Source organism: Elephas maximus, chromosome 3 (genome assembly GCF_024166365.1).
Source record: "Elephas maximus indicus isolate mEleMax1 chromosome 3, mEleMax1 primary haplotype, whole genome shotgun sequence".
Taxonomy (NCBI): Eukaryota; Metazoa; Chordata; class Mammalia; order Proboscidea; family Elephantidae; genus Elephas; species Elephas maximus.
This window is the reverse complement of record NC_064821.1, coordinates 6,632,174-6,839,992: the sequence shown is the minus strand read 5'-3', so window position 1 is coordinate 6,839,992 and position 207,819 is coordinate 6,632,174. Positions and strand designations below refer to the sequence as shown.

Sequence of the window (207,819 nt, the reverse complement as noted above, 5' to 3'; positions counted from 1 at the left end):
CCACATTCAGTTGGATCACCTTTCTTGGGAATAGGCATAAATATGGATCTCTTCCAATCAGTTGGCCAGGAAGCTGTCTTCCATATTTCTTGGCATAGACGAGTGAGCACCTCCAGCGCTGCATCCATTTGTTGAAACATCTCAATTGATATTCCATCAATTCCTGGAGCCTTGTTTTTCGCCAATGCCTTCAGAGCAGCTTGGACTTCTTCCTTCAGTACCATCGGTTCCTGATCATATGCTACCTGCTGAAATGGTTGAATATCGACTAATTCTTTTTGGTATAATGACTCTGTGTATTCCTTCCATCTTCTTTTGATGCTTCCTGCGTCGTTTAATATTTTCCCCATGGAATCCTTCACTATTGCAACTCGAGGTTTGAATTCTTTTTTCAGTTCTTTCAGCTTGAGAAACGCCGAGCGTGTCCTTCCCTTTTGGTTTTCCATCTCCAGCTCTTTGCGCATGTCATTATATTACTTTACTTTGTCTTCTCCAGCCGCCCTTTGAAATCTTCTGTTCAGTTCTTTTACTTTGTCATTTCTTCCTTTTACTTTAGCTACTTGACGCTCAAGAGCAACTTTCAGAGTCTCCTCTCACATCCATTTTGGCCTTTTCTTTCTTTCCTGTTTTTTTAATGACCTCTTGCTTCACGGATGATGTCCTTGATGTCATTCCACAACTCATCTGGTCTTTGACCATTAGTGTTCAATGCGTCGTCTATTCTTGAGGTGGTCTCTAAATTCAGGTGGGATATACTCAAGGTTATATTTTGGCTGTCATGGACTTGCTCTGATTTTCTTCAGTTTCAGCTTGAACTTGCATGTGAGCAATTGATGGTCTGTTCCACGGCCCCTGGCCTTGTCCTGACTGATGATATTGAGCTTTTCCATCATCTCTTTCCACAGATGTAGTCAATTTGATTTCTGTGTGTTCCATCTGGCGAGGTCCATGTATATAGTCGCCGTTTATGTTGGTGAAAGAAGGTATTTGCAATGAAGAAGTCGTTGGTCTTGCAAAATTCTGTCATTCGATCTCCGGCATTGTTTCCATCACCAAGGCCATAGTTTCCAATTATGGATCCTTCTTCTTTGTTTCCAGCTTTCACATTCCAATCGCCAGTAATTATCAACGCATCTTGATTGCATGTTCGATCAATTTCAGACTGCAGCAGCTGATAAAAATCTTCTATTTCTTCATCTTTGGCCCTAGTGGTTGGTGCGTAAATTTGAATAATAGTCGTATTAACTGGTCTTCCTTGTAGGCGTATGGATATTATCCTATCACTGACAGCGTTGTACTTCAGGATAGACTTTGAAAGGTTCTTTTTGACGATGACTGCAACACCATTCCTCTTCGAGTTGTCATTCCCAGCCTAGTAGACTATATGATTGTCTGATTCAGAATGGCCAATACCAGTCCATTTCAGCTCACTAATGCCTAGGATATCGATGTTTATGCATTCCATTTCATTTTTGACGATTTCCAATTTTCCTAGATTCATACTTTGTACATTCCAGGTTCCGATTATTAATGGATGTTTGCAGCTGTTTCTCCTCATTTTGTCGTGCCACATCATCAAATGAAGGTCCCGAAAGCTTTACTCCATCCACGTCATTAAGGTCGACTCTACTTTGAGGAGGCAGCTCTTTCCCAGTCACCTTTTCAGGGCCTTCCAACCTGGGGGGCTCATCTTCCAGCACTATATCAGACAATGTTCCACTGCTATTCATAAGGTTTTCACTGGCTAATGCTTTTCAGAAGTAGACTGCCGGGTCCTTCTTCCTAGTCTGTCTTAGTCTGGAAGCTCAGCTGAAACCTGTCCTCCATGGGTGACCCTGCTGGTATCTGAATACCGGTGGCATAGCTTCCAGCATCACAGCGACATGCAAGGCCCCACACTAAGACAAACTGACAGACACGGGGGTGAAGGGCAGTGAGTTTATGTTAATGGGGAAGGAAGAAGTCAGAAAAGAAGGGTGAGAATGGCTGCACAACTTGAGGAATGTAACCGATGTCACTGAATTGTAATGGAGAACTGGCTGAGCTGCTGTCTGTTTTGCTGTGTATATTCTCAACAACAACAGCGAATGAGTGAATGAATGAAAAGAAAGACTATACAGAACAGAGGTCAGCAAACTCTGGCTTAAGTCCATCAACAGTAGCAGACAGCGTAGCAGATGCTTTGATGAGAGAGGAAGGGTTTCTCAGAACGCAGCAAACACTGAGAGAGACTTCGCCTTGGGAATTGCTGGGGAGGAGAGTTCCAGGCAGAGGGAGCAGCCCGTGCCAAGGCCCCACGGCAGGACCACGCCTGGGGAGTTGGAGGAACAGCGAGGCGGCCCGCGGGGCTGCAGCGGACTGACCGAGGGGGAGAGAGAAGAGGGGAGGGCAGGGAGGGGGCAGGGCTGGTCCTGCAGGGCCCTGTGGGCTGAGGGGTGGGGTCTGGGTTTTATCTTAAGTGAGGTGAAACACTGGGAGGATTTGAAGCCAGGAAGCCACACTGATCCAGTTTACACAACCCTGGCCGAGCAGGCACGTGCCCGGCTCCATCTTCAGTACCTAGAAGACAGAACAGAGGGACTGGGAGGAGACCAGACTACCTCCCCCGTTGCGCTCCAAAGGAGGTCGCCCCAAAAGCCCCTTCATTTGGCCGGTTGAGGATGGCCCAGCAGACCATTCTCACGGACAGTGAGTGAGACAGCATTTTTCCTCAAAAGAGCTAGCGGGTTCTTCCCCCAATCCCCAAGCCTGGGCAGGAGCAGGAACAGGAATTTACAGGCATGATAATTGGGGCCCTCGGACACCACAGGCTCCACGTCCCCCATCCACCCTGCCCCACCATCTGGGTTAAGAAAACTTGGTGTAGGCATGCCCTCTTTGGGGATCTACCAGGGTCCTCTGTCTTTCCATGTTTACAAAAACCAGCTAGGCAGCCGGACCCACCACTTCTCGGGTTCTGGGGAAGCCTCCAACACCCTCTGAGCCTCGGTTTTCTAATCTGTGAAATGGGGGCGATGAGAGGACCTGTCTCACAGGTGACAGACTCTGCTAACCACCCCGCAACATTCACTGGGTTTGAAAATACGTTTTAAGCATCTACAATGCGCCAGGCACCGAGACCACGGCTCTGAACAACACAGTCCCCGAATCCCTGTCCTGGAGGAGCTGGCCTTCTAGAAGGATGCAGCCCATAAACAAGATGAATAAGTAATGGTCAGGAGCCCTGGTGGCACAACGGTTAAGGCTTCAGCTGCTAACCAAAAGGTCAGCAGTTTGAACCCACCCAGCGGCTCCGTGGGAGAAAGACCTGGGGACCTGCGTCTGTAAAGATTACAGCCAAGAAAACACTGTGGGGCAGTTCTACTTTGTCACGTGGGGTCGCTATGAGTCAGAATTGACTCAGTGGCACCCAGCAACAACAACATAGAGGTCAGCCAGGATGGCTCACAGAGAAGAAGTCCCAGGGGAGGGGGAGGGGAGATGCCAGCAGGTTGACAGTTTCCATGGGGTTGCCAGGAGGCCTGGCGGAGCAGGTGGTCCTGGAGCAAACATCCGAAGGAAGTGCAGGTGGGCGCTGGGTGTGTCCCGGGAAGTTCCAGGCAGAGGGCACAGCCAATGCAAAGGCTGCGAGCTGGGAGCATGTCTGACTTTTTTGAGGAAGAGGAGGCCAGGGCTCAGAGAATTCCTGAAATCAGGTCAGCAGGATGTCAGGAAGAATGAGATGTGGAAGGTGAGGACTCCGGGACTAGGGAAGCCGGGGAATCCCGTCTGATCTTACAGCTTCCAACGCAGGCTGGTAGAAGAAAGGGGTTCCCCAGATCCTTGGCAGGAGGCAGGAGAAACTGGGGCCACAGAAGCACTGCCTCTGGGGACTGGAAGAGCCACGGAGTCTTTGTTATTCAAAGTGGACAAGTCCTTGGACTCTTCTGGGGATGGAGAGCTAATCCCCTCCTGAGGCTGCCTCTTGTGTAGCCAAATAAAAAAAATAAAATAAAATAAACCACAGTCTTATTAAAAAAAAAACAAAACCAGCCTTGCAGGTCTGACAGAAACTGGAGAAACTCCGAAAACACGGCCCCCAGACACCCTTTTAACTCAGAACTGAAGTCACTCCTGAGGTTCACCCTTCAGCCAAAGATTTGATAGGCTTTTTTTATAGAGCCAGCAATAACTAACACACATGACAAATGTGCTTCAGTCACGTGTACAAGACTAATGGCCGCTCCGGCCCCGAAGCAAGGACGGGAAGGCAGGGACAGGAAAACTGAAAACTGGACGAGTGGAAACAGGGAGCCCAAGGGAGAGTGCTGGCCTATCGCAGGGTTGGCAACCAATGTCACAAAACAAATTGTCTATTAACTGTTTAATGAGAAACTAATTTCCTATGTCAAGTTTCACCCAAATCACAAAATAAATTTTAAAAAGTGACAATATCTGCTTAATAAATAAATAAATCCATCACAGGCTCAAATCTGCCCCCTATAGTCAAGTACAGCTCAGTTCCCAGGCCCCATACCCCTGGGACTGCCCACACCCCACGCCAGCCCTCGGATATTTGGGCGACCTGTTGTTGTTGTTGTTGTTGGGTGCCATTGAGTCAATTCCACCTCACAGCGACCCCATGTGACAGAGTAGAACTGCCCCATAGGGTTTTCTTGGCTGTAATTTTTACAGGAGCAGACCACCAGGGTTCAAACCGCCAACTTTTCAGTTAGCAGCCGAGTGCTTAACTCTTGTGGCATCAGGACCCCTTCATGGAGGTTTACGTGCTGCAAATAACAACAGTAATAAATCACGGTCTCCCCACTAATCCACCAAGGGAAAATGTCCTCCCACCCTAGCCTCCCGTCCGCTTGCCTCCCTGGGGATAATCCTGTTGCCCATTCAAAGGACCCCTTCTGGAACTTTCCCTTGGAGTTACTCCCTCAGATATAACACGAATGGAATCGTGCCATTCACATTGTGCAGCGTTCTGGTTGTTGTTTTCAACAGCTAGAGACTTTAGCATCTTGATACGTAGCTTCCTGATGGTTGGTCCCCAATAGTCTGTAATATGATGTTCCAGAATTATCGTGGTACCGGCGCCGGTTGCCATGGAGTGGATTCTGACTCACAGTGACCCCATGTGTGTCAGAGTAGAACTGTGCCCCACAGGGTTTTCAATGGCTGATTTTTCGGACATATATTGCTAGCCCTTTCTTCCGAGGCACCTCTGGGTGGGTTCAAACTGCCAACCTTTTGGTTAGCGGCTGAGCACGTTAGCTGTTTCCAGCACTCAGGGGCTCCATAATTCTCGTTACTGGTCCTGTATTCGCAGACATCACAGGGCACCTTTCAGCCTTGACACCTAGGCTCCTGGGCCAACAGAGAATTGAGTCTTGGGCACAAGCTGAGCATCTCTTCCCTACACCCTAATAAAATCGGTTTTATCACTGTAAAAGCTGACCCGTCCATAGATTAACGATAATGGAGCCCTCACTGGGGGCCAGGACAGGAGCTGGGCGAATGGAATCCCCATCAAACCACCCTCTGCGGTGGAAGCTGAAGCTGCCCCAGCCTACAGAGGGGAAACTGAGACTGGGAGAGGTGCAAGGTCCGCCACAAGGCCTCAAGCTCCAGGTGAACGCCGCTGCTGCCCCGATTACCCAGTAATGATGATGACAAGTTTGAGAATGACAACAGCTGCCACGTTCAAGTGCTTTCAGCACCCTCAGTGGGCCAGGCCCTCTGCCTGGAACTCCCCCCAGACACGCCCAGCGCACGCACACAGCCTCAGGTCCTTCTGATGTTTGCTCCCAGGCCACCTGCTCAGTCGGGCCTCCGGGCCTCCCGGCAGCCCCATCCGAAATGCCAACCTGCTGGCATCTCCCCTCCCCCTCCCCTGGGATATTTTCTCTGTGAGCCGTCATGGTCTGACCTCTGTGTTACAGTTATTGGGTGCTGTCAGGCAGATTTTTGACTCAGTGACCCATGTGACAGGGTAGAAGTATCCCGTGGGGGTTTCTAGACTGTAATCTTTACAGGAGCAGATCACCAAGTCTTTCTCCCACAGAGCCACTACATGGGTTCAAACCTCCAGCCTTGACGGTTAGCAGCTGAGCCCTTAACCATTGTGCCACCAGGGCCCCTGACTTAATACGTTGTTATTTTTGGTACCATCAAGTAGCTTCCGACTCATAGCAACCCCGTGTACAGTAGAGCAAAATACTGCCTGGTCCTAAACCATCCTCACAATGTCTGAGCCCCCTGTTGGCAGCCACCGTGTCAGTCCGTCTTGCTGCAGGTCTTTTTTTCCTTCACTAACACTCTACCAAGTATGACGTCCTTCTCCAGGGACTGGTCCCTCCTGATAACATGTCCAAAGTACGTGAGACAAAGTCTCGCCATCCTTGCTTCTAAGGAGCGTTCTGGCTGTACTTCTTCCAAGACAAATTTGTTCCTTCTTCTGGCAGTCCATGGGATATTCAATATTCTTCACCAACACCACAATTCAAAGGCGTCAGTTCTTCTGTCTTCTTTATTCATTGTCCAGCTTTCGCATGCACATGAGGTGACTGAAAGCACCAAGGCTTGGGCCAGGCGCACCTGAGTCCTCAAAGTAACAACTTTGCTCTTTAACACTTTAAAGAGGTCTTTTTTGCAGCTGATTTGTCCGATGCAATGCATCATCTGATTTCTTGACTGCTGTTTCCATGGGTGTTGATTGCGGATCCAAGAAAAATGAAATCCTTGACAACATCAATTTTTTCTCCATTTATCAAGACGTTGCTTATTGGTTCAGTTGTGAGGATTTTTGTTTTATGTTGAGGTGCAATCCATACTGAAGGCTGTGGTCCTTGATCTTCATCAGTAAGTGCTTCAAGTCCTCTTCACTTTCAGCAAGCAGGGTTGTGTCATCTGCATAACGTGGGTTGTTAGTGAGTCTTCCTCCAATCCTGATGCCCCGTTCTTCTTCATATAGTCCAGCTTCTTAGATTATTTGCTCAGCATACATATCGAATAGGTATGGTAAAAGGATACAACCCTGACACACACCTTTCCTGACTTTAAACCAATCAGTATCCCCTTGTTCTGTCCGAACAACTGCCTCTTGATCTATGTAAAGGTTCCTCATGAGCACAATTAAGTGTTCTGGAATTCCCATTCTTCGTAACGTTATCCATAATTCATCAGGATCCACGCAGATGAATGCCTTTGCATCGTGAATAAAACACAGGTAAACATCTTCCTGGTATTCTCTATTTCAGCCAGGATCCATCTGACATCAGCAAGGATATCCCTGGTTCCACGTCCTCTTCTGAATCCGGCTCGAGATTCTGGCAGTTCCCTGTCGATATACTGCTGCAGCCGTTTTTTACTTGCGTGTGATATTAATGATATTGTTCTATAATTCCCACATTCTGCTGGATCACCTTTTTTCATCTTGATTATGGGATGTGTCCTATGATGCAGCTTCTCCAGGGCAGGGATTTGGGACTGTGTCGTTGACGGCTGTGGCCTGGGTATCTGGCGCAGAGTTGGTGCGCAAAGCGTATTTTCAAAGCCAATGAATGTTGGAGAGTAATTAGAAGCGTATGTCATCTTCGAGAGGAGCCCTGGTGGTACAGTGGGTAAGTTCTTGGCTGCTAACCAAAAGGTCCATGGTTCGAACCCACCAGTGGCTCCACAGGAGAAAGATGTGGCAGTCAGCTTCTGTAAAGGTTACAGCCTTGGAAACCCTATGGGGCAGTTGTACTATGCCCTACAGAGTTGCTCTGAGTCAAAACCAACCCTGCGGCAGTGGGTTTTTGGTCATCTGCTAGGTGGGAACTCACATGGCACCCGTTTTACAGATGAGAAAGCTGAGGCTGAGAGGATGCAGAGACTTCCCCAGGACACAGGATGTGGTTGGCTGGCCACCCACCAAGGTGGCTGCTGTTAGTTGCTATCAGGACCATTCTGACTCTTGGCGGCCCCATGTGTGCAAAGGAGAACCGTGCTCCACACGGTTTTCAAGGCTGTGCTCTTTTGGAAGCAGATCGCCCGGCCTTACTTGCAAGGCACGTCTGGGTGGGTCTGGGCTGCCAACTTTTAGTTTAGTAGCTCAGCGGCTAACTATTTGCACCACCCAGGGACCCCACAGCAAGGTGGTGGGTGCATGGAAGGACAGTTTCCCGGCAGACCCTCCCAGAGAACCTGCCCACAACTGCGCTTTCTGAATCTGGAGGACGGGATGGGGCGGGGCAGATGGGGGAGTCCCTGAGCCTTGGCGGGTCCCAGGGAAACCCATTCCCAGCCGGTTCTCAGCCTCAGCCGCGGTCGGATAAGACCGCACCGGGTAGACAGAGGAGCAGACAGGGCGTTGGAAAGGAAGAGTCGGAAGGGTTGTCTGCGCTCGGCCGCTTGCTCACGTCCCCAGACAGCTCACTCCCGCCCGCGAGGCATCCGGTTCCACGCTCCAAAGGCTCCACTTCCTGGGGTGCCTGGGGGTGCGTGCCCCCGCGGCGCCCGGTCAGCGACGTGCGTGGCCCCGCCTGAGCCCCCAGCCCCCGTGGGCGGTGCCGCCCAGGCCGCAGGGGCAGCGCGGGGCGGGGCCGGCGGCGGCGCGCGGAGCTGCCCGCAGTGCGGGCGGTGCTAGGACCCGCAGGGGCCTCCCAGGCCCGGCGCCTCCCGTCCCCCATCCTGTCCTCCTTTCCCACCCCCTCCCCAAAATGAGGAAACGGAGCGACTTGCACCAAGTTGTGCAGCCGGGGCCACCTCGGGGTGCACAGCCGGCGCCCAGGGGCCCTCCTGGGGGCAAGCGCGGTGTGCGGCCCTGGGACGCCCCCTGAGCAGGTGAGCGCCAGGATGGGAGTGGAGAGGGAGACGTGGGGCGGGGTGGGGACCCTGAGGGTGCTGGGTGGGGAGACCGGCGTGCACGGAAAGGGCCGTGTGCACGTGCGTGTGCGCGTCCCGGACACGCGGCGTATAGTCGGCCGAGCAGAGAGCGGTTGGAGCGAATCGGGCAGGGGCGCGGTGGGAGTATTTTTCAGGGAGCAGGGGTGCGCGTCTGCGAGCACTCGCGGGTGTGTGGAGGGAAGCGCGCGTGGGGCCGAGCTGCGTGTGCACGGCCTTACGTGTGCGCGGCGCCCAGGTGTTCGTTCCAGTGTGGCTGTGTGTGCTGAGGGGGACGGGGCAGGCAGGTACACACGTTGCCGGCCGTCCGAGCGCCTGTGCGTGTGAACTCGCATGTACTCGTGTGTACACACCTGTTTCTAGGTGGACGCGCCTTTGCTTGCGGCCCTGCGCGCCTGTGTTTCCCTGTGTCCGAGCCTCTTGTGTTTGTGTGCGCGCGTGTGTACATGGATCAGTGTGCGTGTGAGTACACGTGGGGCTGGGGCGCAGACTGGAAGGGCTGGGACTCACCCCCACCCCCTATTGCCTAGGCGCTTGAAGTGGATGAAATGGGGGATCCCCTGGCGACGGGGGGTGGGGTGTGGGGCAACGTTGGTGCTGGCTGCTCCCTCCCCAGCAGGATGAAAGACTGTGTTTGCCATTCTGGATGGTGTGATCAGAAAGGCTCAGCTGGCGGCCAGGGGAGCCCAGCAGGGCTGCACCGCCCCGCCCCCTCCCCCCCCCCCCAGGGTCAGAGATACTTGGAATGACCTTGACTCATCCCTGATTCCCTTGCCCTGCCCCTGCCTGCCTCCCAGAAAAAGAGGAAGAACCAGGCACCAGTGGCCCTGAGCTCCCGAGCTAGTGTGCCAACCGCTGGGACCTGAGCTGGGCTCTCTGGGCCTGAGCCAGGCGCTCTTCCCCCTCCCCACTCTGCGGCTCCTTGCTCTGCCCTCCCTTGCCTCAGTTTCCCCTTGGAGACCATGGCTGGGCGAGTCTCTGTGGTTTCCTTCCTGGCACTTCATGGCCGTGACTCTGCTAAGGAGCCTCCCCGGGTAAAAACCACTTCCCCAAAGGGGCTTCAGGAGCCACATCTAGGTTGCCTTTGGGGGGGGCTCTTTCTGCCCCCCGGTTCTTGCCCCTCCGGGCCTTTGCTGGAAGTGGTAGTTGCTGGACCCTGGGGTCCCAGTCTGGTTGGACCCTGGACTCTGAAGCTTATTTCTGCCCCTCCCCAGGTGAGTTCCTGCTTCCTCCGCTCCTGGCATCCCCCACCCATCTCAGCCAGGATGCCCACGGTGAGTACCCCCAGGCTGGTGCCCCTACCTCAGCTCAGACCCTTGAGACCAAAGCTTCAGCCCCTTGGGGGGAAGGAGGATGCTGCTCCGTCCCAGAGTAGGGGGGCTGACCTCTGACTGGCACCCCTCCTGTGGGTGTCTGCCCAGTCTTTATTGCTCTTGAGGTCCGTTTTCTTCCTGACTTTCTGTCTGGGGCCCCCTGTTTGTGACTTGGTCTAATATTTCTCCTTGCCCTTTCTCTCACCCTCTCTCCCCGCTCCCTCTTTCTCTGTTACTTTCTGTCTCAATCCTACTTGCTGCCTTTTTGTCTGTCTCTACATCTCTCTGTCTTCCTGTCTCTCACCTTCCTGTCTTCTCCGCTGCTTCCACATCCTCCCCGGTCTCCTCCCCTACACCCCTCCATCACTTCACCCCAGAGGCGCTGGGCACCGGGGACCCAATGCATCACCAAGTGTGAACACACACGCCCCAAGCCGGGGGAGCTGGCCTTTCACAAGGGCGATGTGGTCACCATCCTGGAGGCCTGTGAGGTGAGTGTGGGGGGGGTGACAGAGGTGTGTGCATGAATGTGCCTGCAAGGGGGAACTTGGGGTGGGGATCGGGGGTCCTCTCCATCAGAACCCTGACCCCCTCCCTCCCTCCCTGGCAGAGCAAGAGCTGGTACCGCGCCAAGCACCATGCCAGCGGGCAGGAGGGGCTGCTGGCCGCAGGCGCCCTGCGGGAGCGAGAGGCCCTCTCAGCTGACCCCAAGCTCAGCCTCATGCCGTGAGTGGGTGGGGAGGCCCATGGGGTGTGGAGGTCCCTGCCTGTTCCTGTCCCTCCTGCCTGACCAGCTAGCTGCCCTCGCTCCATCCACCGACGGCTGCAGGTGGTTCCACGGGAAGATCTCAGGCCAGGAGGCCGTGCAGCAGCTGCAGCCGCCAGAGGATGGGCTGTTCCTGGTACGCGAGTCAGTGCGCCACCCTGGGGACTACGTGCTGTGCGTCAGCTTCGGCCGCGACGTCATCCACTACCGCGTGCTGCATCGCGACGGCCACCTCACCATCGACGAGGTGGTCTGCTTCTGCAACCTCATGGACATGGTCGAGGTGCGGGCCGGCTGGGCGACAGGGGACCCCCAGGGCAGGACCACCCATACAGCGGTGGGGCTGGGCCCTGTCCTGTCCCCACCTGCTGGGCAGACATGGGACGCCCAGGACAGGACCCCCCAACGCAGAGATGGGGGGACTACCCTGCCCTGTCCCCACCCACTGGGCAGACACAGCACCCGCAGATTAGGACCCCCAATACAGAGATGGGGGCTGGGCCCCACCCTCTCCCCATCCGCTAAGCAGACACGAGATGCCGGGGGAGGAACCCCCAATGCAGAGAGGAGGGACTGCCTCACCCTGTCCCCACCTACTGGGCAGATATGGCATCCTGAGGTCAGGACCCCCCAGTATAGAGATGGGGGGCTGGGCCCTGTCTTGTTCCCACTTGCTGGGCAGATATGGGATCCTCAGAGCAGGACTCCCCAAAGCAGAGATGGAGGGACTGGTCCCCATGGATCCCAAAATCGATACCCTGCCACTGGACAGACATAGGAACCCCTACAACGGGATGCCCCAGTGCCAGAGATAGCCCTCCGTGGACCCCAAAGTCCTCCATTTTTCACCCCCAGAGTGGAACCAGGGACTGGGGTGACTTCCAAGGGCCCCCAGCAATCTCCAAGTTACCACTGACCCAGGTGACCCCCTTCCACTACTCCTGCCCCACATCCTTTCCTGTTCCCATGGAAACCAGCCCACAGATTCCCTGGGAACCAAACCCCTCTCCTCCCAGCTCCTGCCCACCCCATCCAGAGACCACCTGAGAAGGGGACAGTGGGGTGCAGGGGTCCCCCAGACCCCAGGTCAGGCTCATGGCTGCCTTTGCATCCCCACCTCCCCTCCCCCACAGCATTACAGCAAGGAGAAGGGGGCCATTTGCACAAAGCTCGTCACCCCAAAGCGGAAGCAGGGCACTAAGTCGGCGGAGGAGGAGCTGGCCAAGGGTAGGGGCTGGGGCCCGGGTTGGGGGACCTCTTGACCACCATATCCCTTGTAGGCTCCCGTCCCTACCCACGTTATCCCAGCTTTGGGGGGTGGGCTCCTGGGGTCCCGGGCCCATCTTGGTCCACCTCAGAGCCTTCTAAGGACTAGATCATCTAAGCACGTACCTGTGTCTCACCTGAGCACATACCTGTGCCTCACCTGAGCACTACTTATATCTATCACCTGAGCGTGTCACCTGTTTCTGTCACCTGAGTATATACGTGTGTCTCACCTGAGCATTTGCCTGTGTTTGGGGCTGTGGGACAGAAAAATAAGACCTGGGCTGCCCTTGGGGCCAGGCAGAGGCACCCATAGACACAAATTACCCCAAAATCAAAGAAATTCTTGTACTTGTGGCTTCTTCCATGTTCCCAGCATCCACCATGTCGCCTGGGCCTGAACGTGGCCTGTCCCATACTCCCTGAATCCCCTCCATCGGCAAGTTCTTTGCTGTTGTTGGCTGCCGTCAGTTCGGCCCCGACACATGGCGACCCCGTGCACAGCTGAACAAAACGCTGCCTAGTCCTGTGCCGTCCCCAGGACAGAGTGGGAGTCGGGCTGTGGCGATCCACAGGGTTTTCACTGGCCGATTTTCAAAAGTGGATCAGGCCTTTCTTCTTCATCTTAGTCTGGAAGCTCTGCTGAAACCTGGTCAGCATCCTAATAACACACACGCCTCCACTGACCGACGGGGGGTGGGTGCGCATGAGATGCATTGGCTGGGAATCAAACACAGGTCTCCCGCACGGACGGCAAGAATCCTACCCCTGAACCACTAACACCAGTTAGATCCGGCCCCCTCCTCACCCCTGCAGCCCCTGCCCCAATCCACTCTCAGGCACTCCCGTCAAACCACCTTCTCCTGGGGGCAGTCCCCCCTTCCAGCCTCAGAGGCAGTTACATGACTATCCACCCTCCTCACTCCCCTGTTTTAAAGCTCTTCCATGGCTCCCCTGACTTCCAGGGCCTCCCCACCTAACCTGAGCTTCCTTTCCAGTGTCATCTACAAGGGCCTCCCTCCACACCTACTGGGTTCATTGTTTTACTCTTTATTTCCTTTCATGTCTCTGTGCCTTTGCACATTCTGTTCCCTCCACTGGCATGCTTTTCCAGCCCATAATAAAATGCCCCCCTACCACACTCATTCCTACAGTATTTTGCACCTAATTATTCTATCTGTCTCCTCAGAAGAAAATGCCTCTCGAGGGGAAATCTGGGTGTCTGGGGGCTGCTACTTGGGTGGAGACTAGTGTCCCCCACCTGATTGTACCTTAAGGGCTTAAGATTTGGAGGATCTTTAGGGAGAAAGAGGAGGAGGCTTGCAGAACCAACTAGAGGAGAGGGAAGAGGAGAGGACAGAAGTGGGGGCCAGAGCAGAGATGGGGACAGAATGCTGCAAGTTTCCAGAACCTGTATCCCATCTCTCTGTTGTAATTTTTTGTGCCGAGTATGTTCCTGGGTGATCAGCGGTAGGACTGTAAAGGGAAGGGCCTGAGGGGTATCCAGAGGGATACCACATCCCCAGCCAGGAGAGGAGACAACTCCTCTGCCATTATCCTGCTAGGAAACCCCTTTTTGCTCAAGTCATCCAGATGTAGATTATGTCACTTGCAACAACTATAAAAACTGGTACCAGGAGTGGGGTGTCTCAGCCATGGGAACTTGGGAAACAGCACCCACTGCATTTTTCCATGACGAGGGCGTTGTGGGCAACATCACCTGGTCTCTTGCCAGGTGGAGCCCCCCATGGGAAGGGCTGGGGAGCCAGTTCCCCTCTGACCATGTCCCCTCTCCACAGCCGGGTGGTTACTGAACCTGCAGCACTTGACCTTGGGAGCTCAGATTGGAGAGGGGGAGTTTGGAGGTGAGTGGGGAGGTAAGCGGGGAGGGCTACTCAACCATGTACTAGCTGTGCAACTGAGCCTCAGTTTCCCACTCTGTAAAAAGGAGGTAATGACAGCCGTTGTGAGGAGTAAGTTAACTCCGGCAGATCTCCAGTAAATGTTAGCTATTCCTTCACACTTTTGTGCTCTAGAGCACACGATGGTCACTCTGCTTGGGATGCCACTCCCTGAAATTATTATTCTAGAAGTTTAAAGGGCTTACACCAGGGGTTGTCAAACTGCTTCTATAAAGGTCCAGAAAGTAAATATTTTCAGCTTTGTGGACCAGACAGTCTCTGTGGCGTCTATTCAGCTCTAGGGTTGTAGCATAAAAGCCACCACAGACAGCAGGCAAATTAGTGGGCGTGGCCATGTGCCAGTAAAACTATTTACAGGTCCTGACATTTGAATTTCATATCATTTTTACATGTCACAAAATATCATTCTTTTGTTTTTTTCCCCCAATCGTTTAACAGTGTAAATACCATTCTTAGCTGAGGAGCTGTACAAAAATAGGTGGTGGGCTGGATTCGGCAGACCCCTGGCTTAGATGATTCTTTTCGATCAGGGTTTGAGCCTTTAGGGACAGGGGGTTTCAGGGTTTGGGACTGCAGCTGCGTTGGGGATCAGTGTGAGTGGATGTGTCCGTCTGTCCGTTTCCGTCGGGGCCTGATCTCTGTCCGCACGCCCGCTCCCCCTAGCCGTCCTTCAGGGGGAGTACCTGGGACAGAAGGTGGCTGTGAAGAATATCAAGTGCGATGTGACGGCCCAGGCCTTCCTGGATGAGACAGCAGTCATGACGTGAGTCCCCAGCGTGGGGGGGGAAGGCGTGTTCCGGGCCTGGGGGTCCTGGCCACGCCCTCACCCCACCCCGCCCCGCCCCCAGGAAGATGCAGCACAAGAACCTGGTGCGGCTCCTGGGCGTGATTCTGCACCAGGGGCTCTACATCGTCATGGAACACGTGAGCAAGGTGGGGGCGGGGCCTCGGGCGGGGCGGGCCCGGGGTTCTGGCAGGGGCGGGGCCAGGAGTCCACCGGGGGTGGGGCCTGAGACTAGCAGGGGCGGGGATTCTGGTGGGGGCGGGGCCGGGGTTCCAGCAGGGGTGGCGATCCGATAGGGGCGGGGTCGGGCCTGGCGGGCATGCTGGGGGGAGGGGAGCCTAGCCGTCGCGAGCCCACCCCTACCCCCTCCCCGCCTCTCCCCTCCACAGGGCAACCTGGTGAACTTCCTGCGGACACGGGGCCGGGCCCTTGTGAACACTGCCCAGCTCCTGCAGTTTTCACTGTGAGTGGGGATTGAGGAGGGAGAATGGGTGGGAGGAAACTGAGGCACAGCGAAGGGAGGAGCCCGGCCTTGGGAGTGGGCGGCCCCCAGCTCCGCCCGCCGTCCCGCCCCCCAGGCATGTGGCCGAGGGCATGGAGTACCTGGAGAGCAAGAAACTGGTGCACCGCGACCTCGCCGCGCGCAACATCCTGGTGTCCGAGGACCTGGTAGCCAAGGTCAGCGACTTTGGCCTGGCCAAGGCCGAGAGGAAGGGGCTGGACTCGAGCCGGCTGCCGGTCAAGTGGACTGCACCAGAGGCTCTGAAGCACGGGGTGAGCCCCCTCCGCCCCGGGGCGGGGGCAGGCGGGGCAGGCTTGGAGCTCCAGCTTTGCAGTGTGATTCTGGGTGCGTCATCTGACCTCTCTGAACCCCCCAGGGGAAGTAGGGGCCGGGAGAGTCCCTGCCCCCCATGAGCACCTGGCACGTAATTGTCCTTGTCCGCCTCTGTCCGGTCCTTCCCTTGTGTGACCCTCTCTGGGACTCTGTTGCCTCATCTCTGAAATAGACTTGGGAACCCTTGGTCTTTGTGAGCTCCACACAGAGGGGAAGAATGGTGGTCCCCTCCCTGCCTGGGTCTGAGCTCGACTGGATTGTAGGGGCCCAGGGCGGGGCGGGGGAGTCTATTGGGAGGAGACCAGAGAGGGTCAACCCAGGGGGACTCTCTGGAGGAAGCAGGAGCCTGAGTGGAAGACCCCAGGCCACCCTCCTCACCCTGATCTTGGGCCCCACAGAAGTTCTCCAGCAAGTCGGATGTCTGGAGTTTTGGGGTCCTGCTATGGGAGGTCTTCTCATATGGCCGGGCTCCATACCCCAAAATGGTGAGCGGGGCCTGGAGGGGCAGCTGCTGGGTCTTGAGTGGGTCTGGGTGTGGTGGCCTTGACCTTCTGCCCATACTGACATGCCCTTTGTCCACAGTCGCTGAAGGAGGTATCGGAGGCTGTGGAGAAAGGCTACCGCATGGAACCCCCTGAGGGCTGCCCGGGCTCCATCCACGCCCTCATGGGAAGCTGCTGGGAGGCTGAGCCCGCCCGCCGGCCGCCCTTCCGAAAGCTGGCAGAGAAGCTGGCCCGTGAGCTGCGCAGCGCTGGTGCACCAGCCTCCATGGGGGGGCAGGAGGCAGATGGCTCCACGTCGCCCCCTGCCCAGGAGCCCTGACCCCACCGGTGGGGCCACAGGCCCCAGAGGACCAAGAGAATAGGGGGCACAGGAGGGTGCAGGCCAGGCCTGAGGAGAGTCAGCCTGCCTGGCTGCCTTCCGGGCTCCGGTAGCCGGTGGACACCACAGACCCTGGGGAACGTGAAGGATTCACACCTTGATAAAGATGCTGGTTCCAAGGACAGTGGGTGTCTGTGTCTCTCTGACCCCTGGAGCCTTCTCAGCCTTAGGGGGCTGTACCTGGCCTCCCCACAGACCATGTGTTTTGGATCCACCCACCTATCCATCCATCCATCCATCCATCCATCCATCCATCCACCCACCCACCCATCCATCCATCCAACCACACATCCATCCACCACCCACCCACCCATCCATCCATCCACCATCCTTCTATCCATCCACCCACTACCCACCCATCCATCCATCCATCCACACATCCATCCATCCATCCATCCATCCATCCACCACCCACCCGTCCACCCACCCACCCATCCATCCATCCATCCACACATCCATCCACCACCCAGCCATCCACCCTCCATCCATCCGTCCACGCGCCAGTCTACCCATCCACCACCCACCCGTCCATTCACTTAACCAACAGTGAGCACCTGCTATGTGCCAACCCCGTTCTGGGCACTGGAACACTGCACATCCCCTGCTGTGACAGAGCTCATGGGTGACCCTGCCCTTAGATAAAGAACAGCCGTATGTCCAGGGGCCAGCAGATGTGGGCTTCACGTCCCAGCCTGAAATCCACACTGGAGACCCTAGTTTGGTTCCCATCCAGTGCACCTCATGCAGAGTCCCCACCCGTCTGTCTGTGGGGGCTTCCGTGTGGCTGCGATCCTGAATGGGTTTCAGTGGAGCTTCCAGACTACGATAGACTAGGAAGAAAGGCCTGGCAATCTACTGCTAAAAATCAGCCCATGGAAACTCCATGGATCACAAGGGTCCCATCTGCAACTGATCATTGGAATGGCGCGGACTGGGGCAGCATTTCACTCCGCTGCACGTGGGACTGCCATGCGTCAGGGCCAACTCGAAGGCAGCCAACAACAATCCCATCAATTGGCTTTCTGGACCAGCCAGCCTGAAGGAGGCCTGCAGAGGGTTCTCCAAGCTGGGGCCTGACCCCACCCCCAGGACCCCCTGAGCTGGGGACAGCAGGCCACAGCCAGCCCTCCCACCTCATCCGACCCACCCCTGAGCTGAGCCAGAGCCACAGAAATGTCACTCCAAGATTCACGCTGACCTCCAACGTGGCCCCCTGAAGCCCACCCTCAGGCCTCAGTTTCCCCACCGGCACCTGAAAGGTTTAATGATTCTTCCCGAGGCGGGGGGAGTCGGGGGAGGCTGGAAGGGCTGGGAGTGGGCTGACCCCGCCTAATCCAGCTGGCAGGGGCCACCTGTCCCCTCGGCCTTGTACCCCCCCCGGCGCCCCTAATCCGCCTTCTAAGCTGACGCAGCGTCTGGAGCCTACGCGCCTCCCAAGTCACCCAAAGCCCCCATGCACCTCACATCCCAATCCCTCCATGGCTTCTTAACTACAAGGTCCAATTAGCTAATTGGGGCTTGAGCACAGAAGAGGCTCGTTAGCGTTTTAAAGTGATGAAACAATCAGAGGAGTTATCTTCCCGGCACCCCGTATGTCTGCTGGCCAGCTCACTTCACTGGGCCCCAGCTGCAGAGCCCTGGCAAGCCCACCTTACAGAGGGGGCAGCTGAGGATGGGAAGGGGCACAGGCCCGGGAGTCCCTCGGTGCTCCAGCCGCATCTCCCTGCCCAGCTCTCCGCCTCGGACACTAAGCCCCTTGGCCCACTGACCGCAGTTGTGGTTAGTTGGTTGGCTGGCCCTGACTCATGGCGACCCCGCGTGTGTCAGAGCAGAACTGGGCTCCACAGGGTTTTCCATGGCTGATTTTTCAGAAGGAGATCACCAGGCCTTTCTTCCGAGGCACCTCTGGGTGCATTTGAACCTCCAACCGTCCTGTTAGCACTCATACCACCCAGGGACTTTCCTTTTCTCTGTGTGAGCCTGCTTCTCTGTGTCTCTGTCTCCCTTCAAAGTCAGCATTCTGGAAGGATCTGTCTCTACTTCCTCACCTTGCCATTGCTCTCCAGCCTCTCTACTGCCCTGGGTCCCCAGCCTCCATCCCCCTGAGCAGTCCTCCCTTCCAGTCCTCAGTGTCCCTAAATCCAACAGCTGTTTTCCAGGCCTCACCTGGCCTGCTGCCCCAGGCCCCAAAGCACCCTCTTCTCTCAGTTTTCAGGACCTCCCCTCTGCCTGAGTCGCCATCCTCCCTGCCCAGCTTCGGGTCCCCTGGACACTCCCAGGCTCCTGGGACTGAGGGCCAAACCGGCTCCACCTCTGGGACAATCTCGCCATCCACCCATCCCTAAAACAGGGGCTCCCTACCCCCACGTCTTGTCCCTCCCAAACTCCACCCCCATCTCCATCCCCAGGATCTCTGCCCTGGCTTCCAGCCTTTCTCACTGGACACTGCTGCTGCTTCCTCCTGGCCTCCCGTCTTGCCCTTCCCAGCTCCACAACCTTCCATAGCTCCCCAGTACCCCCACACACACCCAGTCGTGTCTGGAAATTGCAGCCTTAAACCCCATCTCCCATCTGATCACCTTCCTTTCAAAGTAGCCACGTACCCCACGCACACCATTCTCTCCCCTCCTGCTTGAGCTTTTTCCCTAGTCTTATGACCCCCTGACACACTCGACCTCTATGCATCTAGCTGCTGGTTGTCCATCTCCCCACTAGGATGTCAGGCACGGATTTTTGTCTGTTCTGTTCACTGCTGTGAGCAGTACCTGATATACAGAAAGCACTCAATAAATGTTTGTTGGACGGATGAATAAATAATAAAAGTTAGACAATGAATAAGGAAGACTGAAAAAGAATTGATCCCTTTGAATTACAGTGTTGGTGAAGAGTGCTGAATGCACCATGGACTGCCAGAAGAATGAAAAAAATCTGTCCTGGAAGAAGTACAGCCAGAATGCTCCTAAGAGGTGAGGATGGTCTCACACACTTTGGACATGTTATCAGGAGGGCCCAGTCCCTGGAGAAGGACATTGTGCTTGGTAAAGTAGAGGGTCAGCGAAGAAGAGGAAGACCCTCAACGAGAGGGATTAACACAGCGGCTGCAACAATGGGCTCAAACACAGCAACGATCATGAGGGTGGTGCGGGACCAGGCAGTTTCGTCCTGTTGTCCACAGGGTCACTGTGAGTCGCAGCTGACTGATCGGCACCTAACAACAACATAAGTCAAAAGCCAGCTGAAATGCCTTCTAGCCCTTGCCCTGGTCAGCGTCCAGGGGAACCAGCGGGAAGCGCCTTCACCTGTCAGGACCTCAGTTTCTCCATCCTCCTTGACATCTGTGAGTCTAGGTGATAAAAATAACAGCTAACATTCATTGACCGCTTTCTGTTTGCCAATGGCTGTGCAAAGCACTTACTGACTCATTGAATCTCTGTGATAGCCCCACAAGGTATGTCCTCGTGTTACTGTTTTACAGTCAGGGAAACTGAGGCCCGGGGGGACGCCCTTGCTGGCTGAGCCAGGCTGACAGTCCTGGCCACCCTCTGAGCCCCAGCCCTCCACCTGCCCCGCCCTCCCTCGGCGGCTCAGGGCAACCAGGGCCTGGGCAGGGGGGGCCCCGCTTCAATTAATCACCTCCTGGATGGGCTAATCCTCCTCCGCCTGGCCCCCGCCCCATGGGGTCTGGAAGGGCCAGGCTGGGAGCAGACTCGGTGCTGGGCCTGCCAGGGCAGGTGCCCCTCGGATCCTGGGCAGACGGTGGGGCTGTGCGGCGGTAAGCACTGGGCAGGCGGGCACAGGCGGGCGTGGGGCGCAGAGGGCCCCCCAGGGCACACTTAAGGAGCTAGAAGGCGCCCTATGGGGGTGGCATCCCAGCTTCCTGCCTTCCTAGGGGGTCTTAGAGCAATGTAGGGAGATGAAGGCAGAGGCACAGAAAAGGAGAGAGACAGTAGGGATGAGGAGACAGAAAGAAATAACCAAAGAGGCAGAGAAGGAAGCAGAGAGAGAGCCTAAGAGGGCGAGATGGGGGCTGGGGTGGGTAGAGGCAGAAGGGGATTGGCTGGGCCTCAGTAGATCCAGCAGGTGTTTGGAGCTCCCCTGCCCTCTGCCAGCCAGCAGTCCTTCCTGCTGTCTCCTCACCATCTGGCCTGCTGCCATCCTGCCAGGTGGGGGCGAGGAGAAGCCATGTTCCTGAGCCCAAGCGAGGGGCCCGTGGCCAAGGGCGGGGGGCCAGGGCCAGGTGAGGAGGCCCCCAAGAAGAAGCACCGGAGAAACCGCACAACTTTCACCACGTACCAGCTGCACCAGCTGGAGCGGGCGTTCGAGGCCTCCCACTACCCAGATGTGTACAGCCGAGAGGAGCTGGCGGCCAAGGTGCACCTGCCCGAGGTGCGTGTGCAGGTGAGGGGGCCACCCACTCCTCTGCCCCAGCCTGGGGAGGGAGGTGCGCAGGCAGGAGGAGAAACTGGGAAGGCTTCCTGGAGGAGGGGATGAGGGAGCTGAGTCCTTGATGTTTGAGTAGGAGTTTGCCAGATGGGAAGGGAAAAGGGTGTTGTTCTAGCATTTGCAAAGATGTCAAGATGGAGGAGTTTCCCTTGAGCTGGGTGGGAGGAGGGGAAGCAGGGAATGTCGCTGATAAAAGAGCTTAAAGGGCTTGGAGTGCTGAGCTGGGCTCGAAGCCTGGGGGCTCTGGGCAATAACAAGGAAGAACTAGATTCAATAACGATTTCGGGCCTGGTTTGATGCAGACAACACTGCCCTGGGCCAAGCAACAAAGCCTGTGGGCATTGCAGCAGGTGGGAGTCAGGTTGGACCAGAGGTAGAACCCCACAGCTGGGAGGGGGTGGGGTGGAGGGGAGGAGCCTTAGCACTTCCCCCCTTCCCCCCGCCCCCAGGTGTGGTTCCAGAACCGCAGGGCCAAGTGGCGCCGCCAGGAGCGCCTGGAGTCGGGCTCAGGGGCCATGACAGCCCCACGGCTCCCTGAGGCCCCAGCACTGCCCTTTGCCTGCCCTCCGGCCGTGCCGCTGCCCCTGGAGCCCTGGCTGGGCCCAGGGCCCCCTGCAGTGGCAGGCCTCCCACGCCTCTTGGGCCCAGGCCCCACCATGCAGGCGCCCTTTGGGCCACACGCCTTTGGTCCAGCCTTCGCGGACGGATTCACCCTAGAGGAGGCGTCCCTGCGGCTGCTGGCCAAGGAGCATGCACAGGTCCTGGATAGGGCCTGGCCCCCAGCCTGAGCCTGCTGCCTGGCTGGCCTTCCCTGTCCCTGGGACCTAGGGCCCCCTGACTGTGACCACGGCCAAGGTCACGGAGTGGCTCAGCCGTCGGGCCAGGGTCACTGGGGAGCAACACTTGCAGCGCAGGCTGCTGGGGGGCCCCTGCCCATCCAGGCCTACCATGCCCTGGCCGCCCACGGCACCATCGCCTCCTCCCCTGCCTTTCAGGAAGACTCTTGCCCAGCTGGGGAAAGGAGGTGGCCAAAGGATTCCAGGACTAGGGGGCAGACCCTGGCCTGGCCTCAGAGGAGTCTGCCCTTTTTTTTTTTTTTATTGTTGAGAAAATACAGAGCAGAACATACACCAATTCACGTTTCTACGTGTACACTTCAGTGACATTGATCACATTCCTCGAGTTGTGCAAGCGTTCTCACCCTCCTTTTCGGAGTTGTTCCTCCTCCTTTAACATAAACTCAGCGCCCCCTAAGTTTCCTATCTGACCTTTGGAGTTGGTGTCAACCATGCACAAGGCAGACATTCTTTACTAGTTAAGCTAAACTGCTGTTTGATTTAAAGAAGGCTTCAGGGGAGATTTTTGGTTTAAGGTTTAAAGATTATCTCAGGGCAGTAGTTTTGGGGGCTCATCCAGCCTCGATGGCTCCAGAAAGCCTAGATTCTATGAAATGTTTCCATTCTGTTCTGCATTCCCCCCACTTTTCATCAATTCTCCTGTAGAATCATTGATCAGAGTTCAGTAAAGATAGCTGGGTACAACGCAGTTCTTCCGGTCTCACGGCAAAGGAGGCGTTTGGTCACACAAGCATCAGCCACGGTCTCTGCCCTTCTTGGGGCCTCAGTCTCCCCCGTCAAATGGGTGTGGGTGGTTGGACTCTGAGATTCTTGGACTGGAAGGCTGGAACTAGGAACCACTGGGGGATTAATTCTGGGAGCTGACGGTTCCAAATTCCTCCACCTAGTCCTACTCCCTCTCCCCAGCAGAGCTGTCCCACTCACTGATGCAGCCCCTCCCCAAGGAACAACCAGGCAGCGGTGGCAGCAGCTCCCTGTTGTGTGGCTTCCTTCCCTGCGTGCCAGCCCCAGGGCCGATCACTGTCCTCTCCGTGAAAGCCCTGGGAGGTGGGCATAGCTACTAGCCCCCTCTTACAGAGGGGTAAACCGAGGCCCAGAGATGAGAAGCCTGTTTCCTGAGCCTGCACAGTCAGGGGTAGGGGAGCTCTTTTTCAAACTTCTTGCTTGGCTCCATGACTTGGGGCGCCAGGCTGGGTCCGTGCTGGCCTGGGATGCTGGGGACCCAGGCAGGAATACTAACGGGAGACTCTCAGGCAAGGGCAGGCTGGCACGGGGGATAGTGTCCGTCAGCACTACCTCCGCGTATCAAGGCAGTTGCTATGCCCCCAGCAGCTCCAGGCCCCTTGGATGTCTCCCAGCCCAGTGAGGGTGGTGATGGGGCCTGGTGGCCAGGTCTGACCCAGTCCTGGCTCCCAGGGCCCTCCGGGCATAACAATGACCGCCCTTGCAGGGTGGAGCTGGACTCCAGAACAAAGAGGCTGGTGGGTGGAAGGAACAGGTGTGACTCTTGCCCGAGGCTGCCCCAGTACCAGCACAGGGCGTACAGCCCCATGGGATGAGGCAGCCTGGGCCAGGATGTCCACATCCTCCCAAGGCCCTTTTGGGTGACCACATTCATGTGCACCTCCTGGTTCCTGACACCCAGACTGCCTGCCCACCGGGGCTCACACCTGTACACTCATCTCCATTCTCAGGCCTCATGCCCTGTTTACACCTGAACCTCACACCTGTGTTCACCCCCCCCCCAGACACAAACACACAAAGCTCCCCAACTGCAGGGGAGCAGCCTCTGTGAATGGTGCCCCTAGAGGTGTGAGGCCAACCCATCCATTCATCCATCCACCCCTGCATCCACCTACCTGTCCATCTCCCCACCCATCCACACTTCATCTGTCTATTCATCCACCCATTCACCCACCCATCCACTCGTTCACCCACCCATCCACTCATCTACCCACTCACCCACCCATCCGTCAATCCATCCATTCACTCATTCATCTGCCCATCCATCCATCCACTTATCCACCCATCCATCTATTCATCCATCATCCATCCATCCATTCACCAACCCACCGACCCAGCAATCCACCCACCGACTCACCCATCTACCATCCATCCACCCACCCATCCATCCACCCACCCATCTATCCATCCATCATCAATTCAATATATTTCCGAGTGTGCACTATGGGCTAGGCACTGAGGATGCAGCAGTGAACAAGACAGACAAAATCCCCCCCTCCGCCCGTGGAGTTCACATTTCAGTAGGAAACTCAAGAAACAAGATAAAATAATAATAATAATACACTAAGACATGAAAGGTCAGAGGTGATAAGTGCTGGAGAGAAAAATAAAGCAGAGAAGGGTGACCGGGAGTGCGTGGCAGGGACCGTAGTGTAACATGTGGTCAGGGGAAGCCTCGTCAGGGACGTGGTGACCAGGAGTGTGCAGCCAGGACTGTAGTGTTAACAGGTGGTTAGGGGAGGCCTCACTGGGGATGTGACTTTTGAGCAGAGACCTGAAGGAGATGAGGAAGTAGCCGTGCAAGTATCTGGGGAAGAGCGTTCCAGCAAAGGTAACAGCATGTGCAAAGGCCCTGGGGCAGGACCAGGCCCGGTGAGTTGGAGGGGCAGTGAAGAGGCCCATGAGGCTGGGGCGGAGTGAGCCAGGAGGAGAGAGGAAGAAGGGAGGGTGGGGGGAGGGGGACAGGGGACAGGGCAGGTTGTGCAGGGCCCTGTGGGCCCATAGGGATTTGGTTTTGACCATGGGGCGATGGGAAGCCTGCTCCTGGTCAAATCCACAAATAAAGCTCGTTCACTCCCTTCAGCCCCATGCATCTGTCAGTTTGTCGTACTGTGGTGGCTTGCATTTTGCTGTGATGCTGGAAGCTATGCCACCGGTATTTCAAATACCAGCAGGGTCACCCACGGTGGCCAGGTTTCAGCTGGGATTCCAGACTAAGACAGACTAGAAAGAAGGACCTGGTGGTCTACTTCTGAAAACATAATCCAGTGAAAACCTTATGAATAGCAGTGGACGCTACCCGGTTAGAAGGAATAAATCGATCTTGGAAAAACTACAGCCAGAATGCTCCTAATAAACGAGGATGGCAAGACTTCTCACGTAATTTGGACACGTTTTCAAGGGGACCAGAGAAGGACATCATGCTTGGTGAAGCAGAGGGTCAGCAAAAAAAGGGAAGACCCTCAATGAGACAGACTGACACAGTGGCTCCAACAATGGGCTCAAACCCAGCAATGATGGTGAGGATGGCACAGGACGGGGCAGTGTTTCATTCTGTTGTACATGGGGTCGCTAGGAGTCGGAACTGACTTGATGGCACCTATCAACACCACCACTCCCTTCACCTGCTGGGCAGGAAGGTACCCATGATCCCCTGAGCCAATCCCCTAAGCAGATGTCAGTTCCTCGGATGGGGTGGAATTAGCCTAGAAGTCTACCACCCCAGCCCGAGGACACGTGCATGTGCAGGGTGGGGGCCCAGCCACAGCCCTCTGTGGGGCTGGATGGTGCCTGCATTCTGCTCCCACGTCCAGCCAGTGCCCTGGGCCACCAAAGTCCAAAGTCGCCTACCTGGGAGGGAGTGGGGCCAGCGGGGGATGGGAGGGTGCCTTGAATCTGCCCCAAGAAATCTCCTCAACCCATCCCCTCCACCCTGGGAATGGCTTTTTCTGCAGAAGCCCAGCCAGTTGCTGGGGTAGACGTTGGGGGCCAGGAACCTTCTGTGTGAGACGACCCCTCCCTCCCAGCCTGAGATCAGACAACACCCAGTGCCATCCTGGCCTGGTCACACGGACCCCAAGGTCTTTATTGGCACCCAGGATGCTGGTCCAGCCTTGCTGGGGATGGCAGGCAGAGACCTGGGCAAGGGGACCACCTCTGCTGTGCAAAAACTGTTTTTTGGCAGAAAAATAAAAAGTCTCTGTGAGGGCCGAGCGGGGGAAATGCCGCTTCTCCTGGGTACTCAGGGGTGGGGTGCCGGGCCCCTCTGTGGGGGCAGAGCGGGGGCGATGCCGCCCCTCCTGGGTTCTCAGGGGTGGGGTGCCGGGCCCCTCTGTGGGGGCAGAGCGGGGGCGATGCCGCCCCTCCTGGGTTCTCAGCGGTGGGGTCCCCGGCCCCTCTGTGGTGGAAGGGTTGGGACGATGCTGGCCTCTCCCGGCTGGGGTGCCCCATCCCTCTGTGGAGACAGGGCGGGGGCAACGCCCGCACCCCCAGGGCCGTGTGAGGGCCCCGCCCCCCCCGCTAGAACTTCCTGTTCCTGCTCAGCCGGTTATGGCGCCAGATGTTGTGTTTCCTCAGCAGCCTCCAGTACTCGTGAGTCTCGGGGTCCAGCTCCTCCAGCTTCTTGGGGGGACCCACGTTCATCTGGAACAACCTGACGGAGCAGGGGCGGGAATCAGGACACCCCCTGCCTCCTCCAGGCCCCCTGGACAGAGCTGTCGGTGGGGCTGGGTCCCACTCGGTGGCTGTGGTGGTCCCTTCCCCTGCCTGGGGGGGGACAAGGGAATGGACCCGTCCCCGCGGAGCTGCCTGTCCCCGAGGAGCTGCCCGTCCCCGTGGAGCTGCCTCCTGGTCCTTGTCTGTGCTGTGCCGTCTACCTGTAATGTCTTCTGCACCAACTTCGCTCAACCTTCCAGAACCTTCCCCAGCTTGAAGGATCAGCACGTGTCACTGGCTCCCACACCCTAACACTGGTCTCAGGATGACAAGCAAAATCTCCCTGCAGTCTGCCCAACCCTTCAAGGTCTGGGTCCTATCTCCCCTACTCCAGCCACTCAGGCCTCCTTGCTGTTCCTCCAACTCACCAGGCACGCTCTTGCCTCAGGGCCTTTGTACAGGCTGTACCCTCTGCCCGCAAGCCCCTTCCACCCACTGGGGTCTTGGCTCACACATCACCTCCCCGGGAAAGCTCTCCCCTAAACCTCGGACTCATAAGCCAAATCTCCCCGTCACCCTCCACCCCAATCACTCACTTCCCGGCTCCCTCTGGCTTCTGGGAGCAGCACCAACGGATTCACCCAGTTATTCGCTTACCACCTGCCTGCCAGCCAACCTCCCCTTCCGAGGGCAGCCTTGCCTCTTTTGTGCCCTGTTGCATCCCCAGTGCTGAGGACAAAGCCTGCATACAGTCAGCGCTTAATAAATGTTTGCTAAAGGAAAACAGGCATCGCCTTAAGCACATCACGTGCCCTGTGAGCTCATTAACTACCCACAACCGGCTGAGGGAGGTATGATCACCACCACTCCCATTTACAGACAGGGTGACCAAGGCACAGATGCTGGGAGGAGTGAGCGTCACTACCAGGCTCCACCGCCTGGAAGGTGGGTGAGGTGGCCGCTGGCAGGAAAGGACGCAGCCCACTCACCACTCGGGGTACTCGGCGTCTGGCTTCAGGACCACATCCTGGCCCTCCTTGTAGATGTTGACGCCCATGGCGTGGGTGGTGAGCCTGACGGGGTCTGTGCACACATCTGGGTCCTTCAGAGTCTCGATGACCATGCTGCCTTTACCTCCTCCTTTGCCGCCCTTCATGACTGGGGGGTGGGGAAGAAGGGGTTCAGCCCAGCTCTGCCCTGGTACCCCAGGAGGCCAGGCTCTCCTTTCCTCCTCAAATGGCCTCGGGCCCTGGCTGGACCCTTTTTCCCGAGTGCTCAAAATGATATGTAAGTATTAAATAATACTACAGCAAAAAAATACCACTGGAGCTCAAAGGGACCAAGTTTAAGTTCCATTTTATTCCTTCTCTTTATCCAACTGAGAAAGTTTCCACTGGCTACTATACATCTTTAACGGCTAACATTTACCAATGCCCACTTTCAAAAGAGGCGATCAGGCACGGCTGTATCCAGCTAAAATTCAATAAATTTGTCTTGCTTAAATGGCTAATATCTAAGCAAGTCTCGTTTCGTCCTTCAATTTCTGGTGATGATTTGCCCAAGGTCACATTGCAACTTGGAGGCAGAAACTAGAACGCAGCCGAAGTTTACAGCTCCCCTCCAAAGACGCACGCTATCGACCCGCGCCTGCGCAGTGAAACGCACTCGCTCCCCGTTCCCCCCACCCTGGTCAAAGGCCGCAAGGCTTCAGGCTGGCGCCTGCGCACTAAGAAAACACAAGTGCAAAGGCGTGCGCCCGCGCACTGCGTCCAACTGCTTTCTAACGCAGCTTCCACGCAGGCGCCTGCGCTCTAAGCAGCACTAGGTCCCTCAAACTGCGCCTGCGCCTAAAGCTTAGCTTCTGCCTCACTACGCTTGCGCATTGGCCCTAGGAAGCAGCTCTCCATTTCGCGCCTGCGCACTGCCAGATCCCCGTGTACCCACCATCTCCATCTTAGACCCCCTTAACCTAGTTTACCCGGTTTCTTGGCATAATCTCGGACCAGGAGCCCTCCGGGTGCAAAGGGGTCCTGGAGCTCCCGGGCCCGCCAGCGGGCCCAGGCCCGGCTAGCCCCAAATAGACGTCTGGCAGCCATGACATCCGCCGGCTGTTTGCACGTGCACACCTCCGGGAGACGTCCGCAGCCCAGGGGGTGCTTGGGAGTTGTAGGCTCCTAGAGATTTCTGGGAAATGTAGTATTCCCAACTATGTCTTAAAAAAAAAAGTCTTATATTCCCTATAATTTATTTAAACCTTTTTAGACATCTCCAGTTTATTTCCTTGATTTCCTGGCTTCTTCGATTACTTATTTAATTTAAGGTCAAACCAAACAAACCAAACCCACTGCCGTTGAATCAACTGGGACTCATAGCGACCCTATAGCATAAAGTAGAACTGCCCCATAGGGTTTCCAAGGAGCAGTTGGTGGACTTGAAATGCTGACGTTTCGGTTTGCAGCTTTAGCGTTTAACCACTGCATCCCACACTTTACATATTCCTGATTCTAGTCAATGAGCCTAAAAGTCTTAGTTGACTCTTCCTATATTCCAGACAGATTGCTAAATCCTTAACCTGCTTGACCTCGTTAGAGCTTCATAATTAGGAGGAAGGCATCATTATTACCCTCAGTTCATAACTGAGGAAACTGAGGCTCAGGGAAGTGAAGTTAAGCTACCCAGCCACGCAGCGGCTAAGGGAGGCCAATCCCAAGTGAGCCCACCTACCCCGCCCCCCGCACCATCCTATTTCCCTATTGGTTGCCAAGCCGGAAGTCCTGTTTCAACAGGCTCCCGGGCTTGTTCCGGTGCTCCTGGAGGGCAAAAGAACGGCATGTCTCTCCTCTTCCGTATTAGATTTGTTTCTCCATCCGTTGGTGGCGTAGTGGTTAAGTGCTACGGCTGCTAACCAAAAGCTTGGCAGTTCAAATCCCCCAGGGGCTTCTTGTAAACTCTATGAGACAGTTCTACTCTATACTATAGGGTCGCTATGAGTCGGAATCGACTCCACAGCAATGGGCTTGTTTTTTTGTTTTGTTTTGTCATCCCTTGGAATAATAACCACAGCCATAGGAGGCAGACAGTGATTTTAAACCTGTTTTGTAGTTGAGGGAACAGGCCCAGAGGCCAGCCCTGGCTCTCGCGCTGCCCGAAGAGACGCTTGAGATTCGAACTCTGTTCCCCAACCCTTGCCGCCGATCTAGCGCTGCCGCGCCGCTAGGTTCTCCGAAGAACTACATTTCCCAGCAGACCCCGCGAGCGTGCGCATGCCCAATGAGTCAGAAGCGCTACGCGGACAGATCAGCCGGTGTCCTGGCTGGGAATCCGCAAGCGGCGGCGGCTGGTCGGCGACCCTCATGTTGAGAAGTAAGTGTCCCGGCAGGCAGGCCAGCAAGGGTCTGGGGCCGGCGCCTGAGATCAGGTGTCTGAAGTTTTGAGTCTGAGGACTGGGTGTCGTGGGGATCGTAAATCCTAGCTGTAGACTTGAGCTCAGTCTTGAGGCTGGGTTCTAGCGTCCGGGTCCGGGATCGCGTTTGAGTCTGGGGTCGAGTCTTGAGTGTGGAATTAGAGGTTTTGAGACTAGGCTGTGCTTTATGGAGTCTTGGGACTCTGATATTAAGTCTGAAATCTTAGAATAAAGCCTGGGGTTTTGGGTATTAGGTTTGGGGTTATGGAACTGGAATTTTGAGTCTAGGGTCTCGGATACCGACTCGTGACATGGTTTTTTGTGTCGAGCATGAGTTCCACGACTTGGGGGAGGGGCAACGAAAGACGTGGAAGGACCAGGGCTGGGAGGGAGCAAGGTCCACGAGTGCGGGCCCAGGGTGGCAGGCAGGTCTAGGGGAATACCCTGGGGTTTGGAGTCTGCAAGCCATTGCCCAACAACTCCCCATTCTGATCCTCAGTTTTCTCATCTGTGAAATGGGTATCATAACAGACCTTTCCTTATGGAGTATGTGGGGATTAAATTAGGTGATGTGTGAGCCTGGCACCAGGTTGTTATTGGGTGCCATCAAGTCGATTTTCTACTTATAGCGACCACATGTGACAGAGTAGAACGGCCACTAAGGGTTTTCTTGGCTGTAATTGCAGAGCCGCTGGGTGGGTTTGAACTACTAACCTTTTGGTTAGCGGCCAAGTGCTTAACCATTGTACCACCAGGGCTCCTTTGGCATGAGGTTGGTACCCAGGAAGTTTCATCTTTGAATCTCTCTCTTCCAGCTGCAGGAAACTGGTGGCCTGAGCCTGGGGTCCAGGCATGGAATTCTTGACGATCCCCCCAACCCCTCCGGGACCTCCAGCCATGGACTTGGAGGAGCCCAGGGACACTCTTGTGCCCTCTCAGGACCTCGCCCCTGTCTGCCAGTGGGACCCGGTGCCCAGAGCCCCCAGAGGTCTGAATCAGATGGATTTTGACGGGTCTAGAATCCAGGACCTGGTGCAACAATTTGAGGCTCTACCGGGTGATCTGGGGGGTCCGTTTTCAGAGGGAACCCCCTGCCCCCTGCACATTGCCACCGGGCACGGCCTGCCATGCCAGGACGTTGCCGATGCGCATGGGCTCTTGTCAGCTGAGGCTGGACGGGACGACCTGCTTAGCCTTTTGCGCTGTGATGAGTGCCTGCCTTCCCAGCCTTGTCCCCAGGAGTCTCCGGAGCCTGCTCCTCGCCTGCTGCAGCCCCCTGAGGACCCAGACGGGAACATGAGCCTTCCAGAATGGGCAGAGGGAGCCTCTGCGGGGCACGATGGCAGCAGGAGCTCGGGCAGCTCTCCAGAGCCCTGGCTGGAGACAGTGCCTCTGGTTGGCCCGGAAGAGCGACCTGCCAGAGCCCAGGTAGTGCCTACCTCTCCCCTCCACTGCCTGGGGTCAGATGGTGGAGTCAGATGGTAGACTCAGAACTGCCCTCTTCTATCTCCTTCCAGAGCCCCAAGACCCTGGCTTCATACCCTGCCTTCCAGGAGGGTGAGTGCCCTGCCTACCCTGGCACCTGGGGATTTAAGGGTTCCAAAACAGCCCGAATCAGGACCCCAAAACCTGGCAAAAAGTTTGCAAGCAGGGAGAAGGTTCTAGAGAGGATATGAGGATGGTTTTGAGTAGATTCCAGTCGGCCTGGGAGAGGAGAGACAGTCTTGAGAATGTTGAATGAGTAGAGGATGAGATGGTGGCAACGTGGCATTTGTAGCACTCGGGGTTCTAGAGTAGCCCATTGCCAAGCTCCTTGCCGTTGAGTCGATTCTGACGCATGACCACCCTATAGGACAGAGTAGAACTGCCCCATAGGGTTTCCAAGGAGCGGCTGATGGATTCAAACTGCCAACCTTTTGGTTAGCAGCCAAGCTGTTAACCACTGTACCACCGGGGCTCCTGTTTTAGAGTAGGGGTTGGCAAATTATGGTCCGTGGGCCAAATTCAGCCCATTGCCTCTTTTTGTGTGTTTTGTGAGCTAAGAATGACTTTTGCATTTTTAAATTGTTAAGGGGGGAATCAGAAGAGTATTTTGTGCGCGTGAAAATGATATGCCATTCAGACTTTAGTGTCCGTAAGTAAAGTTTTATTGGCACGTGGTCATGCCCATTCACTTATATGTTGTCTTTGGTTGCCGTTGTATTACAATGGCAGAGTTGAGTAGTTGCAACAGAACTGTCTGACCCACAAAGCTGAAAATATTTACTATCTGGCTCTTTACAGAAAAAGTTTGCCAATCCTTGCCCTAGAGGCATGGGAAGAACCAGTTCTGGCCCTCTAGAATGTTCTAGAATTTTCCCAAGCTGCCTGAGGCCCTAGGTCAAAGAGCACGTTCACACGTTGTTGGAAAGGGAGCTGGTTTGGACCCGGAGCTCCAGGAAGCTTCTGGAATCATGTGTTAGGATATCTGTGACTCAGGAAGTTCCAAAACTTGGTACTCTGTCTGAGCTTCTGGATTAAAGTGGGTAGGTGAGAGTGTTCTCAAGCTGTTTGGTTTTACTCAGGCTGGAAAATTCTAGAACCATGGAGAGAATAGGATTTATCTGGTTTCAGACCAGACCCGTGGGGTTATTCTAGAACTGGACAAAACAAAAAAAGTTGTTGTTGAGTCAGTTTTGACTCACGGCAACCCCATGTGTTACGGAGTAGAACTGTGCTCCATAGGTTTTCAGTGGCTGGTTTTTGGAAACAGATTGTGGGGGCTTTCTTTCCAGATGCCTCAGGATGGGTTTCAACTGCCAACCTTCAGGTTAGCAGCCGAGTGGTTAACCGAGTGGCTCCTAGAACTATGGACAGAGCCTTCTGATTCTAGCATAATCAGAAAATTCTAGAGCAGTGCTATGGAGTATATTATAGAGTGTAATGAGAGCCATATTAAAAAAAGATTTTTTTTTCTATGATATAAAATTTTTAACAGGTAACATAAGTTTTTCTGATGTATTTAAATTCAATATTTTAAAATGTTGAGATAGTTTATATTCTCACAGTAAATCTTCAAAACCTGGTGTGTATTTTATCCTCATAGCACATCTCTTTTAGACCAACCCCATTTCACATGTGCAATAGCCATACATGGCTGGTGGCCACCACATTGGCAAGTACAATTCTAGAACCCCAGAGTGGAATTGCTGGTGCTTCTGGAATGATTAGATCATGGAGGGCAGTGGGCAGAGCTAGCAGTGGTTTGAATTCACTGAGGGCTATCCAGAACTGGGGCCTGTACCTGAGGTTCTAAACCGAAGAGTAATTACTGATTAGAACCCTCTAGAACTACTGGCAGAAGTATCTGGTTCTAGATTACTAAGAATTCTAGAGTGACAGGGAAATTTTTATGGTTCTCTGGTGGGCTGGGGGATACTAGAACCATGATCAGAGCTGACAGTTTCTAGACTATTCTGGTAATTTTTAGAATGACTGGGTGTGGCTGAGGCTGTAGACTCTTTGAGGAGATCTACCCGGTGCCATGGTGATTGAGCAGTTCTAGAACCATGGAGTGGGAATGTCTGTGGTTCTGGAGCAATGGGGGTTTCCAGAACCTTTGACAGAGTTCTGCCAGGAAATTCTGGAATCATGGGAGGGGCCATCTGGCATTCCAGACAGTATGGAAGTTTTAGATATGAGGATAGTTGTTTCTATCCTGATCAGGCAGTTTTAAAACTCTTAGAATTGAGTTGCCTATGGTCCTGGGGAGAATTCTAGAACACTGGATGGAGTTGTCTGGTTCTAGATTGATTGAGGAATTTCAGAACCATTGAGTGGGATTGACTATGGTTCTAGAATCTTGAGGCTTTCAGAAATAGGACCAGAGTTGTCTGGTTCTAGCGTGGTCAAAGAGTTCTAGAAACACGTAGTGGAGTACAACTGTGGTCTAGATGCCCAGAGACCTAGAGCGGGGCACTCTGTTTGGGAGCCCTGGAGCCATGGACAGAGTTGACTCTAGCCTCACAGGAGGTTCTAGATCTATGAGGGCAGAGCTGCTCCTCCATGGCTCTGGCAGATAGAGTGGTTCTGGGACAACGTGCATTACTGTGTGGCTCTAGAATGCTCTATGCTTGCAGACTCTTTGGGGAACCAAGATGCCAGCAGGGTGGACAGGCCTGGCCAGGGACTCCCATGGGCTGACCCCACTTGCATTGTTACCCCCAGTACCCGGTCCCTGTGACCACGAAGACCTCCTCGATGGTGTCATATTCGGGGCCAAGTACTTGGGATCCACCCAGCTGGTGTCAGAGCGGAACCCACCCCCAAGTACACGCATGGCCCAGGCCCAAGAGGCGATGGACCGCGTCAAGGTGAAGCCAGGGCTGGGTGGACAGGGTTGCAGGGGACCTGCAGGTGGGTGGGGAGCAGGTGAGTCCTGAGGCCCCGGAGCCCAGTGGGGTCTCCACCTCCCACCCTACCGCCCACAGGCGCCCCCCGGGGAGACGCAGCCCATGACAGAGGTGGACCTTTTTGTCTCCACGAAGCGGATCAAGGTTCTGACGCCTGATTCCCAGGTACAGGGCTGGGGCTAACGTCGGGGTGGGAGGCCCAACTGAGGGTGAGGGCCCGCAGCCCACCCAGCCGAGTCTCTCCCGACCCAGGAGGCCATGATGGACCACGCCCTGCAGACCATCTCCTACATCGCCGACATCGGCAGTGTGCTGGTGCTCATGGCCCGGCGGCGGCTGGCCCGGCGGCCAATGCCCCTAGACCGGAACCGCCGACTCTACAAGATGACCTGCCACGTCTTCCACTCGGAGGATGTGAGCAGCCTGGGCGGGCGTCCTGGGGAGGGAGCCGGCCCCACTGCCTCCACAGCTCCCAGGGCTGCGACCGTCACCCGGCTTCCTTCCCATAATCCCTCAGCAGCAGCCAACTCCCTAACCCTTCTCCTGAGCCCCTGGGCCCTATATTTTCACCCTTTCCACCATAAACCCCCGGGCCCTATATTCTCACTCTTCCCGTGACTTCTTGGGCCCTATATTCTCACCCTTCTCGTGAGCCCCTGGGCCCTATATTCTAACGCCTCCCATCAGACCTTCAGCCGTACGTTCTCACCCTTCCCATAACCCTTTGGGACTGGCAGCCCACTCCCCTGGACCTTGTCTCTCCTGCCTTCCCATCAAGCTCCAGGGCCATCTCTCTGCCAGTTTCTCCCATAAGTCTTTGCTGCGGGGCACTATCTCCCCAGTCCTTCCCGTTCACCCCAGGGCTGCCTCCCCTCCCTGGCTCCTTGGCTTCTTTCCACTGGAGGCTGGCCCCGGGGAACCTTGTCTTGGGGATGTCGCAGTACACGGGGGCCTGAAGGAGGTCCTCCACTCTCCCTCACAGGCCCAGCTCATCGCGCAGGCCATCGGCCAGGCCTTCGCCGTGGCCTACAGCCAGTTCCTGCAGGAGAGGGGCCTCGACCCCAGCCAGGTGGACGCACGGCAGAGCCAGGGGGCCGAGGGGCCCGGGCAGCTCCACAACGGGGACCTCGACCACTTCTCCAACAGCGAGAACTGCCGGGAGGTGAGGGGCCGGGTCGCCGCCCCCGCGTCCCACTCCCACGCCCGGCACACCCCACGGAGCCACCTTCATGCCCGCCCCATGTTCCCCTGCCAGGTGCACATCGAGAAGCGCCGGGGTGAGGGCCTGGGTGTGGCCCTGGTGGAGTCGGGCTGGGGCTCCCTGCTGCCCACGGCTGTCATCGCCAACCTGCAGCATGGGGGCCCCGCCGAGCGCTCCGGGGAGCTCAGCATCGGGGACCGCCTCACCGCCATCAATGGAGCCAGCCTGGTGGGGCTGCCCCTGAGTGCCTGCCAGGCAGCTGTCCGCGTGAGTCCTCCCTGGGTAGCAGGCCTGGAGGGGACCCCGAGACTGAGAGAAGGTCCTCCGACCAGGACTCTCCAGGCCAGTCCAGTACCTGTCAGCCCCTAGGCCATATGTTCCCACCCTTCCCATGAGCCCCTTGGCTATATACGGTATTCTAATCCTTCCCACAAGCCCCTGGGCCGTATATTCTCACCCTTCCCATAAGCCCCTGGGCTGTATAGTCTGACATCACTGCACATAGGGGAACTGAGGCTCTGGAAGGAGAAGTCCTTTGTCTAGGGTTACCTTGCTGACACCACAGCCACGATTGAAATGCCAACAGCCTGGCTTCAGAGCCAAGTGACTTTTCCTCTCTGCTCAGAGGCAGCAGACAGATTTGCTTTCAGGCCTTAACCGTTACGACCCAGGTGGGGAAATTGAGGCTCAGGGAAAGGGAGGGACACGTTCCATGCAGCATCGTACAGAATATTCACATCCTTGAGTGGGGGGCACTGCTATAAAGCTGCCTTTACTCGCGGAAACTGAGGCCTACCAAGGTTAAAGATTACACAGCCTCGAACCTAAGGCTACCTGGCTCCAGAGTCTGCCCCTCACCACTTCGCAAGGGGTCTTCTAGAATCTAGTCCCTGGACTCCAACACTGCACTTGATGGGGGGGTGGTAAACGGAAGTACAGGGGGACCAAGCCCCCAGGTGTCTGGGCCTGGTGGACTGACCCAGTCCTGTCCTGCAGGAGGTGAAGCCACAGACGTCCGTGACCCTCAGCATCGTCCATTGTCCCCCAGTCACCACGGCCATCATCCGCCGGCCCCATGCCCGCGAGCAGCTGGGCTTCTGTGTGGAGGACGGCATCGTGAGGCCGGTCCCGGGGTGTAGGGTGGGGGACGGGTGACCCCCAAGCACGACCCCTGAGCAGTGCCCCCTCCCCTCCCACCCCAGATCTGCAGCCTCCTCCGTGGTGGCATTGCCGAGCGCGGGGGCGTCCGTGTGGGACACCGCATCATTGAGATTAATGGGCAGAGTGTGGTGGCAATGCCGCACGCCCGTATCATCGAGCTGCTCACTGAGGCCCACAGCGAGGTGCACAGGGGCTGGGGGGCTGGGCAGCGCCCTCCCGGACACCCCAGGCGGGCTCTGAGCCACCTCTCTACTCCCCACCTAGGTCCACATCAAGACGATGCCGGCCGCCACTTACCGCCTGCTCACCGGCCAGGAGCAGCCTGTGTACTTGTGACCCCCACTATGCCCCTCACCCCACCGCTGTGCCTTAGCCCTGCCGGCCCCGAACGTCGCCTCCGCGGCTCCTCACAGCCACCCAGGGCACCCACATGATTCTCAGCTCATGATTGTTTTCTATGTAAAAAATTAAAAGTTCACCCACTGGGTAAAGTCTCAGATTGGGGTCAGTGGGGCTGAACAAGGAAAGATGAGGCTGGACTCTCCGGTTCCCTTGTCCTTTCTGAAAGCCAGTGCTGTGAAAATACTTCGTTTATTAAGACCAGGTTGAGGGAGGTGGGTTCCAGGTTCTGTACAGGAAAACTGGGTCCCAGGTCCAGGCAGGAGGAGGGAGGATGGGCCAGCCAGCAGCTTGGAGGGCTCACAAGTCAGTGGCCGGGCCCCAGTCGTAACCATCTTCATCGGAGGACTCCATGTCTCGGGCTCGTGTAAACTTTTTCTTCAGAGCTTCCCGCTCATATGTCCTGAATGTTGGCAAATGGAATAGAGGCTGCATTAGGGAGGGCGTGTGAGACTTACAGGTACCATTAACTGAGGCAGACCCTGTGCCAGGCACAGTGGGTGTGGGCAGAGATAAGGCTGGGTGGGCATCCCGGGACAGGACCTTGTTGGGAAACTCCTATGCACCCTTGAAAACCCCTGTTCCAATGTCCCCTCCTTCAGAAAGCCTTCTCAATCCTCCCAGGAAGAGGATTCCTACTCACTTGGCCCGGACCACACAGGGCTCAGAATGGTTCTATCTGGCTCTGTCTCACCCACTAGGCGAGGAGCACCATGAAATTATAACATAGATGTAGGTCTCTTCATCCCACAAAGGCTGGGGAAATGGGTTGAGGGTCCCCCAATCTGGAGTACCGGGTTCTTACCGCATGCTGTCCTGTCGCCACTGACCCTGGGGGTGCCAGCCGTCCACCTTAGTGGAGAGAGAGTCAGGAGGTTAACACTTCCCCCCAAAGTACAATAAATGGAGATGAACAACCACCCCCATTTTCCATCCCCCACCTTTGCCCAGGTAGTGTTACCTAGACTTTCTGCCCCCTTCCTCCACAAGTCTACAGCTCATTCCTAATTTAAATGAGGTTGGGACAAAAGAGGGCCTTGCCTCAGGTCTCCTGGCCTATCACCAAAGAGGGGATTCGGCTTCTTATTCATAAAACTCCTTAGAAGGCCGTTTTAATGAATTCTTAACCGTTCATGTATAAACTTACAAACAGCATCTGCTCCATAAGGGGGCTGCTGTGGATGGTTGAGCAAGTTAGGCACTGCACAGCCCCAAGGACGCCCTTCTCATCAGAAACATAGGTTTGTACATTTATTACATGTTCCTAGAACACGTAGGAAAGTGTCTTGAGGAAGGGGCAGCCTCTAACTCACAGACAGGCTCTGGGGGTTGGAGCACCCTGCATATGTTGTTAATTAGCAACTAATGGGGACCCTGTACACAGTGAGATTGGGCCATCATGGTCCATAGGGTTTTCTCTGGCTGATTTTCAGAAGTGGGTTGCCAGGCCTTTCTTCCTAGTCTTAGTCTAGCTCAGTTGAAACCTGTTCAGCATCATAGCAACACACAAACCTCCACAAACAGATGGGTGGTGGCTGTATGTGAGGTCCATTGGCTGGGACTCGAACCCAGGTCTCCGTCATGGAAGGTGAGAATTCGAACCACCACTGCCATGACCCCACATATAATCTATAAACTGTTGCAGTCGAGTCAACTCTGACTCACGGCGATCCCGTGTGTGTCAGAGTAGAACTGTGCTCCATAGAGTTTTCAGTGGCTGATTTTTGGAAGTAGATTGCCAGGCCTTTCTTTGGAGGTACCTCCGGTTAGACTCAAACCTCCAATCCTTTGGTTAGCAGCCAAATGCATTAATGGTTTGCACCACCTAGGGACTCCACCCCACATGAAAAAAACCAAACCCATTGCCATTGAGTCGGTTCTGACTCATAGTGACCCTATAGGACAGAGCAGAACTGCCCCATAGTGTTTCCATGGAGTAGCCGGTGGAATCGAACTGCTGAAATTTCGGTTAGCAGCTGAGCTCTTAACCACTGTGCCACCAGGGCCCCCCCACATACACTAAGTGCTAAATAAACATTCATTATTGTTAAATACCCAACTGCTATGGGCCCGGACTTGGGCTAGGCACACTGAGTTCTCACGGCCACCCCGTGACATCAAGACTATTCCCTCGAGGTTGCTCAATGACTGGCTCAAACGCGCGGATCAGAGTCCCGGCGTCATCACCTGATCAGAGAAGTTTCTGTCCCTCAACACCCTGCAGAACACAGACTCTCCCCTGTGGTCTCCTCTGCCCTGTGTGGTGTCCTACCCCAAGACCCTTGCCGGGACCGACCCCCAGGCCCAGTCACCTGGACCCCCCAGCGGGACACGGATCTCCCATGATCCTGTGGGCTTTGGGGCTGGTCTGCCAGCACAGGCTCCGAGGACCGGGTCAGTGCCACCACTGGGGGCTCCTCGTCCATGTCCGTGTAGGCCCCACCCTCGCCATCCGTGTAACCCTCGCCATCCGTGTGACCCTCGCCGTCTGTTTCATAGTCGCTGTTGGCCCGGCTGTCGCAGCTGAGCTCAGCCGAGCTGTCGGCCAGGCCGTGGAGAGGGAGGTCCAGGTTGTCCTCTGAGGAGCTGTCCAGCTGTGGGGCGGGACGGGTGTTGTGGATGCCGAGGCCGGCAACAGCTGAGCCGAGACCCCCACCCCAGGCCAAGGCCCATTCCTGTGGTCCCAGACCCAACCCTTGCTCTGTGGCTCCAGGCTTCAAATCAGGTAGACACCTGTCCTCAACCCAAGGTGAAGCTTGACCTTGACTCCAGATCGAGCCTGACAATGGACCTTCAACTCAAGACTAAGCCCCAAACCTGTGCTGAGCACCCTGAACATTGACCCAGGCCAAACTCAGCCAAGACTAACTACACAGTTCAAGCCCCTGACTTTGGCCCTAGACTCCAGCCCTGAAACCTAGCAGAGATAGGTTGGGAAGAATCAGAGAGGTGTGGAGAGGCAGAGTCTGAGGTCAGAGTGGACCCCAGTCCCTGGCATCCCCAGGTCAGCATATTGGGAGAAGTGGTGACAGCCTAGTCTAAGCCCCCAGTTCAGGCAGACTTCTACCCTTTAACCCACTGTTGGCTCTGAAACTTTGACCCCAAGCTGGCCCTTGACCCAAGGCTGAGCCCCCAACTCTGAGCTGATCCCTGACCCTTGATCCCAGCCTCCAAAGTAGACCCAAAACTGGGTTCCTCCAATGCTGCCTTCCCCACCCCCGCCCCCGCCAGGTACTAGGCTAAGACCAGAAGCTCAGGTTCAACCTTGACCCTGGCCATGCCCCCGACAATGTCTGAGCCCTAACTCCAGACAGAGGCCCCAAGCCTGGCTGAACCCGGCCTGGGCCCTGCACCTCTGCCCATACCATGTACCTGATCCTCGGACGTCCAGATGGGCCGCGTCTGCTGCTCCTGGATGATAGCCTTGAGTTCCTGGTACCAGGTGTCACTCGTGCCATGCAGAGGGATGGTGGCTGCAGGGAGGGGACATCAGCTTGCCCGGGACCCTACCCCCTGACTGCCCCAGGACCCCCAGCTCCCTGGCCTACCTGTGAAAAGGTGGCTACTGTGTTTCCGAAGCTTCTGGGCCTGTGCATAGAGGCGGCGGGAGCTGCGGCGGGAGGCGGGGGCCAGCCACTGCCGCAGTGCCTTGAGGGCCGACCGGCTCTCAGGGGCACAGAAGACCACAATAGGATAGTACTGCACATAGTTGAGGCGCTCAACCGCCGAGGGTGTCACGTCCAGGAGTGCATGCTTGTCCTGGGCCCGACCGGGTGGGAGAGACAGAGAGGTAGAAAGTGATGGCGAGGCGATGGCATAGAAACAGAACAGAGATGGATAGGGAAGAATCAGAGAGAAAGAGATGGAGAGATGAAGAGTCTGAGGTCAGAGTGGACCTCAGCCTCTCACATCCACAAGCCAGAGTGTTGGGAAAAGAGGTCAGCAACAGTTCAGGCTGTTGAGTCCTAGCGCCAGAGCCTCAGTTTGAGTCTCTCCACGTCTACCCAAGGATTGCTGCTGTGTGGGTCTGGGCAGGTAGACTCTGTCCCTCTCAGGCCCCTCGCTTAACAAAGCCTCCAAGAGGGAGATCTATGGGAAACTGTGCTCCTGGAACATGGGTGGGGACAGGTCGGCTGCTTGGGCCCCAATTTCCCCATCCATGAAATGGAACCACGGCCGGACCTCACTTACCCTCTCCGCAATCACCCGCACGGTGTCCAGTTTGATAATCTTCGAGGGGCTTTCAGTCCTCAACATGCTCTCTGTTGAGAGGAAAGGCGGCCAGCAGCTTCAGCCCCTCAGACACACATCTACCCACCCCTCCCCTGCTCAGGAACCCACCACGGCTTCCCATTGCCCTTCAGAGAGATCCTAACAGCTGCAGCAGCTCCTGTGGTTATCTGCCCAGGGCTGTGTCGCATCCCCTCCTGACATCAGTCCTCACCTCCACCTGAGGAGGGGGCGGCTGTTACCGGCCATTGGTAGTAGCTGTGTAGTGAATTGTGTTAAGAAGGGTTCTAAGGTTGTATCCAGGCAGAAAGAGTATCTAGATTGATTGGTGATGTCTGGCCCAGGCATTGGCGTGAAGGCTGGTGGCTCCCAAGCCTCATGTTTTCCATCCTTGTGCTCTTTCCCCCCAGGTAGTATTGTTCGCTGACTCTCCATCAAGCTGCCTCAGCCCCAGGGGCTGACCTGGTTTCTCACCTGCAATTTCAAACTGGTCAGGCATCTCGGCAGTCAGCTTCTGCATAGCAATGTCTGCCACGGGCCCCAGGATCACCACCGGACGCTTGAAGCTGGCTGAGGGGCAGAGAAATAACAATAACCAGGGTCCACTTGCAGCAAAGACTGCTAGCGTTTTGGTGACCACTTTTCACTTCCTCGGTAGTAATATATTTTGCCTGTCCCATAGCTGCCCAGCTAAAGACTACATCTCCCAGCATCCCTTGCACCTAGCTATGGTCATGTGACTAAGTTCTGGCCAATGGGATGCAAGCAGAATTGATGCCTGCAATTCTGGGTTGTGTCCTTCCCTTGAACAGAAGCCCTCCTGACCTTTCTCCTTCTGCCTGACTGGGATATGGACATGGGTGAACCATCCTGGCCACGCACACAAGGCAAATAAGATGGAAGGAGCCTGGGTCCACAAAACTGTGAAGCACCAGGTCAGTGTGCTGCTTACACAGGGACTGTTTCTTGAAAGAAACTTCTTTTTTGTTTATGCTCCTGTTATTTTGGGTCTCCGTTAAAGCAACTGAACCTACCTAACTCCCGTCAGCAAACTACTACAGCCTGGGGGCCACATGCGGCCCACTGTCTGTTTTTGTAAATAAAGTTTTATTGGCACACAGCCACATCCATTTGTTTACATATTGTCTATGGCTGCTTTGTGGTGGAGTTGAGTAGTTGTGACAGACTGACTGGTGAGCAAAATCTAAAATAGTTACTGTTTGGCCTTTTATAGGAAAAGTTTGCTGATCCCCTGGACTAACTGATAAACCATTTTATTCATGAGGACATAGATAGGGCATCCAGGCAGGAAGGAAGTGGGTATGGTATGGGTAGATATAAATAGGGAAAATATTATATAAAACTTTTCCTGGTACAAAAAAGGAGACTCTCCTCCCACCCCACCCCTTTTCTTAGAACATTTACTTTAAACAATTTGTAATTTTTTCTCTGCCTCTTTTTAAATGTATATAAATCCTTTTAGAAGGCTAAACAAGCTTCCTACCAGTTTTAAACCCAGAAATCTTTCCTCCAGGTCCTGGGAGCCATCCCTTTGAAATGTTATCATCAAGAAAGGTAACACCTCAGTCTCCCAGCTTCTGTGGGAGGCCAAGAGCCTAGCTTCTAAAGGCGCCTTTCTTCAAGTTACAAAAAACTATCTCCTGTCTTAAAGATAGAAAAAGTCAATTTTTCGTTGTAGATGAAGACAATACACACAAGTGACTACCCCAATTACTAGATAAACATAAGATACATTATAACGTGAAAATGTTGTCATATTGATTCAACTCGTGATGGCCCCATGTGTGCAGAGGAGACTGCTCCATAGGGTTTTCAAAATTGTGACATTTTGGAAGCAGGTCGCCAGGCCTATTTTCTGAGGCACGGCTGGGTGAGCTTGAAGTGCCAACCTTTCCGCTAGTAGTCAAGCACTAAACTGTTTGCACCACGTTAAATCTCCTTAAAGTTTAATTATCGTTTATCTTAAAACATTTATGAACTGAAATCAACGAAGTTATATTTTCTGTTAATCACTTGCCGTCAAGTCGATTCCAGCTCATAACGACCCTACAGGACGGAGCAGAACTGCCCCATAGGAATCCCAAGGCTGTAATCTTTACGGAAGCAGCCTGCCACATCTTTCTCCCGTGGAGCCGCTGGTGGTTTGAATTGCTGACCTTTCGGTTAGTAGCTGAGCGCTTAACCACTGCACCACCAGGGCTCCTTGAGTTACATTTACTTGACTACAAAAAAGGGCCAGTTTCCTTTCCGTTTTCACAATCTCTTTAGCAGATTGCCTTTGACAGATCACATTCTAGCTTAATGTTTATTCAATCAAAAAACTGGGTTCTCTTCTGCCTTTGCAGAAGGGTTTTCTGGGTTAAAAACAGATTTTGTTTTAATTATATTTCCTCAGCAGTAGCCTGAGGGCAGTGGCAGCTCAGTGGTAGAATGCTCGCCTTCCATGCAAGAGACCTGGGTTCGATTCCCGACCAGTGCACCTCATGCATGGCCACCACCCATCTGTCAGTAGAGGCTTGTGTGTTACTGCGATGCTGGACGGGTTTCAGCGGAGCCTCCAGACTAAGACAGGCTAGGAAGAAAGGCCTGGCAATTCACTTCCAAAAATCAGCCAGTGAAAATGCTACGGGTCGTATCAGACTGATCCCACTGTGCTCGGCCTCTCCGTGAGGGAGTAACAACAACAGTAGCCCAGTCCCCCTGGGTACCCTGGCCCTTCTCCTTTAACCCCTTCCTTCCAGGCCTTTCCTCCTCTCTTAAAAACTGGGTACGCTCAGATTGCAACCCTTTCCTTGGCTGGGGACAGACAGTAAATCCTGTGGCCTTTTTTGTTTTTTAAGCCTTTCTCAGCTGGGCATTGAGGCAGCAGCCAGAAGAACGACATTCTCGAGCTTCTTGGATGTCAACTCACTCCCCGCTGGGGGATTAGCTATCCCGCCCCTTCTGCAGATTGTTGTTTTAGGCCTTGGCACCTGGTTTTTAATCCCTTCTCCACTGAGGGTGTTGGAGGCTGTTGTCACTAGCTTAATCTCTTCCCTTCCTGACAACCAGATATAGTTGCTTTTTTTTTTTTTCCTCCCAGGTTCTCAGGTAGGGAAAGGACTTACATGCTGGGTTTTGGGTGCATTTTTACTTTTAATTGAGGTAAAATCATGTGGCTTAAAATGTACCATCTTAGTCATTTAAAGTGTACAATCCGGTGGCATTCAGTACATTCACACTGTTGTGTAACCATCACCACCATCTGCTTCCAGAACATTCTTACCACCCCAAAAGGAAACACAGTACCATCAGCAGGCACACCCCACACCCCTCCCCCACACCCTACCAAACCCATTGCCGGCGAGTCAATTCCAATCTATAGCTACCTCAACCCCGAGACAACCACTAATTTACTTCCCGTCTCCACGGATTTACCTATTCTGGGTATTTGCTATAATTGGGATCATACAATATTTGTCCTTTTGTGTCTGACTTATTTCCCTCGGAGCCCTGGTGGCGTAGGAGTTAAGAGCTCAGCTGCTGACCAAAAGGTCAGCAGTTCGAATCCACCAGCTGCTCCTTGGAAACCCTATGGGGCATTTCTACTCTGTCCTACAGGGTCATTATGAGTTGGAATCGACTCAACAGCAAGGGGTTCTATTTCACTCAGCATGATGTTTTCAAGGTTCACCCATGCCGTAGCATGTATCAAAACTTCATTCCTCTATTAAGAAAACGTTCCGCATCCCACTTTGAAGACTGGCGTCTGGGGTCTTAAACGCTGGCAAGCAGCCATCTAAGATGCATCAATTGGTCTCAACCCACCTGGAGCAAAGGAGAGTGAAGAACACCAAGGACACAAGGCGATTATGAGCCCAAGAGACAGAAAGGGCCACATGAACCAGTGACTACATCATCCTGAGACCACAACTAGATGGTGCCCGGCTACAACCGATGACTGCCCTGACAAGGAACACAACAGAGAACCCCTGAGGGAGCAGGAGAGCAGTGGGATGCAGACCCCAAATTCTCATAAAAAGACCAGACTTAATGGTCTGACTGAGACTGGAAGGACCCCGGTGGTCATGGCCCTCAGACCTTCTGTTGACCCAGGACAGGAACCATTCCCGAAGCCAACTCTTCAGACAGGGATTGGACTGGACAATGGGTTGGAGAGGGATGCTGGTGAGGAGTGAGCTTCTTGGATCAGGTGGACACTTGAGACTATGTTGGCATCTCCTGCCTGGAGGGGAGATGAGAAGGTGGAGGGGGTTAGAAGCTGGCGAAACAGACACGAAAAGAGAGAGTGGAGGGAGAGAGCGGGCTGTCTCATTAGGGGGAGTGTAATTGGGAGTGTGTAGCAAGGTGTATATGGGTTTTTGTGTGAGAGACTGACTTGATTTGTAAACTCTCACTTAAAGCACAATAAAAATTATAAAAAAAAAAAAACTTCATTCCTTTTTTTACCCCCCATCTTTTCTAATTTTATTGTGGACAGCAGCACCAGAACCATAATGCAAACCACATACGTAATTACAAATTTTCTATGTGGTGGTGGTTGTTAGTTGCCACTGGGTCAGCTCTGACTCCTGGTGACCTTATGGACAACAGAAGGAAACGTTGCCTGGTCCTGTGCCATCTTCGTAACCGTTGATAGAACTTCATTTCTCCTATTAGTAGTTAGCAGTCCATTGTATGGATGGGCCACATTGTGGGTGTCCTTTCAGCTGGTGACAGACACTTGGGTTGTTTCCACCTTTCAGGGATTGTGAACAGTGCTGTCATGAAGATCTGGGGACAAGTTTTTGTTTGAACCCCTGTTTTCAATGGGCATTTTTTGTGTGTGTGCTTTAAGTGAAAGTTTACAATTCAAGTCAATTTCTCACACAAAAACATATACACATTGTTATGTGACCCTAGTTGCTCTTCCTACAATGTGACAGCACACTCCTTCTCTCCACCCTGTATCTCCTGTGTCCATTCAATCAGCTCCTGTCCCCCTCTGCCTTCTCATCTCGCCTCCAGACAAGAGCTGCCCACATAGCCTCATGCGTCTACTTGAGCTAAGACACACACTTCTCACCAGTATCATTTTATATCTTTTAGTCAGGTCTAATCTTTGTCTGAAGAGTTGGCTTTGGGAATGGTTTTAGTTTTGGGCTAACAGAGAGTCCAGGGGCCGTGACCTCTGGGGTCCCTCCAGTGTCAGTCAGACCATTAAGTCTGGTCTGCATCCCACTTTTCTCCTGCTCCATCACGAATTCTCTGTTGTGTTCCCTGTCGGGGCAGTCATTGGTGGTAGCTGGGCACCATCTAGTTCTTCCCGTCTCAGGCTGATGGAGTGTCTGGCTTATGTGCCCCTTTCTTTCTCCTGAGCTCATATTTTCCTTGCATCTTTGGTGTTCTTCATTTTCCTTCAGTGGTCACGTATTTTTAAGGGTGTCTGCTTCACCTCAAGCTAACAATCTAGAAACAAGGGCACCCCCTGAATGTATAGCCCATTCTGTCCAGCACTGCAGCTACTGGCCATATGAGCACTGAAACATGGCAGGTCCCAAGCTCTGAGTACGAAATACACACTGATCTCTAAGACTTAGCTCAATAAAAAGAATGCACAATGCCATTGATAATCTTTATATTGGTTGTGCATTGGAATAATATTTTCGACGTAGTGTGTTAAGTAAGATAGATGATCAAAATTAACTTCAACTGCTTCGTTTTCCCTTTTGAAGATTATATATATGGCTCACATTATATTTCTATTGGAAATAAGAATTAATTTTAAGGAATGAGCCCCCTTTCTATCTCTCTCTGCCCCCTAACAGGAATAAAAGTGCCATCTATTTGGTGGAAGAAGAGACATAAGGAGTGCGGCTTTTGGAGGGTAGACATGGGTGGACCCGTGGGTATTTTTCAGCATCCCTAGGTTGAAGGGAAATCCCTGGGTAGTGCAAATGGCTAATGTGTGTGCTGCTAACCAAAAACTTGAGGTTCGAGTCCAGCCAGAGGTACCTCAGAAGAAAGGACTGGTTATCAGCTTCCAAAAAATTAGTCACTGAAAACCCTATGGATCGCTGCAGCACTTTTCACAATAGCCAAAAGGTGGAAACAACCAAAATGTCCATCAACAGATGAACAGATAAACACAATGTAGTCCACCCACATGGTGGAATACTACTCAGCTGTAAAGAGGAATGAGGTCCTGATGCCTGCCTTGACATGGATGAACCTCGAAGACGTCGAGCTGAGAGAAATAAGTGAGTCACAAAAGGAAAAATCCTGTATGATCTCACTTCTATGAAATAACCAAATATATAGAAACCAAAGATTATAAGTGGGTGGGCTGGAGGGAGGGGGACGGGGGAAGTCATTGCTTAGGGCCACCGTTGTCATGTTCGTGGTGATGGAATAATTAGGAAAAGGAGGGTGAGAATGGCTGCACACCCTGAAGAATGTAAACAACCTCACTGAATTGTGTATGTGGGAACTGCTGAATTGGTGAAATGTTTTGTTGTGTACATTTTCACCAAAATTAAAAAAAAAAAAAGAAAACTACAGAGCAATTTACGCTGACACACATGGGTCGGAACTGACTCCACACCAGCTGGTTTTTGGTTTTTTTTTCGGTTTTTGAGGGTGTTGCTTGGAAGATAATCTCTTCCTAGTCAATGCGTTTATTCGTTCAACAAGCATTTATTATGCACCTACTATGTGTAGAAAATCTGCCCTAGAGGAAACCCTGGTGGTGCAGTGGTTAAGAGCTCAGCTGCTAACCAAAGTGTCAACAGTTCAAAACCACCAGCCGCTCCCTGGAAACCCTATAGGGCGGTTCTACTCTGTCCTCTGGGGTGACTATGAGTCGGAATTGACTTGATGGCAATGGGTTTGGTTTTGGAGCCCTGGTGGCACAGTGGTTAAGCGCTTGGCTGCTAACCGAAAGGTCGGCAGTTCAAATTCACCAGCTGCTCTCTGGGCGAAAGATGTGGCAGTGTGCTACTGTAAAGATTACCACCTTGGAAACCCTATGGGCAGTTCTACTCTGTCCTATAGGGTAGGTATGAACCAGAATTAACTCGACGGAAACAGGTTTCTTTGGTCCCACCTACCCCTTCTCTGTTAGTTTGTCGTACTGTGGTGGCTTGCATGTTGCTATGATGTTGGAAGCTATGCCACCAGTATTTCACACACCAGCAGGGTTACTCATGGTGGATAGGTTTCACTGAAGTTTTCCAGACTAAGAGCAGGAAGAAAGGTCTGACAATCTACTTCCAAAAAACAAGCCATTGAAAACCCTGTGGAGCACAGTTCTGCTCTGACACACACAGGTTAGCTATGAGTCAGAGTCGAGTTGACAGCAACTGGTAGTAACAGCTGGGTTTCGGGGGGACATGGGAATTGTGGCTTTTAAAGGCCCGACATGGGTGAGTCCATGGCCTGGGACTTCCAGTCCGAGACCTCCCCCCACCCACCTGCCCCAGGCCCCACCTTCTCGCAGCACCACGCGCTCGTAGGGTGGATAGTGACCCTGTTTGGTCAGAGCTGATAGGTCCTCGCGGCTCCGCTGGACGGTCTTCTTGGCTCCCCGACGAAGGCCCCGCAGCCGCCAGAACTCGGCACGCGCACTGGAGCTAGTGGAGGAGCTGGGTCCGGCCCCCAAGGCCCTCTGGGCGGCCTCCAGAGTGGCCAGCTGCTCTGCCCTGGGCAGAAGGGAAGAGGGTATTGGACACTGGGGTCCACACAACGATGGCACCGCAATCACTAGAGCCTGTGAATTATGGTATCTTCCATGACAATAGAGACTGTGTAGATGTGACTGATGGGGAACTTTCACTCTGTCCTATAGGGTCGCTATGAGTCAGAATCAACGCGATGGCAATGGGTTTTTAGATGTGACTGAGTGAAGGATTTTGAGACGGGAGGCGATCCTGCATTACCGGCTGGCCCAATATAATCACCGTCATGGCAGCCCCACGTGATACAGAGTAGAACTGTGTTCCATAGGGTTTTCTTGGCTGTCATCTTTCCAGAAGCAGATCCCTGGATAGTGCAAATGGTTTGCACTCAACTAGTGACCTACAGATTGGTGGTTTGAACCCACCCAGCCGCACTCGGAAGACCCGGCCATCTGCTTCTGAAAGGTCGCAGCCTAAGAAACCCTATGGAGCACAGTTCTACTCTGCACACATGAGGTCACTAGGAGTCAGCATCAACTCAGTAGCAACTAATGCAACAAGTTTGTGGTAACTTCTTACAGCAGCCATCAGAGACTCATACACTGTATACCACCCTGGGCCCTCGGCATGCCTCCCCTGACTGAATCCTGTCAACGTTGCTAAGTACTGTCACTGTGCCCATTCCACTGGGGAAACTGGGGCTCTGAGTGGGGAGCCCTGGTGGGGGTGGGGATGGTACCCACCTGCTCTGGTTGGGAATGAGCCCCCGCTCCTGTTCCCGGAGGTCCCGACCCACGCGGGCCGCCAGCCAGTGGCCCCCACGAGCATGGCTCTGCCCGGGACCTGGGTACAGTGTGTCGACCACATGGAAGACGTCACCACGCGTGAAGCCCAGGCCAGATGGCGGGCTGGGCTCCATCTCAAAGTGCGTGCGGATATAGAAGGAGTCACCCACACGGGACTGCACCATCTTCTGGAAGACTGCAGGAGACAGAGGGAGGAGATGTCAGCCGTTACAGTTGCCTGGGTCCAAGTCCTCCCCAGGGAGTGGGCAGGCCTGGGGGACCTCACCTCAGGGAAATGCTGGGGCTCTAGGGCGGGGGGGATGGGGGGGAAATAGAAGGTACAGAGGTCCAGTTGGGCAAACACTCCAGTGAACACTGCTGGCCACACGGGCAGGAATTTTCCAGCTTGGACATGCCAAGCATCCACACACATGTATGTACACACATGCATGGGTGTGTACACGCACACACGTACATGTGTGTGCACACACGTGTATACATGGGCACACCTGCTCATGTGTACATGTGCGCGCACACATGCATGTACACATGGGGACACCTGCTCACGTGTACACATGCATACACACAATTACACATGGGCACACATGCACACGCACTCACAGACACACACACTCACTGTCCTGCTTCCGCTGCATCACCAGCTCCACCTCCTCGCCACGGGGGAGCCCCAGCAGAAACTGCACAGCCTCCTCCCGCGTCAGGTTCCTGAAGGATGTGTCATTCGCCTGCCAGGAAGGGGGTGCAGGAATGAGACAGAGCACCCCTAGTTGGGTGTCCCAGACCTTCTTTGGGGCAAAGCCCGCCCCCTAGCTGTTTCTCAGAGTCTTGGGGGCTGGGGACGACTTTGCGACTGTGGGGTTGCCTTGTGGCAGCATGACGCTAAGACACAGGCAGCTGCCGACATCAAAGTCTTGACGTGGACAACAGGGTCATGACCCAGACCTCAAGGTCTTGACCTGGACAAAAGGTTGTGTCATTGAGAAGGTCATGACATTGATAAGGCTGTGACCTGAACAACAAGGTCATGACCCAATTGATGAGCTCATGACTCAGGCAGCAAGATCGTGACCCAGGCCATGAAGAGATGTTATAGTGCTGACATGACTGCAAGGAGAGGACACACAGATACATGCACAGCAGACACGGGCACCCCAAGTCACCTGCAGGATCTGGTCCCCCTCCTGGATGCCCTGCCCATCCGCCGGGCTGCCCGCCTGCACCCCTGACACAAAGATGCCCACGTCGTTGCCCCCGGCCAGCCGCAGCCCGATGCTGGCACCCTTGATGAAGTGGACCACCCGCACGTCAGGGCTGTACCTATGACAGGAGGGGGCGGGTCAGACAGGCCAAGGGGGGCACACCACGTGTCCCTAGGAGAGCCCATCCCCTGGGCCTCAGTTTCTCAATCAGCCCCATGTGGTGGTCCCATTAAACACGCAGGTACATGAAGACAGGGTGACCCCGATTGGGGAGGAAGCTGGGATATGGACATCTGGGGTTTTGGGGGGCACATACCCGTGATCCTCTATGCTCTGGCCACTGGGCACCCGGTAGATGTCATAGCTTCTTTCTGGAGGGGAGTCTGGAAGGGAAAAGCTCATTTTGCTCCCAAGCACACTGGCCCAGTTGAGCCTCCAAGCGTTTGCTTTATGGGGTATGTGGTGGTTAACTTCTGTGTCTACTTGTCTCCGCTCTGGTGCCCGGCTGTATGGTCAAATACTGGTCTAGACATTGCTGTGAAGGTATTTACATGTGATTAACATGGAAATCAGTTGACCTTAAGTAAAGCAGATCACCCTCCATAATGTGTGTGGGCCTGATCCAATCAGTTGAAGGCCTTAAGAGCAAAAACAGGTTTCCAGAAGAAAGAATTCTGCCTCAAGATTATAACATAGAAATCCTGCCAGTTTCCAGCCTGACACCTGACCTATGGATTTTGGACCTACCAGCCTCCACAGTTGTGTGAGCCAATCCCTTAAAATAAATCTGTGTGTGTGTGTGTGTGTGTGTGTGTGAATATACACTGGTTCTGACTATATATATATATATATATATAGCTGGGTGCCATCAAGTTGATTCCAACACATAGCAACAGTCATGGATTGAATTGTATCCCCCCCAAAATATGTGTATCAATTTGGCTAGGTCATGATTCCCAGTATTATGTAATTATCCATCATTTTATCATCTGATGTAATTTTCCTATGTGTTGTAAATCCTATCTCTATGATGTTGATGGGATGGGATTAGCAGCAGTTCTGTTAATGAGGCAGGGCTCAACCTACAAGATTGGATTGTGTCTTGAGCCAATCTCTTTTGAGATATAAAAGAGATAAGCGAGCAGAGAGACAGGGGGATCTCGTACCACCAAGAAAGCAGTGCCAGGAGCAGAGCGTGTCCTTCGGACCTGAGGTTCCTGCACTGACAAGCTCCTAGACCAGGGAAAGACTGATGACAAGGACCTTCCTCTAGACCAACAGAATGTGAAAGCCTTCCCCTAGACCTGATGCCCTGAATTCGGACTTCTAGCCTCCTAGACTGTGAGAGAACAATCCTCTTTGTTAAAGCCATCCATTTGTGGTATTTCTGTTATAGCAGCACTAGATGGCTAACACGGCACTGCTGTAGGACAGAGTAGAACCTCCCCCCCGACAGCGTTTTCTAGGCTGTAATCTTTATGCGAGCAGATCACCAGGTCTATCTTCCACAGAGCCACTGGTGAGTTTGAACCTTCAACCTTTTGGTTAACAGGTGAGCACTTAACCATTGTGCCACCGGGGCTCTGTCTCTTTCTATATATATTTACATATATCTTATTGGTTCTGTACCTATCTATCTTGTTAGTTCTGTGTGTATTTATGTATTTCTTTGGTTCTATGCAGGCACATGTACACACATATATATATATCTCTTATCGGTTCTGTGGAAACCCTGGTGACGTAGCAGCTAAGTGCTATGGCTGCTAACCAAAGGGTTAGCAGTTCGAATCCGCCAGGCGCTCCTTGAAAACTCTATGGGGCAGTTCTACTCTGTCCTATAGGGTCGCTACGAGTCGGAATCGACTCGACAGCACTGGGTCTGGTTTGGTTTTTTGGTTATTGGTTCTGTGTGTGTTACCTACACGTTGTTGTTGTTAGCTGCTGTTGAGTTGATTCCAACTCATGGCGACCCTGTGGGTGCAGAGTAGAACAGCTCCAGGGGGGTTTCAAGGCTGACCTTTCAGAAGCAGATTGCCAGCCCTTTCTTCTAAGATGCCTCTGGGTGGATTCAACCGCCAACATTTCAGTTAGTAGTTTCTGTTTGTCTGGAGAACCCTAAGACAGTGTCCCGCCCCATGGAGAGGTGTCACCCAGACCCTGCTCCTTCTAAGGGACTCTACTTTCTTAGGCTCATGCCAACTTCTTCCCCCTCCACTTGCTCAGCCTTAGTGGATGGGATCGGAAAAACCAGGGGAGGTATGCTCAGAGCCCTCACCCCCAACCCCACCCATCCCTCACCTGGTTCCGAGATGTCTCTGGAGTCTACCAACCGCTTCCGCTGAAGCTGGGGCCTCTCCCTAGAGGGAAACCAACCCAGGTGAAGAAATCATGCGAGGTGATATATGCTGACTGGTGTTGCAAGCTGAGAGGTTTTGGACTCCTTTGTTACGCAGCCATAGCTAGCCAATACGACCCCTACCTCACGGGGTGTTGAAGGCTTATGGGAGGGCCCATTATCCAATCCACCAGGACTGGGCATTTACATTAGGGCCAATGTCCCCTGTATAAGACTCTCTGTGATGAACAAACACCCTCTGAACTAAGTCCCTGCACACACCCACATCCCCCGCCCCCCTCTAAGGTCCTCTCTGGGTCCGAGGGCAGACATCTTTTGAAGGCTTCTGGGTTGTGTTGTAAAAGCCAGCCCCTTCTGCTTTGTTGTAGTTGGGTGCCATCGAGTCGATTCCGACTCCTATCCACCCTACGTGACAGAGTACGACTGCCCCATATGGTTTCCTGGGCTGAAATCTTTATAGGAGCAGATTGCCAGGCCCTTCTTTCGAGGTGCCTGTGAGTGGGTTTGAACCACCAACCCTTCGGTTAGCAGCCCAGCACTCAACCATTTCTGCCACCCAGGGACCCCGTAGCAAGCCATGTTGTTGGCGTTGGGTGCTATCAAGTTGACCCCGACTCATAACTACCCCCGTGACAGCGTAGAACTGTCCCGTAGGTTTTTTAGGCTGCAATCTTTGTCGTAGCAGATCATCAGGTCTTTCCCCTCAGAGCCACTGGGTGGGTTCAAATCACCGACCTTTCAGTTAGCAGCCAAGCACTTTAAGTAGATTCGTATCTGGTTCTTCCAGCAGCCAGGAACCCAGAGCCACACAGCGAGGAGGAATATGTGTGGACAGGAGAGGGAAGGACTCTTCCAGGAAGGCTGCCAAGACTGCACCCCCGAGGTGACCCTCAAGGCCTCTGTTCCTGCCCACCCTGACTACTCAGTGACAGGGGTACATACACGGGGGAGGTGGTCCGGCTGGTATCTGGGCTCCGCTGTGCTTGCTGGGGTGGAGGAGGGATGTGGGAGGGCAGTGCCTGAGACAGTTCCGAGCCCAGGTCTGAGATATCTGCGGGGAGAGGGTATCATCAGCCACTGTCATGCCTTTAGACTGGACCCGTGTTACAGAGGGAAACATCAAAGCCTATCTAAGCAAACAGGCCTGGGCCAAAGTTGGAGACTCGGCTTTGGGAAACTCCAGCCCTGGCTTGCTGTGTGACCTTGGGCAAATTCCTATCCCTCTCTGAGCCTTGGGGGACAAAGAGACCTATTTCTTTGAGGTACAGGCTTGCTGATTCCTGATTGGCCTTACCTGGCTTTCCCCACCTTCCCTGCCCCGCATTCGACCCCCTTTGGAAACTGCCTTCTGGCCCCTCACCCTCCAGAAGGGAGCTGTCACTGTCGCTGACTGCGGGCGGGATGTTCACCAGAAACTGTCTGTGGTCCCTGAGCACCAGCAGGGTGAGCTTCCCTTCTGACTTCTCAATCAGCCGTCGCGTGTCACTCAGCGACAGATTCTTGCTGGACACCCCATTGATCTGAAGAGACCAGGATGGAAGAGAAGAAGCAAGTTAACAAGAGATGGGGACACTAGAAGCAGATAACTTGGTGAGTGGGGGGACTAGAAACACACAATCTCCAAGGGCTACTAAAAACAGATATTCCCTGGGGAAAACGTTAAGGAGCCCTGGTGGTACAATGGTTAAGCACTGGGCTGCTAACCAAGGCTTCAAACCGGTTCATTCAGGCTCGAACCCCGGCAGAGAATTTGCATTCCTAACAAGTTCCCAGGTGATGCTAACACTGCTGGTTCGGGACCAATTCTGAGAACCACTAGTAGAGCATTGACTCTCAAAATATACGTAAGAATCACCTGGGTGAGCAGCCATCTGAGACACAACAATTGGTCTCTTCCTGTCTGGAGCAAAGGAGAGTGAAGAAAACTAAAGACTCAAGGAAACAACCCAAAGGACTAATGGACGACATGAACCACAGCCTCCGCTAGCCTGAGACCAGAAGAACTAGATAGTGCCCGGCTACCACTACTGACCGCTCTGACCGGGATCACAATAGTAGGCTATGGACAGAGGGGGAGGGAAATGTAGAACAAAATTCAAACTCATAAATAAGATCAGAATTACTGGTCTGATAGAGATTGGTGGAACCCCTGAGACTATGGCCCTTAGACACCCTTCAAACTTGGAACTGAAATCACTCCTGGAGATCACATTATAGCCATATAATAGACAGGCCTATAAAATGAACAATATACCAGTGAGGAATGTACTTCTCAGAACAATCAACTATACAAGCGAGACCTAAAGGGCAGCATCTGCCCACGAGCAAAGTTCAGAAGGATGGCAGGGGCAGGAAAGCTGGGCGAACGAACACGGGGAACCCAGGGAGGAAGTGGGGAGAGCGCTGATATGTTCAGCGATTTGCAACCAATGTCAGGAAACGAGCTATGTGTAAGTGGTTGAGTGGGAAACTGTTCTGCCCTATAAACTTTCACCTAAGCAACGATAAAGTGTTCAAAAAAATATTCTAAACACATTTTAAAATACATATTTTAAACATTAAAAAAAAGAATCACCTGGGGATCTTGCAAAGATATGGATTCTGAGTCAGTATATCTGGGGTGGAAATGCAAATTCTCAGCAGGGATTTGAACCAGAATGAACCGGTTCAAAGCCCTGCTGCTAACCAAAGGGTTGGCAGTTCAAACCCACCCGCTGGCTCCACAGGAGAAAAGACCAGGCAATCTGCTCCTGTAAAGATCTCAACCTAGGAAACCCTACGGCGCGGTTCTACTCTGTCACAGGGGGCCGCTATGAGTGGGCATCAACTGGACGGCACCCAACAGCAACAAAGAGAATGTTAGAAAAGGGTTCCTGCCACGAGCAGAGAAGACGCTAAGCACCAACCCTCCCGGAGAATTCTAGAAACAGACGATATTCTAAGAAGGGGTGGAGGGCACTGGAGAAAATTTAGGAATAGGCTGATTTTTCTTCTTCCTAGAAGGGAAACATCTCGGGAGACACTGGAAACAGATCTGAGGGTGGTATTGGAAACAACACTGTTGGATGGTGGTGGTATTTAAAGATACTAGAAACAGACAGTTGCCAGGAGGGACTAGAAACAGACATTAGGGGGTGGCTTAGAAACAGACAATTCCTGGGAAGGGCTGACTGTGGAGCGTCAGTTCTTAGTGGGTCTCTGCTCACAGCAGGAATCAGTTTCTAACATTTTCCCTAGGGAGTGTCTGTTTTCAGTAACCCCTGGGAACTGTGTGTTTCTAGTCCCCACGCCAAGCTCTCTGTTCCTAGTATCTGCTCCAAATGGCTGCCCAAGGCCACTAGAAGCAGACAATTCCTCAGGGTCACTGGAAACAGGTAACTCTGGAGACACAATAGAGGCAAGCAACTGGAAGTGGTGTGGAAATCAAACATCAGGGATGGCCGGAAACAGACGCTGAGGGGAGGAGCCCAGAAAGAAACGGGCCCTGAGAGAGGGCAGCTCGGCAGCACTGCCGCCTCTGGCTTTGGTCTCCCTCACTCACCTGTAGGATAAGATCTCCTTCCTGCAGCCCTCGGTTCCGGGCAGCCAGGCCTGAATCCGTGATGTGCTTGATGAAAATCTGACTGCCCAGTTTGACCCCAAACTCTGTGGAGGGAGGAGGGAAACTGAGGCAGAGCCTGGGGTCTAGGCTGCCGACACCCTGCCAGGCCTCCCAGAGCTCAGCCTTCTCACCTGCCCTCGACCCACTGCCAGGATAACCTCCCCATCTCAAGATCCTAATTCCAGACACTCAAGCCCCTTTAGAAGGAGCCCTGGTGGTACAATGGTTAAGCACTCAGCTGCTAACTAAAAGGTCAGCAGATCAAATCCACCAGTGGCTCCACAGGAGAAAAGACCTGGCAATCTGCTCCCCAAAAGATTACAGCCTAGGAAAGCCTGGTCACTAGGAGTTGGAATTGACTCAACAGCAGAGAACCACAACCACCAACGCAGGATCGACTTGGTGGCAAACAACCATACCAACCAACACCCACCCAACACCACTACCCACCACCAGCACCCAACCACGACCCACCAACAACCAACTACCACCCAACATCACTACCCACCACCAGCACCCAACCACGACCCACCAACAACCAACTACCACCCAACATCACTACCCACCACCAGCACCCAACCATGACCCACCAACAACCAACTACCACCCAACATCACTACTTACCCCCCACAACTAACCACCACCACTACCATCCCTTTGGGCATGTAAGGTACCATAAGCACAGGTCCCAGAATTGGCATGGGGACAGCTTTGGGGGCCATGACTCTGCTGACCACACACAATAAGGGTCTGGATGTCAGGACAGTAGTGTTGCCCCTTCGTGGGGACACCAGGCCCCACTGCCACCAAGTCCACCATGACCACGGCTGACCATGGCCCGGAACAGCCACACTCACCTTCGCTCTCCCTCCGCCTCACCAGCACTGACTTCACGGGCCTCATCAGCACGTCCTGCCGTGGGAGCCGCTTGAAGCCCGACACCAGGGCCAGCCCATTGGCCTCAGAGCCGCCACCTGGGCTCCTGCGCCCACGGCTGCCAGCCCGGCTCCGGCGGCCAGCCCTTGGCCGGCGGGAGCGCTCACCCCAGGAACGGCCGGAGCCACTGGACGAGTCGCCCTCATAGCCCCGACCGTGGTCAGCATCCTCAAGCCGCCGGGGCCCATCCTCCTCGTCCGAGTCCTGGTGCCCTGGGCTAGAAGGGCCAGCCTTTGTGACAGGCAGCTGGATCTTCCGGGGCCGCTTCACTGTCTGTCAGGGGAGGCAGAGAGGAAGGACAGTTTAATGAAGAGAGCCAAGGAGGCTCTGCCCCAACCACAGGCGGCCCTGGAGGACCCTGACCCCTCTCTGGGTCTCAATGTCCAAGCTATAAAATGGGAACGAGAGTCTGCTGGCTCTCTGAAGCACAGGCAATGGGACCAGGATTAGGGCTCAGCTTGCATCAGAGACACTGCCCATGGGCCTTTGCGTGGGCTGTTCCCTCCCACCTAGAGGTTCACTCACAATGTTGGCCAACTTGGTGCAAGTCTTGAGTATCTGGATGGCGAAGGCAGAGGTGACATTTTCCATGGAGACCCCATTCACCATGACAATCTGGTCCCCTGTCCTGAGGGAGGAGGGCTGGGTCTGAGGGAGGAGGCTCTGCAGGGGAGCCCCTCTCACTAAGCCTTCCTTGGAGGTCCCTGGAACTTCCAGGTCTACAAGGCCAGGTTCTAATTCACTGATATCCCCAGGCTTCTGAAGACGTTTAAACCTCCAGGCCTCAGGTTCCTCATCTGTAAAATGGGGCCCATCGTAAAAACAAAACAGAACAGTTGCCGTAAAGTTGCTGCCAACTCATGGCCACCCCACGTGTGTCAGGGTAGAGATGGCCTCCACAGGGTTTTCAGGGGCTGATTTTTCAGAAGTACATCACGAGGTCTTTCTTCCGAGGTACCTCTGGGTAGACTTGAACCTCCAACCTTTCAGTTAGCAGCCAAGTGCATTCACCATTTGCATCACCCAGGGAATAACAGAGCAGAAGCTTTGATTACGACTGGTCCCTTTGAGCCCCCTCACATTTTTCTCCAAAGTCCTCATTCCTGCTTTTCTTCCCCTCTCTATCTCTGCTTCATTTGCTCTCTCTGTCCTTGAACCTCGTCCTGGGTTCTGAGCTGGACTCATTCATGTCACCCAGCAGCCCCTCAGGTCCCAGAACCATTTTTAATCAACATAACTCCCAGGAGCCTTCCTCCCCCAAGGGCTCAGAACACTGGGTCTCCTCCTGTCCCCCTCCTGGCAGAAAGAAGTTTCCAGGACTTCCTGTCCTAGGTGGGTCCTAGGGCCAGTGTGACCCCAATAACTGCTCTGAGTAACCAGAAAGTGCTGTGGGGAGAGTGAGTGCCGAGTCACTGGCTCTGTCTTGTTGCCAACTCCAAGCCCTGTGTTAACAGAGTTGGAAGGTGCCAGGCACTTTCCAGCTCCCAAGCTCTGGCCCACACAGGTCCCTTCTGACATGCCCTCCGCCAGCTGGAACCCGGACTCCCTTGGTACTCACTGCAGCCTGCCCTCAGCTGGCCCCCCGGGCAATACATCGGACACAACCACGGACCCGCTGGACCGGTCTCGACCTCCAGAGATGGCAATGCCAAAGCCCCGGCGAGGATCCTAAGGCGAAATGAGTCGCAGGAAGAGCTAGGCTTCGCTGCCCCAGTACAGAGCCCCCCATTCCCCAGGCCCCCCACCCCAGGAGAGGGAGGCCTTACCTTGCTGAGTGTGGCTGTGTGCTGCTCCCAGATTGTCAGCTCCTCCATGTTGGCCACCTGGTTGCAGGGGGACAGAGAAAGTGGGGTGAGGCCATGGCAAGCCTATAAAAGTATTCAGGGGGCCCAGCCCCAGGTGGTGAGCCCCGGCTTTGATACTCCTGTGGCCTGTGCCTGTGAGCAAGTTGCTGCCTGTCTCTGGACCTCGGGTTTTTCATCTGCAAAATGGGTCTAAGTCAGTGGTTACCAACAGGGGCGATCTGGCCCTCAGGAGACGCTTGGCGATATCTGGGGACATTCACGGTTGCCACAGCAGGTTGAGTGCTACTGCCATCAAGTGGGTAGAGGCCAGGGATGCTGCTCAACACCCTACAGTGCACAGGGCAGCCCCACCCCAGAGAAGGATCCAGGCTCAAACAACAACAGTGCTGAGGGCAAGAGACCCTGCACTGATTATTCGGAGAAAAAGCCGAGTTAGGTCCTAGATCACACTGTCGTTAGTAGCCGTGGAGTCTATTCCAACTCCTGGCGACCCCATGCATGCAGGGTATAACCGTGCTCCACAGGGTTTTCAAGGCTGTGCTCTTTCAGCAGCAGATCGCCAGGCCTTTATTCTGAGGCACATCAAGGTTAACTTGAATGTGTGACCACTTGACATCTATAGATCACCCTCTATAGAATATCAGCTTGGGAGGGCCAGGATTTTTCTGTCTCGTTCACAGCTGAGTCCCCAGTGCCTGGAAGAGCCAGTAGTTGCTGAATGAATGAATGAATGCAGTGCTTCCTTTGTGCTAGGAACTTTACATGCATGATCTCAGTTAATGCACTCATTGAAAAAGGCAATCTATTATCTGCATGTTGTTTGCTGTCATAGTCAGCCCCCTGACTCAGGGCAACCCCAAGCACAGCGGTTTCAGATCAGATGTGGACTGGACTGATGTGATCCACAGGGTTTTCATGGGCTGATTTTGGAGGTCGATTGCCAGGCCTTTCTTCCTAGTTCGTCTTAGTCTGGAAGCTCTGCTGAAATCTGTTCAGCATCATACAACACGCAAGCCCCCACTGACCGATGGGTGGTGGGTCCACATGAGGTGTATCAGCTGGGAATCGAACCGCAACCCCAGCGTGGAAGTCAGGAATTCTGCCACTTTATCACCCCTGCCCCCATATCTCCATGTTATGGATGGGGAGACTGGGGCAGAGAGATGAAGACACCCGCCAAGGCGACAGAGCTGGTGGAGGGTGGGGCTAGGGGCAGAGCCTTCGGCCCCAGGTGAATTCTGTTATTTTAGAGCCTGTGATATAGATGAGGAGCCCTGGTGGCGCAGTGGTTAAGAGCTCAGGCTGCTAACCAAAAGGTTGGCAGTTCAAATTCACCAGCCTCTCTTTGCAAACCCTATGAGGCAGTTCTACTCTGTCCTTTAAGCTCCCTATGAGTCAGAATTGACTCGACAGCCTCAGGTTGGTACAGAGGAAACCACCAGGCTCTAGGAGGCTCAGGTGCGTGGCCAAGGTCAGGCAGCCAAGAAACCCTGTGAGAAGGGGGCGTGGGGCCAGGATCCCAGGCCCAGCCACTTCCCTTCTGCAGCTCAGCGCAAGCCCGGCTCCCTGGGGGTCTCGTAGAAGTGACCGCCCCCTCCCCATCCTGTTCCCCAGCTTGGCACAGCTCAGTGGGCCATTCCTCCGTCTCAGCACCCGCCGTGGGAGCGCTCCAGTGCTTTTTCTTACAGACTCCCAGATCTCCCAGGAGAGCAGCATTCCTGACCCCCTGGAGAGGGGGAAGGCGGGGAGACGGGACAATGCTGGGGGCGGGGCCCCACAGGGCTTCTAAGCCCCGAAGGTAGCAGGAAGCCAGGCCAGCTCTGGGATCCTCTCTCTGCCCCTTGCTGTGATGGCAAATCTCGCAGCCTCAGTTTCCGCTGTAAAATGGGCACCACCTGCTCTGCCCTTCTGGGCTGCAATGCGTGAAAGAGTCATGGAAGCCACGCTTGGAAAGCTGATTGAGGCACCTGGTGATGGCAGCTATTGTTGGAAGTAATAATAACGATTTTTCTTCTTTGCATGTTGTGTGCTGACAAGTTGATTCCGACTCATAGTGACCCTATAGGACAGAATAGAACTGCCCCATAGGGCTCCCTTGGCTGCAATCTTTAGGGAAGCAGACTGCCACATCTTTCTCCCGTGGAGCCCCTGGTGGGTTCGAACCTCCGACATTTGGGTTAGCAGCTGAGTGGTTAAGCATTGGGACACCAGGGCTCCTTATTCCCACTCTACAGAAGAGGAAATCCAGGTTAGTAACTTGCCTGAGGTCATACAGCCCAGGAGCGAACCCGAATTAGCCACCAGCCTGCAGCTGGCTGCCTTCTGCCTTTTTTTTTTTTTTTTCTGATCTTATTTTTCAAAACAGGATCTTTTTTTACTTGCTTTGATTTTATATTCGGTGCCATTCAATGGCCTTCCCGGAATTTTGATTGCCTGGCCTATGTTAAGAAACAGCCACCAGGGAACCAGGGCCCCTGGTGGAGTGGTGCAGGTGGCCTGGGCTTGTCCTAGCTTGTGTGGTCCATCTCCATGGATACCGGAGGCTTTGCCTAAAACCTCCTTGGGCTTCCAAACCCCCAGGGATGGAGCTTAACCCTGCAGCCCACCTTAGCTGAGTCTGCCTCTGAACCTTTGCTCTGGTTGTTCCCTGTGCCTGGGACATCCTTCCAGGGATTTCTACGTGGCTGGCCCTGGCAGCTCAGGTCTTGGCTCAAATGCCACCTCCTCAGGAGGCCCTCCTTGACTACCAGACTAACCAATCTCCCCTGACACCCATCACTTTCCCGTTTTATTGATTTATTTTCATGGCATCTAAAACCACCTCAGATTACTCTGTTTTTCATCAGCGGTTTAGAGGTTTCTGGCCTTTTCTCTTGGGCTGTCTAGGCATGGCCCTGTCTGTCTGGGTACCCAAGGCCCTGGTGATAGGCCACCAGCATCTTCTGGGCCCTCCAACCAGCCCTCCTTTTCAGATCTTTGCACCTGCTGTACTTTCTGGCAAACTCCTATTCATCCTTTGCAGCCCCAGCACCCCGATCTCTTCCTTTAATATATACACACACGCTGCATTCCTCCTTCTGGGCCAAGCCTGATTACTGGGGCCTGGGATGTCCGAATCCACCTCTGCCTTCCCTATACACCCCCCCACCAAATCTAGGGGCTCCTGGTGGGAAGAGGTGGAGGACCTGAGACCCCACTACTGTCCCCGCAGGGCAGGCAAAAGGGGGGAAGTTTCAGGAATCCCTATATGGCAGAACGAAAGGCTGTCTCCGCCACCTACGCAGGTAAAAAAAAAGCAGGTAGGTGTGTCTTAAATTCCCAGCCCCCCTCAGCCCCGCCTTCTTCAAGGTGAGCTCTGAAGAGGCGGGCCTGACCCTTAGTCCCCACCCCTGCCACGCGAGGAATACAAACACCTAACGAGACGCGCCCAGAGGGGACGGCGGTACCAAGTCCCACAGCGCCAGCGGCATGTGGCTCCCAGGTGGCGGTCCCCTCACCCCCTCACCGCCCCACCTCTGGGATCAATGACCGGGGTGAAGAGAGGACGGGGAAGAGGCAGCAAATACAGGAGTTTGGGAGGGGATTCTGGGAATTGTTTGTTCCCCGTTGCCTGGAAAGGGGTGGCTGAAACCGGAACAGCTCGGCCCTGGAGCCTCGGGCGGTGTGGCCCGGGGCGAGCCACGTCCCCTCTGCAGCCTCAGGTTACCGTTTCGGGGCCCATGTGAGATTCAAACAGAGCCACGCTCTGTACACAGTAGGCTCCCTCACCCGCAGCCTCACAGCATTCACCAAAACCTACTGCAGCTCACAAACGAAGCCACTGCCCACCGTCGCACCATCAGCGCTCAAACCTAACCCAGCTGAATGCCCCCGGGGGCGGGGAGTGAACATCTTTTTTAAGCACCAACCCGCGTGTCAGGCGTATAAAACACATTTTTTCTCTTGGAATCCTCCCCCAAGCCCTCCTTTAAAACGACGACCACCCATTTTACAGACGAGGTTCAGGGACTGAGAAGCGCCCAGGCACCAGTTCAAAGTTACAGCGCAGTTGGCAGAACAGTCAGCCGGGATTTGAACCCAAAGCAACGGAGAAAGACCTGGGGCAGAGGAAGCCCCGGGAACAGTTTTAGGCGCTGTTGTGTGCAGTCCAGTTGATTCCGACTCATAGCGACCTCATCTGCGAGTATAACTGCCCCACAAGGCTTCCTAGGTTGTACTCCTTACAGGACTAGATCGCCAGGTCTTTCTCCCGCGGCGCCGCTGGGTGGGTTCGAACTGCCAACCTTCCCGTCTGAGTGCTTAACTGTTGTGCCACCAGGGCTCCTATTGGGAGGCTAGAGGTCTCGAACTCATCTAGCTGTCACCACGCACCCCCTGCGCCTCGGTTTCCCCTTCTGTTATATAGGTATAGAGTAGTCTAAGGTCCCAGCCTCTGTCTCTGTCCCCACCCCAACCCAATTCCCTCCCTCTCCACGGGGGTGGGGGGGGGCTACTCGCCTGGAATCTCACGGCCATGGTCCAGCCTGGGGCTCTTCAGCACCCTGGCCCAAGGTGGGCCTCAAGGCAGTCAATCCGGCCCCTTGCGTTGGGTGGGGGAGGAGGCCGGGGAGGGTCCCAGTGGGGTGGTGAACCGGCTCTAGCCCTCCTCCCGCCCGCTCGCCGCTCCCGGCTGCACTGGTCCCTCTTCCTCCTCCTCCTCCTCCCCGGCCGGCCCCGCCCCCGCCCCGACACGCCCTCGGGACGCCGCGGAGGCCACGATCGCCCTCCCCATCCATCACAGGATCCAGACCCGGAAAGGAAACTCCAGGCCGCGTTTCCACTCAGCCAAGCACCTGCCCGCGGCCGGGACTGGAGACAGGCCAGGCGGGGTTGCAGGGAAGACCCGGGAGGGACTACAGCCGCGTTCGGAGGGGAGTGTATGATTTGGGAGAGGCTTTCCCTTCGTGAAAATGGCACACTTTGAAGTTCAGCTGGGATACCTCTGGATCAGAAGCTAGTAGAGGGTCAGACATGTGCAGAGTGTACGGCTGCTCCTTCGTGGGTACAGCTCACCTTTGAGAAGTTTACCCAAATTTCTCAGAGGGGAAACTGAGGCCCAGAGAGGCACATGGGCTTTCTGAAGATGCACAGCCCTGTCACTAGCCTCAGGACTGTCTTCACACTCAGCGTAGGGCTGGGCCACCAGCTGGGGAGGGCACAGGCGGGGTGGAAGGAAATTCTCTAGGCTCCAGGAGGTAAAGGTCGGTTTCTCTCTCCTCACCCAGCCCGGCCTCACCCCCAGGGCCGGGATTCCTAAGATAAGACTCAGGTAAGGACTTGAGGACAGGAAACCTTCTAGCTGGGGGATGGGAGGAAGATGTCACCTGGGTGACTGGAGCTGGCAATGGCCCCACCCACACATTCCTTTATGCTTTTAAAAAATACACCCTGAGACCCAGCTGTGCTGTTCCCAGCCCCAACAAACCTGGGCATAGAGGTCCCTTCCCAGCCTTCTGCGGTTGTTATGTGCCTTAGAGTCTTTTGACTCATAATGACCCCATGTGACAGGGTAGAACTACCCCACAGGATTTCCTAGGCTGTAATCTTTGCGGGAGCAGATTGCCAGGTCTTTTCTCCCACAGAGTCGCTGGTGGGCTCAAACCTTGGACCTTTTGGTTAGCAGCCAAGTGCTTAACCACTGAGCCACCAGGGCTCCTCTCCTGCAGTTATGGATGGGCAAAGAGAGGAACCCAAGCTTCTAGAAGGGGTTGGGGAAGAAATTCTGGAGGTATCAGAGAAAAGACTTCCTGGAGGAGGGGGCAATGGAATTGGGGCTTTGAAGGTTGGGTAAGAGTTTGCCAAATGAAGAAGACAGACAATATAATCAACTTCTTTGAGACCCCCAAAGATGACTTCTCATCCCTCCCAATTGCAGCTTTCCTGAAAATGTTAGTCTGAAGACCCAGCCAGCCAGAGCTGGTCCCTCAAGGGGGTCCCCAAAGACCTTCACGGTGATAAACCTTTGCCAAATCCCTTTCTGGGGAATCATTTGGAATCTCAGAACTGAAAGTGTTCAAATTCTAGCTCTGTCACCTATTTGCTGTGTGACCTCAGGCAAGTCACATCGCTCTGTGCCTCAGTTTCCCCCATCTGTTGTCCTAGGGTAAAATCACCGCAAAGTTATAGTAAAGCAAAAAGAAAAGTTTTATTAGGCATATGTCCGAAGAGGCAAAAGGGGGCAAATGGACAAGCGTGCTGCCAGAGCCGTGTCTGCCCGAGTCCAAGGAATAATACAGAATCATCGGTATATGTTAATATTACAAATGGGTAAAATTATTGAAAGCGTCGCCTTTTCACAGGTTGGCTAAGAGCTACCAAATCACCATGATTCTACATTTTGAATTGTCTTTCTTAATAATCCTTGGTACAGGTTTCAGTAAGAACAGCTAGGAGGACCTTCATTGGTCCAACAAACATTACTCTTCACTAAGTGCTAAAAGGAGAAGATAGGAGTGAAAAGTGTGTTGGTCTTTTGTGCTGTTTATGATTTGTTTAGTTGATGTGAAATGTTCCCTAAAAGATGTTTTCCAAGACTGTCCTAGCTTTTGCCTTTAGGAGCCCTCGTGGTGCAGTGGTTAAGAACTCAGGCTGCTAACCAAAAAAAGGTCAGCAGTTTGAATCCACCAGACCCTCCTTCGGAACCCTACAGGGCAGTTCTACTGTGTCCTATAGGGGCGCTATGTGTCAGAACTGATGCAACGGCAAAGGGTTTGGTTTTAGTATTGTCTTTATGCCTCAGGGCCCAGTTGATGGTTCCCTGTGAGTCCAGCTCCAGCTGGGTCTCATTCTTTTTGCTCAAGGACAGGGAATAATGGCTCCAATTTTATCTCCTAAATCGCTATAAATGGGGGAAATAATAGTCTCTGCTTCACAGTGTATCAGGAGGGTTAAAAGGCAGGCCAGGAAACCCTGGTGGCATAGTGGTTAAGGGCTACAGCTGCTAACCAAAAGGGCAGCAGTTTGAATCCACCAGGCACTCCTTGGAAACTCTATGGGGCAGTTCTACTCTGTCCTATAGGGTCACTATGAGTTGGAATAGACTCAACAGCAATGGGTTTGGCTGTTGTCATTAGAATAAGACGTAAGGAGCCCTGGTGGTGACATGGTCAAGCCCTAGGCTGCTAACTGAAAGACTGGCCTTGAAAACCCTGTGGAACAGTTCTCTGTCCTACAGGGTCACTCGACTCAGTGGCAACCAGTTGTCGTAGCAGTAGAATAGCACATATGTGTGAGCTGCTGGCCTTTCCCAGCTGTGTGACCTTGGTCAACTCATTTAACCTCTCTGTGCCTCAGTTTTCCCTTCTGTAAATGCAAATAATAATAGTACCTGCCTCAAATGGCTAAATGAGTGTTGGCCAGGAGCCCTGGTGGTGCAGTGGTTGAAGCACTTGGCTGCTAACCAGACGGTCAGCAGTTCAAACTCACCAGCTGCCTCATGGGAAAAAGATGTGGCAGTCTGCTTCCATAAAGATTTACAGCCTTGGAAACTCCATAGGGCAATTCTGCTCTATCCTATAGGGTCGACATTAGTCAGAATTCAATTCCATGGCAATGGGTTTAAGTGCTGGCCATCACCCATCTGTCAGTTTGTCGTGGTGGCTTGCATGTTGCTGTGATGCGGGGAGCTCTGCCGCCAGTATTTCAGATACCGGCAGGGCCACCTGCGGTTGATAGGTTTTGGCAGAGCTTCCAGACTAAGACAGCCCAGGAAGAAAGACTTGGCGATCTACTTCCAAAAACCAACCAATGAATGGACTAAACCAAAAGCAAAGAAGTTTCCTGAATAAACTGAATGCTTCGAAAGCCAGCGTAGCAGGGGACGGGTCTGGGGACCATGGTTTCAGGGGACATCTAAGTCAATTGACATAATAAAATCTATTAAGTAAACATTCTGCATCCCACTTTGAAGACTGGTGTCTGGGGTCTTAAACGCTAGCAAGCAGCCACCTAAGATGCATCAATTGGTCTCAACCCACCTGGACTGAAGGAGAATGAAGAACACCAAGGACACGAGGTGATTACGAGCCCAAGAGACAGAAAGGGCCACATGAACCAGTGACTACATCATCCTGAGACCAGAAGAACTAGATGGTGCCCGGCTACAACCGATGACTGCCCTGACAGGGAACACAACAGAGAACCCCTGAGGGAGCAGGAGAGCAGTGGGATGCAGACCCCAAATTCTCATAAAAAGACCAGACTTAATGGTCTGACTGAGACTGGAAGGACCCCGGTGGTCACAACCCCCAGACCTTCTGTTGGCCCAGGACAGAAACCATTCCCGAAGCCAACTCTTCAGACAGGGATTGGACTGGACAATGGGTTGGAGAGGGATCCTGGTGAGGAATGAGCTTCTTGGATCAGGTGGACACTTGAGACTATGTTGGCATCTCCTGCCTGGAGGGGAGATGAGAAGGTGGAGGGGGTTAGAAGCTAGCGAAACGGACACGAAAAGAGAGAGTGGAGGGAGAAAGCAGGCTGTCTCATTAGGGGGAGTATAATTGGGAGTGTGTAGCAAGGTGTATATGGGTTTTTGTGTGAGAGACTGACTTGATTTGTAAACTTTCACTTAAAGCACAATAAAAATTATATATAAAAAAATCAACCAATGAAAACCCTATGGATCACAACAGGACATTGTCTGAGACAGCGCTGGAAGATGAGCCCTCTAGGGTGGAAGACACCCCAAATACATAGTGGCCACAACCATGGACCCGAGCAGACCAACGATGTGAGCATGGCGCAGGTCCGACTAACAGTTCATTCTGTTGTACATGGGGTCGCCAGGAGTTGCCGCTGACTGGATGTCGGCAAGTGTTGACCAGTTAATACTATTCTTTTTATCAGCTAAGCTGACTCACTCATTGTACAGAAGAAGATTATAGATGGGAAGGTGAGGGCCAGGGAAGCCTTCAGCCTCCCATTCCCGGCAGGACTCCATTCTGGCCCAATGTGGAAATACCATTAACCAGACGGAATGCTTGCTAAGCTCCTACTGTATACAAAATAATTCAGCTTTTGCCAATATGACTTCAGCCACCAGCAGGGACGCACAAAATTTTTTTTTTTTTTAGGTCAAACAAGCTCAAACGCTTTCTCAATAACTGTACTTGTTTGAATGAGTCATAGGGTAAATCTAAATAAATTCTCCATCGGCCACACACATCTGTGGCTGTGATTACTCAAGAGAAGTTACCAATTGCACGCGGGTCTGGCAAAACCGGGCAGGTAGCCTGCAGGTAACAGGCTGGGGAAAATTTGGTGTTATCTATAGAATAAGTGGGCTGGACCCCAATTAAGCATTTGCTTCTCACAGTCACCGTTATACAAGATATCTGTATCGTGTGCCCATCTCAAAGCTGAGAAAACTGAGGCCAGATGGGTCAAGCAGCAAGCCTGAGCTAAATTTGCCTCAGGCTCTGTTTGGCCCCATGGCCACCCCTCTAAACCAGGGTTGGGCCAGGGGACACTTGGCGATGTCTGGGGACATTGGTGGGTGTCACGACTTGGGGGGAGGTGCTACTGGCATCGAGTGAGTGGAGGCCAGGGGATACTGCTCAACACCCCACAGTGCCTGGGCGGCCCCCACCACAATGATCTGGCGCCAAATGTCAACAGTGCTGGAGGGAGGCCTCATTTTAAACCCCTTTAGGAGAGGAAGGGCAACAGCCCCGGAACCCCAGGACACATTGCCTTCCTCCAGCCACCCACGACTCTGCTCTCACATATTCCTGCCCTGCTCAAGAACACTCAGGGACTCCCTAGGGCCCATCAGATGACATTGTACTCAAATCCAGGGCTTGGGAGGAGGGCATGGTTGGTGCTGCCCCACAAGCTGGAGACTCCAGCCTTGAGCTCTCTACCCTGAACTCCCCCCCCCCGACCTCTGGATCTCCTTAAGGAATTAAACATCTGTTTTTCATCAATCAGTTCATCCACACATTCATTTTTCCACCTGTTGTCATGTTTTGAGAGGCCCTAATGTGCACCATGTGAAAGCCGGGCAATGAATAAGGAAGACCGAAGAAGACTTGATGCCTTTGAATTACGGTGTTGGGAAGGAATATTGACTATGCCATGGACTGCCAGAAGAACAGACGAATCTGTCGTGGAAGAAGTACAGACAGAATGCTCTTTAGAAGCAAGGATGGCAAGACTGCGTCTTACATACTTTGGACATGTTATCAGGAGGGACCAGTCCCTGGAGAAGGACATCGTGCTTGGTAAAGTTGAGGGTCAGCAGAAAAGAGGAAAACCCTCAACGAGATGGACCGATACAGTGGCTGCAACAATGGGCTCAAGCATAGCAACGATTGCAAGGATGGCACAGGACTGGGCAGTGTTTTGTTCTGTTGTACATGGGTCAGAACTGACTTGATGGCACCTAACAACAACTGTGCACCAGGCACAGAGTGGGAAGGGGATCAGGGACCCACGTTCCACCTGGCCTTCTAGTACCAACTTCAGACAGAAGGGGGCAGTGCTGGGTTGGGCATGAGGGGTGGGGGAAGGGAGGGTGCAGAGGAGGTTAGGGGCCCTGAGGCTGGGACTGGAGCCCTGAGAACGTCAGACCCAGAGGCATCTCCAGCACTACCCTGCTGGGAGCCCTCCCAGTGCTTCTGGGGAAACCGAGGCCCAGAGGGGGCAGAGGCTGGGCTGAGGCACCCCATGAGTCCCGGCCTCCAGAAGGGGCTAGGTGCTTAGGGAGAGGGGATTTATGGCTAAAGGAGGCTGAGGTTGGGAGGGTAGGACAGAGTGGGCCGTTCTTATCTGTGGCCCAGCGGGTCTGACTGGAGCCCGGGAATTTCCTGAAGCAGCCCTGAGGGCTGAGCTAGGCTCTGGCTCATTCTCTCAGCATTTACTGAGTGACTACTGTGTACACAGTGACAGGGTCACAGGACTCACGAGTCAGACCCAGAACCCGCTCTCTTGAAACCCCTGGTCCTCAGGGAAAACTCAGTTTTGGGGGAGTTGGCTTCGACTCACGGCGACCCCGTGTGTGTCAGAGCAGAGCTGTGCTCCATCGGGTTTGCAGGGGCTGATTTCTCAGAAGTAGATCACCCAGCCTTTCTTCCCAGGCACCTCTGGGTGGACTCAAACCTCCAACCTTTCGGTTAGTAGCTGAGCGTGTTAGCTGTGTGCACCACCCAGGGATTCAGATCCTCAGGGAGATAGACAATGCTCAAATAACCACAGAGGTAATGGAAGGTACAAGTGAGAGTCCCGAGACGCAACCTGGGCTGGGACTCTGGGAGGGCTTTCTGGAGGAGATGGCATTTGAGATGAAAACTGAGCTCAGGGAAGAGAGAGCCAGGCAGAGGAAAGAGAGAGACCTGGAGGAGGTGAGGAAGGGAGACTTAGGAGGTCTGGGGGAAGGGCATTCCAGGTAGCAGAACCGCCTGTGCAAAGGCCCTGAGGCAGTACCAGGCCTGTTGAGTTGGAGGAACAGCTAGGAGGCCCGGATGACAGCAGCAGAGTGAGCAAGCGGGTGAGAGGAGGAGGGGAGGGGAGGGACGGGATGAGGCAGGTCATGCAGGCCCCTGTGGGCCACAGGGATCACCTGGGCTTTTACCGGAGGGAGGTGGGAGCCCTGGAGGGCTGTGGACAGAGAAGGACACGCCCCGACTCAGGTGCTCACGGGCGCCCTCTGGCTGCTGTGGGGGGAACAGGCTGTGGGGGGCGAGGATGGGAGCCAGTGACCAGGGAGGAGGCGACTGCACTGGTCCAGGCCGGCAACGATGGAGGGATGATGGGGGTTGGTCAGGCAGAGAGAGAAGTGGGCGGAGTCAGGGAACAGTTGGACGCAGGGGCTCTGGGACTGGCTGAAAGAAAGGAAGGTCAAATTCACTCCCAGGTGTCTGCCTGGAACTTGGAAGATTTGGCGGACACGGCCAGCGAAGGGGACGAGGTGAGAGGAGCGGGCAGGAGGTGAGAGACGCTGGGGCTGGATGGAGAAGTTACCTGGGTGTTGGCAGTTTCAGCCATGGCACCTGGTGAGGTCACCAGGTGAGCAAGTGGAGCCAGGAGGGGAGGAGAGCCCCAGGGCCCGGCAAGGATTCAGGGAGAGAGCTTGGAGAGGATGAGCCCACAGCGGACAGCAGAGGAGGTGAGGGAGGCTTGCTTAGGAAACGCTGGCCCTGTAGGAGCCAAAGAAAGCGTTTGGAGAAGGACGAAGTTCAGGTGTGGCTGGCTCAGGCACAAAGCGGAGGAGGACTGAGGAGTATGGGGGAGGCTGCAATATGGGGGTCCTGGGGGTCTTAGTGAGAGCACTTCGATGAAAGAGGAAGTGTAGCTGACCGTTGTAGGTTGAATTGTATCCTCCCAAAAGATAGGTTGAAATGAAGTCCTAACCCCTGTATCTATGAAATGTGACCTTGTTGGAAATAAGGTCAGTGTGTCCTACTGTGGTGGCGTGAGTGTTGCTGTGATGCTGGAAGCCGGGTCATTATTTCAGATATCAACAGGGGCCATCCATGGTGGACAGGATTCAGGGGAGCGTCCAGATTAAGAGAGACTAGGGAGAAAGGCCTGGTGACCTACTTCCAAAATTTAGCCAACGAAACTTTATGGATCACAACGAAACATTGTCTGACTCACTTGCTTTGGACATGTCATCAGAAGGAATCAATCACTGGCAGAGGACATTGTGTTTGGTGACGCAGAGGGCCAGCAAAGGTGACGAAAAGAGACCCTTGGTGACATGGGTTGGCACAGTAGCTGGAAGGACGGACATGAACACGCTGGCGGTTGTGAGGGTGACGCAGGACCGGGCAACTTTTGGTTCATGTTGTACGTAAAGTTGCCGTGAGTCTGAGCCGGCTCGATGGCTGCTATCAATCCATCTATCTTTGAAGATGCTATTTGTAAGGAGGTCATAATCCCTTCTGAGTGGTGTCTTATGAAAAAGAAGAACAGAAATGGAGACGAGGTCATATAGGGGGAAGATGCCGTATGAAAATGCGTCTTAGAAACCAAAGAAAGCAGGAAACACCTGGGTCTACCAGACGCTGAAAGGAACCAGGAAGAATTTTCCCTGAGAGGACTGAGAGAGAGACAGAGAGAGCACCACACTGCCAAGGCCCTGAATTCAGGCTCCTAGCCTCCGGAACTATGAGACAATACATTTCTGTTCTCTAAAGCCATCCACTTTGTAGTATTTTGTTATGGCAGTTCTAGGAAGCTAAGACGCTCCCCCACAAGTTATTTATTCATTTACTGAGTGCCTACTGTGTACCAGGCACTGTTGTAGGCACTGGGGCTACTACAGGGGTGGAGCTCACACATTCAACAAATACGTGAATAAATGAATGGTTAACAAGCTGAGGCTTTAACTCCAGAACCAGCTCCCTAGTACCCATTCAACAAACGTTTATTGCACTTCAGATCAACGCCACCTGTCCTTATGTGTGCTTCTTATCGTTTACATCTCTGTACGCTGCAGAAAGCCAGTGCTATTAGAAATGACACTCGTCCATCAAAAGGCAAGTGAATCCCGTCTGGCAGAGACCACGATTGATTATTACCCTGGGGCTAGTGACCAGTTTTGGATCTATTTGAAAACTTATTGCAGCATCCTTGATTGTGTGCGTGTATTCTTGAAATACTGCGAAAGGTCTAACATCTTACTGGTTCCCACGTTAATGAGTGAGTTAAACAAAGTCATTAATACACCTACTCATTTAATGTTTGTATGAGAGTCATGATTTTACTTTTTGAGGAAGAAAATTCTCCTTTAACATCATAAAACCAAAAGGCCTCACTCTGGTTTTCAAGGCTCCCCCTGTCAGGTGGTCTTGATCTCTCTACCTTCCTATCCTTTCCATGCATTGTAATCTTCAGGTTCTAGAATATCTTCCAATTTTTTTCCTAACCCCCCCCGGACCCCGCTCTGTCTCTCATATATCAGCAGATGTTATCAGTTTACCAAAATCTTTCCAGAATCTGCCAACTTCTCCCCTTCTTTTGCCTCCACCTGGTCCAGCCCCATCAGCGCTGCCACCCAGGACAATTCCCCCCACCCACCACCACCACCACCCTGCCCTTGCTTCCCGCAGTCTGTTCCCCCCGCAGCAGCCAGAGGGCGCCCGTGAGTACCTGGGTCAGGGCCCACCCCTCCAGGGTTCCCACCTCTCTCCAGTAAAAGCCCAAGCCCTCCCCGCTGCCCACTGGGCCCTGCATGACCTGACCTGTCCCCTCCCTGCCCTCCCCTCCTCTCCCCCCTTCTGTCACTCAGCTCCTAGCTGTTTCTCCCACTCGCCAGGCACGGTCTTGCCTCAGGACCTTTGCACAGGCTGTCCCCTCTGATATCCCCCAGATACCAGTTTGGTCAGCTATTCACTTCCTTTGTTCAAATGTCACGTCCTTAATAAGCCAAAAACCAACCAGTTGGTGCCGAGTGGAAACTGACTTGTGGCAGACCCCGTGTGTGTCAGAGTAGAACTGTACCCCATACGGTTTTCAGTGGCTGAATTTTCAGAAGTAGATTGCCAGGCCTTTCTTCTGAGGTACCTCTGGGTAGGCTCGAACCTGCAGCCTTTCAGTTAGCAGTGAGGACCTGAACTGTTTGCACCATGCAGAGATTCCCTTTCTATTTGAAATCGTAAAATGCGCCCCCTGCTCCTTGGGCCACCTGGGGCATCCCTGGTCTCTTTTTTTCCTTTTCCTTTTTTTCCTTGTAAAACTAACTTACTATCCTTTAACCCAGGAAAGAATTCGTGATACAATTTACTCTTCATGTGTATTGCTTCTTATCTGCTCTCACTAAAATATAAGCCCCACTTGGGGAGGAAACCCTGGTAGCACAGTGGTTAAGAGCTACAGCTGTGAACCAAAAGGTCAGCAGTTTAAATTCACTAAGCGCTCCTCGGAAACCCCATGGGGCAGTTCTACTATGACCTATGGGGTCGCTATGAGTCGAATCAACTCAACAGCAATGCATTTGGCTGCCTGGGGATCTTTGTCTACTTGTTCCCTGCTGAGTCCTCAAGGCTTAGAGTTGCACCTGACACACAGTTACTGTTACTAGCTGGCCCCCTGCTCATGGCAACCCCATGCACAATGGAAAGAAACGCTGTCCAGTCCTACACCATCCCTATGATTGGTTGCAGATCAGACCATTGTGATCCATAGGGTTTTCATTGGCTGATATTTGGAAGCAGATTGCCAGGCTTTTCTTCCTGGTCTTAGCCTAGAGGCTCTGCCAAAACCTGTTCAGCACCCTAGCAACAGGCAGGTCTCCACTGAGAGCTAGGTGGGGGCTGGGCACGAGGTGCAATAGGTGTGAATGGACCCCGGGTCTCCCATGTGGAAGATGAGAATTCCATTACTGAACTGCCGGGGCTCCTTTTGACATACAGTAGGTGCTCAATGGAAACCCTGGTGGTGTAGCGGTTAAGAGCTATGGCTGCTAGCCGAAAGATTGGCAGTTTGAATCCACCAGGCGCTCCTTGGAAACCCTATGGGGCGTTTCTACCCTGTTCTGTAGGGTTGCTGTGAGTCGGAAGTGACTCGACAGCAGTGGGTTTGGTTTTGGCTTAGAGGTGCTCAGTGAATGCTGGCTCACCGCCAGGGCAGCCCAGCCTCCCACCCATGGCTCCCACTGACCGCAGCCCATATTCCACAGGGTGTCAGGCTCCGCCCAAGCAAACACTGCTCCCCTTGATGCCTGGCTGGGCTGAGGCGGAAGAACAGTACCGAAAACTCCCCATTGTGGACTTTCCCCAGATGTCAGGGCCATGCGGAAGCTCTCAGCCTAGCCTGCCCTGGAGTTTCCTTGAGCTGTAGAAGCGAGATACTGAGCTTGGGGTGGTGTTTGAAGGGCAGAGGGAGCTCTCAGACTTTCCTTCTCTGCATTTCGACTTCTGTCTGCCTGGCGCCCCTAATCACTGTGCAGCCCTGGGCAAGAGGCTGTCCCTCTCTGAGCCCAGTGTGGCTGGCCTGGCATTCTTGAGCTCTGATTTCAGGTGGGAGGGCTTATCTTGCCTGACCCGGGAGCAATGATTACCCGTGATCTCATTTACCCAACTCGGCAGCCTGTGGTGCGGTGACTTTTATTATCCCTATTTTACAGAGCAGAAAACTGAGGCTCAGAGAGGAGAAGCCCACCGGAGGCCAGTTCTGTCTGCCTGGCTCTGTGGGTTTTCTCTCCAAACCCCAGGCAGGGTGGGATCTGGGAATCTGATAGCCTAGATGCATCCCTCACTCCGCTAGCTCCACCACACCTTCCTGCTTCCCTGTTCCTGGATTGCATGGCCCTGGAGGCACCCCCAAACATTCCAGGCCCACTCTGTGCCCCACATCCCATGTCCATGCCGCCCCGGTCCCAGGGAGTCCCCTCTAGGTCCCTTGATGCCCCACGACTGCCTCTTTGTCCATTGCCTCTCTGGGGTGTGGGCCCCTCCAGCACAAAGATGAGGCCGAAACCTGACACTCAATTCTCCAGGACGCTCCCTTTGTCCTGCAAATGACAACAAATGACCCAGAAAACGCCTGCCACCCAAACCCTCTCCTCTCCTGGCTCTGGGCTGCCTTCTCCTCCCAGAGAAGGCTCCAGGCTCTCCTCCATAGGGGGACCGAGGTGACCGCCACCCGCCCTGGCCCCAAACTGCATTTCTGAGTTGGGAGACTCGGCCCAGATAATCTCCCCCCAAGCCTGGGCCCCCTCCTCCCCCCGGCTTCTGGAGGTGCCAGCAGTGGGGAGGGGGTGCAACTGTCCGAAAGCTTGGGACCTGCTTGAGAAGTTTCCAGAGGCTCAGGGCCAGCCAGGTGCCAGCCTGCCCCATCTGCTACCGCGTCAGGCCACAGGAGGCAAACCTGGGTCTCGGTGGGAGCTGACGCCCCCTCCCCTCCTCCACTCAGGGGCTCCAACCTGTGCCCCTTGGGCCTTCCTGGCACCACCTGGGCAACAATGACCCTTTCAAGTGGTGCCCTGGGCACGCAGCCAGGGCAGGAGCCGCCAGCCAGCCAATCCCCTGGAAACCATGTCAGACGCCCATACTGGAGGGTCAGTTTTCTGCTTTCTGGGGAGTTGGGGGGAGGTGATAGGGGTCCCAGGACACTGCCGTGGACAAATCCCAGCCCAGCCCAGGCCAGCAAGGTGGTGGGTAGGGCAGTGAGGGGGCTTACCTTCCAGGGAGCTGGGTGGCTTCTGGGCAGGTGTCAGGATCCAGGGCCCAGGTGCCTACCTGGCATGGGGGTGGGGAGGGGATCTGAGGCTGGGGTGCTGGCCTCCCCACCTGTTTGTCCAACTTCTTCTCCCTGGTGGCTGCTCTAGGCCCCGTGCCAGCTGGGACTAGTGCAGTGGCGGCGTGCGCTGGCCGGTGGTAAGTGTGTGAGAGGCCGGCCTGCCCTTGCGGCTGCAGGTGTGTGGCTCTGTCGTAAGGTGCTTTTACGTGAGAGCAGCTGCCCTTAACCCCTGCGTGCCCGGAGGCCAGGATGACCCGCCCTGTCATTCACTGCTGGGCCCCTGGCATTGGCACATTCAGGTGTGCAGAAAACATTTGCTGAATAAGTTAAGGGATGGATGGGTTGAAATCCCTGGCTCTGCCTGCCCCTGTCCTGTCTGCATCAGAACTGCCAAGTCTTTGCTTTTGCTCCACTGTCCACCAGACCCACTCTCCCCACTTCCCTGCAGATCTGAACGCAAATCCTGTTTCTCTGCCGAGAACCTTCAACCTCTTCCCAACTGTGTGGCCTTGGGTAAGTCGCTTAACCTCTCTAGTCCTTAGTTTTCTCATCTAGAAAGTGGTATGAGTGGTGTAGTGGTTAAGTGCTACGGCTGCAAACCAAAAGGTCTGCAGTTCAAATCCACCAGGCACTGCTTGGAAACTCTATGGGGCAGTTCTACTCTATCCTATAGGGTCTCTATGAGTTGGTATCGACAAGACGGCAACGGGTAGGGTATGAGACAGTGGTGGTCCAGCAGTAGAATTCTCACCTTCCGCGCAGGAGTCCCAGGTTCAATTCCTAGCCAGTGCATTTCATGCGTAGCCACCACCCATCTGTCAGTGGAGGCTTGCGTATTACTAGGACTCTGAACAGCAGAGCTTCCATACTAAGATGGGCTAGGAAGAAAGGCCTGGCAATCAAGTCTCCAAAATTAGCCAATGAAACCCCGTGGTCTTATGCCCAGATGATCATAGGACGGTGCAGGACAGGGTCGCATCTTGTTCCGTTGTGCACGGAGTCACCAAGAGTCGAGGGCAGTTAACAACAACAACCCATTAGCTAATGAAAAAAAAAAGAGCCTATCTTTTTCTTTCACAGCTGCCTGTATGACTTTTAAAGCATTTTATCAGCCACTGGAACTACCTTGAGCCTGACTTGCTTGCATGTTATCTCTCTAGGATGTAATCCCATTTTGTCTTGCTCATCGCTATATCCCTAAGGGCTAGAATAGTGCCTGGTATACGGTAGGAGCTCAATAAATATTTGTGAAATTAATGGAATATGGAGTGGGAGATGGAAACACCCTGCCAGGACCCTCTTACTGGAGGCGGTATCTGATGCTGATGGCAGCAGCCACTCGGGCCACCAGGGGGCGCCAGAAACCAGACAACGGCCCTAGCAGGGCAGCCCCAGCTTTGGACCCCGCAAAATGGGGACGACCCCCGAGGGATGGGAGGGTGGGGAGACGCCACCTCCAAGTTCTTTTTTTTTGTTTCCATTTTTTATTAAGGTTATACATGCACGCACTTAAAAGTTGCTTTAAAAATGTTTATTGGGGTAAGTCCGTTTAACATGAAATTTGCCATTTTAGCCATTTTTAAATGCATAACTCAGTGGCATTAATTACAGTCACATGTCGTGAGACCATCACCGTTATCCAGTTCCAACATTTTCCTTTCCCCAAACAGAATATACATGCATTTTCAAGAGTCAAATAATTGTCAAGTTTCATTAAGGAAATCAACATTGAATTCTCCTGGAAACTTGCTCCCACGTTGTTTTAGCTGATAGTTTTGACATTTACCCCCTCTTTTTTAAATACTGTGCTAGTTTTTTGTCTTACCGCTTCTTGACTTTTCAGTTTGCATATTGGGTTCCCACCAGGAGAGATTCAGAGTCACCCCTGAGGTTAAATTTGTGTCATTTTTTTTTATCCTCACCGCTGCTCCCAGCCCCAGCCCTTCTGCCATTATCAGATCCCGGGGCTCTCAGACTCTACGGGGGGCGGTGGTGGCTCAGTGGCAGAATGCTTGTCTTCCATGCAGGCGACCCACGTTCCATTCCAGGCCGGGGCCCCTCATGCGCCAGCCACCACCGGTCTGTCAGTGGAGGCTTCTCTGTTGCTAGGATGCTGAACAGGTTTCCGCGGAGCTTCCAGACTGAGCTGGACGAGTAAGAGTGGCTTGGCGATCTACTTTTGAAAATCAGCCAGTGAAAACCCTATGGATCACAGCGGCCTGACCTGAAACCCATCACGGGGATGGCACAGGACCAGGCAGTGTTTCATTCTGTTGTATATGGGGTCGTTATTGAGTCGGAACAGACTTGACAGCACCTAACAACAACAACTAATAGCCACATTTATTATGCCCAAATCCTGACATCAGAATGAACACTCCTGTAATGAATACACTCACCATTATGTACCAATAACAATGTTAACTCAAGTGTTCCCAGCACAAAGATAGCACTGATTTACGGGGTGACACTTCGGGTGATTCAGAGCAGATGGCTGAGCTCCTGTTTTCTCGCGTGTAAAACGGGAATGATAATAGCACCCATAAGGTCGGTTAATCTTTTCCAATTAACAAGTGTCAAATCAATTTTGAAATGATAAGTTTTCAAAAGTAATACTTTCAAATCCTCTAGGTGCCAGTTGTCTGTTAGGTACCGGGAATATACTATAAAAAAGAAAGACCCTGGGTGGTACAAAAGGGTTGTGCTCAGCTGATGCTTGAAAGTTTGGCGGTTTGAACCGCCCATGGATTCATGAAAGAAAGGCCCGGTGCTCTGCTTCCATAAGGAAAACCCTGTGAAGGAGTGCAGCTCTATCCTGTGACACGTGGGGGTCGCCGAAAGTTGGAATTAACTTGACCGCACAAGACAACAACGACAACAACAAAAGGTGCCCCGGGGGCACAAATGGCTAAGCACTTGGCTGCTAACTGAAAGGCTGGTGGTTCCTACCCACCCAGAGGCTTCAAGGAAGAAAAGGCCTGGAAATCTGCTCCTGTAAAGATTACAGCCAAGAAAACCCTGTGGGGGCAGTTCTGCTTTGTCACAGGGGCCCCTGTGAGTTGGAATCAACTCAACGGCCCACGACAACAGTTTATGGAAATATCTCATGGAGAGAGAGACTTTATTGTCAAGCCTAATAAATGCTCAGAAACGTTATTTTTTAAATATTTATTTAATTGTGGTGAGTACACGTGTCTATACGTATATACCAAACCCGATGCCATTGAGTTGATTCCCATTCATAGTGACCCGATAGGACAGGGTAGAACTGCCCCATAGGGTTTCCAAGGCTGTAATTTTTAAGGAAGCAGACTGCCATGTCTTTCTCCCTTGGAGCAACTGGTGGCATACAACTGCTAACTTCTCAGTTAGCAGCCAAGAGCTTAATCACTGCACCACTAGGGCTCCTCAGGCAAATGTGTTAAAAAAAAAAAAAAAACCCAGTGCCGTCGGGTCGATTCCGACTCATAGCGACCCTATAGGACAGAGTAGAACTGCCCCATGGAGTTTCCAAGGAGCGCCTGGCGGATTCGAACTGCCGACCCTTAGGGTTAGCAGCCGTAGCACTTAACCACCATGCCACCAGGGTTTCCAGAGCAAACGTATAGAGACCAAAATTCATTAGTGCGTACCAGGGGCGGGAAGGAGCCCTGGTGGCACAGTGGGGTTAAAGCGCCCAGCTGCTAACCAAAAGGTTGGTGGTTCGAACCTACACAGCGGCTCCTCGGGAGAAAGACGGGGCGGGCTATCTGCTTCTGTAAAGACTGTTGTCGTTAAGTGGCGTCTAGTCAATTTCTAGGCTGTAATTTTTAATCTCTAAGGGAGGAAGGAGATCGCTAGGTCTTCCTCCAGCGGAGCAGTGGGTGGGTTTGAACCACTAACCTTTGGGGTTAGCAGCTTAACCGTTAGAGTGCTTAGCTGTTGCCCCAAGAAAACCCAACGGGGACTTCTACTGTCACATGGGGTCTCTACGAGTCGAGAAATGACTCGACAGCACCTCACAACCACAAAAATCTTTACTGAAGCAGATCGCCAGGCATTTGTCCCGCGGAGCCGCTGGGTGACTAGAATGATGGGGACAATATTAAATAAGGACGACAACGACGTGCCCTTCCACCCCCTGGGCGTCTGGGGGCGCTCGAGGCGCTCCCGGCTTCCGCGGACGCGCGCAGGCCCCGCGCCCGAGCCCCGATTGGCGGCGCCCGGGTGCGCGATGGCGCAGCGCCTGGTCCCGCCCCGGCCCCGCCCCCGGCGGCCCGGCCCCCTCCCTGCTCCCTCCAGCCGGCGGCGGCGGTTGTTGTTCAGCGGCGGCGGCCGCAGCTCGGCTCGCAGCCCCTGGCCGCCCGCCCCGGCCCGCGCGCGGCCATGGAACTGGAGGTGCCGGACGAAGCGGAGAGCGCCGAGGCGGGGGCCGTGCCCTCGGAGGCAGCGTGGGCCGCGGAGACCGGCGCGGCGGCAGGTAACGGTTCCGGACCTCGCCGTCCCTCCCCTCGCCCCGAATGGGCCCGCCCGCCGTCCCCCCCGCCCGCCCAGTGGACCCGCCCGAGCGCCGGAGGGGCGCGCGGACCCGCTGCGGCGGGGAGGCCGGAACGTTCCACTCGGGGGCGCTCGCGGGGGGGATGGAGCGGCCCATGCCGGGGGCCCAGGGAGACTGGAACGTCCTGCCCTGGGGGCGCGCAGTGGCGCCGCCCATTCTGGGGGTGGGGGGCGGTGGAGAACCACCGGCTTGGGGGCGGGACGTGGGCGCAGGCCCCCATCCTGGGAGCCTGTGGGTGCAGCAGCCCGATTGGAAGCATACGGCAAGATGGTCTTCGCTTTTGGGGGACCCCGGGAGGGAGGGTCGGGGTGCCCCATTTAGGAAGCTGGGTGGGTGAACTGCCTCACTCTGAGTGTGCTTGGGGCGTCATCCCACCCACTCTTTTTGTCAAGGGGGTGCTCTGAGTGTGGGATGGTTGAGTACCCCCGTTCTGCTGAGGGGATCTGCTCTCTAGGGGGTCCATGGCAGGGGGTTGACAATGCCCCAGCTGTCAACACCCGCCTTGACCCATTCCTCTGGGGCGCCCCTCCGCGTGCCAGCTTCCTGGCCTCCCACCCACAAGCATCACCCCAGTGGGTATGGTATCTCTAATTGGTCTTGAAGGGAAGGGGCTGCAGGGAGCAGAGGTGGGAGTCTTTGAGGCCCTCCAGGTCAGCTCCTGACTTTGTCTCAGCTCTTTCTCTAGAATACACCAGACCTGGGTACCGGTGCACTGACCACTCCCTTCCTTCCTGCGCCTCAGTTTTCCTTCCCTATAAAATGAGGAGCTCAAGGGGATGATGTTTTGAGATGCCGAGGCTGGGCAAGCATGCGGGGGCAGGAGACCTTGGTGGCCTGTCCCCCCAGCCCTCTCCCTGAACATGTGTGAGGGGTCATGGCTCCCTGGTCCCCGTTCCCCTTCTTCTCACCTCTCCCTCGCCCCCCAGCAGAACAGGTGTGGGGAGATGGGTGGCCCCTCCTTGCCCTGGGGTCTCCCCACCTGCCTGCGCTTGGGGTGGTGTGCAGGGCAGAGCCCCTACCCAAAGGAACCGTACCCTCTTGGTCACAAGCTACCAAGTGGGAAGTTTTCAAATCCACAAAATCCTCCGCCTTCCCCCCCCCCCCGCAGCCTTCATGACTGTGGCAGCGTCTCTTGACACCCACATGGGCATCCGTCCTCCCTCTCCCCCGGGCCTGCCGAAGCTTCCTTGGCAGGCAAGGAGATGCTGTGTGTGGTGCCTGGGAGCAAGGAGAAATGTCTGGAGGGAGAGAGAGAGAGGGGGAGAACGCGCGCGAGAGTTCCCCTGGCTCCTTCCCGCTGCCATCTGGAACCGCTTGGTAGATGACCCGGTTAATTCCGACAGGCCAGGTGCCTCGCCCTCGTTCTTTGCCGGCAGCCAGTGTCCAGTGGGGCCAAGGTCCCCTCCTTCCTGGCCTCATGACTTCCGCCCTCTGGCCTGGGTGGTCATAGGCAAAATAGCCCAAAACTCACGACCACAGGAAAGCCGCAGCCAGCATTTATCTTATCAGGGGCTCAGGGAGCTGATGGGGACAGATAAGTCCCTGACTCCTCAGGCTCTGGCTGGTCTCATCTCGGAGGAGCCTGGAGAAGGGGCTGGCCCTTCCGCCTTGCCTCCCTGCTCCCCTAAATCCTCAGAGATCTGACTCCACTGGTTTATTACTTATTTCGCTCTTTTTAAAATGAAGAGCTGCCTCTCCCCCCAGACCAGGTTCTCCTGTTAGCAGTTTGGGTTGTAACTGTCCACGTATTTTCTGTTGCTCATGCAAACGTATAAACACATAAATGGCCTCGTTTGTTCTTTACCGAAATGGTTTCCTCTCTACCAGGGTTTCTCTGCCTCGACACTGCTGATGTTTGGGGTTGGATCATTCCCTAGGGTGGGGCCGTCCTGTGCACTGTAGGGTGTTGAGCAGCATCCCTGACCTCCACCCACTTCATGCCAGTGGCACCCCCGCCCCCCAGCTGGGACAACCGCAAATGTCTCCAGGCATTGCCAAGCGTCCCCTGGGTGCAGAATCACCCCCAGTTGAGAACCTCTGTACTGTAACAATTATCACGTAACATGCTTGTTAATCTGTAGTAATCTAGATTTTTCCCCTCACATCGCTTTCAGTTATTTTTTCGGAGTAGAGACAGAGCGCAGTGTGTAGTTGAGACGGTGGAAGCTCTGGAATTACGATGCATGGGTTGGAATCCCAGCTAAGCCTCTCAATTGCCACTTAACCTTGAAAGGCAGATGTTGTTGCCCCCCTGAGCCTCAGTATGCCCATCTCTAAAATGGGGGTGATGATGACACCCAGCCCAGAGGGTGGCTGGGAGCCTTTGGTGAGTCACGCAGGACTTAGCAGGTTGTGAGTGGTTAATACATGTCATCAAAGAATCCTAGTTAGCTTTCCACACATGCAGTTATCAAGTCTGCCAGCCTCCCGCTGAGGAACGTTCTGGTTGTTTCTGGAGTATTCCTCAGCTGTTACAAGCAAAAAAAAAAAAAAATTTGCCGTCGAGTCAATGCCAAGTCGTGGCAACCCCACGTGTGTCATCATAGAACTGCGCTCCAAAGTGTTTTCAGTGGATTTTTCAGAAGTAGATTGCCAGGTCTTTCTTCCGAGGCACCGCTGGCTGGGCTCAAACTGCCAGCCTTCCAGTTAGCAGCAAGCGAGTTCACTGTGCCACACAAGGGCTGTTACAAGCAAGGCAACGGTAAACATCTTTGATCATGGACTTATAACCGTGGGTGCATTCATTTCTAGCCGTGCAGTGGCTGGGCCAAGGTCAGGCAGATTTGCAAGTTACTGTCTAATGCTCCATGGCCTCCGGAAAAGGCTAAAGTAGATCATAGTCCATCTGCTGGGGCCCAGGGAACCCACCTGCACCCCACGGCATGGCCAGCTCCCCGTAGGGTTGGCCTTGGTCATTAGCCACTCAGATGGAAGGTGGCCATCTTGTTGGTGTTTCAAGCTGGGGACTTTAAATAAATGCACCGCCTTCTAGCTCCTACAGCCTGCTGCTAACACACCGGGGTCGGGGGGCTGTGTCGACATCGCTGCCGGCGGTGATTTGGGCTACGCCTGGTGGAGGGGGTGTTTGCTGGGGCCGATGATTTGCCCGTGGGGTTTGGCCCAGGCTGAGGTCTGGGCTCCAGGTCCCTGGGTGGCACAGTTTGTGCTCGACTACTGACCTAAAGGCTGGCGGTGTGAACCCACTGAGCGGCACCAGGGAAGAAAGGCCTGGAGATCTGCTTGCATAAAGATTATAGCTGAGAAAGCCCTGTGGAGCGCTTCTGCTCTGTGACACATGGAGCCACCATAAGTCGAGATCAACTCGATGGCAATGGGGATTTTTTTTGGTGGTCTGGGCATTTCTGAGCCATTTCTTACCTGGCCTTCCTGCCTGTGCGGTGCCTCAGGGCAGTCGGCTTCCTTCCTGACCCCTCAACGGCCCGCCCCACACACATCTAATCTGGTGGCAGATGCTGTCGCTGGCATCAAAATTGGCCCAGAATCTGCCCACTTCTCCCCCTCCTCTGCCTTCACCTGGCCCAGCCCCATCCCAGCCACCTGGACCAGTGCAGTCACCTCCACCCTGGCCTCCTTGCCTCTTCTTGTACCCCTATAGCTCGTTCCAGAAGGATCCCATTAAAGGCTGACTCACAGCCTGCCCCTTCCGCCCCCGCTCACAGCACCCCAGGGCTCCCAGCTCATAAGGGTAAAAGTCCAGGTCCTCTCCGTGGCCCACAGGGCCCTGCTTGACCTGTCCCATCCCCTCCCTGCCCTCCCCTCCTCCTGTCTCCCACTGGCTCACTCCTCTCCAGCCACACAGGCCTCCTCGCTGTTCCTTTGACTCACCAGGCACTGTCCTACCCCAGGGCCCTTGCACAGGCTGTTCCCTCTGCTCGGAGTGCCCTCCCCCAAATCCCTGTATGACTGGCTCCTTCACTTCCCAGGTCTCAGCTCCACTGTCACCTCCTCCAGGAAACCCTCTGTGGTGTCTAGGTCAGGTTAGCCTCACAGAGCATTATATGCACCTCCCCCTTTTAATGTCACCTCCTCCAAGAAGCCCTCCTGACTTCTCTTGAATAGTTTCCATTTGCTCCCTGCCCTCCCCTCCGCCTCCGCCCTCCCCCTCACTCACTCCACTCCAGCCTCACAGGCCTCCTTCTGTTCCTCTAACTCACCAGGCCGTGGTCCGGCCTCAGGGCCTTTGCACGGGCTGTTTCCTCTCTGCTTGGAGCGCTCTTCCCCCAGATCTGTGCTGTTTGCTTCCTTAGCGCTCTCAAGCTCTTACTCAAATATCACTGTCCTTTGTCCCCCAACCCCCTGTATCCCCAGACCCCATTCTGTGCCTGGGTGAAGCCTGCTGGGCTGTGTATGTTATACGGTAACTTGTTACTCTTAACAAACTCAGGCCAAGACCCAGCCAAGAACTTTCTGGAATGTGTACCAGGAACCTGGTAGGTGGACTACGTGTGTGGGGACTATCTCACCACTGACTCTTGTGACTTTGCTCACTTTCTCTGTGACCATCACCCCTCCTGAGCAGAAACCCCATGTCTGCCATGTCCCTGTGTCCCCCGTGTCTGCCGTGTCCCTCATGTCTGCTGTGTCCCCGAGTCCCCCGTGTCTGCCATGTCCCTGTGTTTGCCATGTCCCTGTGTCTCCCATGTCCCCTGTGTCTTGTCTGCTGTGTCCCCCATGTCTGCCATGTCCCTGTGTCCCGTGTCTGCCATGTCCCCCGTGTCTTGTCTGTTGTGTCCCTCTGTCCCCCGTGTCTACCATGTCCCCCGTGTCTGCCGTGTCCCTCATGTCTGCTGTGTCCCCGAGTCCCCCGTGTCTGCCATGTCCCTCTGTTTGCCATGTCCCTGTGTCTCCCATGTCCCCTGTGTCTTGTCTGCTGTGTCCCCTGTGTCTGCCATGCCCCTGTGTCCCCTGTGTCTACCATGTCCCCCATGTCTGCTGTGTCCGTGTCCCCTGTCTGCCGTGTCCCCCATGTCTGCCGCGTCCCCATGTCCCTGTGTTCCTCATGTCTGTCATGTCCCTGTGACTCATGTCTACCATATCCCCTATGTCGGCCATATCCCCATGTGCCCTGTATCCCCTGTGTCTGCCATGTCCCCCATGTCCCCGTGTCCCCCATGTCTGCCGTGTCCCCATGTCCCCCGTGTCTGCTGTGCCCCTCTGTCCCCCATGTCTGCCATGTCCCCCGTGTCCCCTGTGTCTGCCGTGTCCCCATGTCCCTGTGTCCCCATGTCTGCCGTGTTTGTGTCCCCGGTGTCTTCCATGTCTCCGTGTCCCCCTTGTTTGCTGTGTCCCCTGTGCCTGCCATGTCCCCCGTGTCTGCCATGTCCCTGTGTCACCTGTGTCTGCCATGTCCCTGTGTCTGCCGTGTCCGTGTGTCTCCTCTGTCTGCCATGTCCCTGTGTCTGCCATATACCCCATGTCTGCCATGCCCCCTTGCCTGCTGTGTCCCCATGTCCCCTGTGTCTGCCATGTCTGTGTCCTGCTTGTCAGCCGTGTCCCTGTGTCTGCCATGACCCCCGTGTCTGCTGTGTCCCTGTTTCCCTCATGTCTGCCATGTCCCTTGTGTTTGCCGTGTCCCGTGTCTGCCATGTTCCCGTGTCTGCCATGTCCCCTGTGTCAGGATGTCCCCCGTGTCTGCCATGTACCCCATGCCTGCCGCTCCCCTGTGCCCAGGATAGCCTGGCACATGCCAGGTGCTTGGTAACTATCAGTGGCTGAGAAGGAGAGACGCCAAGGAACAAATGATGTGGGAGGAAGTGTGGGATGGAGCAGTGTGGCTGTGGGGGCTTTGCCGATATGGAGAACGGGGGTGGCGCAGGGAAGGGCACGGCCAGGCAAAGGCGGGCAGGGTCGGCCAGCAAGGGTCCGGCATGGGCAGCAGGAGGGGTGTCGCCCTGGGATCCTCCTCTGTCTCCTTGGGGCCTGGGTGATCTAGTGAGCCAGCTGGGAGACCCCCCCCCAAGCCCCTCCTCCCTTCAGTGTGGCTCAGCAGAGCTTGCTGCCTGGGCTGTGGACCTGGCGCAGGATGCTCCTAGTGCCAGGGGCACGCTGGCCACTTCCTCGCTGGGTGGCTCGGGCACTCTGACCACGGCGTGTGGCCTGGGGGCCCAGAGCACGAACTGGGCTGACCCCGCTGTGGCCACGGCTAGCTGTGTGCCTCTGAGTGAGGGACTCCTTCCTCTCCATCTAGGTGTTTGCTCTCAAAGTGAGGGCAGGGGGTGTCCTGAGGATTCCCAAGGCAGGGATAGTGAGGTGGCCCCTGGCATGCGCTCCGTAAATCCTGGCTACACGATCGCAGCCTTTTACAGATGGACAAACTGGGGCGCCCCAGGGATCTTAGTGAGGCAGTGGCAAAGCGGGGCCAAGAACCAGGACTCTGGACCCCCAGGCCTCCCTGGACCCACTGGCCTGTGTCCAGCACTTCCGACAACCTTGGGGCAGGACCTCGGTGAGAAGTTTCCAGAATGTGCACCAAGAACCTGGTGAACGGACCATGTATGTGGGGATTACTGAACTTGGGAATTAGCTGGGAGCCCTTGCACCCATCACCACGAAGCTGGTGAGAGGCTGCCACAGAAGGGGCTGGGTCAGGCTGGAGGGGCCCAGCCCACATGCTGGAGCCAGAGCGAGGGCATCTCTGGGACCTGGCGTCTCGGCTTGGACTAAAAGAAAAGGACCCCCGATGTTCCATCATAGTCGCTGTGTCCTTTATTGTTCACACACTTGTCACACACATGACTGTTGGCCTTTCTCTGGGAGGCGTGGGAGCTGGTGAAGGTTCTGACGAGACCTGGCACGTTTCAGACCATCCTCGACGTACAGCGGTGTTCTGCTCTGTGCCATGCGATGTTCTAGGCACTGGGGAGCAGCTGGGATGAGGCAGACAGGGGGCGCTTCTGTTCTGGGGAGGGGTTGGGACCCATGTAGACGACAGACAGACATGAGGTTAAGTACCACGGAGAAAAAGAGGAGGAGAGAGAAAGGAGTGGCCGTGGGGCAGAGCTGCGTACCTGGGGTCAGGTGCTCGGGGAGAGACATGGGAGAAAGTTCCAGGAAGAGGAACAGCCTGTGCAAAGGCTCTGAGGCAGGGCCAGGCCTAGAGGAACAGCGAGGAGGCCTGTGTGGCTGGAGCAGGGTGGGCGAGGGGGGGGAGAGAGGAGGAGGAGAGGGCAGGGAGGGGACGGGGCAGGTTGTGCAGGGCCCTGTGGGCTGTGGGGAGGACTTGGGCTTTTACCCGAGGGAGGTGAGCCCCAGAGGGCTGTGAGCACAGGAGGCACGGGCCCTGACTCAGGTGTTTACAGGCTCCCTCTGGCTGCTGCAGGGGGAACAAGCTGTGGAGGGCCAGGGAGGAGCCGGGAACCAGGGCGAAGGCAACTGCGCTGGTCGCTGGTCGTCGCTGGTCGTCGCTGGTCGTCGCTGGTCGTCGCTGGTCGAGTGAGTGATGATGGACCTGGAGCAGGTGGAGCCAGAGGAGGGAGAAGTGGGCAGGCTGTACAATTTTGGAAAGTGGGTCTTAGGAGATTTGCTGCTGGACCAGACGTTGAGGTTAAGAAGGGTTTTGCCCTGAGCAGGCGGGTGGATGGAGCTGCTCTCAGCTAAGATGGGGACACAGGAGGACCAGGTCTGGAGGAATGTTGGGCACACTGTGGCTGTGTTCAGTGTAAGGTGCCTTTGAGACCTCTGCGTGGGGATGCCGAGGGGCTACTGGACACTGAGGTCGGAGTTGGGAGAGATGACAGGCAGAAGGCTGTGTTGGGGGCAGGGCCATAGGAAGCTTGGTTTGGTTGTATCCAGGCAACGATGTTTCTGTCCCATTGGCTGTATTCAGTCGGCGACATCTCTGTCCTGTTAGTTATATTCATTCAGTGATGTCTGTCCCATTGGTTGTATTCAGTTGGCGACATCTCTGTCCTCTTGGCTATATTGAGTTGGCGACATCTCCGTTCTGTTGGTTCTATTCATTTGGCAACATCTCCATCCTGTTCGTTGTATTCAGTTAGTGGTATCTCCGTCCTGTTGGTTCTATTCATTTGGTGACATCTCCATCCTGTTCGTTGTATTCAGTTAGTGGTATCTCCGTCCCATTGGTTGTATTCAGTTGGTGACATCTCCATCCTGCTGGTTGTCTCCAGAGTGGTGGTGTCTCTGTCCTGCTGGCTGTATTCAGTCGATGACATCACTATCCCTGCAACTGGGAACAGGCTGGACGTGAACTGGCATTGTCAGCTGGTAGGTGGTAGTTACAGCCGTGTGACACACAGGGGCAGAGTGAAGAGGGTCCAAGGGGAGGAGGACAAGGGCCTGGTGCCTCAGTTTCCTCATTTTTAAAGCAGGGTCACAGTCACACCTTCCCCTTGGGTCCCTGTGAAGTTGAGCCGCGTTGAGCGCACATGGAAATGCATGGGACAGGACCTGCATGCACATGGTCACCGCTCAGTAATGGACACCAAAGATGTGCGCTGCCAACCCCAGCTCTGTGCCCGCTGTGCTGGGTGGCCGGGGCTGGTGCGTTCCGTGTGTCCCTATCTGCTCAGTCAGGCTGACGGGGTCCCTATGGTTGTGGCGTGGGGACTCGGCGCCTGCCCTGAGCCCCTCTGGCTGCCTGGTCGAGCCCCTGTCAGGGCCAGTGGGCGTACATTCATCAGCGCGGCTGAGATACGCCGTCTGGATGCGTTTGCCTGTTCTAGATATTTCCTAAGGAGCCCTGGTGGTGCAAGGGGTTTGCGATTGGCTGCTAACCTAAAGGTTGGTGGTTCGAACCCGCCTAATAGCACCAAGAAGGAAAGACTTGGTGATCTGTTTCCATAAAGACTGCAGCCAGGAAAGCCTTGTAGAGCAATTCTGCTTTGTAACATTCAGGGTCACCATGATGAGTTGGGGGCCGATTCAACAGCAAACAACAACAACATGTGTTTCATATAAGTGGACTCAGACAGTGTGTGTCCTCTGGTGTCTGGCTTCTCTCGCTGAGCATCTTTTCAAGGTCCATCGATGTCGTAGCATGTGTGAGGACTTTGTTCCTTTTGGCTGAGCAGTACTCCGTCATGTGGATGGAACACATTGTGTCTATCCTGTCATCCGCTGATGGGCGCTTGGGTTGTATCCACCTTTGACTCTCTGAGTAGTGCTGCAGTGAACAGTGGCGGACATGTATCTGTTGGGTGCTCGTGACCTGTTGGCAGTGGCAGGGCTGGTACCAGGACTCTCATTTCCTCTCTGGTCTGCAATCATCGATATTTTTGTCAGAGCTCTAAAGTCGGAGTGTTACCCACTGGGGAGACAGGGCCATCAGAGATGCTGGCTTCTCGTTGACTTTGCTCAAGTGAGCTCTGTGCGTCCTGTTTCCATTTGCCTTGTTTCCACACTCACAGACCCCTTTTCATCACCCACTCCCATTCCTACATTGCATCACAAACCACCAGCCCTTCGGTGAGTAGCTGAGAGCTTTGTGTTCTGGTAAGCAATACTGCAGAGAATAACCTATGGGACTGTCTTTGGTGGCTTATTTCCAGAAGCGGAATTGCCGGGTTAAAGTGCTCATGCTTTGTAATTTGCACCATGCCAGATGGCGCTGCCCTATGCTCCCACCAGCCATGGGTGGGGGCACCCGGGTCTTGTCCAATTCTTTGATCTTATGGGTGTAAAATAACATCTCACTATTTGCAGCTATCTCTCTGTGAATCAGAATAAAAGATCGTATTGGTTTCCTGTAGCTGCATAACAAGGCAACATGCATTTGGCTTGAAACAGTAGGAATTTACCGTCTCACAGCACCGGAAGCCAGAAGTTCAAGTTCAGGGCATCCACAGGGCTACACGCCCTCTGCCGGCTCTGCGGGCTCCAGTGTTCCTTGACCTGTGGCCACGTCACTCCGGTCTCAGCCTCTGTCTTCACACGGCGGCGTCTGCCCTCTGTGTCGGTCTATCTGCGTCTCTTTGATGAGGGTACCACTCATGTTGGATCAGGACTCGCCTTACCTCAGTATGACTTCCCATTAGCTAATTCCATCTGCAGAGGCCCTATTTCCAAGCAGGGTCACAGGCACAGGTACCGGGGGTAGGACTTCAACATCTCTTTTTCGGGGACATGACTAAACCCATAACAAAGCCTTTCTTATATTGTATCATTAAGAAAAAAAAGCTCATCTTTGTTTTATTAAATGTTTTATAAAAAACATTCCAGCAAAGGAACAGAGACAAAAAAAAAGGGAAGTGACTTGGCTCCCTCCCTGCCAGGTCACACAGGGGCAGTGGCAGGGCTGGGTATCAGGACTCTCACCCCCTCTCTGGTCTACAATAATCGATATTTTTGTCACAGCTGGAGAGCCAGAGTGTCACCCACTGGGGAGACAGGGCCATCAGAGATGCGGGCTTCTCGTTGCCTTTGTGGATGCGAGCTCTGTGGGTCCCATTTCCATTTGCCTGTTTTCCGCACTCACAGCCTCCTTTTCATCGCCCACTCCTGTCCCAGCACTTCATCATGAACCCACCAGCCCTTCAGTGAATAGCCGAGAGCGAACCGTTTGCACCGCCCGGGGACCTACACACATCCCAGAACTCTAATTTCCTTTTCTAGGAACTATATAAGTGTATCCTTTCCTAAATTTCAACTGGGTGATCAGGTTTCTTCTCATCGATTTCCAGGAGCTGTTTGTATATTATAGAAGTCACTCTTCTCTGTAGGCTAACTGATCTAAATGTAAGTAGATCTTCCCTTGTCTTCTGTCTTTTCCTGGGTTGATTATTGCCAGGCAGGCATTTTTGTTTTTATGTGGTCAAATTCACCAGCCTTTCCTTTGATGGTTTTCCAGTTTGCTGTCATGGATGAAAATGTCATCCCTGTTTTGAGGCTATAATTGTATTATTTTAGTACTTACATAGTTTGTTTCCTTTTTTTTTTTGCTCTTAACTTCTTGGTATATTTGGAGTTTATACTACTACAAAGTGTGTGAGGGACTAGATGGCCCAGGTTTTTCCAGGTGGCTCCTGGCTGCTCCAACACCACCTTTTGAATAACCTGTGTCTTCCCCACCGATTTGAGCTGCCACCTTCATTATATACTAAATTTCTGTATGTAGCTGGGTCTGTTTCTGGACTTTCTGTTCTGTTCCATTCATCTGCCTGTGCCCTCATGTAGCAGAGTGTCTTAAAGCGCAAGTAATAACAAGCTTCTCGTAAAAACTAAGGTCAAATGTGCGGTCAGTGGAAAGTGAACATTTTTGTCTCACCCGTTCTATCCCTGTGGGGGTAATGACTGTCGTTCCAGGTGTTTTTCTCTGCTACGTGTACCTGTCTCGGTGTACATTCCTGTTTTTCTTCTAACACTTTATTTTGAAAAACTTCAAGCCTTTCTGCCTTGCAACATAAAAAGTTGTGAGAATATTGCAGCGAATGTCAATACACCCTTCACTGAGATTCACTGTTAACGTTTTGCCACATTGCTCTCAGTCTCTGTATGTGTATGTTGTCTCTTTCTCTGTGTTTATATTATTCCCCTTCCCCTTTTCTCTATATGTTATTTTTGCTAGCCGTTTGAGAGTCAGTCACAGAAATGATGCCCCTTTACCACTATATATTTAAGTCTGTTATGTAAAGCAAAAATATTCTCTTGGTCAAATACAGTGATGAAACCTAGGAAATTTGGCGGTGATACAGCCCACAGTCAGTAGCCACAAATTCATCAATTAATCCAGAATTATCTGCGGTGCAGTGAATTACTTAATGTGCCCCTTCTGGCCATAGTCTTTGTGACTCACACACAATGATTGAACGGGACTATGCACGTAAGTCTGTGGAACCCTAGCGAGGGGATTGGTCAGTCTTGCCATCCTGCTAGGCTTAAAATGAGCCACCCCAGAGGCGGGAAGAGAGGGATCGCAGCACAAGGAAGAAAGCAGAGACAGGAGTGGAGTGCATCCTTGGGACCCAGGATCCCTGCGCTGAGAAACTCCTGGACCCAGGAGACCGAGAGAGAGAGAGCTGTAACACTGCAGACTGCGTGAAGTGGTGACAGAGAACTGGTGGCAGCAGAAACAAGAGGCAGGCAGGAGATGGCACACAGTGGGCTTCCTGGCCCACCAAGTGAGAAAGCCGAGGTTGACCGGCGGAGTGGGGTGCCCCTGGGTACTCAGCAGCAGAGCTAAAAGAGCTTTGTAACACTTGCCTGAGCAGGGCAGGGGGTGTGCCGAGGGGCCCGAGAGGCCAGAGAGAGGTGTGCCTGCAGGTACGGCTGGGAAGAGGCTGTCCTGACAGAAGAACTGTATCCTGAGCATTCCCGATCCTGGACTGTAACCTCTTATTTCCCTAATAAACCCCATAACCGTGAGTATGTTCTGTGAGTTCTGTGTGGCCACTGCAAGGAATTATCAAAACCGGGAGAGAAGTAGACCTTGCTGTGGGAGGGACAATTGGTGTCAGAATTACTAAGGGTGGTAGAGGGAGGAGGTATGTCTGACCTGGCTTCACAGGAATCAGCCTTGGGCTGTTGACCTTGATTCTGTTCCCTCCCAGGAAGAGAGAGGTCAGACACCGTCTCTCCGTTTTTACTTGGTTCCTTAGAGTAACTCGTTCCCTGCCTAAATTCAGTGCAGGGTCACACACTGCACTTAGCTGTCATGTCTCTTCAGTTTCTCTTTACATTTAGAAGATTCGTTAGCCTTTCCTCGTCTTCCGTAAGCCTGGTATTTTTGAAGAGTCTAGGCCGGTTGTTTTCTAGAGAGTCCCTTAATTTGTGTGCCACTCCTTCGTGATTGGGTCCAGGTCTTGCGTTTTGGGCGGCAGTGTTGCAGAAGCGATGCGTGTCCTTCTTGGTGCAGCTTCAGGAAGCACACAGTGCGGGTTTGTCCTGTTACTGGTGATGTGAACCTCGATTCCTTGGTTAAGGTTGCAGTTTACTTTTTTGGGTATCAGGTTAGCCGAGTGGTTAGGACTTGGCTTTGGAGACTTTGGATTCAGGTCCTATTATGGGTTGAATTGCGTCTCCCAAAAATATGTTTTGTAAATCCTAACCTCTATGGCTGTGGTTATAATCCCATTTGGGAGTGGGTTGTCTTTGCTATGTTAATGAGACAGGATTAGTGTAGGGTGTGTCTTGAGTTGATCTCTTTTCAGATATGCAAGTGATTAAATAAGCAAGCTGCAGAGGAGAGATGGGGTAAGAGAGATGCTGAGACACATGGTGATGTCCAAGGAACCAGGGAAAAAAAAAAAACCCGTTGCCCGTCCAGTTGATTCTGACTTGTAGCGACTTTATAGGACAGAGTAGAACTGCCCCACAGAATTTCCAAGGAGCACCTGGTAGATTCAAACTACCAACCTCTTAGTTAGCAACCGTAGCACTGAACCACGATGCTGCCAGGGTTTCTTTGAAGGAACCAGGAAGCAGAAGCTAAAGAGACGAGGACGCTCCTCCAGAGCCAGCACAGAGAGAGCCTTCCCCCAAAGCTGGCACTCTGAATTCAGACTTCTAGCTTCCTAAACTGTGAGAAAATAATTTCTGTTAAAGCCACCCACTTGTGGTATTTGTGTTATAGCAGCAGTAGATAACTAAGGTCTTTACTGCTCTGTGACCTTGGGCAAGTAACTTTCCCTCTGTGTGCCTCAGCTTTTCCTTCTGTAAAATGGGAATAGGGATATTACCTATTTCATAGGCGGTGGTGGTTGTTAGTGGCTGTCGAGTCAGTTCCAGCTCGTGGTGACCCCCTGTGTGCAGAGTAGAACGGTACTCCATAGAGTTTCAAGAGTGACCTTTTAGAAGCAGATCGCCAGGCCTGTCTTCCAAGGTGGTTAGGAGGACTTAATGACCTAGGTGACTCCCAGAAGCACTAAGCTCAGAGCCCTGCAAGTGGCTGGTGTCCCGCAAACATTCCCTGACACTGTCCTCAATGTGGAGATCAGCAAACTTTCTCTGTAAAAGGCCAGATAGCGAATATTTTTGCCCTGCAGGCCAGACAGCCTCTGGTATCACAACTCAACTCCACCTTGTAGTTCAAAAGCATCCTGGGTGTGACTGTGTGCCAATAAACCTTTATTTACAAAATCAGGTAGCTGGCCCATGGGCCAGATTTTGCCAACCCCCAATCAAGATCATCATCAGAAAAATACCAATATGCATATTTTCATTTCAAGGAAAAAATAGTCAAGGGCTTTCATGTCAGAAATGTCCTTCTAGTCTCCCAGAGCTCCTCTCACCCAGAGCAGGGGCGCCCAGAAGTAACATCCAAGTTGACAGATGAGGAGAAGGAGCTCCTTCAAGGTCCTGCTGTGAGCTCATCGCTGGGCAGAGGCCCACCCACCCACGCAGCCTTGTGCATCTGGTTTTTTCTGATTGTGACCTAAACTTTGCAGGAATGCCTTCTGACCCATCCATGATGAAATTCCCTTCACTCAATCGAGAGATTGTTGGGGGGCACTTTGAGGGCAGGTGACATTGGAGGAGCAGGGCCTGTCCCCTCGATGGCCAGTCTTTAAGGAGCATTGGCCTTTGCTATCCTGGAACAGAGACCAGGGGTGATGGTCCCAGGTCCCCCAGCCCTTGGCATGGTACAGAGAAACAATCCTGTGATGGAGGCCTCTGTCAGGGCAGGAGGGGGATGGACAGATGGCTGAGGGCACCACGGACCTCTGGGGTGGACGAGGCCTCCTTGGGCTGAAATTTCTTCTCTGGACCTTGACCCCAGAGTTCTGATCCTTCCACTTTTGGAGTCGTTAAGAATGAGCTTGGGGCCCAGCAGCAGTTCTGCAGATAGCAGCTAACCCCGGAGTCTCCCTCCCACCCCTTTCCTCCTCCCACACATGCAGCCCGCATCCTCTGCCTGCTCCTCCAGGAAGCCCACCGGGTCCCTGGGCCAGGCCAGCCCCACCTCTGCCCTTCTCACTGCCCCAGTCCAGCCGAGGTGCTGTTTTCGTCAGTGCTGTGGGCCAGCTGTGCCCACGTCTTTGGTCTTTCTGATGGCTGGCAGAGGCTGTGCCTGGCATGTACAGGAGTGAACGAGCAGTGAAGGTCTGGAACCCTTTGCTCCCATCATTCTTTTTCTTGAGCACAGATGGGGACTTTGGAAGGCTGGCTCCTGCTTGGTGTCCCGAGGAGTTCTGGATCAGTCTGGCTGCCCTCCCCCCAGCCTTTGCAAAGCATCCTGTTTACTGCTCTGCTGCCTTGATGAGGGAAACATCCACGGCCAAGGACGTGGCCACTCTGTGCTGTGAGGTTGGGTGAAGGTGGGGGGAGCAGAAAGAATGGGGCCCCGCTCAGAGTGGGAGGAAGGGCAGGTGCTGTCAGGGGCCAGACCCCAGGACCGCAGCCCACCTCCACTCTTGGGAGCCCCCAGGTGTACCCTCTCCTCCAGCCACTCCATAGTGGGTCCCCCAGAGCACCTGGGTCTGTCACCACAGGGCCTTTGCATGTGCCATCTGCCCCTTTAGACTGCCCTCTTGCTGCCCTGACTGCCGTCCTTTTCAGGGCTTACTAACTCTTGTGATTTTTCTCTTCGTTCCCTCTATTGCGAAGGTATCGTGTGTCCTTAGCATAAAATACAAAAAAGAATACGGGAAATGTTGGTCTCCCTCCCAGCTTGTCCCCAGGCATGCCTCAGTGGGGCACCTCTGCCCCCAGCTCCTCAGGGCTTGTTCGTGAGGCTGCTGCCCATACACTAGCCCATGGGTGCGTGTCTCTTGCCCACTGTTCATAAATATGCCCTGTTCTTCATTTTGCCTTTTTAAAACGTTTTTCTAGCAACTTTATTGAGATACGACTTAGTACCATACAGTTCACCTGTTTAAAGTGTGTAACCATCACCACAGTCAACTTTAGAACATTTTCAACATCCCAGAAAGAAACCATGGACCTTTAGCTGTCACCCCACTGTCCCTGCAGTCCCCTAGTCCTCTGCGACCACTCATCCACTCTGTCTCCATGGATTTGCCTGTTTTGGGTGTTTGACATAAGTGGGGTCGTACACCGTGTGACCCTTTGTGCCTGGCTTCTCTCACCGGGCATCACACTGTGGCGTGCGTCAGGACTCCTCTTTACGGCTGAATAATACTCCGTTGTATGAGTGGACCACGTCGTGTTTATCCATTCACCTGCTGATGGACGTTTGGGTCGTTGCCACCTTTTGCTGCGGCGAACATTGGTGTATAAGTATGTGCTGGGGTCCCTGCTTTCATATCCCTTGGGCACATACCTAGGGGCGGAATTGCTGGCTCTCGCAGTAGTTCTATGTTTAACCTTTGAGGTACCACCAGGCTGCGCCGTTTTACAACCCCACCAGCAACAGACAAGGGTTCCAGTCTCTCCACGTCCTTGCCAATACTTGTTATTCTCTGTTTTTCAAATAATAGCCATCCTAGTAAGGGTGAAGTGGTGTTCGTTCTTCTTCATGACTCTGTAGTACCCCATTGTATGGACGGATCACATGGCGTTTACCCTTTCGTCAGTTGATGGACTTGTGGGTTGTTTCCACTTTATGCTATTAACATGAGCACTCGCGTGCAACTTTCTGTATGTTCGTCTTCTTTTTTTTTTTTTTTTTTTACTACTTTAGGCTTTTGACCTGTGTACTTGTTTCTTATCTTTATTATTGTGCTTTAGGTAAAAGTTTTCAGAGCAAATTAGTTTCTCATTAAACAATTAACATATACACTATTTTGTGGCATTGATCGCCAACCCCGCAATGTGTTAGCACTCTCTGCTTCTCGACCGTGGGTTCCTCGTTTCCATTCTTCCAGCTTTCCTGTCCCCTCCTGCCCTTGTCCTTGCCCCTGCTCTCATTTTGTTTTATCCAACAAAACAATCTTTGGCTGATGGGTGAACCTCAGGAGTGACTGCTTCAGTACTGAGTTAAAAGGGTGTCTGGGGGCCATACTCGGCGTTTCTTCAGTCTCCTTCAGAACAGTAAGTCTGGTCTTTTTTTGTGAGTTTGAATTTTGTTCTACATTTTTCTCCCACTCTGTCTGGGACCCTCTCTTGTGATCTCTGTCATAGACAGTGTGTTGACTGTTAAGTCTCTTGGGCATGTACCTAGGAGCGGAATTGCTGGGTCATAAGGTAGGTAACTTCATGTTTAACTCTGCAGTGCTTAGCCCGTCCCACTCCCCGTTCGCGTCGTGCGCTGAGCGCTCTGTGCCCTGGCTCCAGGCCTCATCATGACTCCCAGGAGGCACCAGGGATGGGGAGCGATGCTGTTGTTGGCCGCCCTACCGTGCCTCTGCTACAGCGGTGACGCAAGAGGCAGTTGTGGTCCTCTCAGGCTCAGAGTCTCTAAGGGATCCGACGTTAGAGGAGTAAAGCTGTAACAGAAAAGGAGACCAGCGCAGGGGTGCTGTGTATAATAGGAGAAGGCAGGGAAGGGGAGCACTGTAGCCAGGGTGATCAGGGAGCGCTGCCCTGAGGAGGTGACCTTTGATCCAGACCTGAATGTTGAGGAGATAAGGGAAGGAGTGGTCCAGGCAGAAGGCACAGCCCGTGCAAGGGCCCCGAGGCAGGACTGTGCCTGGTGAGTTGGAGGAACAGCAAGGAGGCCCATGTCTCTGGAGCAGGGTGAGCAAGAGGGAGAGAGGAGGAGGGAGGGCAGGGAGACACCATCCATTTCTGTTCAGCAAACACTTACCAAGGGCATTCTGGTACCAGGCACTGTGCCAAGGGCTGGGGACACAGGTGACGGAGACACAGCCCTCTGGGAGCTACCACTGGGAGAGCCGACGTCAAGCAAGCAATTGCATAGTTGCCAAACAGGCTGCAAAGGAAAAGGTGAGGGCACTAAGGGAGTGATGAGTTCTGGCCCGTCTGTGCCCTGAGGGGCCAAGTGGAGACCCTAGGTGTGTCAGTTACCTCTTGCTGCGTAACAGATCGCTGTAGAACTGAGCAGCTAAAAACAGTAGTAAATGTATTATCTCACACAGATTCTGTGGAGCAGAAATCGGCGGGGTGGCGGGGGGGTTCCAGCTCAGGGTCTCTCACGAGCTTGCAGTCCAGCTTTTGGCTGGGGTGGCATCATCTGAAGGCTCAACCGGACCTGGAGGAGCCACTTCCAAGGTGGGTCCCTCACGTGGCTGTTGGCTGGAGGCCTCAGCTAGGCAGGCTGCTTGAGGGTCCTCACAACATGGCGGCTGGCTTCCCCCACAGGGAGTGATCTAAGAGCCAGATGGACACGGCACTGTCTTTAGGACCCACCCTAACAAGTCACACACCATCACATCCGCATATTCCATCGGTCATGTAGACCAACACGGATACCGTGTGGGAAGGGACCACCCAAGGGTGTGGATACAATGGGGCAGGAGTCCTCGGGGCATCTTGGAGGCCGGCTGCCACATCAGACTGGTTTAACCTCAGAGTCTCCTTTTTGTCATCTGTAAAATGGGAGTGATTATAGCCCTCGCCTCCCAGGACAGAAGTGAGGCGTGAGCCAGAGAACATGAGTTAAATGTTAGGCATGTGGCTAGCGTAAACTCTTGACTTACTAACCAACCGGTTGCTGTCCGGTTGACTTCACCTTACGGCAGCCCCATGCGTGTCAGAGTAGGACTGTGCTCCACAGGGTTTTCAGGGGCTGATTTTTCAGAAGTAGATAGCCCGGCCTTTCTTCTGAGGCACCTCTGGGTGGACTTGAACCTCCAACCTTTCAGTTAGCAGCCAAGCGCACTCGCCATTATGCACCACACAGGGACTTCCCTTGACATATGATGGTGTTAGACGCCGTCGAGTTGGTTCCAGCGCGTAGTAATCCCGTGTACAACAGGACAAGACACTGCCCGGTCCCGCTCCACCCTCACAATCGTTGCTGAGCTTGAGCCCCCTGTTGCAGCTACTGTGTCGGTCCATTTCGTCGAGGGTCTTCCTCTTTTTCGCTGACCTCTGCCAAGCATGATATCCTTCTCCAAGGGCTGGTCCCTCCTGATAACGTGTCCAAAGTACATGAGATGAAATCTTGCCATCCTCGCTTCTAAGGAGCACTCTGGCTTTATTTCTTCCAAGACAAATTTGTTCGTTTTTCTGGCAGTCCATGGTATATTCAATATTCTTCACCAACAGCGCAATTCAAAGACATCAGCTCTTCTCTGGTCTTCCTTACTCATTGTCCAGCTTTCACATGCATGTGAGGCAATTGAAAATATCAGGCTTGGGTCAGGGCACCTTAGTCCTCAAAGTGATATCTTTGCTTTTCAATGCTTTAAAGAGGTCTTTTGTAGCAGATTTGCTCAGTGCAATACATCATTTGCTTTCTTGACTGCTGCTTCCGTGGGCGTTGATTGTGGATCCAAGTAAAATGAAATCCTTGGCAACTTCAATATTTTGTCTGTTATCATGGTGTTGCTTATTGATCCAGTTGTGAGGATTTTTGTTTCCTTTATGTTGAGGCGTAATCCATACTGAAGGCTGTGATCTTTGATCTTCATCAGTAAGTGCTTCAAGTCCTCTTCACTTTCAGCAAGCAAGGTTGTGTCATCTGCATAACGCAGGTTGTTAAGGAGTCTTCCTCCGATCCTGAGGCCCCGTTCTTCTTTGTATAGTCCAGCTTCTCGGATTATTTGCTCAGCATACAGATTGAATAGATATGGTGAAAGGATACAACCCTGACACACACCTTTCCTGACTTGAAACCATGTAGTGTCCCCTCGTTCTGTTTGAACAACGGCCTCTTGGTCCATGTACAGGTTCCTCATGAGCACAATGAAGTGTTCTGGAATTCCCATTTGTAATGTTATCCATAGTTTGTTAGGATCCACACAGTCGAATGCCTTTGCAGAGTCAATAAAACACAGGTAAACACCCTCCTGGTATTCTCTGCTTCCAGCCAGGACCCATCTGACATCAGCGGTGACATCCCTGGTGCCACGTCCTCTTCTGAATCCGGCCTGAATTTCTGGCAGTTCCCTGTGGATGTGTTGCTGCAAGTGCTTTGGAATAATCTTCAGCAAAATTTTCCTCGCATGTGGGATCAGTGATATTGTTCTATAATTTCCACATTCTGTTGGATCACCTCTCTTGGGAATAGGCACAAATACGGACCTCTTCCAGTCGGTTGGCCAGGTAGCTGTCTTCCACGTTTCTTGGCATAGAGGAGTGAGCGCTTCCAGCGTTGCATCCGTTTGGTGAAACATCTCATTTGGTATCTTGCCAATACCTGGCGCCTTGTTTTTCACCAATGCCTCCAGTGCAGCTTGGACTTCTTCCTTCAGTACCGTCGGTTCCTGACCGCATGCTACCTCCTGAAATGGGTGAATGTCGACCAGGGCTTTTTGGCACAGTGACTCTGTGTATCCCTTCCATCTTCTTTTGATGCTTCCTGCATTGTTCAGTATTTTGCCCATAGAACCCTTCAGTATTGTAACTGGAGGTTTGAACTTTTTCTTCAGTTCTTTCAGCTTCAGAAATGACAAGCATTATTCTTCCCTTTCGGTTTTCTAGCTGCAAGTTTTTGCACGTATTATAATGATACTTTGTCTTCTCGAGCTGCCCTTTGAAATCTTCTGTTCAGCTCTTTTACTTTGTCATGTCTTCCATTCGCTTTAGGTACTCGATGTGCAAGAGCGAGTTTCAGACGCTCTTCTGACATCCATTTTGGTCTTTTCTTTTTTTCCTGCTTTTGTAATGACCTCTTGCTTTCTTCATGTGTGATGTCCTTGATGTCATTCCACAGCTCCTGTGGTCTTTGGTCATTAGCGTTCAGTGCATCAAATCTATTCTTGAGATGGTCTCTAAATTCAGATGGGATATGCTCACGGTTGTACTTTGGCTCTGGTTGACTTGTTCTCATTTTCTGCAGTCCCAACCTGAACTTGCATATGAGCAATTGATCCATGGTCCTGGCCTTGTTCTGACTGATGGTATGGAGCTTTTTCATTGTCTCTTTCCACAAATGTAGTCGATTGGTTTCCTATGTATTCCATCTGGTAAGGTCCATGTGTATAGTTGCCGTTTATCTTGGTTATAAAAGGTATTTTCAATGAATAGGCTGTTGGCCTTGCAAAATTCTATCATGTGATCTCCAACATCATTTCTGTCACCAAGAGCCATGTTTTCCAACTACTGATCCTTCTTCGTTTCCAACTTTCACATTCCAATCACCAGTAATTATCAATGCATCTTGATGGCGTGTTTGATCAATTTCAGACTGAAGAGGTTGGTAAAAAAATCTTCCAATTTCTTCATCTTTGGCATTAGTAGTTTGTGTGTAAATTTGAATGATAGTCATATTAACTGGTCTTCCCCGTAGGCGTATGGATATTATCCTGTGACTGACAGCGTTGTACTTCAGGATAGATGTTGCAATGTTCTTTTTGACAGTGAACGTGACACGATTCCTCTTCTATTTGTAATTCCCAGCATAGTAGACCATGTGATTGTCTGATTCAAAATGGGCAGTAGCAGTTCATTTCAGCTTACGAATGTCTAGGGTATTGATGTTTATACGTTCCGTTTCATTTTTGATGACTTCTAATTTTCCTAGATTCATACTTTTTACATTCCACATTCCATTATTAATTGATGTTTGCAACTGTTTCTTCTCATTTTGAGTCATGCCACATCAGCAAATGAAGGTCCTGAAGGTTTGACTCCATCCACATCACTAAGGTCGACTCTGAGGAGGCAGCTCTTCCCCAGTCGTCTTTTGAGTGCCTTCCAACCTGAGGGGCTCATCTTCCGGCACTGTATCATTATAGACAGTGTTCCGCTGCTATTTGTACGGTTTTCACTGGCCAACTTTTTCAGAAATAGATCTCCAGGTCTTTCTTCCAGCCCGTCTTGTCTGGAAGCTCTGCTGAAACCTGTCCACCTGTGGCATAGTTTCCAGCATCACAGCAACACGCGAGCCGGCGCAGTGTGACAAGCTGACAGCCGGGGCTGGGCTTTACATATAGGAGCCGTCATACCCTCCCCTGAGCTCCAGCCTGGCTCAGTGACCACCTTGCTGTGGAACCTCGGGCGGGTCTTGCCCCGTTGGCCTTGAGGAGAACTGCGCCAGCGCCCACCTTCTAGAGTTCTAGAATCCTCGACCCTCCCTTTGGGGAAGAGAGTTTGTATTTCCAGACACACACCTTCCATGCGGGAGGCCCAGGTTCATTCCCGGCCGTCGCACCTCGTGTACCTGTCTGCCCACCTGTCTGTCAGTGGAGCTTGTGTTGCTGGATTCTGGAGGTTTCAGCAGAGCTTCCAGACTAAGACTGGGAAGAAAGGCCTGGCAATTGACGTTTGAAAATCAGCCACTGAAAACCCTGTGGATCCCAACCGTTCGATCCGCAGCCAATCATGGGGATGGCACGGGACCAGGCAGTGTTGCGTTGTGTTGTGTGTGGGGTCGTCTGAGCTGGAGCCAACTTGGTGGCAGCTGACAGCAGCAACGGCAGGTCCATATGTGGAAGTCAGGCTTGGGTCTGTTACTGGAGTCTGAGACAACGTGCGCACCCACGCTCCCGCTGTCAGCAGCATTCATGGCCTGGTGGCCTGCGACCTGACTAGATAGGACACTCACCCGCAGGTGACAAGAGCCAGGCCAAGGAGCGTCCCTCAGCTAGGTGGTGCTGTCCTGGTTTAGGGTCTCCGGGTACCCCAGAATCCAAATGTCAATGTCTGCAGCCCGGCCCGAGGTTGCTGGAGAGTAAAAATATACCTGGGAGGAAAACTGGGCCAAGCAAGCTCGCACGTTGGTCTCGAGCCGCCATGTGATCCTGCGGGTGGGATCTTCTCCCCAGTTTTTGTCAAACTGGGGCTGCCACTGGGAGGGGGGTGCCTCAACCTGGGGCAGGATCAAGGCTGCGGCGCCTTCTCAGCAGGGCCACTTCCTGTAATGGCAGTCTAAAGGTGCCGCCTCCTCCCCCGTCCATGTTGATGATGGCGTCTGGAGTGTTCCTCAGAAGGGCTCTCTGGCCCCCACACACAGGCAGAGTGCTTTGGGGAGGCAGGCCCTGGCCTGGCTCCCAGCATGGGCAGGGCTCCTTGAGGCCTCTGCCTCCATTCCAGGAAGCCGTCTGGGATTTCTTGGCATTGGGCCCAGTGCTGGACGAGGAGGGGAGCAGGGGAGACAAGGCCCTGCCCTGTGGGGCTCTCAGTGGAGCTGGGGAGACGGATGTTACCCATGCCCCGTCCTCCTAGTGGACTGCAGTGTGGCCTGCGGAGGGAGAGGCACAAGCGGCTGCGGTGGGTAGGGGGTCAGGGACATGTCACCTGGCCCTCACTAAGGCCAGGCTTTCTATCTTCTGTTAGGAATGAGTCTTGTTTGTGGGGGAAACAAGGCCCCTTGCGGTGGCTTCTAAAGATGCCAGGGCAGGAGGGTGCTGGGGGTGGGCTGGATGGCTCTTGTCACCCCCCAGGGACCCCTTCTAGGTCCAGGGTTTGTGTCCATGGAAGTCGCATGGTTCAGCCCATCCTGTGTTCAGCGGTGGTAGAGTCACTGCGCACGGGGCAAGCCGAGGTCTCAGTGGTCCATAGACTGTGCTCCAGCAGGCCCGCAGTTGCCAGAGTAGAGAAAGTTGGTTAGCAAACAGGACATCTGCTGGAACTCTGTGCCTGGCCAGTGCTGGCCCGGGGCTGTGGCCTTGAGGAACGTGGCTCAGTGGGAACAGTGGCCAGGTGACTGCTGCAGGGGCCGAGCCCTGGAGCCCAGGGAAGGAGCACATTGCCCAAGAGTGCGGGGGGCCAGTCTCACAGGCTGAGGCAAACCAAGAGAAGGAGTGTTGGCTTGCCAGGTCTGCAGGGTCAGGGAGCAGGGATTAGGGCATAGGCATGGGATGCAGGCATGGGGTGCAGGGTTGGGGTATAGGATTGGGGTGCAGGCATGGGTTGTAGGGGCAGGGTATAAGATTGGGGTGCAGACATGGGGTGCAGGGTCAGGGTACAGGACTGGGGTGTAGGCATGGGGACAGAATTAGGGTATAGGCATGGGGTGCAGTGTTAGCGTATAGGGATGGGATATAGAATTGGGGTATAGAAATCAAGTGAGATCGGGGTACAGGATTGGAGTGTAAGCATGGGGATGTAGGAGTTGAGGTGCAGGGTCAGGATTTAGGGATCAGGTGCAGGATTGGGGTGCAGGCATAGGATACAGGGTTGGGGTGCAGGGTTGGGTTGCAGGGCTGGGGTGCAGGATTGGATATAGACAGTGTCTCCTGGGCCCCTCCTGCAGTACTACCTCGGCTCAGACCTGGCAGCCCTGGTGCTTCAGGTCCACTTGGGGCAAGCGGTGTCTCTAGTCTTGTCCTCACTGGCCCCTGTTGTGGGTTGATTTGTGTCCCCCAAAAAGAAATGTTGAGGTCCTAACCCTGGTACCTGCGAAGGTGACCTTGTTTGGAAATAGGGTCTTTACAGACGGTGTCAGTTTAGGTGAGGAGGTCATCAGGCCCTGATCCAGTGTGTCTGCTGTCCCTATGGGAAGAGGGAATTTGGACCCAGAGACAGACACAGAGAGAGGGGGCCTCGCGAGGACAGAGGCAGAGAGGGGAGGCAGGAGTCTGCAAGCCCAGGATCGCCCAGGATCACCAAGGATCACGGCAACTCCAGAAGCTGGAAGGCCCCGGAAGGACCTTCCCCAGAGCCTTCAGAGAGGAGGGCCCCGCACTCACATTCACTGCAGTCTTCGGGCCTCCAGGACCGGGAGGGAGTAAGCTTGTGCCTCTCGAAGCCGTGTGTGTGGTGCTTTGTTACAACTGCCCCTGCTATGTGGCCGCCGCTGCTCTGGGCTTCTGCCCCCCTGCCACGGCTGCCTCCCAAGTGTGCCAGCCCTGAGCACCGCCCCTCCAGAGCATGCCAGTCCCGAGTGCCCCCACCCCGACTGCACTCATCCAGAACGTGCCCCCGAGCACACCAGCTCTGAACATCCCTCAGCTGTTCTCACGTGTTCTCCCCAAGACTGCGCCCCCTCCCCAGGTCTCTGTCTGGGTGGGCCCCAGCGTGTGCCTGAACCAGGCCTCAGGTTTGCTTCCTTTTTTCCTCCCCTCCCACAGCCAAGGATCCCTGTGTCCTGGCCATTCTCCCTCCTGGGACTCTCCTGAATCCACCACTCTCTCAACCCCTGAAACTATTGCCCCAAATCCATCCTCTGAAGCCCCAAAACCATTGCCCTAAGGTCATCTGAACCTTAGCAAAAAATATCCCTAGAAGTCTTAAATCCTGACGGTAGCTTAGCTTTCCCTGTAAAGAGCGTCCGCCTTGAGTGCTGTGGTCTGGTAGGAACGACCTCCGTGTGATCCCACTGACAACAGCAACCTCCAAGGTTAGATAGGAACCTCGGGGCCCAGCGAGTTTCTGTTAATGAGGGAGGAACGGCTCAGAAAAGGAGGGGAGAACGGCGCACCACTGGGAGAGTGTCATCAGTGTCCGGATTGTACGTGGAGAGACTGTTGGATTGGTGTAGGTTCTGCTGTGTATACTCGCAACAACAACAAAAATAAAACAAATTGTATGCTAAAAGGAAAAATCCGTCTTCTGCCCCAGCCCAGCCCCAGCTCCGCTGGGCCGGTGGTTTTTGAGCCCCTACTGCATGCCAGACACTGGCCAGGTCGTGGGGAAACGGCCGGGGATGAGACAGTGCAGGCGTCTGCTCCCGCTGGAAGGAGCAAGACGAGAAGCTGTCATCTCAGACGGCGACGTAACCCACGGAAAATGAGCCGGAATGTATAGAGAGGGCCGGGGCGGGCTGGGAAGGGGCTGCCGTGGTTGGAGGGTCAAGGAAGGGCTCTCCAGAGAGGTGACATGCCAGCTGAGACCTGACTGGTGGAGAATGAGGAGCCGGCCAGGCAGACGTCTGGGGACCAGCAAGTGCAAAGGCCCTGAGGCGGGAGCGGGCCTTCTCAAAGGCGGAATGAGCAAATGTGTGTAAAGCTGGGTACGGGGACCGGTACACTGTAGGCCCAGTGTTCGCTGTTACCCGTGGGATTATAGACTCCTTGGGCAGACTCGACATCTGGGTGGGCAGAACTCGCTCATACGGCATATTTCCCCAAAGCTTGAAAACACCTGACGTCTAAGGTCAAAACTCACCTTTAACCTGCGCATCTCCGTTCCCTAGTGCCATAACAGACACCGCGAGTTGGGGCTTTGGAGGACAGAAGTTTCTTGTCTCCGAATTCTGGAGGCTCAAAGTCCAAATCAGGGTCACGGCCTTGTGGATTCCTTCTTGTCGGTAGCCCCAGGTGTTCCCTGGTTCCTTGGTTTGTAGACAGTCCTCACGTACTGTCTTGTCTGTCTTTCTCCTGTGTATGGGTCTGTGCAGCTAATCTGCTCTGTTTGTAACTCAGACGTGATTAGTAGATTTAGAATCCACTCTGCTCAGATAGCCCTGGTTGGACAGTGGTTAAGAACTGCGGCTGCTAACCAAAAGGTCGTAAGTTTGAATCCATCAGCCACTACTTGGAAACCCTAGGGGGCAGTTCTGCTCTATCCTGTAGGGTGCTGTGAGTCGGAATCCACTCAACGGCAACGGATTTGGTTTTTTGGGTTCTTCACAGGTTTGGCCTCATTAACGTAAGAAAGAAGACCCTATTTCCAAACAGGAGTATGCCCACAGGTACAGGGGTTAGAATTCTAACCCATATTTTTAGGGGACACTAATTCAATCCATGGAGCCCTGGTGGCACAGTGGTTAAGAGCCAGGCTGCTAATCAAAAGGTCAACAGTTCAAATCCACCAGCTGCTCTTTGGAAATCCTATGGGACAGTTTTACTCTGTCCTGTAGGGTCACTATGAGTTGGAATTAACTCCATGGCAACAGGTTTGGTTTGATTTTTTTTTTTTTTTATTCAATCCGTAACTGGGGAAAAAAGGATTTTCATTAAGAAAATCTTCAAATGTACTAAAAAGCTTAAAGAATTGGACAGTGAACACCTATGTTTTAGTTTTCTAGTGCTGCTATAACAGAAATACCACAAGCTTCAACAAACAGAAGTTTATTTTTTCACGATCTAGTAGACTAGAAGTTTAAATTCAGGGTGCCAGCTCGAGGGGAAGGCCTTCTCCGTTGGCTTTGGGGAAGGCCCTTGTCATCAATCTTCCCCGGTCAAGGCGCTTCTCAGCGCAGGGGCCCCGGGTCCAAAGGATGCGCGATTCTCCTGGCTCTCGTTTCTTAGTGTCATGAGGTCCCCCTGTCTCTCTGCTCCTCTCTCTCATATCTCGGAAGAGATTGGTTTAAGACAGCCTAATCTTGTAGATTAAGTCCTGCCTCGTTAACATAACTGCCGCTAATCCCACCTCATTCACATCGTAGAGGCAGGATTGACAACACGTAAGAAAATCTCATCAGATGACAAAATGGTGAACGATCACACAATACTGGGAATCATGGCTAGCCAAATTGACACACATATTTTTTGGGGACACAGTTCAGTCCATGTTAACCCACTAACTGGAAACCCTGGTGGCATAGTGGTTAAGTGCTACAGCTGCTAACCAAAGGGTTGGCAGTTCGAATCCGCCAGGCGCTCCTTGGAAACTCTACAGGGCAGTTCTAGTCTGTCCTACAGGGTCGCTATGAGTCGGAATTGACTTGACGGCACCGGGTTTTTTTGGGAACCCACTACTCACCACCTAGGTCCTACAATTGGCATTTTTTCCGTATTTCCCTCTTCCTATTCATCCGTACCTTCATAGCCATTTCTCTGTCCATCTCTCCAGCCAGCTTATTTTTCAGATGCGTTTCAGAGTTATAGACCTCAGTACAACCAACCTGTAAACACTTGAACGTAAAGGTATCCTTGAACAGAGTTCTGTAACATGTCTTTTGAAATGTTATCTACCCTGCTCAGCAGTTAACTTGAGAATTCATAGCCTTCCCTGTTTAATACTGATGGTCAAAGCCTGAGATAAGGCAAAAATATTAAAAGTCTTTATTTCTGCCATCCCATAGTGTTGACCCCAGATTCACACCTGGTGAATATCATACCAGGTGCAAACCCGGTCGGGGGAGGACTCGCAGCTACTGGGGTTTTAGCTCCCCTGAAGTACGGGGACTCTTCCCAAGGCGCCCCCCCGCCGCCCCTTCACCAGAGAGAGTCATCTACATTTTACAGATAAAAATTAACCCAGGTGTGAAACCAGAGAAAGCAGGCTGCATAAAGAGCAGGGCACTCAGTGCAAAGGGCAGGAGCTCCTCAAGGCCACCTCTTCCTCACACACTTGAGCGTGACCTCCGGTAAGTGCCTGCTACCTGGCCGCCTTGCGCCACTCCATTTGATTGCAGTAGTTGGTCAGTTGATTCTCCTGGATTTTCTGAATGCAGTCGTCTGCAGATGACTGTCCTGTCCTCTCCTTTCCCACGTTCGTACCTTTTCTTTTTTCCTTTTTTTGTCTTATTGCACTGGCCAGCATCTCTGCCACGGCGGTAGCTGTGAGGGCAGCGCTTCTTGTTTTGTGTTTGACGTTAATGTGCTCGCCACTCGTTTTGCTTTATACTTCTTTTTTTTTAAGTTAAGGCAGTTCCCCTTTTTCTTCTTTTTTTCCCTTTTCCTAGTTTCTTAAGAGTTTCTGGTTTCCTCGTAGTTTTTTTTGGACACAGAATTCATGATGAATTTTGTTGGATGTTTTCCTGCACTCTGAGATGTGATCTTATGGGTTTTCACCATTGACTTTGGGAAGCTTCCCAAATGTCTCCAAAGCCCTGTTTCACCTTCTACAAAACAGTGATAATGAAATGAGATAATTAAATTTTGTGGTAACTGACGCAGGTGCTCACAGTGTCCCCTGGCTGCTGTGGGGGGATGGGTGAGGCCAGGAGCCAGGAGGAGACCTGGGGGAAGAATGTTCCAGGCTGGTGCAAAGGCCCTGAGGCAGGACCATGCCTGGTGAGTTGGAGGAACAGGGAGGAGGCCCATGTGGCTGGAGCCTGTGGCGGGAGTGGAACAAGCAAGGGGAAGAGAGGAGGAGGGACAGAGGGGTGTGTGTGTGCACATGCATGCACGGTTGTTGTGGGGTCTTATAGTGCCAATAGGCATTTCTTTGCCTCGCAGGCTGGAGTGGGGCTGAGTGATATCTGTCAGCAAGTAGGGCATAGTGGGTACTCCTGGACACCCTCCTTTTCCTGCCTGCCTCCCCACCCATCCTTCCCTGACCTGTACCCAGTGCTCCTCAGCCTCCTCACGCTAGTCCTGGGCTAGAATGCCCCTGGGCCAGTTCCTCCTCCCTTACCCCCAGGGTACATCGTATGCTGAACACTCTTCCTTGAGGACTCCCTGGCCTGGCAGCCACCAGACTTCACATCACAGCTCATGGGATGTGCCCGGCCCCCAGCCCAGGTTGGGACCTTGGCCCCGGTGGGTGCTCACTGCAGGCGAGGGGCCGTGCAGGTCTCCCTGAGGACAGGTCTCCCTGAGGACAGGTCTCCCTGAGGACAGGTCTCCCTGAGGACAGGTCTCCCTGAGGACAGGTCTCCCTGAGGACAGGTCTCCCTGAGGACAGGTCTCCCTGAGGACAGGTCTCCCTGAGGACAGGTCTCCCTGAGGACAGGTCTCCCTGAGGACAGGTCTCCCTGAGGACAGGTCTCCCTGAGGACAGGTCTCCCTGAGGACAGGTCTCCCTGAGGACAGGGCTGGGGCGTGAACCTGTGCCAACTGATCTGTTTTTGCCTGCAGGCCCAGCAGGCACGCTGGTTTCCTCTCGGTTCCAGGTCTGCTTTCGTTTCTTTCTAGCCCAGGCATCTCCTTCCCCATCCTTGCTTTTGGTGTCATTGCTTTCTTCCCCCTGGGGGGCCATCATCCGTGAGCCGGGGCTCATTCATTCAGTTGCCCGTCTTTTAGCCACATCTGTTGGGCATCTTCTCTGGAGGAGAGACTTGCCGTGTGGTCACACCGTGGCGTAGGGGTGGGGGGCAGAGGCAACCCTGAGGCCCTGGGGGTGGGAGAAGGAGAGCCTTCACCCCAAACATCCTGGGCCCTCCACTGTGCAGGCTGGGGAGGAGTGGGCCCCCAGGTGTGCCCACCCACCACCCAGCGGCCCCTCATGGGGGTCCTGGATCACTGCAGCCCTGGTGGAGGCATAACTCCCCCCTCCCCCCGTTCCCCCCCAGGGAGTCTTGGTCCACTGCAGCCCTGCTGGGAGGCATAGCTTCCCCACCGACCCCCACGTCTCCTCCCCCTCCCCCTCCCCTGTCTTCTCCCACGGGGGTCCTGGTTTACTGCAACCCTGCCGGGAAGGCATAGCTTCTCCCACCCCCCATCTCCCTCCACGTGGGGGTCCTGGCTCACTGTAGCCCTGCTGGAGGCATAGCTTACCCCCATCCCCCCTGCCACCCTGTCCCCACACCCAGGGGGTCCTGGCTCACTGCAACCCTTCTGGAGGCATAGCTTTCCCCCGTCCCCCACCCCCACCCCATCCCCACAACAACGGGGGGTGGGTCCTGGCTCACTGCAGTCCTGCTGGAAGCATAGCTTCCCCCCGCCCATCAACCTCCCCTCCCCCTTCCCCCACCCCCCCACTGCAGCCCTGCTGGGAGACGTAATCGCCCCCCCACCCCCACCCTTCCTCCTGGTCCCGCCTCACAGAGCATACAGGTCTTCCCCTCCCTGCACTATTTTTAAAACCTGATTTCCTCCTTGAGAAGATAATTGGCCATGTCTGGGGCGGGGACCTTGGCGTTGTCCTTGCTGACCCTTCCATCCTGGCTGGGGGACTCGCCACCCCACCCCCAGACTCCAGCATCCCCTCCCCCCAGCTGCCCTGGGCACCCCAGGCCTCATCCCCAGTGCTTAAAGGACTTTCTTGTTGGAGGCTGGGGGCTGAATTGCCTGGATGTGGAAAACTGCCCCACCCCATCGTCAGCTGTGGCTGAAGGACAGATTCCCAGTCAGCGCTTCCGAAACAGAGGTGGGGAGGCGATGAGAGCAGAGGCAGGGGAGGCAGGAGGGCGGGGCGTCCCCAGGCTCTGGGACCCCGCCCCCGGCTGTGAAGTCCATTCTCACCCTAGTTCAGGGTCCCTGAAAGCAGGGCTGCAGCGCGGCTCCGGAGGGTCCGCAGAGCCCAGGAAGTTTCCGTGCTTACGTGTGCGTGTGTTTCAGTGTGTGCGTCCATGTGCATGGCTGTGCGCATGTCTCCGTGTGTAGCGTGCATGTGTGGGTCATGTGTGTCAGCATGCGTTTTCAGCACGCACACTGATGGTGTGTACACATGTGTGGGTGTGCATGCATGTTCATGTGTCAGCATGCGTGTTTAGCGTGCACACCGATGGTGTGTGCACGCGTGTGTGCACGCGTGTGCTGTGTGCTCACGTGTGTGTATGCATGTTTGTGTGCTTGTGCGTGCATGCATGTGGCATGTGTGTGCATGTGGGAAGGGTGTGTACTTCTGGGGCCAACAAACCAGAAACAGCCCCGGTGGACTGGCCAGGACTTGATATTCGATCTGCCTGGGCCTTGGTGTAGTGGAGCCAGAAGCCGCTGTCCCTCCCCACAGCCCATGAGAACTCAGGGACCTCAATGGGAGGGTCTCTCTATGCTGCCAGCCAACCCTGTCGCCCTGCGTCCCCAGGCTCAGAGCAGGCCCGGGCTGGTGTGGACACTGGCGTAGGGATGAAAGAAGTGTGTGGTGGGTGACCGCCCTCCGCATGAGGGTGCAGGTGTGGGGTGAGGGCAGGCAAGTCCACAGGGACCGTAGGCTCCATGGTCTTGTCTGAAGGTTGGAGGTGGAGGAGGCCATGGGGGGGGGGTTTGTGGGGGGAGATCAGGACCTTGGGTTTGGACCCAGAAGGCAGAAAGCCTTGGAATGGAAGGGCTAGAGCTGCAGAGAAGGCAGATGGACAGGGCCAGGTGGGCTCTGGGCCCAGGTGCTTAGGCAGGGAGAGAGGGGGCCGCAGGTAGAGCCACTCAGCTGGGGTGACGGGAGCTGAGCTGGCGCTCCTTCCACTCAGCAATGGGTCCAGGCCTCCTGGGCAGGAATCTGCCCCAAAGGCCCCAAACGAGGTCTAGAATGTTCCTCTTTGGTCCACCACCGACTTCCTGCCGTCTCTCCTTTTCCTCTTCCCCCTCCACCCTAGACGCAGAGCTGTGAATTGTTCTGCTGTTGTGCCGCCAAAGAAAATATTATGTCAGCTTCCAGCACCTTCCGCCGCTCCATTGCCGCTGCTTTCCCTCCCTCATGGCCTCCCTCGGGCCTTGGGATCCCGGATTAGCCCCAGGCAGGGGTCTGTCTCCTGTGGCCCACGGGCTGCAGAGGCTCTCCAGCCAGGGACCTAGCCTCTAAGGGTCACTTGTCCTCTGGTTTTGGGAAACAGGAGGATGGCTTGTGATATTGACCAGCGGCTCCCCGTGTCGAGCCTCAGTGTCCTTCTTTGGACCCTTTCCTGGGTGGGTTGTGACACTGAGGTCCAGAGGGCAGCTGGGGGTGGTGAGTATGGCCACAAGAGGTCACGGGTGTCCACAGCCCACCAGGCCCTGCGTGGACCTGTGCTGGGACCACCTGGGCTGTGTTCTTAATTGAGGTACAATTCACCTACTGTAAAATCCACCCCTTAGCGTGTGTGATTCAGCGGGGTTTTGTGTGTTCCTGAGGGGTATGACCCCTCACGGTGACCAGTTACTGGGGAGTCAGCCCTGACTTACGGTGACCCCATGTGTGCAGAGTAGAACTGTGCTCTGTAGGGTTTTCAGTGGCTGAGTTTTTGGAGGTAGATTGCCAGGCCTTTCTTCCTAGGCTCTCCTGCATGAACTCTGACACACATGGAGGCACCGGAAGTCAGGGTTGAATCCGTGGCTGCTGGTTTTAGTGGTTGATGTGTTCATTGTCCCTTTCCCGCCATGATCCAGATCACCTGGGTCTTCAGCTCAGTGAGTGTGAGAGTGACAAGGAGTGACCCTTCCCTGGGGCAGCACCACGGAGGCCCTGTGGCGAGTCTGTAGCCTCCTGGGATATGCCCGTGGCCTCAGGAGGCCTCTCCCAGCTGCTGCCCTCACCTGCCAATGCCCACGGAGCCACTGTTGTGCTCTCAGCGATGGCCTCCCAGGTCAGCTTTGCCCCTGCTGGCCAGGGGCCCTGGGGTCTTCACACCCAATCAGCTATGCACCTGCCAGCTGGCCCCAGAATCTTCACACGCAGGTCAGCTGTGCAGTTGCCGGCCGGGGACCCTGGGGTCTTCACACACAGGTCAGCTGTGCACCTGCCGGCTGGGGATCCTGGGGTCTTCACACACAGGTCAGCTGTGCACCTTCTGGCCAGGGGGGCTCTAGGGTCTTCACACCCAGGGGGTGCTGTGAGCACTCAGCACCTGGTGGCCCATCTGCCCTGTGTGGAGACGCTCCTGGGGAGCTCTGGGCAGGGAGGGAGATGAGTCTACCAGGCTGAACCCGGCAGGGGTGTAGCTCTGTGTACCCCTGGACCCATAACCTCCATCTGGTACCTTGGGAACCGAAATATTCTCCCATTTCTGCCAGTGGAGGAAGGCGTAACTCGATCAACTAGGTCACTTGATAATTTGTAATTTAGGACCCTGTTTTTGGCGCTGGTGGTGGATCAGAGTCGGGGGACCTCTCTCTGATGCTCATTTCTCTGAGGCTGAATGTCTCCAAGGTGGCCTCTGACCCTCTGCTCAGGCACCATGGCCCCATCTTGGCATGTGGGGTGGCCGTGGGGTGGGAGGGGGCAGTTGTGGGGTGAGGGGATGGCCATGGGCCCAGCAGCCTCAGTCACCTCTCCCCACTCCTGGATCCATTCACCCGTATGTTCCCTGCCGTGTGACCATGGGACTTGGGGTGTCCATCTTCGTGACCCCTGACTGGACGTGTCTGCATATGTAAAGAGGGGCAGGGGTGGGGAAGAGTCAGGGAGCTGGGGTCTGCCTCTCTGGGGGCAGTGGGGGCGGGGAGGGGGTGCAGGGGGGCTGGGGTCTGCCTCCCTGGGACACTTGGGCCTCCAGTCTGAAGTCTTTCTCTCTCCCCAGGTCTGGCTCAGAAGAAGGCAGCCCCAGCAGAGGTGAGTGTCCAGAGGAGTGACGGGGTCTGAGGGCCACTGTGTGCAGGGCAGGCGGCAGGGCGGGCCGCATGAGGGGCTGGGCGAGGGACTGGATGGCAACCTCAGGAGGGACAGAGAGATAGCGAGGTGCAGGGATGAGGAGCCAGGGTCCCTCCCTTCAGACGTTGGGCCTCTGGGTGGAACGGGGCTTCTGGGACTGCAGGTGGCCAAGATAGGCAGCTGGGGGAGGCGGGGGATCTTCCGGGAGGAAGCAGACAGGGAGCTGGGCCGTGAAACTCAGGAGGATGTTGGAAAGCCACCTGTGTCCTTGGGTTTGTCGTGGAAAATACGCACCATCATGCCATCCCGAGGGGAGTAAGGAGGAAGTCAGGAACGCCCCCCACCCAGGAAACGCTGCTGCCTCATGTCTTTGTAGAGAATGTCCTTCCGGAGCCTTCTGCCAGTGTGCACCCTGCATGCGATTTTGCAGCCTTTGTCTCCTTCTCAGGTCAGGGCTGCGACAGACCTTTTAGGGTTTTTTTAATTAACAAATATATTAACAACTTTTGAGATGTTATTCACATACCACTTGCTTCAGTCATTGAAAATGTACAATCCGGTGGTTTTTTTTGTATATTCACGAGTTTGTGCAGCCACCACCACTATGGAGTTCCAGAACATTCCTAAAAGGAAACCCACACCCATCAGCAGTCACTCCGCATCCCCCTCAGCCAGCCCCAGATGACCCCTAATCTCCTCCCCGGCTCTCTGCACTTGCCTGTTCTGGACGTTTCAGATACGTGAGCTCAGACGATAGTTGTCCTCTTGCGTCTCTTGTATTGCGCTCAGCATACCGTTTTCGAGGTTCATCCATGTTGTGTCAGGACCTCATTTCTCTGTACGGCTGAGTAATACTCCACCATGTAGATGGACACTTGGGTTGTTTCCACGTTTTGGCTGTTGTGAATATGTTGCTGTGAGCACGTGTGTACAGGTCATTGTGTGCACCTGTGTTTTCCTTTCTCTTGGGGAGATCCTTCTAGGGGCACTTTGACGGTACAGCGGCAGAGGTGGACAAGGTGGGAGGGCTCAGGGTCTCATGCGTCTGTAGGGGGCGGTGGGCTGAGGGCTGTCTGGAGCTCACCTTGTTTCCCTCCTTGCTCACACCTGGTGTGTAACCGTGGCCAGGCCCTGCCCTGGGCTCTATGGCCCAGGCAGGTGCATTTCTGCCCCCGCGGAGCAGATGGACGATAGACTGTCGGGTGCCCAGTGCGGGGGCACATGTTCTGGGGGCTGGAGAGGGCCTGGTGCTGGAATCTTCAGGAGAGGGCTGGCGGCGGGGTCGCGGGGGTGAGAGGAGAGTGAGTGCAGGGACCCTGGTGGCAGTGGATTGGGCGTGAGCGTGAGGAACCCCAGGGGGCGAGTGGCTGGAAAAGGGGGCAGAACACAAGGTCAGAGGGTAATGAGACCCTGGACCTTGCTGGCTGCGGGGAGGGCTTGGACTTTAACCCGAGGGAGGTGGGAGCCCTGGAGGGCTGTGAGCAGAGGAGGGACCGGCCCTGACTCAGTGCTCACGGGCGCCCTCTGGCTGCTGTGGGGGAAACAGGCTGTGGGGGGCGAGGGTGGGAGTGGTAGACCAGCTGGAGGCCGCTGCATGGGTCCAGGCAGAGGTAGAGGAGGGAGAAGTGGGTGGGTTCTAGAAGGATCTGGACGGTGGAGCTGACAGGATCTCCTGACAGACTGGCTGTGGGAGGGGAGAGAGAGCCAGGTTCCGTCTGAGCAGCTGGAAGGACAGCGATGGGCGGACGTGGGAGGAGCAGGTTGGGGAAGGTCCGGCCCAGTGGGGCTGTGTTGAGTGTGAGGTGCCCATGAGACCCGTGTGGGGACGTTGACAGACCACTGGACACCAAACCTGAAGCTGGGAGGGCCTGGGTTGGTGTGGACGGTGTTCAGAGTTGCAAGAGTTGACCAGGTGGCCAGGAGGGGTGTGGGTGGAGGGACCTCGAGAGGTGGGGGAGCTGGTTAGGCTCTTGTTCCCACAGAGGGTCAGCACGTCCACACCAAGGCCGGGGACGGCTTGTCCACCTGGGCAGGGCTGTGATTTTGGGGCCAGGCCCTGGGGGTGTCCAGGACAGTGGGCTAGGTGGGGGGTGAGCAGTCCCAGTGACCCCCACTCCACGGCATTGGGGAGTCCTTACTGGGGGTGAAGTGGGAGGGTCCCTTTGCTGAGAATCGTGCGCCCTCTGCTGGCCAGTGTGGAGAACATGCTGGAACTGGGCTGAGTGCTGCTGTGGTTGAAGGTCAAGGGGGAAGGAGGGATGGTAGGATTCCTGGACCCCCCATGGCCATGTTGGGGGGCCGTGCTGGCCGGATGGACTCATCTGAACATTCCAGGCTGGTGGGTAGAAGAGTGGGTGGCCTCCTATGAACAGGTCATAGGTATACACTGGGTGTTTCTCAGATGTCAGCGACCAGTAGGACCTTCTGGGGGCCCCCAGCCCTTGTCTCCTGCCCACTCTCGACCCGTTCTCCCAAGGTGTCTGTCCCTGTCCCCCAGTCCACCCCTCAGCGAGATGCTGTTTGCAGTAATTCTGGGGCAGTGAGTCTCACTGGGATGATTCTGCCCCCCAGGAGACATTGGCAATGATTGGGGACATTTGTGGTTGTCACGACTGGGGGAGGGGTGCTACTAGCATCGAGTGGGTGGAGGCCAGGGATGCTACTTAACACTCTATAGTGCATGGGACACCCCCCCCCCGCCCCAGGGAAGGACCCAGACCCCATGTCAGCAGTGCTGGGAGCGGAAGGGGACCCTGAAATGAGGGCAGGCTGCGGTGTTCCTGCTCTCTTCCACAGTCTGGAAGTCCTGGTTCCAGTGTGAGCCCTGGCCCTGTGGGTGACGCCCCTTCCCCTGCGTGTCATCTCACCCAGCTGGGCGCAGTGACTAAGCCTCACCAGGAATTCCAGAACATTCTGCTGTGGCGGCGGTGCCTCCTTGCTGACTTTGAACATTTCCTGCTTCCTCCTTCCAGGCCCCGTCAATGACGGGACAGCAGGGCCCAGGCCATGGGAAGAAGCTGGGCCATCGGGGCGTGGACGCGTCTGGAGAAACCACCTACAAGAAGGTTTCTCATGTGTTCTTAGCCTCGCTGTGGCTGGGTGGGCGGTGGGGAGAGGAGGGGGCAGGATGGGGGCCCGGCCTGGCCCCCCCAGCCCATCTTCTCCCTCAAGTATCTCCTTCCCCCCCCACACACACATACATGGGACCCATATAACAGCGGGGGTGGGGGTGGTGGTCAGGGCGGTGTTTGCCTGAAGCTAGATGCTCCCTGTGGAGGCCCCAGACCTGGGTGCTGTCCCTGCTGCTCTTCTGCCTTGGCTGGATGCCCCTTCTTGGCTAGGCTCCCTCCCTCAGCAGGACCCCAGCCCTCAGCCAAGCCCCACCCCTGGGCTTCAGCACTGTTGCCAGGCTCTGAGAGTCCCCCAGGCTCTGAGAGTCCCTGTGACCTTGGACAGGTGTGACCCCTCCCCAAGCCCTGGCGCCTCATCTAAAGAGTGAGGAAATATTAGGACCCTGGCTCCTGCCCCCACCCACTCCCTGTACCATGGGGGCTTCTCATCCTGGCCCTCCCTCTGAGGGCCAGGGTGCAGGGCAGGTGTCGGCGGCAGGGGGTCTTGATGCCGCCGGCTCTCCCCGCAGACCACCTCCTCCACCCTGAAGGGGGCCGTCCAGCTGGGCATCGGCTACACCGTGGGCAACCTGAGCTCCAAGCCAGAGCGCGACGTGCTCATGCAGGACTTCTACGTGGTGGAGAGCATCTTCTTCCCCAGGTGCGTCTGTCGGCCCTACACACAGACCCTGCTCCCATGGGAAACAGACAGCCTTTCCTCTCTGGCTTTGATGCTGAAAACAGCACCAGCCCTTGGCTTGGAGTTCAGACCCTGGGTTAGTCAGATTGGGGTTGCTGCTGAATCAGAGAGACCCAGTAAAGTAGCGGTTTTGACATGACAGAAGTGCCCTTTCCTCCCACATAAAAAAACAGACAGGTGGTCCAGGCCTGGTAAGGTGGCTCCACAGTGTTGGGGTCCCCAGTTCCTTCTAGATACTCTGCCATCCTCAATATCCAGGTGGCTGCTCAGGATCCTGCCATCACGTCTGCATCCCAACAGCAGGAAGGGGAGGAGAAGGGGAGCACACACCCTTTCCCTCTAACCAGGAAATCTCACACGTTGGTTCTGCCCTACTTGTACCTCATTGGCCAGAATGCAGTCATGCCCACACCTAGCTGCAAGAAAGGCTGGGCAGCGTAGTGCTGTTTGTTTGGTTTTAATTTATTGTTGCTTCATTTTAAATTAAACAGATTTGTGTAGTATATGTATTAACAAGGAGTCAAAGTATTTCTATGTTAAAGTGTAACTGTCTTTTTTAAGAGTAATTTTATTTTTTCTGTTGTTGAGAATATACACAGCAGAACATACACCAATCCAACAGTTTCTCCATGTACAATTTAATGACATTGATTACATTCTTCAAGTTGTACAGCCATTCTCATCCTCCTCTTCTGAGTTGTTCCTCCCCCATTAACATGAACTCACTGCTCGCAAACGTTCTCATCTAACCTTTCGAGTTGCCTTTGTCAGTTTCACCTTGTAGAGATCGTTCCTTGGCAGTGTAGTCTTACTCTGAGTGTCCGTGTGCCTGGACGACACGTGGGCTCCTCTGCCAGTGGAGGAAGGGGACCGTGGTCATTGGAGGATAACCTGAGACTGGCGGAGTCCCTTTGTCCCATTGAGAGCCTCACATTGCTTTGTGGATCAGGCCATTTCAAGGAGGCTGGGGAGCTCTTGGCTAGAGTTACCATCCTGGGCCTGGGGACGGGTGGGCCACTTGGGGTTGGGGAGAAGTGGGGGAGAGGTGCCAAAAAGCCACGGTCCTTCACATGCTCCCCTTCTGGGGCTTTTCTCCACAGTGAAGGCAGCAACCTCACCCCTGCCCACCACTTCCAGGACTTCAGGTTCAAGACCTATGCACCCGTTGCCTTCCGCTACTTCCGGGAGCTCTTCGGGATCCGGCCGGACGATTACTTGGTAGGTGTATTAGTCAGCCGTGGCCACGTAAACTTAGTGGCTTAAAACACTGTTAGTTGCTATCAAGTTGGTTTCAACTCACAGCAACCTGTCGTGTAACAGAAGGAAACTTGGTCCAGTCCCGTGCTGTCTTCACGGTCGTTGGTATGTTTGAGTCCGTCGTGCCTGTTGTGTCAGTCCATCTCGTTGACGTTTCCCTCGTTTTCACTGTGCCTCCACTTCACCAGACACACGCATGTTATCTCATAGCTTCTGGTTGCAGCTTAGCTGGCTTCTTTGCTTAGGGCCCCACGAGGCTACAGTCAAGGTGTCAGATGGGGCTGTGTCTCACCTGAGACTCAGCGGGGGATGGGTCTGCTTCTAAGCTCTCCTTATGAGCTGGACTCAGCTCCTCACTTCTGTTTCTTGCCACACAGGCCTCTCCATGTGGTCGCTCGCGTCAGCAGAACGTGCAGGCGAGAGAGTCTGCTCGCAAAACAGACACGCGTCCCTTATGACCTAGTCACAGAAGCGACATCCCGTCACCTTCATCATATTCCTTGTCAGAATCAAGTCACAGGTCCCACCCGCACTCAAGGGGCAGGGTGTGAACACCAGGAGGTGCTGTCATTGCGGCCAGCTTTGATTCTGTTCTCTCCAGCGCTGGTGGTGGTCTGACTTTCTCAAATTAGAAAAATCAAAATCTAGGCCATCCCCTTTGACCTAGCGATCCATTATCAGGACGCCTAAAAGCCACAGTGAGACGGACAGACGGGCCACTCCCCACGGTGTCATCTGTGTCCGTCTCCACTTCAGGAAGGTTCAGGTGGCCATTTCCCAGATGTGCCTGGTCATTGTTGTATAGCTTTGTGTTTGTGTTGCTAGTGGCCGTCGAGTCAGCTCTGACTCGTGGTGACCCCACATACAACAGAATGAAATGTTTCCTGGTCCTGCACCATCTTCACAGTCGTTGGTCTGCTCGAGTCCGTGGTTGTGGCCACTGTGTATTTTGAGTGCCTTCCAACCTGGCGGGTTCATCGTCCAGTGCTATATTGGACAGCATCCTTTGTGACCATAGGGTTTTCATTGGCTTGTTTTTGGAAGCAGACTGCTGGGTCCTTCTTCCTAGCGTGTCCTAGTCTGGAAGCTCCACCGAAACCTGTCGCCACGGGTGACCATGCTGATGTTTGAAATCCCGCTGGCATAGCTTCCCGCATCACCGCAGCACGCAAACCACCACAGTAGGACAAACTGACAGACGGTGGGGAACTTTACATTAGGGAAAGCTTACAATGACAGAACAGTGCGTACACAGCCATCTCACGCTAAAATGACAGAGCAGTGCGTACACAGCCATCTCACGCTAAAATGACAGAACACTGCGTACACAGCCATCTCACGCTAAAATGACAGAGCAGTGCGTACACAGCCGTCTCACGCTAAAATGACAGAGCAGTGCGTACACAGCCGTCTCACGCTAAAATGACAGAACAGTGCGTACACAGCCATCTCACGCACGGCACCTGCTCCTTCTCGCGCCTGTCGTCCTCGGGTGTAACTCTATGGGTTTCCTGGGGCCGCCCTGGCAGGTTACCAGCCAGTGGGTGACTTCAAACGTCTCGCTGTTCTGGAGGCCGGAAGTCTGAATTCAGGGAGTCAGCAGGGCCGCACTCCCTGTGGAGACTGTTGGGCAGCACCCTTTGATGTTCTTCCCGGCTTTTGGTGGTCCCGGGCCTTCCTTGGCCTGCAGCTGCAGCATGGCTCCAGTCTTTGCCTCCGCCTTCACGTGGCTGTCTTTCTCCCGTCAGTCTGTGTCTGTGCTCCTCTTAGAAGGATACCACTCAAACTGGGTCAGGACTGACCCTACTCCAGCATGCCCTCACGTTAACCTAACTGGAAACATCCGCAAAGACCCTGCTTCCAGACAAGGTCAAGTTCACGTGTACTGGGGTTAGGACTTCAGCCTGTCTTTTGAGGGGAACACAGTTCAGTTCACAACAGTAAGCCTGTTGGTTCTGGTGACACTCACTCACGGAGACTTGTTTCCTTGTGTTTGGTGGTCTTTGATCGTGCGTTCATCTTTGGTTTATCTTAGTCTGTGGGAAACCTGGGCCTTCACCTGAGACCACGTTCTCGGAAGGACCAGCATTTGGTTAAGCCAGGGCCACGTCTGACCCTAGGGACTCCAGTCCTGTTGGGATGCTGGGAGGAACAGTGCCCCTTGCCCTGGCCCAAGGCCCAGTCTCCTGACTTCAGTGTCGGCGTCCCCACTGCCCACCAGCTCACCACCCCCATTCCAGCTCACGGCTTTTCTCTTTTTACCTCTACCCGGCCCCTCAAAGATTTTCTTTTCTTCGCGAAAGCTCCACGGTGCAACGTGAAGTGACTTGTGCACAGCCTGGTGGCTTTGCAGGTGATCTAGATGCTGGATTCTCATGGTGCTAGAAGTGGAAACCCAGCGCTGTTTATAGTGGTGGAAGAACAGCTTCAGTGTCCAGTAGCGGGGAGTGGACCAGTGAAAAGTGTCATCGCAACAGAGCAGCGATGGGGAGACAGCTCCTGTCTGTTGCTGTTAGCTGCCATTGAGTTGGCCCCTGACACGTGACAACCCCATTCCGACTCATGACAGCCCCATGCACATCCGTGCCCCCCTCATCCCAGTCCCGCTGTCCAAGGGCAGCTGCTGATTGCAGCTTAGTTCCGAAACTTTCTCTACTCAAAGGTGGAGAGGAAGGACCTTGTGTGTTTTCTTTGGGGCAAAACTGAATGTGTTCACTCTGTTGCCCTCCCCGTGGACTCGTGTCCTTTTTCTCCTGCCGGTGTCCAGGAGGCACACTCAGGCTCTTCCTGGTTTCTCTGTTCGGGGTGGTTGTTCCTTCCTGGCGGATGGGGCCGTGGGCTCCTTGGGGCCGGGGCTGCCTGTCTGGGTCAGCCAGAGCCCCACTGTGTGCCAGAAGGGCTGCGCCCTGCCCTGTGCTGTCACATCTATGTCCAGGGGCGGGCAAGGAGCTGGCTGAGGGCATCTCTGTCCTCTGACATGGCTATTTGTGGCCCGTGGCAGTGGGCAGGGAAGGAGCAGACAGATGGCCAGGCCTGGTGGTGGCTACAGCTTGGACACGCCTGCTCCAGCCTCTAATCCTCCGTGACGCAGTTTCCTCACTCCCTGTGGCAGGGTACAGCGTGGGTGCTCTCCACACTGTGCCCATTCCATCGCCATCCTGAGAGTGGCCGCCTCAGTGCCATCCTCCTGGGCTTGGGCTGGTGGGAACCGGGCACAGGGCATGACTGGAGCTGCCGGGGTCCCAGTGCTGGCACACTTGCCCACAAGTGGGGCTATGCCGAGGGGTCTTGTCTGGGTGGCACCCCAGCCTCTTGTGCTTGGCAAGCACAGCTTGGCCCCCAGCTGCCCACAGTGCTGCTGTCTGCTCTTACTGTGGACTGGCAGGAGCCTGCTGTGTCACAGAACCTTCTGGACACGGTGTCTTCTCTCTGCAGCCTTCCAGAGCCTCCTGAGCCACCCTGCTTCATTGTCCAGCTAGGCATGTGGACTCTGGGGCACGGGGTCCCCCAGCCCTGCCTTCCATTGGCTCAGGCTAGGGCCAGGGAGCCTGCTGGGTGGTCTTGGTGGACGGTGGCAGCTCTTTGTTGGGGGCTGGTTGGCTTTGAACCCCCAGAGCTGGTTCGTTTGCACAAGACTTGGGAGGCTTCTTGAGGGGCGGGTCCAGGACAAGGACACTGCACTTCCATGGTGGGCTCTGGGGGACAAGGGGTCAGGCAGCCATGCACGCTGCATGTCCACCTGGCCCAGCGGGGCTTGGCCTCGTCTTTACCCTGATGCCCAGGTTGACAGCGCCCTGTGGCGAGGGCACAAAAATAGCATGATGTGGCACTCACTACCTTTAAAGCTGTTTCTGGAAGTGACACGCCGCCCTTCTGTCCACTGCTGCGGGCCCCAGTGAGTCTCTCAGCCATGTTAACTAGAGAGAGAGGCCAAACAGCAGCACCCGACCTCACACCCAGCACGCATGACCCCACAGAGGGCAAAGGGGCAGCCCTGCATCTCCCAGTACACCACCCTGCCCGCCCCACATCAGACACATCTACGTGCCCGTTCAGCCTTTGCCCTGTGGTGGGCCTGGCGTCCTCAGCACAGCGGTGAACACCCTGTAGCCTCAGCTGCATATGCCGGGAGTGCTCAGTTAGGGCTTGTGGGGTGCAAGGGACAGAAAACCCAGCCCAAATAACCTTAGCCGCAAACAGGAGTGGATCGGCTTATGAGCTGAAAAGGCTCAGGGGTAGCTGCCTACAGGCCCCCCTTTATATTCATTTCTTCACAAACCTTTATTGAGCACCTACTGTGTGCCAGGCACTGTAGTAGGTGCTGGGGATGTGGAACTTACTAATGGTGGGGAAGGAGAGTGCAGGGAAGACAGAAATAGATGTGTAGATGGCACTCAAACATCAGTGGGAAGAGGAAGTGTGGAAGAGGCACGGGATGGGGCACTGCTCATCGGCACTCCGGAGTCTCTCTCTCTGCTTTGCTGTACTTGTTACTTGGTTTCTGCCCTTGAAGGTCGCCTCACGGTCCTGCATGGTGACTGGGGCTCCAGCCATCATATCTATGTTCCAGGTGGGGAATAGGTAGGAGGGGGGGAAGGGTCAGCAAAAGAGGGACCCCAGCTATCTGCTGCCTTTTTAAGGAACCATCCTCTGAGTCCTGCTTAGCAGCTTGTGTTTACGACTCTTTGGCCAGGGTTGACTTTCTTGGCCATACCTAGCCACAAGGGAGGCTGGGAAATGAAACAGTCTGGTGTCTGTTATTAATGAAAGGGGGAGACATCTAGGGGGTGACCTGTAGATTAGTACTCAGGCTGTGGGGTTAGCTCGGGGTTAGAATCCCGGCTGTGGAGCCTTGGGCAAGTCATGCTCCCTCTCTGAGCCTCAGCTTCTCTGTCTGTGAAATGGAAGCTAGTAGCCACCAGCCCCGGGACTGTCAGCAGAGGAGATGTCAGCATCTGTTCCCCACCAGGCACATGGTGGGCGAGGGCTGCCTCGCCTTCACCACCACAGCCACCCCTCACTGCCATTGCCCCCGTCATTGCTGTGGCCCCCCACCCCCACGGCCTCTTCCCACCCACCTCTGTGGCCCCCCTCACCCCCACCTCCGTGGCCCCCCCACCCCCATGGCCCCCTCACCCCCACCTCCGTGGCCCCCATAACCTCCACTGCCCCCCCTCACCCCCACAGCCCCACCACCCCCACGGCCACCTTCACCTCCACCTCTGTGGCCCCACTAACCTCCACGGCCTCTCTTACCCCCACGGCCCCCTTACTTCCACCTCCTTGGCCCCCCCTCACCTCCACAGCCCCCCTCACCTCCATGGCCCCCCTGCCCCCACAGCCCCCCTCACCTCCACAACCCCCCCACCCCCATGGCCCCCTCACCTCCACGGCCCCCCTCACCTCCACGGCCTTTCTGCCCCCACAGCCCCCCTCACCTCCATGGCCCCCCTGCCCCCACAGCCCCCCTCACCTCCACGGCTCCCCTGCCCCCACGGCCCCCCTCGCCCCCACACCCCCCCTCACCCCCAACGGCCCCCTGCCTTGCAGTACTCCCTGTGCAACGAGCCGCTGATCGAGCTCTCCAACCCTGGCGCCAGCGGCTCGCTCTTCTACGTCAGCAGCGACGACGAGTTCATCATCAAGACGGTGATGCACAAGGAGGCTGAGTTCCTACAGAAGCTGCTGCCTGGCTACTACATGGTATGTCAGCCACTCGCCTTCTGGAAGCTTCTGGGCTGGGCTGCCCCTGGCGGTGCCCATCTCCGCCCAGACTTCAGCTCCCTGTTCTCTCTGCAATTCCGCTCAGCCCCAACTCCCTTCCCCAAACCTGCCCTGAGCCACAGGCCAACAGGGCTCCCCAGGGGACTGCCCACCCTCCTGGGCAAGTTGATGAGAGACCAGCTTGGTCATTGGAGACACCCTTGGGGTCCCCCTGTCAGGGCGCCCTTCTATCTATCACAGGGTGTGCAGTAACCACTGCCTTCACCTGGCAGGGTCAGGAGTGGGCACTGGCCCCTCTTGGTTCCTCTGAAGCCCTCTGTGGGTCATGGGTCCCAGGCGGTGTGGCGTGGGCTCTGACTCTGCCGGGAGTGACTCAGAGGCATGGGGGAGGAGGGGCCTTCTCCAGCTGGTGCCTCACAAAGGCCCGGCTGCCGAGGCCGCCCGTCAGTGCTGTCCCACTCACATGTGCCTGTGATTCACGCCCGAGAAAGGCATGTCGGCCCCTGTGGCGTCACCCACCCCTGGAGGTCCCGGTACTCACACGGGGTGGAGGGCAGGTCTCTGTGTGTGTGCATGCGTGTGTGCCCCTGCTGTGTCTGGGCCCCAAGCCCCACCTACCACGGGGGCCGTGTCCCTGGGCCTGGCTGTGTCCAAATAGAGCCTCCTGAAGCTTCCAGTCCTCTGGGGAGACCGGGAGTTAAATATCACTGTAACCATGTGAAGTTGGGGGTCCTGTGGGGGTCAGAGAGGGCTGAGACCCGAGGAGGCCAGATGCAGATGGGCGAGGCCAGGGGGAGCCCTCCAGTCCCACTGTGGCAGGAGCCAGAAGCTGAGCTGGTGCATGTGGGGTGTGCGGGGGGGTGAGACTTGGTGCCGTGTGGCCCCCACCCTCACAACTGGCCTTCTCACCCTCTCATTCGCCCCCCAGAACCTCAACCAGAACCCACGGACGCTGCTGCCCAAGTTCTACGGGCTGTACTGTGTGCAGTCGGGGGGCAAGAACATCCGCGTGGTGGTGATGAACAACATCTTGCCGCGCGTGGTCAAGATGCACCTCAAGTTCGACCTCAAGGGCTCCACGTACAAGCGGCGGGCCAGCAAGAAGGAGAAGGAGAAGAGCATCCCCACCTACAAGGACCTGGACTTCATCCAGGACATGCCCGAGGGCCTCATGCTCGACGCCGACACCTTCACTGCCCTCGTCAAGACGCTGCAGCGCGACTGCCTGGTGAGGAGGAGCCTGCGGTCTCAGGGGACCCCTGCACATCCGGCCGCTCTGCCTTTCAGTCTCCTCCCCCATAGTGGGTGTTATGACAGATACCTCGGGGTGGTGGGAATAAGGCAGTTCAGACACAGAGCTCATGGGGGGTGATGGGCAAGGGCAGCGTGCGTCCTCCTGACCTCCCCACCCCGCCCGCAGGTGCTGGAGAGCTTCAAGATAATGGACTACAGCCTGCTGCTGGGTGTACACAACATTGACCAGCAGGAGCGAGAGCGCCAGGCCGAGGGCGCCCAGAGCACCGCCGATGAGAAGCGGCCTGTGGGCCAGAAGGCGCTCTACTCCACAGCCATGGAGTCCATCCAGGGTGGTGCCACGCGTGGCGAGGCCATCGAGACGGATGACACGTAGGTACCAGGGCACGCGGGGTCCATGCAGGGGTGGGAGGTGGCCTTCTGGATCTGCCCTGTCCTGTCTTGTCTCAGCCTGTGCAGGGGCAAGGTGGTACCTTCCTGCCTGCTCCAGCACCCCACTATAAGCATATGTCACTTGGAGGACTGTGGCCTTTGAGTCCCCGTCTTTCCCTCTGCCAGGCCTTAGTGTCCCAGTGCCGCTGTAGCAAAAAATACCACAGGTGGGTGACCTTAAAGAACAGAAACTTCCTTCTCCCAGTTGATCAAGACATAAGTCTGGGCGGGGGCCTTTCTTGTTGGCAGCCCCCATGTGTCCTTGCTCTTTTTATAACTCAGAAGGGATTAGGTTAGGACCCACCCTACACTGCTATCAGTGCCTTAACGTAACAAAAGGAAAACCCTGCCTCCAAACAGGCCCATTTTTACAGGTGCCAACGGGGCGTTGCATAGGGTCACTATGAGTCAGAAACAACTCGATAGCACTATTTTTTTTTTTTCTTTTTTTTAACGGCCAGGAATTCAGCATGTTTTGGGGGGACACAATTCAACCCCTAAAACCAGGTGTGAAAACGGGCAGGGTGGAGTTAGCGAAGCAGTCGATTGCGCACAAGAGCAAAGCAGAGAGTCCAGGAAGTTCTCTGTGCCTTGCTGGTCTCGCCGGTATATCAAGAACAGCTTGGGGTACTGTGAGGGTCAAAGGAACGAGTCCACACGGTTTGGGGCCTTGGGACATTACCATGAGGGGAATGGACGGACTGCTGGGTAGATGGGGCTGAGGCCATTGGCTGTCCTTTAGGAGCACACACTGGGCCGCCGCCTCGCCCACAAAGCAAAGCTGTGGAGATGGTGCTAGATAATACAGAATGAGGTGACAGTGATCTGGGAGGGAAACCCTCCTTTTTTATCAAGATACAAACCCTGGAGCCCAAGAAGGGGCAGGGCTGAAAAAGTGGCTGCCACAACGATAAAAAGCAAAGTGGGAGACCAAAGATGAGATAAGAGAAGCCCTTGCTGGTTCTGCTAGCTGATGCTTTCCAGCGTTCCACGAGTACTTTAGCTGGGCCCTGTCCTCAAAGGGTCAGAGTTTGGGGAGGCAGACTCGTAGAGTTCTTCCCTCAGCACTGCTGACGTAGGGGCCGGATCCTTCTCTGGGATGGGGCGGTCCTGTGCACTGTAGGGTGTTGAGCTGCATCCCTGGCCTCCACCCACTCAATGCCAGTAGCACCCTCCCCCCAGCAGTGACAACCACAGATGCCCGCGGATATCGCCCAGCGTCCCCTGGGATACTGTCACCCCAAGGTGAAAACCCTGGGATAGGGGATTCCACTGACCCCCAGGAGACTTTGCGTCCCATAATCATCTGACCTCCTGACGTCCTAGGACGCTGTCCACATTTAAATCCACACACCGAGTGGGGAGGAGAGAGGAGGGAAATCACAGGAGCTGAAGGGCCCCTGGTTTACACCATCTGACCCAGCTGGAGTTTATTCTGGTCCTCAGTGTAAGCAGGGACTGAACTCAAAATTTTTTTTTCAAATAATGAACAGAGTGCCTCTACCCTGCAGCACTGCTGACATGGGCCAGATCCTTTTCTGGGGCAGGGTCGTCCTGGGCACTGTACGGTGTTCAGCAGCAGCATCCCTGGCCTCCACCCACACAATGCTAGTAGCACCCCCCCAGTCGTGGCCCAGTGTTCCCTGGGGGCAGAGTGCCCAGAGGAGTACCTCTGTCACAGCGCACAGCACATCAGGGTTGCTCTCGTGGCCCAGGGTGCAGCCGCCGAGCCCTGACTGCCGGGCACCACAGAGGCCTCCTTAGGTCACGTCGCTCAGCCCTCACAGGGCCCTGGAGGAGGAAGGTGGTGGAAGTGAAGGCTCAGAGAGGGTGGGGGGAGCTGGTTCATCACACGAGCTGCGGGCTGCAGAGGACAGAGGCTGAGCGGAGCCCAGGGCCCAGAATCAGGCGAGGCCCGGGTAGCGCCCACCCTCAGACCACCTTGGCCTTTGTAGGATCTGCTCGGGGCCCGGCAGGGAGAGGCCGGGGGTGCAGGTGAGCAGTGCATGGAGTGAGTGAGCGCAACCCAATGAGCCTAGGACCATTGTGGCTTCTGGGCAGCTGCCACCGCCTTGTGACCTCACTAACCTGCTGGGTGGGGCGCATGCAGGCTTGATGCCGAGTGACGTGATTAATCCCCAGACTGCGTCCTAAAGCCCTGGTGGCCCAACCTGGGGGTGTGTGGGTACACATGTAAGTGCATGTTCGTGTACGTGTATGTGTGTGCATCCATGTACATGTGCGTGTGACTGTGCAAGTGTGAGCGTGCATGTACGTGCATTGCGAGTGCACGTTTGTGAGCATGTGTGTACATGTGCGTGTGTGCAAGGGAGTGCATGTCTGTGAGTGCATGTACGTGGACTTGTGTGTACATCCATGTACATGTGCGTGTGCCATGTGCAAGTGTGAGTGCATGTGTGTGCACATACATGCATGCATATGTGTTTGTGTGCGAGAGCATGCGTGGGCATCCATGCCCATGCGTGCAGCTGTGAGTGTGTGTGTGTGCATGTGCACATATGTAAGTTGAATGCAGGCCGTGCTGTTGTTGTTGTTAGGTGCCGTTGAGTCAGTTCTGACTCCTAGCGACCCTGTGTACCACAGAACAAAACACTGCCCGGTCCTGCACCATCCTTACAATTGTTGTTATGCTTGAGCCCATTGCTGCAGAGCCACTGTGTCAATCCATCTTGTTAAGGGTCTCGCTCTTGTTTGCTGACCCTGTACCTAGCGTGATGTCCATATCACACCGTACCCCTGAAGAAATTCCCTTTTCAACTGCCTGACTGCTCACATCAGGCCACAAAATGGAGAATGACTACATCATTACGTACCTGCCAAATTACGTTCTGGCAATTTGGGTTAGACTGCCATTCACTTGGCCTAGAATTCTTCCAGTTGTACAGATTAAGTAAATATTTAGTAGATTTCCCATCTGTTTCACTCCTGGGGACACCATGACTAAGTAGCCAATGCCGTAAGTCCATACAAGTCAGACTGTTTCTGATAACTGCTTTGACTTGGTGTCCATTGCAGTAACCACGCCCACCTTGTCTTTGTCGATTGAGTCCCGCCACTTGGCCCCTACCACCACAGCATCCAATCAGCCCCATTGTAGTTAGGTATCTTAATTCAGATAGGGCAGTTCCCACTGTCAAATCTGACTTCCATAAAATAGCAGTCACAGCAGCCTTCACGGATGCTGGGGCTCCCTTCACAAATGCATTCCTCATTGTGAGGAAGCCTCTGGGCACTCCGTGGGTGGGTCTGTGGGTCTAACCTGATAAACCCACCCGGACACGCCAGTTTCTCTAAGCCTTTGGATAACTTCTGCAGTATGCCAAGGCAGGCCTGGCATCTCAACCTGATTTAGTGCAGGCCACCTCGGAATCCATGCTTTGGCGAACCAACCACATAAACTACTAGACCCTTTTCTAACCTCTCGAGCTGAAACATTGAAGGAAGAATCTGTGCTTAATGGACCTGTATCAGTAAACTCAGACTGATCCATCTTTATGTTCCTCGCCATTATCGCACACCCTTAATAGTCAACTTTATGTCTCATGAAACCATTATTCCACACCTTGAATAGCCATTCTCACACTTATTCCTCAGATTTTTGTTAGGTGAAAAAATTAGAAAAGTCAAGCAGTTCTCTTGGAGTGTAGCATATCTCCTCCTGGGTCACACTGTGTACTTCACCTTTTGGGGCTCCCTGGAACTTTAGTTATAGGTCCAGAAGTAAAAATGGGCGATGAGGGTTTGTCCTGGGGACATTCAGCAATGTGTCCTGTAAGGCATCTGCCCCAGGCAATGACTCAGACACCTGCCCCAGACAATATCTCAGACAAGGGCTCTTAAGATATAGCTGGGTTAAGCTCATCAGGGGTGGAGGGGATAATGGTTTTCCTGGAGAGGGTGGGTTAGCAGACAAGGATGGAGTGCCCTCTTCAGGTGGGAGTGAGAGGCCTGGTTCCTTTGGCCAGAGCGATTCAACAGGATAGGGGCTGTGTCCCCAGCTTCCTGATTATCTGCCCATATGTCCCCATCCCAAGTTTTAGGACCCCATTTCTTCCCGATCAGTGCCCTCACTTTAACTTCAGACACCACTCGAAGTTGGGCATTCAGTTGGCGTTGTAATTCAGCTACTCTGACGATAAGATTCTGGGTTTAGTTTTCAGTAATACCAGACAGCCTTGATGTCTTTTATACAGCGCCTGAGCTGTGACTCTGAAGCCCTGAGCTCACCTCTTTCTTTCACCACTTTGTTAGGGGAAGCAGGACCAACCAACCAGCTTCCCTTTACTTCTCGTTCTGACAGAATTGTGGAAAAGCGTCAAACACGCGATCACCCAGGGCCTCGCCTCGCCTCTCACCGATACTTGATCTGTTGGTGGCGATGTTTTGTGCACTGATGTTGCCACCTCACGCCATGGGTTAGCACTGCCCTCCTCACTACTGGAGGCAGAGTCATCAGTGCCTTTAAGACTAGTCAGACTTGAGAACCAAGTTAGAAAACTCATCCTTACGATTCGATTTTGTTTCTCTAGAACCACTCTTGGGACCAGATGACTCAGGCTGGGTTCTCTAGAGAACCGAAACCAGTGAAGAGTGTGTATGTAGAGAGGGATTTATCTCAAGGAAATGGCTCCCATGGCTGTAGAGGCTGACGAGTCCCAAGTCTGTGGATCAGGCATCAGCCTGGAGGCGTCTCCTGACTCACGTACCTGCAGGGGCTGACAAACCAAGATCAGCAGATCAGGCGGCCGGCTGCTGGCTCATGGGCTGCGAAGGCTGACGAATCCCAAAATTGGCAGCCAGTATGGCAGGCCGCTGGCCCAAGTCCCAAGAGCTGGATGCAGGATCCAGAGCAAGTCCGTGAGCTTTGCCAGAATGTCCATAAATATATTGGATGCAGGCTACACTCCCGAGGAGACTCTCCCTACAGCTGATTGGCTGATGGTATCCGATCACATCATGGAGGATGACTGCGTCATTACATAGCTGCCAAATTACATTATTATGTAACTGCCAAACCGCTGAGAATCACAGCCCAGCCAAGTTGATACACAGCCTTAACTATCACAATGTATGTGTGTGCCTGTATGTGCAAGTATGAGTGCATGTGTGTGAGTGTGCATGAGTACACGTTTTGCATGCTAACACGTGTGTGAAGGTGTGCACATGTGTGTGAAGGTGTGCATGTGTGCATTGTGTGAGTGTATCTGTGCATACAGGTGTATGTGTGTGCGTGTGTGTGTGAGGCCCTCAGCAGCACCAGGATCTGCAGTGTTGGGCCCGTGAGGGGCTGAGAGGAGCTTTTGAGCCCACACTAGGGTAGGGGGTCCCAGGTGCTGGTCTAGCTAAGCTGCCACTTTGGGGAGCTGCATAGACTCTTGTGCCGCTAGAGGCTCCTTGGGCCCCACTCCCTGCCTGCTCCCTCCCTCCCCATCTCCTTGTCCGCAAGTCCCAGGTATAACCCGCAGAATGGGGGCTTCTGGTTCCCCCACCATCCTGGCTTGTTGCAGGCTGGGCCCACTGCAAGTGGCCCTACCCCGACATGGGTGCTGACCACCGTCTGGGGCCCTCTCTCTCAGCATGGGTGGGATCCCATCCCGCCATGGGTGCTGACCACCGTCTGGGCCCCTCTCTCTCAGGATGGGTGGGATCCCCTCCCCCATGGGTGCTGACCACCGTCCGGGTCCCTCTCTCTCAGCATGGGTGGGATCCCCTCGCCCCGTGGGCGCTGACCACCGTCTGGGCCCCTCTCTCTCAGCATGGGTGGGATCCCCTCCCCCCATGGGCGCTGACCACCATCTGGGCCCCTCTCTCTCAGGATGGGTGGGATCCCCTCCCCCCGTGGGCGCTGACCGCCGTCTGGGCCCCTCTCTCTCGGCATGGGTGGGATCCCGTCCCGCCATGGGTGCTGACCACCGTCTGGGCCCCTCTCTCTCAGCCTGGGTGGGATCCCTTCCCCCCATGGGTGCTGACCACCATCTGGGCCCCTCTCAGGATGGGTGGGATCCACTCCCCCCATGGGTGCTGACCACCGTCTGGGCCCGTCTCTCTCAGGATGGGTGGGATCCCCGCTGTGAACGGCCGCGGCGAGCGCCTGCTGCTACACATCGGCATCATCGACATCCTGCAGTCCTACAGGTGGGTGCTCCCGTCCCCACCCACTGCTCTGACCCCCACCCCCACCACGGCTCTGACCCTTGCCTTGACCCCAACCCTTGTCCCCACCTCGACCCATGGCTCTGGCCCCGACCCTGACCTTGACCCTGGCCCCCACCCTTTGTAGCTGAACACGGGTTCCTGTCCTGTCCTATTAACCGATCAAAATAAGACAGACTCCACCCCACCAGTTGCAAGGGAAACAGAAAAGGGAAATTTATTGTCTGCGCAGACAAGGAGCAGTGCCGGGTGTAGCAGTCATAAGGCCACAGGCTCGCTGTCTGAGGGGGTTGGGGAGCTTTTTATTTCCAGTGGCATATGGGGGTTGGGTTTGGCTCGGAACTCTCCGCCCTTAGCCCTCCCGTGTCCACATTTGGAGGTCCAGATGTCGAATCATGTCGGTGATGTTCAGGTCTGAGGACAGGCTGAGGACACAGCTCTTCAGGTCCTGCGCATGTGCCAAAATCTTGGTTCACCCACGCACAGGATTCTGACACTAATTCAAACCGTGGTTATGGCCGCAGCGAGGTCGGGCCAAACTGCAGTCAGAAGCTGTGGCTTGGCTGGCTGCGGGGACGGCGCGGGGAACCGGGGCAAAGCTGGGCGGGGGGGAGGCGGGGGGAGCAGAGGCTTCAATCCCCGCTCTGACAGGTTCCTTTTAATCTTAGAAGCTGTTTAGGGCAGAAGGTCTCATCTTCTGTAGCTTCCTCCTGCTGGCCGGGGGTGCTGGCGTAGAACTGGGCTCTAGCTGGAACCTGCTCAGGGGAGATGGGGTGCTGTCCCCATCACAGCATCACCTGTAGGTGTAACTTCTGAAGCCTGGAAGACACAAACTTTACTAAAAGGTTCAACAGACAAGGCCTGAATACAAGCAGCAGGACGACCATGGCAAAGGACCTTCAAAGGGGAAGACACCGTGTTAAATTCGGGATTGTTGCCTTTACTCTGTCTCAGATACCTTGTGAAGTTGGGCCTTGGTTGAACTTGCGTAGCCATTTATTACGGAGGGACTCAAGTCCTCAGCAAGGGGGCCAGGAGCTCTATTACTGCACCTGCCCCAGTTAGGATTAAACCCGGTGCCCTCTTTAGTCTATAATCTGAGGCTCACCTGGAGGCCTAGTTCATGCAGACACAGGTGCCTGAGAGAAACAAAAGTCGTAGGGAAAATTGACCGGTGGTTGTGACATGGCCGATGTGAGAAGCTGTCCAGCCACAGCCAGGACAATGACAAGCCGGGCTGCAGTCACCCAGGCATGAGCCAGACTCACACACTCAGACACACCCACCAGGGGCCCACAACAATTCAGTGACGGCACAGCCACCGAGGGTGGCACCAGCTCATTCTAGCGAAGTGCCACTCTACAAGTTCCGGGCCAGGGGACCACAAAGCCCAGGTCGGCACACGTGGCCCTCGGGGCTTTGGTTTTTTTCCTTTGGGCATTATAAGTGTGTTTCGGAGGTAAATGAGTGTGCCCGGGGGTATAGGCCCTGTGTTGTGGGGCAACCAGTAGCCAAGGAGCAAATAAAAAGTCCTTGGGAAATTCTGGGATATCTCCTCTCAGTAGGTATCCCCATGGAACAGACTTGGCTGGTCAGATCAGTCTGGAGGTAAGTTGTCTCATTCCAGTTGTCTGGGGGCTTAACAGTGGAGTCAGTGAGACCCTGGGTAGTCTGTTGGACAAAGTCTCTATTGTAATGAAGGATGGGCCCCGGGGGAGACCTATCATATGGGGAATCTAGGGGTGGGTTTACTAGGTGGCGGCACCTGGACCGGGACTGCCTCTACATTGTCTTTAGTTCTGGTGGGGGGAGGGCTAGAGCAGACCCAGTGACGTTTTACATGGAGAGCGTTTGAGGTGTTTATGAGATCTTGCCATCCTGGGGGCCCTGTTTTTCTTTTAGAGAGACACAGGAAATACACAAGCAGGATATAAGACCACATATAGGTGGTAAACTTGAGCAGAGTCATGAATGACAACCTGCACAATTGCCAGGGGTTGACAGTCAACTGGTACAATTGTCTATCACTTTAAATCCTCCGAAGCCTGAGTTTCTCAGTTATTACCGTCTTGTCAGTTCTTACTGTTCCACAGGGCTTGTTGGTCGGTATTGTGAGTAGCAGCCGGCTCCATGCGAGAGTTGTGGATCTACTCTCCCTTTTTGGCAATCTTGATTGCAGTGCCGGGGGTTTGTTCTCCTGCCGGGTCTGTAGTGCTCCAGTCCTTGACATGGAGAGAGAGACTTCAGGTTGTGAAGGAGCCTGTCATGTCATGTACCTGTAAGGAGAGTCAAGCACCCCTGCCACAGAAGACAAATATTGTTTAACAGCGAGCCAGCTTTGTGCATGTCTCTAGCCTCCAAGGTATCCTCAGGGCCCAGAGTAATGAAGCCCTCCACAAGGTATGGAGGAGGGGACACCCATACCTAAGCTCAAAAAGGCTTACCTTAAGTTTGGTTTGAGGTGCAACCCTAGGCCTGAACAGAGCCAGGGGAAGGGTCTTAGTCCATGCTAACTAGGTCTTCTCACAAGGTTTGACCCGGTGGGCCTCAATAGTCCAGTTTCCCTTTTTCTTGCAGTCTTCTTCCGGAACATATTCCTGGTGCTTAGTTTCCTCTAACACTGCCAAAAAGATCTCGTCTCTCTTTTTTTTTTTTTAAGTAGTGATCTTTAATATTGAGAGGGACCATACAGAGTGACAAGTGGTGCAGAGCCAGCTGTTCACAAGACTCTAAAACCTGGTCTAGTAACAGAATAAATCAATATATTTACACTTAGGTTTTTCCTGGAAACCCAGGACAGTCCATCCTGGAGCTATCCCTCCCTTTCTTCTCAACCTTTTTATTTCCTTCTCACATTGTTGTTTTCTCTTCATTCTTCCTGCTCTCTACCCGGTTATTTCTCCAAGCTTCGTCAGTTGTTTTTTCCCTGTCCAGCCCCTGTTTCTCTAAGTATAAAGGTCTTCTGTAGCTTAGGGCAAGCTAGAATCAGTCACTACCATCGGGGTCACCGTTTTCGCTGCTTGCTTGGCCTATAAGTCTGCAAAGCCTCTGTTTCCAAACACAATCCCATTCACAGGTACCAGGGACTGGGGCTTCAGCATCTCTTTTTGGGGGATGCGGTTCAGCCCATAAAACCTCCACCCCACAGAGCCCACTTCTAGGGTCTGTTCTAGAAGTTGCCATCCCCAATTCATGTGCCAAGGGCATCCCGGCCGAGGTGTTCCTACAAATCCAGGCTGTAAATCGTCTGCACCCCCCAGGAGGCAGGGTGGCCAGTGGCATAATGTGGCCAGCACTCTCTGTTTTTTATTTTAATTATTTTCTTTTTTGCTGTTGTTAAGAATACACACAACATACATCAGCTTAGCAGTTTCTACATGTGCCATTCGGTGACATTGATTACATTCTCCGAGTCGCGACCGTTCTCACCCTCCTTTTCTGGATTGCTCCTCCGCATTCGTGTAAACTCACTGCCCCCAAGCTTCTTGTCTACCCTTTTGTGTTGCTGTTAAGTTACTTCCACAGAGACAGTTCTTTAAAAAGTACAATACTCAAGGCAGACATTCTTTACTAGTTAAGCAAAACTGTCCCTGGGTTCAAGAAGACTTCCAGAGATATTTTTGTTTTAAGGTTTAAAATTCTTAGGGCAACAGTTATGGGAGTTCACCCAGCCCCAATGGCTCCAGAAAGTCTGGAGTCCATGATAATTTGACGTTCTGTTCTTTATTTTCCCATTTAATCAAGATTCTTCTATAGAATCTTTAATCAAAAGGCCAGCACTCTCTTATGCAGCTGTATTTGTTGAGCATCTACCTTGTCTCTGGGTGGTGCAGGTGGTTAAGTGTTTGGCTGCTGACCAAAAGGTTGGAGGTTCAGGTCCACCCAGAGGGCCCAGAAGAAAGGCCTGGCAACATGCTTCCCAAAAATCAGCCCTTGAGAACCCTGTGGAGCACAGTTCTGCTCTGATGCACAGGGAGTTGCCGTGAGTTAGGGTCGACCTGGCAGCAACACGTTCGGTTTTGGTCTACCGCGTGGCAAACACGTTTGGTTTTGGTCTACCGTGTGGCAAACACGTTCGGTTTTGGTCTACCGCGTGGCAAGGCTGGGGCTGAGGGAGAGCAAAGCAGACGCTTGGGGCCGTGGAGTGAGACACCTTTGGAAGGTGCTGACAGCCTGCAGAGACACTCCTGACCCAGTGTCCCAACTGACAGGAGATTTCAGCCTGGCCTGTGCCCTGTGGCCTCCCACCTGGGAGACGTGTCTAAAAAAGCCTGGAAGGAACAGACCCCCCCAGACCCCCAACCCCTACTATTGGTGGTGATGGTAGTCATTACAGAATCCATTCCGACTCGTAGCAACCCCGTGCACAACAGAACAAAACACTGCCCGGTCCTGTGCCATCGTCGTGATTCTTGGTCTGCCCGAGTCCATTACTGTGGCCATTGTGTGTTTTGAGTGCCTTCCGGCCGCGGGAGCTCATCTTCCAGCACTGCATCGGACAGTATTCTGTCTTGCTCCACAGGATTGTCACTGGCTAAGTGTTGGACATGCATCACCAGGCCTTTCTTCCTAATCTCGCTTAGTCTGGAAGCTCTGCTGAATCCTGTTCACCGTGGGTGACCCTGCTGGCATTTGAAATACCAGTGACATAGCTCCCAGCATCACAGCCACACACAAGCCACCACAGGACGACGAGCTGACGGGGTGGTCCCTACTGGTGGCTGCCGTTTAAATTTGGGGTGGCGGGTAACCTCGTTATGCACACCTTATACTTTGCAAGTTTTTGACAGTGAACATTTTTCATCACTGTTGGTTTTCCACCATGAGAGTAATACGTGCCCGTTATAAATAACTCAGACGTGTTAGAAGGGGAGCTGGTCAAAGCAGAAGTCCCCATTTTCTGTCCAGATTCCCCCACCCCAGAACGGGTGTAGTGATTTGGCGTCGGCAGCTCTTTATTTTCTTAAATGTAACATCACGCTCCTGCTGATTGTGCTGCCAGTGTTTCGCAGCATCTTTTCCCCCTCATGGTGGACCCCGGCCCGGCAGAGAGCCTTGAGCGGGGGCATGCGGGGCAGAGGGTCAGGCCCACCCCAGTGGCAGGGGTGTCATGAGGGTGTGTACTGATTGGGACCTTTTCCCTCCCCCGGCCCCGCCCTAACTGGGGACACCCAGGGAGGCTGCCTGGAGGAAATGACATTCTCCCAGCAGCAGGTGTGCTATAGGCCCAGCTGGCAGCGGAGGCGCAGGGTACTGACTCTGGCAGCAAGAGGAGCCAGACACAACCAGGACCTGGAGCAGAGGAAGGGGTGGTCTGGGAAGGCCTCGGCCTGCTTATCCCCTACAGGCGGGCTGAGCTCTGGGGTCTTCTCACTTCCTCCCCCAGAGTGGTGGTGGCAGGAGCTGTGGGGCAGGCGGGGGTGAGGGGGACAGGAAAGAGGGAGCTGGGCTTCTGACCAAGCTGCCAACAGGCCTCATTTCCTCAGGGCAGGTTTCCTCCCCCTCAGCGCTGCTGACACTAGGGCCAGATCCTTCCCTGGGGCGGGGCCGTCATGTGCACTACAGGGTGTTGAGCAGTATCCCTGACCTCCACCTACTTGATGCCAGCAGCACCCCCTCCCAGTTGTGACAACCACAGCTGTCCCCAGACATGGCCCAGTGTCCCCTGGGGGCAGAACTGCCTCCTGGGTGAGACGCCCCCCCCCCGCAACTAGAGAATGGGGCTGACGTTCTGGGTGCTTCTTCTCTCTGCAGGTTCATCAAGAAGCTAGAACACACCTGGAAGGCGCTGGTCCACGACGGGGTGAGCGCCATTCATTCCTTCATTTGTTCAACCCCTCACCCACAGACATAAAGACCGTTAGGAGGCCATGACCAGGAGTTAAAGAGCTGAAAGATATGTTCCCCCCCAACCCCTGCCAGAGCCACTGTCCCATGGGAGTCCCCTAAGGAGGCAGCCACAGCGCCTCCAGTGGTCAGGGGAAGCACCGGCAGCTGTAGGAGCCCCCACAGGGGTTCAGACCATCCCGGGAAGGATGCAGAAGACTTCCCTAGAGGAGGGGACCCCCAAGCTGAGTTTGGCAGGATTCCCAAGGAACAGCTTATTGATACATCAGGGGCGGGTTCAGCAAAGAATGTTCCAGAATGTGTGATGAGGGGCCGTGGGCACTGTGGTGGGGCTGCAGGCCATCTACCCACTCAGGCGGCAGCACCCCTTGCCTCCGATCCTGTTTTGGAGTGGAGACTTGGGACCAGCGTAGGCAGGACTTCTCAGTTGTTGAAAAGCTTGAAGTCAATGTGTAAATGTTTTAATAAGTGCCAGCAACCTCTTCTTTAAAACATAAAAGACTCTGAGGGCCAACTCCCTGCCAGCAGCCTAAGCCAGCCCCCGTACTCCATCCAGCTGGCTCCAGGTGCAGAGCACGAGACCACACCCCACTGAAGGGCCCGCCCCCAGCCAACTACAAGCACCTGAGGAGAGCATCAGACCAGTTCTTACTAAAGTGTTGAGGACTGTTTGTGTGGCTGCGGTCTGTAAAATCCAAGATCCCAACAAGTCCCCCGTCACCCCTCAGAAGAGCTAATTAGAGCTTCCAGAATATACGCCGAGAGGCCGTGAAGGAGTGAGCGTGGCTGTGTGCCAGTAAAATTTTGTTTACAAAAGCAGAGGGCCACCGTAGTTAGTGAGCCCCTGTTTTAGAGAATCCCTCTGGCTTCTTTATTTTAACATCTACTTATTCATAAGGAACCCTGGTGAACAACAGTTAGCAGCTGCTGAAAGGTTGGTGGTTCAAACCCAGCCAGTGGCTCCGCAGGAGAAAGGCCTGGCCATCTGCTCCCATAAAGACTATAGCCTAGAAAACCCTACGGGGCAGTTCTACTCTACTCGTCATGTGGGGTCGCTGTGAGTTGAAATCCACTCGCCAGCACCTAGCAACAACTTATTTCCTTTTTTTTTTTTAATTTTTTTCCAAATATTCAAATTTTCGTTTACTTGTTTAAATAGTTCTTTTAATTTCCATGGCTCACAAATGAATTTATACTGAAAAAGCCTCCCTCCTGCCCCGGTCCGCACAGCCCAGGCCCCCTCCCTAGAGGCAGCCCCTGTTCTCTGCTTCTTGGACCCCCTTCAGAAAGCCCCCGTGTGGCGTACCCGTCTTTCCTCCCCTCCTTTTTTTATGGGACATGTTAGCTGTGGTGTTTTTTATTATTTTAACAGACTTTATTTTTTTAGAGCAGTTTTAGGTTTTACAGAGAATTGGAGCAGAAAGTAGAGTCCCTCACCCCGCACAGCTTCCCTTATCATGGCTGCTGCTGTCAGTTGGCCTCTGACTCATGGTGACCCCACACACAATGGATCGGAACACAGCACAGTCCCGTGCCGTCCCCACCATCAGTTGCTGATGGGACCATTGGGAGCCATAGGATTTTCATTAGCGGATTTTCAGACGTAGATCGCCAGGCCTTTCATCCTAGTCCATCTTAGTCTGGAAGCTCAGGCGAGCCGCCATGGACAGACGGGTGGTGGCTGCATCTTGCGTTCCTGTGGTCCGTCGGTTACAATCGATGAGCCAGCACTGATAACGTCGTTATTAACTGAAGTTCATAGTTTTCTCGGGGGCTCGCTCTGTGTTGCCCAGTCCTGTGGTTCTGACAGAGGCATAATGTCACGTGTCCACCGTGACAGTCCTGCAGAATAGTGTCACAGCCCTAAAAGTGCCCCCCCTTTTCATGCCTCCCTCCGCCCCTTCACCCCTGGAACCACCAGTCTTTCACCGGCTCTAGTTTTGCTCTGCCCCCTTCTACACAGAAGGTACCATCTCCTGGCCCTGCACCCAGGGGTCCATTCTGGTGCTGTCTCCTGCGGAGCCCAGGGTGCACTTTGTCCTTGACAGCTGTGTGGTGCCCCACGCCCTCACCCCCGTGCCCCTCACCCCCCGCGCCCCTCACCCTCTGTACCTTTGCATCCCCTCACCACACCCCCCATGCCCCCTCAACCTCCGTACCCCCTCACCCCCGTTTCTGCACCCCCTCACCCCATGTACCCCCTCACTCTCCGTGCCTCTGTGCCCCCTCACAGCCCCATGCCTCTGCACCACCTCACTCTCCGTGCCCCCTGCACCCACTTACCCTCTGCACCTCCTTACCCCTGTGCCCCCCGTCCCCCCCCCGCACCCCTCGCCCTATCGTGCCCCTGTCCATGTCCCCTGGCCTCAGTGCCCCCTCTGTGCCCCCTCAGTCTGTGCCCCCACCCCCAGGCGCCCCCTCACCCCTGACCCCCTGCTTCTCTCCTAGGACACAGTCTCAGTGCACCGCCCCAGCTTCTACGCTGAGCGCTTCTTCAAGTTCATGAGCAACACAGTCTTTCGGAAGAACTCCTGTAAGTCGCCAGAGCCTGCCACTGGGAAGGACTTGGGTGGAGAGGGGAACCAAGGAGACCCAGGGTCTGTCCCTCCTGCTGTGTGCACCATGTCAGGGTCTGAGGGGGTGTCTGGGCTTCCCCTGTCTGCTCGGCCCCATCCTGGCTGTGTGGCTGTGAGCCAGCGATCTCATCTCTGTACCTCAGTTTCCTCATCTGCACAGAGTTGTGAGGGAAGGAGTCTGCCGTGCCGGGCGAGGCCTGCCTGGGGCAGCCCCAGCACTGACCGTCCTCCCTCCACAGCCCTGAAGTCCTCGCCGTCCAAGAAGGGGCGCGGGGCCCTGCTGGCCGTCAAGCCCCTGGGGCCCACAGCCGCCTTCTCGGCCAGCCAGATCCCCAGTGAGAGAGAAGATGCACAGTACGATCTGCGGGGGGCCCGCAGCTACCCGACGCTGGAGGACGAAGGTACTCGGCCCCCGCCGGGGTCTACAGAGCCACCGGGGTGTGGGGCACCTGGGCCCAGGGTAAGAGCCACAGGGAAATCACCAAAGGCTCCACCAGGCAGGTGGCAGCCTCCATCACCAGAGAAGCGCCAAATGTCACAGACAGGTGAAATGCCCCAAGGCCCTGGAAGCTCCTGCCCAGCCCCAGGAGTGGAAGATCTCCAGGTGTACAGGGGCTGGGGTAGTGTGTGCCCACCCAGCAGGTGTTCTGGAGAAGGCGCAGGCGCCAGAGGGAGGGCTGTGGACAGCAGAGGTGAACCGCACCCAGGGTGCTGAGCATCCCCTCCCGCAGGCCGGCCTGACCTATTGCCTTGCACGCCGCCCTCCTTCGAAGAAGCCACTACCGCCTCCATTGCCACCACCCTGTCATCAACGTCCCTCTCCATCCCCGAGCGGTCGCCCTCAGAGACATCGGAGCAGCCCCGCTACAGGTGAGGACAGCGCGGGGGCTCAGGGCAGCTCCAGGTGCAGCCCTCCCAGGGCCGAGGGGCTGGTGGGCGCAGGCGTGGGGTGGTCTCCCCGTCACTTGCTTCGACTCTCCACAGGCGGCGCACTCAGTCCTCCGGGCAAGATGGCCGGTAAGGCTCCCTCCCCCACCGCCCTCCCACATCCCACCACCCCCTCCCCTTCCTTCCGCCCCCCCTCCCCTGCCGCTCTCCTCCCCTCTCTTGCCACCCCATCCTCTCCCTCATGCTCTCGCCCTCCCCAGGTTCTCCCCTTCAAAGCCTATAGGCCCCAGAAAGGCAGTCCCTGTCCTCCACAGCTTCAGGCTGGGTGTGACAGTCTGGGGACCTGAGAAAGCTCAGGGTGGTGCCCGGAGAGAGTGCCTCACGTGGGCCGGGGCTCAGGGGGCACTCCCTCGAGTGGAGGGCCAGGGAGAGGCCCTGAGGCACTGTCCCTGCTGCCCCCAGGCCCCAGGAGGAGGTGCAGGAGGAGGAGGACCTGCAGCAGATCACTGTGCAGGTGGAGCCTGCTTGCAGTGTGGAGATCGTGGTCCCCAAGGAGGCAGCCGAGGGGTGAGTGGCCGTCAGCCCTGCCCAGCCCCACGTCGTCTAGGCCCACTTGGCCCCCACTGCCCAGGCCGGGCCACTTCCCCACCTCAGCCTGGTCCCTGTGAGGGGAGGCAAGCAGCTGTTAGTCATCCAAGGAGATCAACAGCTCCGTGGTGATGGGGCCCAGGCCCCTTCCGCCTCCTTGCTCCCTACTACGATCATCCCCGTCCTCGATGTCCAAGGTGGCCCCAACACCATGTCCATGTTTCCTCCAGTGGGACAGAGGTAAAGGGGAATGGGAGGAGGACAGGCCTTTTGTCAAAGGCGCTCAGAATATGCACACTTGATTTCCGCTCAGACCCCATTAGCCAGGCTCAGTCATGTGGCTGCACTTGGCAGCAAGGCAGGCTGGGAAACATAGTCCACCCTGGGCAGCCTGGAGCTAAACCTAGCACAAGAAAGCAAAGGGAAGGTGCAGGATCCTGGGGATCCTGGAGGTGGGCCAAGAAATGGTTGTTTTCTGTAGATTTCCAGATCCGCTATCTGCTACCACAGTTGCAAGTAACAGCAGTGGTTTTAGATTTTTCCTCTTGTCCATTATCTGTGGTTACTTTTCCTTTCTCTCTTCCCCTGTTCTCTTTTTGCCCTCCTTCTTAGCCTTCATTGGGCTCACAAGAATGATAATGGTGTCTGCGTTTAGTTCCTCTTTCTCCTGTTCAGTTTTTATTTTATTAACTTCAATTCTTCAGTAATTCTTTGTAACACTTTCTGTTTATTTTCTTGCTTATTTCTTTTTTTCTAATTTAGGCTGACTGCTTCAGTTCCTTCTTTTCCTTTCTTTAATGATGAGGGCCTTTGAGGCTATGCATTTTCCTCTGAATGCTGTTTTTGCTGCATTTCAGGGTTTGTCGTGAAGTAGTTCATCTTTGTGCTGGCTTATTTTCATTTTAGTTTCTTCATTGATCTAAGGTAGTGGTTCTCAACCAGCCAGGAAGATTTTGCCCCCCAGAGGCTACTAGGAGGTGTCTGGAGACATTTGTTGTTATCACAACTGAGGGGGATGGTGCTACTGGCATCGAGAGAGTGAAGGCCAGGGGTGCACAGGATGGGCCCCCGTGTCTACAGTGCTGAGGGGGAGAGATCCTGGGCTGAAAATTATTTCAGAGTGTCTCTCAACTTCCAACAATTAAGGATTCCTTATTCACCTTTTTAGTACTGGTTTCTAATTTTGTTGAGTTTTGATTTGAAGAAAATATCCTATAAAATCTCGATTTGAATGCCCTACAGTAGATCTTGGGGACAGGAAGGAGCCGGGAGTACTGCAGGCGGGGTCTGGAGAGGTGGGTGCTGCTGAGAGCCCTGCCCTGGACTCCCGTGTTGTCTGCCGTGTTCTCAGGATGGAGGCTCCCTCCGCCGGTGCCTCGGCTGCCGTGGAAGCGGAAACCACCAGCCAGGCCTCGGAACCTGCCAGCCAGGCCTCAGATGAGGACGATGCACCAGCCACTGACATCTACTTTGTAAGTCCCCTGGTGGCTCTCATCGGTGGGCCCCGTGGACCAGACACACGTGGTCACACATGCATGCACACGCTGGTACACCCATGCTCATGCTGCTATGCTCACACTCACATACCCACACCCACACCTGCATACCCTCGCACACACTCATACATGCTCACATACACGCACACACCTGCAGTCACACAGTTTACATGTGCACGTGGTCACACATGCCTGCACACACACTGACACAGATGCATTTACACGCGCACATGCTTACACTCATGCACACGGGGCTTGCATACACACACACATGCGTGCACACTTACACAGGCATTCACACACTTGCATGCACATGCTCACAGACACACGTGTACATCCTCACACATTGGCATTCTTACCTTCTCACACACAGGCTCTTTTTCTTCTCGTTCAAACATTATGGTCTGAGGGGCCTCCTGGCCCTTCCCCAGGTCTTACAGCTCTGAAGCCCCACACCCACCCAGCAGCACCACCTGTCCCCAGGGTCCTGGGGCTAGAAGGGTGGAAATGAACAGGCTCTTCCCCCTTTCAGTGATGGGAGCATAGCAGCCAGGTGGACAGAGAAACTTGCAGAAAGGCAGGTGCACTTGCCCAAGAGCACATGGCAGGTGGGCTCCCGCTGCCTGCTCCGTGGGCCGAGGGGGTGTGGGTCTGCTGGATCAGGAAGGCCTCGCGCCCTCCTGCTTCTCCCGTCGGCAGACGCAGAAGGTGCCTGGCTGAGGCTGGGGGTGTGGTGGGCATGGGGAGGACAGCCTGCCCTGTCCAGTGTAGCAACTCCCTGATGGCTGGCCCTCAGGCCACCTACCCTGGATGCTGCAGGCCAGCAGCCCCCTCCCCGGGCCGGCCAGTCTCACCTTTGCGCCCAGGGCAGGCGCCTGGGCCAGGCCTCCAGCTGAGGGACTGTGTGGTGAGCACACCCACCCCCCTTCGCTGCTTCACACTAACGTGCCTGCTCCCTGTGCTCTGGATGCTGGGGTGGGGGCAGAGCTCGGCCCGCTGTCTCCTGGCGGTGCCATCACTTGCCTGTCCCACCCAGAGCTCCCTCCTCCCCGCCTTCCCCACCATCTCCCCTTCCTTGGGCTGCAATCAGCGCAGGCCGTTGTGTGCGTCTGCATCCCAGGCTACGCAGGTGGAGAAGGCCACGTGCCGCAGGCAGGGCCACCTGCCCTGCTCCGGCCCCTGCCGGCCCTGCTGTCTTTGCCGCCTGGCCGCCCGGCCGCCCCCGCTCACCCTCTGTCCTCTGTTCTCCTTCCTCCCGCCCGGCCCCCGCCATCCAGTTCACGGATGGGAGGTACTGGATGTACTCACCCCGCCATCGCCGCCTGCGGGCCGTGACGCCGAGCTCCTCGGGGACTGTAAGTGACCGCAGACCTCCCCGGCCTCCCCGGGGAAAGGGGCGCGGCCACCCCAGGCAGGGCCAGCAGGAGGCCCTGGCCCTCAGTGCCCTGCTGGCGGTCCCTGTCTTTGAGGGGACGTTGGGGAACTCATCACGTGGCTGGCGTGGTAGGGCGCACCTCGCGCTACATGTGTACACACGTGTGTGTTGTATGACAGTTTCTCCTGTCCTGAGCTGCCTCTGAGTCAGCACCCCAGCCCACCTGTGCCACACAATGCAGGCTCTGAGGTGAGGGCCTGGCACGGGGTCTGCATCTGACCCCAACCTGTCCTCCCACCCCTAGCCCCAACCTGCCCTTCGCCCAGCCCTCCAGTGCCAGGGACTGGTGAACGGCCACGTGCTGGGCCCGCGATGGGTGGTCACGTTTCCTTGTTCAGACCTTGCTACCGCTGATGACTGCCCAAGGGGGCGTCTGCCCCTGCACAGGGACAGTCACACAGGGCAGCTGAGGGACACCCACAGGGCCCTGTCGAGACAGAGATAGGAGCTGAGAGAGTCTCAATACCCATTTCACAGATACGAGGGCAATGGTTGGATGCAGCCCAGGCCCTGTTCTCCCAGGTGGCCCCTCTGCCTCAGAGATACCCACCCACCCAGCAGGCTTAGGGCACCACGTGGGCATTGGGCAGTGTGGCATTTTCAGTGCCCATAGTCGTCATCATGAGCAGTAAGTGAGGAAACGGGCCCAGAGAGGTTCAGGAACCCACCCAGAGCCAGACAGCGAGGGGGAACAGGGACAGGACCAGACAGAGACTGCTCTGGAGATGAGGCCCCCTCAAAGGCCAGCACCCCAACCCCATCAGCAAACCCCTCGGAGCGTTACCCCAAGAAGAGGAAGCCAGCTCCTCACCTCCACCCCTCCACCGTCCCACTCTGTCTCTGAGAGAGACAGCAGGACGCCAGAGCCACTCTTGAGCACCGCCGTGGGGTTAGCGGGGAGTGGCCGAAGGCCGTGTGGGCAGGAGGGTTGGCCCGGACTTTGAGAAGCATGTTACGTTGTTTGGAGAGGCACAAGGGTCAGGGCAGTCCACAGCATGGCCGAGGGAAGGCAGAAGCAGGAACTTGGAGGCACGAAGGGAGGCGAAGAAGCTGGCGGGGTCAGTGGGGCCTGGCTGCAGGGGCTGGGGGGGATGTGACCTAGAGCCTGATGGTCGTTGGTCTACTCAGGGATCTGGTTCCTGCGCCTGCCCCGGCCCAGCCGACGGCTGCGGGCCCTGCAGTCGCCCTTGCCCCAGGGCCAGCCAGCTGTTTGGCCTTCCTAACCTGGTAGTGAAAGGGCCCAACACATCCGTGGTTTGTCTGCAGCAGCGGCTTCCCTGCTTGTGGGGGCAGGCCCAGGGCTCCCCCATAGCCCAACAGACACCCCATCCAGGAGAGAATTTGAGCGGCCCCCTAAGCCTGGTGGTGTAACAGTAAAGCATTCAGCTGCTAACCAAAAAGTCAGTGGTTCAAACCCACCCAGCGGCTCCATGGGAGAAGAGACCTGGCTATCTGCTCCTGTAAACGTTAAGCCTAGAAAACTCTCTGGAGCAGTTCTGCTCTGTCACATGGGGTCGTCAGGAGTCGGAATGGACTCAGTGGCACCAACAACAACCTAGGCCTGGTGGTCGCTGTCAGTCCTGGCCACTAGCAGGAGACACTGCCGCCCCTCCCCACAGCCAGCTCTGTTTGAGGGCTGGGAGGCCTCATTTTTGAGCCCCCAAGGGGACCAGTGATGTACTGGCACATTCGTCAACCAGTATTAAGCACCTCCTGTATGCTGTCCTGTGCTGGGCCCTGGGGACAAGCTGGTCCCATTCCTAGACTTCCCAAGGGGTGGGGGAGGTGGACCTGACCAGCCCTGCTGCCATTAGGGCTTTGGTTGTGTTTGTGGTCAGACGCTGAGGACCTGAGAGCCCTGCGTGGAGCCGCAGATGGTGCCCCCACGGGCGAGCACACACGCCCTGGCAGGTCTGGGCCCCTCAGCCGGGCGCCTGTGGTTCGAACAAGCTGCCCATTGTTCCCACAGACATGCTACGGGAAGGGGCTGAGCAGACCCCGAGCAGGGACAGGCTCCCGGTGGCAGAGGAGCCACCACGGGAGAGGCTCCGAGGGGGCAGAGGCAGCAGTGACAGCCTGCGTGGCCCAGCTGAGAGCTGCGGAGGGGGCATGGGATCCTCACGGGTTTGGGAGGCCACGTGCCGGCACTGGCCACTCAGCGGAGGGCTGTGAAGATCCAGCGCCGGCAGGCAGGGTGGTTGGGGAGCTGGGACAGGTCTCGGCAGTGGATGGGTCACAAGAGGCAAGGGATGGGGAGGTGGCCCGCCTTGTGGCCAGGCAGATGAGGAGGGTGACTGTGGAGGATGTTCTTTCTTCTGGATGTGGTGGGTTTGGGGCCCTGGGCGCCCCAGTGGACCTGGCAGTGGGTGGGTGGGCGGGTGTGTGCAGGCCTAGCGCGTGAGCAGAGGCCGGGCTGGCGTGGCAGTTGGAAGGCGTCTACACCTCAAGGGGCAGTGAAGGCTGGGCAGTGATGGGGAGGTGACCCGGGGACACTGGCAGGGGTCAGGAAGGAGGAGGAGAGAACATGCGTCCGCCTCCTGTCCTCCCTCCCCAAATCAAACACAGACCTGGGACCCCCTGCCCGGGCCCAGGTAGTCCTTGGGGATCAAACCTGCCCTGGCAGCCCTAGGCCTGGACACTGCCCCAGAGGCCTCTTCCGGTTCTCTGGAGGTGGGGAGAGGCCGATGGCCCCCCCGGGCCTGCCACCAGCTTGCTGTCTGGTACCTGGGGAGATCTGGCTGGGCAGAGGGACCTGGCCAGCTGCAGGTGTCCATCCCAAACAGCTTCTCCGCAGCTGGGAAATGGTCACATCCACGACAGAGGCTCCCACCATGGAAGGGCCCCCAGGACCTTGCTTGCCCCTAAGGATGGGTGCTGGGCCTCATCTGAGGGTTGCTCTGTGCCCCCAGGGTGCAGGCGGGTCAGACAGGACGGGGAAGGGGCAGGAGACAGAGGAGCAGACAGCAAGCCCACATCACCCCCCCGCCCCCCACCTCCGCTGCCCGCTGTGCCGCCTGCCTCGTCTGAACTGCCTCCCTGCCTGTCCCGCTGCCACCCCCCACTGTCACCTCACTGTCCCCGCCGAGCCCAGAGCCGTCCCAGGTGGGGGGCAGGTTCGCTGTGGGGAGAGGGGCTGTGGGGGACCCACCTCTTTTACGCTCTCCTCTGTTCTCTCCTCCTCCTCCTGTCTCTCACTCGCGCCTCCTCACACCCTGCTCTCCACCTGCTCTTCTTGCACGTGCCGCCCGCCCGCAGCCCACCGACGAGAGGTGCTGGGTGTACTCCCCGCTCCACTATAGTGCGCAGGCCCACCCAGCCTCCGACGGCGAGAGCGACACAGTAAGTCAGGGTGTAGCAGCCGCCCGGGCATACCAGCCCGGCCCATGCTCAGGCCCACTCCCCAGCTGGCCCAGACCTGTGGCCACCACTGGGGAGGCCCTAGATGCCCCAGGTGACAGGTGGGGAAACTGAGGCAGGGTGGGAGGGTGCTGGTAACTTGGAGCTCCTTAGGCGTCACGGGAGCCATGGGGTAGGTATTCTGGAGTCTCTGGGTAGTGCAAACAGTGAAGCACTCAACCACTAACTGAAAGGTTGGAGGTTTGAGTCCACCCAGAGGTACCATGGAAGAAAGGCCTGGTGGCCTACTTCCAGAAAATAAGCTACTGAGAACCCTGTGGAGCGCAGTCTCACTCTTACACACATGGGGTCACCTGGAGTCAGGGCCGACTCACCAGCACCTGGTTTGGCTTTTTTGGTTTGTTGTTCGCCCCAAAGCAGTAGCTCAGGGAGGCGGGGTCCCAGGCACGAGGCCATGTGGCCACCAGCATCAGAGGGGGCAGGGCGGCCCTGGCCACATGGCTGTGGCTGTGGGGGGGCCCAGCAGGGGAGGGCCTCCATGTTCCAGCCCTCCTGGACACCTTCACCTGCCTCCTCTTGCTTTTTCCAGTAATTTCTATGCAGACACCCACCCAAAACTGAGCGACTGCCGCTGCCTGGAGCTGCTGCCCGCTCATCTCGGGCCGGAGTGCTGGGGATGCCTGCCCACCGCCCACAGAACCTCGCACGACCACCCCTGGAGCCCCGTCGTCCTCCCCTCCCAGACGGATGCTGGTGGCCGAGGCCCCTCCCCACCGGTCAGCTCCCAGGGCCGTGTGCAACCAGGCGAGCCGCTGCAGGCCCACCAGCTACCTGCACCTGTGATACTGTGAACCTCTCCCCACTGAAATCATGTATTTATTTTGGGTTCTCACTCTTTGCACAGAGACGCCAGCACATGGGTGCTTTTTTTAGGGAAAAACAAAACAAACAAACAAACAAACAAACAAAACGGAAAAAGGCAAACATCCACTCCAGGGCACTTGTGGCTCTCACCGGGTGTGGCCAGCCCCTCTGCTTTGGGAGTGGTATCCTGGGGCCCTGTCATGGCTGGAATCCTGAGGCTCAGCTGAAGAGTGGTTGGGTTGCCCGCCAGGTGGGCCTGGCACAGCAGCCACTCTGCCTGGTCCCTCCAAGGAGCTCACTCCACCTCTCTCCACCTGAGTGGGGTGCCTGGAAGTGGAACGGCCCCAGGGTCTCACCCCTTGTGCGGAACCACCCCTGGAGGCTGCCCCTCATCCCACCCGGAAGGACCCACACTGCGGACAAGACACTCCCCCCGCCTCAGGTGTGGGGGCCTCTGCGCTGTGCACTCGTCCTTAGCGGCAGCATGGACCGCCCCCACCACCTCCCAGTTGACCCTGTGAGCAAGGCTCTCGAGGCGCTACGACCAGAAGCCCCACCGCCAGCCCCGGGACTGGGGTTGCACAGACATCAGGGAGCCAGGCCCCTCTCCCCACACAGGGCTGCGGCTGGCTGCCCTCAGCACACACGCGGCCTCCAGAGATTGCGGTGTCCTGGAGAAGGGGCCGGACCCTGCCACCAGGGACACCTCAGACCCCTGTGGCGCCCGCCTCAGGCGGAGGGCTCTGTGTTCTTATTTCAACGGCGCAGCGCCCTCGCAGCCTGGAGGAGAGAAGAAAGTCTTCACCGGAAGTCATGGCAGTGAAGTCAGAGCCCATGGGGTTAGAGGGGCTGGTTGAGCCAAGCCTTCCGGCTCCCTGCCCTGCGTGACATACTCCCACCTGCCCCCCGCCCTGAGATGCCAGAGGCTGCATGTTGATGAAGTTTCCTCCCTGCCTGAGGTCGGACCCCCACCCCCACTGCCACCGCTTCCCTGGAAGCCCCCCAATGGGCAGAGCCAGGAGTGGGCTCAGATCAGAAGGCTGTCCCCAGCAGAGCCCAGTGTAGGGGCCTGAGACAGCTGGAAGACACACTGATCCGGGACTTGGATGTTTAAGCCCATTTATGAGCTCCATAGAGTGCTGCTCCCTTCCCACCATCCTTGTCCGTCCCCTTTGCCCCACAGCCCCGCCATGCGCCTGGAGGAAGGCTCCCCTGACCTCCATCAAGAGGCCCATCGGGTATAGTCTGTGCCTCACTGAGCTGTTGGAGGCACCGGGCTGCACCCACAGAGGCTTCTGCCCTCGCTGTGGCACAAGGACTCAGCCTGGCTCTGAGCAGGACGACAGGGACACACATTCCACTCTCCACGGCCCAGCCAGGGCGAGGGGCCTCCACGGCTGACCCCTGCAGGGACCAGTGGCCATCATGGCTCAGGGGATGGGTCAGAGCCAGCCTGCCAGGCGCCCAAGGAAGGCCGTGCAAGGGTCTGCAGTCGGGGCGGCCCTGGCCCATCACTGAAGGACGCTGCAGGTACCCTGAGGAGACGAGGCTGCTGCCCTCGTTGGCGACTGAGTGGGTGGACAGCCGAAGTGTCATCTCAGACCTTAACAGTGAACAGGTTGCATCATTTCAAATCTCCTATGCTGCAGCCCTTGCCCGGGCCCCAGAAACCTTGAGTCCCTCCCTGCCTGAGGTTTGGCTCCAAAGGACATGGTGGGTCCTGTTGGGAATGACCCCGGAGGAATAGGCAGTTTCCATGGTGTTCTCAGCCACCACGACCTTTGTTCACACTTTTGTCCAGTAAGTGAGGAGGGCAGAGGCCAGTGTGGCCCCATCATCCACCCCACAGAGCGGACGCATTCCCCCTCAGACCTATAGGGCCTCTCAAGATGGACACATTCCCTCTCAGACCTACAGGGCCCCTGGCGAGGGACACATCCCCCCTCAGACCTACAGGGACCCTCACAACGGACACATCCCCCCTCAGACCTGTAGGGCCCCTCACAATGGACACATCCCTCCTCAGACCTATAGGGCCCCTTGCGAAGTTCAAGTGAGTCAGGTAGCAACATGTGTGGGTCAGGTTGTGCTGTGAATGCCCCCTTGTGGGAGAAATCTACAAACCTCTGTTGGTATCCTGACATTCCTGGGTTTGTGTTAGTCATGAAGATCCCTTAGAAGACTTACGTGGTGGTAGCTGCATTTTTGTTCCTTTGCAGAGAACTGCTGGAGGGATGCTCCAATGTCCCACAGACGGTGCCGAGGGGCAGCATCTCCTTGTTATTCCGGGGCAGGGAAGTGGGAAGACAAGATCTATTTACAATGGTTATCAAACTTGCCTTCTGCAGGCCCCCAAGGAGGAAGGCCCCTGGGCCCACTCACTGTTTCCCCGCTCCCGGCCTGAGAATAATAGAACTCTGTAAATAACCTTGCAGCCAACACACCCCCACTCCTGGGTTGTCTGTCTTGCTAAGGAAGTGGACAGTGTCTGATGACTGTTCTGTAAAAACTAAACGGCGTTTTCTCCAAGACTGACGAGGTGGAAGCTACCCTGTGGCCCCTGTCAGCCTCCATCCTCTTCCTCCCTTAGCCCCCCTCCCTCCACCCCCTGGCTCAGTGCAATACTCCCACCTCCCGGGGTGTCTTTCGCCATGGTACTGTCGCCGCAGCCCCTCAGTCCCCACCCCAGGACAGGCAGCCCCACCTCTTTCTGGCGGTTCAGTTGTATCACCTGGCACACTCCAGTCTCCTTTTTATGGCCGAACTGATTTCAAAACAAGATGAAACTGCAAACCTTGTGTGTCTTGACCCTCACGGGGGTGGAGCAGGGGTCCTGTGTCTTCAGCCCCTTGAGATCTGGTGTGTGACAATCCAGAGTTTAGTGTCCTCGAGCTAGCACGGGGATGCCACCTCATTCCAACCCAGAGCCGTGGGCGCCTCTATAACTGTGCGTCCCGTATAACACTCAGATGCAACCCTGACCCCGTCCATCCCACTGCTCCTCCCTCTTTTTACATTGAAGAGATCTCTTGAATAAATTGGGTAATCAAGCATCAGCTCAGTGATCTCTGCCTCTCTGTGGGTTACTTCAGGCCAGTTGGGAGTTTGAGGGCTGCTTTGGAACCAGATCCCCGGAGCAAAAATAAATCGTGAGAATTTTGAAATAATAGCCGGGCTGTCTTCAGGCTCTGGGTCAACTCAGAGTATTTTAAAAAGCTTCAGACGTTAGCGTAGCTGAGTCTGAAGGTGCAAACACTTCCCAAAGTTTGTGCTGATGCTGCCAGAGGTGCCCAAGTTGGATGACGTACAGACCTTTTTAGGAGTACCTGGGTGGCAGAAACGGTTACATGCACTCGACTACTAGCGGAAAGGTTGGGGGTTCAAATTCACCCAGAGGCACCTCGGAAGAAAGGCCTGGTGCTCTGCTTCCAAAAGGTCACAGTCACTGAAAACCCTGCAGAGCACACGGGGTTGCCTTGAGTCAGAGCAGAGTCAATGGCAGCTGGGTCTTTGTTAGCTTTTGAGGGGAATTCAAGGAGATGTCCAAGCAAAACAAGCTTAACCCAGAGTCTGGAACACGAGGCCAATGGAAGGGTGGTGGGCCGTGAGGCTCACCGTTACAGGTTAGTCCAGCATCAACCTCTCCCGTTCGCCTACCCGGCTGGCTCCGCCTTCCCCGACACACCTCCCCCGGCCCGGCCTGGGGACACGGGCCACTGGGATTCCGCCCCTCCACCTTCGTCTATATTCCACCTCAGGCCCCGCCCACAGCAGATCGACTTCGTCTTGGCCCCGCCCCTTAGGTCCTGCCCTCACCAGCTCCTCTTCTTCCCCGGCCCCGCCTTCTGGTGGTCTTTCCCCTTAGGCCCCGCCCACGCCGGGCCCACCTCCCTCTTAGGCCCGCCTCCCGCGGGTGCCGCCGGACTTGTTCCTCCTATCCCAGCCTTGCTCTCCGCCCACCTCCCCAGGCCCCGCCCCCACCGACAGTTCCTGCTTGGTCTTTGCTCGGCTCACAGCCGCTCAGACTCCCACAGGCACAAGGACCCGCCTGGGGCTGCCTTCAGCACTGCCTGAAGGGCGCGCCTCCCAACGTGGAGGCGACAGTCCGGCAAGCGTCCATCGCGCGGGCCACGGTTGCGGATGGAGGGGAGGGTACGCGGTGTCGGCGTCCCTGCGGGCCGGGACCGCGGGATAGGTTCTGTTCTCCCTGCTGAGGCGCGGACCGGGCATCCCCGCGCGCCGCCGGCGAGGAAGGCCCCCGGCACAGGCCCCGGATATTTGCGTCCCAGCCTCCGCCACCGTCCCAGCCGATGGGTCGGGACACAAGATCGCGCTCGCGGTCCGGGGGTCGCAGGAGCCGAAAACAGCGGAGCCGGAGCGAGAGTAGGAGCCGGAGCAGAAGTCGGAGCGAGAGCCATGGGCGGCGAAACCGGCGGCGCCGGGACCAGGAGGGGCGGCGCAGGCGGAGGCGGCGGAGCCGGGAGCGCAGGTGGGGAACGGCTTCTGTCCTCGGGGAACCCCCGGCCTAGGGAGTGGAGATCCCGGCGAGCTAGGAGAGCCTCGAGTCTGTCAGGGAGAGCTCCCTGGAGGAGGTGACGTCTTGAGAACGAGTCGGAAGTAACCAGGCAGCGAAAGGAAAGTGAGAGGTGTCCCCCGCCTCCGTGGTGAGAGGGACAGCAAGAAGCCTCGGAGTGAGCAGGGGACACGGTAGTAGAATATGAGATCAAAGAGGTATCGGGAGAGCAGGTCGTGTGGAGTCTGTGTACCGTGATGAAGAGCTTGGTCGTTATTCGGGGAGAAATGGGGAGCCATGGAGGATTTTGCACAGAGAAGTGATGTGGTCTGACCGCCTTTTGTAAAACTTCTTGTGGTTTTCTGTAGAGAAGACGCTGAGAGGGCTGAGCCCTAGTGGCACCAGGGAGGAGAATGGTGTTGTTGTATCGGCAACAGATGACGGTGGCCTTGACCAGAGGAAGGCAGAGAAAATGGGTAGATTTTAGAGCAATACTGTAGGTAGAGGCCGGTGTTACTGGAGGTGGGATGTCAGTGGGAAGAAGAGTTGATGACAAGTGGCAGGGTTCACAGGTGACTCCGGGAGTCTGGGTCTCAGCTTCCCCATGGCCCACAGTCCACAGGCCTCATCAGATTCAGTCCAGCCTCAGGGCCTTTGCACTGGCTGTTACCGCTGTCTGGAACTCTCTTCCCCTCAAATCTCCCCTGACTCCCACCGACTTTCTCCAGGTCTCTGCCCAGTGCCATCTCCTCAGAGAGGCCCTCCCTGGCCTTTCTGTTCCCTGAACTGCAGCCCCACTGCCATGCTCTGTCCTTTGTGGTTCTATTGTTATTCTTTGTGGTCACTCTGATGTTACATTTTACGTTCGTTTGTTAGTGGGTTTTGTCTTCTGTAAGGCCTCCAGATGGTGAGCCTTGTGAAGGCAGGTTGCCGCTGTATCCCATACCACAGGGACTCAGTAAACATTTGCCAAACAAACGCCTGCCCCATAGGCACTAAGCAGACCTTTGCGATTGTCCTAGCAGGTCGGATTCTGAGGAAAAACTATGGCAGCGACGAGGGAGGAAAAGCCGGAGCCCAGCCCCACGCTGGCGCTCGAGAGACCCGTCCTCCCAATCTGACTCACCAGACGAGCAGCAGCAAGGCAGGTGGGCCCGGCGCAGGCAGACACGCTCCTGGTCCCCAGGCTCCTCAGCATCAAGCTCCACATCCCCGGGCCGCTCCCTGAGCCCCCGGGAGGCAGCGTCGGCCCTGAGCCACCAGCAGAGTCTGCAGGAGCGGCTGCGGCTACGTGAGGAGCGGAAGCAGCAGGAGGAGCTGATGAAGGCCTTTGAGACGCCCGAGGAGAAGCGGGCCCGGCGGCTGGCCAAGAAGGAGGCCAAGGAGAGGAAGAAGCGGGAGAAGATGGGCTGGGGCGAGGAGTACATGGGCTACACCAACACCGACAACCCCTTCGGTGACAACAATCTCCTGGGCACCTTCATCTGGAACAAGGTGAGCCTGGGCACCCAGTGTGGGTGGGTGGGGCCAGCTTACCTGAGCAAGCACATCCCCTCACTGACTGCACGCCCTCCAGGCCCAGCGTCTGATCCTTTTCTCAAACACAGGGACCTCGACCTACCCCAGGGCATTTGCACTTGCTGTTCCCCCTGCCTGGAACGCCCCCCTGCCTCATCCCATTAGCTAGCCTGTTCACATCTTACAGGTCTCGGTTGACATGTCTCCTCTTCAAAGAGGCCTTCTTGGCGACCCTCAGTCACACAAGCAGCCTAGGGTTCTTTGTCAAAGCCCTGCTTCGTGCACCAAGCACATGGTCTAACAAGTTCATACTGTGTGCCTGCGTTTCCTGCTACAGGCAGCGAGCACTGTGAGCAAGTGAACATTAGCCCTTGCCCCTGTGGCTAGACTTCTCTCAGGGAAGGTGTCGTGTGCGGTGTCAGGTGCAGGTTAGAACAAACAGGTCTAGGGTGGTCTCACTGCAGAGGGACTGTCTGAGCACATTCTGGTTTATGGCTGTGGAAATGGCGGATCTGTCTAACGTTTGTTTTTCCTATCAGACTGTGAGCTCCATGGGGCAAGCTCTGTCCCCGGGGTCTGGCACACAGGAGGCACTCCATACACGTGTGTCAGATGAATGAGCTTCTGTGTTCAGGTGTCCCACTGACAAGACGAGCCTTCCTGGTGCTTTCTCAGGCCCGGGGGGCAGAGCCATTCCTGACATGGGGGCCCACCGCACAGTGAGGGCTACCGTCAGCCCTCAGTCTGACAGACACAGGTGGGGGTCGGCCAACCCCAGCACTCCTTCATCAAGCGCTGTTGTAACAAAAAAAATACCACAGATGAGTGCCTTTAAAGAACAGGAATTTACCGTCTCACGGGTTCAGAGGTTGGGATCCTGAATTGTTATTAGCTTTAAGGAGGGGTCTCTCCTGGTCCTGCCCCTCTGCTGCCCTGATAGCGTGACACAAAAGGTTACTTTCAAGTCCAGTTTGACTCACGGCGCCCCATGTGTGTCAGAGTAGAACTGTGCTCCATAGGGTTTTCAAAGGCTGATTTTTTGGAAGGAGATAGCAAGGCCTTTCTTCCAAGGTGTGTCTGGTTGGGCTCAAATATCTAACGTTTGGTTAGCAGCCTAGTGCGTTCACTGTGTCCGCCTTCCAGGAACAACTAGGGGTGGAATTGTGTTATTGGCTCTGGGAGTATTCAGGGGGCATTGTGTTCTAGCGGGAGTCAGAAGAGCGGACGCTGTGGGGAGGTTACTTCTCTCTGACCACACCGTCCTCACCCGCAGAGCAAATGCTTTGCCCTGGTTTATCTCATAGGTCAGCGAGTCCACGTCTTCCTTGTGTGCTGTAGGGGCAGGTTAGGAGGGGCTCTGCAGGGCTCTGTGCAGCCCCAGCTGCCCAGCTGGAACTCAGCAGTGTGTCCTTCCAGGCCCTGGAGAAGAAGGGGATTAGCCACCTGGAGGAGAAGGAGCTGAAGGAACGGAACAAGAGGATTCAGGAGGACAACCGGCTGGAGCTCCAGAAGGTGGGTACCCTTGGCCCGCTGTATGTGAGGGCAGGAGGCCTTCCCTCTCAAAGGCCTGGAGGGGCCAGCGCACACTCTGGCTTAAGCCAAAGTGGGCCTAGATTGGCTTAGGAGACAGAAAAGTTTGGGGGGGATGGTTTCAGGAATGGCTGGATCCAGGTGCCTAGACAGCTCTTCCAGGAAGCTGTTTTTTCCATCTCTCGGTTTTCGGCTTTACCTTCAGGCACTCCTTTCCTGGTGACAACTCTGGCCTCCCACATCCCTAGCAGAAAGGGCCTGTCCTGTCCCCTGTCCAAAGCCTTAGCATCCCTGTACTGACCCCTGTGCCCAGGTCAGGTGGGTTGGGCTGTCTGGTTGGGCCAGGATTGGAGCCCCACCCCTGACGCCAGTGGATCCCATGATCTGAGAGGGCAGCAGGTCAGGCCCAGGCCGTGCCCACATGCCCCACCCCTGTGCCTGTAGGTGAAGCAGCTGCGCTTGGAGCGTGAGCGGGAGAAGGCCATGCGGGAACAGGAACTAGAGATGCTGCAGCGGGAGAAGGAGGCGGAGCACTTCAAGACATGGGAGGAGCAGGAGGATAACTTCCACCTGCAGCAGGCCAAGCTGCGGTGCGCCGGCGAGCAGGGCTGGGGGTGGGCGGGGCAGGCGGGGGTGGGCAGGCGGCGCCGGCGGGGGCATGGCAGTCTTCCTGCCCTGTCGGATGCCCCTGACCTGCTGCCCTCCACCCCGCTTAGGGCTCGGCTCAGCGGCCCCCTCTCCTAGGAAGCCTTCCGTGACCACCACCCTGCCCCTGGACTCACCTGGTCCCCAGTGCTCTGTGTGGTTGTCCGTAAAGGCAGGGCCGGGTCTTCAGAGGGGAGGGGCGCAGCCCGGCTTTGACACCCCTTCTGCCCCCCTCGCAGCTCTAAGATCCGAATCCGGGACGGGCGAGCCAAGCCCATCGATTTGCTGGCCAAGTACATCAGTGCTGAGGACGACGACCTGGCCGTGGAGATGCATGAGCCCTACACCTTCCTCAACGGGCTCACCGTGGCCGACATGGAGGACCTGCTGGAGGACATCCAGGTGCCTGCCGGGAGGATGGCCCTCACCCCTGCCCCGCCCCCAGTCCTCAGGCCCTGTCCTGATAGGATACGCCCACACCCCTGCCCCACCCCCAGTTATCAGGCCCCGCCATGATAGGTCACGCCCTCACCCCTGCCCCGCCCCCAGTCCTCAGGTCGCGTAGATATGTCACGCCCTCACCCCGCCCCACCCCAGTCCTCAGGCCCCGCCCTGATAGGACACGCCCTCACCCCGCCCCACCCCCAACCCTCACCTCTCCACTCCACCTCACCACCAGGTGTACATGGAACTGGAGCAGGGCAAGAATGCCGATTTTTGGCGGGATATGACCATCATCACTGAGGACGAGATCTCCAAGCTCCGAAAGCTGGAGGCGTCGGGCAAGGGGCCAGGTGACTGCGGGGCCAGGAAGATGCCTACGTGCACGATCGGGGTTGCAGGGCTGGGGGACCATCAAGGATTGCTGGGTCCAAGGTGGCAAATGTTCGGAAGCCCCAGACGCATGACGAGACTTGGCTTCTCCTGTGCCTTGGTTTCCCCATTCATGGCTCTTCTCATGGTTTCTTTTAAGAGGTCGCTTTACCTCCTGCAAGCACTAGGCAGCAGCACCCAGGTGGTCCGGGTGGCTGGTCCTGGGCTGGGGAGCTCACTCAGAGCAGGGGACATGCAGGGTGGACAGCCTGCCCCTGGGCCTTACAGCCCAATCCCAGGCAGCCCCTGAGGTGATCCTCTCATGTCCTGTCAGCTTGTGGTTTTTCTGTAAATTGATTTTTCCTTTTCTCACAGTAGTTACACGCACGTGATGGAAAAGGGAACGCGCTCTAAAGCAGTATCCTTTCTCCTCAGCACTGCTGACATGGGAGAGGATCCTCCTCTGGGCTGGGGCCATCCTGTGCCCTGTAGGGTGTTGAGCAGCATCCCCAGCCTCCACCCACACCCCACTCAATGCCAGGAGCACCACCACCCTCTAGTTCCACTGTGCATTGCGTCCCTGTCATCACACCCTGTCTTTCCGTTCTTAGGCATTACCACCACCCACCACATGGTGGCCAAAACCACACGATGACACTTCCCCTCAGTGCCCCTCCCCCCAGGAGCCTATAAATCCTATTAGCTGTTCAGGCAGGGTGGTCGTGACAGTTTCCTTCCTTTTAGGAAAAAGAGCAATATCCTTTATCTTTTCAAATTCAGTTTTGTTTTTGTTTTTCCACTGAGGTGACCCTGGTTCATTCTGCCTCTTGCTCAGGCCTCTCTCTGCTCTGTGACAGCTGCGAGCAGGGGCTCTGCAGCCTGCTGAGTGGGCTCACCCCCAGGCTGGTGACCAGCTTGGCAACCTGGGCTGGCCATGTTGCCTCCTCAGAGCCCAGTTGTCCTGTTCGTGCAGCAGGGTTGAGATACCTGTGTACCTGGTCAATTGTGTGAAGACAAAGTTGGTGAGTGGTGGTGACGCACTTGAAGCGGTACCTGCCGCAGTGAGGGCTAGCACTAGTCACAGCGATCTCACTAGCAGTATAAGTTGTCGTTAGTTTCTGTGAGGTGGATTCCACCTCACGGTGAGTGTGGTGATTAAGCTTGTGTATCGGTTTGGTTGGGCCATGATTTTTAGCGGTTTGGCAGTTATGAAATGATATCATCAGCTCCATGATAATATCTGCAATGAGCAGCCAATCAGTTGAAAGGGAGTTTTCCAGGTGTGGCCTCCCTCCAGTAGACAGATGGATGTTCCAGGAAGGCTCCCGTTCTGGATCCTGGATCTTCCAGCACTGCACTTGGCTGTTCGCTTTGCTTGGAGTGAGAGATGGCCAGGTGTGCGATTGTATACTCATTCATGGGTTGTGGCCAGTGGTTTGGCTGGATGGTCAGGGGTTTGGGAAGAACATGATTGGAAAATTGGAGACAAGGAGGTATGGGGAAGAGGCATGTGGATAGACCACAGCGAATGGGGCAAATAAGTGAAAATGTTTGTGTCTCGTGTGAATGCTGACCAAAGGGTGATTTCAGCAGAGGAGGATTTTAATAATCAAGTGGATAGGATGACCAATTCTGTAGAAACTAGTCCCCCTCTTTGCCCAGCCCCTCCCATCACTGCTCAGTGGGCTCATGAACAAAGTGGCCATGGTGGCAGGGATGGAGGTTATGTATGGGCTCAACAACATGGACTTCCACTCACCAAGGCTGACTTGGCTGCAGTCACTGCTGAGTGCCCAATCTGCAGAGACCAACACTGAGTCCCCAATGTGGAGCCATTCCTTGACATGATCAGCCGGCAACCTGGTGGCAAATTGATTACATTGGACCGCTTCCATCATGGAAAGGGCAGTGTTTTTACTGGAATAGACACTCTGGATATGGGTTTGCCTTCCCTTCATCTGCGGACTTACAGAAGGCCTTATCCGCTGTCGTGGTGTCCCACACAGCATCGCTTCAGATCAAGAGACTCACTTTACAGCAAAGAAGTGCAGTAACGGGTCTGTGGTCCTGGCACTCACTGGCCTTAACGTGTTCTCCATCATCCTGCAGTAGTTGGCTTGATGAAACGATGGAATGATCTTCTGAAGGTACAATTATGGCACCACCCAGGTGGCAGTACCTCGCAGGGTTGGGGCAGTGTTCTCTGGGAGGCTGGACGTGCTGTAAGCCAGCATCCAGTACGTGGTGCTGTTTCTTCCGTATTCAGAATTCACGGGTCCAGTAATCAAGGGGTGAAATGGGAGCGGCACCACTCGTCACTATTACTGCTAGTGACCCAGTTGCCAGATTTTTGCTTCCTCATCCTGTGATCCCATGCTCTGCAGGCCTAGAGGTCTTAGATCCAATGTGAAGAATACTCCCACCTGGAGATATGACACTGATTATATTGAACTGGACGTTAAAAATGCTACACGGCCACTTTGGGCGCTCCCCATGTCTCTGGATCAACAGGCGAAGAAGGGAGTTACCATGTTTGCAATGTGTGATCGATCCTGGTTATCAAGAGGAAATGGGGTTGATACTCCATAACGGAAATGAAGAAGGGTGTGTGTGGAGTACGGGAGATCCTTTAGGGCATCTCTGAATACTACTATGTCCTGTGATGAAAGTCAATGGAAAACTAGAGCAACCTAATTCCAGCAAGACTGCTAATGGCTCAGACCCTTCAGGAATGAAGGTCGCGGTCACCCGACTAGGCAAAGAACCACGACCAGCTGAGATGCTTGCTGAGGGCAAAGGGAATATGGAATGGGTGGTGGAAGAAGGTAGTTCTAAATGCCAGTAACAGCCACGTGACCAGTTGCAGAAACGAGGGCTGTAATTGTTAGGAGTATTTCTTGTACGTGTACATCAAGGAGCTCGGGTGGCTCAGTGGTTAAGAGCTCAACTGCTAACCAAAAGGTCGGTAGTTTGAATCCACCAGCTGCTCCTAGGAAACCCTGTGGTGCAGTTCTCCTCCGTCCTATAGGGTCTCTATGAATCAGAACTCACCCACAGCAACAAGTTCATGTGTACATCAGACGTTTTTGTTTTCTTCCCTTATAAGATGTAAATGGGGCTGGTGCATTTTTGGTTGTGTGCATGTTAGTTGTATCACGTTAGAGGCAGGGATGACTCTGTAACTGTCTCTGTTCAGAGATCGCGTATGGTTTAAGGAGATACGTACGGGTGCCAAGTTGACAAGGGGTGGACTGTGTTGGTTAAGGTTGTGTGTCAGCCCGGCTGGGCCGTGATTCTCAGTGGTTTGGCAGTTATGTAACGATGTAATAACTCCCTGATGGAATCTGCTAGGAGCAACCAATCAGTTAAAAGGGAGTTTCCATGGGGGTGTGGCCTGCCTCCAGCGAATGAGTGGATGTTCCGGCAGGTCTCTTCCTCTGAATCCTGCCTCTGACTTGTCATCATCTGACCTCTGCTTCTTGGGACTTGAACCAGCAACCCGCCGTATTGCCGGCCGATCTTGGGACTTGTCGACCTCCGTAGCCTGTGACATGGCACTGGGTTATAGCCTGTGAGCCAGCGGCCTGCCACATCTGACCTGCCCGTCTTGGGTTCCTGAGCGTCTGCAGGCACTGGAGTCTGGAGAAGCCTCCAGCCTGACATCTGACTCATGGACTTGGGACTTGGCAGCCTCTACAACCACGCAAGCCATTTTCTTGAGATAAATTTATCTTTGTTTCTGTGTGTGTATATATGTGTATATATGTGTGTGTGTATGTGTATGTGTATCTATGTGCATGTACACATTTCACTGGTTTTGCTTCTCTAGAGATCCCAGCCTAAAACAGTGACCCCATATGTGCAGAGTAGAACTGCCCCATAAGATTTTCAAGGCCGTGACCTTTTGGAACCAGGTCACCAGGCCTTTCTTCCGAGGCACCACTGTCTTAGGGACCTCGTAACTAAGAGGAGATGGCTGCTGCGTTAGCCTTTCCTCCAGACAGAAGGCCCCCTCCCACCGAGTGGCTCTCGTGAATCATTGTAGAGTGTTCTGCCCCCTTCGTGACTGCTCACGCCACACACAGATGGGCCTTCCCAGGTCTTACTGTCTCCAGCCTTGACCAGGTGGCACCCAGCCTTTTGCTCTCACAGAGCAAAGCTGTGTCCCGAACCAACTTTCCTTAACCAGCTCCCCAGCAGGCACCTGCAGAGGCTCTTTTGTTCGTGTTGTAAGTTTTCACGTCTGTGTGAGTGAGCACAGGCCCAGCCCACAGGCCCAGAAATGGGGGGCCGAGTCCTGCCTTCCTCCTGAAAGGTTTTCACACACATTATAGCTCACAGCCTGGGGTGCCATGGCTGCATCTCAAGATCCTGATGCCCAGGGCTGGGCCGATCAGCTGGAGGGGACCAGGATCCCTGTTGACCTCGTCCAGCCAGCTGGGGTCTGGACATGGGCCCTTGGGTCCTTTGCCTACCTCAGGGGTGGGACAAGGGACCTTGGAGCAGAGTGCGTGGGCTGGTCAACAACTGTCCTGGGCTCCCCATGCGCCTGGCCTGGTGTGGGGAAACATCAGTGGAATTTTGATGAAGTCACTTCCCTTAGGAAGTCACAAACCAGGCATCTGGGGGAAGAGGAGGACTCAATGGTGGGGGTCCAGGAAGGCTTCCTGCTGGAAGCAAGGCTCCTGCTGGGTGCCCAGGATGGGTGGGGATGAATGAGGTGGCTGGGAGGGGGAGGGTGTGCTGCTGAAAATGAGCATGGCATGTGCCAAGGCCCTGGGGTAGGCAGGGTGTGGGACCTGACAATGCACTTTCAGGGTGCCGGGCCGAGGAGACCGGAGAACAAGCTGGGGCCTCAGCCCTTGACAGCTGCTGTTAGACGGGACAGAGACAGGGTCTCTGGTCCCAGGTGGAGTGAGGACAACTCCAGGACTGGGGGGCAAGGGAGGAGGTGGGTCTGGATTCCAGGGTCCAGCTGCTGAGTGTCCCCCCAAGAAGTGGTTCAGACTGCATGAGGGGGCAAGGGCAGTGGGCCCGGGGTGCCAGCCCAGCTGCTGGGACTTGGGCCAGGCACCGCGTTTCCAGAGCTGCATGTGCATCTCGCCGGCAGCAGTCAAGAATGCATACCCTGCTGGCCTGCACTTCCAACAGTGGCCCAGCTGAGGTCCACAGGCACTCCTAAACAAGGCCGCTGGTCGGCAGCTCAGTGCCCGGAAGACTCAGCCCAGTGGAGGGACCCAGGAATTAGGGGAGGTGGGGGCCAAATGGGGTCGGGGTGGCAGGCAAGGATGCAGGTCCTACCTATGGTGAGCGTTCCCCTCTTCCCCTCACCCAGGTGAGCGCCGCGAAGGCGTCAACGCCTCCGTCAGCTCAGACGTGCAGTCAGTCTTCAAGGGGAAGACATACAGCCAGCTGCAGGTCATCTTCCAGGGCATCGAGGGCAAGATCCGCGCCGGCGGCCCCAACCTGGACATGGGGTATTGGGAGAGCCTGCTGCAGCAACTCCGAGCACACATGGCGCGTGCCAGGTGAGCAGGCAGGTGGGTGCACAGGTGAGCTGGGTGGACAGGGAGGTAAGTGAGCCACTGGGCAGTCCGGCAGGCGGGCAGGCCTACAAGTGAGCAGGTGTGGGCCAGGCAGGGAGCAGGCAAGTGAGCAGGCAGGCGGGTGAGTGGGCCTGACCACGTGCCAGGCGCCGTCCTGGGCAGGAATGCCCGTCTTGGGTCAGGCTCACAGGTAGTGTCCAGAATATGCTAGCGGCACCTGTGGGTATCCCCACGGCCTGCCTCCCTCCTGTGATGCCCAGGCAGGGGGACTTAGCGGAAGGGTCCCTAAGCAACTTTTCAAAGCTGCAGGGGCCGGGCCATGGCTGGGGATGCCACCCAGTGATGAGAACTCACTCTGCGATGCACCCAGGGTCCTGAACCCCATGGCCACCCTGCACTGCCGTTCACTCTCCTTCCGGCCCCAAAGGAGCACAGGGCCTTTGCCTCCCTCGGGGTCGTCAGCCTCACAGGCAAGTCCCAGGGCCAATGCCCCCCACCCCCACCCCGCCCCAGCGCTCTGCCTGCCCCGTGCAGGGGTTGTATATATTTTCTCAGCATATTTGGCACCGCCGTGTAAATACAGCGTCTCCTCGCGCCCTCTCACTGTGGTGGTGCCGTGTGAATTCCCAAGGCTGCCTCCTCTTCCTCTTCCACGCCTTCCATGCCCTGCTCGGGACCCCAGGACACCCCACTCAGCACAGCCTTTGCCCAGGACACCACCCACCACTCAGGACCTCAGGACACCCTTCCTAGAACATTTCCACTCAGGGGACACCCTCCCTGCCTGAGACACCCCCCTTCCAGGACCTCAGATACCCCCATTCAGGAGACCCCCGCCCATGTTCCTGAGCCACCCCCGCCTTTGGCCATCAGGTTACATCACACGTGAACCAGGTTCAGGGGCCCTTGTCCCTCTCCACCCTGGACAGTCTTTGGGGATTTGGGGCCTCATATTCCTCAGTCATGTTGGGGTCCTCGGTCACGTCTCATCCCTTAGTCACATCAGGAGCCTTGGCCGGCTCGGGGCAGAACCCAGGGCTCGGGGGCAGGCCTGATGACCCCCCGCCCGTGTCCCAGGCTCCGCGAGCGGCACCAGGACGTGCTGAGGCAGAAGCTGTACAAGCTGAAGCAGGAGCAGGGTGTGGAGAGCGAGCCCCTCTTCCCCATCCTCAAGACAGAGCCGCCCTCCCCCGGCCACAGGTAGGCCTCTCCATGCTGTCCCCTTACCCTCCCCCATGCTGTCCCCACCCTCCCTCTGCTGTCCTCTTACTCTCTTACCCTCCCCCATACTGTCCCCACCTTCCCTGTGCTGTCCCCTTACCCCCCATGCTGTCCCCACCCTCCCCATGCTGTCCCCACCCTCCCCCGTGCTGTCCCCTTAACCCCCGTGCTGTCCCCACCCTCCCCGTGCTGTCCCTTTACTCTCCCCCATACTGTCCCCACCCTCCCGTTCCCCACCGTCACCCATTCTGTCCCTTACCCTCCCCCATTCTGTCCCCCATACTGTTCCCTTCCCTCCCTCACATGTCCTCACCCTCCTCGTGTCCCCCACCCTCCCCAATATCATTCCCCACCCTCCCCCATGTCCCCCACCCTCCCCTATATTGTCCCTCACCCTCTGCCATGCTGTCTCCGTCCTTCCCCTTGCTGTCCCCTGCCATCCCCCGTGTCCCCCGCCCTCCCTTGTGCTGTCCCCTGCCCTCCCCATATGTCCCCGCCCTCCCCCGTGCTGTCCACCACCCTTCCCCGTGCTGTCTCCACCCTCCCTCATGTGTCCCCGTCCTCCCTGTGCTGTCCCCTTACTCTCCCCTATACTGTCCCCCCCGTGCTGTCCCCCACCCTCCCCCATACTGTTCCCTGCCCTCCCCCATGTGTCCTCACCCTTGTGTCCCCCACCCTCCCCAATATCATCCCCTACCTTCCCCCATGTCCCCCGCCCTCCCCCATGCTGTCCCCCACTGTCCCTCATGCGTCCCCGCACTCCCCGTGCTGTCCCCCACCCCTCTTCACTGGCCCACGGGGCCGACCTGGCCCACTCTCTGCAGCCTGGAGCCCGAGGAGCCAGCCCCAGCCCCCAGCCCGCCTGGCCCCTCTGCAGAAGGTGGCCCCGGGGAGGCAGAGGGCGGGGCACCAGAGGCAGAGGGCGAAGCGGTGCTCATGGAGGAGGACCTGATCCAGCAGAGCCTGGACGACTATGATGCTGGACGTTACAGCCCGCGGCTGCTCACCACCCACGAGCTGCCTCTGGATGCCCACGTGCTAGAGCCCGATGAAGACCTGCAGCGCCTGCTTCTGTCACGGCAGCAGCTCCAGGTCACAGGTGCGCAGCCAGCAGGTGCAGGGGGCCAGCCCTGAGCACCACCCACTCCCTGCCTACTTCCCCCAGAGCTAGTGACCACCCAGGCCTCAAGGACACCGATGGGTTGGGGGCTTGTTGGCACCCCTGAGTTTTTTATACCCTTCTCCCGTGGGCGCCTCGTCCCGTGACCGGAGCACTGCCAACCCGGCAGAGCTGAGAGCTGGACTGCAGGAGGCGCTACCCGAGGCCCGGTGCACCAAGCCCAGAATCAGGGTCCTGCGTCTGCCACACCCAAGCCGCTCCTGCTCTCTGCAGTGGTCCCTGTCCCTCTGGGGGCTTTAACGGCCAGGGACGGGGCGCGGGCAGGGCAGCCAGGGCCTCACCCACTGGACGCCTCAGTTTCCCTTTCCTTGGGGGGCAGCCAGCTAACCCCACCCCCGCCCACAGGCGACGCCACTGAGAGCGCCGAGGACATCTTCTTCCGGCGGGCCAAGGAGGGCATGGGGCAGGACGAGGCCCAGTTCAGCGTGGAGATGCCGCTTACGGGCAAGGCCTACCTGTGGGCCGACAAGTACCGGCCGCGCAAGCCTCGCTTCTTCAACCGCGTGCACACGGGCTTCGAGTGGAACAAGTACAACCAGACGCACTATGACTTCGACAACCCGCCGCCCAAGATCGTGCAGGGCTACAAGTTCAACATCTTCTACCCCGACCTCATCGACAAGCGTGCCACGCCCGAGTACTTCCTGGAGGCCTGCGCGGACAACAAGGACTTCGCCATCCTGCGCTTCCACGCGGGGCCGCCCTACGAGGACATCGCCTTCAAGATCGTCAACCGCGAGTGGGAATACTCCCACCGCCACGGCTTCCGCTGCCAGTTCGCCAACGGCATCTTCCAGCTCTGGTTCCATTTTAAGCGCTACCGCTACCCGCCGGTGACAGCAGCCGGCTGGGCGGGGACAGCCTCCCAGTCCACGTCCGACCTGGACATGTGGAGTTCGGGGACGCTGGCGGCCTTGCCCGGGGCTGCCATCGGGTGAGGGGCCTGGCTTCAGAGCCCACCTGAGGCGACTCCTCCCCTCGCTGGGCCTCAGTCTCCCCCTCTGTGAAACGGGGTTGCCACCAAGCCTGTCTTAGAGAGGTGAGGGGCAAACAGAACTGTCTGGACCAGGGTTCTGCCCTGTGACTGGGAACCTGGCGACAGTCAACTGACCCCATTTTATAGCCGGCTGACTGAGGCAGAGCCCAGCCCCATGCCCCTTGGCCACTGCAGGCCGAGAACCAAACCGGAGTCTCCACAACAAAGCCTCATGGAAAACATCCAGCCCCTGCAACGTGCTGGGCGTTTCTTGGCCCTTCCACAGACAGGCTGGAGGAGGTGGCGGCATTCTTGGTGCCAGGCCACCCTGACCTACCCCTAGTGCCGGGTGCCAGCCCCCCCAGGAGGCGGGTGCAGGGAACATGTCATCGTCTACCACTCAGGACTCCCAGTCTCTGTCTGGGGCATGCAGGGACCCAGGATTGCTGGTAACTTTCCCCCAACACAAGCACGGGGACCAGGAGGGCGGGACAGGGTCGTGGGTCAGACACCCCCATGGTGAGCACTCCCTTCCCTGCTTGGGGGAGCCCAGCAACCCAGAGTCCTCATCCATGGCAGAACAGCTGTCTCCAGCCACCAAGCAGTCACTTTCTGTGTCCCCATTTCTCAGATGTAAAGGTCGCAGTCAGGCCAGAAATTCACACAGCCACCGCGCCCGTCAGCCCTGGGCTGGGCAGGCTACCACCAGACACAGACCTCTACCTTCCCATCGTGGAGACAGAAGAGGAGGGGCCCTGCCAGGAGCCCGGCCCACCAGCCCCTCCAGCGGCTCCCAGACCAGCACTCACGCCCACCCCCCTCTTGTGTTTTTGATGCAAAACCCAAACATCACATCTCATCTGGAAATGTTTTCATTTATTTCTCGAGACTTTTCTAGGTGGAAAAAACATACTTTAACTGGTTTACTTCCAAGACCGCATGTTTTCTTAATAAATTTTCTATTTTAGAATAACTGTAGGCTTCCGGAAGGGTTGCAGAGATCGGACAGAGTTCGTTCCCATAGAGATGGCGCCTGGGATCCCCCATTCAGCATCTCCCATACCCGGTGCGTCTGTCACGAGAAACAACCACTGCATCTGAAGACGCTTATCAGTAGTGCCTCTGTCTGGGTCGTCCAACCACAGGCTTCCCACCTTTGCCCCACCCCCTGGTCAGAGCCCCCATCTGCCTCACTTCCCACAGGGGGTGGGGGGCCACAGTCGTCCCGTTCTGCAGATGTGAAAACGGTTGCAAGGGAGTAAAACAGCTGCTTACCGAGGCCAGGAAGGCCACCTGAGAACGAACCTGTCACCCCTTTTAGCAAAGACAATGGGGATGTTTGTGGTTTGTCACAACTGGGAGGAGGGGTGTTGCCGGCGTCGAGTGGGTGGAGGCCAAGGGATGCTGCTCCAGTGCACAGGATGGACCCACCCTCTATGTTAACAGAGGCTGATCCAGCTCTGTATGTCAGCAGTGCTGGGGGGAACCCCATTTTAAACACCTCCAAGGGGACGGGAGCAACCACCCCAGGACCCCAGAACACATTGTCTTCCTCTAGCCACCCAGGACTCTGCCCTCATGTGTACCTGTCCTGCTCAGGAGCACAAGGGCTCCTTCCCTAGGACGCATTGGATGACCCTGTGCCCAAGTCCAGGGCTTGGGAGGAGGGTGTGGCCAGTACTGAGGCACAGGCCTTGAGTACCCACCTTCCACCCCCCCATCACCTTAAGGCTCCCACCATAGAGAAAGACCCAGCCCCAAGTGTCAACAGTGCCAAGCGGGTGAGACCCTAAAGCAGTCCCACACTCATTCTGGGCCACCTCCCAACCCTGATTGAATGGTGCTGGGCCCTCTACCGGCCTCCTCATCTCTCTCACCTGGGCACCTCTGGGGCAGCTTGGGCCCCTGCTCTCCCCATGCTACTTCATACTGGCTCCCCTCCGTGGCAGAGGACACATTCTGGACAGAGCGACTTGGAAGACACACACGGCAGACCCTGGCCCACCCCAACCAACCTGGTCCAGAACAAGGAATGTCCAATATGGTGGCACTCACACCCTTTCCAGCCCATGGCAGACATCACTAGTCAGTCACGGAGTGGCCAGAGCAGTCAGAATCCTCCGTGCATCCTCCAGCAGCCCTTACCAATCAATTCCCAACCTGCTCCACCTGTCACTGTGTCGGACAGGTCCCTGGGAGTAAGAGTGAGTGTGGGGCAGACCCAAGAGCCACTTTTGAGCCTACCTCCGTGACTGGTGGGGCCACAAGATGGGTAAGGCCCATTGTGTTTTTACAGGACATTATCAGGACATCACAACGGCCCTACGTGGCAGTGAGTATGTCCATTTCACTGCTGGGCAAACTGAGGCTCATAGTTGTAGTTGTTAGGTGCACTCAAGTTGATTTTCCCCTCACAGCGATCCCGTGTGACAGAGCAGAGCTGCCCCAGAGGGTTTGCTAGGCTGTTATCTTTATGGGAGCAGATTGCCAGGTCTTTCTCCCATGGAGCCACTGGGTGGGTTTGACCTGCTGACCTTTCAGTTAGCAGCCAAATGCTTAACCACTGCACCACCAAGGCTCCTTCTGAGGCCTACAGGGGTCCATGTTTTCCAGCCTAGAAAGTGGCAGCAGCGTCAGGATTGGAACCCAGGTTTCTTCAACTTGGAGAATCCCACCTCCCAGGCTACCACCCAGGTTCCAGCCTTGGTTTCCTCAACTGCCCCTGGAAAGATCCTCCCAGCCCCAAGGTCCTCTGAGGTCCAGGCAGAGCACTGACCCCAAGAAAGATGGCTGCTCCAGGCTAGGGGAAAGAGGCAGCCGTCCCCCGGCTTACTGGGTGTGTGTTTAGCCAGGAAGAACCAGCTGTTTTGATGTTAGGGAGCCCCCAGTCTGGAGGGAGGCTGAGCTGGGCAGACACCCCAAGTAGTCAAGGCTGGGGCAGAGGAGTTACTGGGGCTGGGGGACACCAGAAAGAACAGTGAAGGTTCCCTGGAGGACAGGGCAGCTAGGCCCAGGAGGAGGTGGTGTCACCTTGCAGAGGACAGGGAGGCACATGTGCCCAGGGCAGGGGACACAGCAGGGTCCAATGCTCAGCCCAGGATCCGGACTCCCCCAGGGCCTCTGGAGAGCCACGGAGGGTGAGTGAGCTGAGCAGGGCCACTGAGCTGGGTGTCAGGATACCCCTCGGGAAGGCTGGAGGCTCAGGCTGGGTGGAGGCCCAGGCTAGGTGGAGGCCAGCTGCCTCACAATCCCCACCTCAGCCTGAGATGCACGTGGTGTCCCGGAAGCTGCCTCCAACCCCCATCCCAGCGTCTTCCTGCCCTTGACTGTGTTAGCGGCTAAGAATAGAGGCTCCCTTCCTGGCCCCACCGGAAACCACAGCTACGGGGGGCACGTCCTGAGCCTGGCCCCTGTTCTCACCATCCGCCCCCTAGGCTCTCTCTGTCCCTCCTGAGGCTCCTGTCCACCCACCCATGAGCAGAGGGGAAACCAAGGCCAGGAGACCCTAGCCACCAGCCCCACCAACTTCAAATCCCACATGTGGTGTTGGGCCCATCAATTCCTCCTTCCAGGCCTCGGTTTCCCCATTTATAGAACATGCGTCTTTACTGCCTGTGGAATGATGGCTATCAGTGCTGACGTCAGATGCATCGGGGCTGAAAGCAGAGAATATGAGACAGATCTTTACCTGTGTTTACTGACTGTCAAAGGCATTCTTAACCGCTGTGCCACCGGGGTTTCCTTCAACTCTGTGGATCATAACAAATTCGGGTAACATTGCCAAGAATGGGAATTCCAGAACACTTCACTGTGCTCAGGCGGAACCTGTTGGAGCCCTGGCGGCACACTGGTGAAGAGCTCAGCTGCCAACCGGCATTTCGCATCTACCGGCCACTCCTGAGAAACCTCATGGCGCAGTTCTACTCTGTGCTACAGGGTCGCTATGAGTCAACGGCAACGGATTAGCTGTGCTCATGCAGAACCTGTACACAGATAGATCAAGAGGCAGTCACTGGACTGGAACAGGCTGATACTGCGGGGTTTAAAATTAGGGAAGGCGAATGGCAGGGCTGTAGCCTTTCACGTACCTAGTCAATCTGTTTGCTGAGCAGATAATCGGAGAAGCTGGACCATATGAAGAAGATCGGGCATCAGGATCGGAGGAAGACTCATTAACAACCTGCATGATGCAGATGACACAACCTTGCTTGCTGAAAGTGAGGAGGACTTGAAGCCCTTACTGATGAAGATCAAAGACCACAGCCTTCAGTATGGATTACACCTCAACACAAAGAAAACAAAAATCCTCACAACTGGACCAATGAGCAACATCATGATCAAGGGAGAAAAGATGGAAGTTGTCAAGGATTTCATTTTACTTGGATCCACCATCAACAGCCATGGAAGCAGCAGTCAAGAAATCAAAAGATGCACTGCATTGGGCAAATCTGCTTGCAAAAAGCCTCTTTAAAGTGTTAAAAAGCAAAGATGTCACCTTGAGGTCTAATGTGCACCTGACCCAAGCCATGGTATTTTCAATTGTCTCATATGCATGTGAAAACTGGACAATGAATAAGGAAGACTGAAGAATTGATGTCTTTGAATTATGTTGCTGGCAAGGAATATTGAATATACCATGGACTGCCAAGAGAACCAACAAACCTGTCTTGGAAGAAGTACAACCAGAACGCTCCTTAGAAGCAAGGATGGCGAGACTTCCTCTCACGTCGTTTGGACATGGTATCAGGAGGGACCAGTCCCTAGAGAAGGACATCACGCTTGGTAAAGTAGAGGGTCATTGAAAAAGTGGAAGATGCTCAACAAGATGGATTAACAGTGGCTGCAACGACGGGCTCAAACATGGCAATGATTGTGAGGATGGCACAGGACTGGGCAGTGTTTCATTCTGTTGTACATAGGGTCACTACGAGACAGAACCGACTTGATAGCACCTAACAAAAACAACGGCCCCCTCCCTTGCAAGTGTGGTGAGAATCAGACTTAGTGCAAGTGCTCTGCCCAGGCTACTTCCTAAAAGGGTCACTGTCCCAGTTATCGCAGGGCTGAGGGCAGAGGAAGTGGGAACAGATACCTCCCCCATCTCATACCCCATCCATCTGGAGCCCCAGCCCTGCCTCCTTTCCCACCACATTTGACCTTCCTGCAGTTCCCCACAGCCTCATACTCTCTCTTGCCTCCAAAGTCTTGCACTTGCAATTTCTGTCTCTCTGAACTGGGGAATTCCTACTCATCCCACAAAGCCTCAGTTCCCATGCCCTCTCCCCCCTGGTTGCTTTCCCAGCTCACCTTCTGGGCTCCCTTAAGTCCTGTTGTTGCTCTCTCTGGCCCAGCCCTGACCTCAGGGGGCTGGAATTGTCTGTGTCCAGCTCTTTCTCCAGCTTTGGACATCCTTGAGGGCAGGCTTGGTTCCAAGTCTTATCTGGGGCTCAGAATGGTCCCACCACATGGGCTTGGCACAGAGTTACACACTTGAAGAGGAACTGGGGGGAGAGATCAGGGAAGGCCTTACAGAGGTGGGAGCCTTGGAGCCAGGGCTTTGATGGATACATAGAAGTTGGAAAGAGAAGTTAGGGTTAAATGGTTCAGACAATGGGATGGAATGGGGGTGGGACCCTCTAGGGGGATGGAAGGCATGAACAGAAGACTGGAGGTCAGAAGGAGGAAGGATATTGAGTGGGAAAGCCAGAGGGGACAAAAAGGAGGCTTCCAAACACTGCTGGAGGGAGGCCAGGGCCAGAGTGGGGAAGGCAGAAGTCCATTCTCCTTGCTCAGAGCCTGGCCCAAGGGACCGGGTGGGGCAGGGTCAAGGCCAGGCAGACCAGTTCCACTCCCTTCCAGGCTCTGACCCAGGGTCAAGGGACTGTCCCTGCTTTGTGTGTGTAAACGGTAGCCCTGGTCTTCCCTTCACGGCCAAGTCCTGCCCTCCACTCACCCTCAAAGGCTGACCCCAGGCTCTTGGCCCCGAAGATGGTAACAGGAAGGAGCCAGCCTTGCTCAGCCAGGCCCAGCCTGGACACCCTCTGCTTTTACCCCCTGGGCTGATGACCCCCAGCTCTTTCAGGGAAGCCAAGCCTGCCTGTGAGCCCGTTCCCAAGTCAGCTTCAGCTCCCTGGCCCCAACCCTACCATCATTCCTGGTGACAGGCTCCTTCCCTACCCTTGGCTCATGGGGGCGTGCCTCCCAGCCCAGGCCTTTCCCTCTCCCCACCCTTGCCTCAAAGCCACCCTCAAGGATTTGTCCTCAAAGGACCTTCCCCCGGAAGACCCTCACCTACCACCCTCCTCTCACCTGCTCTCAGAAAGCCTTTCCCAGGCTGCCTTGCCCAGGAAGCTTCTGGAATAGAACCTTCTCCCTGGAGAGGTCTGTACCCCAAAAATGTTCCTGCACCCCCTCCCAACCCGTCCCCTGGCAGGGACCTGAAATAGGCCCCTCGCTTATTAAGCACCTACTGTATGTCGGGCCCAACTGTTCCGGGTTAGCAGGCTTGGGACCCTCGCCTCTGGGCGCCCCAGTGGGAGCTGACCCCACCCGGCCCACACCCGCCCCACCCACTCCGGGGCTTGGGTGCTGCCCAGGCCGTGAATAATTGGGGCCTGGCGGCGGCGGCGGACAGAACCGGGGGCGGGGCCCGGAGCAGGGAGGAGGCGACCCCCGGGCACTGTGCCCTGTCCCCTGTGGCCCGCAGGCGCCCCCTCCTCCAGCAACCCCGGGGGTCCCCCCCGGCCAGGCTAGGGGCGGCAGCTGACCCCAATCGGCCAGGCCCGGGCCTGGGGGCGTGGCCGGCGCTGGGAGGGGGAGGTGCTGGCTAGAGACAGAGACAGAAGGAGAGACACAGAGACAGAAGGAGAGGCACCGAGACAAGGACAGAGCAACAGAGCAGCGGGCGGCTGAGAGGATCCCCCGCCCCAGACCATTTTTAGCCCGGGAAGCCCCTGCAGGCCCGGGGACCTCCCCTCCTCCTGGACCCCGGCCCGCGGGCCCCCGCCCCCACCCAGCTTCCCCTGCCGCCGCGCCCGCCAGCCGAGCCCGCAGAGGCGTGGCGGCGCCCGCCCCGGCCGTGACTCGGTTTCCCCGGGGGCAGCCTGCTCTCTGGGATCCTCCCACACCCGGCCTCGGCACCCCCACGTCCGCCAGGACCCCGAAACGTTCCCATCGCCAGGTGAGGCCGGCTCTCGAGGGGACGTGGGAGGCGGGGGGGGCGGGGAGGCACTCTGGGTGGCCCGGGGTGCGTCCCGGTGGGCGGTAGCGCGGCCAGGTGCTGGGTGTCGGGATGTGGATGCCCGGGAGGGAGCTGTGGTCCTGCTGCCGAGGGGAGATCGTGGGGCCGGTTTCCGGGTCTTTGCCGGAGCGAGGGCGGGAATGTGTTGGGTTTTGGGTGTGGTGGTGAGCACCCACCCTGCATGGGGAGCTGTGTCTCTGTCTGTCCTGTGTGCCTGTGTCTGTGTATGTCTGTGTGTCTGTCCTTGTATGTCTGTGTGTGTTATGTCTATCCTGTGTGTCCGTGTGTCTGTCTGTGTCTGTGTATTGGCCAGCTCTGGCCAGTTCACAGGGACTCTTGCATCCACCATGAACCCAGGCCTCACAGGCTGGGCCTGTCTCCTCTTCTCCCACCCACCCCCTCATGTGGCGCCCCCAGCAGAGCCACGATGAGCGCTAGGAGGGTGCCCATTTAGCAGATGAGGAAACTGAGTCACCAAGGGGACCGCATGCATGGGGCCCAAGGCTGGCGCCCCCACTGTGCACCCCTGGGGTTAGGGGTGGGGATGGTGTCACCAACAGGAAAAGTTCACAGAAGCCAAGCCCTCCAGCTGCCTGTGAGGCAGGGAGATGGGTGGCCTGGGGACTGACAGTGTCTCCGTGGGTCTGGTATGTGTCCTGTGTGTGTGTGTACGGGCATGGGGGGTCCACAACCACGGGCCAACATCAGGTGTTGGGCCTCTCCTGGCCGGGGGACTGACATGGTCCCCATGGTGTCAGGTCAACAGGTGTCCGAGTTCACCTGGCCCACTGTCAGGGGACTGAAGGAACATGGGAAACAGAGGCTGAGGAGCCAGGGCCTGCTGAGGCCACTGAGAGCTTTCGGTGCCCCGCCTGGCTGCCCCACAGCCCAGAGCAGGGAGGCCCCCAGGCAGGCCACAGTGGGGCACAGGCTCAGGAACAGGAGTGAGGCAGGCCTGGATGGAGCAGCCCAAAGGGGAAAGCTGAGGCTCGGCAGCCCCCAGCCCCCTGCTCCTCCGCCATGGCAGACCCGAGCCTCAAATCCAGGCTTGTCTGAGGCAGATTCGCCACTAGGGGAGGCTGGGCGGGCCCAGGCCTGGGGACAGGCAGACAGAAAAGCCACAGTGGGGTGTCGCGTCAAAGATGAGACTTCATGACAGATAGGGGGATCACGAATTGACGCCTGAGGGGGGGTGGGTGATGATGGGGGAGCATCAGGTGGAGGAGGGGCCGATTCTTGGAAACCAAAGCACACATTCCATCCTGGGTGGCATGAGGGGGCCCAGGCTGGTCCCAGGGCCCCCCCTACACCCTGCGCTTTGGTCCCTGATCAAGGACAGTGCCTGGACGAGGGAGAGCTGAGTCCCCGTCCTCCAGAGCTAGTACCTGAGGCGGCAATTCCTCCAGCCGAATTCCAGAAGCCCCCTCCCATCGTCAAAGTTCCAGCCCCTTGGAATTCTAAAACCTGGAGGCTGCAGGATTCCAGAACTGGGACCGTTAGAATGCCAGAACCCTGGGTCCTCCAAGTCCATACCTCCTGGTCCTTGGGCGGAATCCGGCGTCCACGCCTGCCTTCGGCACAGAGAGGGAGGTGATAGTTCTGGGGCCTCACAGTGCTGCTGCCAGAACTCGGTCTGAGGAGAGAATAGTCCCCACTGGTGGAGGCCGCACTGGCGCTCCTGGCCAACGTGGGAGTAGGGGAGACCGTGCCAGGTCCCCTGACCGGCCCTCTGCCTATGGAATTTAACACGGCTGCTATCACCTGTACCCGCTGGGGGGACTGGAAACTGCCAGCTGTGGCCAGAAGATTCAGTGCCAGCTTCCAGCCTCCCCCTGGCCAAGGGCTCTGGGTTATGGGTTTGTCCCTAGGCACGGGGGTCATGAGGGAACCCTGTGTGGGGGTCCCCTGGTGCATAAGGGTGGGGGGCAGAAAGGCCCATGAGATTTGGGAGGCCAGGACTGGGGCAATGGCCGCAGACTCAACTGAGCCTACAGGAATGTTCAGAACCATCTCATGCCAGCCTGCTAGGGAGGGAGCTCACTGTCCCAGGAGGAATTCAAGTGCCAAATCTGAAGCTGCAAAGAGAATGTTGCTGCCCTAGAGTCTTGGGCCAAACCCCCCTCCCCAGGGCAGATCCCTCACCCTGACTCTCTGAGCCTCAGTTTGTCCACCTGAGGCCCTGCTCCCACTAAGTCTACTGTGGCGTTGGCTCTTGGCCTGGGAGGGAAGCTCACTACTGCTGTCAGGAGCTAGTTAATTTATGAGGTTTAACAGGAGGCTCTGCCAAGGCACCAGTTAACGAGATGGGGAGTGAGGACTGGCAGCCACACACACATTCACTTCCAAGGCTACCAACGGCTTCCACTGAGCACCTACTGCATGCTCAAGGCTGGATTAGCTCCTTCCCACCCTCGTCCCCATTTTACAAGCAGGGAAACTGAGGCTTAGAGCAAGGACTTCAGTCCAAGGTCATTGGGCAGCTAAGTGACCAAGCCAGGTAGGATTCAAATCTAGACGGACTGACTTTTTACAAACTTCCATTCTGTTCCTAAAGAAAATTCGTATAATTACAGCCCACATCTGCTTTCCAGCAGCCATTCAATCCCTAGCGTGCTTTTCAAGTATTTATGCATATTTATAGGGTCTGTGGGTGACACGAACTGTTTGCGATTGAATGCTAACCTGAAGATTGGTGGTTCGAACTCACCCAGGGGGACCTCAGAAGAAAGGCCTGGCAATCTGCTTCCAAAATAGCAACCCCCGAAAACCCGACGGAGTGCAGTTCTACTCTGACACACATGGGTTTGCCATGAGTCAGAATTGACTGGCTCGATGGTGACGGGCTTCTGTCAAGATTACAGCCAAGAAAATCCTGCTCCGTAACCCATGGGTTCGCTGTGAGTCGGAAGTGACTCCACAGCTATCGAGAATAATAAATGTATATTTATATGTAACTCGGCCTGAGTTTAAATGTCAGCTCAATTCCTGCTGGGTTTGGTCGCCTTGGGCAAGTTACTTAACCACTCTGTGCCTCAGTTTACCCCCTCTGCAAAATAAGGATAAAAGTAGTACCTACCAGCTTTCACTGCCTGGCCCAGGCAAACTCCTACACAGCCTTCAATGCCCCATGCGGCCCTCCTCCATTCCCTCCCCCAACTGCACCCTCACTGCGGAGCCAGAGATGGCTTGTGCTTTGTGCCCAGAGCAAGGGGCAGGGGAGCAGGGTTCCAGACCCAGCCTCCTGGGTGACCTTGCATAAGTTTCTGCCTCTCTCTGGACTTTGAGGTCCGCCAGGGTGTGTCCTTTTTGAGAATTGGGGCTGTTTATTGAATGGCCTTGCTTTATTTTTAGTCTATTTCATCACATCTGGCCTTGGTGCCATGGTACTGCCGATTCATCCACGTGAGGCCATCCAGCCAAGCGTCTCTCTGGCTTTCTCCTCCAGTCCCGCGCCGGGAACCGGTCCTTCCCCATGCTGTTTATAACCCATTCCTAGGGAACCCAGCATTCCAGATAAGCTGGGGGTTTTTTGATTCCCAAAATGGAACTGGGTTTCAGGGCTTATTACTTTTTATAAAAGCTAGAGGCCACAGAAACGGGAAAAAGAACCCACATAATCCCCTGTGCCATCCTCGCAATTCCTTTTTATGCTTGAGCCCATTGTTGGAGCTACTGTGTCAGTCCATCTCGTTGAGGATCTTCCTCTTTTTTGCTGATCCCCTACTTCACCAAGCATAATGTTCTTCTCCAGGGACTGATCCCTCCTCACAACATGTCCAAAGTATGTGAGATGCAGTCTCGTCATCCTAGCTTCTAAGGAGCATTCTGGTTGTACTTCAAAGACAGATTTGTTCGTTCTTTTGGCAGTCCACGGTATATTCAATATTCTTCGCCAACACCACAATTCAAAGGCATGGATTCTTAGCTTTCACATGCACATGAGGCAACTGAAAGGCAATGAACAACACTTGGAATCCCACTAAGGCAGCAATGGGGTCGAGCCTCCCCCACATGCATTCTGGAAAAATCCTGCCCTATGCCCTGGCTCCGGAGCTGGTGACCCTTGGCTGACAACCAGCTGCCCTCCCACACCAGACTTGCCCTGGATGCCAGAATTTGACTAGTGAAATCTATTCTGAATACTGCAGTCGACTAATACTGGGTGACAGATGGGGAAACTGAGGCTCGGGGAGAAAAGCCACTCCCCTGGGGTCGCACAGTGAGTGCCTGGGCTGGAGTACAAACCCCGGCCTCCGCAGCCCTTCTCTGTTGTTAGCCGCCGTCTGATCTGTTCTGACTCATAGCGACCTGATGTACAGCAGAATGAAGCACTGCCCGGTCCTGTGCCGTCCTCGCAACTCATTTTCATGCTTGAGTCCATCGTTGCAGCCACTGTGTCAGTCCATCTCGTTGAGGATCTTCCTCTTTTTTGCTGACCCTCTATTTGCCAAGCATGATGTCCTTCTCCAGGGACTGATCCCTCCTCACAACATGTCCAAAGTATGTGAGATGTAGTCTCGTCATCCTTGCTTCTAAGGAGCATTCTGGTTGTACTTCAAAGACAGATTTGTTCGTTCTTTTGGCAGTCCATGGTATAGTCAATATTCTTCGCCAACACCACAACTCAAAGGCAGCAATTCTTAGCTTTCACATACATATGAGGCAACTGAAAACACCATGGCTTGGGTCAAGTGCACCTTAGTCCTCAAGGTGACATCTTTGCTCTTCAACACTTTAAAGAGGTCCTTTGCAGCAGATTTGCCCAAGGCAATGCGTGGTTTGATTTCTTGACTGCTGCTTCCCTGGCTGTTGATTGTGGATCCAAGTAAAATGAAATCCTTGACAACTTTAATCTTTTCTCCGTTTATCATGATGTTGCTCATTGGTCCAGCTGTGAGGATTTTCGTTTTCTTTATGTTGAGGTGTAATCCATACTGAGGGCTGTGGTCTCTGATCTTCATTAGTAAGTGCTTCAAGTCCTCTTCACTGTCAGCAAGAAATGTTGTGTCATCTGCATAACGCAGGTTGTTAATGAGTCTTCCTCCAGTACTGATGCCCCATTCTTCATATAGTCCAGCTTCCTGGATTATCTGCTCAGCATATGGATTGAATAGGTATGTGAAAGGATACAGCCCTGATGCACACCTTTCCTGACTTTAAACCAATCAGTATCCCCTTATTCTGTCTGAACAACTGCCTCTTGATCTGTGTAAAGGTTCCTCATGAGCACAATTAAGTGTTCTGGAATTCCCATTCTTCGCAGCGTTGTCCATAATTTGTTATGATCCACACAGTCGAATGCCCTTGCATAGTCAATAAAACACAGGTAAACATCCTTCTGGTATTCTCTGCTTTCAGCCAGGATCCATCTGACATCAGCAGTGATATCCCTGGTTCCATGTCCTCTTCTGAAACCGGTCTGAATTCCTGGCAGTTCCCTGTCGATATACTGCTGTAGCCGTTTGTGAATGATCTTCTGCAAAGTTTTATTTGTGTGTGATATTTATGATATTGTTCTGCAATTTCCGCATTTGGTTGGATCACCTTTCTTAGGAATAGGCATAAATATGGATCTCTTCCAGCTGGCTGGCCAGGTAACTGTCTTCCAAGTTTCTTGGCATAGACGAGTGAGCACTTCCAACGCTGCATCCATTTGTTGAAACATCTCCATTGATATTCCATCAATTCATGGAGCCTTGTTTTTCGCCAATGCCTTCAGAGCAGCTTGGACTTCTTCCTTCAGTACCATCGGTTCCTGATCATATGCCACCTCTTGAAATGGTTGAACGTTGACCAGTTCTTTTTGGTATAAGGACTGCAACTCGAGGCTTGAATTTTTTCTTCAGTTCTTTCAGCTTGAGAAACGCCGAGCATGTTCTTCCCTTTTGGTTTTCTATCTCCAGCTCTTTGCACATCTCATTATAATACTTTACTTTGCCTTCTCGAGCCGCCCTTTAGAATCTTCTGATCAGCTGTTTTACTTCGTTTCTTCCATTTGCTTTAGCTGTTCAACATTCAAGCGAAAGTTTCATAGTCTCTTCTGACATCCATTTTGGCCCTTCTCTGGGACCCAGCAAATACTTCCTGGTGTTCCCCAGGGGCCTCAGAGGAGAGAAACTTGGTCCTAGTCCCTGAAGGACATTGAGTCTGGGGCGAGACAGAGCTGGAGAGTGTCACAGTAGGAGAAGTAGTAGTAGTAACAGCAATGGTAGTTGTGGTATTAGTAATAATACAACCCAAGTGGGAAGTGAGGTAAGTCAGGGAAGCCTTCTTCAAAAAGGGGGTATTTGAGCTGGGGTATTGAAGGCTATGTAGGAGTTCACCAAACCACTGGCAAAACCTCTCTCTGCCTCCCAGGTGTACCTGAGCCACTGCTAGTTCATCCCTCCTGGAACATCAGCCAGATGGAGTAGTAACCATCCCCAGCTGGCTCCAACGCCATGTGGCCCAATAACAGCTCTCTGGGGCCCTGCTTCCGGCCGACGAACATCACACTGGAGGAGCGGCGCCTGATCGCCTCGCCCTGGTTCGCCGCCTCCTTCTGCCTGGTGGGCCTGGCCTCCAACCTGCTGGCCCTGAGCGTGCTGGCCGGCGCGTGGCAGGGCAGCTCGCACACCCGCTCCTCCTTCCTCACCTTCCTTTGTGGCCTGGTCCTCACGGACTTCCTGGGACTGCTGACCACCGGGGCCATCGTGGTGTCCCAGCACGCCATCCTCTTTGACTGGCACGCGGTGGACCCCAGCTGCCGCCTCTGCCACTTCATGGGCGTGGCCATGGTCTTCTTCGGCCTGTGCCCGCTGCTGCTGGGCGCTGCCATGGCCTCGGAGCGATACCTCGGCATCACGCGGCCCTTCTCCCGCCCAGCCACCTCCTCGCAGCGCCGCGCCTGGGCCACGGTGGGGCTGGTGTGGGCCACCGCACTGGCGGTGGGCCTGCTGCCGCTGCTGGGCATGGGTCGCTACACCATGCAGTACCCCGGCTCCTGGTGCTTCCTCACGCTGGGGGCAGAGCCGGGCGACATGGCCTTCGGTCTGCTGTTTGTGCTGCTCGGCAGCCTTTCGGTCGGACTGTCCTTCCTGCTCAACACGGTCAGTGTGGCCACGCTGTGCCGCGTCTACCACGGGCAGGAGGCCGCCCAGCAGCGCCCCCGGGACTGTGAGGTTGAGATGATGGCTCAGCTCCTGGGCATCATGGTGGTGGCCACTGTCTGCTGGATGCCACTGCTGGTAAGTTGTAGCAGCCATAGTAACAGTTGTAGTGATACAGCAGTCCCCACTCAGCAGGGGATGCATCCTAAGACCCCCAGTGGATGTCTGAAACCACAGATAGTACCAAACCCCCCTGTATATACTGTGTTGTCCTATCATACATACCTATGATAAAGTTTAATTTCGAAATTCGGCACAGTAAGAGATTAACCGGCCGGAAGCATCAGCATGGACACGCTGGGCAAAGGGATGATTCACATCCCGAATGGGATGGAGTGGGACTGCACGAGATTTCATCGTGCCACTCATTTAACATTTTCAGACCTCAGTTGACTGCAGGTAACTGAAACCTCGGATAAGGAGAAAAAAAAAAAAAAAAAGGAGGGGAATACCTTAATAATAATCCCTGAGTTGGGAGTGAGATAAGTCAGGAAAAGTTTTTTCAAGGAGGGGATATTTGAGCTGGGGCATCGAAGGCTGTGTAGGAGTTCACCAGTGGGGGCTCTACAGGAGGCTTCTCCCACCTTGGCATACCTAGAGATGGGTAAATGGGCCCTGAGCCTCCCAGGCAAAAGAAACAGCAGGTGCAAAGAAGCTGAGTGAGCTAAGGGGAGGGAGGAGGAGGGGAGGGCAGAGAGGGGACAGGACAGGTGGTGCTGGGCCACGGGGAGGACTTAAGAGTTTTCCCCCATGGGAAGTGGGGGCCCTGACTCAGGTGCTCACAGGCGCCCTCTGGCTGCTGCGGGGAGAACAGCCTGTGGGGGCTCGGGTGGGAGTCAGGGACGAGGGCGGAGGCGACTGAATTGGTCCAGGTGGGGGATTATGAGCTGGGCCAGGTGGAGGCAGAGGAGGGGGAAGTGGGTGGATAGGACTTGGCACATGTCGTGTACCCAATAAATAATAATAATAAGACACGAATATGGAAGCGCCTTGAGCTCTATGAGACCAGGACTGGGAGGGACCCCGGAAGACCAGGAGGATAACTCGTTTCTCAGCCAGAAGCACCATCCTGTAACCACCCTCCCCTTGCAGGCTGCCGGTCCCTCTGCCTGTAGGGATGCTCAGGGCTGAGCGAGGCCCTGACTCCTCCACCCCACAGACTAGCGCATGTGCACACACTGGCCTCAGTCTCCTGCCTGTAGACTGGGCCTGCTCAGGACCTAGGGTCGGTCGTTAAACTGTCGGTCAAGGGCAGAGAGGAAATATTTTGGGCTTTGCAGGCCAGCCGGGCCACTTAACCCCATCATCGCAGAGCGAAAGCTGCCAGGGACATGCGTAATCAAACGAGCACAGCTGTATGCCAGTAAAATCTTATTTATGGATCCTGAAATTTGAATTCATATCTTTTCAAGGGTCACAAGATAGTATACGCCTTTTTTTCCCCAGCGCTTTACACATAGAACATTGGTAGCAAACAAACACCCCCCCAAAAAATGACTGTGTGCCAATAAAAACTTTTAGACCCTGAAATTTGAATTCATGTCATTTCACGGCTCACAGAATATTGTACTGCTTTTCATTTTTCTCTAACTATTCAAATGTAAGACCACTCTTAGCAAAAAAAAAAAAAAACAGGTGGAGGACCAACCCCTACTCTACGATCTTTCCCTATCCATGGCTTTCAGACCAAAGACCACAGACGCTCCCTCTGAACTCCCCTGGGAAACCCCGATTAGTCTCCAGTTACCTTCCCCGGTGGTGTGGGCACTGGCAGCACCTGGGCGGCCGCCATCACAGCTCCAGTCACTGTGCCCTAACAACCTGGTCATATACGCACCTCCCCGATGACTGTGAGCCTGGGAGGGTCGGAGCTGGCTCTGTCTTAGGCGCTCATGTGTCCCCAGCATCGCCTGGCACACAGTAGGTGGTGCTCAGGAAATCTTTTTTTTTTTTTTTTCTTAAAGAAAATAAATGAACACACCAGGTGTAATAAGAACAGTGGCGGTAACAGTGATTCCTAAGGTCCCTGGGTAGCGCAAATAGTTTGCACTCAGCTTTTTTTACTATCGAAAGTTTGGTGGTTCGAACCCACCCAGTGGTACCGCAGAAGAAAATCCCGGCAGCCTGCTTCCATAAACATTTAAAAACTTATCGCTGTCTAGTCAATTCCGACTCGTAGTGACTCTAAAGGACAGCATAGAACTGCCCTACAGGGTTTCCAAGGCTGTAAGTCTTTAGGGAAGCAGACTGTCGTGTCTTCCTCCCTCAGAATGGCCTGTGGGTTCAGACTGCTGACCTTTCAGTTAGCAGGTGAGCACTTAACCACTGTGCCACCAGGGATCCTTCCATAAAGAAGGAGCTATCTAGTCCATTCCAACTCCTAGTGACTCTGTAGGACGAAGCAGAACTGCCCCCTAAGGTCTCCAAGGAGCAGCTGGTAGATTTGAACTGCCAACTTTTTGGTTAGCAGTCGAGTTCTTAACTGCTTCACCACCAGGGTTTCTCCACAAGGACTACAGCCTGGAAAACCCTAGAAAGGAAGCTCGATTCCATTCCGTAACACGGGAGGTCGCCATGAGTCAGACTTGACTCAACAGCAGCTGGTTTGGTTGTTTTTGTTTGTTTTACGACAGTAACGTCACCATATTGAACGATTTCAGGAGAAGAGCAGAAAGAGTGCGCTATTTTTTTTTTTAATTTATTTTTGTTGTTGATGATGAGAATATACACAGCAGAACAGGCACCAATTCAACAATTTCTCCATGGACAATTCAGTGACATTGATTACATTCTTCCGAATTGTTTCTCCCACATTAACATAAACTCACTACCCTCTAAGCTTCCTATCTGACCACTCAAGTTGCTGTTATCAGTTTGATTCCTTAGAGATACTTCCTGAAAAAAGCACAGTGCCCAAGGCAGACATTCTTTACTAGTTAAGCTCAACCGTTGTTTGGTTTTAAGAAGACTTCAGGGGATAGTTTTGGTTTAAGGTTTAAAGGGAGTGTGCCATTTATGCACACATTAAGGGAAACTCAGAAAGGTCAGTCAACCCTCCTGAGGTCACACAGCAAGGCCGGGAGACTCTAACTCAGGGGCTCACCGGGTGCTGTGCCACCAAGGGGAAAGGGCCGGGCTGGGAGGCAGGACTGGTCCTGGCTAACCACTCTGTCCCTTGTCCCTCGGCAGGTCTTCATCGCACAGACGGTGCTGCGGACCCCACCTCTCATGAGCCCGGCTGGACAGCTGCCCCGAGCCGTGGAGAAACAGCTGCTCATCTATCTGCGTGTGGCCACTTGGAACCAGATCCTGGACCCCTGGGTGTACATCCTCTTCCGCCGCGCTGTGATCCGGCGGCTCCAGCCGCGCCTCAGCACCCGGCCCAGGCCGCTGTCGCTGCGGCCCCAGCTCTCCCAGGGACCCGTGCTGCAGTAGACCTTGGAGTGGACATCGGTGGTGGCTCTGGAAGAACAGCCAGACAGAGTGGCTCTGCCAGCATGTCCCCCGTTAAACGCTGTCCTCCCTGATGGTTCCCTCTGCCTGAGCTGATGTTTCAGGAGCTGGGGGTGCTGGGGCAGATGGAGAGCTGGAGCCAGCACTGTGGACTGATTTCTGTCAGACCTGGGGACCCCAACTCCTTCCTGATCCACCTATACAAAGCCTCTGCCCTCCCTCAGCCCCTCCCAGTTCTGAGTCCCCTCCCCTCCTCTAAGCCTCACCTCCCATTTCTGAGCCCCCTCACATCTCTGAGCTCCCAGCCCCAGGAAGGGTGTATGTGTCCGGGGAGAAGGTTCTGGAGAAAATTAAACTCGTAAGGCTCAGGTTAAGGAGCGCCGGTGGCACAATGGTTAAGTGCTCACTGCTAACCGGAAGGTCGGCGGTTTGAACCCACCAACTGCTCTGAGGGAGAAAGATCTGGCAGTCTGCTTCTCTAAAGATTTACAGCCAAGGAAACCCTACAGGGCAGTTCTACTCTGTCCTTTAGAGTTGCTATGAGTTGGAATCAACAGCAACTGGCTTTGGTTTGGTTAAGGCCCTGGGCGAGCAAGTCCTCACCTTCCAGAAATCTCTCGAAGGAGAAAATAACCTCCTTGCTGGGGTACAGTTGGCACCCCCAGAAACCCCAATTTGAGAAGGTCGTCTAGAAAAAAACTGAATGTAAATGGGGAGGGCACCCCCTTTCTTGCCAAAATATCTGTCTGCCCCCAGCTTTGGGTCGGGAAATTTTCAGCCTTGGGGTTTGCATACACCCAACCACGGCGGACGATACAGCCCAGAGCAGGACTGGGGTCTGGGGAAGCAAGGAGAGGGTGGCGCTGCATCTAGCTTCTCTCCCCACCTTGTTACTGACTGTTCACTGAGCACTTTGCAAGTCCTCGCTCCTTGAATTCTCCCAACAACCCTTACGGGGAGGTTCTATGATTAAACCCATTTTGGGTTGAAAAAAAGAGAGGGAGAGATTATGCATGAGACCACGGGGTGAAGCAGCTGCTTCCTCCACCCCAGCTGTGGCTCATATCCCTCAGAAGTTTATTGTTGGTTCATTCATTCATTCATATATTATCTCCACAGCATTTCAGGTGCCCCAGTGTCTTGAGCAGCACCTGGCACATAGCAGGTGCTCACTATTGACCGCATGGGTGGGTGGCTGGGTTTCTATCAGGCATCTTGTACGTTCAGACCATGGGCTTGCACATCTGGTATTTAATAAAGCAGCTGGCACGTAGTAGGTGCTCAATTAATATTGCCCTGGTAGACAAATGGAGCATCTGTTGAGTAGCTTGTACATCCAGATAGTGAGCTTGCAGACATCTGACATTGAATAAAGTGCTCAGCACATAGTAGGCATTTAATAAGCATTGGATGTTGGCATCATATTTCCACCCAGCACCCCAGACCCTGATCCCTGTCCCCCAAGTTCTCCCACAAAGGACACACTTAGCCACAAGGTTGGAAGGTGCCTTTATTCACCACCAGCCCTCGAGGTACATGAGGAAGGAGCCGCTTCCGGCCCCCATTCCCCTGCCTCTGCCCCCCTCTTTCCTTCCACAGACCTGGGATCCACTTACACCTCTCTGGGCCAGGCCCAGATGAAACCAAAGCCCCCGTTTCCACCCTTCTCTTGCTCACTAGGGGAATGAGGTCACCTGTTTCTGGGGAACCCAGGCCGGAAGGGTCAGGAGGGAGATGGGGGCCACTTTTCTAAAGAGGCCAAAATGATGTCACACCCAAGCTATGGCCTGTCACGATGGAGGAGGGACTCTGAGTCCTGCAGACCAGGCACTGGCTCCTGGGGCATGGAGGAGGGGGCAGGTCCCTGAGCTGGGGGCTTGGGGGACTGGGAACTCAGGGGGTCCCTAGGAAAAGAACCAGGAGCAGCAGATATAGCAGATGGGAACTTCTGGGGTCCTAACTGGGGCTTGGGAGAAAGGGCGGGCTTCTGGGGCATGGTGGAGGCCTGTGGTGTCGGGGCCAGGTGGGAGGCCGATAGGTGTTGGGCTGGGCCCAGGCTGGCCTGGGTTTCATGTACCAGATCATGGGGCTGAGGCAGAGGCCTTGGGGTTTTGCTGGGGGCTGGAGATGGGTCTCTGGGGGGTGGGCTTGGGGACCGAGGTGGAGGCGGGGGCTTGGGGTCAGGCTGGGTATTAGGGTCAAGGCCAGGGGTCTGTGGGCGCATGACATTTCTGGAGCTGAGCTGGATTCTTGAGCTGGTCTGGGTTTTGGAGCTTAGTTGGGTTCCAGAAACAGGCTGGGTTCCGGAACGAAGATGGGCTCCAGGTCTGGACCGAATTCTTGAACTGGGCTGGGTTGCAGACCCAAGCTGGGTCACAGAGCCTGGCTGGGTCTCAGAGCTGAACTGAATCCTGGAATTGAGCTGGGTCCCAGAGCTGGGCTGGGTCCTGGAACTGAGCTGGGTCCCAGAGCTGGGCTGGGTCCTAGAGCTGGGCTGGACCTCAGAGCTGAGCTGGGTCCCAGAGCTAGGCTGGGGCCTGGAGCTGGGCTGGGTCCTGGAACTGAGCTGGGTCCCAGAGCCCGGCTGGGTCTCAGAGTTGAACTGAATCCTGGAACTGAACTGAGTTCTGGAGCTGGGCTGGGTTCCGGAGCTGAGCTGGGTTCTAGAACTGGGCTGGGTTCCAGAGCTGGGCTGGGTCCCAGAGCTGAACTGCATTCTAGAACTGAACTGTGTTTTGGAGCTGGGCTGCGTTCTGGAGCTGTCTGAGACCTCGGAGCTGAGTTGGATCCCAGAGGTGGGCTGGACCTCAGAGTTGAGCTGTGTCCCAGAGCTGGTCTTAGTTTTAGAGTTAAACTGAATTCTGGAGGTGGGCTGAATTCCTGAAGTTATCTGGGTCCCAGAGCTAGGCTGGGTTCTAGAGCTAGTCTGCATCCCAGAGTCTGGCCAAATACCTGGGCTGGCTTGGGTTGTGGCCTGGAGCTGGTATTTAGAACTTGGCAGTGTTTTAGGGATGACCTGAGCCCCAGAGGTTTGTTGAGCTCCTAGGTGGGACTGGGCCCTGGAGCTGGACCTGTTCTCAGAGCTAGACAGGGTTGTGGAGCTTAAGTCTGTTACTGCACTGGTCTGAGTTCCAGGACTAGACTGAAGCTCAGGGTTAAGTTGGATCCTGGAACTTGGCTGAGTCTCAGCAGGTGACTGTGTTTTGGAGCTGGGTGAAATTTCAGAGTCAGTCTGGGTTCCTGGGCTAAGCTGTGCTCCAGAGCTGAACTGAATTCCGGAGCTGGACTGAGTTCTGGTGCTCGGCCAGGCCTTGAAGTTGGTCTGGGTCCCAGAGCTAAACTGCATTCTAGAGCTGGTTTGTGTTTTGCAGGAAGAGTGAGGCTCACTGTCAAGCTGAGTTCTGGAGCTGGGTCTTGCTTCACAGATGGTTGGGGTTCCAGAGCTGATCGGAATTCTGGAGATGGCCCTAGTTGGAGCACCAGGCTGGGTCCTAGAGCTTGGCTCAGTCTCAGAGCTGGACTCATCGCTGGAGCTGGACTGGACCCCAGGATAGGGGTGGGTATTTGTCTGCAGCTGGGTTTTAGAGTAGGGCTGGGATTTGGATATAGACTGGGCTGCAAAGTCGGTCTGAGTTCCTGAGCTTTTCTGAGTTCTGGAATAGGGTTGTGTTGGGGAGCCGTCTCTGGATCCTGAGCTGGCTTGAGTCCTGGAACGGGGCTGCTTCTTGAATCTCACCTGGCTTCCAGAACTAGCTGCTGTCCCTGAGCTAGTGTCCAAATTCAGGTGTGTCATGGAGCTGTCTTGAGTTCCAGAGTTGGTTCGAGTTTTATGGCAGGGTTTGTTCTTACAGCTGGGCTGAGTTTCGGAACTTGGATTGGTCTTGGAGCTAGGCTGGGTCTTAAAACTTGTCTGAGTTCCAAAACTTGGCTTGATGTCAGAGCTTGGCTGGATTCTAGAGGTGGGCTTAGGCTCGGAGCTGGCCTGGGCTCTAGAGCAAGGTTCGGTCTCAGAGCTGGATTGGGTTCTAGAAATGGGCTTGGTCTCAGAGCTGGGCTGGGTTTTAGAGATGGGCTTGGTCTCAGAGCTGGGCTGGGTTTTAGAGATGGGCTTGGTCTCAAAGCTGGAGCTGGGCTTGTTCTCAGAACTGGGCTGGGTTCTAGAACAGGGCCTGGTCTCAGAGCTAGACCTGGTTTCAAAGCTGGCCTGGGCTCTAGAGCATGGCTTAGCCTCAAATGTGGGCTTGGTCTCAGAGCTGGTCTGGGTTCTAGAACCAGGCTTAGCTTCAGAATTGTCCTGGGATCCAGAGAAGGTCTGGGTTTTAAAACTGGGCTGGGTTCTGGAGCTGGGTTGGGTCTCAGAACGGGAGTGGGTCCTAGAGCAGGGCTGGGTCTCAGATCTGGGCTGGGTTCTGGAGCAAGGCTGGGCTTCAGGAGCTGACCAGGAGGGCTGGGACAGGGGGGTGGGCTCTGGGCTGGTGCTACACGGGCCTCTGGGGCAGGCTAGCCACAAGCCTCCCTGGCCTCGTCGATGGCGGCCCACACCTCCACCACGAACTCGTCCGGGAACCCGAACTCTCCCAAGACGGAGTCTAAATGGTGTGCAAACTCCTGAACACTCACTGTCTTCTTGGAGGTCTCCACCATGGTGGAAGCTGTAGGCAGAGCGTGAGGGGAAGGGGAAGGAGGTGAGGGTGCTCCCTGGGCTCCAACTTCCCGCTGGGACCCCTGCATCCACCCCATGGACTACCCTCCCCCCAGGGTCCACCCAGCTTACCCTGGCCCCTTACCCAGCTCAGGGTCCCGAATGCCCATGTAGCTCTCCAGCAGGTCGTCGACCTTCCGGGATGCTTCCTCCTCAAATTCACTGGGCTGGGGGAGCAGGGGAGCAAAGCATAAGGGTCTGAAGCCTTTGACCCCTCCAGTCCAGAACCCTCTCTGACCCCCCTTCACCCTTTAGATAAGAGAAGTTTGGGACCTCACATCACTAAATGCTTCTGGTCTACCATTACTGTCCTGCCTCACAAGTTGGACTCATTTTGCAGGCAGGGAAACTGAGGCTCAGAGAAGGGGAGGGCCTTACCCAAGTCCTGACACACCCTGAGTCAGCAACAGAAGAACTGTAGATGTAAGAGTCCCTAAAGACCTTTCTCCCCTTCACTTACCACCTCCTCCACTGTGGCAGCCCCCCCGGAACGAAGGCGCAGGGTCTCCCTCCCACTGGTCACCTTCGCTTCCATGGGGCATTTACTGCTCCGGCCCCTCTGACCGATCATATCTAGAGGAGACAGAAGGGGGCACGTGATCTGGATGGATCTAAATCCTTGTAAACACTGGGAGCCACCAGCTGAGCCTTTCTAGAATCTTCTTCTCCTTCAAAGACCCCTTACGTCCATGGGGTGAATCTTCAGGGATCCTGCTTGAGAAACCACAATTCCTGCCCCCAGGAAAGCAGTTCATGTGTCCAGAACGAGCCCTTGTAACAGAACGGGTCTAGAATCACCATCCCAATTCTACCTCACCCAGGATGCTTTCCCAAATCAACCCCCCCACCCTTTCAAAAAGATTTGCTCTAGAGGGACTGCTTCAGATACCCCCATGTGACCAGAGGGTCAACCTGGAAGAGGTCTTGCTCTAGAACACGCCCTTCCTAACGTACAGGCGTGGCTCTCAGAGTTCCCTGCCATGCTATAGGGCACATCTAGCACGCTACCCTGTCCCATCCTCCCTGAGATCTCCCTCCAGCTGGGCCAGGGTACTTCTAGACCCTCTTGCTCTAGAATAGTACTACTCAATGGGACAGCCCACGAAGGAGAAAAGGACCTTGTGCCAGAACGTAAATTAACACCCTGCTTCCTTCATTGAGAAAGTCTTGCTGTAAAAAAAAAGTCAGCTACTAAGAAGGATGATAAACATTCTAGAACAGAGGTTCCTGACTGGGGGCAATTTTGTCCCCCGGGGGCAATTTTGTCCCCCGGGGACATTGGAAGTGTCTGTAGACATTTTTGCTTGTCACAGCTGGGGAGGGGCGTGGTGCTACTGGCATCTGGTGAGTAGAGGCCAGGGACTCTGCTCAGCACCTTACAGTACACAGGACAGCCCTCTAGAACAACGATTTATCTAGTCCAAAGCGTCAGTCGTGCTGAAGTGGACAAATCCTACCCTAGAGCCAGCTCCTTATCCGTGGACCAATGTTATGGATTGAAATCTGTCCTCCCAAAACACGTGCCGTAAATCCTAAGCCCTGGTGGTACAGTGGTTAAAGCGCTTGACTGCTAACCAAAAGGTCTGCGGTTCCAAGCCACCAGCCACTCAGAGGGAGAAAAATGTGGTAGTCTGCTTCTGGAAATATTTACAGACGTGGAAGCCTATGGGGCAGTTCTGTTCTGTTCTATAGGGTCACTACGGTCGGAATCAACTCCAACAGCAGTGGGTTCGGTTTGGGTTATGCCTGTGGTTATAATCCCATTTGGGAATGGGCCGTCTTTGTTATGTTAATGAGACAGGATTAGTGTACTGTGTATTTTGAGTCAATGTCTTTTCAGACATAAAAAAAAAAACCCATTGCATTCAGTCATTTCTGACTTTTCCGACTCATAAACAAAAACCAAACCCAGTGCCATGGAGTTGATTTCAACTCATAGCAACCCTATAAGGACAGAGTAGAACTGCCCCATAGAGTTTCCAAGGAGCGCCTGGCAGATTTGAACTGCTGACCCTTTGGTTAGCAGCCGTAGCACTTAACCACTACGCCACCGGGGTTTCCTTCTGACTCATAGCGACCCTATAAAGAGATTAAACAAGCAAGCAGAGGAGAGATGGGGTAAGATAGGTGCCAAGACACATGGAGCTCGCCAAGGAACCAGGAAGCAGAGGCCGAAGAGACAAGGACCTTCCTCCAGAGTCGACAGACAAAGCCTTCGCCTAGAGCCAGCACTCTGAATTCAGACTTCTAGCCTCCTAAACTGTGAGAAAATAAATTTTTGTTTGTTGAAGCCATCCACTTTTGGCATTTCTGTTCCAGATGCACTAGGCAACTAAGACAACCAAGTCACAGAAAGCCTCTTTGAAAAGCATCATTCTGGAACTGTCTTTGAAAAACAAAAAACACCCTCTAGAACTCACTCTCACCATAACCTCAAGGCACTGCTTTAAAAGCGTCCAGTCACTTTATGAAGTGAATCTAGACAACTCTGGATCCTATGTTACTCTTCCAAGACCTCCTCTCCCCTCCCAGGACTGACGCTAGAGCAATCAAGAAACTACCTACCTGTTTCTGCTACAGTGCCAGAAGCCCCCTCCCCTCCCACGTCACCAGAGACATCTAGAACTTTCCATCCTGTCTCATCCCCTCACCCTCCCCTGTCCCAGGCATCCATAGAGCCCACTTCTGGGAGAGCTCCCCACTCCACGGGCACCAGCCTGGCCCAGGGCCCCAGGTGGCCCTCACCGAAGGCTCTCTTGGGCTGCACCAGGCGCAGGGTGAAGGGCTGGGACTTGGGCAGTTCCCGCAGCATCTTGGCCACTTCGTAGTGGCGGCAGCCGACGATGGAGTGGTCGTTGATGGCCTCGATGCTGTCACCCACACACACAGCCTCGATGCGGTTGATGATGCTGCCCTCTTTGATTCTCTGTGGGGACCCAGAGTCACTCACAGGGGGACCCAGCCACCCTCTTGGGTCCCAGGAGCTCTGAGCCCCTTAGACCCAGAGGAGGGCAATGGCTCACCCCAGGTCACCAAGCACCTGGAAAGAATCACCCAACTACCTTGATGAAGGCATAGCCGGCCCCGTTGTCCGTGATGGTCAGCCCCAGCGCATCCTCTGTCTTGGTGACCTCTACCTCCTTGGTCTCACCCCGTACGTGGGCAAAGATGAAGTCCTCCAGCCCGATCTGACCACCCAGGAGTTTCTGCATGTCCACTTTGTGGCTGTTGAGGGTGCAGAACAAAATCTGTCCCCAAGCGGGGGGAATTAACAACAGTGCTCCTCCCCCATTCAGCCACCCCATCTGCCCAGAGCAACCCAGGTGATGGCCCCGGGGGCCTGAGAGGGAAACCGAGGCTCAGAGACACACAAAGCTAGCCTAGGTAACCCCACCAGGACCCCAACCAAAAAAAAAAAAAAGTTGCCATTAATTTGTTGGACTTATGATGACCCCATTTGTGCAGAGTCGAAGTGCTCCATAGGATTTGCAAGGCTGTGACCTTTTGGAAGCAGATAGCCAGGCCTTTCTTCCAAGGCACCTCTGGGTGGGTTCGAACAGCCAACCTTCTGGCGAACAGTTGAGCACTTAACCATTTGCACCATCCAGGGACTCCTACCAGGATCCAAGCCCAAGTGAAAAGGCAGATGTGGGACCTCCCCAGAGTGGGGTGGAGGCATGAGAAAAAGACTGGGGCTCCTGAAGAGACCCTCTCTCGCACCTTCACCCCCGGATTTCCAGGTTTAACTCTTTGGTGCCCTTACACAACCAGCCCACCTTTCTCAGCCAGAGCTGGATTTGCTGGCGCCCCCTGGGGGCTGCAAGGCGCATGAAACCTGGGCTGGGAAAATCCCTCTCCGCAGCCCGGCCCTGACCCGGGCCTGTCTTCGCATCTGTAAGGGGGTGGCCTCGAACCCCAGTCCCCAGCCGCGCCCAGGAACCACGAGGCGCTTTCCGGTGGGGAGGAGTGGGATCTGCTCCCCTAAGACGTGCTCCTCCTTTGTTCAGGGAGGGCGAAGGGGCCCTTGTGGTGTGCGCACCCCGGATCTGAGAGATGCGTCTCTAAGACCTGATGACCGGGCCCCTCCACTCAGGAATCCGGGGTCACTATCTGAGTACAGGGCGCCCTGTCTGGGGGCCCAGCCGCCTCTCTCATCCCTGGTCTGCCAGGCTGGGTTTCCAGGGATGGGGTCGGGGGTCCTCACCTCTGTGGGCGCGATGCCGAAGGCCTCGGCGATCTTGGCGTAGAGCTCGCGGACGTTGGTGAAGCCCTCAATTTTGCCCGTCGGGCTGCCGTGCGCCAGCTGCGTGCGGAAGACGAGGCGAGGGCGGGCTCGGGGCGCGGCCGGGGCGAGGGGCGCGGCCGGGGGCTCGGAGGGCGCGGGCGAGGGCGAGAGCGAGGGCGAAGGCGAGGGTGAGGGCGAGGGCGGGCTCGGGGCTTCGGCCCCCCGGGCCTCGCGGGCCACGGCGCTCTCCATGGCCGGCGCAGCTCGGCCGCCCGCGCCACCGCCGCCGCCGGATCCGCCGCTTCCTGCAGCCTCCCCTCCCCCGGCCCAGGGCTGGACAGCCGAGCCGCCCCGGTAAGGGGATCCGGGAACCCGAGCTGCCCGGGAAGGCGACACCGCGGGCGCTGGAGGGGGGCGCGGGCCCCAGGTGTCCGGGCCCTGCCAGGGCCAGCTGTGCCCTCCCAGGGGACGCCGGGCGGTCTGCGAGGGCCTGGTGCCCACCTGGAATAACAAGAATCAAGAATAAGGACGCTCGCTCTGTGCCAGGCAGGGTCCTGCCCGAGCGCTCACGCACGGAATTCTCCAACGACCGTGGGAGATGGGCAGGGACGGTGACCCGGCTAGGACTAGAGCAGATTCTCTCCTCCTGGGCTCCCGAGCCCTCCAGGACTCCCACCTTTGGCGGGAGGGAGGGAAGCCCAAGTCCTCCTGGCAGCCCACAGGACCCTGCACAACCTGCCCTGTCCTCCCTCCTCCTCTTCCTGCTCCCCACCACTAGGCTCCAGCCACACAGGTCTCCTCCTGTTCCTCCCACTCACCAGAAAAAGGTCCTGCCTCAGGGCCTTTGCACACACTGTTCCCTCTGTCTGGAATGCCCTTCCCTCAGATGTCCCGCCTGGCATCCTGACTCTCCTCAAATGTTGTCTCCTTTCACTCCCCACCCCATCTCACTCCATGGCTTTGTTTTCTCCCTAGCACTTGGCACCATCTTAACTTATCAGATGTTTTCCTTTTTTGCCTTGTGTCCTGAAGGTCTCCCCCACTAGAGTGTCAGCAACTCCAGGCCAGGGGTGTTGGTCTATTTTGGTCCCTGCTGTCCAGTGCATGGTGTCCAGCCAACAGTGGGCACTTAGTCGAGCTTTGTTGAGGGAATGAATGAATCCCTGGTTACAAAGGAAGAAATGAAGCTCTGGGCATGGGGAGTCATCTGTAAGAATCTCCTGGGTCAGAGAAATTGGAACCCTTGTCCATTGCTGGTGGGGTTGTAAAATGGTGCAGCTGCTGTGGGAAACAGCGTGGCCGGTCTTCAAACAGTTAAACATAGAGCCACCACTGTTGTGCTCGCCGGGAGCCCATGCGACAGAGTAGAACTGCCCTGTAGGGTCTCCTAGGCGGTCATCTTTATGGCAGCAGATCTTTCTCCCTCGAAACTACTGGATGGATTCGAACTGCCAATCTTTTAATGGCCAGTTGAGTGCTTAACTGTCATTGTCACCAGGGCTCCTTTAGAGTTACCATCTGACCCAGCAATTCCACTCCCAGGCATATGGCCAAGAGACTTGAAAGCAGGGACTCAGACAGATACTTAGACACCAGTGTTCACTGCAACACTATTCACAACAGCCAAAAGGCAAAAACAACCCAAGTGTCCCTCAACAGGTAAATGGATGAACACAGTGTGGTCCTTCCATATAGTTGGGTGTTATTCAGCCATAAAAACAAATGACTGGCTGATACACGCTACATCGTCGAAGAACCTTGAAAACATCACGCTGAGTGAAAGAAGCCAGACACAGAAGGCCACTTACTGAATGATCTTACTTAGGGAATACCCAGAGCAGGCAAATTATTAGCCAGAAACTACATTGGTGGTTTTCAGGGGCTGGGGAGATAGGAGAATGGGAAGTGGCCGTTAAAGGATTGTTGTTGTTGTTGTTGTGTGCTAGTGAGTCGACTCTGACTCATATCGACCCCTGTGACAGAGTAGAACTGCTTCATAGGTTTGTGTTTTTTTTTAACATTTTATTGTGATTTAGGTGAAAGTTAACAGCAAATTGGTTTCCCATTCAACAATTCATACACAAATTGTCCCGTGACATTGGTTGCTGTCCCCAAAACGTGTCAGCACTCTCCCCATTTCCATCCCTCCATTTCCCCTGCCCCTCCTTGACTTCTCCTCTTTGCTTTTGGGCAAATGTTGCCCGTCTGGTTGATTTGTTTGGTCCTATAATTGATGGTCTAAGGAGCACATTCCTCACAGGTGTTATTGTTCATTTTATAGACCAATCTATTATTTGGCTGACAGGTGACCTCTGGGCGTGGCTTCAGTTCCAGATTAAAAGGGTGGCTTAGGGCGATAGTCTCTGGGGTTCCTCCAGTCTCTATCAGCCCAATTATTCTGGTCTTTATGAATTTGAGTTTTCTTCTACATTTTTATTCAGTTCTAACAGGGACCTTCTATTGCGTACCTGGTCAGAGTGGTTGGTAGCGGTGGCTGGGCACCATCTAGTTCTTCGGGTCTCGGGCTAGAGGAGGCTGTGGTCAGTGTGGGCTATTAGTCCTAGGGACTAATTATTTGAGTTTTTGGTTTCCTTCACTCTGCTTTGCTCCAGTTCCGAAGAGACCAGTAGTTGTATCTGAGATGGCCGCTCACAAGCTTTTATGACTGCAGAAGCTATTCACCAAACTGGAATATAGAAAGTTATCTTCATGAAACTATGTTATGCCAACTGATCTATGTGTCCTCCAAGACTATGGTCCTGAGCCTTCAAACCAAGTAACTCAGTCCCATGAGGTGTTTACATACATCTAGGTAGTTTCCTTAACTGTGCCCCTATGTGCGCTATTTGTTGTTGTTAGGTGCCGTTGAGTCAGTTCTGACTCATAGTGACCCCATGTACAACAGAACAAAACGCTGCCTGGTTCTGTGCCATCCTCACAATCGTTATGCTTCAGCCCATTGTTGCAGCCTCTGTGTCAATCCATCTCGTTGAGCATCGTCCTCTTTTGCTGATCCTCTACTCTACCAAGCATGATGTCCTTCTCCAGGGACTGGGGACTCCTGATTACACATCCAAAGTACATGAGACAGAGTCTTAGCATCCGTGCTTCTAAGGAGCTTTCTGGCTGGACTTCTTCCAAGACAGATTTGTTCACTCTACTATATACAAGAATGTATATTCAGCATATACAAATATGTATATACAAGTGTCCACAACTATATACCTATATAGAGATGTATATATATGCCACTATACCCAGCTTCGATCGCCTCGTATGCGTGTGGAAGCCGGACAATGAGTAAGGAAGACCAAGGAAGAATTGGTGCGTTTGAATTGTGGTGTTGGCGAACAATATTGACTACACCATGGACTGCCAGAAGAATGAACAAATCTGTCTTGAAGAAGTACAGCCAGAATTCTCCTTAGAAGCGAGGATGGCGAGACTTTGTCTCATATACTTTGGATACCAATCCCTCGAAAAGGACATCATGCTTGGTAAGGTAGAAGGTCAGCAAAAAAGAGGAAAACCCTCAACGAGATGGATTGACACAGTGGCTGGAACCACAGGCTCAAACATGGCAAAGACTGTGAGGATGACGCAGGACTGCGCAGCGTTTGTTCTGTTGTACAGTCACTGAGGTGGAAATGACTCGTTGGCGCCTAACATACCTACTTATGCACGTCCATGTACTCACATACGCCCTCCCACACCTGTAAAGTATCTACCTATGTATCTACTCACAAACTCCCCATAGGGCTTTCTAGGGTGTCGTCTTTACGGGAGCAGATCACCAGGTCCTTTTCCCAGTGAGCCACGGGGTGGGACTGAACTGCCCTTTGGGTCAGCAGCCAAGTGTTTAACCATTGTGCCACCAGGGCTCCTTTGTTAATGGGTTCAGGGTTTTTTTTTTAGGGAGGGGGTCGATGAAAATGTTCTGGGATCAGATAGAGGTGATGGTTGTCCAGCATGGCGAATGTACTGAAATGCCACTTAACTGTACCTTTGGAAATGGTGAAACGGGGGAATTGTATGTGTATTTTAGTACAATTAAAAACAATCTGAGCGATGAAGTCACACCTGCCCACAGTCACCCTGCCAGGAGGTGGAGAGTCAGGGTTTTGAACCTGGGTCAGGAAGACCAAGTTGAAGGATGGAGGGCCAGCTCTGTCGCCTGTGTGCCCCAGAAGCAGAGGGAGTCCACAAAGCACAGCCTTCAGCAGGATAGGGGAGGATGGTGCCCCTGACTTGTTCTGTGACCTGGTCAAGCCTGAGCCTCAGTTTTCCTGAGAAATGGGGCAGCCCATACTTTGGAGCTCTCCCATAGGTAAGGGGGCAGGCCTGGGACGCCCAGCTGGGCTGTCATGGGGTAGGGGGAGACCCTGGGTGTATCTCCTGGCTTCTCCATTCCTCAAAACACACACTCACAAGCTCCAGACTCAAATTCTGCTTGATTTTATTTTAAAAGTTCGGATTAAGCAGTGGCTGAAGGGGCCGCCTCCACGAGGGTCCCTCAGCTGGGCGAGGCGGGGCTGGTCAGTACCAATCTCCTTCCAGTCTGGTGTGCTGGAGAGGGTGACAGGCAGAGGACCGGCCACCCGGCCACCCGCCTTGTGCGTGGCCCCGCCCCATGCTCTGTTCTTGTGGCAAGCTGCGTGTTGCACAGTGTGAGGTGTGGTTTTTGGCTGCCCGGTGTCCTGAAAACCTGAGTGGCTCGGTGCACGTGTTGCTGTGGGGCTCTCCCCACCCGTGCCCTGGGTCACTAGGCCAAGTCTGTGGGGGGCCACACCCCAGTACGCGGGGGCGTGTCGTCTGCGTCCTTGTAGTGTGAGGCGTGTGGACCTCGCTGGGTCCCTATGGCGTGGGTTGGGTGGGTGCTTTTCCTGGGCTGAGGGTGCTTTGGAGGTTAATAGCTAGGGGAGTGCTGTAGAAATTTAATGTGGGGGGGCTGAAGCCCCAAGGTGCAGGATTAGGCTGGCCCCAAAGGGCGGACCCCCGGCCCCTCCTCCATGGGGCGGAGTCGGGAGAGGGCCGGGCCCAGAGCTTGGTCTTCTTGGGATTGGTGCAGGTTGACACCCTCACAGGTGTTCGCTGTGACAGGGGAGAGAGAAGAGGGCGCGTGAGAGGGCACTCCCATAATCTCTCAGCCCTCACCCCCATCCTGGGGGAGTCCCAGAGGTACCGTACCCCTGTGCAGCTCCTCCTAACAGACGCCAGAGTAGGGGATGTAGACTTGATCCCATCTAACGGCGGGGTCCCCCCAGAAAGACCCACGTAAGGATCTGTGGAAGATCTGATTCCCCAGATTGATCCCACTGGCAGAGGGGGGCCCTACAGACCCTGCCCAGCTCAATGATGCACGTACATGGCCTCATTAGCGCCCCCAACAGCTCCCATTAGCCGACTGGGCCAAACAACCCCCACTTGTAGATTGCTTAGGGGACCTGACCCCACAGTAAAATCCTGCTACCTGGTCCCACTCTTCGGCCCCGGGCCCCCCAGGCCCGGGGTACCTTACTGGAGGGTGGCCGCCAAGGCGGGTCTACCTGGGTGAAGGCCCCGCCCCGGCCGGGCACACCCCCAGCGGGCGGAGGGCTCCCCAGGGGTACACCTGCCCGGGCACACACCTGGCAACCTGGGCCAGGATCTCCTTGATGCGGACAATGAGTTTTTCGTGCCGGGCGGGGTCGCGCTCAATGGCGTCGTGCAGCCGCGCCATGTAGAAGTCCAGGGTGCTGAGCGTGGGCGTCTCGCCCGTGCCTGGGGGCGGGGTCCACAAGAACTGGGCGTCAGAGAGGCGCGGGGTGCGACTCCGGGGTCTTGGGGAGGAAGGTCGGGCATCTGGGACCGGGCCAGTGTGGGCGGGCGAGGGGCCAGAAGGCGGAAGTCGGCAAGGGCGGAGTCGTGGGTGGGCACTGCAGTGGTACCGGCTGAGGGGCGCTGGGAGGTTAGTAAAGGTCAGCGGAGGTCAGGGTCGAGGACGGCAGGGGGAGCGGACCACAGGGAGGGCGGACGGAAACCAGGGGGTGGGCGGGGCCGGGCGGAGGGAGCGCCTGACCGGAAGCGCTGGGGGCGGGGAGGCCTCGGGGGCGGAGCGGTGAGAAGGCGGTGGGTGGGGCAGCTGAGAGCCTGGGGGGAGGAGGGGCCAATGGGGCGGGGCCTGTGCCCCTCGGGGGCGGGGCCAGGGCGGTGGCTGGGCGGGGCCGAGAGGCTGGGCGGGGCCTCCGCACCGGGCACGGGCAGCGAGGCGAAGCTGGCGGTGAGCGCCTGGCGCACGGCCTGGAGCTGCTGCTGCAGCGCCAGCGTCCGCCGCTCCTCCAGCGCCAGTTCCTGCTCCAGGCGCTCGCGCGCGCTGCTCATGCTCTGCGTGTGCCGCTGCAGCACCGCGTTCTGCTCCTCGAAGGCCACGTTCATCTTCCGCAGGCGCCGCAGCTCCGCCTCCCGCGCTGCAGGGGGCGGGCGGGGTCAGCTCCCAGGCCGGGCCCCGGCTCCCAGCGGCCAGTCCCCCATCGCTGCCTCCTGCCTTGGCGCCCTCTGGCCCACCCGTCCACCCACCCTCCTTCACTGGGTGCGCACTTGGAGGCCAGCCGGGGGCGTCCGCGCTCACCTTTGTTTTGGTCCAAGAACTCTTCAGTGAAGATGGGGACATCGAAGGTGGAAAAGCCGTCGCAGTCCCCACCCTGGGGCCAAGGAGCAAGGGGACAACTTATTTTAGGGAGCAGCCACGCCCCTTCCTGAGATGTCCTCCGCCTGGGGTCGCCTCCTCGGGCCGCCCTGGGCCCAAACGGTCCAACAACACTCCAGTCTAAAACATTCCCACCTGGAGGCCGCCCTGCCAGCCTCTGCTTGCCCCCATCTGAAAGAGGAGGTGCTCACCAGGGTCGGGAACCCTCAGATCTTTCTCCCTTAGAAGGGAAGACCCCTTGTGCCCTCTTTGGAGGCAGGACACTTACCTTGTGTCCATTCAACAGGGTGTTCATGAGCCCCGAGCCCGAGTCCTCTGGAGGAGGGAGGAGGGCAAGGTCAGCCTCCCCGCCTCCTCTGACCCCACGCACTGCACATGTTGTTCCCTCCACCTGGAACACCCTCCTCCTCCCCCTCCCCCTCAGGCAGCCTACAGATCTTGGGTCAGGCTCCCTGCCCTGCCCCCGCAGGGTCTCTGTGCCTGTCATCACAGCACTGATCCCTCCTCTGTCAGAGCTACCTGGCTATGTGTCTCTCTCCCCCCACCAGACCCTGAGCCCCATGGCAGGGTGTGGGGGGCTGGGCCTGCCGGGGTCACTGTTGTGTCCTGAGGCTGGGGCCCGTCCCACCTTTCTTGATCTTCTTTTCCTGGATCTTCTCAGTGCACATCTTGTAGGCCTCCGACTGCTGGTATGCCCGCAGCTCCTTCATGTACTGCTGCTTCTCCCGCTCTGCCTCATCCAGGTACCTCTGGCAGGGACATCACCATCACTTAGCTCTCATTCCTCAACCTTCCATAGCTCCCTACCACCCTCAGCAACAGGCCTGTTCTTGTCTACTACTCCCTGCTCCTCCAGCAAACTGTTGTCATTGCTGGTGCCACTGAGCTGACTCTGACTCACAGCGGCACTGGCTGACACAGTAGAACTGCCTCATAGGGTGTTCTTAGCTGTGAGACCTGCAGATTGCCAGGTCTTTCTCCCACGGAGCTGCTGAGTGGGTTCCAACAGCCGACCTTTTGGTTAGCAGCCCAGTGCTGAACTGTTGCACCAACAAGGTGTAGGTGGTCATTTCACCACGCAGGAGGAGGACCCTCTGTGCCTGATCCTTTGGAGGTATGGCTGTCCCAGGGTGTCCCAGTGGTGTTGGGGGTCAGGGGTCGCAGCTGGCCCACCTGCTTCTCTGCTGGCTGCAGCTTGCTCCACTCCGCGCCCAGCATCTTGGTGATCTCAGGAAAGGGCAGATCGGGATGGCGCGTGCGGATCTGCTCCCGTCGCTCATTCAGGAAGCGTACGTAGCCCGTGACCGGAGCCTTGGGCCCGTTAGGCAGAATTTTCTTCCTCTTCTTGCCCTTGGGCCAGCCGCGCTTCTTCACAGGCTACAGAACCAGGCCACAGAGTTGAGAGGGGCCTGGAGGGCTAGGGGAGGGGCTTAGAGAAACTCGGGCAGGGCCTGGGAAGAAGTGGATGGGGCTAGATAAGTGGGTGTGGTCTAGTCAGGAGGTTGGACCCCGAAGGGCTTGAGGTGTAGGCTGGTCAGGGGTTAGGGCCCTGAGGGGTAATGGCGACCTGGCCAGAAGTGAGGGGACCAGAGATACTGGGGACCAGGTTTGTGTCAGGGATAAAAAAACAAAAAAAAACCGTTGCCGTCAAGTCGATTCCGACTTATAGAGACCCTATAGGATGGAGCAGAACTGCCCCACAGGGTTTCCAAGGAGCACCTGGTGGATTCGAAATGACCTTTTGGTTTGCAGCCGAAATGACCTTTTGGTTTGCAGCCGTAGCTCTTAACCACTGTGCCACCAGGGCTCCGTTCCAGGGCGTGGGCTGTGGGAGTGGCGTGGCTTATTGTTAGAGAAAGCACCCATAGATGGGAAGGTACCTCTCAAAGGGAAGTGGGCACTATGCAGTGGGCGGGGCCTTCGACAAAGCATCACCCAGTGGGCGGAGTCTGGGCCTATTAGGGGCGTGGTGTCTGACCTTAGATTTGAGCGGGAAATCAGGGCTGTGGGCGGAGCCACAACAGATTCAATTTAGCCTGGGGGCAGGGCTTCAGGCTGCAGACTGGACTCTGGGCTCCCCACAGCCTACCGATATTCTCACCTCCTCCTCGTGGGGCCCCTTCTCTCCGGCCCGCAGGCCCTCGCCACGCTCTTGCTTGACAGCCACCACGAAGCCTCCATGCTGGCCCGGAGCCTTGCCACCAGCTGGCCTGGAGCCACGAATACCAGGGTTACTCCCCACCCCCAGATCCTCCCTGACCCCCGACCCTCCTCCTGCTTTTAAGGACCACCGGTGGTGGAGCTGACAGCGAGGGGGCATGAGTCCTGGGAGGAGCAGTTTGTGGGGGGGTCAGGATACAGGGGTCGGGTAGGAGCCCTAGGTGGCAAAGCTAGGGTGAGAGGCTGGTGTTCCCCGGGAAGGGGAAGGGACGGGGCGGGGTCGAACCCCCTGGGGGCCAGGAGAGGACCAGACCCAGGGGAGGGAGTCAAGACCCCGGGGGCGGGGTTGGGGCGGTGTCGAGAAGCTCAGACAGGGAGAATCGGGGCTGCGGGCTGCAACCCCGAGTTGGCTGGGTGGGCGGGGGAAGGGGAGGGAACGTCGTACTCACGCGGCGGCCGCGCCGGGCTGCTTGGGGCCGTGGGACATGGCCGCTCCCGGCCAGACCTGAAAAACAGACGCGGTAGCGGAGGTGAGGGGCGCCCCAATGCGGATTCCGACCAGGGTCCCCCGATAGGGAGTCTGAGAATGCCGGGCCCGGGGCGCCCGGGGGGGTTGGATCCGGGCGGGGAGGCCTCGAGGGCGGGCGCCCCGGGATCCTTTGTTGAACGATCGCCCGCCCGGAGGCCCGAGCCCGCTTACCCTAGCCCGGGAAGGGCCCCGCCCCGGCTCCGGGACCCCCGCGCCCTCGGCCCCGGCCCGGGCCCAGAGTTCCGTGGCTGTTTTCTCCTCCAAAGAAACTTTCCCGGAGCTTTCGGCTGCTGCGACGCTCCAACCAACCGCCCCGCGCCCCGCCCCCGCCGGCCGCCCCGCCCCGCCCCGCCCCCGGCATGCTAAGAAGCCCTCCACGCGCGTCCGGATTGGATGAGGCCTTCCCTAGGGGCGTGACCATGCAGGTGAAGGTCGGCGCGCCGTTCGGCGATTGGCTGAGGAGACTGCGGAGCCGTGAGGCAAGGGGACGGGAAGGCTGCGGGCGGTACGTCAAGTTCGGCTGCGCTCGGCCGCTCTCGGGACCAATCACGACGCTTTGGGGGGCCTCGCAGGGGCGGAGCCTCTTAAAGGGCTAGTAGGAAAGGCGCGGACTCCTCCCACTCACTTTTAAGGCGAGCTACCCCGCCCTTGCCGGATCAGAGGACCGGCGGATCAGGGCCGGGCCCCGCCCCGGTTGCCATGGGGACGGCGGTAGGTTGCTAGGGAAGGAATTAAGGTAACTGGAGGCTGCCCCCTGCGCCCGGGCAAGGTGGGACCTGTTTCTAAGACCAAAAAAAAAAAAGGCTGTTGCTATCGAGTGGATTCCGACTCATAGCGACCCTATGGGACAGAGTGGAGCTGCCCCATAGGGTTCCCTAGGAGAGCAAGGAGGATTCGACTGCCGACCTTTTAGTTAGCAGCCGTAGCTCTTAACCATTACGCATACTGCAAAACCCGGTGGGGCAAGAGTTTCCCAGTTACTCACTGGACTTAGAGCCCTAACACCCCGAGGTGCTTGGCTCTGCCTCTGGACGCAGGGGCCGCTCTGCCCCTAAGGCCTCCACTCGCCCTCATGCACAGTGGGGACATTGCCCCACGCCCAGGACCGAGCCCGGAATGCTGCGAAGCTGAAAGCATTTGAAAAAGATGGTGTGAGAGGAAGGAAAGCTATGAGCCTGCAAGGGACAGAGGGGCAGGGGGCTCTGCTCTGGGTCTTGGGGACCCTGAGGCAGCACCCTGGCCTTCTCCATGTGGTCTGGGCTGGGGCTGCCCCTGCTACCAAGGTACCAGTGGTGGTCACTTGTTGTTCACTATACCCTTTAGACCCCGCACAACCTGCCCCGTCCCTTCCCTGCCCTCACCTCCTCCTCTCTCCCCTTCACTCACTCTGTTCTAGCAACAGGGGCCTCTTCACTCTTCCTCCAGCTCACCAGGCACGATCCTGCCTCAGGGCCTTTGCACTGGCTGTTCCCTCTGCCTGGAAAGCCCTTCTCCCAGGTATCAGCATCTCCCTCAGGTCTTTGCTCAAATGTCATCTTCTCGGTGAGGCCTCTCAAGACTTGTACCTGCCCCATATGCCGGGCCTTAGTTTCTCTGTTTCCTCCGTAATCTGTCTGCTTGGCTCATTGCTGTATTGCTACCACATAGAACAGTACCCACGGTAGGTGCCCCATATATATTCACTGAATAAATGAATGAATCCTGTGAATTTCTAAGCAGAAGGTGCAGCTGCAAGGAGTCCCTGAATGGTGCAAACAAGTTAAGCGCTCAAGCACTAAGCCAAAGGCTAGAGGTTTGAACCCACCCAGAGCCACTTCACAAGACAAGCCTGGTGATCTGCTTCCAAAAGTCCACAGCCTTGAAAACCCTACGAAGCACAGTTTTACTCTGAACACATGGGTCACCATGAGTCAGAATCAACTCAACTGCACCTAACAACAAGAACAGATGCAGCTGCTGTGGAAAACAGGCTGGCAGTTCCCAAAAGGCTAAACATGGAGTTCCCATGTTGTTGTTAGGTGCCATTGAGTCAGTTCTGACACATACCAACCCTATACGCAACAGAACGAAACACTGCCTGTTCCTGCACCGTCCTCACAATTGTTGTTATGTTTGACCCCATTGCTGAAGGCACTGTGTCAATCAATCTCATTGAGGGTCTTCCTCTCTTTCTCTGATCGTCTGCCAAGCATGGTGTTCTCCAGGGACTGGTCTCTCCTGATAACATGTCCAAAGTACGTGAGCTGAATCTAGCCATCCCGACGTCTAAGCAGCATTCTGGCTATACTTCTTCCAAGACAGATTTATTCCTTCTTCTGGCAGTTACCACATGACCTAGAAATTCCACTCCTAGGTATCTACCAAGAGAAATGAAAAACCTGTGTCCACACAAAAACTTGCACACGAATGTTCATTGCAGCACTGTTCATAGTTGCCAAAAGGTAGACACAACCCAAGTGTTGATCAATGGATGGATGGATGAACACAAGCTGACCCATCCGTACAATGGAGCCTTCCTCAGCCATGAAAAGGAATGGAGTTCTGATACACGCCAGGACATGGATGAACCTGGAAAACATGATGCTCAGTGAGAGAAGCCAGACACAAAAGGCCACACGGTGTGTGATTCCATTTGTCTTAAACGTACAGCATCCATAGTGACACACAGGAGATGAGTGGGTGTCCAGGGGCTGGAGAGGATGGAGGCGTGATGAGGAATGTCTGCGAATGGGCATGAGTTTCTTCTTGTGGTGAAGAAAATGTTCTGAAATTAGCTCGTAGGGTGATTGCACAACTCTGTGAATGGCTGAGATGTATGGTATGTGAATTA

The 207,819-nt window shown here is 55.3% G+C and overlaps 10 protein-coding genes and 1 long non-coding RNA gene across 22 annotated transcripts; 6 read left to right on the top strand and 5 right to left on the bottom strand.

Moving 5' to 3' along the window:
- The first annotated feature begins 5,466 nt into the window (after nt 1-5,466).
- MATK (megakaryocyte-associated tyrosine kinase) lies at nt 5,467-16,759 on the top strand. Its single transcript, XM_049881342.1, has 15 exons — nt 5,467-5,648; nt 8,399-8,601; nt 8,696-8,814; nt 10,089-10,148; nt 10,565-10,678; nt 10,798-10,913; nt 11,017-11,236; nt 12,087-12,180; nt 14,019-14,084; nt 14,805-14,904; nt 14,990-15,074; nt 15,315-15,388; nt 15,504-15,699; nt 16,159-16,245; nt 16,343-16,759. Exons 1-15 carry the CDS (start codon nt 5,467-5,469, stop codon nt 16,580-16,582), a joined length of 1,956 nt encoding a protein of 651 aa, XP_049737299.1. The 3' UTR covers nt 16,583-16,759.
- A 3,160-nt stretch (nt 16,760-19,919) lies between these two features.
- RAX2 (retina and anterior neural fold homeobox 2) lies at nt 19,920-21,873 on the top strand. The gene is made up of 3 exons (XM_049875779.1): nt 19,920-19,979; nt 20,806-21,040; nt 21,535-21,873. Exons 2-3 carry the CDS (start codon nt 20,825-20,827, stop codon nt 21,871-21,873), a joined length of 555 nt encoding a protein of 184 aa, XP_049731736.1. The 5' UTR covers nt 19,920-19,979; nt 20,806-20,824.
- A 3,866-nt stretch (nt 21,874-25,739) lies between these two features.
- MRPL54 (mitochondrial ribosomal protein L54) lies at nt 25,740-28,490 on the bottom strand. Its single transcript, XM_049876406.1, has 3 exons — nt 28,319-28,490; nt 27,330-27,498; nt 25,740-26,338 (listed from the first exon to the last, which is right to left on the bottom strand). The coding sequence occupies exons 1-3, from the start codon at nt 28,434-28,436 to the stop codon at nt 26,206-26,208; spliced, it is 420 nt and encodes a 139-aa protein (XP_049732363.1). The 5' UTR covers nt 28,437-28,490; the 3' UTR covers nt 25,740-26,205.
- A 670-nt stretch (nt 28,491-29,160) lies between these two features.
- APBA3 (amyloid beta precursor protein binding family A member 3) lies at nt 29,161-36,996 on the top strand. The gene is made up of 11 exons (XM_049876395.1): nt 29,161-29,703; nt 30,559-31,171; nt 31,261-31,300; nt 33,950-34,095; nt 34,213-34,299; nt 34,387-34,548; nt 35,117-35,296; nt 35,390-35,602; nt 36,332-36,451; nt 36,538-36,678; nt 36,761-36,996. Exons 2-11 carry the CDS (start codon nt 30,596-30,598, stop codon nt 36,830-36,832), a joined length of 1,737 nt encoding a protein of 578 aa, XP_049732352.1. The 5' UTR covers nt 29,161-29,703; nt 30,559-30,595; the 3' UTR covers nt 36,833-36,996.
- Nucleotides 36,997-37,039: 43 nt separating this feature from the next.
- On the bottom strand, nt 37,040-76,902 carry TJP3 (tight junction protein 3). 4 transcript variants are annotated; one of them, XM_049876385.1, is made up of 21 exons: nt 76,727-76,902; nt 59,466-59,522; nt 59,258-59,367; nt 58,225-58,327; nt 57,621-57,972; nt 56,704-56,807; nt 54,523-54,682; nt 54,105-54,213; nt 53,105-53,163; nt 51,123-51,189; nt 50,768-50,924; nt 50,218-50,332; nt 49,545-49,782; nt 48,614-48,825; nt 41,600-41,695; nt 41,087-41,157; nt 40,444-40,654; nt 40,268-40,368; nt 39,208-39,489; nt 37,701-37,747; nt 37,040-37,298 (listed from the first exon to the last, which is right to left on the bottom strand). In XM_049876385.1, the coding sequence occupies exons 2-21, from the start codon at nt 59,511-59,513 to the stop codon at nt 37,196-37,198; spliced, it is 2,745 nt and encodes a 914-aa protein (XP_049732342.1). In that variant the 5' UTR covers nt 59,514-59,522; nt 76,727-76,902; the 3' UTR covers nt 37,040-37,195. The 4 variants fall into 4 exon arrangements, with proteins under 4 accessions (XP_049732342.1, XP_049732338.1, XP_049732341.1 ...); XM_049876381.1 differs by lacking the exon at nt 76,727-76,902 and adding an exon at nt 64,002-64,189; XM_049876384.1 differs by having other exon boundaries at nt 37,041-37,298; nt 76,668-76,902.
- A 4,095-nt stretch (nt 76,903-80,997) lies between these two features.
- PIP5K1C (phosphatidylinositol-4-phosphate 5-kinase type 1 gamma) lies at nt 80,998-150,720 on the top strand. 6 transcript variants are annotated; one of them, XM_049876391.1, is made up of 19 exons: nt 80,998-81,186; nt 115,133-115,164; nt 118,176-118,268; nt 118,844-118,974; nt 120,114-120,231; nt 125,821-125,973; nt 126,923-127,222; nt 127,415-127,620; nt 133,753-133,836; nt 139,609-139,657; nt 142,150-142,234; nt 142,517-142,678; nt 143,009-143,147; nt 143,262-143,294; nt 143,628-143,732; nt 145,105-145,225; nt 146,527-146,604; nt 149,940-150,023; nt 150,631-150,718. In XM_049876391.1, exons 1-19 carry the CDS (start codon nt 81,093-81,095, stop codon nt 150,631-150,633), a joined length of 2,070 nt encoding a protein of 689 aa, XP_049732348.1. In that variant the 5' UTR covers nt 80,998-81,092; the 3' UTR covers nt 150,634-150,718. The 6 variants fall into 6 exon arrangements, with proteins under 6 accessions (XP_049732348.1, XP_049732350.1, XP_049732349.1 ...); XM_049876393.1 differs by lacking the exon at nt 149,940-150,023 and having other exon boundaries at nt 150,631-150,720; XM_049876392.1 differs by lacking the exon at nt 146,527-146,604.
- A 4,416-nt stretch (nt 150,721-155,136) lies between these two features.
- Nucleotides 155,137-169,778, top strand: CACTIN (cactin, spliceosome C complex subunit). Of its 3 annotated transcripts, XR_007516408.1 has the most exons (11): nt 155,137-155,394; nt 156,441-156,912; nt 158,353-158,448; nt 158,911-159,056; nt 159,351-159,513; nt 159,791-159,905; nt 165,260-165,452; nt 166,548-166,670; nt 167,516-167,790; nt 168,217-169,296; nt 169,479-169,778. XR_007516408.1 is itself a non-coding variant. In XM_049876386.1 (10 exons), exons 1-10 carry the CDS (start codon nt 155,216-155,218, stop codon nt 168,807-168,809), a joined length of 2,355 nt encoding a protein of 784 aa, XP_049732343.1. In that variant the 5' UTR covers nt 155,137-155,215; the 3' UTR covers nt 168,810-169,778. The 3 variants fall into 3 exon arrangements, 2 of the variants coding, with proteins under 2 accessions (XP_049732343.1, XP_049732344.1); XM_049876386.1 differs by having other exon boundaries at nt 168,217-169,778; XM_049876387.1 differs by having other exon boundaries at nt 155,140-155,394; nt 156,444-156,912; nt 168,217-169,776.
- A 72-nt stretch (nt 169,779-169,850) lies between these two features.
- LOC126071929 (uncharacterized) lies at nt 169,851-175,031 on the bottom strand. Its single transcript, XR_007516410.1, has 5 exons — nt 174,155-175,031; nt 173,510-173,607; nt 172,936-173,129; nt 172,536-172,830; nt 169,851-169,919 (listed from the first exon to the last, which is right to left on the bottom strand). It is a non-coding gene; the product is annotated as an uncharacterized LOC126071929 (long non-coding RNA).
- A 436-nt stretch (nt 175,032-175,467) lies between these two features.
- On the top strand, nt 175,468-188,077 carry TBXA2R (thromboxane A2 receptor). Its single transcript, XM_049876400.1, has 3 exons — nt 175,468-176,027; nt 182,445-183,313; nt 186,425-188,077. The coding sequence occupies exons 2-3, from the start codon at nt 182,528-182,530 to the stop codon at nt 186,668-186,670; spliced, it is 1,032 nt and encodes a 343-aa protein (XP_049732357.1). The 5' UTR covers nt 175,468-176,027; nt 182,445-182,527; the 3' UTR covers nt 186,671-188,077.
- Nucleotides 188,078-191,100: 3,023 nt separating this feature from the next.
- Nucleotides 191,101-195,877, bottom strand: GIPC3 (GIPC PDZ domain containing family member 3). The gene is made up of 6 exons (XM_049876403.1): nt 195,595-195,877; nt 194,453-194,638; nt 194,136-194,316; nt 191,851-191,963; nt 191,476-191,557; nt 191,101-191,340 (listed from the first exon to the last, which is right to left on the bottom strand). The coding sequence occupies exons 1-6, from the start codon at nt 195,865-195,867 to the stop codon at nt 191,189-191,191; spliced, it is 987 nt and encodes a 328-aa protein (XP_049732360.1). The 5' UTR covers nt 195,868-195,877; the 3' UTR covers nt 191,101-191,188.
- A 4,155-nt stretch (nt 195,878-200,032) lies between these two features.
- On the bottom strand, nt 200,033-205,304 carry HMG20B (high mobility group 20B). 2 transcript variants are annotated; one of them, XM_049876401.1, is made up of 11 exons: nt 205,161-205,304; nt 204,910-204,965; nt 204,402-204,510; nt 204,063-204,125; nt 203,474-203,677; nt 202,929-203,049; nt 202,569-202,615; nt 202,223-202,295; nt 201,846-202,061; nt 201,243-201,375; nt 200,033-200,706 (listed from the first exon to the last, which is right to left on the bottom strand). In XM_049876401.1, the coding sequence occupies exons 2-11, from the start codon at nt 204,945-204,947 to the stop codon at nt 200,694-200,696; spliced, it is 1,017 nt and encodes a 338-aa protein (XP_049732358.1). In that variant the 5' UTR covers nt 204,948-204,965; nt 205,161-205,304; the 3' UTR covers nt 200,033-200,693. The 2 variants fall into 2 exon arrangements, with proteins under 2 accessions (XP_049732358.1, XP_049732359.1); XM_049876402.1 differs by lacking the exon at nt 204,063-204,125.
- Between the last annotated feature and the right edge of the window lie 2,515 nt (nt 205,305-207,819).

Coding starts and splice junctions, on each gene's coding strand:
- HMG20B (XM_049876401.1), bottom strand. CDS start 204,947: ATGTCCCACGGCCCCAAGCAGCCCGGCGCGGCCGCCGC. Junction 202,062..202,222: donor GTTCTTGGACCAAAACAAAG/GTGAGCGCGGAC, acceptor CGCCCCCTGCAG/CGCGGGAGGCGGAGCTGCGG. Junction 201,376..201,845: donor CGCCTCGCTGCCCGTGCCCG/GTGCGGAGGCCC, acceptor CCCCGCCCCCAG/GCACGGGCGAGACGCCCACG.
- MRPL54 (XM_049876406.1), bottom strand. CDS start 28,436: ATGGCTGCCAGACGTCTATTTGGGGCTAGCCGGGCCTGGGCCCGCTGG. Junction 27,499..28,318: donor AGATTATGCCAAGAAACCGG/GTAAACTAGGTT, acceptor CCCACCCCCCAG/TCATGAAGGGCGGCAAAGGA. Junction 26,339..27,329: donor GACGCCGAGTACCCCGAGTG/GTGAGTGGGCTG, acceptor CTGCTCCGTCAG/GTTGTTCCAGATGAACGTGG.
- RAX2 (XM_049875779.1), top strand. CDS start 20,825: ATGTTCCTGAGCCCAAGCGAGGGGCCCGTGGCCAAGGGCGGGGGGCCA. Junction 21,041..21,534: donor TGCCCGAGGTGCGTGTGCAG/GTGAGGGGGCCA, acceptor CCCCGCCCCCAG/GTGTGGTTCCAGAACCGCAG.
- TJP3 (XM_049876381.1), bottom strand. Junction 54,683..56,703: donor AAGGAGATCTTATCCTACAG/GTGAGTGAGGGA, acceptor TGGTCTCTTCAG/ATCAATGGGGTGTCCAGCAA. Junction 39,490..40,267: donor TCTGGACGTCCGAGGATCAG/GTACATGGTATG, acceptor CCCGCCCCACAG/CTGGACAGCTCCTCAGAGGA.
- GIPC3 (XM_049876403.1), bottom strand. CDS start 195,867: ATGGAGAGCGCCGTGGCCCGCGAGGCCCGGGGGGCCGAAGCCCCGAGC. Junction 194,639..195,594: donor TCGGCATCGCGCCCACAGAG/GTGAGGACCCCC, acceptor GCTTGGGGACAG/ATTTTGTTCTGCACCCTCAA. Junction 191,341..191,475: donor CATTCGGGACCCTGAGCTGG/GTAAGGGGCCAG, acceptor CTCTGCCTACAG/CTTCCACCATGGTGGAGACC.
- MATK (XM_049881342.1), top strand. CDS start 5,467: ATGGAGCCCTCACTGGGGGCCAGGACAGGAGCTGGGCGAATGGAATCC. Junction 10,679..10,797: donor CCATCCTGGAGGCCTGTGAG/GTGAGTGTGGGG, acceptor CCTCCCTGGCAG/AGCAAGAGCTGGTACCGCGC. Junction 15,700..16,158: donor CAGAGGCTCTGAAGCACGGG/GTGAGCCCCCTC, acceptor TGGGCCCCACAG/AAGTTCTCCAGCAAGTCGGA.
- TBXA2R (XM_049876400.1), top strand. CDS start 182,528: ATGTGGCCCAATAACAGCTCTCTGGGGCCCTGCTTCCGGCCGACGAAC. Junction 183,314..186,424: donor TCTGCTGGATGCCACTGCTG/GTAAGTTGTAGC, acceptor GTCCCTCGGCAG/GTCTTCATCGCACAGACGGT.
- APBA3 (XM_049876395.1), top strand. CDS start 30,596: ATGGAATTCTTGACGATCCCCCCAACCCCTCCGGGACCTCCAGCCATG. Junction 34,300..34,386: donor TTCTGACGCCTGATTCCCAG/GTACAGGGCTGG, acceptor CTCCCGACCCAG/GAGGCCATGATGGACCACGC. Junction 36,452..36,537: donor TCTGTGTGGAGGACGGCATC/GTGAGGCCGGTC, acceptor CTCCCACCCCAG/ATCTGCAGCCTCCTCCGTGG.
- CACTIN (XM_049876386.1), top strand. CDS start 155,216: ATGGGTCGGGACACAAGATCGCGCTCGCGGTCCGGGGGTCGCAGGAGC. Junction 159,057..159,350: donor CTGCAGCAGGCCAAGCTGCG/GTGCGCCGGCGA, acceptor CCCCCCTCGCAG/CTCTAAGATCCGAATCCGGG. Junction 159,514..159,790: donor ACCTGCTGGAGGACATCCAG/GTGCCTGCCGGG, acceptor CCTCACCACCAG/GTGTACATGGAACTGGAGCA.
- PIP5K1C (XM_049876389.1), top strand. CDS start 81,093: ATGGAACTGGAGGTGCCGGACGAAGCGGAGAGCGCCGAGGCGGGGGCC. Junction 139,658..142,149: donor AGGCGCTGGTCCACGACGGG/GTGAGCGCCATT, acceptor CTTCTCTCCTAG/GACACAGTCTCAGTGCACCG. Junction 142,235..142,516: donor AGTCTTTCGGAAGAACTCCT/GTAAGTCGCCAG, acceptor CTCCCTCCACAG/CCCTGAAGTCCTCGCCGTCC.